General features: G+C 43.1%; 5 protein-coding genes across 18 annotated transcripts in view; 2 read left to right on the top strand and 3 right to left on the bottom strand.

Annotated features, from left to right (window-relative positions):
* The window catches only part of LOC139537766 (serine/threonine-protein kinase 32A-like), a 70969-nt gene extending 52040 nt beyond the window's left edge, over positions 1-18929 (top strand). For both annotated transcript variants that reach the window (XM_071339517.1, XM_071339518.1), the window contains exons 8-13: positions 251-354; positions 1162-1278; positions 1831-1956; positions 3101-3229; positions 15728-15792; positions 17388-18929. In XM_071339517.1, the coding sequence (XP_071195618.1) occupies positions 251-354; positions 1162-1278; positions 1831-1956; positions 3101-3229; positions 15728-15792; positions 17388-17505 (659 nt within the window). In that variant the 3' untranslated portion in view covers positions 17506-18929. The remainder of the gene's footprint in view (positions 1-250; positions 355-1161; positions 1279-1830; positions 1957-3100; positions 3230-15727; positions 15793-17387) is intronic.
* Positions 18930-27560: 8631 nt separating this feature from the next.
* Positions 27561-81695, bottom strand: dpysl3 (dihydropyrimidinase like 3). Of its 6 annotated transcripts, none has more exons than XM_071339508.1 (14): positions 81327-81695; positions 61020-61108; positions 59877-60061; positions 52741-52905; positions 48373-48434; positions 47082-47162; positions 44536-44604; positions 40973-41093; positions 39674-39830; positions 37794-37935; positions 36098-36268; positions 32018-32197; positions 30407-30581; positions 27561-29294 (listed from the first exon to the last, which is right to left on the bottom strand). In XM_071339508.1, exons 1-14 carry the CDS (start codon positions 81678-81680, stop codon positions 29200-29202), a joined length of 2046 nt encoding a protein of 681 aa, XP_071195609.1. In that variant the 5' UTR covers positions 81681-81695; the 3' UTR covers positions 27561-29199. The 6 variants fall into 6 exon arrangements, with proteins under 6 accessions (XP_071195609.1, XP_071195608.1, XP_071195604.1 ...); XM_071339507.1 differs by having other exon boundaries at positions 30425-30581; XM_071339503.1 differs by lacking the exon at positions 81327-81695 and adding an exon at positions 71787-71968.
* Positions 81696-102991: 21296 nt separating this feature from the next.
* On the bottom strand, positions 102992-145021 carry jakmip2 (janus kinase and microtubule interacting protein 2). 4 transcript variants are annotated; one of them, XM_071339502.1, is made up of 22 exons: positions 144662-145019; positions 125996-126240; positions 124613-125110; positions 122463-122672; positions 121540-121638; positions 120866-121012; positions 119496-119642; positions 118332-118388; positions 118096-118218; positions 117449-117577; positions 116481-116564; positions 114214-114276; positions 113861-113959; positions 112574-112675; positions 112243-112296; positions 112050-112115; positions 111851-111919; positions 111102-111179; positions 110694-110897; positions 108301-108366; positions 107240-107316; positions 106657-106786 (listed from the first exon to the last, which is right to left on the bottom strand). In XM_071339502.1, exons 2-21 carry the CDS (start codon positions 126122-126124, stop codon positions 107266-107268), a joined length of 2475 nt encoding a protein of 824 aa, XP_071195603.1. In that variant the 5' UTR covers positions 126125-126240; positions 144662-145019; the 3' UTR covers positions 106657-106786; positions 107240-107265. The 4 variants fall into 4 exon arrangements, with proteins under 4 accessions (XP_071195600.1, XP_071195599.1, XP_071195603.1 ...); XM_071339500.1 differs by having other exon boundaries at positions 122427-122672; positions 144662-145017; XM_071339499.1 differs by lacking the exon at positions 107240-107316 and having other exon boundaries at positions 102992-106786; positions 144662-145021.
* A 5884-nt stretch (positions 145022-150905) lies between these two features.
* LOC139537759 (prolyl 4-hydroxylase subunit alpha-2-like) lies at positions 150906-183573 on the bottom strand. Of its 4 annotated transcripts, none has more exons than XM_071339495.1 (15): positions 183481-183573; positions 176453-176552; positions 175097-175193; positions 174653-174831; positions 172898-173035; positions 171893-172132; positions 168785-168984; positions 163312-163488; positions 163061-163131; positions 162867-162966; positions 162282-162335; positions 160871-160924; positions 152975-153043; positions 152651-152747; positions 150906-151656 (listed from the first exon to the last, which is right to left on the bottom strand). In XM_071339495.1, exons 2-15 carry the CDS (start codon positions 176532-176534, stop codon positions 151586-151588), a joined length of 1629 nt encoding a protein of 542 aa, XP_071195596.1. In that variant the 5' UTR covers positions 176535-176552; positions 183481-183573; the 3' UTR covers positions 150906-151585. The 4 variants fall into 4 exon arrangements, with proteins under 4 accessions (XP_071195596.1, XP_071195595.1, XP_071195598.1 ...); XM_071339494.1 differs by lacking the exon at positions 160871-160924 and adding an exon at positions 160758-160823; XM_071339497.1 differs by having other exon boundaries at positions 174680-174831.
* Positions 183574-184392: 819 nt separating this feature from the next.
* Positions 184393-251065, top strand: LOC139537758 (PDZ and LIM domain protein 4-like). 2 transcript variants are annotated; one of them, XM_071339493.1, is made up of 7 exons: positions 184393-184759; positions 225889-226040; positions 238586-238673; positions 243213-243469; positions 243777-243952; positions 248700-248853; positions 249565-251065. In XM_071339493.1, exons 1-7 carry the CDS (start codon positions 184724-184726, stop codon positions 249767-249769), a joined length of 1068 nt encoding a protein of 355 aa, XP_071195594.1. In that variant the 5' UTR covers positions 184393-184723; the 3' UTR covers positions 249770-251065. The 2 variants fall into 2 exon arrangements, with proteins under 2 accessions (XP_071195594.1, XP_071195593.1); XM_071339492.1 differs by lacking the exon at positions 184393-184759 and adding an exon at positions 213675-214004.
* The last annotated feature ends 18562 nt before the right edge of the window (positions 251066-269627 follow it).

Below are 269627 nucleotides of genomic sequence, written 5' to 3'. Positions count from 1 at the left end.
CTGAAGGACCTGAGTCCTATTTACAGGGTGGGCTTCGAAGGGCTCAGTTCTATGGCAGTTTTGTGTAAGCTGTTTGTAGCCGTTTTGATGGGTTCCATTTTATTTGTTTGTTTGTTTTATCAGTACTACCACTATTTCAGTCTCCAGCCTTGTTGTGTAATAATAACAGCTGTTTGTTTGGTTGGTCTCTCTCTCTCTCTCTCTCTTTCACTTTCCCTCTCTCTCCGTCTCTCCCCTCCTCCTTCCCCAGCCCCGGAGCTGTTTCAGTCACACGAGGGGACACACCCTGGCTACTCCTTCTCTGTGGACTGGTGGTCTCTGGGTGTCACTGCCTACGAGCTGCTGCGAGGACAGGTACAGAAACACAGTTCAGCACATCCCGGCCTGTGAATAATGCATCCTGAAACCTACAATACATGATTTTCCTACTCCTAGAATAGCCCTTTAAGTAAGAGAAGAAGGGTCTGTAACAGCACCTTTCTCTCTGAGCGCGCCCTTGAGATGACCCATTAATATAACCATGGAAATAAAATACCCGTCTAGCCCAGCTTCACTGTTCAGATGAGGGTATGATAACCCTAGCCTGGTCCTAGGTCCATTTGTGTTGTTTTGCCAACAGATCAGGGACCAGGCTATGGTTACCCTGGTGCATTTATTTAGTTAAGAGAGGAAAAGACAGGTAGGGGCGGGACTCCCACTTAGCCCCTGCTGGGTACTTGACAGGATCAGGCTGTATAGCAGCCCTCTGAGCCCTGTCTCCCCAGCTCTCCTCAGGCCCTGCTGGACTTTGAGCCCCGTCTCCCCAGCTCTCCTCAGGCCCTGCTGGACTTTGAGCCCCGTCTCCCCAGCTCTCCTCAGGCCCTGCTGGACTTGACTATCAGTGGCAGCGAGCCCTGGTGTCCCTAAAGCACCACACATCAATCACCGTCACAGCCCCACCCATCATCTATCCCAAACACAGGAAAATGGTCTCTCCCCTGAGAGAGAGAGAACAGAGCATAAGGCTGATCTGCTCTGGTCTACTACTAGACCTGGAAACCCACATTTAGACTTTTCTCTTTAGGCAGTTTGATGGACTTCTGCATGTATATCTGTATGTATGAGGACCCGGTGACCTCGACAACCTCTGTGGGATAATAATGCTATGTCCTGGTCCTCCAGAGGCCGTACATCATGCGCTCCAGCATGCCGGCCAATGAGATCCTCCAGATGTTCCACAAGGTCAACCCCAGCTACCCCATGGCCTGGTCTCTGGAGATCAAGTCTCTGCTCAGAAAGGTACAGAAAAATCTACAGACTTACTATAGGCGGCTGGTGACCTTACATTTAACCCCTACATTCCCTGAATGAATAATACATTGTTATTATACTGTATCTTATTGAAAATTGGCGACCTCTGGACCAAGACCTTGTTTACTTGAACTATAGTTATATTTGACCCCTATATTCCTTGAATGACTAATATTGTTATTACATGCTATGCTGATTGATTTGTGGGGCATAGATGCCATCTCCTTTGGTTATAATAGTAAACCTACAAGGCTACTGTAAGTGATCAGATTCTATTTTGGTCATTCTCCACTGCAGTCATACTGTTGCATAGCTCAGTGCTCACATAGCCTACCACAACACGCCTCATCTACATTCCTGTGGTGCATGTGGTGTGTGTCAGATGTGCTTGCTTTAAAGCTCAGAAATGTTCCTCTCCCCAACTCCTGTCCTCTCCTCTTTCTCCTGTTTCTTCTTCCTGTCTTCTCCTCTTTCTCCTGCTCCTCGTCCTCCTGCTTCTCCTCTCCTCCTCCTCCTGCACCTCCTCTTACTCCTCTCTAGTTGCTGTGTATTGACGTGCACCAGCGAGTGTCCTGCCTGGCTGAGCTACAGGAATTGGACCTGCTGTCTGACGTCAACTGGGACGCGGTGCTCAACAAACAGCTTCCCCCCGGCTTCATCCCCAACGTGAGTCAGACCACAACAACGCTCCCACAGCCCAGACAGACAAGCACGTCCAGACGGCCCCCTGCTGGTCTGAGAAGGCTGTTACTGGTCATTAGAGCTCAAGTCTCCTACAGCACCTCCTCAGGTGTTAGGGAGCAAGTGTTTGACAGGCAGGTAAAATTATGCATGCAAGGTAGTGGCATCATCAGACGCCACGCAGGAGGTCAAGCTGTTCCGTTGGCATGGTGACATTTGGTGCCAGGGAGCGGAGCATCTTCTGCTTCAAAGCTGACAGCTCGTAGAGGAACATTGATTCAAGAAGACTACTTTCAAGTCAGTCTCTATCAGGTTCAGACTGATAATAACACTAGCGTCAGTCATCGATTAAAGATGCATTATAAAGGTGTTGTTTCATTTCAGCCAATAGTTTTGAAAGTAGAGCTCAAGAGCCAAAACCGGTCCCCAAAAATTGTCCACAATTGTGTATAACGTCATCCATTTCGTATGATATGTTACGTCCTGTATGATCTCGGTTAACCCTGAAGTAAAATTTTGCGTAATTTGGTCAGCTGCGTAATTAACTTCTGAGCCTATACATGTTAGAAATTGAGAGTTCCAGCATTTTGCGAAGTCTCCACCCTTGCAAAAGGAAAGTCTTAGCCAAAGCCCCCCCTTGTGGGCACACGTGCGAAGCACTCGAAGCAAAGCAGTGTAAGTACCGCCTTCGCCCAATCCTGATACATCCATATAAGCAGTCAGGCAAACCCAAAGACCAGAACTACTGCAGCTCCTTATCTCACACATCCCATTCAGTCCTGGGAGATTCTTTGGCCTACACACAGTATCTTCAATTTGTACATTATGTTACAATATGTTTTTAAGTGCATAAAATCCTGTTCAATCTCTTTAACAATACATCTGTGAGGACACGTTAGTAGCTGGAAATGAAAGGATCTGATTCCCTGTAATGGTGTCTGATTATAGAGTGAATTCCCTGTAATGGTGTCTGATTATAAAGTGAATTCCCTGTAATGGTGTCTGATTATAAAGTGAATTCCCTGTGGTCACTACATCGGGCCAGTCAGGAGAGATGGGGAGGGTCGATGGACTGAATGGACAGCCTCTCTCTCCAGAATAAAAGCTTCATCCTCTGTTCCTCTTCCAGAGGCGGAGGCTCAACTGCGACCCCACCTTTGAGCTGGAGGAGATGATTCTGGAGTCTAAACCGCTGCACAAGAAGAAGAAGAGACTAGCCAGGAAGACCAGAGAGCAGGGTTCTGACGGGTCCCCCCAGGTAAAGCCTCCCCTAACAACAAACACATGCCTCTCAATGGTTCCATCCATTCCACAGGTCACCATCTGTGTGTCCATTTGGCTCGGCGGCAGGTGATAAGTACCCTTTTAGTTTGACCAGAGTGGCGTAATGAAAGAAGCACATTTGTCATCCGAGTAAATGACCAACGTGGACGTTCCGTGCATAAGGGAGAAGAATAATGCAATCACTCTCTTTCTCTTTTCTTTTTTCTCTTGTTCACATAAATCAGACATGTCCTCTGGGTGTTTACACAAAGGTTAATTTGATCCCCCAGTAAAAGAGGCCTGATGGTGGTGGGTGAAACACACACACACACACACACACACACACACACACACACACACACACACACACACACACACACACACACACACATGGTTAATAAAAAGAGCTGGAAAGGTTGGCATCAGTGATTTCATTAAAGGTGGGCATTCATCAAGCGTCCTCCTCCGTTTACGGGCAGCAGTGCTGCTCTTTACTCGACAGGCCTGGCCGCTGCCAATGATGCCACTGGTTCACTAAAACACTACTGTGTGGATGCTCTATCAGACGTGACAGACAGTCCAACAACCAGTCAGCATGCTCTTCTACTCCTGTCCTGTCCCTTCTTCTCCTCTTCTCTTTCCTCTCTCCTCCATTCTCTCTCCTCCCTCTTCTTGTCTCTCTCTCTCCCTCCTTTTATTTCTTATTATTTTCCATATTTTTTTTAACTGCATTGTTGGTTAGGGGCTCTTAAATAAGCATTTCACTGTAAGGTCTACACCTGTTGTATTCGGCGCATGTGACTAATAAAATTTGATTTGATTTATCTTTCCTCTCTCCTTTCTCTCTCCTCTCTTTTCTCTCTCCTCTCTCCTCCCTCCTCTTATCTCTCACCCCTCCTCTTATCTCTCTCCTCCCTCCTTTCTCTCTCCTCCCTCCTTTCTCTCTCCTCCCACATCCTTTCTCCCTCCACTCTCTTCCCTCCTTTCTCTCTCATCCCTCCTCCTTTCTCTCTCTCCCTCCTACTTTCTCTTTCTCCCACCTCCTTTCTCCCTCCTTTCTCTCTCCTCCCTCCTCTCTCTCCCTCCTCCTTTCTCTCTCTCCCTCCTCCTTTCTCTCTCCTCCCTCCTCCTTTCTCTCTCCTCCCTCCTTTCTCTCTCCTCCCACCTCCTTTCTCCCTCCTCTCTCTTCCCTCCTTTCTCTCTCTTCCCTCCTTTCTCTCTCCCTCTCCTCCCTCCTCCTTTCTCTCTCCTCCCTCCTCCCTCTCCTCCTTTCTCTCTCTCCTCCTTTCTCTCTCTCCTCCCTCCTCCTTTCTCTCTCTCCTCCCTCCTCCCTCTCCTCCCTTCTCCTTTTATCTCTCTCCTCCCTTCTCCTTTTATCTCTACTCTCTCTTATTTATTCAGTACTGCAGACTGTCTCTGTTGCCATCCCAGTGTGAGTGAGTGAGTTACAACAGCCTTTACTGGGCTTTTAAATGTTGTTTACCCAAGAAGAGGTGCACATGAATTCACATGAGGGGAGGGACTGTTTTGGCTAAACAGGAGCTATCGACTTAACGCATCACATGTCTAGAGTCGATGTGGGGGACCATTATAAAGTAAATCAGATGCTGTTTCTTCCCTTTGGTTTCGCTCCCTTCTATCAGCTACATTAAAGAGGGTTGATGTAACGCTTTTCCAATAGAGGTAAGATATTTGGGTGGTATGGGCACAAATCTTGTGCGCCATTAGCAATAATAAGCCAGAGCTGGCCCCAAATTGAGTCATGTTTTATGAAAGCTGACAACTGTTATGGTGAACCTGCCCAAGTGGAGCTCAGCCTGGTTAACCTTGCAGTGCTTCAGAAAGACACGATGCAGACTGTTCTTCACTGGGTTCATGGCTTAAAGCGTGTGCTGGACAAATCTGGAAAAATAGAAGCATGACCCTTACGGAAAAACCACATGAATTTCACGTGATCACGTGTTTCACATTTGATCTTGTGGTCACGTGATTTTATATCACATTAATGTGATAATATAATTGTAAACAATCATGATTCCCTGCAGGTTTTGTCTTGTTCCCGGTTTGTTAAAGGGACGTCCCCAAGAAAGTTTTTAAGACGTTATTTAAACGTTGTGCCAAGGTCCCCTGGAGGTTTTTGTCTAGTTGCGGTGAAAATACAGTAAATCTAAAACAAGTTATTGTATTTTTACAGCTAAATAAAGGTGGTAATGTTAAGGAACAGTATGCTGCTGTTCAGTATTGATTTCTTGGGACTCAACCTCACTTGGGCCATGTAAGACGGCGCCGGAGAAGAAGGCAGACGTTTTACGTGCCCCCAGCCGATTGTGTTTTTTTGGTTGTTTATTTGCGTTGTTTGTAACTTATTTTTACTTATTTTGTACATAATTTTGCCACTGCCGTCTCTTAGCACCGAAAATAACTTCTAGACATCAGGACTGCGATTACTCACCACGGACTAGCAGAATCCTTTTTTTCCTTTCACGACTCTGACGAGCCCGATCGGAACAGGCCGCGATCCCCGTGATCTGTGTGAAGAGGAGGCGGAGAAAGAGGGAACGAAGGGCGGGCTGCCTTCTGAGAATTCGTAGGCGATTTAATAAACCCCCACTTCCCTCCATTCTGCTAGCAAATGTGTAATCTTTGGAGAATAAAATCGACGAGTTACGCGGAAGATTAAACTACCAACGGGACATTAAAAACTGTAACGTCTTATGCTTCACGGAGTCGTGGCTGAACGACGACAATATCAACATACAGCTGGCTGGTTATACGATGTACCGGCAAGATCAAACAGCGGCGTCTGGTAAGACAAGGGGCAGCTGTCTATGTATTATTGTAAACAATAGCTGGTGCATGATATCTAAGTCTCGAGCTATTGTCGCCTGAGGTAGAGTATCTCATGATAAGCTGTAGCCCACACTACCTACCGAGAGAGTTTTCATCTGTATACTTCGTAGCTGTTTACATACCACCGCAGTCAGAGGCTGGCACTAAGACAGCATTGAATGAGCTGTGTTCCGTCACAAGCAAACAAAAAACGCTCACCCAGAGGTGGCGCTCCTAGTAGCCAGGAACTTCAATGTAGGGAAACTTTTAACTCCTTAGGGCTAGGGTCCTTTTTCAGAAATTCCGCCTGACTGACGTGCCCAAAGTATTCTGCCTGTTACTCAGGCCCAGAAGTCAGGATATGCATATAATTGGTATCATTGGATAGAAAACACTTTGAAGTTTGTAGAAATATAAAAAATAATGTATGAGACTATAACACAATTGATATGGTAGCCAAAAATAAAAATAAAAACCAACCGGAAATAAAACATCAAAACCAAGAACACGACACTAACATAAGGCAGAACTCCGATACACAAGAACAATACCAACTGGTGAGTGAACATGAGAGAGTGACATATAAAGGGGAGGAAATGATGAAGCTAATGGAGTCCAGGTGTGAATCATAATAATTAACAGGTGCGCATCATGATGAGTGCCAGGTGTGCGTAGTGATGAATTCCAGGACTGGTGGTTAGTACTCTGGTGACTTCATACGCTGGAGAGGAGGAGCAGGAGCAGACATGACAGTAAAAACAAACCAGAGTGTCCTCCATTCACTATTCGCGTGCATACCGATTATGTATTTTTTCCCCTGTTCCTGCCCATTTAGTAATGGGCCATTCTTAATCAAAACTAATTGTACATATTAGTAAAGATAAGATTCAATTGAGAGCTTTTTTTGTGACTTTCTCAAATCATCAATAGCCTATAGTTGCATCATGCAACCCATATATGTTTTGATTTCTAAAGTTCATATAATTTACAACTAAAGTTGCCAAATAACTCTAAATCTAACGTATATGACCTGTTTCAAATGATCACTTGTACCCTCCACACCCTCACTTCGTATGTGCACTCAGGGCCAGCCTGAGGATTAAAGGCGCTGCATGGTCAATCTGATGTCTACATTGGCTGTGTAGCCTCTGCAGAAGTCAGGGCGTTCATACTTCTTGCATTTCACGGAGCAGTGCGCAACTGTTGAGCAGAGCTGTTGTGAAGGAAGTTGTCAAGGAAGCAAGTTTGTGTTCATACAGGACCTCCCGCCCCCACCTACGGTCAACCAATCATGTCAGTGCGGAGCTATACAGAGCCCTCCGCATTGTTACCACATTTTTAGAGGCACAGAGCTCAGTTTGGCCATTGCGTCACACCATTCATGCGGCGCCTCCGACCACATTTTCGGATCAAGCATAAATTGGCTCTTAGGCAGATGGACGAGGGCAGGATTTTCTGAGCTAAACTGATCAAGACGTGAGAAGAAGTGCCCACTTTGTCAAAGGCAGGGACGCAAAATATGAACATTGTCCATTCTCAGCGCACCTCTCCAGTGTTCTGTTGGAGAGACGGGTCACTGCAGCGCTCCACCAACATTGCCTAAAAAATATAATCTAACATAAACATGTGCCGACATGTTAACAAACATCATATTCTAAAAACAGTACATGTCAAATTAAAATGGACAATATGCAATGGACAGTCAGGCTACTCTGTCCAGGAGTTTCATCCCCGTGGTCTAAATTGTCATGATCAGTGTTTTCAAGTTTGTATCCGTACATTTCTTACGAGCTAACGTTAATCATAGAAAAAAGTGCAATACTTCTGTAGTTCCCATTGTGTAAACACATTGCAAATAGTCACAGGATAACTCCTGATAAAGTTGGATAGCTGATATTCAGAGCTTAAATAGCCAAATGTATTAGTCACAGGGATCAGGACTAATAAAGCCAATGCAACGGTCCATTTTACAAACAGTGGCCCTATCACATGGACGGGCATTCATGAAATGACATTGCGGGCAGATATGGTAGGCTACACCGCAGTAAGCGCTGACCGACATCCATGTCTTTTGGATGTCTTTTTTTGGTCCTGTCCAGACTGGCAGTCTTTTTTTGTGTGTTTTACCCATTGTAGGCATACCACATAGAAGGGCATTCCTAAAATTACATTTCAGTTGACACAGTAGGCTAAACCTCAGTAAGCACTGAATAAAGTATAACTAGGAATAGAGTATATTGTCTGCTAATTGTGATGGTGTGTATTAAATTGATTTATTATACTTTTTAATGTAGATGTTCCAAAGGCATGCATCAACGGCTTGTAGGTTTGTGACGGCCTGGAGATGCTAATACCGGGTCAATTACTGTGAGACCGGCAGTATTTTGCATGACAATAACCGTCTGACAACATTTCATGGCCGCCACAGTACTACCCAGAATCAAGTAAATAATTGTCCAATTATCACCACCAATGTAACATCACCGTAAAACTAGCAGTGCACAAGGACACTTGACATAGACAAGAAGATTCATTCACACCAACGGGATGTCTCCATAGTTTTGAAGTGTAATAACTTTCTACCAATACTGTTCACCATCTTGGAAATGAAACCTCCAGCAGTAGGCCTCCCAGTTCTATTTTGTCAACCATACTAAAAATATGGTGAGCGGCAGGTAACGGAAAGGTTCCAATTCCAGAGCCGACTAGGTGAAAAGCACTTAACCCTAATTGATCCTGTGAACGTCGCTCTGGATAAGAGCATCTGCTAAATGACTAAAATGTCAAATGTAAAAATACTCCCTCCATACATGATTTTTAACTGGAAGTGCACTTCACTGAATGTATTTTTAAACAAAACCAGTGAAGCATTCATTTTTCCCATACCTTTCTAAAATGGGAAAACAGCATTGTGTGTGTGTGTGTGTGTTAGTTTATCAGGGGCCACATGTTGAGTGGAAGGAGGACATACACTTCTCCTGTCTAAACTTCAAAGAGAGGGGAGGAAGGGGGAGAGGAGCACAGAGAGAGAGAGAGAGAGAGAGAGAGAGAGAGAGAGAGAGAGAGAGAGAGAGAGAGAGAGAGAGAGAGAGAGAGAGGGGATGTGCATTGTGTGTACACATTTCTTAAGCAGTGCAGATCAATATTGTATGAAAGGCAGGCGGGGCACTGCACTAATGTCTGGCCCAGTCTGCTGCTGGCTCATTAACTCTCTCTCTCTCTCTCTCTCTCTCTCTCTCTCTCTCTCTCTCTCTCTCTCTCTCTCTCTCTCTCTCTCTCTTTCTCTCTCTCTCTCTCTCTCTCTCTCTCTGTGCTCCTCTCCCCCTTCCTCCCCTCTCTATTTCTTCCTCCCCACATTTTGTTCTCCTTTTTCTGTCTTGTTCTCATCCTCTTAACTGCTGTCTCCCTCCCTCTCTCTTTCCCTTCTGAATCCTGGCTGCTGTTGAACCCATAATGAACAGTAGAATTAGCCGAATTAAATCACAGATGATGTAGTGAGGAATTGGACTCGTGTTTTCTTGGGAACAGCATAAATAGGCCCATCTTTCCATCCTCCATCCTCCCAACCTCGCTACACTCTATGATCATGTAACTTTAACTGCTGTCACTTCCCTTCTCTTCACCCTCAATTAACCTGATCAGAATAGTTGTCAGTTCTGATCAGCACTTTGATATTGGTGCGTTGAAGTATTCAGTGGTACTGTAGTTCTTGTCTGGTTCTATAACTAAGAGAGAATCCCGGATGGTCAGAACCCACAGTACAGAAGTCGAATAGTTATTATACACAATGATGTTACCGATTGCTGTCTTCAGCCTATAGCTGTACAATTGAAATAGACAATGACTTTAATTGTGTCTCTACCAGCCTGGCAAACAGCCAACAGAAAAGTCCCTCTAGGTTTCATTTTGTAAAGTGTTAAATTAAATTTTTTATCTAACAGCAGGGCATAATTAACTTCTGAACTCCCATTTAACAGCAGAAAGGGAGAGAATTACCCACAGGTTAAGTGATATTGTTATTCACAGACTGTCCTTCGCAAGCTATACCTTTGGCTCTGACAGTCTCTCTCTGGGCCCACTGTCGTTTCCAGCACTGTGCTGCTCTGCCTGGCTACCTTGTTGGCTCCCCAAGGGATCCTTGTTCTCCAGGTGGAGAGCTCACCCCATCACACCCCTGTCTGGCTGACTGGATGTCTGTCTGTCTGCCTGTCTGCATGTCTGTCTGGAAGTCTATCTGCCTGCCTGCCTGCCTGCCTGTATGTCTGTCTGCCTGTCTGTCTGCATGTCTGTATGTCTGTCTGCATGTCTGTCTGCCTGTATGTCTGACTGGATGTCTGTCTGTCTGCCTGTCTGTCTGCATGTCTGTATGTCTGTCTGTCTGCATGTCTGTCTGCCTGTATGTCTGCCTGTCTGTATGTCTGACTGGATGTCTGTCTGTCTGCCTGTCTGTCTGCCTGTATGTCTGTTTGTCTGCATGTCTGGCTGCCTGTATGTCTGCCTGTATGTCTGTGTCTGCCTGTATGGCTGACTGGATGTCTGTCTGTCTGTCTGTATGTCTGACTGGATGTCTGTCTGCCTGTCTGTCTGTCTGCATGTCTGTCTGCCTGCCTGTATGTCTGACTAGATGTCTGTCTATCTGCCTTTATGTCTGACTGGATGTCTGTCTGTCTGCCTGTCTATCTGTATGTCTGTCTGCCTGTCTGTTCCCATGCTGGGGTGTGGGAGGTGGTGCTTAGCATCTGGCATGGCACCTGTACAGGAGAGTAAGCAGTAAAGGAACACACAATGCACTGAGATCAAATCCCATTTTATTTGTCACGTTTCCTAAACAACATGTGTGGACTAACAGTGAAATGCTTACGGCCCCTTCCCAACAACGCAGAGAGAAACAAAATAGAGAAATAATAGAAAAGTAATAATAAATACACAATGAGTAACGATAACTTGGCTATATACACGGAGTACCAGTACCGAGTCGATGTGCAGAAGTACGGTAACTGAGGTAGATATGCACATATAACTAGGAAGAAAGTGACTAGACAACAGGATAGATAATAAACAGTAGGAGCAGCGTATGTAATTAGTTTTTAAAAAGTTAGTGTAAAAAGGGTTAATGCACATAGTCCAGGTAGCTATTTCGTTAAGTCTTTGACAATTTCTAGGGCATTGTATAGAGGTCTTGGATGGCAGAGAACTCGGCCCCAGTGATGTACTGGGCTGTACACACTACTCTCTGTAGCTCCTTGCTGTTGGATGCCGAGCAGTTGTCATACCAGGCAGTGATGCAGCCAGTCAAGATGCTCTCAATGGTGCAGCTGTAGAACATTTTTTTTTTGAGATTTTGAGGATCTGAGGGCCCATGACAAATCTTTTCAACCTCCTGAAGGTGAAGGGGCATTGTCGTGCCCTCTTCACGACTGTGTTGGTCTGTGTGGACCATGATAGATCCTTAGTGATGTGGACACTGAGGAACTTGAAGCTCTTGACCTGCTCCACTACAGCCCTGTCAATGTTTTTTCATTTTTTATTGAACCTTTATTTAACTGACTTATTGTTAATGGGAGCGTGCTCGGCCTTCTGTTTCCTGTATTCCACGATCAGCTCCTTTGTCTTGCCGACGTTGAGGGAGAGGTTGTTGTCCTGGCACCACACTGCCAGGTCTTTGACCTCCTCCCTGTAGGCTGTCTCATTGTCGTCGGTAAACTTAATGATGAGGATGGAGTCATGCGTGGCCGCATAGTTCTGGATGAACAGGGAGTACAAGAGGGGACAAAGCACGCACCCCTGAGGGACCCCCATGTTGAGGGTCAGCGTGGCGGTGTGTTGTTGCCTTGATGACTGAGATCCAGTGACAACAGAAGTCATGATGTAAGCTCTTCACACAGAGAGGTCAGTCATACAGTAGAGTGGCATGTCTGTAGAAACTCTGCTTGTTATCAGGCTCTGTCAAACAGACCTGCTTTTAGGAGCTTTCATTCTGTCAACACCTCAGAGATACAGTAGATAGTAGTACCTGATCAAATAGATCTCCCAATCTACCTGCAGTGCCTTGCAAAAGTATTCATCCCCCTTGGCGGTTTTCCTATTTTGTTGCATTACAACCTGTAATGTAAAGGGATTTTTATTTGGATTTCATGTAATGGACATACACAAAATAGTCCAAATTGGTGAAGTGAAATGAAAAAAATAACTTGTTTCAAAAAATTCAAAAAAGTTTAAAATGGAAAAGTGGTGCGTGCATATGTATTCACCCCGTTGCTTCGAAGCCCCTAAATAAGATCTAGTGCAACCAATTAAATCAAATCAAATCAAATGTATTTATATAGCCCTTCGTACATCAGCTGATATCTCAAAGTGCTGTACAGAAACCCAGCCTAAAACCCCAAACAGCAAACAATGCAGGTGTAGAGGCACGGTGGCTAGGAAAAACTCCCTAGAAAGAGCAAAACCTAGGAAGAAACCTAGAGAGGAACCAGGCTATGAGGGGTGGCCAGTCCTCTTCTGGCTGTGCCGGGTGGAGATTATAACAGAACATGGCCAAGATGTTCAAATGTTCATAAATGACCAGCATGGTCAAATAATAATAATCACAGTAGTTATCGAGGGTGCATCAAGTCAGCACCTCAGGCGTAAATGTCAGTTGGCTTTTTTAGCACGTCCGGTGAACAGGTCAGGGTTCCATAGCCGCAGGCAGAACAGTTGAAACTGGAGCAGCAGCAAGGCCAGGTGGACTGGGGACAGCAAGGAGTCATCATGCCAATTACCCTCAGGAGTCACATAATTAGTTAAATAAAGTCCACCTGTGTGCAATCTAAGTGTCACATGATCTGTCACATGATCTAAGTATATATACACCTGTTCTGAAAGGCCCCAGAGTCTGCAACACCACTAAGCAAGGGGCACCAACAAGCAAGCGGCACAATGAAGACCAAGGAGCTCTCCAAACAGGTCAGGGACAAATTTGTGGAGAAGTACAGATCAGGATTGGGTTATAAAAAAATATCCGAAACTTTGAACATCCCACAGAGCACCATTAAATCCATTATTAAAAAAATGGAAAGAATATGGTACTACAACAAACCTGCCAAGAGAGGGCCGCCCACCAAAACTCACGGACCAGGGAAGGAGGGCATTAATGTGAGAGGCAACAAAGAGACCAAAACTCCACCGCGGAGATTGGAGTATCTGTCCATAGGACCACTTTAAGCCATACACTCCACAGAGCTGGGCTTTACGGAAGAGTGGGCAGAAAAAAAGCCATTGCTTAAATAAAAAAATAAGCAAACATGTTTGGTGTTCGCCAAAAGGCATGTGGGAGACTCCCCAAATATATGGAAGAAGGTACTCTGGTAAGATGAGACTAAAATTGAGCTTTCTGGCCATCAAGGAAAATGCTATATCTGGCGCAAACCCAACACCTTTCATCACCCCAAGAATACCATCCCCCCAGTGAAGCATGGTGATGGGAGCATCATGCTGTGGGGATGTTTTTCATTGGCAGGGACTGGGAAACTTGTCAGAATTGAAGGCATGGTGCATGGTGCTAAATGCAGGGAAATTCTTGAGGGAAACCTGTTTCAGTCTTCCAGAGATTTGAGACTGGGACGGAGGTTCACCTTCCAGCAGGACAATGACCCTAAGCATACTGCTAAAGCAACAATCGGGTGGTTTTAGGGGAAACCTTTAAATGTCTTGGAATGGCCTAGTCAAAGCCCAGACCTCAATCCAATTGAGAATCTGTGGTATGACTTAAAGATTGCTGTACACCAGCGGAACCCATCCAACTTGTAGGAGCTGGAGAAGTTTTGCCTTGAAGAATGGACAAAAATCCCCATGGCTAGATGTGCCAAGTTTATAGAGACATACCCCAAGAGACTTGCAGCTGTAATTGCTGCAAAAGGTGGCTCTTCAAGGTATTGCCTTTGGGGGAGTGAATAATTATGCACGCTCAAGTTTTCAGTTTTTTGTCTTACTACTTGTTTGTTTTACAAGAAACAATATTTTGCATCTTCAAAGTGGTAGGCATGTTGTGTAAATCAAATGATACAAACCCCCCCAAAAAATCTATTTTAATTCCAGGTTGTAAGGCAACAAAATAGGAAAAATGCCAAGGGGGTGAATACTTTCACAAGCCACTGTGCCTATCTCTGTCTGTCTGTCTGTATGTCTCTCTCTCTCTCTTACTATCTCTCTCTATCCATCTCCCTCTGTCTCTCTTCCCTCTCGTTGTCTGTCCATCTCACTCTGTGTCTCTCTCTATACCTGGTTCTAAAATGCATCCTTTGTCCTGATCTTGTCCACATTCTTATTGTGCCGACATTTCCAGACAGGTGTAGATGATTAAAAGACACATTGTGTTCTGATTGAGATCAGATCTTCCTGACCACCTTCGTAGGTAGTCAGGCACACATTGTGTCTGGATATCTTACAAGTGTAGACGGATCTGGACACTGAAACCATTTAAATCGTCATTGTCCTGCCTTCTAAAATCGTTGACACGTGGCACCATTGACTTATGGGATCAATATCTGTCTTAAAATAAATCCGTATTATTTTGATAGAATAGCTGTCAAATAAATTGCTTACAGGGAGTGACCGGGAAATGTGGTCACAATGCTGACACAGTGGGCGGATAAGAGACACATTTTGATACCATGTGTAAAGATATTTCTGACAATGTGGGCACAATGTATAAACAAGGCTTCTGTGTGAATGTCACCCCATCTCTCTCCCTTCTCAATCTCTCTCTTGTCTCTCTGTCTCCTCAATCTCTCTCTTGTCTCTCTGTCTCCTCAATCTCTCTCTTGTCTCTCTCTTGTCTCCTCAGTCTCTCTCTTGTCTCCTCAGTCTCTCTCTTGTCTCCTCAGTCTCTCTCTTGTCTCCTCAATCTCTCTCTTGTCTCTCTCGTCTCCTCAGTCTCTCTCTTGTCTCCTCAGTCTCTCTCTTGTCTCCTCAGTCTCTCTCTTGTCTCCTCAGTCTCTCTCTCTCTCTCTCTCTCTCTCTCTCTCTCTCTCTCTCTCTCTCTCTCTCTCTCTCTCTTGTCTCTCTCTTCTCTCTCTCTCTTGTCTCTCTCTTCTCTCTCTCTCTTGTCTCTCTCTCTCTCTCTCTCTCTCTCTCTCTCTCTCTCTCTCTCTCTCTCTCTCTCTCTCTCTCTCTCTCTCTCTCTCTCTCTCTCTCTCTCTCTCTCTCTCCGTGCTCTACTTCTCTTGTTGGCTGTCTGCCAGGGTCTGGCGCCCCACTGTGAAAGCACCTGTACTAGCTCTCCAGGCTGATTGCCAGGCCTGTACAGGGGGTCAAGAAACTTACGGTGGGAGTCGTCTAAGGCCCAATCTGGCCCAAGCAGTCTGCCTAACATCAACCCAGGGTCCAGAGAGGGCGAGAAACTGTCATAACACCGGCAAGGCTGCCAGGATAGGTCGTCACGGAGATGTTGTTGTTCTCACGTGATTAACATCACTAAATGTGTGACACTGTTTCAGTGTAGGGCAAGTGGGCCTCTGAGAGAGATACTGGCTGTCCTTTAAAATGAGCAAAACTTCATTAATCTTTCTAGTGCTTGTTCTCCCCCTTCTTGTACCAAGTATCAACAACCATTATCTGGGTCATGGGATAATCTTTACTGTCTTAAAAAAGATTCAGTGAGTTTGTGTGTGTAATTTCCCAGAACGGTCAGCTCCAACAGCGCCTGGACAATGTGGAGAGGGACTTCCTCATCTTCAACAGAGAAAGGTTGGATACTCAGTTTCTAATGAGAAAACTCATTGTATGTCCTAACAGAGATATACACTGTGTAGTCTACTGAGAACACTCACTATGTACACTACCATTGAAAAGTTTGGGGTCACTTAGAAATGTCCTAGTTTTTGAAATAAAAGCACATATTTTGTCCATTAAAATAACATCAAATTGATCAGAAATACAGTGTAGACATTGTTAATGTTGTAAATTACTATTGTAGCTGGAAACAGCAGATGTTTTATGGAATATCTACATAGGCGTACAGAGGCCCATTATCAGCAGCTATCACTCCTGTTTTCCAATGGCACGTTGTGTTAGCTAATCCAAGTTTATCATTTTAAAAGGCTAATTGATCATTAGAAAACCCTTTTGCAATTATGTTAGCACAGCTGAAAACTGTTGTGCTAATTAAAGAAGCAATTAAACTGTCCGCCTTTAGACTAGTTGAGTATCTGCAGCATCAGCATTTGTGGGTTCGATTACAGGCTCAAAATGGCCAGAAACAAATAACTTTCTTTTGAAACTCGTCAGTCTATTCATGTTCTGAGAAATGAAGGCTATTCCATGTGAGAAATTGCCAAGAAACTGAAGATCTCGTAAAACGCTGTGTACTACTCCCTTCACAGAACAGCGCAAACTGTCCCTAACCAGAATAGAAAGAGGAGTGGGAGGCCCCGGTGCACAACTGAGCAAGAGGACAAGTACATTAGAGTGTTTAGTTTGAGAAACAGACGCCTCACAAGTCCTCAACTGGCAGCTTCATTAAATAGTACCCACAAAACATCAGTCTCAACATCAACAGTGAAGAGGCAACTCCGGGATGCTGGCCTTCTAGGCAGAGTTCCTCTGTCCAGTGTCTGTATTCTTTTGCCCATCTTAATATTACATTTTTATTGGCCAGTTTGATATATGGCTTTTTCTTTGCAACTCTGCCTAGATGGCCAGCATCGCAGAGTCGCCTCTTCACTGTTGATGTCAACAGGAGTGATAGCTGCTGATAATGGGCCTCTGTATGCCTATGTAGATATTCCGTAAAAAATCAGCCATTTCCAGCTACAATAGTCATTTACAACATTAACAATGTCTACACTGTATTTCTGATCAATTTGATGTTATTTTAATGGACAAAAATTTTGATTTTCTTTCAAAAACGAGGACATTTCTAAGTGACCCCAAACTTTTGAACGGTAATGTATGTCCTACAGAGATATATCGTCTGGTGGTCTACATTAACACCAAAATGTGGCACCTGCTGTTGCCCCCGATTTCTTTTAAAAAATCGTTCAGATTTGATGTCCTCTACTTATGAGTTTCAATGTGGGTTGCCAAAGAACTGTTACATCCTTCTAATAAAATCGGCAGAGCAGTTAGGCATAAATTAAATGGCTGAAGGCAAAAGTATTGGGCCACAGTCAACATGACATATTTACAGCAACGGTTGCGATAATGAATCCTGTATGTGTCCACTACTGCTGAGTAACTCCTTGAATGTATGTAACATGATAGAATTTGATGAAAACCCTTTTTAATTTACATATCAATACCAGATAGCAAAACATCTAGCTTTTGTGGGTTTCACCTGATAGGTCAAAGAAGGCTGTGGTGGGAACAGAAGCAACAGGCCTCACCACGACAGAGAAGAACAAGGCTATTGAAGATGGACAGAACAACAACGTGGACCCGGCAGCCTACATATCAGGATAGTGGACTTCTGCTTTAGCCCGAAGTCGCTACGCGTACCTGGCCGCAGCTTGTAGATCAACACTACCCAATCCCCCACTCTCCCTCTGCCGCCGGCCGGTGTAGGCACTCAGATTGACCTTTAACCCTGACACATTCCCCAACAGCCGGCCACTATGCCCAGACTGCTGGAGGTCACATAGATTACTACTTTACAGAGTGAGTGGCACCTGACCTAGAGCAGACAGACAGACCTTGGCTCTTTCTTCTTTTCCTCGCTCAGGGATGTGGCCTCTCAGTGGGCACCCCTTCTTACACTCTGCCCTACCTTGACTTGGTCTGACTTGGCAGCAGAGACAGACAGGATACAGCCACCATGCCTGCTAAGCTGAGGCTAGGCTCAGGCCAGGAAGAAAATTAAGCCTGATGTTGACAAATAGGATAATATGTCTGTAGTACATGAAAACAGAGAAAGGGGGTGTGAGTTGCCTCACAAAAAATGAATTAAAATTAGAGATGAGATATGCGGCCTTTGTTTTCAAGACACCAACCACAGATTCCTCTTGGAAGACAAAGGGAACCATTGACTTCAGCAGAGACAGAGTTTACTTAATGAGTCTCTGTGATGACGTTAGGCATCACTTGTGACACTCAAGCAAACCAAGATGATGGGTACTTGACATGGACATTTGGGATATAAATATTTATAGATAAATAGATATTTATTGTCTGTTCCGCACAGAAGATAGCTTTGCATACGCTTTTCCATTAATTGTAGAGGTCAAAGTGTAGTGTATGAATTCTCATTCTCTTCTGTTTAATATAGGGGTGCCGTATAGCTACTATATGGTACCTGATTGGTTTCCCCATGCAGACAATGATAATCATATATGTAGTCTAATTGAAGTCACCATCCTGTTGTTCAATATGTGCTTGGAAAATAGCTTTGCCAGTCTTTTGACCCTTTCTGCAATACAATTACATATTATCCAAGGCTTTACCTGTCTTATTAACCAGGCTTTACCTGGTTATCAGATCTACTATTGGCACCTTTATAACAACCATTATTGGTACAGATATTCTAATTATTGTAGGTTTTGATAAATGTATGTCATTCAAGGGCCCAATGAAAGCAGAGTTGTAAAATGAGTACTCTATTTTGTTTTTCATTTGTTGTCACTGTGTGGACTATTACCTGTAAATGTGGTCAAGCAGCGATTATAAAAGGTGTGCCTTAATGTCATATTTTTCTTTGGGACCCCAACCTTATTATTTTCTTAAATACACACAATGAGCAGTTAGGTAACATCTGGGAATTCAAAAGGAAAAGTTCACCAGTGTTTTTTTTGCTATTGAAAAGTAGCACAGTAATAAAGTACTTTAGGGGTTACCTAACTAACTGCTCGTTTGTTTGTTTGTTTCTGTTTTAATAAATAGCCAGATAAGAACTGTGGCCTTGTGTGGATTTAGCAACAGTTGGAGGCATTGTTTAAAAAGATTGAAAAACATAATTGTAAAAGAGAAAAAAGGGTTGTATTTGTCTCCTCCTGTGCAGACTGCCTTGGGTCATACCCCTCTATATGGAGTATAGTTGTCATGGTGGGTATGAACCTCTATATGGAGTATAGTTGTCATGGTGGGTATGAACCTCTATATGGAGTATAGTTGTCATGGTGGGTATGAACCTCTATATGGAGTATAGTTGTCATGGTGGATATGAACCTCTATATGGAGTATAGTTGTCATGGTGGGTATGAACCTCTATATGGAGTATAGTTGTCATGGTGGGTATGAACCTCTATATGGAGTATAGTTGTCATGGTGGGTATGAACCTCTATATGGAGTATAGTTGTCATGGTGGGTATGAACTTCTATATGGAGTATAGTTGTCATGGTGGATATGAATCATGTAGTTGTAGAGCTGTCTGGCTTTTCCTAGAGGGGAAGTCAAGAGCATACCAATCACACTACTGACTGAGTGGGAATCATCATCTCCTGGAGCACATAGAGAGAGGATGAGAGACAGAGAGAGAAAAGGAGGGGGGGTTGAGATAGAGATATGGGGGAGAGAGAGTGGAGAAAAGAGAAAGGAGAAAGGAGAGAGAGGAGGTGTTGAGAGAAAGAGGGAGGGAGAAGGAGAGTTGTGTACATAACCTGCGAAAACAAGGTGAAATAGTTTGCCAGAGAAATAGCTCAGAGGGTTAAACACTAGACCTGTCATTGAGGGTTAAACACTAGACCTGTCATTGAGGATTAAACACTAGACCTGTCATTGAGGGTTAAACACTAGACCTGTCATTGAGGGTTAAACACTAGACCTGTCATTGAGGGTTAAACGCTAGACCTGTCATTGAGGGTTAAACACTAGACCTGTCATTGAAGGTTAAACGCTAGACCTGTCATTGAGGGTTAAACACTAGACCTGTCATTGAGGGTTAAACACTAGACCTGTCATTGAGGGTTAAACACTAGACCTGTCATTGAGGGTTAAACGCTAGACCTGTAGTTGAGGGTTAAACTCTAGACCTGTAGTTGAGGGTTAAACAATAGACCTGTAGTTGAGGGTTAAACGCTAGACCTGTCATTGAGGGTTAAACGCTAGACCTGTCGTTGAGGGTTAAACGCTAGACCTGTCATTGAGGGTTAAATGCTAGACCTGTAGTTGAGGGTTAAACGCTAGACCTGTCATTGAGGGTTAAACACTAGACCTATCATTGAGGGTTAAACACTAGACTTGTCATTGAGGGTTAAACGCTAGACCTGTAGTTGAGGGTTAAACGCTAGACCTGTCATTGAGGGTTAAACGCTAGACCTGTAGTTGAGGGTTAAACGCTAGACCTGTAGTTGAGGGTTAAATGCTAGAATTAATGATGGCAGATAGATAAACAAATGCATTTATGATTGGTTCCATCTCTATGCTTGGTGTGTGATCAATTTTCTATGATGTACTATAATGAAACACTGCCACCTGGTGTTTGTGAGTAGTGTACTTAAACACATTTTACCTTGGCATCAAGGGCAGTTTATTTAGTCCCTGCCAACAGTAGACTGAGAAAACAGGATTTAGTTGTACTCAGATGTCAAAGATGTGAAATGACATATGGTGTTTACAAAAATTCTTTCACCTTTAATTTATTTCTGTCTATGCTAATCCAGTAATCTATTTCAAATAAAGATGAGGATAAAAACATGTGGTCACGACTCATTGTGTGTACATTGACTGGTAGTATTTGTGCCATGCCGAGGGTTGGATGAGTCCGTGTTAATGATGTGTCACTGATATGTTGGAACTGAGGTAAGCACTACTGAGAATGTACTGTTTTTTAAAGTATTGGTTTTGCCCTTTATGCCTGAATTGGCACAGGGGAACCACAGAACACCCACAATAAAATGATCTAGAGAGAGAGAGAGAGCGCGCTGTGTGCTCTCTGTCTCTCTAGAACACTCACATGTTGTGTGTAAATCCCTCAGTAGTCTTAACAGCTAGCTATCTGGATGAGTGACAGGGCTCTAACACATTAGGGACCTTATCACTGTGAGCCAAAAGGGCAAACCGATGAAAACAGTGATAAATCAGACCCATACACAGCACTGGGTGGGACAGAGACACACTGGAGAATGGCACCAAAGAGAATAGGCTAAGTATAGCATCCCCCAGACTACCCATACAATCAAGTGTAGTCCCGTGGAAACAGGAAGCACAGTTTAGGCTTGATTTGTTTGTCTGATGTGTTTTTATGAGAGGGCTTGGGTGCACTTCCTCCTCCAGATTTGGCTCCAGTATTTGTTGTTACAAATATAAGATCTTAATTTGATCACCATGTTGCAAGAGAACGTTCCGCAATGCAGGAAATGTAAAACGTGTAGTGTATTGATGTTTAAAAAGGCATCTGAAGTTTGTATTTTCCACTTTGACATTTCAGACTTGATTTTCCCTTACAAAGAATCAACCCCTACAAAAATGTCCATTCATTATAATCCACATAATAATTCAAATTTCCCGTTCAAATTTCCCGTTGCTGCATTATTTTCCTGTTGTAGCAAACTGACTCATATTAAGATCCTACATCTGTACAAAGAATGGTGAGCTCAACAAGTAATTTGGGGGGAACCATTTTAGCCACTGTTTCCTTAGTGAATAACACTGTATGCTTCAAAGCTGTGCATGCGCTGTCATGGGGTACTTTCAGGCCTTTATGTAGCCTGTGCTGAGTTTATCACACTGCTATGCACCTCTCATTATTTCTGAGCTCCTACACACCTTATAAAAACAGAGGTTATGTTCAGAGCTGCTGAGGTCATTGTGCACTACAGCCAAAGTCATGCTGCCTGTATCTGATTATTAACTCTCCTATACTGAAGGACAAACAGGTATTGTAATCTAGACGGGTTTTGGTTCTACCTCGGCCCTGATACTAAAAGCTGTAGTATCAGTTGTTGATCTTGCCAGATATGAAGTCAAAGCTATAGTCCTCGAGTCCCGAACCCAGATATCATTGTGACATCTCTCTCTCTCTCCTTCCCACCTTCAATCGTGTTCCTCAGCAGATTTTATTTATTTTTATTTATTTAACCTTTATTTAACCAGGTAGGCAAATTGAGAACACGTTCTCATTTACAATTGCGACCTGGCCAAGATAAAGCAAAGCAGTTCGACACATACAACAACACATAGTTACACATGGAGTAAAACAAACATATAGTCAATAATACAGTGAAAAAATAATAATAAGTCTATATACAATGTGAGCAAGTGAGGTGAGATAAGGGAGGTGAAGGCAAACAAATATATGTATAAATAAATAAAAATATAAAAGGCCATGGAGGCGAAGTGAGTACAACACAGCAAGTAAAATAAAAACTAAAAAAAAACAATGGAATGGTTGGTTTGCAGTGGAAGAAAGTGCAAAGTAGAGACAGAAATAATGGGGTGCAAAGGAGCAAAATAAATTAATAAATAAATACAGTAGGTAAAGAGGTAGTTGTTTGGGCTAAATTGTAGATGGGTTATGTACAGGTGCAGTAATCTATGAGCTGCTCTGACAGCTGGTGCTTAAAGCTAGTGAGGGAGATAGGTGTTTCCAGTTTCAGAGATTTTTGTAGTTCGTTCCAGTCATTGGCAGCAGAGAACTGGAAGGAGAGGCGTCCAAAGGAAGAATTGGTTTTGGGGGTGACTAGAGAGATATACCTGCTGGAGCGCGTGCTACAGGTAGGTGTTGCTATGGTGACCAGCGAGCTGAGATAAGGGGGGACTTTACCTAGCAGGGTCTTGTAGATGACCTGGAACCAGTGGGTTTGGCGACGAGTATGAAGCGAGGGCCAGCCAACGAGAGTGTACAGGTCGCAGTGGTGGGTAGTATATGGGGCTTTGGTGACAAAACGGATGGCACTGTGATAGACTGCATCCAATTTATTGAGTAGGGTTTTGGAGGCTATTTTGTAAATGACATCACCGAAGTCGAGGATTGGTAGGATGGTCAGTTTTACAAGGGTATGTTTGGCAGCATGAGTAAAGGATGCTTTGTTGCGGAATAGGAAGCCAATTCTAGATTTGACTTTGGATTGGAGATGTTTGATGTGAGTCTGGAAGGAGAGTTTACAGTCTAACCGGACACCTAGGTATTTGTAGGTGTCCACATATTCTAAGTCAGAGCCGTCCAAAGTAGTGATGTTGGACAGGCGGGCAGGAGCAGGCAGTGATCGGTTGAAGAGCATGCATTTGGTTTTACTTGTATTTAAGAGCAGTTGGAGGCCACGGAAGGAGAGTTGTATGGCATTGAAGCTCGCCTGGAGGGTTGTTAACACAGTGTCAAAAGAAGGGCCAGAAGTATACAGAATAGTGTCGTCTGCGTAGAGGTGGATCAGAGAATCACCAGCAGCAAGAGCGACATCATTGATGTAAACAGAGAAGAGAGTCGGTCCAAGAATTGAACCCTGTGGCACCCCCATAGAGACTGCCAGAGGCCCGGACAACAGACCCTCCGATTTGACACACTGAACTCGATCAGAGAAGTAGTTGGTGAACCAGGCGAGGCAATCATTAGAGAAACCAAGGCTGTCGAGTCTGCCAATGAGGATGTGGTGATTGACAGAGTCAAAGGCCTTGGCCAGGTCAATGAATACGGCTGCACAGTATTGTTTCCTATCGATGGCGGTTACGATATCGTTTATGACCTTGAGCGTGGCTGAGGTGCACCCATGACCAGCTCTGAAACCAGATTGCATTGCGGAGAAGGTGTGGTGGGATTCGAAATGGTCGGTAATCTGTTTGTTGACTTGGCTTTCGAAGACCTTAGAAAGGCAGGGTAGGATAGATATAGGTCTGTAGCAGTTAGGGTCAAGGGTGTCCCCCCCTTTGAAGAGGGGGATAACCGCAGCTGCTTTCCAATCTTTGGGGATCTCAGACGACACGAAAGAGAGGTTGAAGAGGCTAGTAATAGGGGTGGCAACAATTTCAGCAGATAGTTTTAGAAAGAAAGGGTCCAGATTATCTAGCCCGGCTGATTTGTAAGGGTCCAGATTTTGCAGCTCATTTAGAACATCAGCTGACTGTATTTGGGAGAAAGAGAAATGGGGAAGGCTTGGGCGAGTAGCAGAGGGGAGGGCAGTGCTGTTGTCCGGGGTAGATGAAGGAGGAGATATTACTTGTTAATATAATACAGCAAGTTACACGCTTCATGTGGTTTTCCCATTCACTGCAACTCCGACTGTGGCCAACTTCTCCCCAGATCCCCTTCAAGACAAACACCCATCACTCTTCCATGGTGGGCTCTGAGCTCTGAACTGATCCAGCACTTTCCAACATTCACAGGGTAATCTGGGTGTTTCCTTGAATGAGATACACTGAGTATACAAACCATTAGGAACGTCTTACTATTATTGATTTGCACCCCTTTTTGCCCTCAGAACAGCCTCAATTGGTTGGGCCATGTACTCTACAAGGTGTCAAAAGCGCTCCACACAGATGCTGGCCCATGTTGACTTCAATGCTTCAATGCCAAGTTGGCTGGATTTGCTTTGGATGGTGGACCGTTCCTGATACACAGAAGAAACTGTTGAGTTTCCCAGCAGCATTGCAGTTCTTGACACACTCAAACCGGTGCGCCTGGCACCTAATACCATAGGCACTTTTTTTAAATGGAAGCTTTATTTAACTAGGCAAGTCAGTTAAGAACAAATTCTTATTTACAATTCTTATTTACAATGACAGCCTACCCTGGCCAAACCCAGACGACACTGGGCCAATTGTGCACCGACCTATGCTGCCCTACCAAGCAAAAAGGCAGTAACTGCTCATTTAGTCAAAAATGAGTTAATGTCATTTTTGCTACATTAAATACATGCTTAATCATGTGGACAAGTATCCTGCCTCTATTGTACTGTGTTCTGGAGAAAATGGGGGTCATGTTAGCAGTAACTGCATACTGCATACTACTGTGAAACCAAGATAAATAAAACCCATTTTTCTCAGTTACTGCCTTTTTGATTGGTAGGGCAGTATGCGACTCCCAATTACAGCTGGATGTGATACAGCCTGGAATCGAACCAGGGACTGTCTTTTGCACTGAGATGCAGTGCCTTAGACCGCTGTGCTACTCGGGAGCCCACTTAAATCTTTTGTCTTGCCCATTCACCCTCAGAATGGCACACATACAGTTGAAGTTGGAAGTTTACATTACAGTTTTTCACAATTCCTGACATTTAATCCTACTAAAAATGTCCTGTCTTAGGTCAGTTAGGATCACCACTTTATTTTAAGAATGTGAAATGTCAGAATAATAGTAGAGATAATGATTTATTTCAGCTTTTATTTCTTTCATCACATTCCAAGTGGGTCAGAAGTTTACACACTCAATTAGTATTTGGTAGCATTGCCTTTAAATTGTTTAACTTGGGTCAAACGTTGCGGGCAGTCTTCCACAAGCTTCCCACGATAAGTTGGGTGAATTTTGGCCCATTCCTCCTGACAGAGCTTGTGTAATTGAGTCAGGTTTGTAGGCCTCCTTGCTCGCACACGGTTTTTCAGTTCTGCCCACACATTTTCTATGGGATTGAGGTCAGGGCTTTGTGATGGCCACTCCAATACCTTGACTTTGTCTTTAAGCCATTTTGCCACAACTTTGGAAGTATGCTTGGGGTCATTGTCCATTTGGAAGACCTATTTGTGAACAAGCTTTAACTTCCTGACTGATGTCTTGAGATGTTGCTTCAATATATCCACATCATTTTCCTGCTTCATGATGCCATCTATTTTGTGAAGTGCACCAGTCCCTCCTGCAGCAAAGCACCCCCACAACATGATGCTGCCACCCCCGTGCTTCACGGTTGGGATGGTGTTCTTCGGCTTGCAAACATCCCCCTTTTTCTTCCAAACATAACAATAGTCATTATGGCCAAACAGTTCTATTTTTGTTTCATCAGACCAGAGGACATTTCTCCAAAAAGTACAATCTTTGTCCCCATATGCAGTTGCAAACCGTAGTCTGGCTTTTTTATGGCAGTTTTGGAGCAGTGGCTTCTTCCTTGCTGAGCGGCCTTTCAGGTTGTCGATATTGGACTAGTTTTACTGTGGATATAGATACTTTAGTACCTGTTTCCTCCAGCATCTTCACAAGGTCCTTTGCTGTTGTTCTGGGAATGATTTGCACTTTTCGCACCAAAGTACGTTCATCTCTAGAAGACAGAACACGTCTCCTTCCTGAGCGGTATGACGGCTGCGTGGTCCCATGGTGTTTATACTTGCGTACTATTGTTTGTACAGATGAACGTGATACCTTCAGGCGTTTGGAAATTGCTCCCAAGGATGAACCAGACTTGTGGAGGTCTACAATTATTTTCTGAGGTCTTGGCTGATTTCTTTTGATTTTCCCATGATATCAAGCAAAGAGGCATTGAGTTTGAAGGTAAGCCTTGAAATACATCCACAGGTACACCTCCAATTGACTCAAATTATGTCAATTAGCCTATCAGAAGCTTCTAGAGCCATGACATAATTTTCTGGAATTTCCCAAGCTGTTTAAAGGCACAGTCAACGTAGTGTATGTAAACTTCTGACCTACTGGAATTGTGATACAGTGAATTATAAGTGAAATAATCTGTCTGTAAACAATTGTTGGAAAAATTACTTGTGTCATGCACAAAGTAGATGTCCTAACCGACTTGCCAAAACTATAGTTTGTTACCAAGAAATTTGTTGAGTGGTTGAAAAACAAGTTTTAATGTCTCCAACCTAAGTGTATGTAAACTTCCGACTTCAACTGTATACAATTCATGTCTCAAGGCTTACAAATCCTTATTTAACCTCCTCTTCATCTACACTGATTGAAGTGGATTTAACAAGTGACATCAATAAGGGATCATAGTTTTCACCTGGATTCACCTGGTCAGTATATGTCATGGAAAGAGCAGGTGTTCCTAATGTTTTATACGCTCAGTGTATGCTCGTCATAGAGCCTGGTTAAAGTCAAGCTGGAGGATCACCTACGATAAGAATAACAGTCATCTTAATGGGATTTCTCCTCAAAGGATCTCTTACCCCCCCATACTGTACAAGCTCATCTGTTGTAAATGGGCATATAAAATAACTGGTCACTGACAGCTACATTATCTTGGGAGGGTTTATGTAAGTTCTTATTGTGAACTGGCTCTGTTTGGACTCCATCTCCCACTCCAGACTGAGATGGTGTTTTAATAGCGGAAATCTTCTCAGCCTGTCATAATTACACCCATCAAAAGTGATGTCATGAGACTTTAACTGGCTATAAAACATAACAATTATAACAGAGCGGTGACAAGAATACTGCCAGGCTTAACAATGGGTCTGAAAATGGGAAATTCCCATAGCGATATCAAGCTAAAATGATGCAGATAGAGGATGTAATATAACAGCAATTCTACTCTATCTAATACATGGTACAGACAACTAACTGTCAGATCTACACATCACATTTCTATGAGAGATGTTCTTAACAAGGTGCTCTGGCAAGAATGTGATTCCTCCTGGACCGGTCATGTTCAGAGTACATTAAAAGGTATATCTACTATACTGTATATTGAGAAATCAAACAGAGACAACCAGTCAGTTGCAACTCATGTTTATTCAGGAACAGTTCATACCACCACATCACACCTCAATGTTGTTTTGACCTGCCTTCTCTGGGTTTTGATACAACAGTAAAAAAAGACATAAAAACTATAAAAAAGATCAAGTCAAACTAACATAAATATAATCACCACTTGGATTGCTTGGAATTCCACATCATCACTCAATAAAAAACAATGACCTCACGACCTCTTCCTCAGCTGATTGGGAGAGCAAAAATAAAGCTCTCCTCATCCTCCTCCTCCTCCTCCTAGCCTCATTCTAAAAACATACTACAATCCCCTGCCTTGTCTGGGACAGGTAAACAGACCAGAAGCATAGAAAAGGACTCTGAAAGAGAGTGACCCAGGGCTACGCCGGTCTGTCCTCTCCTTGGTGTTAGTTAGATACCAAACCAAGGGCTGTCAGTCAGCTGAAGTGTACAGCATTGTGGGGACTCTCTCGGAGTGTTGCCATTTAAACCAGCACAACATTATCTTTCAATGTTATGTTGTTGAATGCAGGGCATGATGGTCTGTTGCTTCAAAACGAGAGCCCACATTGTCAGGAAAATAGAAATAAAGCCAGAGGTAAATTACTGTGATTTCAAAGGTTTGTTACTTTTATCATAAACATTTTTTTGTATGTATTATTGTTCACAAAGCTCATAATTACAATTTCACGACCCAGGCCATGGAAGTTAAGCTTGGTTTTACTTCTTGTGCAAGGGTTACATGTTTTCTTAACCACCCAGATGACTTGCTAAAAGGTATGAATAGGAACAGGCATTAAGCTTGAAGCAAATGCAAAGGACGGTTTCTCACAATGTCATCTACAGCCAGGATGGAGTGGAGCGGATCGCAGGGGGGAAATTAAACATGACAACCATTTCTACTATAATATGCTATTGCATGTTTGCAAAATAATATTGTAATACCAGATAAGTTTTTATCTTCAAGAAAAATAAGAAACAAGACCATCTCTAATGACTATCACTCCTGGTTCAACAACCCAGGGAGGCAACGAACAACATCATTCACAAAGCTACGTTACATCAATCATACGTACTCACAATGCCACCTATCAGTTATGGACGTTACTGCATGTTATCATTACATTGCTAGGGAACTAAATCAGCAGACTAGCACTGAAAAAGGGTGAAAGCCAAACATGATGGAAGAAAAAGGCCGTATTACTTTTCCTAGGTAACAAGCATCAGAACACTGTGGAAATTGGTATCATGAGGTTTATTTAACTATATTATAAATTCAGAGTATTGCCTAAAATGTCAATACACAGTTGACACAATGACTAACGTAGACGATGAGGGACAGTAATAGAAATTGATCCCCTATACTCTGGTTATGAACATGCTCCTGTTATTCCAGACCATACAAACCCAATCTTTTTGTAAACAAATGTACTTTAAATGAATATTTTGTTTTAGTGACTGACCTGCAATTCCCTAGGAGGAGTAGTACTGAGCTTTTAGAAGCTTAAGCAGGTAGCATTGTGGCTGGTAAGGCATGAGGATTCAGTGTTTTACTCAACTTAACTTGTTTTAACTAATCATGTCTCCGTCGTCTCCCAATGGCTGTTGTCATCTTCTGACTGGTGTCTCTTCTGGTTAAACCTCTTAGCTGAGGGATGTGATGTTGGAGCGACCACCAGGGGGAATTACAATGCGGCGTCCCGCTGGCCGGATGGGGACATCCTCTGTGGTGGGGGGACCTAACAGACAAACAGGATTAGAGCGCTGTCTCTTTAAGCATCAGGATGAGGATATCCTCTGTGGTGGAGGGACCTAACAGACAAACAGGATTAGAGCGCTGTCTCTTTAAGCATCAGGATGAGGATATCCTCTGTGGTGGGGGGACCTAACAGAAACAGGATTAGAGTGCTGTCTCTTTAAGCATCAGGATGAGGATATCCTCTGTGGTGGGGGGACCTAACAGAAACAGGATTAGAGTACTGTCTCTTTAGGCTTCCCATTAACAAAGCCAGCTCCAGCCAGAGAGAGAGAGAGACAGAGAGAGAGACAGAGAGAGAGAGACAGAGAGAGAGAGACAGAGAGAGAGAGACAGAGAGAGAGAGACAGAGAGAGAGACAGAGAGAGAGAGACAGAGAGAGAGAGACAGCGAGAGAGAGACAGCGAGAGAGAGACAGCGAGAGAGAGAGAGAGAGAGAGAGAGAGAGAGAGAGAGACAGAGAGAGAGAGACAGCGAGAGAGACAGACAGCGAGAGAGACAGAGAGAGAGAGACAGAGAGACAGAGAGACAGAGACAGAGACAGAGACAGAGAGAGAGAGAGAGAGAGACAGAGAGAGAGAGAGAGAGAGAGAGAGAGAGAGAGAGAGAGAGAGAGAGAGAGAGAGAGAGAGAGAGAGAGAGTTAAGAAATAACTAAATGACTTGTGAAACACAAAGAGCACTGTCTGGAAGTACCAGGACGGCTGAGGGACAACAGTATTGTGCTGTGAGCATTAGTTACCACAAACAAATTATGAAATTAAGGCTTAAAATGTGATTATGGTAAAATGTCAAATTTCACCTGAAGGTTATTGTAACTCCCGCAGACAAATGGCAAAGTCGACCTTGGAAACATACTGTATCATGTGTGAAGTGCATTGTAATATGTCATTTCTGACTGTTGAGTGTGTGTGTGTGTGTGTGTGTGTGTGTGTGTGTGTGTGTGTGTGTGTGTGTGTGTGTGTGTGTGTGTGTGTGTGTGTGTGTGTGTGTGTGTGTGTGTGTGTGTGTGTGTGTGTGTCAGGTTCCTGGCACTTCCTATGACAACCAGGGATGGGAAAGCGGATGGGTAAATGAAAAGGTAGCTGAAGCTCACCACGCTGTGCAGGGTTACCTGCTAAGCTAAAGCCGGAGTGGTGCAGGTTCCTCACAGGCTGCTTGGTGGGGGAGGTACGGGCAGACGCTGAGGGGGTACCACCACGAGACATGGGCGAGAAGTCAGACACAGGACCGTCATACATGCCCCTGGGCACTGCCCGCAGGACTGCCAACTGAGAGAGAGGGAGACAGGGGTGATAAAGGGAGAGAGAAGGAGAAATATGGAGAAAGAGAGAAAAGAGAAAGATGATAATTTCTGTTGGTAACTTTATAACAGTTCTCCATGACAATGCTTGTTTAGAATTAGATTCATGGGGTTGTTTGTAGAATGCTTTGTGCCAATGCATATTTCACCCAGTGTTTTCCTAAGGAAAGCACTTCCAGATTTACTGACAGACTCAGTTCTTATTGGACATGCTGTCCTAGGGTCATGTGACTAAGGAATCCCTGGAAGCTGAGCTAGGAGCATCAGAAAAGACTTACTGCCACCAAGATCAACATTGCATTAATACATAGGTCTCACCAAAGAAACATCTCTATAGTCTGGGCAAAAAGAGAATGATGGCAGAATGGGAGGGTAGCCGTTTCAAGTTGAACACAACTCATTTAATATAACCCACTTGTGTTGAAATATCCACTTAAAATAGCACACTGTTGTTGCTGTTGAGTATCCACCAAACACCAGCAATATGAGCAACCCCATGAACACATCATATCCCTTCAAAACCATTGTTATAACCATACACATGGCTACAACAGGCACTCCCTGGCAGTCAGTTGTTACAGTATGTAACCTACAGCCAACAGCCGACGCCCCTGACATGAATCCTCAAGTCTGACATAACACTTGTCTCCCACACATCCCACATTACAGGTATGTAATGTACATTGAGATTGATGGTACATCTGATGATGCGTGGCATGGGCTGGGCCACAGCAGTGTGCATTAGTGTAAAGCTAAGCTGTCTTTAATGGAAAGCTGCGGTGACATCTTCCATGTTTGTGGGAGCTGAATGGCTCATCTCAGCTCTGCATCAGATTAGAGCTGATTAATCCCTGACCACTGAGAAAACACTTCTAGATGTCCCCAACTCACTGACCTTCTATTATTTTGTATTATTTGTTTTGTCATTTAGCAGATGCTCTTATCCAGAGCGACTTACAGAAGCAATTAAGGTTAAGTGCCTTGCTCAAGGGCACATTGAAAGATTTTTCACCTAGTCGGCTCAAGGAATCGAACGAGCAACCTTACGGGCCCAACGCTCGTAACTGCTAGGCTTACCTTCCGCCTCACAGACCTCACAGTCCTTGGCTCAGTGTCACATACTAACGCTGTCCGTGACAAAACCATCCATATAAAACTTATTCTAAGACAGAACTGAAGCGTTAGGAATACAGTATGTTCATTGGAAATACTTTCATATTGTTAAATAATTGTATAAAAGGGAGACAGTTACTCAGAGTCCAGAGACAGTTACTCAGAGTCCAGAGACAGTTACTCAGAGTCCAGAGACAGTTACTCAGAGTCCAGAGACAGTTACTCAGAGTCCAGAGACAGTTACTCAGACGTTGACTAGACAGTAAGGAGAGAGAGGCGAGCATCTTTTACCTGCTTCCTGGCCTTGATGCGCTTGTAAGCAAAGTCCGGGAAGGGGGTGCAGGGGATGAAGCGGCCGACCCCGGAGGTGGCGTGCAGGTTCCCATCCTCCAGCACCAGCTTCCCCTGGCAGATCACCACCGAGGGGGCACCACGGAGCTCCATGCCCTCAAACACATTGTACTCAGCAGCCTGGAATACACACAAGCATAGACATGACTGCAGGCACACGTGCACACACACAAAGTCAAACACATACAAACACACACAGAGTCAAACCAACACATCGCCAAACACACACAGAGTCAAACACACACAAAGTCAAACACATTCAAACACACACAGAGTCAAACCAACACATCGTCAAACACACACAGAGTCAAAAACACACACAAAGTCAAACACATTCAAACACACACAGAGTCAAACACACACAGAGTCAAACACACACAGAGTCAAACACACACAGTCAAACACACACAGTCAAACACACGCAGAGTCAAACACGTTATACATTAAAGCTGAAATATATAACTTTTGTGTGACCCCACCATATTCACATAAAACTGAGTTATAGATCTGTCATTCTCATTGAAAGAAAGCAAGTCTAAGAAGCAGTACAAACTAGATATACAAAAGTATGTGGACACCCCTTCAAATTAGTGGATTCGGCTATTTCAACCACACCCGTTGCTGACAGGTGTATAAAATCGAACACAAAGCCAGGCAATCTCCATAGACAAACATTGGAAGAAGAATGGCCTTACTGACGAGCTCAGTGACTTTCAATGTGGCACCATCATAGGATGTCACCTTTCCAACAAGTCAGTTCATAAAATGTCTGCTCTGCTAGAGCTGCCACGGTCAACTGTAAGTGCTTTTATTGTCAAGTGGAAACGTCTAGGAGCAACAATGGCTCAGCCGCAAAGTGACAGGCCACACAAGCTCACAGAATGGGACCGCCTTGTGCTGAAGTGAGTAGTGCGTAGAAATCGCCTGTCCTCGGTTGTAACACTCACTACCAAGGTACAAACTGCCTCTGGAAGCAATGTCAGCACAAGAACTGCTCGTCAAGGAAAGCTTCATGAAATTGGTTTCCATGGCCGAGCAGCCATGGAAAGCCTAAGATCACCATGCGCAATGCCAAGTGTCGGCTGGACTCTGGAGCAGTGTAAACCCGTTCTCTGGAGTGATGAATCACGCTTCACCATCTGGCAGTCCAACGGACAAATCTGGGTTTGGCAGATGCCAGGAGAATGCTAATGCTACCTGCCCCAATGCATAGTGCCAACTGTAAAGTTTGGTGGTGGAGGAATAATGGTCTGGGGCTGTTTTTCATGGTTCGGGCTAGGCCCCTTAGTTCCAGTGAAGGGAAATCTTAACTCTACAGCATACAATGACATTCTAGACGATTCTGTGCTTCCAACTTTGTGGCATCAGTTTGGGCAAGGTCCTTTCCTGTTTCAGCATGACAATGCACAAAGTGAGGTCCATACAGAAATGGTTTGTCGAGATCGGTGTGGAAGAACTTGACTGTCCTGCACATAGCCCTGACCTCAACCTCATCGAACACCTTTGGGATGAATTGGAACGCTGACTGCGAGCCAGTCCTATTCGCCCAACATCAGTGCCCAACCTCACTAATACTCTTGTGGCTGAATGGAAGCAAGTCCCCACAGCAATGTTCCAACATCTAGTGGAAAGCCTTCCCAGAAGAGTGGGACCAACTCCATATTAATGCCCATGAGTTTGGAATAAGATGTTCAGCAGGTCATCAGGTCATCTGGTGTATCGGTTCAATGTGTGTTTGGGTTTTGTACACTAGCTTCCAACAGCTGAAAATACAATATTTGTAGTTATGGAAAAGATTTTTCACAGCGGTTTAAAATGGTACAATGATTCTCTACACTAAACTTTCTTTTTTTGTCACATAAACTGAAATTAGGTGAACTATTATAATTGTTGCAACCAGGAAATGGCGGATTTCTGCATAGTGCATCTTTAAGTGGATATTGTATGTCTTGGTCAGTGATGCTAGGCCAACAAAAGAGAGGAGAATGACAAATTACAAAAACAAAAACTCTAGATTTATCAAGCCTACTTTTCCCCGTTGCACCCCAGTACAGTCTGTTATGCTGCCGTAACTTACTGTAGAGATTCACAAGCACAATCCAGTTATACAACCGATGAGCAGCTGCAGGAACTTTCAAGTGCTCATAACTCTCAAGCGGAGGAAATGACAGTACAGCGATGCAGAAGCAACCAGCTCCCACGTAAACACAACTATTTCCAGTATTTCTGCAGTCTGACAGTCACTCGTCTGACACAAATGGCGCCGGAGAGTTTACATGAGTTTACATCGGTGTGTCTTTGTGGACTCAGAAGGTCAAGAAAAAAGAAACAGTCTCTGAAACACATGACCTCACGCACCAAAGACTGTCTGTGATTTACATTATGAGCTGACACACTTATTCAGATGAAGAGCCGGCTAATTCCACTAAAGTAAATCAGATTTGGACATATTGCTCTTAAAACTGGTCTGATGAGAGGCCATTCTATGTGTTGTAGTGAGACGTAGAGCTTATTGAGGGAGAGCTAAGTAGAGTCATGGGACACACAGGCCCAGTTTGGCTGTGGGGACAGAGGAAAAGAGGAGGCGGGTTGGCGGGCGGCTTGGTAGGCAGGCAGGCCGTCTCTGTAGAGATGAGACCATGGTTCTGCCTTAATTAACAACATGTGTGGGAGAAGAGAGATAAATAACCCTCCTTCTCCACCTCCTCCACATCATCCAGTCGGCCTGTTTCTCATATGCCTCCTTTTGGCATTTAAAGACAAACAGCTGCCATCGCACAGCTGGGGCTAATGACTCCACGCATCACTCTCTCTACGCACTCTCTCCCTCTCTACCACTTTCTCTCCCTCTTTTTCTAGCACTGTCTCTCCTTCTCTCCCTAACACTTCCTCTTTCTCTAGCACTCTCTCCCTCTCTACCAATTTATCTTCTCTTTCTCTAGCCCTCTCTCTCTCTCTCCCACTTTCTTTCTACTCTCTTTCACTCTCGCTGGTCATCTCTGATCCATTCCCCCTCTCTCTATTCTCCTGCCACTAAACTCTCTTATTCCGTCTATCATTCTGTCTCTCTCTACATATTTTTTTGCAATCTGTTGCCCGCTCTCTTCTATTGTCTGTGTGTTCCTATGCACACGGCCCTGCTGTTTTTCCAGATTCAGGCCAGGACAGGACCAGAGGAGGCTGGTGGGAAGAGCTATAAGAAGACGGGCTCATTGTAAAGACTGGAATGGAGTTAATGGAATGGTACAGCAAACATATGGAAACTCCATTCCACTGATTCCATTCCAGCCATTACCATGAGCCGGTCCTCCTATAGCTTCTCCCACCAGCCTCCTCTGGACTGGACATAATGGCTCCACATCTGCCAAGTATGATGTCACGGCCGGGTTCTATCTGCAACAACATATACAAAGCTAACCAGATCAAACATTTCAGATAATGGGATACTTGTATTTACTACAGAGGAAGGGATACACAGGTTGTAAAGCACTTAACTACTGTGCCCAATAGATCACTGTAGCCATCATTAACATGGACAGGAGCCCCTGTTCTTATGTTCTGTGTTCTTATGTGCTTGTTTTGTTGTCTGGAGGGGCTACAAGCAGGAAACGAGAAGGTGACATCATTATGTAAAAACCTTGGGTCTCGTTGGATCTTTTCCACGTATGGAAAAGCCATTGAAAACTTGTCCAATCTTTTTCCAGCTCTTTCTTTCTCTCCCTCTCTTTGTCGTTCTATATCTCTCTCTGTGTTTCTGTCTTTCCACACCTCTTCATCGTACTATTCTGCTTTTCTCTGAGGTCTCTGTGTCTCTCTCTCTCTCACTCCCTCGTTCTCTGTGCCTGCAGCAGGAAGTGCAGAATGCTTGATTTCCTGAGCGGACACTTCCTCTGTTTAACCCTGCACTGTAGTGTACGCTCTGGGCTCCTGTGCGCAGGGAGTCTACAGGGACTTAATTTCCCTTCTGAGAAACTGAAAGGTCACTGAAACTTTATTCACCCCTAGCCTTTGACCTCTTACCGAATTGTGCGTCTTGGCGGTGATGGTGCGGACAGCATCTGAGTCCCAAATGACCAGGTCAGCATCGGAGCCCACAGCTATCCGTCCCTTACGGGGGTACAGGTTTAGGATCTTGGCGGCGTTGGTGCTCGTCACAGCAACAAACATGTTCTCGTCCATCTTGCCAGTGGTCTGAGTGAGCAGGAAAAAAAGGTGACTTGTCAAAATGTTATAATGGTGAAGTGCTAGCTAAACAAAGACGCTTTTACAGCTGACTGGTGGGTGAGGGTACTCTTGTAGTCAAGCGCAAGAACACACACACACACACACACACACACACACACACACACACACACACACACACACACACACACACACACACACACACACACACACACACACACACACACACACACACACACACACACACACACACACACACAGTCAATGCTAGAGTTGAGACTATGTGTTTTTTGTCTTAAGGCAGACCAGTGTGAATAATTCTGAGGCAAAGCTGCACCATTCATAACACAGCTGTCAAGAAAATACAAAACCATGTCTGAGTTCAAGAGCAAGAACAAGAATTAGGAGAAAAAAAAGAGATACACACTGTTTTATTCTGTAAGCAGGGTGAACGGCTGGGGGGATAGATCCAGAGATAGACAGAGATCTATACTGTTTAATTCTGTAAGCAGGGTGAACGGCTGGGGGGATAGATCCAGAGATATCACTAAACCACACTACCAGGATGTATTAGGGAAGAGGAGAGAGGAGGAGCTGCAGTGAACTGTGGAGAATGTGCAGCATAAACTGGAGGAAGTGGAGTACTCAGAGTAGCTAAGAGGGTTAGTAAAAGAGAGGGTTAGTGAGGGCTAGCGAAGCTGAGAAAATAAGGACATGAAAGAAAGAAACAGGATAGTCCCAGTCGGTATTAAATAGAATGCTGTGGCCCCGCCCACCTTGACTCACAGCAGAAACTTGACCTTTTCTTAAATAATGTTCTTGTTGTCTGCTTGTTTTACTCAATTACAAAACTATATAAAAGAAAAGTACGACATGTCTAAAGATTACTTTTTAACATTGTCTGCTCCTGAGTGTTCTCACTACTTAGACAAATATAATATTGTAGGGCTTCCCTCATGCCTCTTTTCATGACGTGCTAGCAGCCATGTGACTGAGTGCTAGTTAGCTACCGACCAGAACATTAAGCTAGCCAAGACCAACAACACAAACAAACAGACTATATAGCTACAAGTCGTGAGTGGAGTAACAAACGGACTATAGTAGTGAGTGGAGTAACAAACGGACTATACTAAACAAGTTAAATGTCTTACCTGTGATGAAATGTTTCCACACATATAACTACGTGTAACCATCTTGGACACTAGGTCCCCACAATTTAAGTAGAACAAAAAATAGTCAACAAAGTTGTCTCTTTTACACTGGGAGTCAATGGGAAAGAATGTTATTTTTTCCCCCAATTTGTGGGTGTGGTCGAGGGGAATTCATTATTATGACATGAATACCGACTAGGTAGGAGTATGCATCCTAAATAGCACCCTATTCCCTATATTGTACACTACTTTTGACCAGAGCCATATGGGCCCATGTCAAAATTAGTGGACTATAAAGGGAATAGAGTGCCATTTTGGACACAACCAAAGAAAGAGAGAAAGACATATGCCATGCAGACAGGTGTCCACCCATCCATCCTCACCACAGCCTTCTCCCAGATGAGGGACATCCTCTCCTCCACTCCGTTCACACCCTCAGGGATCTGAGTGAAGTCATCCTTCCCTATGGCCTTCTGGGCCACGCTGAAGGTGCAGTGGGCACTACCAGTCACATTCAGGTCACCACTGGGAGGGAGGGAGGGAGATAGAGAGAAAAGAGAGAGAGAGAAAAAGTGAAAGAGAGAGAAAGAGAAAATTAAAGAGAGAGAAAGTGATAGAGAGAGAGCGAGAGAAAGAGCGAGAGAGAAGAGAGCGAGAAAGAGCGAGAAAAGAGAGAGACAGAGAGTAACAACTTAGCCATGGCTTTGCAGCTGAAACATGCTAGAACAGTAGTAAGAAATGTGTTGAGATGCAGTATGTTGTACATCGCACACAACAGTGGCTTTCAGCAGCAGATTCAATTATGAAACTCTTCCAGAGTACCTCTTCCACAGGTACTGCTTCAGACCTGAAATAATTGCTTTACATCATAGCTGTGATCTACGATCCCTTAAGGCACACGTGTCAAACTCATTCCACGGAGGGCCGAGTGCCTGCGGGTTTTCGCTCCTCCCTTGAACATGACTGATGAATTATGATTAGTAAGGAACTCCCCTCACCTGGTTGTCTAGGCTTCATTTAAGGGGAAAAAACTACAACCTACAGACGCTCAGCCCTCCCTGCTGTCACGCCCTGACCTTAGAGATCCTTCTTATGTCTCTATTTTGGTTTGGTCAGGGCGTGAGTTGGGGTGGGCATTCTATGTTTTGTGTTCTATGTTTTCTATTTCTGTGTGTTTGGCCGGGTGTGGTTCTCAATCAGAGGCAGCTGTCTACCGTTGTCTCTGATTGAGAACCATACTTAGGTAGCCTTTTCCCACCTGTGTTTTGTGGGTAGTTGTTTTCTGTTTTGTGTCTGCACCAGACAGAACTGTTTCGCTTTCGTTCTCTTGTTTGTTGTTTTTGTTCGATTTGGTTTTGTTGGATTAAATCATGAAGACTTTAAACGCTGCACCTTGGTCCACTCTTCCTTCAGCCCACGAGAAGCGTTACACCTGCCCGGTCAAACCGGGAAATGTTTATTCCATACAGAAAAGCTGAAAAAGCTCACATACAACTGGAATAGCTCAGACAACACAGCAGAGCTGCGACTAAAGTAGATCGATTACTCTGAGTCAAGTGCCAAGGTCTCCTCCTACCAGTTATAGCTGTCTTCCCTTTCTTACAGAGCACTCTACCTTTCCTAACAGACAAACACACCAACTCGTGCAACCATATGTGTATATTGATGTGTACAGTGTATATTGATGTGTCTATTGATGTGTACAGTGTATATCAATGTGTATATTTATGTGTATTTTGATGTCTATTGATGTGTATATTGATGTGTATAGTGTATATTGATGTGTACAGTGTATATCGATGTGTATATTGATGTGTATACCGATGTGTATATTGGTGTGTATAGTGTATATTGATGTGTACAGTGTATATCGATGTGTATATTGATGTGTATACCGATGTGTATATTGATGTGTATACTGTATATTGATGTGTATATTTATGTGTATTTTGATGTCTATTGATGTGTATAGTGTATATTGATGTGTATATTGACGTGAATATTGATGTGTATTTTGAAGTCTATTGATGTGTATAGTGTATATTGATGTGTATAGTGTATATTGATGTGTACAGTGTGTATTGATCTATAAAAGAGACCTTGGTCTCAGCATGACTCCCTGTCAAAATAAAGGTTGAATAAATAATAAATCCATCATGAGGTTAGAAGCGCCTCCAGAACCCTATCAGTCTAACGTGTTTGATGCAGCGAGGACATGCTAGGTCAGTGGAGTGTCATACAGTCAACAGGGGGAGCTCTTTACCTGGCCAGTAATGTGTTCAGGTAGTCTGGGGTGGTGGGGTCCGGGCTGAGGGGGGGTGATGTCACAAAGGAGGCAGCCTTGGCCCAGTTCTTGCTCCAATAGTGTGTCCCGTCAGTCCCAAGGCTGGCCGTGATTGGCTCGCCGAACACAACGTTACCTGGGGAAAAGATATTAACACCCAGGATGAGACTACATTAAATCAACTCACCTCATGCTTCTAAAAATGTACTCACTCGTTAACTTGATAGGTTTATCCCAGGTCAAAGCCAGTAGCAAATGTACAATGTCTAGTATCCTTGCACATTTTCTATTTGGTACTGGCACTGACCCTGTAAACATGTATAGCTTACATTCTCCATTTTTTTCTTCCTTTATTTTTCCTGGGTTTAATTTTTTTTAAATTTTGATATTGAATATTGCACTGTTGGGAAGGGCTTGCAAGTTAAGCATTTCACTGTAGTTGTGAATATGACAAATAAAGCTTGAAACATAAGACCTAAAGGGAGAATCTAACAGAACTAAAAGGTCAGCTGATCCAGCTAAAGCAGATTGTAGGAAAGATTGGATGGTCTCAACCTTGCCTCATGTTTAACTTTCCTGTTGCTATTTGCAAGTCTCTTTCCCTCTCTGGGCTTTGACATGACGAATCGGATGTCAGCGCTGAGGAATGGGACCAGCCAGTGATGAAAACAAGGCCTCTTGGGAGCACCGAGTGACCCTTACATGCTTCCTACATGAGGACATGCATCTTTCCCTTCCTCTCTTTTTCTTCTCAGTTCAGAAAGTGTATATCTTTCTCTCCATCACGTACAAGAGGCCTACTCTCTCTCCCTGCTCCGCCGTGGGCTCCTGATGAATGGCAGAGACAGGTTTTCTGACAGTTTGCTACGGCGAGCCCCGGGTGATAAGTTAGGGATTCATCTCAAAACGGGCCTTCTTCTATCCGGTGTGTCTACCAGACCAGACCTATAGTGTAAATCTAGGGTGTGAACCAAGACACTAGGATCAGCACATAAGGGCATAGGTGCATTCCAATCCTCTTACAGAACAGAAGAGTTTAAGAGGCAGCAGCGAAGTTGCACTAAGAGGTGAGGACAACTACCTCCAAGGGACATGCGGGTAAGGCCCGTTTTGAGATGAATCTCTAACTTATCACCTGGGGACAGCTCTCGTGTTCTGATATGAAAGGTAGATTATCTTCTTTCTATGCATTCATTGTGACTAACAAATATCTAAGTTAGCTGCCTTCTTGATACGGTAATTAAAGCACAATCACAGCCACACTGGAAACCCGTGTACCTTTTTTCCTGGCCTGTGAGATGATGTCGGCAGCACTCTTGCTCATGACCCTGGTCACATACAGGGGACAGTTGGTCTGGCTGGCAATGGTGATGGCGCGGAACACAGCCTCTGCCTCCAGCTAGATGGGGGGGAATGGACAGATAGACAGCGACACACACACACACACACACGCAGACAGACAGACAGGCAGACGAAGACAGACAGAACAATCAATTAGTCTCTGAACAGATTAAACTAACCCTGGACTGGCAATGTCTACTACTGCCAGGTAGCCTAGTGGTTAGAGCGTTGGGCCAGTGAATGAAAGGTTGCTGGATTAAATCCCAGAGCTGACAAGGTAAAAATCTGTCGTTCTTCCCCTGAGCAAGGCAGTTAACCCACTGTTCCCCGGGTGCCGGAGACGTGGACGTTGATTATGGCAGCACCCCGCACCTCTCTGATTCAGAGGGGTTGGGTTAAATGCAGAAGACACATTTCAGTTGAATGCATTCAGTTGTACAATTGACAAGGTATCTCCACTTCAATCCATTTTGAATGGCTGTCAATCAGCACAAGGAAATGAAGTTGATCCTCCTCTGCAAATTCCAATGTGTAAAAGCTGCCACTCTCGACTTGGCCATTTCCGTATCAGTGTAGCGTTGCAGGGTTCGGCAGGTTCCTCACTGACATACAAATGTCACATTGTTTACTTTGTTTCCAAGGTCTTTAGCTGGCCACCACACATGGTTTTGTGCCAGGGCCTTCATGCAGCACATTCCAGGATGCTCCTTATGCAGGTCGTTGAGTAACCTCGCTTTTCTGTGGGTATGATTACTCTGCAACCCCAGAGTAGACAGCCTTTGTCAGTTGATAGCTGCAGTCTTCTGGTAAAGTATCCCTATAGCTCCTATCTTTCTACATAGCTTGGCCAGCCATGCAGTGTGAAATCCAACACTTTGAACAACACGGTGTCTCTCTTTGTCCCCATGGCAATGTCTGTGGCTTGAAGTGGTATGTCGTCCCACGCTGCAAAGTAGAAGACATTACCAGCCGTTTCCGGTGCCTCCGTTCCGTCCAGTGGTAGCCAGGATAATGTGTCAGCATTTAAGTGATCGGCTGAGCAGTGGTATTCGATGTCATAACGGTAGGCTGATAGAATGGTGGCATTCTTGAGGTTGACAGAGTAGGCTGTCTTCGGTCCGAAGATGGACAGGAGTGGTTTGGTATCTGGAAATAAAAAGTAAATCTGCGGCCATAAAGATACTTGTGAAATTCCTTAACTCCAAAGATCAGAGCCAACCCTTATTTCTCTATCTGCTCCTAGTTTTTCTCACTAGAACTGAGGGTTCAGGAGGCAAATGCTATGGGTCTTTTAGTCCCCGTTCTCAAAAACATGTAAAATCACTGCTCCAACCCCTTACAACGAGGCATCACAAGCGTAAGGGTCTCTTGGTGTCATAGTGCACCAAACACTGACTGTCCAGTAACATCCACTTACTTTTGTGGAAGACATCTTTGCTCTGTTTTTTCCATTGCCACTGTTTGTAGCAGCTCGTGGAAGGGCTTCAGTACGGTAGACTTGTTTGCCAGGAAACAGCCATAGTAGTTCAACAGGGCTAGAAAATATCTGAGTTATGTGATCATTTTAAGACATGCAGCCTCCACAATGGGCTTCTTTTCTGTGGCCTAGGTACTCCACGATGTAACTTGGTGATTATGTTCTCCCCCTCCAGTCTTTTCAGCTCTTTTTCCACCTTTTCTCGTAAAGGTGTAAGGAACAGGGCCTGGCTTGTGAAACTTCGGGTTGGCCTCTGGTTTCATCTTGATGTCCGTTTTGAACTCATAGATCAGGCCTAAACCCTCTTTGAAAACCTGATTGTGTTTCTCCAACACTTTGTTGAGGAACAGTGGCTTTTTTGTCATTCACTTGGAAAAATGCTCTCCCAGTCTAACCGGATGTGTTTTAACCGGTTTCTCCCTGGTACTGCTCATTTGTTGCCTTTGGCGACCATTAGTGGTAGCTTTGCGCATTGCATCGTGTACTGCACTGGTACTGTGAGTCTGCTGAGCAGTGGTATTGCATTTGTGTTTTCTCCAGTGGGATGTGTGCTAAAGCCTACATGCTCTCTGAGATGATGGTGACTGTAGTTCCTGTGTCTACTTGCATTTCAACTGGTGTGTTGTTCAGTTTCACTTCAAGAACAATTCCTTGAGTAGTGTCAGTCGCTCTGAACACTGAAAACAGTTCCATGTCATCATCTGCATTTTCTCCTGTCTCATTGCTTTCTGTGATTATCTTTGCTTCGTTGCTATTTTTAGCTTTCCTGCACACTTGTGCTACTAGTCCTAGTTCTGAGCACTCGTATCTACAGTCCTGAGAGTTGTATTTCTCTACACAACAGTAGCATTTTTGCTCGGTGCCCATTTCTCCCTCCCACTTTTGCAAAAGGGGAACATAAACAGCAATGCTTTCCCTCTCATTCTGATCACGTTGGTGTAAACATAATCTTTCCGCTATGATCAAAGGCTGCGGCCTATAGTGAGTGCTCAGTGCCTCGGTAACCTCATCATCAGTCTAACCTCAGTCTTTATCGATCGGTTTGTTAGGGGCTACCAAGCTTTTCAACAATCCATAGGCCCTGCTACCAATGACTGACTTTCCTCTGCAATATCATTAGTCATCCAGAGTGCCAGTCACTCATCAAAATCCTCCTTTATATCGACAGACATGTGTCCAATGAGTGCCATGATGATGTTAGGCTAGCTGGTTAGGCAAGACGTTGGTAGTTGGTGAAACTGAGAAAAAGTATTTATACCTCACTGGGTTCACATCAACACTTCTCGTCGCCACTGTAATATCCTGTGGTGTACTCTTGGTAAGGTTATGGCTATAACTTATGGCTATGACTTATGGCTGTGACTTATGGCTATGACTTATGGCTGTGACTTATGGCTGTGACTTATGGCTATGACTTATGGCTGTGACTTATGGATGTGACTTATGGATGTGACTTATGGCTGTGACTTATGACTATGACTTATGGCTGTGACTTATGGCTATGACTTATGGCTGTGACTTATGGCTGTGACTTATGGCTATGACTTATGGCTATGACTTATGGCTGTGACTTATGGCTATGACTTATGGCTATGACTTATGGCTATGACTTATGGCTGTGACTTATGGCTATGACTTATGTCTATGCTTATGGCTATGACTTATGTCTATGACTTATGGCTATGACTTATGGCTATGCATATCTAGTAAATAACTACTAGACAGAGAGCGGTGCACTTGAACTTGATTTAGTCCATGACTGCCATACAATACAACCCATGTGCACCCGGGTGTCCCGAGCACCCCACCCGGGGCTGTCCCGAGCACCCCACCCGGGGGCGTCCTGGGCACCCCAACCGCAAAATTCAGCTGAGACACACACACACAGAGAGATACACACGCACAAACACACAGAGAGAGAGAGAGAGAGACAGAGAGAAACAGACACACATGCACACACAGAGAGAGAGAGAGAGAGAGAGAGACACACACACACACAACTTTATTATGTAGAGAGCCTCACCTCCTCTGGCCTGCTCAGCACGTGTCCCTCTGGTCCAGTGATGCCCATCTCCAGCATGCGTGCCTGCTCCTGTGACAGACAAACAGAGGGACCATGTTCACACTAATTCACCCCCAACTCTGACACACACACACACACACACACACACACACACACACACACACACACACACACACACATATATATATATATATATATATATATATATATACAGTGGGGAGAACAAGTATTTGATACACTGCCGATTTTGCAGGTTTTCCTACTTACAAAGCATGTAGAGGTCTGTCATTTTTATCATAGGTACACTTCAACTGTGAGAGACGGAATCTAAAACAAAAATCCAGAAAATCACATTGTATGATTTTTAAATAATTAATTTGCATTTTATTGCATGACATAAGTATTTGATCACCTACCAACCAGTAAGAATTCCGGCTCTCACAGACCTGTTAGTTTTTCTTTAAGAAGCCCTCCTGTTCTCCACTCATTACCTGTATTAACTGCACCTGTTTGAACTCGTTACCTGTATAAAAGACACCTGTCCACACACTCAATCAAACAGATTCCAACCTCTCCACAATGGCCAAGACCAGAGAGCTGTGTAAGGACATCAGGGATAAAATTGTAGACCTGCACAAGGCTGGGATGGGCTACAGGACAATAGGCAAGCAGCTTGGTGAGAAGGAAACAACTGTTGGCGCAATTATTAGAAAATGGAAGAAGTTCAAGATGACGGTCAATCACCCTCGGTCTGGGGCTCCATGCAAGATTTCACCTCGTGGGGCATCAATGATCATGAGGAAGGTGAGGGATCAGCCCAGAACTACACGGCAGGACCTGGTCAATGACCTGAAGAGAGCTGGGACCACAGTCTCAAAGAAAACCATTAGTAACACACTACGCCGTCATGGATTAAAATCCTGCAGCGCACGCAAGGTCCCCCTGCTTAAGCCAGTGCATGTCCAGGCCCGTCTGAAGTTTGCCAATGACCATCTGGATGATCCAGAGGAGGAATGGGAGAAGGTCATGTGGTCTGATGAGACAAAAATAGCGCTTTTTGGTCTAAACTCCACTCGCCGTGTTTGGAGGAAGAAGAAGGATGAGTACAACCCCAAGAACACCATCCCAACCGTGAAGCATGGAGGTGGAAACATCATTCTTTGGGGATGCTTTTCTGCAAAGGGGACAGGACGACTGCACCGTATTGAGGGGAGGATGGATGGGGCCATGTATCGCGAGATCTTGGCCAACAACCTCCTTCCCTCAGTAAGAGCATTGAAGATGGGTCGTGGCTGGGTCTTCCAGCATGACAACGACACGAAGCACACAGCCATGGCAACTAAGGAGTGGCTCCGTAAGAAGCATCTCAAGGTCCTGGAGTGGCCTAGCCAGTCTCCAGACCTGAACCCAATAGAAAATCTTTGGAGGGAGCTGAAAGTCCGTATTGCCCAGCGACAGCCCCGAAACCTGAAGGATCTGGAGAAGATCTGTAGGGGGGAGTGGGCCAAAATCCCTGCTGCAGTGTGTGCAAACCTAGTCAAGAACTACAGGAAACGTATGATCTCTGTAATTGCAAACAAAGGTTTCTGTACCAAATATTAAGTTCTGCTTTTCTGATGTATCAAATACTTATGTCATGCAATAAAATGCAAATTAATTACTTAAAAATCATACAATGTGATTTTCTGGATTTTTGTTTTAGATTCCGTCTCTCATAGTTGAAGTGTACCTATGATAAAAATTACAGACCTCTACATGCTTTGTAAGTAGGAAAACCTGCAAAATCGGCAGTGTATCAAATACTTGTTCTCCCCACTGTATATATATATATATATATATATATATATGTGTGTGTGTATATACATATATGTGTGTGTATATACATATATATGTGTATATATGTGTATATATATATACACACACGCACACATAAACACACACCAGCACCCCAAAAAGAAAGATGGCAGAAAGTATTGAACCCTGCATCAATATCACACTGCATTGAGAGATGCCCGGGCTGGAAGAGAGTGATGAGTGGTTAACTGTTGTCGGGCTGATATAGAGGTTTAGTTAGTGCTATTCACCCTCATATTCACCCTCATATCAACCCTCACATTCACCCTCACATTCACCCTCATATTCACCCTGGACAGCTTTGGGGTATCGTTGGGACATGATACTATGTTGTGGGTTAAAAGCTGGCGCACAGACAGCAAGGAAGCCTCTTTACTGTCCTGCCAGACAGATCCCAGACACCCTAAGTCTCTGAGGGAGTCCAGACCAGCTATTAAGGCCCACCCAGCTCCCTCCCAGGACCCTACAGTCATAACACAGACTAACATAAACTGCATCCACACATTACTGTCAGTGTGACTCCTGCAATAGCCACTCTAACCACTCACCCTTCCCTTCTGACAGAGTCTACATGGGAGTCAGTTTAGTCTGGGGGAACAGTACAATGTATGACAATGTATGTGATAAAGGTCAAAGGTTAAACTAGGGAGGAGAGAGGAGGGGGTGGGTGGTTGTTGTGAGAAGTGGGTTACCTCGGCGATGATCTCTCCATTCTCAGCATGGACCTGCACAATGCCACCCATCTCTCCCAGGAAGGTAAAGATCTCATACAGCTGTAGAAACATGATTAGAACTTAGAACAAACATGATTAGAACTTAGAACAAACATGATTAGAACTTAGAACAAACATGATTAGAGCTTAGAACAAAGATGATTAGAACATAGTAGAAACACGAATAGAACATAGTAATAACATTAATAGAACATAGTACAAACATGAATAGAACATAGTAATAACATGAATAGAACATAGTAAAACATGAATAGAACATAGTACAAACATGAATAGAACATAGTAATAACATGAATAGAACATAGTAAACATGAATAGAACATAGTAAAACATGATTATAACTTAGTAAAACATGAATAGAACATAGTAAAACATGAATAGAACATAGTAATAACATGAATAGAACATAGTAAAACATGAATAGAACATAGTAGAAACATGAATAGAACATAGTAATAACATGAATAGAACATAGTAAAACATGAATAGAACATAGTAATAACATGAATAGAACATAGTAAAACATGAATAGAACATAGTAAAACATGAATAGAACATAGTAATAACATGAATAGAACATAGTAAAACATGAATAGAACATAGTAGAAACATGAATAGAACATAGTAATAACATGAATAGAACATAGTAAAACATGAATAGAACATAGTAGAAACATGAATATAACATAGTAATAACATGAATAGAACATAGTAAAACATGAATAGAACATAGTAGAAACATGAATAGAACATAGTAATAACATGAATAGAACATAGTAATAACATGAATAGAACATAGTAATAACATGAATAGAACATAGTAGAAACATGAATAGAACATAGTAATAACATGAATAGAACATAGTAGAAACATGAATAGAACATAGTAATAACATGAATAGAACATAGTAAAACATGAATAGAACATAGTAAAACATGAATAGAACATAGTACAAACATGAATGGAACACAGTAAGATGAATGGTCACAGTCCACACACATCAAACTACAAATAGGAAACCACACTGCTATTATAAAACATGGCTAAACTAGTCTTGCATGGGCTGCTCCAGTTTAAACGAGTCTAGCATTACCACAGTGCCTCTATATAGGCCACATGATTTGCAGACATGGTCATTTTTTCCATAGATTACAGTTTGGCGGGACTGTGTTTCACATGCTGGCCAAGCAGAGCCGAGTAGGGCTCACCAACATTGTGTGTTGCTGTAGGCTAGCTAGCACACTGTACCTCACTGTTGCTCATCTGGTAGAAGTCCTTATAGGCCATGTAGACCTGGAAGGAGTTCACACCTGAGAGAGAGAGAGAGAGAGAGAGAGAGAGAGAGAGAGAGAGAGAGAGAGAGAGAGAGAGAGAGAGAGAGAGAGAGAGAGAGAGAGAGAGAGAGAGAGAGAGAAGTAGCATATGAGTGAAACCCCAAACAGAGAAGATTCCTGTGATGATTCCAGTTTATTAATTGAGCCAAACAGAAGATCCCTCATCAGGCTTCATTGAACGTGACTGGAACTTAGGGCCTGACTATCATTACCCAGGAGGCCTGTATTCTGCTCTCTGGACATTCTGTGGCTATGCTGTGGTGGCCAAACGGACCTGTCCACTCTGTCCTGTGTCTGAGCTATCTAACTGGGCGTGAAACCATGGAGGGTCCCCCCAGGGCACCACACCCTCCTGCAGATGGACAGTGGTGGTCAGTGGTGTTTGGGCCAGGGCCAGGTATGGACCACAGGTCCTGTGAGCGTACTGGATGCCTGTGGCTGTGGTTGGGGGACAGACAGATTATGGGCCAGAGATAAGGAGGCAGAAGAAGGCACCACCGCTGAATGAGTTTCCTAGTTACTGCCAGCAGTAACCCTGCTCATCATCTTTGATTGGCCAGAGGAGTAGGTATAATGGCACTGTCTGTCTGACTGACTGTATGTCTGCATATGTATCTGTCTGCCTACCTGCCTGTCTGTCTGTGTCTGTCTGCCTGTCTACAGTCGTGGCCAAAAGTTTTGAGAAGGACACAAATATTAATTTTCACAAAGGCTGCTGCCTCAGTTTGTATGATGGCAATTTGCATATATTCCAGAAAGTTATGAAGAGTGATCAGATGAATTGCAATTAATGCAAAGTCCCTCTTTGCCATGCAAATGAACTGAATCCCAAAAAACATTTCCACTGCATTTCAGCCCTGCCACAAAAGGACCAGCTGACATCATGTCAGTGATTCTCTCGTTAACACAGGTGTGAGTGTTGACGAGGACAAGGCTGGAGATCCCTCTGTCATGCTGATTGAGTTCGAATAACAGACTGGAAGCTTCAAAAGGAGGGTGGTGCTTGGAATCATTGATCATCTTCATCTGTCAACCATGGTTACCTGCAATGAACATCATCATTGTTTTTGCACAAATAGGGCTTCACAAGCAAGGATATTGCTGCCAGTAAGATTGCACCTAAATCATCCATTTATCGGATCATCAAGAACTTCAAGGAGAGCGGTTCAATTGTTGTGAAGAAGGCTTCAGGGCGCCCAAGAAAGTCCAGCAAGCGCCAGGACCGTCTCCTAAAGTTGATTCAGCTGCGGGATCGGGGCACCACCAGAGCTTGCTCAGGAATGGCAGCAGGCAGGTGTGAGTGCATCTGCACGCACAGTGAGGCAAAGACTTTTGGAGAATGGCCTGGTGTCAAGAAGGGCAGCAAAGAAGTGACTTCTCTCCAGGAAAAACATCAGGGACAGACTGATATTCTGCAAAAGGTACAGGGATTGGACTGCTGAGGACTGGGGTAAAGTCATTTTCTCTGATGAATCCCCTTTCCGATTGTTTGGGGCATCCGGAAAAAAGCTTGTCCGGAGAAGACAAGGTGAGCGCTACCATCAGTCCTGTGTCATGCCAACAGTAAAGCATCCTGAGACCATTCATGTGTGGGGTTGCTTCTCAGCCAAGGGAGTGGGCTCACTCACAATTTTGCCTAAGAACACAGCCATGAATAAAGAATGGTACCAACACATCCTCCGAGAGCAACTTCTCCCAACCATCCAGGAACAGTTTGGTGACAAACAATGCCTTTTCCAGCATGATGGAGCACCTTGCCATAAGGAAAAAGTGATAACTAAGTGGCTCGGGGAACAAAACATCGATATTTTGGGTCCATGGCCAGGAAACTCCCCAGACCTTAATCCCATTGAGAACTTGTGGTCAATCCTCAAGAGGCGGGTGGACAAACAAAACCCCATAAATTCTGACAAACTCCAAGCATTGATTATGCAAGAATGGGCTGCCATCAGTCAGGATGTGGCCCAGAAGTTAGTTGACAACATGCCAGGGCGGATTGCAGAAGTCTTGAAAAAGAAGGGTCAACATTGCAAATATTGACTCTTTGCATCAACTTCATGTAATTGTCAATAAAAGCCTTTGACACTTATGAAATACTTGTAGTTATACTTCAGTGTTTCATAGTAACATCTGACAAAAGTATCTAAAGACACTGAGGCAGCAGACTTTGTGGAAATTAATATTTGGGTCATTCTCAAAACTTTTGGCCACAACTGTACAGGTGTTTGTCTGTCTGTCTACATGCCTGCGTTTCTCTCTGTGTATGTGTCTGTCTGCCTACCTATCTGCCTGCCTGTCTGTCTGTCTGTCTGTCTGTCTGCCTGTCTGTGTCTCTGTCTGTCTGTCTGCATTCCTGTGTGTTTGTCTGTCTGCATGCGTGTCTATCTATCTATCTGTCTGTCTGTCTGTCTGTCTGTCTGTCTGTCTGTCTGTCTGTCTGTCTGTCTGTCTGTCTGTCTGTCTGTCTGTCTGTCTGTCTGTCTGTCTGTCTGTCTGAGTGTCTGTCTGCCTGCCTGTCTGTCTGCTGGATCCAGTACTATGGACTTTGTCTTGATCCAAGGTGGATTCCCAATGGATCCTCATCTCTAAACTTAAAAGCATGGTCCTCTCAATCCAGTTGATATATAGACTGACATATAAAAAGAAACGTCCTCTCACTGTCAACTGCGTTTATTTCAGCAAACTTAACATGTGCAAATATCTGTATGAACATAACAAGATTCAACAACTAAGGCATAAACTGAACAAGTTCCACAGACATGTGACTAACAGAAATGGAATAATGTGTCCCTGAACAAAGGGGGGGGGGGGGGGGGGTCAAAATCTAAAGTAACAGTCAGTATATGGTGTGGCCACCAGCTGCATTAAGTACTGCAGTGCATCTCCACCTCATGGACTGCACCAGATTTGCCAGTTCTTGCTGTGTGATGTTACCCCACTCTTCCACCAAGGCACCTGCAAGTTCCCAGACATTTCTGGGGGGAGTGGCCCTAGCCCTCACCCTCCAATCCAACATGTCCCAGACGTGCTCAATGGGATTGAGATCCGGGCTCTTCGATGGCCATGGCAGAACACTGACATTCCTGTCTTGCAGGAAATCACTCACAGAACGAGCAGTATGGCTGGTGGCATTGTCATGCTGGAGGGTCATGTCAGGATGAGCCTGCGGGAAGGGTACCACATGCCTTCCCTGTAAAGCACAGCTTTGATATTGCCTGCAATGACAACAAGCTCAGTCCGATGAGGCTGTGACACACCGCCCCAGATCATGACGGACCCTCCACTTCCAAATCGATCCCGCTCCAGAGTACAGGCCTCGGTGTAACGCTCATTCCTTCGACGATAAATGCAAATCTGACCATCGGCCCTGGTGAGACAAAACCGCGACTCGTCAGTGAAGAGCACTTTTTGCCAGTCCTGTCTGGTCCAGCGACAGTGGGTTTGTGCCCATAGGCGACGTTGTTGCTGGTGATGTCTGTTGAGGACCTGCCTTACAACAGGCCTACAAGCCCTCAGTCCAGCCTCTCTCAGCCTATTGTGGACAGTCTGAGCACTGATGGAGGGATTGTGCATTCCTGGTGTAACTCGGGCAGTTGTTGTTGGCATCCTGTACCTGTCCCGCAGGTGTGATGTTTGGATGTACCGATCCTGTGCAGGTGTTGTTACATGTGGTCTGCCACTGCGAGGACGATCAGCTGTCTGTCCTAGCTCCCTGTAGTGTTGTCTTAGGCGTCTCACAGTACGGACATTGCAATTTAATGCCCTGGCCACATCTGCAGTCCTCATGGCTCCTTGCAGCATGCCTAAGGCACGTTCACGCAGATGAGCAGGGACCCTGGGCATCTTTCTTTTGGTGTTTTTCAGAGTCAGTAGAAAGGCCTCTTTAGTGTCCTAAGTTTTCATAACTGTGACCTTAATTGCCTACCGTCTGTAAGCTGTTAGTGTCTCAACGACCGTTCCACATGTGCATGTTCATTAATTGTTTATGGTTCATTGAACAAGCATGGGAAACAGTGTTTAAACCCTTTAAAATGAAGATCTGTGAAGTTATTTAGATTTTTACGAATTATCTTTGAAAGACAGGGTCCTGAAAAAGAAACGTTTCTTTTTTTGCTGAGTTTATTTGTGGTGAACAGAACCCTGCCTAACTCTTTGGTAGTCGATGCATTTCCTCCCATAATATGTGATTTTTGCATGTGGAAAAGTGCTATAGAAAGTCCATTTGAATTTCCATTTACTGTCTGTCAGACCTTCCCCTTGCTGCTGTGACGTTGGCCGTTACCTTTTTCCTTGAGCAGTGTGTCCACGTCCTGCTTGACACTGTCGCTCCAGTGGGTGATGTCCACATGGAGGGAGTAGTCACAGCAGGTCTTCTCATCGGCCCAGCTCCTCCATTGCTCAAAGGCCTCGATCAGACTGCTGCCTGGCTCCGGGATCACATGATCCACTACAGGGAGGGAGGCAGGGGGGGTAGGGGAGGGAGGGGAGGGAGGGAGGGAAGGGGGTGGACATAGAGAGAAAGGGATTAGGAAGAGAGAGAGGGCGACAGAGAGAGGGAGGATGTTACTGTTTGTGTTATATAACCCACAATGCCTGTGTCTCTGTGTCCTTTGCCAGTGGCTTTCAATACAATGTCACCTATCATTGGAAATGTCTGTATGTCTGAGTGTATGTTTGGGTTACATGGAACTCCCAGTTCAAGTCACTGTTCGGCTAATCGAAAACAAACTCAAACTGATAAGAGATAAAGAGAACCCCCACCTCCTCCGATGTCTATAGTGGTCCTAGTCTCTGATGTAATATGTCCGCCTGCTGCCCTGACCAGCTGACCACTTCCCGATCCAATTAAAGGCCGCCCAATCTCCTCAAATCCCTCTGCGTGTGTTAATGCGATCTCGAGTCAACAGCAGCCAAGAAAAGCTATGTTGTTTACTATGGTTGACTCTCTGACCGAGGCTGTGTGGCATGTAACTCGGTGTCAAAGACGTGAAGGGCAGGATGAATAAGCTAATGCGGTACACAAGTGTGCTGGAGGCAGTTCTTCCTTCACAGGGCCACAGACACCACACAGTTTAGTACCAGTTGATCATAGTGAAACGTTACTATCTACCAGTTGTTTCATCTGTGTGTTGGGCCCAGTCTTTGGGCTCATCTGTGTGTTGGGCCCAGTCTTTGGGCTCATCTGTGTGTTGGGCCCAGTCCGGGGTGCATCACACACTAGAGGTCTTCACGGATCGACCTGTACCTGAATACCCGAGACCTGGTCCAGGACACGAGCGGGTCCGGATCCAGAACTCTAAATAATGTCACGGGACTGGGTCGGATCTGATACGATTGTCATGGGTCTCGGGTATGTGCAATTTTAACTGACTTGTCCGGAAGCGCCTGTACAGATCCGAATGGGACTGTGGCAGTAGAGAGCGAGAAAGAGAGACATTTTATAATTTCATAATATGCTGCTGCTCTTGCTTTTCATGAGAGCGTGGCTTGTTGTTGACCAATCATAAGTCATCAAAGCAGCACTAGGCTACAGTCATAGAGCCTCGCTCCATGTGTGGCAAAAATTAGGAGATATCTAATCAACGGAAGATGGAATTAAAATGATGGAATTAAAAGTTAAAGGAGAAGAATAGGCTACAACGACCAAGAGCCAACAGATATGCTGCTACTTAATATTCTGAATTGAGTTGTTCTTGTTTGTAACTGTAGGATGAGAAAGTGCACGCACTGCAGCCTCAGTTATCAAATCAAATCACATTTAATTTGTCACATACACCTGTTTGCAGACGTTATTGCGGGTGTATTGAAATGCTTGTGTTTCTAGCTCCAACAAGTCTTAGGCTGAATCGTGCTGGTTTACTGTATGTCTGTGGTGATTATCTGATCTTAGTTAGCCCAACTATCTAAAGTTAGCTAGCTAGCTTAACTAGCTTCTCCTGGTTTGATGCAGTCAAGACAGGTATTACGTAATCATTTTTAATGATAAATAATCTAGCTATGGCAGCTATTAGTCTACCATAGCGCAAGTCGGCTTGGTTGGTTGGTTGCTGTCTCTCGTCTCTCCCTGCCTCCTCCCTGCTCCCCATGTCACTCCCTCCTCCCTGCTCCCCATGTCACTCCCTCCTCCATGCTCCCCATGTCACTCCCTCCTCCCTGCTCCCCATGTCACTCCCTCCTCCCTGCTCCCCATGTCACTCCCTCCTCCCTGCTCCCCATGTCACTCCCTCCTCCCTGCTCCCCATGTCACTCCCTCCTCCCTGCTCCCCATGTCACTCCCTCCTCCCTGCTCCCCATGTCACTCCCTCCTCCCTGCTCCCCATGTCACTCCCTCCTCCCTGCTCCCCATGTCACTCCCTCCTCCCTGCTCCCCATGTCACTCCCTCCTCCCTGCTCCCTGCTCCTCCCCCCACTATGATCACTTGGCTACATAGCTGATGCATGCTTGACTGTCCATTAATTCACGGTACTCCATTCTGTTTATTTGTGTCTTATCTGTCGGCTCTGTGCTTTAACTCAGGATCTGTGTGTAGTTAATCCGACCCTCTCTGCCTAGTCATCGCCATTTTTTACCTGTTGTTGCTGTGTCAGACTAGCACCCTGTTATTGCTGCTGTTATCTTACCTGTTGTTTTAGCTAGCTCTCCCAATCAAGACCTGCAATCACTTTATGCCTTATTGTATGTCTCTCTCAAATATCAATATGCCTTGCATACTGTTGTTCAGGCTAGTTTTCATTGTCATTGTTTTGGTTTGCAATGGACCCTGTAGTTCCACTCTCCGTACCTCTGATACCCCCTTTGTCCCACCCCCCACACATGCGGTGACCTCACCCATTGAGACCAGCATGTCCAGAGATACAACCTCTCTTATCATCACCCAGTGCCTGGGCTTGCCTCCGCTGTACCCGCGCCCCTCCATACCCCTGTCTGCACATTATGCCCAGACTCTATTCTACCACGCCCATAAATCTGCTCCTTTTATTCTTTGTCCCCAACGCTCTAGGCGACCAGTTTTGATAGCCTTTAGCCGCACCCTCATCCTACTACTCCTCTGTTCCTCGGGTGATGTGGAGGTAAACCCAGGCCCTGCATGTCCCCAGTCACCCTCATTTGTTGACTTCTGCGATCGAAAAAGCCTTGGCCTCATGCATGTCAACATCAGAAGCCTCCTCCCTAAGTTTGCCTTACTCACCGCTTTAGCACACTCTGCCAATCCTGATGTCCTTGCCGTGTCCGAATCCTGGCTTAGGAAAGCCACCAAAAATTCTGAGATTTCCATACCCAACTATAACACTTTCCGTCAAGATAGAACTGCCAAAGGGGGAGGAGTTGCAATCTACTGCAGAGATAGCCTGCAAAGTTCTGTCATACTTTCCAGGTCTATGCCCAAACAGTTCGAACTTCTAATTTTAAAAATTAATCTCTCCAGAAATAAGTCTCTCACTGTTGCCGCCTGCTACCGACCCCCCTCAGCTCCCAGCTGTGCCCTGGACACCATCTGTGAATTGATCGCTCCCCATCTAGCTTCAGAGTTTGTTCTGTTAGGTGACCTAAACTGGGATATGCTTAACACCCCGGCAGTCCTACAATCCAAGCTTGATGCCCTCAATCTCACACAAATCATCAAGGAACCCACCAGGTACAACCCTAAATCCGTAAACATGGGCACCCTAATAGACATTATCCTGACCAACTTGCCCTCCAAATACACCTCTGCTGTCTTCAATCAAGATCTCAGCGATCACTGCCTCATTGCCTGTATCCGCCACGGGTCTGCGGTCAAACGACCACCCCTCATCACTGTCAAACGCTCCCTAAAACACTTCTGCGAGCAGGCCTTTCTAATCGACCTGGCCCGGGTACCCTGGAAGGATATTGACCTCATCCCGTCAGTTGAGGATGCCTGGTCATTCTTTAAATGTTACTTCCTCACCATATTAGACAAGCATGCTCCGTTCAAAAAATGCAGAACCAAGAACAGATATAGCCCTTGGTTCACTCCAGACCTGACTGCCCTCGACCAGCACAAAAACATCCTGTGGCGAACTGCAATAGCATCGAAGAGCCCCCGCGATATGCAACTGTTCAGGGAAGTCAGGAACCAATACACGCAGTCAGTCAGGAAAGCAAAGGCCAGCTTTTTCAAGCAGAAATTCGCATCCTGTAGCTCTAACTCCAAAAAGTTCTGGGATACTGTAAAGTCCATGGAGAACAAGAGCACCTCCTCCCAGCTGCCCACTGCACTGAGGCTAGGTAACACGGTCACCACCGATAAATCCGTGATAATCGAAGACTTCAACAAGCATTTCTCAATGGCTGGCCATGCCTTCTTCCTGGCGACTCCAACCTTGGCCAACAGCCCCGCCCCCCCCGCTGCTACTCGCCCAAGCCTCCCCAGCTTCTCCTTTACCCAAATCCAGATAGCAGATGTTCTGAAAGAGCTGGAAAACCTGGACCCATACAAATCAGCTGGGCTTGACAATCTGGACCCCCTATTTCTGAAACTGTCCGCCGCCATTGTCGCACCCCCTATTACCAGCCTGTTCAACCTCTCCTTCGTATCATCTGAGATCCCCAAGGATTGGAAAGCTGCCGCGGTCATCCCCCTCTTCAAAGGGGGAGACACCCTGGACCCAAACTGTTACAGACCTATATCCATCCTGCCCTGCCTATCTAAGGTCTTCGAAAGCCAAGTCAACAAACAGATCACTGACCATCTCGAATCCCACCGTACCTTCTCCGCTGTGCAATCCGGTTTCCGAGCCGGTCACGGATGCACCTCAGCCACGCTCAAGGTACTAAACGACATCATAACCGCCATCGATAAAAGACATTACTGTGCAGCCGTCTTCATCGACCTGGCCAAGGCTTTCGACTCTGTCAATCACCATATTCTTATCGGCAGACTCAGTAGCCTCGGTTTTTCTAATGACTGCCTTGCCTGGTTCACCAACTACTTTGCAGACAGAGTTCAGTGTGTCAAATCGGAGGGCATGTTGTCCGGTCCTCTGGCAGTCTCTATGGGGGTACCACAGGGTTCAATTCTCGGGCCGACTCTTTTCTCTGTATACATCAATGATGTTGCTCTTGCTGCGGGCGATTCCCTGATCCACCTCTACGCAGACGACACCATTCTATATACTTCCGGCCCTTCCTTGGACACTGTGCTATCTAACCTCCAAACGAGCTTCAATGCCATACAACACTCCTTCCGTGGCCTCCAACTGCTCTTAAACGCTAGTAAAACCAAATGCATGCTTTTCAACCGTTCGCTGCCTGCACCCGCACGCCCGACTAGCATCACCACCCTGGACGGTTCCGACCTAGAATATGTGGACATCTATAAGTACCTAGGTGTCTGGCTAGACTGCAAACTCTCCTTCCAGACTCATATCAAACATCTCCAATCCAAAATCAAATCAAGAATCGGCTTTCTATTCCGCAACAAAGCCTCCTTCACTCACGCCGCCAAACTTACCCTAGTAAAACTGACTATCCTGCCGATCCTCGACTTCGGCGATGTCATCTACAAAATAGCTTCCAACACTCTACTCAGCAAACTGGATGCAGTTTATCACAGTGCCATTCGTTTTGTTACTAAAGCACCTTATACGACCCACCACTGCGACCTGTATGCCCTAGTCGGCTGGCCCTCGCTACATGTTCGTCGTCAGACCCACTGGCTCCAGGTCATCTACAAGGCTATGCTAGGTAAAGTGCCGCCTTATCTCAGTTCACTGGTCACGATGGCTACACCCACCCGCAGCACGCGCTCCAGCAGGTGTATCTCACTGATCATCCCTAAAGCTAAAACCTCATTTGGACGCCTTTCCTTCCAGTTCTCTGCTGCCTGCGACTGGAACGAATTGCAAAAATCTCTGAAGTTGGAGACTTTTATCTCCCTCAACAACTTCTGCTATCCGCGCAATCTGCTATCCGAGCAGCTAACCGATCGCTGCAGCTGTACATAGTCCATCTGTAAACTACCCACCCAATTTACCTACCTCACCCCCCATACTGCTTTTATTTATTTACTTTTCTGCTCTTTTGCACACCAGTACCAATATCTCTTCTTGCACATGATTATCTGATGATTTATCACTCCAGTGTTAATCTGCTAAATTGTAATTATTCGATTTATTGCCTACCTCATGCCTTTTGCACACATTGTATATAGATTCTCTTTTTTTCTACCATGTTATTGACTTGTTTATTGTTTACTCCATGTGTAACTCTGTGTTGTCTGTTCACACTGCTATGCTTTATCTTGGCCAGGTCGCAGTTGCAAATGAGAACTTGTTCTCAACTAGCCTACCTGGTTAAATAAAGGTGAAATAAAAAAATAAAAAATAAAAAAATAAATGTCACTCCCTCCTCCCTGCTCCCCATGTCACTCCCTCCTCCCTGCTACCCATGTCACTCGACTCGCTCACAGTACGGCTTTATCAGCTCCGGTTAATAAAGTATCTTAAAAAATTACTTTTCTGCTGCTTCTGTCACTCGGATCGAATCGGACTGGGTCTGGATCTGAACAGGTCTATACGGAACGGGTCTAGTTGTCTTCGGATCGATTCGGAACAGTTCTCTATATTAATCAATTAATTAATGATATTGGGTCCAGGTGGAAAAGCCCCAGGTCCATTTCAAAACAGGAACTTTTTGGACCCGTGAAGACCTATATCACACACTGCTCGCCTATTTCCACGGGACTTGTGTTTCCCTGTGTAGGCTCCCCTTGCCGCTCCTCGTTCTCCAACCCTCCCAGCGGCCCTTTGTGTGGTCCCCTTGACTGCTGCTCACATTGGCCCATTTAGGAACACTCTGCATTGTAGCCAGAGCCCCTCTCCTCATCTCTCTCTCTCTCTCTCTCTCTCTCTCTCTCTCTCTCTCTCTCTCTCTCTCTCTCTCTCTCTCTCTCTCTCTCTCTCTCTCTCTCTCTCTCTCTCTCTCTCTCTCTCTCTCTCTCTCTCTCTCTCTCTCTCTCTCTCTCTCTCTCTCTCTCTCTCTCTCTCTCTCTCTCTCTCTCTCTCTCTCTCTCTAGTGCTCTGACTTTCTTTTTCTCTTTCTTTCATCCTCAATGGATAAAGCCGCCACATGGCTGCCTGCCCACAATCTACTCTGTATTTTGTCTACAATCTCACACCGCCACAGCCAAGTAGTGTGGATTATAATCTTGTTTTAGCTCATTTTCAACTGAGATCAGATAATACAGTAAACCAGTACGATTCAGCCTAAGACTTACTCTACTAAAATGTTAAATTGCCCTAATGATTATGGATGCAATTGATATGGCAGTCTTTCCATGTCATGTGGGTAGTTAACTGTCTGTTATTGTGATACCTTCAGACCCCCCCACCCACCGCCCCCTAGTGAGAGACATGGGCTCCAGGCCTCTCCAGGGCTCCGCTCTCTTCTCTCACCGATCATGGTGGTTCCCCCAGCCAGGGCAGCCTTGGTGCCCTGGGAGAAGTCGTCCACGGTGGTGGTCCCCCGGTAGGGCATCTGGAAGTGGGTGTGGTTGTCAATGCCACCAGGGATCACCATCTTGCCGTTGGCCTCGATGGTCTTGATCCCACCTGGGACGATCAGGTTGTCTCCAATCTGCCTGGAGGTTTAGGCGGGAGAAGAGCCATGTCAGGGGGTATCATTGACTTGACACAATACTGTAAATTCATGCTATGAATAGCTAAATAGCTGATGAATAAACCAAAATGAATATATTATCATATCATTAGAAATGTAGTTTTGCTCATGGCTGACTGGTGTAAAGTAAAGTTAATCAAACTGAAAGTTAGCGGTGAGCCAGCATCATTTGGAAACTATCAATCCTTCCACATTAGATTAAAGTCATCAGAGCATGTCAAATAGCAGCTTGGAGGGTTGCAGACAGACCGACAGACAGACAGACAGGCAAGAGGGCAGCGTCTGTATTCCTGTGCCAGCAGCAGCGTGGTCGATGCTAGGCTAGCCTGGCCTGTGTAATTGGTATGCAGCGCTAACCTTCCTGCGGGTGCTTTTCCTATCAGAGCTCCTCTATGGGAGCACACAGGACAAAGAGCCTAATAGGCTGATCGAGTGGGAACAGGAACTGGGGAAAAAAGAGTGACCTTCCAAGAGCAGGCAGGAATGCACCCACTTTGCCTCTTGTCTGTTCCTGCACACTATACACTACTGTGGACTGGAGTAGACTCTGACTGGATCTGACTGGATCTGTTTGGATCTGAATGGATCTGACTTGATCTATCTGGATCTGACTAGATCTGACTGGATCTGTTTGGATCTGTGTGGATCTGACTGGATCTGTGTGGATCTGACTGGATCTGTCTGGAACTGACTGGATCTGACTGGATCTGACTGGATCTGTCTGGATCTGTCTGGATCTGACTGGATCTGACTGGATCTGTCTGGATCTGTCTGGCACTTGAAATGACTGTGATATGTGGTTGTCTTGCCTACCTTAGTTGAATGCACTGACTAAGTTGATCTGGATAAGAGTGTCTGCTAAATGATCAAAACGTCAACGTCAATACATGGGAGGACGTGGTGGTCAAACATTCTCTTACTTAATGACGCCATCCTCCATGTAAATGTCGGCATAAAAGGACTGGTCATCATTAACGATCCTCCCGCCTTTGACCAGAAGCCTGTCGCTCTGGAGAGAGAATTCGAAAGAACGAGAGGGAAAAAGAGAGGGGATGGGAGGGAGAGAATGTTACAAAGTCCAAAGCAATCTCATCAGTATTCCGGCTATTCTGGCGGACACTCTGTTTTGTGCTTCTTTTTTTCCAAGATGTGTTCTTGTGTTCTTGTTCTTGCGCAATCTCGATTTCAACAGCTGGGGTGAAACAAGAGCCATTTGTTTGGAATGTCTGACTGTCCCATCTACGCAAGAGAGGGCTAATGGGAATAGCCACTCACACAGATTACACAGTAACTACTGTACACAGTAACCTACATTTTACACACAGCTGGGTAAATGGATGGTCCTAGCAGTCACATAGATGAGCTTGGACTAGATTGACTAGATAACGTAGCCTGTAAACAGGGCGTTGTCGTCTAGCGACTCAGCTGCTGCGCCAGAGACAGCCACTTGGCCACTGGCAAGACGTTTCCATGGTAATGCTTTGCTAGGAGCACTCAGAGAGGCTGGAGCGGCAGGCTGGCATGCCTGTTAAGGACACGCCTCACAGAGTACAGGGCATAACACTGAGCAACAGGGAATGGAGAGAGAGGGGAGGGGGGTTGCTGGAACTTTGACGTTAGTGTCCCAGTACATTGCCTGGGCAGGGCCTCTTCTCTTATCCTGGACCGGTCAGACCACTAGATTCTACAACAAAACCAGGACATGGATTGAGCTCAACCAAAGGCAAATGGCTCTTTTACCTTTTACTGTATGAATAATATATGTATGGTAGGTACCCATTATCCCACTGTGTAAAATGCCTAGGTTCAGTTCACTGCCCTGTAAGGTAAACAGAATGGGAGCGTTCCGTAGTTTCCCATCAGCACATGGTGTGGTGTGATTAGTGATTTACTGTCTTGGCTGTGGAGCCCAGCTGGCGCTTTGTCAGTACGAACCCCACCCCTCTCTACTGGTTTAAATGAAGTATATACGTAGCCTTAGCGATGCATCCCTGGCATCTGCTCACACAACAAACACTGGCTAGTCTTCCAGGCAGTGTGGGATGGGGGTGGGAGTGATTGCTGGAGGGAGGGAGGGTGGGAGGGAGGGTGGGAGGGAGGGAGGGAGGGTGGGATGGATGGATGGAGGGAGGGAGGGAGGGAGGGAGGGAGGGAGGGAGGGAGGGAGGGAGGGAGGGAGGGAGGGAGGGAGGGAGGGAGGGAGGGAGGGAGGGAGGGAGGGGTGGGTGGGTGGGTGGGTGGGTGGGTGGGTGGGATGGATGGATGGAGGGAGGGTGGGAGGGAGAGAGGGTGGGTGGGTGGGATGGATGGAGGGAGGGAGGGAGGGAGGGAGGGAGGGAGGGAGGGTGGGTGGGTGGGAGGGAGGGAGGGTGGGTGGGTGGGATGGATGGAGGGAGGGAGGGAGGGAGGGAGGGAGGGAGGGAGGGAGGGAGGGAGGGAGGGAGGGAGGGAGGGAGGGAGGGAGCCCGGCTGGCGCTTTGTCAGTACGAACCCCACCCCTCTCTACTGGTTTAAATGAAGTATATACGTAGCCTTAGCGATGCATCCCTTGCATCTGCTCACACAACAAACACTGGCTAGTCTTCCAGGCAGTGTGGGATGGGGGTGGGAGTGATGGCTGGAGGGAGGGAGGGTGGGATGGATGGAGGGAGGGAGGGAGGGAGGGAGGGAGGGAGGGAGGGAGGGAGGGAGGGAGGGAGGGAGGGAGGGAGGGAGGGAGGGAGGGAGGGAGGGAGGGAGGGAGGGAGGGTGTGTGTGTGGGGTGGGATGGATGGATGGATGGATGGATGGATGGATGGATGGATGGATGGATGGATGGAGGGAGGGAGGGAGGGAGGGAGGGAGGGAGGGAGGGAGGGAGGGTGGGTGTGTGGGATGGATGGATGGATGGATGGATGGATGGAGGGGAGGGAGGGAGGGGGGTGTGTGGGATGGATGGATGGATGGAGGGAGGGAGGGAGGGAGGGAGGGAGGGAGGGAGGGAGGGAGGGAGGGAGGGAGGGAGGGAGGGAGGGAGGGGTGGGTGGGTGTGTGTGTGGGATGGATGGAGGGAGGGAGGGTGGGAGGGAGGGAGGGTGGGATGGATGGATGGATGGATGGATGGATGGAGGGAGGGAGGGAGGGAGGGTGGGTGGGATGGAGGGAGGGATGGAGGGAGGGAGGGAGGGAGGGAGGGAGGGAGGGAGGGAGGGAGGGAGGGAGGGAGGGGGTCTGATGCTGATTAAGCAGAGAGACAGATAGAGACCCAACAGTCTTCTCTTCTGAGCCATGCAGGCGACCCCACCCTGCCTGGAGCAGCCAGCACACTGTGTAAAGCACCGAGGCAGGCAGAGAGAGAGAGAGACAGAGAGAAGACGGCGCGAGAGAGAGAGAGAGAGAGAGAGAGAGAGAGAGAGAGAGAGAGAGAGAGAGAGAGAGAGAGAGAGGGAGAGGGAGAGAGAAAGAGAGTGTGACCTGTTGCCACTAGAAAAGGTCAACCAGTGAAAAACAAACACCATTGTAAATACAACCCATACTTATGCTTATTTATTTACACTTTTGTACTTTAACCATTTGTACATCGTTACAACACTGTATATATACATAATATGACATTTGTAATGTCTTTATTCTTTTGGAACTTCTGTGAGTGTAATGTTTACTATACATTTTTATTGTTTATTTCACTTTTGTATATTATCTACTTCACTTGCTTTGGCAATGTTAACATATGTTTGCCATGCCAATAAAGCCCATTGAATTGAACTGAGAGAGAGAGAGAAAGAAAGAGAGAGGGAGAGAGAGCACATACTGTACATGTTGACTTACAGAATGGCCTCTATCATCTACACACTACACAGTCCCCTAATCCATACCCTTCCACTACCTTCAGGGGATATCTGGTTTTGTATCTGAATATGTTTCAAATTGATAGTATGACCGCAGATGGTATTGCATAAGAATACTCTCAATTTTAGTGTGGCTACCTAAGGGAAGAGCGTACTTAACACCAGCCCTAAGAGCATGGGGAAGTCTATTATCTTCCTAAAATGATCCCTATATGGTCGAGGCCCAGGTCCCTGGGCTATACTCTGCTGCAGTAAAGACCTGCTTACTGCAGTGTGTGCGCCTGAACACCCGCCCCAATCTATCAGTGTTTTCCCTCAAGCCTCAGTCCTGTCTAGGTTTGCAAAGCTACCAGTAATTTACCAGTTACCAGAATCTTCAGTAATTTTAGTAATTAACAGAAAATATTTGGCAATCTATCCTAACTTTGGTCATTTATAATTGAATAACTATTTTTTTTTTAAATGGATTCATACAGTGCATTTGTAAAGTATTCAGACCCCTTCCCTTTTTCCACATTTTGTTACGTTACAGGCTTATTCTAAAATAGTTTTCCATCATAAATCTACACACAATACCCCATAATGACACAGCAAAAACTGGTTTTTAGAAATGTTTTCAAATGTATAATTTTTTAAAAACAGAAATGGCTTATTTACAAAAGTATTCAGGCCCTTCACCATGAGATTTGAAATTGAGCTCAGGTGCATCCTGTTTCCATTGATCATCCGTGAGATGTTTCTACAACTTGATTGGTCTACCTGTGGTAAATTCAATTGATTGGACATGATTTGGAAAGGCACACACCTGTCTATATAAGGTCCCACAGTTGACAGTGCTCTCCTTGTTGGGGCGGCATTCGGCGGTCGACGTCACCGGCCTTCTAGCCACCGCCGATCCACTTTTCATTTTCCATTTGTTCTGTCTTTGTCTTACACACCTGGCTTCACTCAACCAATTACTTGTTTATTATTTAACACTCTGTTCCCCATGTTTTGTTTGTGAGTGATTGTTCATTGTACTTCGGTCCGTTTTTTGTGGTCTCGCTATGTTGCCTTTATTATTATTATTGTATTTTTGAGTAAAGTACGTTGATTACTCATATCTGCTGTCCTGCGTCTGGCTCTCTACACCAGCTACACACAGGACCATTACACCCGGACTATTTGCATTGTGTGCCCCCCCACCCCAACCCCTCCATTTACGCTGCTGCTACTCTGTTTATCAGATATGCATAGTCACTTTAACTATACATTCATGTACATACTACCTCAATTGGGCCGACCAACCAGTGCTCCCGCACAGTGGCTAACCGGGCTATCTGCATTGTGTCCCACCCACCACCCGCCAACCCCTCTTTTACGCTACTGCTACTCTCTGTTCATCATATATGCATAGCCACTTTAACCATATCTACATGTACATACTACCTCAATCAGCCTGACTAACCGGTGTCTGTATGTAGCCTCGCTACTTTATATAGCCTGTCTTTTTACTGTTGTTTTATTTCTTTACCGACCTATTGTTCACCTAATACCTTTTTTGCACTATTGGTTAGAGCCTGTAAGTAAGCATTTCACTGTAAGGTTTACTGTTGTATTCAGCGCACGTGACAAATAAACTTTGATTTGATTTGATTTTAGTAGATAGAACACATGGTTCAAGACAAAATAGCCTAATTAATAAAAAAACATTCTAATCAACAATTACATTATTTTAAATTACTGTAACTCTGCAACTCGTCCAACTATTGACTTTGTTCACAACTGCCACCAGTTTGACGCCAAAACATTGACAACAAATACCTGTTGACATAGTAAAATAAATGAATGTAAATAACATAAATAATAATGCAGAAACCCTCATATTAAACATCAATGGTATTCACTAAGTTGATGATTGAATTTAGGATCATGTTTAACAGATTTGCCATTCTATTTAGAATGTTTAAATCATCTTAATTAATTATTTCCTATATTTTACATGTGATAATGCCACACGTGATAGGGCCAGAGATAATTACAGAGACGTGTGATAATCTAAAGTTCCCAAAAAGGGCCACTAGATGTCTTGTGATAGATTACATCAAATCCTTGAATTCTGATAGTTTACTGGTAAACTTAGAAAGTTTCCAGTAATATACCCTCCCTTTGCAACCCTAGGCCTGTCATCACCAATCACACGCAGGATCAGTATTGTTGGCTGTCATCATATCTGATTAACTTCCTCGTACTCTACTGCTTTACTAACACTAGCAGACACTGCACACACTCCAAAATAGTATACAGATATATTACTTTATTACTTCTCAATAATACCTCATCATTCAAGATCCTGCTGTAATCATACCCAAGTGTTTTTTTGTATTGGACCCTTTAGCAAAACCTCTGTTTCACAAACAGATGTAAGATCTTAATATGAGCCAGTTTGCTACAGCAGGAAAATAATCATACTGCATTACTAGCAATTCTAATGTGGATTATAATTCATCTGAAATTTCCAAAAATGGCAAATACAAATTTAAGAAGCCTTTTTAAACCTCAAATACAGTACAAGTTTAAAATGTCCTGCATTGCAGGAAAGTTCTCCTGCAACAGGGTGATCAAATTAAGTTCCTACATCTGTACACTTAGCTCAGCCCTGGCCACTCACAGCAGTAGGCGCCAAGCAATATGCATCATGTCAGATTTAACCAGCTAGGCTTCTGCCCACAATCTAAATTCGTCCGTGAATTAAAACAGCAGAATAAATTCCTCGATAAATGAAAATGAAAGAAAGCAAATAGTTGTGGAGGTCATTTTTATAAGAGTTGTGATTTTGTGACTATTCAGAGGAGTTTGACTGAATGCACTGTTATTATCATAGAGCAGTGGTCTCCGCTTAGTAAACAATGGTATATCCAAAGTAATCCAGTGATTTCACTGGGCTCGGTATGGAAAGCCGACTCTCAGATGCATACATCTGGAGAAACCTTGCTAAAAAGAATGAGGGAAGAGAAAGACAGAGTCCTCTATGTTTTTGTTACAACGTAAATATGACAGAACTTAAAAGAGTAAAATGATACGGCAATCTGCAGTTTGAATTCTGTTGCAACACACGCATGCATGGACACACAAATCAAAAATGTGACTTTGGCTTAGCATTCCCCAAATGTTCTGTGGTTAAATGCTTTGACAGAATCCAGTAGTTGCAGTAGTGTTGATATGAGACCAGCCACAATCCTTGAGGTGTGACTGCACACCATTGGTCCATGCTGGTGGATTTGCAGATGGGTCATGACATGGATTGTAAAATATTGTTCACGGTTAAACTCACTCATAAACAAGTCAAACCGTCCCATCGGTGCAACCACAAGACATGCAAAGCTTGAGGATAGGGATGGAACCAGCTGAAATGAATAACCTCTAAATATATATTCTTACTGTATCATTAAAGTACTACTAAAATCCCATTCCATGAAAATGGTCATGGAAACCCCACAGAGAGAAAACTATAGCCATACCATTTGTAAGGACATTTCTGGCATAACAACGTCTTCCTCACTGACTCTTTGTCCAATAACATTTTATTCCAATTCAAATGCTAACGCACAGTAGTAGTATACTGCGCGTCTTTTCAAATGTCTCCTTTTACCTTCCACACTAACTGAGATGAGTGTGTGTTGTGCGCTTGGTTTAGTGCTGCTGTCCACTTTGGTCGACATCAAACCCTCGCCCTGATCACTTATGCTGACCTTGACTAAGTAATGTGCCATAAAGCCTACCCCCGCCTGTCAATCAACCGGGCTGCAGTCAGTTACAGTAAAACAGAACAAAAAGAGCTTAATGGGTAGTGTATATGGCCGTGTCCCAAATCACACCCAATAGCCTATACAGTATACACTCTTAGGAAGAAAACAAAAAGTGCTATCTAGCACCTAAAATAGTTATTCGGTTGTCCCCATAGGAGAACCCTTTTTGGTTCCAGGTGGATCCCTTTTGAGTTCCATGTAGAACCCTTTCCACAGAGGGTTCTTCATGGAACCCAAAAGGGTTCTCCTATGGGGACAGGTGGAGGAAGCCGTTTGGAGAAAATTAAAAGTATCACTACTTTTAACCAGGGCCCATGTTACTAAATAGGGAATAGCGTGTGATTTGGGACACTGGCTCTATGTAGAGCCCTTCCACAGCACTGGCGTGGCACACAGACTGATACTGGCTGGTGGGGAGATTTGTTGTTGTCATGTTACAGATCACAGGATTTGGTTTATAGTTTTATGCTTATACAAAATGAAACAATTTAAGGGTTAAGAGTTTGAGACATGTTTGTGATAAAATCTCCTCACAAGGTCAGAAAGGCCTACAGTAACAGTGATTTGCTGCAATTTGACATTGGAAATAACAAAATAAGTCCTTGTGTTACAAGATTTGACTGTCGATGGAACTTTAAAAATGAATACAACTGGAGATCTTCCTACCGGAAACTCTCTCTTTCACTATTATAAAAGCCAGAAAAGACTAAAGATAGTCTAAAGGAAGTACTGCATGCTGTATTGTGAAGGTTTGTGAAGGTTTTTTCCCACACAGAGCAAATTGATAAGAGCACACATTATAGTAACATAAGCATTTGCAACAGGCAGTTCTTAATGACATCTGTAGAGAGTTTGACTGGGAACAGGGCCTCTGTGTGTTGTTGCTAACAGAGAAAACATAGCAGATAAAACACACCGAGCCAAGACGATATTCCAGAGGAGTCTATTAACTGTGAGACCCTTATGTGTGAGGCGGGCGGGCGGGCAGGCTGAGACCAATGGAAGGGGAAAGTCATCCTGCCGCATGGGAGCCAGGGGCCTCTACTGTTGCCTAGTGACAAAAATATTTACTATTCACTCAAAAGCACATTACATTTTTTTTCTGTGGAAAAGTCAAAACAATAGGCTGTATCAATCTAAATAAGTTGCCTAGCCGCCACATCATAGAGGCCAGTCTCAAGCAGCGTGATCTTGTGATAGGCCAAAGCGGCACCGTTTCCAAGGCAGCCCAACACTCAAATCTGGTTCTGATTGGGCCTGACCGCAATCTCCATCCAGGGTGGTAAAATGGCCTCATGTCAGAGGCTAGAGGCAGGGAGACAAGGGTAACCGAGGTGGTATTTTCTACTTCTCAATAGTATGCTGGTGGCCATGGAGAGTGGATGGCAATAGCTGGGTGGTCACAGCATGATGTTTTACAGTTAGGAAGGTCTGAAACGTAGTAAATAAAGTGGAGAATTGGGAGCATAAACAGTGTGCGGGCCTTCCTATTCTTTACAGGTATTCTTTACGAGCCCAGCACCTAAGTTTTTAAGGAAGTGTATATGACCACACACTTTGCTTGCAGTTAGGCCCACTTTGAAGACAGTGCAGGGATGGTGAAGCCCTGTTTTGTGGTGCCATTGGGGGGAAAAGGTTTCTTTCCTGGGTAAAGCCTGTCAGTCATGCCCACATATGCAGGTTCCAGCTGGAGGGGATGAATGATGACATGCACGGCACTAAAGTAGGATACTGTGAGAACATGGAAAAAGCATAACCACACCTAGAAATCTGACATGGCCTTAATGGGCTCCTGCTCCCAGACAGACATAGGGAAACAGCTGGGATATAGGGGTAGAAATAAATTAGGAAAATCATTCCCAATAAATACATTTCTCAGATTGTCAGGCTATAAGCTACACACAAACAGATGCTGGGTTAAAAAACAAACAATTTGGGTTATTTGGTAACCCAATATTGAACAGAACACACGCTGGGTTGTTTTGACCCAGTCAGTTGGGTTGTGTGAATAACCCAACAAATTGGGTTGTTGGGATTACTCAAACATGGGTTAATTTAACCATCAGTTGGGAATTTTTACTCCCATTCTGCGATGACCTAGCAGTAGGGTATTTTCAAGAGGCGTGGCTTATTAGGGGCATGGCTTTCAGCTAGATCTTATTGGCCACCCGTGAGAGTAAATGTCATTCTTGTTCATCACATTAAGTTTACATACTGCAAATTCTAATTTTGCTGAATTCTTCTATAATATTAAGATCATTTATTACATATTAAAATAAGGTATACCACCTTATTGTATCCCAACATTGGGCTTTTAGGGAACTTGTACACTTCTGTGAGCCTCACTAAAGCTACTAAAGTGTCAATGTTTGACCTTAACACGTGATAACTATACAACACAATAGATTAACAGGAATGACATTTACTCTCATGGGTGGCTAAAAAGATCTATCTTAAATTCACCCCTCCAGTCTTCTGATCTGTCACACTGGATCATACAGTATCTCAATAACCCAGCATCAATAACCCAGCAGTTTTTAAAGAAAAACAACCCAACTAAGTGACCCAATGAAAAAAAAAAAGGAAAAAAATGCCTGCAACCCAGTTGGATCAACCAAACAAACCAGCATTTGTGTACATGCAATTACACTGTAATAAACTGTCTATTAACTTGTTTAAAGGATATTAGATTCTCCATTATGTCAAGTTGCACAGTAGGGTAGAGCAGGCCTACAAGAAGGCTAATATGTAGAATTGATGATGAAGCATAAAATAGTGCTCATCAGGGCCATTACCCTGAGAGGTCCCTAGACTGAGCAGCAGGTGTATTCCCTGTACAGGCCAAACATGTTCAAAGCCTCCACAATTTTTTTTTATGTGTACTAAAATATTTACACACACAACTTTCCCTAAAACATTCTAGTGCGTCGCTGATATTCTATGAGAATACCCTTGCGGGCCAGCCTGCCTCCACCCCCAATCCGTCAGTGATATCAGACGAGACAAAGGGCGTCTCTCCTGGAATATAACACCACGGTGAGCCGCAACAATGAACACGCAGCCATTTCAAACAGACCCTAGAGCTGTGCTGCAGCAGCAACCATCCCCGCCAACACGTTGCTTGCCTCGATTTTAACTCCAAACCCGTGAGGCAAAGCACCGCACCGGCGAATTCTATTACATTGCGTTCTAGTAATGCTGAATTCGAAATGCTCTATTTTACGGACGGGCTATAACATCTGATCATACACATAGGCGTGGGAGATTTTTTTCTCTCTCCCTGCATCACCAGTCCAGACGCTCAGATAGCCTATATCTGGCCAAATACATATTTATTTGACAGAATGGGAGTGTACAACAGGGGTTTATTATGGTACATAATTCAACAACAGGATGTTGAATATGGAAAACAAATAGGCCACATATCTCCTCGATTCACACAGCTATAACTGATTTATTGCTTTGTATTCGTTTTTTTCTTATAATAGGAGGCTGACTTTCCATCATGTGTGGCCCTGTAGGCTACAAAAACGAATCCAAAACGCGATAATGTTGTTTATTATTTATAAAAAGGATGTGCATTTCATCTACATCATTTCAACCATCTATCCCCAAGCATTCAAGATGCTACATTCAAGATGCCAACATATTAAGTTATAACTACATTATAACAGCCCAGTGTGAAGACTATTTCATTGATTTATTATATATATATCTTTCAAATGAGCCACATGCACTGCGCACGGGTATCATGCCATCCTCAACAAAGAAGATGCAAGTTACCTTTAAGAAAACGCCTCGTTCTGTCTCTCCGACTGTCACTATGGTAGCCAATCATGCCACCTTCATTCGGCACGACTGTATTTGTTTCTATGTTCAATTGACTATCATAATGGAAAGGAAAATATCCCACACTGATGAAAAAGGCCTGTATGCATGAATTAATTGCTATTGGCACATTCTTGAATAGCGGTAACATAAAATAGGAATTAGCCAAGACAAAAGCAATGCACTGATTTTAGACAATCAGGCATGCAAGTTTCAAAAGGCAGATATTAATATTTCTACTTACTGTGATCTTTGGAATATTCTTTTTGCCTTGATAAGAATGCCCAGACATAATTGCGACTGGTCGAAAACTGATTCCACCTATGAACAAAGCTTTGAAATATTCCCCTCTGGGTGTTTCTGCGGCTACTGGCTGGATGGGAAAATTAGGGAATGGTCGCCTCCCTCTGTGCAATGTAAAGTGCTTCGAAGTGAGCTAGAGCGTATACTCTGATCCACCGACGGACTCCTCCCTCAATAGTCTCATTGGTAGGCTACAGCTGCAACGCTCAAATCCTCCCACAGGAGGACGCTCAACAGCAGGTGTAGGCGACTACAACAGTGTACAGAATTGCACTGTACAGAATTGCACTGAAATAGAAACAGTGTCATGACTGCAACATTTGTTATTGGATATTGGATTTATAGCCGGCTTAACAGAAATGGTAGCAGAAGGTGAATATTGCACATTTATTGCACACATATCCAGATGATGCTGTGTAACATTTTGCTAATTCTTATTTACAATTACGGCCAAACCCTAACCAGGACGACGCTGGGCCAATTGTGCGCTGCCACAATCATGGCCAGTTGTGATTCGAACCAGGGTCTGTAGTGATATCTCTAGCACTGAGATGCAGTGCCTTAGACCGCTGCGCCATTCGGGAGCCCCATATTAGTTGGCTTCTTTGCAGCAGTCTTGTGTAGACTCACTGATGTGTTCAACATGCTACGCATGCAACGCTATTAGATCCCAACAGGCATAGGCCCTACACATCATAAGAACAAGTGCGGCCGTGGATAGCCAATGGGCAGAGGAGTAGAAGGTAGGCTACCACGTGGTAGACTAGGCCTATATACTGTGGAGCGGACAAGAGGGGCGTGGCCCTGACAGAAACAATGCAGCTGCAGCAGAAACTGAGCAGCTAGAGGAGGATGTTAGTGTAGGGATGGAACAGGTCCTGTCCCCTTCACCTGTGTAGGCTAGTCCTAGTTCTAAGATCCGCTAGTGACAAACCCAAAGTTTTTTTCTAGTAGGTTAATATTTTTACTGTAATGCAATACTGAGTGTACAAAGCATTAAGAGCACGTTCCTAATATTGAGTTGAATCCCTAACCCCCCTCCCCACCCTCAGAAGAGCCTCAATTAATCGGAGTAAAGGTGTCGAAAGCGTTCCACAGGGATGCTGGCCCATGTTGACACCAATGCTTCCCGCAGTTGTGTCAAGTTGGCTGGGTGGTGGACCATTCTTAATACACACGAGAAACTGTTGAGCGTGAAAAACCCAGCAGTGTTGCAGTTCTTGACACAAACCAGTACGCCTGTACCCTATTACCAAACCCCGTTCAAAGGCTCTTAAATATTTTGTCTTGCCCACTCAGTGTATGTCCAGGGACCTTATTTTCCAGCTAGAATCCAGTTGAAAGGCTCAAATAGGCCTACCATTCCTGTTGTTTTACTGGAACTGGTCTAGCCTTCAGACACAATACAAATCATTATTTATACATAATAGAATACTTCCTGAGTGTATCCACAATCCACCATTCAAGGATAATGTATTGTAGCCTCAATGCATGACTTGGCTATTGTGTTTCTTCAGTATCATGTGATAACTAGGAAGCATGATTAGCATTTCCCTTTTTATAATGGGTAAAAAATATTCATATACAGTATTTCCGGGAGAGCTGAAATCTGTATCCATGATGATGGTCATTATTAGACTGGTCTGCCTGGTATTATTATGAACAAAGTGGGTGGAGCCTGTCCCTGTCCCCGCCCTGCCATGAGTCTCTATTGTCTGGGTCTCAGCAGAGCAGGCCTCCCTCCCCTCCCATACCACTCCTCTAACCCCCCCCCCCCCCCCCCCCCCACAGCCCCTGCCCTAATGCACCCATAATGACGTTCCCTAATTATTAAACAACATTGTGTGTGTGTGTGTGATTATGTGTGTGTGTGTGATTATGGTGTATGTAAGTACCAATTGTTTATCATGGGTTTAAAAGGGTTTATGAGAGATGCTGTACATCTGTTTAGTAAATGGCTGTACAATATAAACAAGAAAACATTAGTGGAGGAAGTAATTAAGTGAGGAATGATAAGGGGATTCCTAACAGCACACTGCTCACATGTACAGGAAGCTGGGTATCATGTACAGGAAGCTGGGTATCATGTACAGGAAGCTGGGTATCATGTACAGGAATATAGGTATCATGTACAGGAAGCTGGGTATCATGTACACGAAGCTGGGTATCATTTAGAGGAACCTGGGTATCATGTACACGAAGCTGGGTATCATTTAGAGGAAGCTGGGTATCATGTACAAGAACTGATTATTATGTTCCTGTACATGAACCAGCAAGATGGCACCGACAGACATGGAAGCTCTGCTTCTAGCTCCTAAGCAACATTGCAGTATTTTTTTGTGTGTGTGTTATTTCTTACACTATTAGCCCAGAACGTATTTTGTGTCATTACATACAGCCGGAAATAACTTATTTAAACAAAATATAAATATATATATATAGCATTTCACTACACCCGCAATAACATCTGCTAAATATGTGTATGTGACCAATACAATTTGATTTGATGTACAGGCCAGACACAGAGGGATCTGACAGACAGTTTACAAAGGGGATTAACCCCCCTACCCCCCGGGCCAAGCCCCTACCCCATTACCACCAAACAGGAATTCCATGGATGCAGTGTGGAGAGAAAGTCCTTCACAGCTGGGGCGTACCCAGATGAGCAGAGGACAAAGAGAGAGAGACCCTCCCCTGTTCTGGCCACCTCCCTGAATCTAAGGCACCTGCTTGTTTCTATGGAGAAGTACATACCGTATCACTGAGGCACAACCTTAGCGGTGTTGGTGTTGCTGCACAAATCAGTGTTTTTAATGGAGTAGAGAGAGGGGATACATTCCCAGTGTGCTGATGTAAAGCTGAGGCGTGTCACAGGAGACTGCTGAAAAACATCAACTTGAATGAAGATGAGAGCACGTGGTTTTAAATTCTGAAATAGGCTATCTTCATAAGTATTGTATTGTGAGGCTTCATAACCTGGCCTCGTGGTAGGGATTGATTCAACTAGTGACCTGCAGTGTTGGTCATTATACCCTGATGAATACAGCTTGTCTGTCCAAACGTTGGTTATTACATAATTGCATCTGAGCTCCTAGAGTGTCAGGCTCTCCTTTTCTTTTTCAACGGCATGATTATAACCTTATCATCAAACACTAACTACACACAGTGCTGATAGAAGTGCACATTTGTGTGAAACAGAACTTGCATTAGCTAGATGTTTCAGCCAGAGTTATGTTTGGCATTAGCTTGCATAAGAGGACACAACAGAGGGATGCTCCCAGGCTTAATTGGGCTGACATTAGGTGTCAGTCTGATATGTCACCACCACAAGATTGGGGCAACACAGACAGAACACAACAACAGACTCCTTCCATGTTTTGCTGAGTCAGATCAGGGCTGCAGCACTGCAGTTCCACAGCTGTCCACATGGGGACCCTGGCTGCCACAAGAGCTATAGTAAAAAAATAAAAAAACTTTATTTAACTAGGCAAGTCAGTTAAGAACAAATTCTTATTTTCAATGACGGCCAAGGAACAGTGGGTTAACTGCCTTGTTCAGGGGCAGAACGACAGAGTTTTACCTTGTCAGCTGGGTATTCCATCTTGCAACCTTTCGGTTACTAGTCCAACGCTCTAACCACTAGGCTACCTGCCGCCCCAGCTACATCAGCCCATGATGTCACACCACAGGTTCCTCACTGTGATTCCTGGATGGAAATGTCCCCTTTATTTATTACGCATCAAGAGACAATCTGCCCTCACAGCACAAACTGACAGAGAGCGAGGACTCTTCACTGCGGTGAATCTTTGCAGCGTGGAGTGTAGTGACCTCTTTTATGCTTGGTCTGTCTCTTTACTTGTGTACCTTCCAGACTGTGCTTAGTTTGGTTGTGTATCTGGGAATGACCGGGACAGCTATGACTAAACAGTAATCACCCTCACTCAACCGAATGGACTTTCTCATCTCTGAGACGGAGGGATTACAGTATAGCAGGGCAGGAGACAGTGTCTCTGTCCCAAACAGTAATCATCCTCACTCAACCGAATGGACTTTCTCATCTCTGAGACGGAGGGATTACAGTATAGCAGGGCAGGAGACAGTGTCTCTGTCCCAAACAGTAATCATCCTCACTCAACCTAATGGACTTTGTCATCTCTGAGACGGAGGGATTACAGTATAGCAGGGCAAGAGACAGTGTCTCTGTCCCAAACAGTAATCATCCTCACTCAACCTAATGGACTTTGTCATCTCTGAGATGGAGGGATTACAGTATAGCAGGGCAGGACACAGTGTCTCTGTTCCAAACAGTAATCATCCTCACTCAACCTAATGGACTTTGTCATCTCTGAGACGGAGGGATTACAGTATAGCAGGGCAGGAGACAGTGTCTCTGTCCCAAACAGTAATCATCCTCACTCAACCTAATGGACTTTCTCATCTCTGAGACGGAGGGATTACAGTATAGCAGGGCAGGAGACAGTGTCTCTGTTCCAAACAGTAATCATCCTCACTCAACCTAATGGACTTTCTCATCTCTGAGACAGAGGGATTACAGTATAGCAGGGCAGGACACAGTGTCTCTGTCCCAAATGGTACCTTATTCCCTTTGTAGGGCACTACTTTTTGAGCCCTAAAGGCTCTGGTCAAAATTAGTGCACTACAAAGGGGATGGCCCCTGGTCAAAAGTAGTGTACTACAGTGGGAATAGGGGGCCATTTGGAATACACATAGTGAATCATCGCTTTGTTGCCCACAAGATTAGCTGAGGTCAGTTCCAAATTGAGACATTCAGAAGCTATATATGACAGAACCCACAAACCTCAATTCAACCACGGTTTAAAGGACAAGTCAAATCAAATCAAATTGTATTTGTCACATGCACCGAATACAACAGGTTTAGACTTTACAGTGAAATGCATACTTACAAACCCTTAACCAACAATGCTTTAAGAAGTTTTAAGAAAAAAAAGTGTTAAGTAAAAAATAGATAATAAAAGTAACAAATAATTAAACAACAACAGTAAAATAACAATAGCGAGGCTATATACAGGGGGCACCGGTACAGATTTAATGTGCGGGAGCACCGGTTAGTTGAGGTAATATGTACATGTAGGTAGAGTTAAAGTGACTATGCATAGATAATAAACAGAGAGTAGCAGTCGCGTAAAAGAGGGGTCTGGGTAGCCCTTTGATGAGCTGTTCAGGAGTCTTATGGCTTGGGGGTAGAAGCTGTTAAGAAGCCTTTTGGTCCTAGACTTGGCGCTCCAGTACCGTTTCCCCTCCGGTAGCAGAGAGAACAGTCCATGGCCAGGGTGGCTGGAGTCTTTGACAATTTGTAGGGTCATAAACTGTATTATTCAGAGACAGGATGGATTCAATGTCACGCCCTGGCCTTAGTATTCTTTGTTTTCTTTATTATTTTAGTTAGGTCAGGGTGTGACATGGGGAATGTTTATGTTTTGTTAGTTTTGGGTGTTTATATGGTAAAGGGGTTATGGGGTGTAGTATATGGGTTTGTGTTGAGTGTAGATGTCTAGCGTTGTCTATGTATGTTTAGTTGTCTAGGAGAGTCTATGGTTACCTGAATGAGTTCCCAATTAGAGACAGCTGATTTCGGTTGTCTCTGATTGGGAGCCTTGTTTAGGGTAGCCATAGGCTCTCATTGGTTGTGGGTAATTGTCTATGTAAGAACGTTAGTAGCCTGTATGTTTGTGCACAACGTTTGTAGCTTCACGGTCGTTTTTGTTATTTTGTTAAAGTGTTTTTGTGTCGTGTTCATCTTCGTGTTAAAATAAAAGAAGATGGCATATTTTCCAACTGCTGCATTTTGGTCCGTTAATCCGCCACACGATCGTGACAGAATTACCCACCATAGGACCAAGCAGCATGACCAGCGGCAACAGGAGCAATACAAGGATTTATGGACATGGGAGGAAATTTTAGACCGGGAGGTACCAGGAGAATATAACCGCCCCAAAGCTGAGCTGGAGGCAGCGAAAGCAGAGAGGCGGCGATATGAGGAGCTAGCTCGGAGGCAGGAAAAAGAACCTACAAAGGATCTGGGTTACACTACGTGGGAGGAGATCGACAGGTGGGCGATCAACCCAGGGAGAGTGCCGGAGCCCGCCTGGGATTCTCTGGCGCAGTGCGAGGAGGGATACCGGCGAATGGAGGCAGCACGACGAAGCGGTAGGAAGCCTGTGGGAAAACCCAAAAAAATTCTTTGGGGGGGGCTTAAAGGGAGAGTGGCGAGGTCAGGTAGGAAACCTGCGCCTACTCCCTGTAATTACCGTGGAGAGCGAGAGTACGGGCAGACACCGTGTTACGCAGTAGAGCGCACGGTGTCTCCTGTACGTGTGCATAGCCCGGTGCGGGTTATTCCACCTCCCCGCACTGGCAGGGCTAGATTGAGTATTGAGCCGGATGTCATGAAGCCGGCCCTACATATCTGGCCACCAGTGCGTCTCCTCGGGCCGGTTTACATGGCACCAGCCTTACGCATGGTGTCCCCGGTTCGCCTACATAGCCCGGTGCGGGTTATTCCACCTCCCCCCACTGGTCGGGCAACGGGGAGCATTCAACCAGGTAAGGTTGGTCAGGCTCAATGCTCAAGGGAGCCAATACGCCTGCACGGTCCGGTATTTCCGGCGCCACCTCCCCGCCCCAGTTCAGTGCCACCAGTGCCTACACCACGTAACAGGCTTCCAGTGTGTCTCCAGAGCCCTGTTCCTCCTCCACGCACTCGTCCTATGGTGCGTGTCTCCAGCCCGGTATCACCAATTCCGGCACCACGCACTAAGCCTCTTGTGCGTCTCCAGAGTCCTGTGCATCCTGTTGCTGCTCCCTGCATTAGCCCTGAGATGCGTGTCCCCAGTCCGGTACCACCAGTTCCGGCCCCACGCACTAGGCCTAATGTGCGTCCCCAGGGTCCAGTATGCCCTGTTCCTGCTCCCCGCACTAGCCCTGAGATGCGTGTCCCCAGCCCGGTGCCACCAGTCCCGGCACCACGCACCAGGCCTACAGTGCGCCTCAGCCGGCAGGAGTCTGCCGTCTGCACAGCGATGACTGAACTGCTCGTCTCCCCAGCGCCATCTGAGCCATCCGTCTCCCCAGCGCCATCTGAGCCATCCGTCTGCAATGAGCCTGCAAAGCCGCCCGTCTGCCATGAGCCTGCAAAGCCGCCCGTCTGCCATGAGCCCACTGAGCCGTCCGCCAGACAGGAGCCGCTAGAGCCGCCAGCCAGACAGGAGCCGCTAGAGCCGTCCGTCAGACAGGATCTGCCAGAGCCGCCAACCAGACAGGATCTGCCAGAGCCGCCAACCAGACAGGATCTGCCAGAGCCGCCAACCAGACAGGAGCAGCCAGATCCGTCAGCTAGCCATGAGCAGCCAGATCCGTCAGCTAGCCATGAGCAGCCAGATCCGTCAGCCAGCCATGAGCAGCCAGATCCGTCAGCTAGCCATGAGCAGCCAGATCCGTCAGCTAGCCATGAGCAGCCAGATCCGTCAGCTAGCCATGAGCAGCCAGATCCGTCAGCTAGCCATGAGCAGCCAGATCCGTCAGCTAGCCATGAGCAGCCAGATCCGTCAGCTAGCCATGAGCAGCCAGATCCGTCAGCTAGCCATGAGCAGCCAGATCCGTCAGCTAGCCATGAGCAGCCAGATCCGTCAGCCAGCCATGGGCCATCCCTCAGTCCGGAGCTGCAGTCCTTCAGTCCGGAGCTGCAGTCCCTCAGTCCGGAGCTGCCATTCTTCAGTCCGGAGCTGCCCCTTATCCTGGTGCTGCCCCTTACCCTGGTGCTGCCCCTTACCCTGGTGCTGCCCCTTACCCTGGTACTGCCCCTGACCCTGGTACTGTCCCTGACCCTAGTACTGCCCCTGACCCTGGTACTGCCTCTTACCCTGGTACTGCCCCTTAGTCCGGAACTGCCCCTGAATGCAATGGGGTTAAGGTGGAGGGGGGTCGTTTGGAGGAAGCCTAGGAGGTGTTTAGGTACTGTGGTGACGTGGGGACCGCGACCAGAGCCGGAGCCGCCACCGTGGATGGAAGCCCACCCAGACCCTCCCCTAGACTGTGTATGGTGCGCCCGGAGTTCGCGCCTCAAGGGGGGGGTTATGTCACGCCCTGGCCTTAGTATTCTTTGTTTTCTTTATTATTTTAGTTAGGTCAGGGTGTGACATGGGGAATGTTTATGTTTTGTTAGTTTTGGGTGTTTATATGGTAAAGGGGTTATGGGGTGTAGTATATGGGTTTGTGTTGAGTGTAGATGTCTAGCGTTGTCTATGTATGTTTAGTTGTCTAGGAGAGTCTATGGTTACCTGAATGAGTTCCCAATTAGAGACAGCTGATTTCGGTTGTCTCTGATTGGGAGCCTTGTTTAGGGTAGCCATAGGCTCTCATTGGTTGTGGGTAATTGTCTATGTAAGAACGTTAGTAGCCTGTATGTTTGTGCACAACGTTTGTAGCTTCACGGTCGTTTTTGTTATTTTGTTAAAGTGTTTTTGTGTCGTGTTCATCTTCGTGTTAAAATAAAAGAAGATGGCATATTTTCCAACTGCTGCATTTTGGTCCGTTAATCCGCCACACGATCGTGACATTCAATCATAACTCACATCACCAGATGGAATGTCTTTCAGGTGATCCTGAGCCACAGTCCAATCTAATCAAACGCAATCAAATGTATACTGCAGCCTGCATCAAAATGCAGCATTCATAGCCTTTCTTTGTCATTCAGATACCTCTGCATCCCAAACCAGTTTCATTGGTCGAAAAGTTTTTTTTATTCCTGAATGTTTTTGTATATATTTGTTGTTTTATAAAGTACAGGTGGATACTGTATAAGTTCCACTTTTTTAATAACTTTCCACAAGCCTTTTGAGAGGCAACACACAAACACACACACACAATTGTAACAGTACAACATTACCATCATGCAACTTATGGATGAGAAATGGAAGATTGTTTACATGATGTGATGTACAGTTTAAGCTTTCTTCATTTAACTGGATGACAACAAATCATTGAAGAAAGATTATTAGATAGACAATTGATAGTCAAGCCCTAACAAGAGGGAGGAACATTTGATTGAATATTTTGAAATTAATTGGATTGCCTATTGTGCTGTATTGAGGTGTTTAGGGTGTCAGGCTGCAGCTCCACCTGATCAACTCGGACTCTTGCTTACATAATTCATGGATGCACTTACCATGTAGTTGGCATAAACCCAAGTCTCTCAGGAAGGCAAGTTTCTCAAGGACCCCTTTAATATGTACAGAATAACATTTGTCAATTTGTAGTTGCCATGACACTTTCATCTGTATGCCCCTCTGAATATAGGTTGTGAGAGTCCTTTCTGAGTGCCAACTGTACATGTTTTGTGGTAATATTCTATTCAGATCACCATTATTAAAACTGTCAGGTACTGTGAGGTGCAGTTGATTACTGCAGACATCTGTAGCATGCACGCAAGAGGAGAATTTACCTTCTCATCGCCTAGATTTTGTAGGACTTCCTTGCCTCTGGTAGTTTTTATCTCTATGCCAGAATATTTCTTGTCGTACCAGGTGACACTTTCTTTCGATGGAGAGCTCTGATTTATAGGGCTCCTCGCCTCCTGTGCGGTCTCCCGTTTAGCAGTCCTAGGGGTTCGGTTCCCCCTCTGACCGACACTCAGAGCATCAAAATCAATTGTTTTGCTCTCGTATGCTCCCTCGACGTTGCAGAACATACCTCCGTATTTTTGCCGGGGTACCTGATCGGCCGTTCCGGGAATGACGAGATACACCGGTAAATCATCGTTCTCCTCCTTGTTCCAATTCCGTTTACGCTCTGCCATAGTGATAGTAATGAGAGGAAAGAGGGCGAAAGTAGTCCTGCAACTGTTCTAGTGTGTAGCTGCGCCGTGTAAGGCAGAGGAAGTAAGCTAGAGTTTCCAGACCAGAGGTGGCAGTGCTGCCCTGGGTCCGATAACAACAAAGTGATACCTACGCAGCATAAGCCCTTTTTACGCAATCTAGCTGTTCAGTCACACATTTCAGAGTTTCATCATTACACAGCATAAAATGTCATTGTTAAACATGGCTTAACACAAATGCACCGACCATCTTGAATGTTTCAATGATTAAAAAACTGCACCTGAAATTATGGTGTTAGAGGCTAACTGTCATATCATCTGAATAGGCCTAAAACGTATTATTGTTTTGTAAGGGAGTAGCCTAAGATAAACAAATGTATACATGTAAACTTATTCAGGGTTGTTGCTATCTATGCACGTGTTTCGGCCACGCCCATCTTCGGCGCTGTCCTTTCAGTGACACACATGTTATGAAAGTACCTGTGGTTGTCCTAGTCAACAGGGGCGAAAACTTTTTTTTAAATTACATTCTTTTTTCGGGGGGGGGGGGGAGTTGCCTGTTTTGCACGTTATTTTGGTATTAATACATGTCACATAACAGTTTGCAAACAATGTAAAATATATACAGTATATATCATTGAGTTAATAAAGCTGCATACAAACATGGTCTCTTTTTTGTTTTCTTGAGTAAGGCAGCGCCAAAATGCAGGGTGTTTCAGCCTAGCTCAGCACTTTCTGTGGTGGTGGGGCAAGCCAACAGAAAATACAGAGCTGGCTCAGTGTTGGCTCAGTGTTCTGTCATTCATGGAAACACTAGTCACCGCCCAGTCTAAGAGTAGAGCTGGAAAATTTAAGCCCCTTGGGTGCTGCCATAGAGTTACATTAGAAGTGCCCATCCAAGAAGGCTCGTCATTGGCCACAGATAAAATGAAGTCAAATCACGTTAAATCTACAGTAGCTTTGATTGGACTGATCATGTCAACATCATACTTTCAAAATCTTAGCTAGCAGTCATCATCATGAATCAAGTCGACAATCTACTGGCAAATCCTTTTTAATCGTTGTCATATGAAGAGAAATTATAGATAAATCGTATCGGTGCTCATCGGCCATTGGACATAAACATTACACAACAAGTTGGAAATCGCAAATTCAACAATGAGTGGTTTGGAAGGACTCAGTGGCTAACTGCAAGCATTGCAAAACAATCATTAGCCTGCTATTCAATGGAGTGGCTGGGTGGTCCCAAGTCTTAGATTAAGGGTCTCTTTTCCTAGTTTAAAATGAAAACATTCAACATTGTCCATTCTGTCAATGAAGCAAGATTTTTGCGTGCTCAAAACAACTGTTAACTTGGAACTGCAAAATCTGACTTTAGTGAGTTCAAGACAACTGGGAACTTGGGAAAATGAGCTACGACTGGGATAATACGTTTTGAACTTTCATTCAACTCGGAATTGTAAATCGGGAACTCTGGCCTCTTTCTAGAGCTACGACCTGAAGATCACTGACGTCCTCATGATTCAACCTTTTATCAGAGTTCTTTTTTCAGAGTTCCCAGTGGTCTTGAAAGCACCATAAATCCAGAGAATGCTAGACTTTGATGACAAAATTTGCCCACGAAGGCCCGCCTCACCACCTTCCTGTTCAAGTGAGCACAGCAGAACAAGATGAGTCCAAAAATGTCTTGTATGCTGCTGCATAAATTATGTAATATGCCAAGGAGATATGTATACTATAGCTAAGAAAGTAATACTAAGTGTATGTTGTGTAGTAAGCTGTTAATAGCCCATGTGCCTCACATTAATAATTTGGTCTATTTTCACCTAGCCTACTGTTCTAACCTGGTGGTGCACATGTAGCCTATAACCTGTTTTTGAGAAATGTAATCATCGAGTATTGTAAGAGCTTTCATTATCTGCTTATATGCCCCCTTTATTTATTCTATGGTTCTGACTTGGTTCTGTACATGGAGAACACTGTAAAACGGCCCATGTTCTGAATTCTGTGGCTGTATATTTCAAAAGTGCTGAACAAATAGTTATATTGACTATGTCTGTCTTAGCTCGCTCATTAATGATCTTAATTGTGAATGATCTACCCTGTGCTTTGACCTCTTTCTCCCCTCTCTCTCCAGATGAAATCTCGCGTCTTGTGACGGCCGGCCGCCCAACAACCTGCCCGCTTGACCCTATCCCCTCCTCTCTTCTCCAGACCATTTCCGGAGACCTTCTCCCTTACCTCACCTCGCTCATCAACTCATCCTTGACCGCTGGCTACGTCCCTTCCGTCTTCAAGAGAGCGAGAGTTGCACCCCTTCTGAAAAAACCTACACTCGATCCCTCCGATGTCAACAACTACAGACCAGTATCCCTTCTTTCTTTTCTCTCCAAAACTCTTGAACGTGCCGTCCTTGGCCAGCTCTCCTGCTATCTCTCTCAGAATGACCTTCTTGATCCAAATCAGTCAGGTTTCAAGACTAGTCATTCAACTGAGACTGCTCTTCTCTGTGTCACGGAGGCGCTCCGCACTGCTAAAGCTAACTCTCTCTCCTCTGCTCTCATCCTTCTAGACCTATCGGCTGCCTTTGATACTGTGAACCATCAGATCCTCCTCTCCACCCTCTCCGAGCTGGGCATCTCCGGCGCGGCCCACGCTTGGATTGCGTCCTACCTGACAGGTCGCTCCTACCAGGTGGCGTGGCGAGAATCTGTCTCCGCACCACGTGCTCTCACCACTGGTGTCCCCCAGGGCTCTGTTCTAGGCCCTCTCCTATTCTCGCTATACACCAAGTCACTTGGCTCTGTCATATCCTCACATGGTCTCTCCTATCATTGCTATGCAGACGACACACAATTAATCTTCTCCTTTCCCCCCTCTGATAACCAGGTGGTGAATCGCATCTCTGCATGTCTGGCAGACATATCAGTGTGGATGACGGATCACCACCTCAAGCTGAACCTCGGCAAGACGGAGCTGCTCTTCCTCCCGGGGAAGGACTGCCCGTTCCATGATCTCGCCATCACGGTTGACAACTCCATTGTGTCCTCCTCCCAGAGTGCTAAGAACCTTGGCGTGATCCTGGACAACACCCTGTCGTTCTCAACTAACATCAAGGCGGTGACCCGTTCCTGTAGGTTCATGCTCTACAACATTCGCAGAGTACGACCCTGCCTCACGCAGGAAGCGGCGCAGGTCCTAATCCAGGCACTTGTCATCTCCCGTCTGGATTACTGCAACTCGCTGTTGGCTGGGCTCCCTGCCTGTGCCATTAAACCCCTACAACTCATCCAGAACGCCGCAGCCCGTCTGGTGTTCAACTTTCCCAAGTTCTCTCACGTCACCCCGCTCCTCCGCTCTCTCCACTGGCTTCCAGTTGAAGCTCGCATCCGCTACAAGACCATGGTGCTTGCCTACGGAGCTGTGAGGGGAACGGCACCTCCGTACCTTCAGGCTCTGATCAGGCCCTACACCCAAACAAGGGCACTGCGTTCATCCACCTCTGGCCTGCTCGCCTCCCTACCTCTGAGGAAGTACAGTTCCCGCTCAGCCCAGTCAAAACTGTTCGCTGCTCTGGCACCCCAATGGTGGAACAAACTCCCTCACGACGCCAGGTCAGCGGAGTCAATCACCACCTTCCGGAGACACCTGAAACCCCACCTCTTTAAGGAATACCTAGGATAGGATAAAGTAATCCTTCTAACCCCCCCCCCCTTAAAAGAGTTAGATGCACTATTGTAAAGTGGTTGTTCCACTGGATATCATAAGGTGAATGCACCAATTTGTAAGTCGCTCTGGATAAGAGCGTCTGCTAAATGACTTAAATGTAAATGTAAATGTAATTGAAATTACGGATTGCCTCTTATCCACTTGTCGTTCCCTTATGCCATAGTTAGTACATCTCAATTTTCAGTAGAAACCACATTTGTTTAAGCAAGTCAGCCATATCAGCTATGTTTTTTTAAAAGCAGTAAATGAGGCTGAATGAACTGTTTCGCTGCCAGACAAGGCTCCGCTGATAGGCAGGTGTAGCAGTGGTAAGGTGTTGGGACTGCTGTTGGGACTCTGCTGTTGGGACAGCTTTATGTAGGCCCTAACAGTTTGTGGTCACCGTTTGTCACCGTTATAGTGCAATTAATGTATTGTTTAGTGTTGTGTTGTGTTGTGTAGTGGCTTTGCTGGCATGCATCCCACAATTTTTTTTATTTTTGCCCAACCAAGATTTACATGCTAAAATCGCCACTGCTCGTCTATCATATCTACTGGACAGTGGTAATGGCAGTTCAAACTTCAAACACACAATTTCCCTCGCATCACCCAGAAAAGCTATATCTTTAAGCACGTGTCTGAGCCTGCAGACGACAGCATCACTGTTCTCTGACACTGGCTTGATTAGTAGAAATTAGACAGACGGGTCCAGTCAGCAGGAAGAAAGATTCTAGCATGTCTAAAAGTGCTAGAGACAAGCACAGTCAGCAACTGAAGGATGAAACCTCATTCGACTGGCTAAGGAGATGGAAAAACACAACCATGCAAATGTTTTAAAGGCCCAATGCAGCCGTTTTTATATGAATATTACATTTATTCTTGGGTAACAATTAAATACCTTACTGTAATAGATTTCCATTATAATGGGAAAACATAGCTTTTTAGTAACCTCTACGGGATTGCTGACCCCCCACGTGACAGTTGAGCTATGGTGCGCTAATGTGATTAGCATGAGGTTGTAAGTAAGAAGAACATTTCCCAGGACATAGACATATCTGATATGGGCAGAAAGCTTAAATTCTTGTTAATCTAACCGCACTGTCCAATTTACAGTAGCTATTACAGTGAAAGAATACCATGCGCCTAAACTGGAATAATACATTTTGGCCTTTCTCTTGCACTTCAAAAATGATGAAAAAAAGAAAAGAAAAAAGAAAAAAAAATGATTTTTTTTTTAAATCTTTTTTTAAATTATCTTTTACCAGATCTAATGTGTTATATTCTCCTACATTAATTTCACATTTCCACAAACTTCAAAGTGTTTCCTTTCAAATGGTATCAAGAATATGCATATCCTTGCTTCAGGTCGTGAGCTACAGGCAGTAAGTTTTGGTTAAGTCATTTTAGGCAAAAATTGAAAAAAAGGGTCCGATACTTAAGAGGGTAAAAAATTACTTCTCAAGCAAGAATTTCAATAGGGTCTGCCTCTAGCAGATACCTTCTCACACCACAGACGCTGTGAGACATATTAGATGAGACAGGATGTCAGGATGTGGAAAGGTGTCAGAGAGGATGGTGCATTACTGCCACAAACAGCACGTGTGGTAAAATGACATTTAGAATTCGAAGCTACTAGCTAGCGGCACAGACGAAAGAGGTTAGTTATCAGTATCTTTTCTAGCAAGCTAGCTAGCGCTACTAGCTGGCTGGTAGACAGACACATGCACAAATAGTGTTCTACCTGTGCAGTGTACATGCCCCTTTGCCCTTCCAGTCGGTGGAGGTATAATTTCCTCAAAAATGTATATTTTTTTAATGTACAATTTGGACATTGCTCTGTACCCACTACTCGCAAATCATCATTAAATTCTCATCTATACTTCAGAACCAAAAAAGTTGCGTGTCCTGATCATTGGCGCGCAAATGGAGGGCACACATATCCAGATTTGTGACCCGAAATAACTATTTTCCTCCAATTTTGCCTGGCAAAAAAAAAATTGTAGGCCTACATTTATATTATCCATATAAAATACAGTTTAGCAATCTAGGTAACACTTTCTTTTAAGAGAGTCCTATTACAGTGTAATTACACTGTAACAAGTATCGTATTGAACTGTAATGACTCATAGCTACAATGTAATAACAACATGTACCTGGTAGTATTTGCGATCTGTAATTACAGAAGTGTAACAACAAATACTTGTTACCATGCTTGTTACAAATGGGCAGTTTTCCACTAAATTCACCAACTTAGTGTTTCGCTTCTTCTCAGCTGCATCTGATACATTAACAACTGTGACAAAGGTTTTGATCCCTTGTGGATGTGCTGGGTGTATGAGAGATTATAGTCTATGCTCAATAGGTTCTTATTACTTAACCATGAATGTGCACTAAAATGAAGTGTATCTTGAGGGGTACTTACTTGTAACTAATGTGTGCTCATACAGTACATTACCCATCCTGACAACCTGGCCCTCATTTTAAACCATGTGGAAGTGAAATCCAAGTGGGAAAATAAACACACTAGTACACCACAGAGTACATGTAATATCTGCATAAGTACAATGTACTGTAGGTGTTACACAGGATTTGGCTAGTTAGAGTGAGGTTTATCTTGAGGGGCACTTACTTGTAATTATAGTGTACCGATAGCCAGTGGTGAAAAAAGTACCCAATTGTCATATTTGAGTAAAAGTAAAGATACCTTAATAGAAAATGACTAAAGTAAAAGTGTAAGTCACCCAGTAAAATACTCCTTGAGTAAAAGTCTGAAAGTACTTGGTTTTATTAAATATAAAAAGTATAAATCATTTCACATTCCATATATTAAGCAAACTAGACAGCACAAATCAAAAATATGAAAAATATTATAGATAACCTGGGGCACACTCAGACATCAATTACAAACAAAGCATTTGTGCTTAGTGTGTCCGCCAGACAAGAGGCAGTTGGGATGACCAGGGATGTTCTCCTGATAAGTGTGTGAATTGGACCATTTTCCTGTCCTGCTAAGCATTCGAAATGTAATGAGTACTTAGGGAAACAATACATGTACTATGCTTTGAAATAGTGGCTTATTCCTCATCTGGGATGACACTTGTATTAGACCTGTTTTTGTAAACTCAACCAAGTTAACCCAGATGGTATGCTTTATTTTGGGGGCAAGTGCTAGCAACAACATTGGTAGGAGATATATTTTGAACAGTGCACATTCATGGTTAAGTAATTCGAGCCTATTCAGCATAGGCTATAATCTCTCAGACACCCAGCACATCCACAACCCAACCTTGTCACAGTTAATGAATGAGATGCAGCGGAGAAGTAACAAAAAAATAAGTTGGTGAATTTTGTGGAAACCTGCCCATTTGTAACAAGCATAGTAACAAGCATTCGTTGTTACACTTCTGTAATTACAGACTGCAATTGCTACCAGTTACATGTTATTACACTGTAACTATGAGTTATTATAGTTAATTACAATACTTGTTACAGTGTAATTACACATGTAAGTATTACCGCAATCAATCAAACTACTGACTTATCTTTGCCAGAACAACAGGCTACCTGGTCATTTGATTAATCCTTTTCATATTTCAGATAGGCCTAGTTTGGATGGCTACTGGCTATACAGTATGTCTAAAGATAAGCAGCTGTAACATCGCACCACCTTCAATATTATGGGATGAAGATGTAACATATTCTGGCAAATTTATTACAATATTTATGAGGAAGAACAGGGCTACTCGGCTGGCAACTAGCACTCTACAGGCAGGCTGCCCTCCAGAGTGATGACGTGGTGCAGACAGATCATGCTTTCCAGGCAGGCTGCCCTCCAGAGTGATGACATGGTGCAGACAGATCATGCTTTCCAGGCAGGCTGCCCTCCAGAGTGATGACATGGTGCAGACAGAACATGCTTTCCAACCGATCCGGCAACCTCTGCAACAGGTACGCCGTATGATTCTGCTTTGGGCTCCAGAGAAGTGAGATTATATATCCCTAGTTGATATTGGCTACTAACATGACTTCAGCTCCAAATGCAGGTGTAAAACGCAGTTTATTTATGTAGCCTATCTTGCGTTTTCCAAATATATCATAGTTTATGGCTGTAATGATTTGCGCAGCGATTGTGTGTGCACACGTCCAGCTGCGTGCACGGGGGTCGCAAGTTTTGTACCACTCCTTTTTGGGGGTTACGGATCAAACATTTTGAAAACCACTGGGGTACATGATAGTGGTAACAAATGGCATTGCTTTGGTGTCACGTATACTCCCTCTCCAGCCTCTAGGTCATCAGGCTGCTGATTATCCCGCACATCTGTCACCATCGTCTCGTGCACCTGCGCCTCATTACACTCACCTGAACTCCATCACCTCCTTGATTATCTTCCCTATATCTGTCACTCCCCTTGGGTTTTTCCTCAGGTGTTATTGACTCTGTTTCCTGTCGGTGCGTTGTTTGTGTTTCGTGTTTATTGTTTGGTGTATTCATTAAAACACTCACTCCCTGAACCTGCTTCCCGACTCTCACCGCACTCGTTACAGAATAACACCTCTCCTAAGGGAAGCATCAAGGAGTGGTTTTTTGTGTGTCTCAGTGTAAATGACGTCGGGTCTGGGAGCCACTACAGGGCCTCATGCCGTAGCCGGATCGCCAGGCTCCCCTGCCTCAGCTGGCTCATCTGACTTTCATGCCGGATTGCCAGGCTCCCCTGCTTCCACCTGCTCGTCAGGTTCTCATGCCTCAGCCGGATCGCCAGGCTCCCCTGCCTCAGCCGGATCGCCAGGCTCCCCTGCCTCAGCCGGTCTGTCAGGTTCCCGAGCCCCAGCCGACTCAACAGGTTCTCGCGCACCTGCCGGCTCGCAGGTTCCTGAGCCTCAGTCGGTGTGACAGGTTCTCGCGCTTCAGCAGGGGTGACCGGTCCGCTCCTGATCCCCGGGTTCGTCCCCTTTGTCGGCGTCTTGCGGCGGGAGCCGCGCGTCGGGGAGGGCCTCTCGGTCATCAGGCTGCTGATTATCCCGCACACCTGTCACCATCGTCAAGCACACCAGCGCCTCATGACACTCACCTGGACTCCATCACCTCCTTGATTATCTTCCCTATATCTGTCACTCACCTTGTGTAACGTCTCGTCGGAAGGCATGGACCAAAGCGCAGCGGTGTTCATGATATTTTATTTCTCAAAAAACACTCGAACAAAATAACAAAGTGAAAAACCGAAACAGTTCTATCAGGTGCAGACACTAAACAAAAAATAACTATCCACAAAACACAACGGAAAAGGAAAATGTATACAGTGGGGAGAACAAGTATTTGATACACTGCCGATTTTGCAAGTTTTCCTACTTACAAAGCATGTAGAGGTCTGTAATTTTTATCATAGGTACACTTCAACTGTGAGAGACGGAATCTAAAACAAAAATCCAGAAAATCACATTGTATGATTTTTAAGTAAATAATTTGCATTTTATTGCATGACATAAGTATTTGATACATCAGAAAAGCAGAACTTAATATTTGGTACAGAAACCTTTGTGTGCAATTACAGAGATCATACGTTTCCTGTAGTTCTTGACCAGGTTTGCACACACTGCAGCAGGGATTTTGGCCCACTCCTCCATACAGACCTTCTCCAGATCCTTCAGGTTTCGGGGCTGTCGCTGGGCAATACGGACTTTCAGCTCCCTCCAAAGATTTTCTATTGGGTTCAGGTCTGGAGACTGGCTAGGCCACTCCAGGACCTTGAGATGCTTCTTACGGAGCCACTCCTTAGTTGCCCTGGCTGTGTGTTTCGGGTCGTTGTCATGCTGGAAGAACCAGCCACGACCCATCTTCAATGCTCTTACTGAGGGAAGGAGGTTGTTGGCCAAGATCTCGCGATACATGGCCCCATCCATCCTCCCCTCAATACGGTGCAGTCGTCCTGTCCCCTTTGCAGAAAAGCATCCCCAAAGAATGATGTTTCCACCTCCATGCTTCACGGTTGGGATGGTGTTCTTGGGGTTGTACTCATCCTTCTTCTTCCTCCAAACACGGCGAGTGGAGTTTAGACCAAAAAGCTCTATTTTTGTCTCATCAGACCACATGACCTTCTCCCATTCCTCCTCTGGATCATCCAGATGGTCATTGGCAAACTTCAGACGGGCCTGGACATGCGCTGGCTTGAGCAGGGGGATCTTGCGTGCGCTGCAGGATTTTAATCCATGACGGCATGGTGTGTTACTAATGGTTTTCTTTGAGACTGTGGTCCCAGCTCTCTTCAGGTTATTGACCAGGTCCTGCCGTGTAGTTCTGGGCTGATCCCTCACCTTCCTCATGATCATTGATGCCCCACGAGGTGAGATCTTGCATGGAGCCCCAGACCGAGGGTGATTGACCGTCATCTTGAACTTCTTCCATTTTCTAATAATTGCGCCAACAGTTGTTGCCTTCTCACCAAGCTGCTTGCCTATTGTCCTGTAGCCCATCCCAGCCTTGTGCAGGTCTACAATTGTATCCCTGATGTCCTTACACAGCTCTCTGGTCTTGGCCATTGTGGAGAGGTTGGAGTCTGTTTGATTGAGTGTGTGGACAGGTGTCTTTTATACAGGTAACGAGTTCAAACAGGTGCAGTTAATACAGGTAATGAGTGAAGAACAGGAGGGCTTCTTAAAGAAAAACTAACAGGTCTGTGAGAGCCAGAATTCTTACTGGTTGGTAGGTGATCAAATACTTATGTCATGCAATAAATTGCAAATTAATTACTTAAAAATCATACAATGTGATTTTCTGGATTTTTGTTTTAGATTCCGTCTCTTACAGTTGAAGTGTACCTATGATAAAAATTACAGACCTCTACATGCTTTGTAAGTAGGAAAACCTGCAAAATCGGCAGTGTATCAAATACTTGTTCTCCCCACTGTATATGATCCCCAATCAGAGACAAAGATAGACAGCTGCCTCTGATTGGGAACCACACAAACATAGAAATAAAGAAACTAGAATGCCCACCCTAGTCAGACCCTGGCCTAACCAAAATAGAGAATAAAAGCCTCTCTATGGCCAAGGCGTGATACCTTGGTTCTTTCCTCAGGTGTTAATGACTCTGTTTTCTGTCGGTGCGTTGTTTGTGTTTCGTGTTTTGTTTATTCATTAAAACACTCACTCCCTGTACTTGCTTCCCAACTCTCATGGCACTCTTACATTTGGGTTGGAGATAGTAACGGTAGGCTACAGTATTTCTTACAATCTTCTGTTTTGACTGGAATTGTGTTGGTCATTGTTACTAATACACCCAAAGTTTACATACACCTTAGCCAAATACATTTAAACTCAGTTTTTCACAATTCCTGACATTTAATCAGAGTGACAAATCCCTGTCTTAGGTCAGTTAGGATCACCACTTTATTTTAAGAATGTCAAATGTCAGAATAATAGTAGAGAGAATGATTTATTTCAGCTTTTATTTCTTTCATCACATTCCCAGTGGGCCAGAAGTTTACATACACTCAATTAGTATTTGGTAGCATTGCCTTTAAATTGTTTAACTTGGGTCAAATGTTTCGGGTAGCCTTCCACAAGCTTCCCATAATAAGTTGGATAAATTTTGGCCAATTCCTCCTGACAGAGCTGGTGTAATTGAGTCAGGTTTGTAGGCCTCCTTGCTCGCACACGCTTTTCAGTTTTGCCCACACATTTTCTATAGGATTGAGGTCAGGGCTTTGTGTTGGCCACTCCAATACCTTGACTTTGTCCTTAAGCCATTTTGCCACAACTTTGGAAGTATGCTTGTGGTCATTGTCCATTTGGAAGACCCATTTGCGACCAAGCTTTAACTTCCTGACTGATGTCTTGAGATGTTGCTTCAATATATCCACATAATTGTTCCTCATGATGCCATCTATTTTGCGAAGTGCACCAGTCCCTCCTGCAGCAAAGCACCCCCACAACCTGATGCTGCCACCCCCTTGCTTCACGGTTGAGATGGTGTTCTTCGGCTTGCAAGCCTCCCCCTTTTCCTCCAAGCATAACGATGGTCATTATGGCCAAACAGTTCTATTTTTGTTTCATCCGACCAGAGGACATTTCTCCAAAAAGTATGATCTTTGTCCCCATGTGCAGTTGCAAACCATAGTCTGGCTTTTTTATTGTGGTTTTGGAGCAGTGGCTTCTTCCTTGCTGACTGGCCTTTCAGGTTATGTCGATATAGAACTGGTTTTACTGTGGATATACATACTTTTGTACCTGTTTCCTCCAGCATCTTCACAAGGTCCTTTGCTGTTGTTCTGGGATATATTTGCACTTTTCGCACCAAAGTGCCTTCATCTCTAGGAGACAGAACTCGTCTCCTTCCTGAGCGGTATGACGGCTGCGTGGTCCCATGGTGTTAATACTTGCGTACTATTGTTTGTACAGATGAACGTGGTACCTTCAGGCGTTTAGAAATTGCTCCCAATGATGAACCAGACTTGTGGAAGTCTACCATTTTTTTCCTGAGGTCTTGGCTGATTTCTTTTGATTTCCCATGATGTTAAGCAAAGAGGCACTGAGTTTGAAGGTAGGCAGTGAAATACATCCACAGGTACACCTCCAATTGACTCAAATGATGTCAATTAGCCTATCAGAAGCTTCTAAAGCCATGACATAATTTTCTGGAATTTTCCAAGCTGTTTAAAGGCACAGTCAACTTAGTGTATGTAAACTTCTGACCCACTGGAATTGTGATACCGTGAAATAATCTGTCTGTAAACAATTTTTGGAAAAATGACTTGTGTCATGCACAAAGTAGATGTCCTAACCGACTTGCAAAACTATAGTTTGTTAACAAGAAATTTGTAGAGTGGTTGAAAAACGAGTTTTAATGACTCCAACCTAAGTGTATGTCAACTTCCGACTTCAACTGTATGTGCGTTGCACACTGACGCCCTGGAACACATCGCAAGTTCAGAACATACCAACTGAGACACAAAAATACCATCTGCGATGCTTGCGCTTTGTGATTCGCAGACCAGGCGGCTTCAGCGAGCATAATCTGCAGCTGGATACTTCTCAAGAATTTTGCTAGAACTGTCTGGGAGTGGTCTGAATGGGAGGGGAAAACTGAAAACTAGCTGTTATTGGCAGAGAGGTTTAGAACTCTCTTTGTTATTGGTCTATTAACCAATTTACCGCATGGTGATGTGACCATGGAAAGGCGAAACTTCCGTCCATGCAAACCTGCTGATTAGAAGGTCCTGTGTAGATAGTATTTACATCCAGCAACTATCAGGAAATAACACTGATAAAAATACACATTTTTTTTTTTACAGTGCTAGTTTCATCAGCTGTTGTACAATATGATATAAAAAACAGGCACATTTTTTTTTGATTGCACTGTGCCTTTAACAAACAAACAGCTCCTTCTCATAAAGTCTGTTTGGGTGCCGTCAATTGGAATTGACCTACTTAGAAATAAACTTGGTTTAATGTCCAGCCTCATCAGGCTTATTATCTGACACTAAGCATTCAAACGAATAAGGCTTGGCTGCTCTTCAAGGGACGGACCACTCTCTCATGTCCTAATAGTTACAGCGTAAACACACTTGGATTTTAGGATCAAAAGATGATCCACTGAATGAAGCCCAGTTGAGTGGTTCCCATGGCATATCAAGTTATCTGACTACCGAGCAGCAAGCAATGTAACCACCGACATCCAATCACATTCATGACATGAGAATGCTAAACAACACAAGACAACAGATGAAATGCTTCACAGCCTTGGATCATTTCCATCCTTTCAACTGAATGCCACATGTTTCTTCTTATTCAACTTGCAAATGTTCCCCAGCTCAGTTGCAAATTTGCCCACAATTGTTGGAAGTCTATTTTCAAACATTCTTCAAGGAAAATGACAAAATCCGCTGGCTGTCACAGTAAGTCTAGCTAAAAGATGACATTTAGCACATCGACGTGTAAGAATAATAGTGTATTTCTCTCACATGCATGTGATTAAGGAATGAAGCATATAGAGATGCCAAATATACAATTATCCTCCTATTCTGATTGCACTCTTCTCTCTCATACTGCCTGAGAGGCTGCTTTCTGGGCCTGACTGCTACAAGTATAAGCTATTAGGTCATTTTGTTTCTGGGAGTTATAGGATGATGTTAGTTATAGTATAGTTAGTGTGATCTCATGGCTGCAGTGCAAACAGATCAAAATAAATGGTACTGGACATTACAGGCACATCAGAATGAATTATACAAAATGGTTCTGATTATGTGCAGTACACATAACCCTGAAGCATATAGGATGCTGAAGGCCCATTGCAATGGATATTTTTTAATTTTTAAAACATTTAACCTGGAAAATTAGTTAAGAACAAATTCTTATTTATCATGATGTCCTACCCCGGCTAAACCCTGACGACGCTGGACCAATAGTGCGCTGCCCTATCGAACTCCCAATCACGGCCGGATGTGATGCAGCCTGGATTCAAACCAGGGACTGTAGTGATGCCTCTCGCACTGAGATGCAGTGCCTTAGACAACTGCGCCACTCGGGAGATATGTGTAAGACTAATAACAACCACCCCTCTGATTTATTCAGATTTTCCCAGGTGAATGATGCGATTCCTCTTTGTCGCTGGGAGTTATAGTATCTGACCTTTTATATTGTACTTTTAAGCCAACAAAACCTTGTGACACGCAGAATTCCGTTTGGATTCAAGGACACGGTGATTATGCATACAGGATGCTATTCTATACTTCATTTTGTTTTTAAGCATGAACACTGACCCACATGTGAGCACAGGGAGGATTATCAGACATCATACTATAAAAAAAAACGATGGAGGGCTTTGAAATGAATGCCCCTAAAAAGACAACAGATCTCATGTCTCAGTCAAGCATGGTACAACGATCCCTGATAATGCCTAGACACAATACACAGCCTATCCTCTTCATGCCTCTTGGCACATAAGGTCTCAGAAACCGTCACACTTAGAAAACATATAAGTAACAAATTATCATTCCTGCAGGATAAAATGGTTGATTATTTTTCTCAAACAAATCCATTAAAATAGGGCCCCCACTTTACAGGAGTTTATCAAAGTGTCTATCCATCAGCTTCTTCCATCTTATCTAAGCCACAGCTCCTCCCTCACCTGGTGGATTGGTTGGGGTGGGGACGACTGATGGATGTGCTGACACACCATTATAACCAGGGTGGAGAACAACAAATACAGGCCATTGATTTATAGTGATGCTGCAGTTAGATCAGGCCAGCTGCCCAGCTGCATCCATTTGTAATGGGAGAGCCTGCCGAGCTGCTGGGACAGAAATCCAGTTAGTAATGGTAATGACATACTGTAAGAGACTCCCAGACGCTGTCACTGTTCTGGTGGAAAACCAGGAGTACAGTCTGGTCTGGAGATGGCCTTTCTATGAAACACATCCTTGTTGATTCCTAGCATGAGCTGTAGCTCAGAGGCCATATGTGTCAGAGTACGAGTGCTGATTGAAAAAGTTATATTTTCCCAAGTAAGCAGCTGACAAAAATGTGTTTACACACAGCAGTATGTCACCTAAGATGTTGTTTTGACTAGACAACAACTGTGCAGAATTAAGCCATGCTATTTTCTCTACTGTCTCTTCATTTTGTCTCTCAAATAAAGTACATTTGTAGACAGGCATTTTAGAAAAACAGATTGTTTAACTGTACTAGCTCTGTCTCCTTGGGAATGACCTTTCTGTCATTTAGAGTACATGGTGAAAGGTGGATGGATTGAGAGATGAAGGCCTACTCATGGCAGATACCCACTGGCAGAGGTGTCCCAGAGTTCTCAATGGGTCCATTCTATTCTGACAGAGCTTGGGACAGAGAGGATAAGTGAAAAGACAGACTCTTAGCCTGGATTGACTTTGTTCTGAAACATCTCCTTTTTCTATTAGTCAGAGAACAGGGACCTTTAGCTCTGCCTGGGTGAAATGCCAAAAAGCACTTACTGTATGATTCCCAAAATGTAGAGGAGCTTTCAGCGACCAGGTCAACTGGGTTCCATAACACAAACATACAGTATTATGTCAATGGATTACCTACTGGACAAAGAAAATGGTCAGAATAGAAAAAGAACATCATTCAAACCAGTGTATGATAGGTAATGTACACCAAAAAAGAACATAATTCATGTCCCTAACTTGCTGGTACAGATGTAGCATCTTAATTTGAGCCAGTTTGTTACAGCAGGACAATAATCCTGCAGCAACAGGAAATGTGAATTATTATGTGTATTATAATTAATGGACATGTTTATGAGGGTAGATACATTTTTCATTGGCAAAATTGTCTGAATTTTGAAAGTGGAAATTACAAACTTTCGAAGCCTTTTTAAAACTCAAATACACTACAAGTTTGCATTTCCTGCTGGGCAGTAAAATTCTCAGCAACAAAAGAGTGATCAAATTAAGATCTTACATCTGTAGGTAATGGCTACAGTATGAGAACTGTTTTGGATATCGTTTCCAATTGATGGCCAAGTAGAACATATGCAGCGCACATCACACATAGTAGTATCCCTTAACAACCATGACCAGACCCTATTTCCCTTCCCCACCTCACACAGTAATATCCCTTAACAACCATGACCAGACCCTATTTCCCTTCCCTACCTCACACAGTAATATCCCTTAACAACCATGACCAGACCCTATTTCCCTTCCCCACCTCACACAGTAATATCCCTTAACAACCATGACCAGACCCTATTTCCCTTCCCCACCTCACAGTAATATCCCTTAACAACCATGACCAGACCCTATTTCCCTTCCCCACCTCACACAGTAATATCCCTTAACAACCATGACCAGACCCTATTTCCCTTCCCCACCTCACACAGTAATATCCCTTAACAACCATGACCAGACCCTATTTCCCTTCCCCACCTCACACAGTAATATCCCTTAACAACCATGACCAGACCCTATTTCCCTTCCCCACCTCACACAGTAATATCCCTTAACAACCATGACCAGACCCTATTTCCCTTCCCCACCTCACACAGTAATATCCCTTAACAACCATGACCAGACCCTATTTCCCTTCCCCACCTCACACAGTAATATCCCTTAACAACCATGACCAGACCCTATTTCCCTTCCCCACCTCACACAGTAATATCCCTTAACAACCATGACCAGACCCTATTTCCCTTCCCCACCTCACACAGTAATATCCCTTAACAACCATGACCAGACCCTATTTCCCTTCCCCACCTCACACAGTAATATCCCTTAACAACCATGACCAGACCCTATTTCCCTTCCCCACCTCACACAGTAATATCCCTTAACAACCATGACCAGACCCTATTTCCCTTCCCCACCTCACACAGTAATATCCCTTAACAACCATGACCAGACCCTATTTCCCTTCCCCACCTCACACAGTAATATCCCTTAACAACCATGACCAGACCCTATTTCCCTTCCCCACCTCACAGTAATATCCCTTAACAACCATGACCAGACCCTATTTCCCTTCCCCACCTCACACAGTAATATCCCTTAACAACCATGACCAGACCCTATTTCCCTTCCCCACCTCACACAGTAATATCCCTTAACAACCATGACCAGACCCTATTTCCCTTCCCCACCTCACACAGTAATATCCCTTAACAACCATGACCAGACCCTATTTCCCTTCCCCACCTCACACAGTAATATCCCTTAACAACCATGACCAGACCCTATTTCCCTTCCCCACCTCACACAGTAATATCCCTTAACAACCATGACCAGACCCTATTTCCCTTCCCCACCTCACACAGTAATATCCCTTAACAACCATGACCAGACCCTATTTCCCTTCCCCACCTCACAGTAATATCCCTTAACAACCATGACCAGACCCTATTTCCCTTCCCCACCTCACACAGTAATATCCCTTAACAACCATGACCAGACCCTATTTCCCTTCCCCACCTCACACAGTAATATCCCTTAACAACCATGACCAGACCCTATTTCCCTTCCCCACCTCACACAGTAATATCCCTTAACAACCATGACCAGACCCTATTTCCCTTCCCCACCTCACACAGTAATATCCCTTAACAACCATGACCAGACCCTATTTCCCTTCCCCACCTCACACAGTAATATCCCTTAACAACCATGACCAGACCCTATTTCCCTTCCCCACCTCACACAGTAATATCCCTTAACAACCATGACCAGACCCTATTTCCCTTCCCCACCTCACAGTAATATCCCTTAACAACCATGACCAGACCCTATTTCCCTTCCCCACCTCACAGTAATATCCTTTAACAACCATGACCAGACCCTATTTCCCTTCCCCACCTCACACAGTAATATCCCTTAACAACCATGACCAGACCCTATTTCCCTTCCCCACCTCACACAGTAATATCCCTTAACAACCATGACCAGACCCTACTTCCCTTCCCCACCTCACACAGTAATATCCCTTAACAACCATGACCAGACCCTATTTCCCTTCCCCACCTCACAGTAATATCCCTTAACAACCATGACCAGACCCTATTTCCCTTCCCCACCTCACAGTAATATCCTTTAACAACCATGACCAGACCCTATTTCCCTTCCCCACCTCACACAGTAATATCCCTTAACAACCACGACCAGACCCTATTTCCCTTCCCCACCTCACACAGTAATATCCCTTAACAACCATGACCAGACCCTATTTCCCTTCCCCACCTCACACAGTAATATCCCTTAACAACCATGACCAGACCCTATTTCCCTTCCCCACCTCACAGTAATATCCCTTAACAACCATGACCAGACCCTATTTCCCTTCCCCACCTCACAGTAATATCCTTTAACAACCATGACCAGACCCTATTTCCCTTCCCCACCTCACACAGTAATATCCCTTAACAACCATGACCAGACCCTATTTCCCATCCCCACCTCACACAGTAATATCCCTTAACAACCATGACCAGACCCAATTTCCCTTCCCCACCTCACACAGTAATATCCCTTAACAACCATGACCAGACCCTATTTCCCTTCCCCACCTCACAGTAATATCCCTTAACAACCATGACCAGACCCTATTTCCCTTCCCCACCTCACAGTAATATCCCTTAACAACCATGACCAGACCCTATTTCCCTTCCCCACCTCACAGTAATATCCTTTAACAACCATGACCAGACCCTATTTCCCTTCCCCACCTCACACAGTAATATCCCTTAACAACCATGACCAGACCCTATTTCCCTTCCCCACCTCACAGTAATATCCCTTAACAACCATGACCAGACCCTATTTCCCTTGCCCACCTCACAGTAATATCCTTTAACAACCATGACCAGACCCTATTTCCCTTCCCCACCTCACACAGTAATATCCCTTAACAACCATGACCAGACCCTATTTCCCTTCCCCACCTCACAGTAATATCCCTTAACAACCATGACCAGACCCTATTTCCCTTCCCCACCTCACAGTAATATCCTTTAACAACCATGACCAGACCCTATTTCCCTTCCCCCCTAGCTCAGTCAGCAGAGCACAGTGTGATTCCATTAGTTCCATTAGTGGAGCTGGAGCAACTGAGACACGCTGTAACAACAGGTTCTGGCGCAACTGAGACACGCTGTAACAACAGGTTCTGGAGCAACTGAGACATGCTGTAACAACAGGTTCTGGAGCAACTGAGACACGCTGTAACAACAGGTTCTGGAGCAACTGAGACACGCTGTAACAACAGGTTCTGGAGCAACTGAAACACGCTGTAACAACAGGTTCTGGAGCAACTAAGACACGCTGTACACGCTGTAACAACAGGTTCTGGCGCAACTGAGACACGCTGTAACAGGTTCTGGAGCAACTAAGACATGCTGTAACAACAGGTTCTGGAGCAACTGAGACACGCTGTAACAACAGGTTCTGGAGCAACTGAGACACGCTGTAACAACAGGTTCTGGAGCAACTGAAACACGCTGTAACAATAGGTTCTGGAGCAACTGAGACACTCTGTAACAACAGGTTCTGGAGCAACTGAGACACGCTGTAACAACAGGTTCTGGAGCAACTGAGACACGCTGTAACAATAGGTTCTGGAGCAACTGAGACACTCTGTAACAACAGGTTCTGGAGCAACTGAGACACGCTGTAACAACAGGTTCTGGAGCAACTGAAACACGCTGTAACAATAGGTTCTGGAGCAACTAAGACACGCTGTAACAACAGGTTCTGGAGCAACTGAGACACGCTGTAACAACAGGTTCTGGAGCAACTGAGACACGCTGTAACAACAGGTTCTGGAGCAACTAAGACACGCTGTAACAACAGGTTCTGGAGCAACTAAGACACGCTGTAACAACAGGTTCTGGAGCAACTAAGACACTCTGTAACAACAGGTTCTGGAGCAACTGAGACACGCTGTAACAACAGGTTCTGGAGCAACTGAAACACGCTGTAACAACAGGTTCTGGAGCAACTAAGACACGCTGTAACAACAGGTTCTGGAGCAACTGAGACACGCTGTAACAACAGGTTCTGGAGCAACTGAGACACGCTGTAACAACAGGTTCTGGCGCAACTGAGACACGCTGTAACGGGTTCTGGAGCAACTAAGACACGCTGTAACAACAGGTTCTGGAGCAACTGAGACACGCTGTAACAACAGGTTCTGGAGCAACTGAGACACGCTGTAACAACAGGTTCTGGAGCAACTGAAACACGCTGTAACAATAGGTTCTGGAGCAACTGAGACACTCTGTAACAACAGGTTCTGGAGCAACTGAGACACGCTGTAACAACAGGTTCTGGAGCAACTGAGACACGCTGTAACAACAGGTTCTGGCGCAACTGAAACACGCTGTAACAACAGGTTCTGGAGCAACTGAAACACGCTGTAACAATAGGTTCTGGAGCAACTGAGACGCGCTGTAACAACAGGTTCTGGAGCAACTGAAACACGCTGTAACAACAGGTTCTGGAGCAACTGAAACACGCTGTAACAACAGGTTCTGGAGCAACTAAGACACGCTGTAACAACAGGTTCTGGAGCAACTGAGACACGCTGTAACAACAGGTTCTGGAGCAACTGAGACACGCTGTAACAACAGGTTCTGGCGCAACTGAGACACGCTGTAACAGGTTCTGGAGCAACTAAGACACGCTGTAACAACAGGTTCTGGAGCAACTGAGACACGCTGTAACAACAGGTTCTGGAGCAACTGAGACACGCTGTAACAACAGGTTCTGGAGCAACTGAAACACGCTGTAACAACAGGTTCTGGAGCAACTGAGACACTCTGTAACAACAGGTTCTGGAGCAACTGAGACACTCTGGAGCAACTGAAACACGCTGTAACAATAGGTTCTGGAGCAACTGAGACGCGCTGTAACAACAGGTTCTGGAGCAACTGAAACACGCTGTAACAACAGGTTCTGGAGCAACTGAGACACGCTGTAACAACAGGTTCTGGAGCAACTGAGACACGCTGTAACAGGTTCTGGAGCAACTGAAACACGCTGTAACAACAGGTTCTGGAAAAGTCAGTCACAACCACAAATGAGATTTGGAAATAAGATGTCACAAAAATACAGACACTTAAAACTGCAAGCCATGAACTTTTATTTTCATCATTATCCCTTTTTGTTTGTTTAATATACTTGAAAGAAGAGGAGGGGGTTAAATTCTCATTGGAAGACAGGAGGGTAAAGATTTACAAATCAATGTCCTCGGTGAACAGAAATGTACAACATTACATAATCATACTAACTGATCAAAAACATAATCATTAAAAATAACTTACAAATTGATGGGGAAAGCGCATTTAAGGCAATCACTAGTTGGCTGAGTTTGCTCCAAAATAGTGTCAATCATTCTCCTACAGTGTAATGTAAGAGAAATGGGACATGTACAGGTATGTAATGGGATGCTTTGGGTTCCTAGGCCTCTAAATAGGGCCGGGTGCGGGGGCTAGCGTGGGTGGGTGGGTGAGAGGTTGGACAGGGACATGTAGTTAATATTGCAGGACCAGGACATAGTCAGGGTGAAAGGAGAGAAGCAGAACCAGCAGGTAGACATTTGGTCAACTTTCTCCTATTTCAGTTGGGAGATGGGGGTGGTGGGTTAGGAAGGTTAGAACCAACCCCTGTGGTGTCCATGGTGCTGAAAGGGGTGTTAGTAAAATACAGTAGAGCAAAACGGCATGTCATTGCTGAAAGAGGTACAGTATTCCTTTTCGTTTTACAGTATTCCTGATCGCTTTGCGGAGAAGACAATGACCACAATCAGCCAGAGCTGTTTAGGATGCAGGTAGGTAGCTGGGACGTAGTGTTTACTGTTCATTTAAAGGGAGTGGTAATCGTCATTCAGTATAAACCATGAAACTCCTGCTGGTAGGCTACAATTGACCATCTTGAAAGAGTACAAAACAGAGGGAATGTGAAAGGAAAAAGGGTGGAGGAGAATATCGATATTCCAATTATTTTAAGTTCAGTACAATTGAGGAAATAAAGTTCATTTGCAGCTGTCACCACAATAAACAGAGTGTTTCATACGTTGGAGTATTTAGAAACGGCTGAGTAGTTCTACTGTTCAAGCTGCAGAGGAGAAAGAGGTCATATTCACAGAAAGAAGAAAAGAGACTACAGGAAATCATCAAGACACATGTACATATCAACAAATCTATATATTACACAGCCATATAGAGGGTCTTTTTTCTCTGTGGAAATCTTGGTACATGGGGATCGACTGGGACTTTTGGTTTATTAAAAAAGGAAAGGAAGTAGAACCAGAGACCTAATTCCATTCTGTCCGCTGGTTAAAAAAATTACAGTTAAAGTCTACAAACAGAAACCTTGGTCTTCTGTTGAAAAGAAGATCTGGTGGGTCAGTGTGTGAGCACATAGTGGATCCTCTCTCCCGTACTTCTCTCTCTCTGCCATCACCTGAGCTGTTTCAGCTGGTCTGAGACCAGAGGTCTCACAGGACATGGGACATGGGGATCCTGGGTGTCCCATGTCCTGTGTCTCCTGGTCACAGAACAGTCAGTCAGTCATCATCAGATCAGTCAGTCACAATCAGAACAGTCCGTCACAATCAGAACAGTCCGTCACAATCAGAACAGTCAGTCAGTCACCATCAGAGTAGTCCGTCACCATCAGAACAGTCAGTCCGTCACCATCAGAGTAGTCCGTCACCATCAGAACAGTCAGTCCGTCACCATCAGAACAGTCAGTCAGTCACCATCAGAACAGTCAGTCTGTCACCATCAGATCAGACAGTCACCATCAGAACAGTCAGTCCGTCACCATCAGAACAGTCAGTCCGTCACCATCAGAACAGTCAGTCAGTCACCATCAGAACAGTCAGTCACCATCAGAACAGTCAGTCACCATCAGAACAGTCAGTCTGTCACCATCAGATCAGACAGTCACCATCAGAACAGTCAGTCAGTCACCATCAGAACAGTCAGTCAGTCACCATCAGAACAGTCAGTCACCATCAGAACAGTCAGTCATCATCAGAACAGTCAGTCACCATCAGAACAGTCAGTCCGTCACCATCATCAGAACAGTCAGTCCGTCACCATCATCAGAACAGTCAGTCTGTCACCATCAGAACAGTCAGTCCGTCACCATCAGAATAGTCAGTCACCATCAGATCAGACAGTCACCATCAGAACAGTCAGTCACCATCAGAACAGTCAGTCAGTCACCATCAGAATAGTCAGTCACCATCAGAACAGTCAGTCACCATTAGAACAGTCAGTCTGTCACCATCAGAACAGTCAGTCTGTCACCATCAGAACAGTCAGTCACCATCAGAACAGTCAGTCTGTCACCATCAGAACAGTCTGTCACCATCAGAACAGTCAGTCTGTCACCATCAGAACAGTCAGTCCGTCACCATCAGAATAGTCAGTCACCATCAGAACAGTCAGTCTGTCACCATCAGAACAGTCAGTCCGTCACCATCAGAACAGTCAGTCTGTCACCATCAGAACAGTCAGTCTGTCACCATCATCAGAACAGTCAGTCCGTCACCATCAGAATAGTCAGTCACCATCAGAACAGTCAGTCTGTCACCATCAGAACAGTCAGTCTGTCACCATCATCAGAACAGTCAGTCCGTCACCATCAGAATAGTCAGTCACCATCAGAACAGTCAGTCTGTCACCATCAGAACAGTCAGTCACGATCAGATCAGAGAGTCACCATCAGAACAGTCAGTCAGTCACCATCAGAAGGGTCAGTCAGTCACCATCAGAACAGTCAGTCACCATCAGAACAGTCAGTCAGTCACCATCAGAAGGGTCAGTCAGTCACCATCAGAACAGTCAGTCAGTCACCATCAGAAGGGTCAGTCAGTCACCATCAGAACAGTCAGTCACCATCAGAACAGTCAGTCACCATCAGATCAGACAGTCACCATCAGAACAGTCAGTCCGTCACCATCAGAACAGTCAGTCAGTCACCATCAGATCAGCCAGTTACCATCAGAACAGTCAGTCACCATCAGAACAGTCAGTCAGTCAGTCACCATCAGATCAGTCAGTCACCATCAGATCAGTCAGTCACCATCAGAACAGTCAGTCACCATCAGATCAGTCAGTCACCTTTAGAACAGTCAGTCACCATCAGATCAGTCAGTCACCATCAGATCAGTCATTCAGTCACCATCAGATCAGTCAGTCACCACACTCACAGGCCCTGATCATGTCTCGTCACTCCTGTGAAGGGGTGCATTCACACATAAGAGCGTCCGATCAGGTTTATAAGAGAGAGAGGGAGAGAGTTGGAAGGACTGTGGTCTGGTGAGGCCTGTTGATGTAGCCTACAGCAGTCTTTCCTGTCCTCTTCTGTGTGTAGTCTGGGGGTAGTCTGGGGCTAGTCGGGGGGTACTCTGGGGGGGTACTCTGGGGGTAGTCTGGGGGTAGCCGGTATGTAGTCAGGGTGTAGTCTTGGAGTAGATGGATGGTGTAGCGTTCCCCTGCATGGCAGAGATAAGATCTCCTAGACTTTGGTTTCCTTTATGTCTTAAAAAGTGGGTTGATGTGTGTGCATGCGTGTGTGTTTCCAGTATGTTTGTATCAGCGTGTACAGTGTATATGACTGTTTACACGTGTGTGTGTGTGCGTGTTTTCCGACTGAGGGTTCTGTTCCAGTTATCCCACTGAGTTGAGAGAAGTTCCATGGTCCAAGGTTCAGTCCAGTGCAGCATACATTATGTATATCCCCAGAGTGAGGTCCCAAATCAAACAGGTGTGAATTCCCAGCCATGTCCGACACACAACAGTTCCATATCCACTCACTGTTACAATATGAGTCACAAAGTCGACTCTCTTCTCCCCAAAATAAAACCCACTGCAGTCACAAACACAATCTCCAGGTTTCCACGCTGTCTGCAAACAGAGAAGAAAGAGACAACGATAGAAGAGTGTGAGATCAATCCAACAATGGTTGTGTGTACATTACAGCATTATCCATACGGAGGACTAAGAAGCGGCCGAGCAGCCGGCAGACCAAACAAAGCTTACATGCCAAGAACACAACGTCCCAGTCTGACAAAGGTTAGCACTAAATAATGCTCTTCTTCATAACTGTGAAGGAAAAATGGGTTGGCTTCAATGGAAAGGAAAAGTATTAGTTACATATAGCATGATTCCCTAAACAATGGAACTTCATGAATCACAACTGTGGAAAGACACGTTGGCTACACTACAAAGACGATTTCACTCATGACTATCACAGGTCCTGATGGTCGCTAGGGAGATGAAGAACAACAGGGGAAACAGATGAGTGCAGAGAGGAAGATGAGAAAATTCTCTTGAGTTTAGTGACCAGGCCAGACTCACCTCTGCTGCAGGAGATGTCACAGACATCAAGGCCAAAGGATAAAGGCAAGAGAAAAGAATAAGAACAGAAACAAAAACTATAGAGTGAGAGAGAGAGAGAAAGAGAGAGAGTGAGTGAGACAGCGAGAGAGAAAGAGAGAGAGCGAGAGAGAAAAAGAGAGGAGAGAGTCGGAAAAACAGAAGACATGTTAGTTACAAGCAGAAACAGAGGATGCTTAAGAAACACTGTCCTACTAGGTGGGGAACTATCAATTAATCAATGAATTGAACTTCATTTAAATACAGAGAAATCTAGTCCTGATATGGCTAGCCTCTATGGTGTCAGAGCATAGCCATTACAGAACTACAGTAAAGAGCCATTCTGAGTCATGTACAACTTGGTTCATATACAACTTTAAATGTATTTTATATTTAACTAGGCAAGTCAGTTAAGAACAAATTCTTATTCACAATGACAGCCTACCCGAGCCAAACCCTAACAACACTGGGCCAATTGTGCGCTGCCCTATGGGACTCCCAATGACAGCCGGTTGTGATACCTGGAATCGAACCAGGGTCTGTAGTGACACCTTTAGCACTGAGAGACCACTGCACTACTCGGGAGCCACTCAGGACTTTAACTCTAACAGGGCCGAGGTCCTGACTATATGCGCTGACCTGACCAAACTGTACATCCCCCTCTGCAACAATGGAAGCAGAACTACTGGCCACGCCTCATTATGTTTGGTTCATTAACTAGTCAGTGATGTGTGGTTCAGCGGGACAGAGGTCTGCCTGATGCTTGACTGTAAGGATACTATAAGGAGAAGACAGACTGAATGTCAGTCAAGTGGAAAGCCTTAGGGATAAGAACACATTATCTTTCATCTTTTATCAGGTCACAGAAGCATCACAGGGGCTGAGTTCCTATTTCCTATATAGTGCACTACTTTTAACTAGGGTCCATAGGACTAGATAGGAAATAGTATGGCATTTGGGACACATTCATAGTCAGTTTATAGCCAACAGGGAGGAGAGAGCAAAACCTGTGTGACGGTAAATAACTCTGACGGCCATCTTACCTTCTCCTCCAGATCCTTAATTTGTCTCCTCTGAATGTCTGTCTTATCCTCCAGGTCTCGGATTCTCTGAAAATATTGTTGTTCCCTTAGTGAGTATATTCAATCTATTCAACAGTTACATTGCATGCTATAGCTGAACTAACTTTATGCCAAGCCAACACAAATATGCTCCATAAATCTATATTTTACATACACTTTTGAATCACTGCTAGCAATATAAATAAACTTTACAACAAACGTTAAGAAAACATATATGTATTGTACAGTCAGGTAATTTCACGTTCTGACCATAGTTCTTGTGGTTTGTGCTTGTTTTAATGTTGGTCAGGACGTGAGCTGGGTGGGCATTCTATGTTGTGTGTCTAGTTCGTCTGTTTCTGTGTTCGGCCTAATATGGTTCTCAATCAGAGGCAGCTGTCAATCGTTGTCCCTGATTGGGAATCATATATAGGTGGCTTGTTTTGTGTTGGGGATTTGTGGGTGGTTGTTTCCTGTCTCTGTGTTTTCTCTGCACCAGATAGGGCTGTTTCGGTTTGCCACGTTTGTTATTTTGTAGTATTTGTAAGTGTTCACAGTATTCGTCTTGTTAATTAAACATGTTGAACACGAGCTACGCTGCGTCTTGGTCCGATCCCTGTTACCCTCTCTCTTCTCGTGAAGAGAGGGAAGGCTGCCGTTACAGGTAAACATCAGTATTACAGTTTTGGTGTATGGTGTATCAGGGTTTCATTGGAGCATCTGCCTGTGGCATGGTTTATTGAAACATGAAATGCTTTCTGTAAAACCATGGGTGAGACAGGTATGCTGACAGCTCTGCCCTTGGAGAAGCCTGGTAAGGGGTTCAGCAGCTGCGTCTGTGAGAGGCTGGCACATGATGCTGCTACCCTCTGGAGTGGATCAGCCAGTGTAAACTGTAAATCAATGGAACATCGCCCTCTACAGTAGCATTTAGGAACTGCAGCAGCTGCATCATCTTTGTTCCACGTCACAGTAAATTACAATTAGGGTTGAACAACCTCTTGTTCATTCCAGAAAACATATGCTATATTCTGTTAAATGTTGTAACTGCTTAAAGTAACAATATAAAGTTAATGTCAGGTGTGAGTGTTGCATACTAAGTATTGAACTGATGTTAGGAAAGAGGATCTGTGAAAGCTTTCCTTCTGTTCTTTCTAGACATACTGTATTTTATTGACCTTTCTTTCATCAAAGTGGGTACAAGTGTGAATCCCTCATGTTAAGTGAATGCCATATGTTGACTCCTATGCAGGTGCATCAGGGTTCTACTGGTGTGACTCCCTGCCTTGTCCTTGGTTTAACCACCGTAGAATTAGAAATTAGAATACCTTGGTGTAACCACCGTAGAATTAGAAATTAGAATACCTTGGTGTAACCACCGTAGAATTAGAAATTAGAATACCTTGGTGTAAGCACCATAGAATTAGAAATTAGAATACCTTGGTGTAAGCACCATAGAATTAGAAATTAGAATATCTTGGTGTAACCACCATAGAATTAGAAATTAGAATACCTTGGTGTAAGCACCATAGAATTAGAAATTAGAATACCTTGGTGTAACCACCATAGAATTTGAAATTAGAATACCTTGGTGTAAGCACCATAGAATTAGAAATTAGAATACCTTGGTGTAACCATCATTGAATTAGAAATTAGAATACCTTGGTGTAACCACCATAGAATTATAATTAGAATACCTTTGTGTAATCATCATAGAATTAGAAATTAGAATACCTTGGTGTTACCACCATAGAATTAGAAATTAGAATACCTTGGTGTAACCACCATAGAATTAGAAATTAGAATACCTTGGTGTAACCACCTTAATTAGAATACCTTGGTGTAACCATCATTGAATTAGAAATTAGAATACCTTGGTTTAACCACCATAGAATTAGAAATTAGAATACCTTGGTGTAACCATCATAGAATTAGAATACCTTGGTGTAACCATCATAGAATTAGACATTAGAATACCTTGGTGTAACCATCATTGAATTAGAAATTAGAATACCTTGGTGTAACCACCATAGAATTAGAAATTAGAATACCCTGGTCTAACCAACAGGTATCGACCCTGTCTGTGTGACTAAGACGTGTCCACTAACACAAAGCTTCAGGTCTGAAGTCTCAGACAAGGCGACTCATAGAGAAAACATATTTTCAGCTGCAAGTCCAACAGACTGTCCTCATCTGTTGAGTCATGTCTCATGTTGAGTCATCAAAGGGAGTGTACTCATAATACATTTGAATGGATAATGGGTTTGATTCCCACTGGCGCCACCCATGAAAATATACATGTATGAATACACTGTAAGTGGCTTTGGACAAAAGCGTCAGCTGAATGGCATATATTGTGTGACTGTATATTGTACCTGATGGGCCTGGTGGAGCAGCTCCATCCTCTCAGCCAGAACCTGACAGTCAAACTCTCTGCTCTTCCTCAGCATCTGTCTGCGTAGCTTCTCCACGGACGTACGTAGCTCGTCCTTCTGCATGTCACTCAGAGGCTCGCCGTACCCGATCACCTTGTCCTGCTGCAGCGCGTTGTAGAGAGTAGCCTCCAGCTCCTGGATTTGCTGTGGATGGAGGTTGAGGGGGTAGTTAGCCAAAGTGATGATAATATAATGTATGTAGATAACCATCATCTACAAGTCGGTACTGGCTAGGGGAGAGGTGTATGCATTGCACACAACAATCTATGTTACACTTACAGTATGTTCAAAGTTCACAATCGTGTATTTAAAGGCAGGAGGTTGAATGAGGGGGAATGCAGCAGTTACCGTGTAGGCCTGATCCAGGGCTGACTTCCTGTAGTCCAGCTCCTCCTCCAGATAGCCTTTCTGCTTGCAGAACATCTCCTGTGGGGGACAGTGCTCTCTGGTCAGTGTTTTGATCTCAATACTGTGACTGAAGAAGTCAGTACCATCCTCAACAGTCCCTAACATCACATCAACAGGTAGTGATACAGGATAGTGTTGTCTATACACCTTATAGGTGTTTGAGCATCTCTTCCACACAAACATGATATATTACACAACATGTGCCAGGCTTGTAATACTGTAGGAAATATTCAGAGACACACTCGTCTGCTTCTGCGAGATAACAACATACAACAAACGTCCTGCTTATGTCACAGTTACAAACCTGGAATAGTGGAAACATCTCAGCGATATTGACAAGACTGGGAGGAAACCAGGAACACAGGAGAGTAAATATCTTGTGCACATACCACTCTTCATTTACGTCATTGAGCAGAGGCTCTTATCCAGAGCGACATATAGAAGCAATTAGTGTCAAGTGCCTTGGCCAAGGGGACATCGGCAGATTTTTCACCTAGTTGGCTCGGGGATTCAAACCAGCGACCTTTCAGTTAGTTACTGGCCCAACTATCTTAACCACTAGGCTACCTGCTGCCCATAAACCATATAAGCAGCAATATGACATTTTAATTTCATGAAACGCAGTAAAAACTACTCAAGCCGAGCTAGCGTGACAGTGAGTGAGGGATGTGAATGGAGAAGGAACTCACCATCTCTAGCTCCAGGTCAATCATCTTCTGATGCAGCGCTGCCTCTGTTCCCTCAATCTGTTGTATCCACTAGGGGGAGACAAAGACAGCACAATGCACAACAATGACTTCGATAAGTAACAATGCTATATGAATGGCTATGACATTGCTTACAAGTAACTTTGAACTAAGCAACAATATTTGTTATGTATTGGCATACCTTTTCAGCAAGAGATAGGACAGTGCTAGCTTGAATAATGGCCACTTGCTCCTCATTTCGCAAGTTCTGAATAAATAAATAAAAAATAAGGTAAAACAATCTTGATTTTTAATAATTTGGCAAAGGAGTGATTGGAAAACATTGGCAAAACATCAGTAACAACATATTATAGAGCCCTTTCCAACAGACTTACCCCATTATCACCCAGAATGTCTAGGAGCTTGATCAGGTCAGGTACACAGACATCCTGGGAAAGGATGGAAATAAACAATCAGCATCCTATTTCGCCTGACATTGTTTAGCAGGAAGACAAAATATCACGTGTTATTTAAAAAAAGAACTGACTTTGCTGATAAAATACTTTGCTGAGGAAAAATGTACTTGATACGATTGTGATGTGTTGTTGTCTCACATAGCTATCTTAAGATGAATCACTAACTAAGTAGCTAGGATAAGAGCGTCTGCTAAATGACTAAAATGTCAAATGTTACAACGCTATCAGATATTATTGAGATGGGTTATACCTTCACTCCTTCCTTCATACAGTAGATCTGTAGGGCGCTGACTCCCTCGGAGAACGGATGCATGCGGAGATGATTAAACGGAGGGGACTTTCGCTCGCGCTCCTACAGGAGGAAAATTACATTTATTTAATCAGTTAAAAGCATTGGTTAAAAGGATGGAACCGACGAGGTGAAAAATCTGTCGATGTGCCCTTTCGACAAGGCACTTAACCCTACTTTGCTCCAGGGGTCCTATACTACTATGACTGACCCTGTAAAACAACACATTTCCCTGCACCTATCCGTTGTATGTGACAATAAAACATATACGGTACCAGTTAAAAGTTTGGACACACCTACTCATTCAAGGGTTTTTCTTTATTTTGAAAAGAAGCAAACAAATGCTCAGCATATGTGGGAACTCCTTCAAGACTATTGGAAAAGCATTCCTCATGAAGCTGTTTGACAGAATGCCAAGAGTGTGCAAAGCTGTCATCAAGGCAAAGGGTGGCTATTTTGAAGAATCTCAAAAATAACATGATTTGATTTGGTTAATACTTTTTTGGTTACTACATAATTCCATATGTGTTATTTCATAGTTTTGATGTCTTCACTATTATTTTACAATGTAGAAAATAGCAAAAATAAAGAAACATCCTGGAATGAGTAGGTGTATCTACACTTTTGACTGGTACTGTATATATATTTTTATGATTGGACAAAGAAGACTGTGGAGGGATTTTTTCAGTTGTTCTATTCTTTATCCAGTAGATGGAAGCACCATCCTTTTGGGGGGCTTATTGCAGTATCTGCACTGCAGCACAGAATGCACAAAGCCCTGTGTTCTGAGCCTGTCTCAGCCTGGCCATGAAAAAAAAACTGCAATTGATTAGCATGTTGGCAGAAGCAGCAAGCAGTGCTGGGCTGGGCTGTAGGTCTTGGGGCAGGAATTATCATGCTCCGCACGGCCAGGGCCTAGATGTGCTCAGAACAGAGAAAATAGCCTGCACAGTGTTTTTGTGTGTGTATGTGTGTGTGTGTGTGTGTGTGTGTTGGGGCTGAGAAACACTGAGCTGAGAAACTGTAACACTGAATACAGAGGTTGTCCAAACATGCCTGAAGTAAAGTGTATGTGTCCCTCTCTGTTCTTATCAATTTAGTAAAACATCTATTGATGGGAATATTACAAACCCATTATATACATTTATCTAGTCCACCACTGATCTTAGACAATTTTATTTAAGTAAACAGCTGTGATTCCATTCAAATGTACAGTATGCTTCATTAACCTGACATAACCAGGCCCACCTCTAGTTCCAGTATTCTGAATTCCAGGAGCTCATTCTGGTCCTTGGAGTCTTGCAGCTCCTGTTGCTGTCGACCACATTTTGCATCTAACTTCTCCACCTGCAGAAGACCAGATGGATAGCATGAAGGTCAGAGCCTGCCAGTTGCATGGACTTCCATACCTCTGCAATATCAAGTGGTGCACAGTGAATGTTCAGATCCAAAATGGCTACCATGCATCACCCTTCTCGGAAGTGCACATTAGTGGAGGGCGAGGTGAGTTGACTTTACTGCAGAAAGTAAAGTGCTTCCATGTGATGATGAATGGTGTAAATGCAATACTATTATAATATCAATAATATCATAGGACAGACCTTTTCCAGCAGCTCCTGATTCCTCCTGAAGAACAGCTGTTTCTCCTCTACCCACTTGGAGTCCTGCCAGAGGAGAACCCAGTTTCAATGAGGGAAACATTGTCGTCTGTTACTTATAACCATGGAATTCGAATGAGTGTACCAATGAGTTTACCAGTCTATTTCTCTGGTTACAACGTACTCATGAGGCTTGTCTTATGAAATATCTAACATCTATATATAATAACAATATATTATAACATTATATAATGTATATATGCTCCCGTAGATCGATATCATACACCGAGTGTACAAAACATTAGGAACATCTTCCTAATATTGAGTTGCACCCTCACCCTTTCGCCCTCAGAACAGCCTCAATTCGTCAGGGCATGGACTATACAAGGTGTCAAAAGCGTTCCACAGGAATGCTGGCCCATGTTGAGTCTAACGCCTCCCACAGTTGTGTCAAGTTGGCTGAATGCCCTTTGGGTGGTGGACCATCCTTGGTACACACAGGAAACTGTGCAGCGTAGCAGTTCTTGACACAAACCGGTGTGCCTGGGACCTACTACCATACCCCGTTCAAAGGCACTTAAATATTTGGTCTTGACCATTCACTCTCTGAATGGCACACATACACAATCCATGTCTCAATTGTCTGAACGCTTAAAAATCCTTCTTTAACCTGTCTCCTCCCCGTCTCCTCCCTTTCATCTTTAGAGTTAACAAGTGACATCAATAAGGGATTATAGCTTTCACCTGGATTCACCTGGTCAGTCTATGTCATGGAAAGAGCAGGTGTTCCTAACGTTTTGTACACTCAGTGTAGCTATCCCATTATGGATAGCATTTAAGTTTGTTAACTGATCTGACCAACAGTGTATGAAATACTAGCGTCAATCACAACCCTATTCAAAATTGTTATTCTCTGTTGTGGGGCAACCGAATCAATACCATTCATTGGCATTTCCTCTTGGTCACCAAGACGAATCACTATTAAACAGTCCAACACTCTTTTTTTTCACAGCCCTGTTACATTTGGTACTCGTAGTAGGTAACTAATTGCAAATAATAACTAAGGTCACGTACAGTTCAAGCCATCCATGCGACTGGGACAGTGTGTATAGCCTTTCTCTATGTCGTAGGACCCATCCCAAGTGGCAGCCGTTTCCCTTTATAGTGTTCTACGCTGACCAAACAGAGCCCTGGACCCTGGTCAGGAGTAGTAAACCATATAGGAAACAAGGGTTCCATTTGGGAAGCAGCCCATGTCTTAGTGTTGGTCTGTATTGGGGGTAATGTCATTGGTCTGTATTGGAGGTAATGTCATTGGTCTGTATTGGAGGTAATGTCATTGATCTGTATTGGAGGTAATGTCATTGATCTGTATTGGGAGTAATGTCATCGGTCTGTATTGGAGGTAATGTCATTGGTCTGTATTGGGGGCAATGTCATTGGTCTGTATTGGGTGTAATGTCATTGATCTGTATTGGGTGTAATGTCATTGATCTGTATTGGGGGCAATGTCATTGGTCTGTATTGGGTGTAATGTCATTGGTCTGTATTGGGGGTAATGTCATTGGTCTGTATTGGGGGTAATGTCATTGGTCTGTATTGGGGGTAATGTCATTGGTCTGTATTGGGGGTAATGGCATTGGTCTGTATTGGGGGTAATGGCATTGGTCTGTATTGGGTGTAATGTCATTGGTTTGTATTGGGGGTAATGTCATTGGTCTGTATTGGGGGTAATGTCATATCACTGTATTGGGGGTAATGTCATATGGTCTGTATTGGAGGTAATGTCATTGGTCTGTATTGGGGGTAATGTCATTGGTCTGTATTGGGTGTAATGTCATTGGTCTGTATTGGGTGTAATGTCATTGGTCTGTATTGGGGGTAATGTCATTGGTCTGTATTGGGGGTAATGCCATTGGTCTGCATTGGGGGTAATGCCATTGGTCTGCATTGGGGGTAATGCCATTGGTCTGCATTGGGGGTAATGCCATTGGTCTGCATTGGGGGTAATGTCATTGGTCTGTATTGGGGGTAATGGCATTGGTCTGTATTGGGGGTAATGGCATTGGTTTGTATTGGGGGTAATGGCATTGGTCTGTATTGGGGGTAATGGCATTGGTCTGTATTGGGGGTAATGGCATTGGTCTGTATTGGGGGTAATGGCAGTGGTCTGTATTGGGGGTAATGGCAGTGGTCTGTATTGGGGGTAATGGCATTGGTCTGTATTGGGGGTAATGGCATTGGTCTGTATTGGGGGTAATGTAATTTACCTGTCCTTTGTGGGCGAGCTCCTTCTCCAGGTCTTCTATCTTGGCCTTGTACCTGAGACTGTCTGCATGTAGCTGCTCCTGAGCCTGGGACACACAACAGTATCCACATTAACATCATCCACTGGATACAGCTGAATGTGACTGGTTGGTGTTGTTTTAGAACGCATGAGCAGTGCTGCAGTTGTACTGGGGTATATGTTCTTAATATTTTGTACACTTAGTCTAGAATGCATATGCAGTCTTATCAGCATTTTACTGAATACAGAAACCAATCTGGCATGACCCCATCCCTATTTACCCAGATGATACAAAATACAATCTTATGTGGGTGATATTTTACTGAACATTGAAGCGTATATCAGCATGAGGTGAAACAGTGCCACTGTTCGCCTCAGCTCATTTTGTATTGTCTTTGTTTTGTTGATGAAACGGAGGAGAGGAGCATCCAGCATTGAGGTAAAATAATCATCTGCAGTAGATAGTCTTCTGTTCTGTCGCTCGTGCAAAGTATGTCTGAGGGGAAAACAGTGTTCGCTGTTTGAAGTAACTACTTGTTGTTACTACCGGACGAGGCAGTTTCACCAAGAACACATTCCAGCTTTAATGGCAGTGATATTTAACTGAATATTAATGGCAATGATATTTACGTTACATTTTATTTTTTATTTTTTACTTTTATTTAACTAGGCAAGAAAAAAAAGTTTAAAAAAAAGTTAAGAACAAATTCTTATTTAAAATGACAGCCTACACAGGTAACATTAACGGCAGTAATATTTAAGTTAACATTAACGGCAGTGATATTTAAGTTAACATTAACGGCAGTAATATTTAAGTTAACATTAACGGCAGTGATATTTAAGTTAACATTAATGGCAGTGATATTTAAGTTAACATTAATGGCAGTGATATTTAAGTTAACATTAATGGCAGTGATATTTAAGTTAACATTAATGGCAGTGGCACTGTACCTTAGCTTCTATCTCAGCATCCAGAAGGCCCCCTTGATGTTCCTGCAGCAGGGCGTATGCCCTCTGTAAGGCCTGGTACTCTCTGGTCAGCTGCCTGAAGCGCAGCTCCGACTCCTCATTGACCAGCCCCTGTGACCATGAACAGACCCCAGGGTTAGAGAGAAGACATTGGGAGAAAAGCCAGGAAGTGTCACGCCTGCTCCCGCTCCCCCTCTCTGGCGCTCTCTGGCGCCAGACGGACCATCATTACGCACATTGTCACCATCGTTACGCGCATCAGCGCTTCATGGGACTCACCTGGACTCTATTACCTTATTGATTGCCTCCCCTATATCTGTCACTTCCTCAGTTTCTTCCCCGTGTCTGCATTAATGTTATGTTTCTCATGTCCAGATGCTGCCCTGTCCTGTTTCATGTCTGTTTATTAATTAAATGTTCACTCCCTGTACTTGCTTCTCGTCTCCAAGTGTCTGTCCTTACAGGAAGAGGAATTATGGATAGAGAGATTAGAAACACATTGGTTCAGGGAAAGTAGATGCTGATGTGCTGCTGGTGCTTGTGCAAAGGTTATTGATCACTTATCGTAAATAAAGTTCCTTCCCCACCCAGGGGCTGTGTCGATTTCCTGTGAAATGAACAGGTCTCACCTCATCCAGGTCTTCATCAGGAGTGGCTGGAGTGCGGTCCATGCGAAACGAAGCCACGGAGGACGTCTCTGAGTCCATGGATTCCTCATCGTATCCAAAGAAGGTGTCCACTACAATGTGTCTCTGTGTAGAGAGAGATCACAGGATTGTGGGGAAATAGATATTTCCCAAGGCAGATGAATGTATTATTGTACTGATCTTTTTTATTGTGTTGTCATGTGAAGAAAAAACTCTACCTTTATTGGTCTGTTGCTTCGTTTATGCCTCTTCTTCCGCAATAGTTTTTCCCTATCCTGAAACATATCGGGCATGTCAGAACAGTTAGAGCTATCCGGGAATTCTTGGGACCTCCCTACCATAAACCCTAACCTTAACCCCCTACCCTAAACCTAACCCTAACTATTACCCTTACCTAACCTTAACCTTAACCCTAACCCTAACCTTAACCCTTACCTTTTTAAATGTAAACTTCAATGGGGTGACGTCAGAGTTGGGACGTCCCAAGGACACCGTTTAGACTTTTCCATTTAAGAACTACCAACAAACAAACATACAACTTCAGCAACCATGGATACATTTCCTGAGATCAGCCAATTGTATCTGTCAAAGAGCAAAAGAGTCAGATACTGTGTCCACCAGTTCTCCAGATACTGTGTGTCCACCAGTTCTCCAGATACTGTGTGTCCACCAGTTCTCCAGATACTGTGTGTCCACCAGTTCTCCAGATACTGTGTGTCCACCAGTTCTCCAGATACTGTGTGTCCACCAGTTCTCCAGATACTGTGTGTCCACCAGTTCTCCAGATACTCTGTGTCCACCAGTTCTCCAGATACTCTGTGTCCACCAGTTCTCCAGATACTGTGTGTCCACCAGTTCTCCAGATACTGTGTGTCCACCAGTTCTCCAGATACTGTGTGTCCACCAGTTCTCCAGATACTGTGTGTCCACCAGTTCTCCAGATACTGTGTGTCCACCAGTTCTCCAGATACTGTGTGTCCACCAGTTCTCCAGATACTGTGTGTCCACCAGTTCTCCAGATACTGTGTGTCCACCAGTTCTCCAGATACTGTGTGTCCACCAGTTCTCCAGATACTGTGTGTCCACCAGTTCTCTTGTGTTTTGTTTAGTCAGTAATAAAATTGTCTCTTGTGACATATTGTTAACACAAAGTAAATGCTAGATGGTCAGTGTACACAAGATTTGGTTCTGGGCTCCACAGAGATTAGTAAGTAAAACACCTTGGATCATTTTAGAAGTGGATGCCTATTTGTAAAATGTACTATTTGACTAAATGTATTTGTATGTTCTTTACATTGTAAATAAAACCTTGAATATCCCAAAATAAACTTTGTAGAAAAAATATACATTGGGGAATTCAAATTTGTAAAAGGAGAACTCACTCTTGTCAGCTCGTCGATCATGCTTTGTTGCTCCAGCACCTGCAGCTTGAGGAACTCAATCTCCTGGTCATCATGCGCCTGGTCCAGATCATTCAGAGACTTACAGTTGGCTTTCTTCAGTGGCAGGTGGGAGCTGATCTTCTCCTTCTACAGAAACAGAAAAGACCTTTGTGAGTGGAACAAGTTGTAGTTGAGTTAAACAACCCTCTATATTGCTCAGTATGGGCTCGTCATTAATAAAGTAGATTTGCGGTGGTTGTTAGGGCACTGAGGCCAAAGCTGCAAGATCATGGACTTCTAAATCCACAAGACTAATGCAGACTTTACTTCGATAAGGACTGTAATCATAGCCAATGTGTTGCAGACAGTCTTCATAAACACTGAGCTATTGAGGCATGCTTTTATTATTATTATTATTATTATTGTCATTTACAAAATAGCCCCCAACACTCTACTCAGCAAACTGGATGTAGTCTATCACAGTGCCATCTGTTTTACCACCAAAGCCCCATATTCTACCCACCACTGCGACCTGTATGCTCTCGTTGGCTGGCCCTCACTACATATCCGTCGCCAAACCCACTGGCTCCAGGTCATCTATAAGTCCTTGCTAGGTAAAGCCCCGCCTTATCTTAGCTCACTGGTCACAATAGCAACATCCACCCGTAGCATGCGCTCCAGCAGGTATATTGCACTGGTCATCCCCAAAGCTAACACTTCCTTTGGCCACCTTTCCTTCCAGTTCTCTGCTGCCAATGACTGGAACGAATTGCAAAAATCTCTGAAGCTGGAGTCTTATATCTCCCTCTCTAACTTTAAGCATCAGCTGTCAGAGCAGCTTACCGATCACTGTACCTGTACACAGCCAATCTGTAAATAGCACACCCGACTACCTCATCCCCATATTATTACTTACCTTCTTGCTCTTTTGCACCCCAGTATCTCTACTTGCACATCATCATCTGCACATCTATCACTCCAGTATTAAAGCTAAATTGTAATTATTTTTGCCTCTAGGGCCTATTTATTGCCTACCTCCCTACTCTTCTACATTTGCACAAACTGTACATAGATTTTTCTATTTAGCTTTTCTTTTGTGTTATTGACTGTACGTTTGTTTATGTGTAACTCTGTGTTGTTGTTTTTGTCGCACTGCTTTGCTTTATCTTGGCCAGGTTGCAGTTGTAAATTAGAACTCAACTGGCCTACCTGGTTAAATAAAGGTAACATTTTAAATTGTACTAAACTATTGGAGCCCTAATTGTGTTGAGATCTGTGTGATGATTCCACTCACTATAGAAATATAATTACTAGAATGGGGATTCCCAATTTAAGACAATGGTCTGTAGTTCTATTTCTATCCCACTCACCATCTCCAGGTTCTCCTTGGCCAGGCCTTTGAGTTTCTCTTCCATGCGCTGCAGGGTCTGGCTGAGGTCATCATTCCTCTTATTCAGCACCTTGTTCTTTTCCAGCATGGGCTTGCACTGCTTCTCAGACTCCCGCACACGCTTCAGCTGAGAGGGTGAGAGAGAGAGAAAAGAGAGAGAAAAGAGAGAAAGAGAGAGAGAAAATAGAGAGAGAGGAGACAGAAAGACAGACAGACAGAGAGAGAAAAGAGAGAGCGAGAGGAAGAGAGAGGAGAGGGAGAGAGAGGAGACAGACAGAGTGAGATAGCGACAGGGAGCGATAGATGGCAATGAAGATAGAATAGAAGTGGAACAAAGGGAGATGGAGGGATGAAGAGTTTCGCTCAGTCCAGTGTGTCAACATGGCAGGGGTCTAGACTAGGTACTGTATTTGTAAATTATTTACAGGTGTTTTGCCGGGTGCATTCATTGTATGTTTAATGAATCCAGATTAAGGAGGATTGTTATCCTTCAGTGACAGAGGATCAAGGATGCATCCCAAATGGAACCCTATTGCCTACACCCTCTGGGCCCTGGTCAGAACTAAATAGGGAGCCATTTGGAATGCAGCCAAGATGTGATTCATTGCCAGGCTCTCTGCCAGGTAGGGAGAATTCAGAGTGACCAGATCATACCAGTTCATTCCTCTCATCCACCAGCAGTGAGTTGCGGTCCTCCAGCTTGCGGATGGTGGAGTTGAGGTCAGCCATGCGCCTCTGGTTCCTGCGCATGTCCTGGGTTGTTCAAACAGAACGCATGGCGTGTTACGACACACTACATTCACTATACCACAAAAATGCATTAGGGTGAATTATATGGATTATTGTGAATTATACACAAATGCATTATTGTGAATAGTTGTATAATATAAATTATTTCAATGACATACATGTTGGGGACAGATTTGTTAGGAAAATACAAATTTATAGGACATTTATTTCTGGAGTTTACTTATAAGGTAATTATTTATACGTATCAGTGACACATCTCTTTAGAAAAAAAAGACAAAGACAAATAGTTTTCTGTCATGTGGTGATTTTCAAGCAGACCATGACTAATCCAGAATGTGAGACTGCATTAAAACCTCACAGACTTCTTGACTGACCAGCAGGCTTCTTGACTGACCAGCAGGCTTCTTGACTGACCAGCAGGCTTCTTGACTGACCAGCAGGCTTCTTGACTGACCAGCTATCTTCAGATACAACGGCCTTCAGATCCCGTCATGTTTCCGCATGTGGATGATGGTATTACAATTCCAGACTTATTTCATATTTTTTCTGACCACTTCTTTATGTCATTTGTCTCAGGCTTTTTCCGCATAAACTACACAGGCTGCTTCTATACATAACCTATACAGTAGGCAATAGGTAATTGGAGTGTGGCAATTAGCTATACTGTACATAAATTAGCGTAGGCCTATTTTACCTCTCATTATGGGTTAATTGTCCGATTAATTTCAAAGCCATTTATTTTGGAATGGCTTCATTATTACATTTCTATAATCTACAGGCTGCATTTGTACCATTTCCAGGTTCCCCTCTGCCTTTCTATGTCGTACCGGGCTGCCACAGTGTTCTGCACCGTCCCCAGCCCGTCCGGGGATCTCTCTCTTGGGGCTGCCCAGGTTACACTCTGCCTCCTTGACCAGGAACAGCTGGTCGTCCAGGGCATCCTTCTGCATCTGCAGCTTCTGCAGCAAGCCAATGGCATTCTCAAACTCCTTCTCCAGAGAGAAGATGGTGCGCTCTTTAGACTTGATCTCATCCACCTGAAGGAAGGAATAGGAAACAGGAAACTCGGTGACACAGAAAGACGGACAGGACAGACGGAACGACAGACATGTGCACAGTTCTAAGAGTATAATTTGAAGGTATGATGTATCATACTGTATGTGTCACACCCTGATCTGTTTAACCTGTCTTTTTGCTTGTCTCCACCCCTCTCCAGGTGTCGCTCATCTTCCCCATTATCCCCAGTGTATTTATACCTGTGTTCTCTGTTTGTATGTTGCCAGTTCGTTTTGTTCGTCAAGCCTACCAGCGTTTTCCCCTTGCTCCTGTCTTTTTCTAGTTCCTGTTTTTGACCATTCTGCCTGCCCTGACCCTGAGCCTGCCTGCCCTTCTGTACTTTGTCACACCATCCTGGATTATTGACCTCTGCCTGCCCTTGACCTGTCGTTTTGCCTGCCCCCTGTTCTAGTAATAAACTTTTGTTACTTTGACACTGTCTGCATCTGGGTCTTCCCTGAAACGTGATAGTATATATCAAATTGTATCATGTGAAAGTCTGCCTGGAAAGAACGTGACAGAGTCTGACCTTTGCCAAGGTAAAAGGGCTACTCCTTGCTAATTGATTGCTTTGGAACAAAGTCATAACCTTGGCAAAATTTGATTCGATGCCAACTAGCTTTGATAAGGATCATGATAATTAGCTACAAATGTAGGATCTTAATTTGATCACCTTGTTGCAGGAGAACCTTCATGCAATGCAGAAAATTTAAAACTTGTAGTGTATCTGAGGTTAAAAAAGGCTTCTGAAGTTTGTAATTTCCACTTAGAAATTTCAGACTTGATTTTTCCTTATGAAGAATCAGCCCCTCTCCCCACAGGTGTGATTACTACCTCTGAGGGTTTAGAGCTTGAGGTAGTCACCTCATACAAGTACTTGGGAGTATGGCTAGACGGTACACTGTCCTTCTCTCAGCACATATCAAAGCTGCAGGCTAAAGTTAAATCTAGACTTGGTTTCGTCTATCGTAATCGCTCCTCTTTCACCCCAAACTAACCCTGATTCAGATGACCATCCTACCCATGCTAGATTACGGAGACATCATTTATAGAAAAGGTAGGTAAGGGTGCTCTCGAGCAGCTAGATGTTCCATATAGGACACATCACTGCACTCTATAGTCCTCTGTAAACTGGTCATCCCTGTATACCCGTCGCAAAACCCACTGGTTCATGCTTATTTATAAAACTCTCTTATGCCTCACTCCCCCCTATCTGAGATATCTACTGCAGCCCTCATCCTCCACATAAAACACCCATTCTGCCAGTCACATTCTGTTAAAGTTCCCCAAAGCGCACACATCCCTGGGTAGCTCGTCTTTTCAGTTCACTGCATCTAGCGACTGGAACGAGCTGCAACAAACACTCAAACTGGACAGTTTTATCTCAATCCCTTCATTCAGACTCAATCATGGACACTCTTACTGACAGTTGTGGCTGCTTTGTGTGATGTATTGTTGTCGCTACCTTCTTGCCCTTTGTGCTGTTGTCTGTACCCAATAATGTTTGTACCATGTTTTGTGCTGCTGCCATGTTGTGTTGCTACCATCTTGTGGTCATGTTATGTTGCTACCATGCTGTGTTTTCATATGTTGCTGCCTTGCTATGTTGTTGTCTTAGGTCTCTCTTTAAGTAGTGTTGTGTTGTCACTCTTGTCGTGATGTGTGTTTTGTCCTATATTTATATATATTTTATATTTTTATTTTTAATCTCACCCCCGTCCCCACAGGAGGCCTTTTGCCTTTTGGTAGGCCATCATTGTAAATAAGAATTTGTTCTTAACTGACTTGTCTAGTTCAATAAAGGTTAAATAAAATAAAAATAATGGAGCAATGATAAAGAACAGCTAAGGCTACATCTAGTGTTCAGTCAGACATGCATTCCGGAGATCAGACCATCTGCAAACCCTCAGCCAGTATTCACCAGTCTGCGGATGTCCCTCTCGCTGTCCCACTTGATCTTGGAAATCTGCTCTTGGTGAATCTGGTGCTCGGAGCGCAGGTCCCCAGCCTTCATCTTATCTGCTTGGATCATGGTGCTGAGCGCCTCGTCTGTCTGCTTCTTGGTCTGCTTGAGCTCGGAGATCTCCTGCAGCAGCTTGACCCTCTCCACGTCGAAGAAGCGTCGCGCCTCCTCTTTGGCCTCCAGGGTCAATGCTGTGCGCACCTTCTCTCCGCTGCCGTCCCGCATGGCACTCAGCGCCGCCTTGAGCCGCTGGTTCTCCTGGTCCTTGATCTTGGCGGTGCGGGCCTGCTCCTGCTCGTGCTGGCGGACCAGGTTCTCTCTGAGCGCCTGGAGCTCCTTCTGCTTCTCCTCGTGCCATTTGGCTCGCTGCTCTGTCAGCGTGGCCGTGTGCCGGTGCTGCTCCTGCTCCCGGATGCGCTTGCACTCCTGCACCTTCTCACGCTCCAACTTACTCACCTAGCCCCCGGGGAGAGAGGAATAGGAGACAAAGAGAACTGGGTTACACTACAAAGGCATGTCATAGAGAGGACTACATACAGCCCGGAGGCAATTCTCTTGATCTAGCACCGGTTAAGTTGATAAAGTGATTAACCCTAAAATCACCAACAGGGGTAAATTTTGACCCAAGGGGTAAAGAAATGTCATAATTTCAAATAGATCCTTCTTAAATTGTTGGACTTTGTCAATCAACTCATTACCAACAAAAAGCATGTGCCATCTGCAGTTGAAGACACTGTTATACACTGAGTGTACAAAACATTAGGAACACATTCCTAATATTGATTGCAGGCCCACCCTTTCACCCTCAGAACAGCCTCAATTAGTCAGGGCATGGATTCTACAAGGTGTCAAAAGCATTCCACGGGGATGCTGGACCATGTTGCCTCTAATGCTTCCCACAGTTGCGTCAAGTTAGCTGGATGTCCTTTGGATGGTGGACCATTTTTGATATACACGGGAAACTGTTGAGTGTGAAAAACCCAGCAGCATTGCAGTTCTTGACACAAACTGATGCGCCTGGCACCTACTACCATACCCCATTCAAAGGCACTTAAATATTTTGTCTTGGCCATTTACCCTCTGAAAGGCACACATACACAATCCATGTCTCAACTGTCTCAAGGCTTAAAAATCCTTCTTTAACCTGTCTCTTCCCCTTCATCTACACTGATTGAAGTGGATATAACAACTGACATCAATAAAGGATCCTAGCTTTCACCTGGATTCACCTGGTCAGTTTATCTCATGGGAAGAGCAGGCATTCATAATGTTTTGTACACTCAGTGTAGGTGTATAAGAAGGGAAGATGTACATGTAATGTAGTGTTCCAACGTGTCCTACCTTGCATTTCTCTTGATGAAGTTCTATTTGAATGTCAGTCAGTTTGGACCTGAGATCTTCGTTAGCTGCCTGTAAAGCAGAGATGAGCGCTTCGGGCTTCTCGCCCTTGGTGCGTCCCTTCTTTGCCATTGAGTCAAATATTACAGCTGCTCCAATGCTTTCATTGAGACTTCATAGAAACGAACAGAGGCCCTCCTGTGGTTTCCAGTTCTTCCTCTTCCTCATGATCTTAGTAGACAGAAGAGCTGTGTGTGGAGAGGAATAAGAAACATTTTAGACAACTGTCATTGAAAGAAGATAATAATCAGGAAGATAATCTCAATTTAAGTGTTTACATACAGTGGCAAGAAAAAGTATATGAACCCTTTGGAATTATCTGGATTTCTGCATAAATTAGATCTGAGCTTCATCTAAGTCACAACAACAGACAAACACAGTCTGCTTAAACTAATAACACACAAATGATTGTATTTTTCTTGTCTATATTGAATACATAATTTAAACATTCACAGTGTAGGTTGGAAAAAGTATGTGAACCCCAAGGCTAATGACTTCTCCAAAAGCTAATTGGAGTCAGGAGTCAGCTAACCTGGAGTCCAATCATTGAGACGAGATTGGAGATGTTGGTTAAAGCTGCCCTGCCCTATAAAAAACATTCACAAAATGTGAGTTTGCTATTCACAAGAAGCATTGCCTGATGTGAACTATGCCTTGAACAAAAGACATCTCAGAAGACCCAAGTTTAAGAATTGTTGACTTACATAAAGCTGGAAAGGGTTATAAAAGTATCTCTAAAAGCCTTGATGTTCATCAGTCCACGGTAAGATAAAGTGTCTATAAATGGAGAAAGTTCAGCACTGTTGCTACTCTCCCTAGGAGTGGCCGTCCTGCAAAGACGACTGCAAGAATACAGCGCAGAATGCTCAATGAGGTTAAGAAGAATCGTAGAGTGTCAGCTAAAGACTTACAGAAATCTCTGGAAGATGCTAACATCTCTGTTGACGACTCTACAATACGTAAAACACTAAACAAGAATGGTGTTCATGGGAGGACACAACGGAAGAAGCCACTGGTATCCCAAAAAAAAACATTGCTGCACGTCTGAAGTTCGCAAAAGAGCATCTGGATGTTCCACAGCGCTACTGGCAAAATATTCTGTGGACAGATTAAACTAAAGTTGAGTTGTTTGCAAGGAACACACAACTCTATGTGTGGTGAAAAAAAGGCACAGCACACCAACATCAAAACCTCATCCCAACTGTAAAGTATGGTGAAGGGAGCTGCTTTGCTGCCTCAGGGCCTGGACAGCTTGCAATTAACGACATAAAAATGAGTTTCCAAGTTTATCAAGACATTTTGCAGGAGAATGTAAGGCTATCTGTGCGCCAATTGAAGCTCAACAGAAGTTGGGTGATGCAACAGGACAACGACCCAAAACACAGAAGTAAATCAACAACAGAATGGATTCAACAGAAGAAAATACGCCTTCTGGAGTCCTGACCTCAACCCGATTGAGATGCTGTGGCATGACCTCAAGAGAGCGGTTCACACCAGACATCCCAAGAATATTGCTGAACTGAAACAGTTTTGTAAAGAGGAATGGTCCAATATTCCTCCTGGCCGTTGTGCAGGTCTGATCCTCAACCTGGGTTGCACATTTTGGGGAATATTCAGAAGAGGAAACCTTTCGTGGGAATTAACGGGAATATATGGGGATTAACCGAAATATATGCAAATAAATATTAATACCATTTAAATGTAGATGTTTTTTGCATTGTATGTACAGTTGAAGTCGGAAGTCATTAAAACTCATTTTTCAACCACTTCACAAATTTCTTGTTAACAAACTATAGTTTTGGCAAGTCGGTTAGGACATCTACATTGTGCATGACACAAGTAATTTTTCCAACAATTGTTTACAGACAGATTATTTCACTTATAATTCACTGTATCACAATTCCAGTGGGTCAGAAGTTTACATACACTAAGTTGACTGTGCCTTTAAACAGCTTGGAAAATTACAGAAATTGATGTCAGGGCTTTAGAAGCTTCTGATAGGCTAATTGATATCATTTGAGTCAATTGGAGGTGTACCTGTGGATGTATTTCAAGGCCTACCTTCAAACTCAGTGCCTCTTTGCTTGACATCATGGGAAAATAAAAATAAATCATCCTTGGGAGCAATTTCCAAACGCCTGAAGGTACCACGTTCATCTGTACAAACAATAGTACGCAAGTATAAACACCATAGGACCACGCAGCCGTCATACCTCTCAGGAAGGAGACGCGTTCTGTCTCCTAGAGATGAACGTACATTGGTGCAAAAAGTGCAAATCAATCCCAGAACAACAGCAAAGGACCATGTGAAGATGCTGGAGGAAACAGGTACAGTAAAACGAGTAAAACGATCCACAGTAAAACGAGTCCACCATCGACATAACCTGAAAGGCCGCTCAGCAAGGAAGAAGCCACTGCTCCAAAACCACAATAAAAAGCCAGACTATGGTTTGCAACTGCACATGGGGACAAAGATCGTACTTTTTGGAGAAATGTCCTCTGGTCTGATGAAACAAAAATAGAACTGTTTGGCCATAATGACTATCGTTATGTTTGGATGTTAAAAGGGGGATGCTTGCAAGCCGAGGAAACAACATCCCAACCGTGAAGCACGGGGTGCCAGCATCATGTTGTGGGGGTGCTTTGCTGCAGCAAGGACTGGTGCACTTCACAAAATAGATGGCATCATGACGGAGGAAAATTATGTGGATATATTGAAGCAACATCTCAAGACATCAGTCAGGAAGTTAAAGCTTGGGAGCAAATGGGTCTTCCAAATGGACAATGACCCCAAGCATACTTCCAAAGTTATGGCAAAATGGCTTAAGGACAACAAAGTCAAGGTATTGGAGTGGCCATTGTGGGCAGAACTGAAAAGGCGTGTGCGAGCAAGGAGGCCGACAAATCTGACTCAGTTACACCAGCTCTGTCAGTAGGACTGGGCCAAAATTCTTCCAACTTATTGTGGGAAGCTTGTGGAAGGCTACCCGAAACGTTTGACCCAAGTTAAACAATTTAAAGGCAATTCTACCAAATACTAATTGAGTGTATGTAAACTTCTGACCCACTGGGAATGTGATGAAAGAAATAAAAGCTGAAATAAATCATTCTCTCCACTATTATTCTGGCATTTCACATTCTTAAAATAAAGTGGTGATCCTAACTTACCTAAGACAGGGAATTTTTACTAGGATTAAATGTCAGGAATTGTGAAAAACTGAGTTTAAATGAATTTGGCTCAGGTTTATGTAAACTTCCGACTTCAACTGTATTTACCATATCATACGGAGACAGAAACATAAACCTTTTACCTTATCATAAGTAGACATAATTGCAAATGATTAAATCCTTCCAATAGAAATTTTTAAAAACTATTTAGTTATGAATTGAACTTTAATTAAATGAGTTGATTCTTCACATGGGATGGTTTCACTGAACACCAAAAGAAAAGGAATATTGAATGATCCCCCATGATCCATCGCAGCTAGCTAGCAATGTATATTTTACATTTAGTTTTTTAGTTTTCGATAGTGTTTTGAATGCTTAACTAGCTGGCTAGCTGGACGAATACCATTTAAACTTCCTAAATTAGAATTGGGAAGTGAAAAGTTATCTGAATCTAGTTATCCTTATGTCTGCATTGACTTGACAGGCACTAAGGTTGAGTGGATGCCCAGGGCAGGGACAACATCTATTTGTTGATTGTTTGTTAGCTGATAAATTCCAGTAGCCTACAGATGTGTCACTCAACATGCAACAACAAGCTATAGGAGAGATGAGTAAATAAATGGGGGAAATAGAGTTTTGAGTGTTGGGGAAGCTATGAAAACATATTTTACTAAGCTACCAATTACTTATCATTGGAAGAAATTAAGCTACACTAAAGCTACCTTTAAGAAAAATATTGTTCAAGCCTCCCGAGTGGCGCAGCAGTCTAAGGAACTGCATCGCAACCGGCTGTGATCGGGAGTCCCATAGGGCGGTGCACAATTGGCCCAGCGTTGTCCGGGTTATTGGAGGGTTTGGCCGGGGGGGGGGGGGTTTACTTGGCTCATCGTGCTCTAGCACGGTTTGGCGTTTCAGAGGTTTGGCATTTCAGAGGACATATGACTCTACCTTCGCCTACCGAGCCTGTTGAGGAGTTGCAGCGATGAGACGAGATCGAAATTGGGGAGAAAAATGGGTAAAAATATATATATATAAACTCAGCAAAAAAATAAACGTCCTCTCACTGTCAACTATGTTAATTTTCAGCAAACTTAACATGTGTAAATATTTGTGTGAACATAACAAGATTCAACAACTGAGACATAAACTGAACAAGTTCCACAGACATGTGTCCAACAGAAATTGAATAATGTGTCCCTGAACAAAGGGGGGGTCAAAATCTAAAGTAACAGTCAGTATCTGGTGTGGCCACGCACAGAACGAGCAGTATGGCTGGTGGCATTGTCATGCTGGAGGGTCATGTCAGGATGAGCCTGCAGGAAGGGTACCACATGAGGGAGGAGGATGTCTTCCCTGTAACGCACAGCTTTGAGATTGCCTGCAATGACAACAAGCTCAGTCCGATGATGCTGTGACACACCGCCCCAGATCATGATGGACTCCACTTCCAAATCGATCCCGCTCCAGAGTACAGGCCTCGTTGTAACGCTCATTCCTTCAACGATAAATGCAAATCCGACCATCAGCCCTGGTGGGACAAAACCGCGACTTGTCAGTGAAGAGCACTTTTTGCCAGTCCTGTCTGGTCCAGCGATGGTGGGTTTGTGCCCATAGGCGATGTTGTTGCCGGTGATGTCTGGTGAGGACCTGCCTTACAACAGGCCTACAAGCCCTCAGTCCAGCCTCTCTCAGCCTATTGCGGACAGTCTGAGCACTGATGGAGGGATTGTGCGTTCCTGGTGTAACTCGGGCAGTTGTTGTTGCCATCCTGTACCTGTCCCACAGGTGTGATGTTCGGACGTACCGATCCTGTTCAGGTGTTGTTACACGAGGTCTGCCACTGCGAGGACAATCAGCTGTCCGTCCTGTCTCCCTGTAGCGCTGTCTTAGGCATCTCACAGTACACACATAGCAATTTATTGCCCTGGCCACATCTGCAGTCTTCATGCCTCCTTGCAGCATGCCTAAGGCACGTTCACGCAGATGAGCAGAGATCCTGGGCATCTTTCTTTTGGTGTTTTTCAGAGTCAGTAGAAAGGCCTCTTTAGTGTCCTAAGTTTTCATAACTGTGACCTTAATTGCCTACCGTCTGTAAGCTGTTCATTAATTGTTTATGGTGCATGTTCATTAATTGTTTATGGTTCATTGAACAAGCATGGGAAACAGTGTTTAAACCCTTACAATGAATATCTGTGAAGTTATTTGGATTTTTACAAATTATCTTTGAAAGACAGCGTCCTGAAAAAGGGACATTTCTTTTTTTGCTGAGTTTATATATATATTGTTCACTTAACTCAAGTTACTTTGAAAAAGTAGATCATTACATCCTAACTACTTTGTGAAAAATGATCATATGTAAATCGACAAATTGCAAGAACAGATCACACAAAACATCACTGCTCTAGAGGAGATCTGCATGGAGGAATGGGCCAAAATACCAGCAACAGTGTGTGAAAACCTTGTGAAGACTTACAGAAAACGTTTGACCTCTGTCATTGCCAACAAAGGGTATATAACAAAGTATTGAGAAACTTTTGTTATTGACCAAATACTTATTTTCCACCATAATTTGTAAATAAATTCATTAAAACTCCTACAATGTGATTTTCTGGATTTTTTTTCTCTCATTTTGTCTGTCATAGTTGAAGTGTACCTATGATGAAAATTACAGGCCTCTCTCATCTTTTTAAGTGGGAGAACTTGCACAATTGGTGGCTGACTAAATACTTTTTTGCCCCACTGTATATGTTGCTCATTGCTCATCATTGCTCCAGCGTCTCATACCCCACTCAGTTGCCAGCTAAATTGCTTGGGCAATATTGCCTAAAAAAATGTGCAGTGTATCATCAAATCAAATCAAATCAAATGTATTTATTTATATAGCCCTTCTTACATCAGCTGATATCTCAAAGTGCTGTACAGAAACCCAGCCTAAAACCCCAAACAGCAAGCAATGCAGGTGTAGAAGCACGGTGGCTAGGAAAACCTAGAGAGGAACCAGGCTATGAGGGGTGGCCAGTCATCTTCTGGCTGTGCCAGGTGGAGATTATAACAGAACATGGTCAAGATGTTCACATGTTCATAAATGACCAGCATGGTCAAATAATAATAATCACAGTAGTTGTCGAGGGTGCAACAGGTTAGCACCTCATTAGCTTTAGAGGGTAATGTTATGAACAATCACTGCTGAAACAAACAGTTTTTCTAACTGTACTAATGTCCTACTCATCCCAATTTGAAGTACTGTGCACATATTACTGTATACATGTTGTTAGGTAAGAGAAAGGGTTTTGTTGGCGGGTGTTAGAGTAGAGCGTGGGGAGGCATAGCCACAGCACCCCCTGAAAAATTTGACATTATATAATTTAAAAAATTATAATCTTGTTTTTTTCTTCACAAAAGTAGTGCAGTGGGCCTTTACTAATCCTGTACTAGTGGACCGATATAGCTGTCTGTAGCGCGGACAAAAAAAATAATCGCAGCATCCCCACCCCCAAACATCTTCCTATGGGTATAGGGGGAAGGGCAGAATACAGTGGGGCACAGCATTGTGCTGCTGTGTGTTTGCATAAGGAGATATGCCAGTGGTCTGATATGATTGGCTGAGGCTAAAGACCATGGCAGAGGGAGATGTTGGAGTTTGGAGGCAGTCCTGGGCATCCATTGAAAGAATGGCCAGGCGTAACCTAGCAACATGTTTGTGAACTACAGCTATCTCCTACGCACATCAAGCCAAGGAGAGAAGACAGAAGAACCTCCCCCACATCAGGAGAAATATTAAAGACAGCCTCTGACTCACTAGCAGCAGTCTCTCTTTGTTAAGGAAGTGGAGAATCCCTCTCATATTTTTTGGGACGCTTTATTGACAGATTAGAAATAGTGAGAGAGAGGTGAAGAGACACAGTGATTGAATCCCACTCTCCAACGGGGAGTCACAAATGTTACCACTAGACCACGGCCCCGAACTTAGCAGCAGTCTCTTACGAAGACTGTAGAACCCATGCTCTGTAATTTCAGCCACTGTTCACACACACTGCTATAGCTTCCTTGAATAAAAGATCCTCATTATCAGAGGCAGGGTGACATATAACGATGATTAAAACATCACACTAAGATTTCAGATGAAGATAGTAGAGTCATGCTTCATCCACCTGCGCTTATCAGTCACTAGGCTTTTTAAGTGCTTTCACTTAAAGTGTTGCTTCAGTGTTGCTTGTGGTCGCTGTCCATGGACCATGGCTGCTTTTTAGAAATAGGCTACAGTTCATATCTTTTTTGGCAGAGTGTGAATATGCAGACGAAATCGCAACAGAATACGGCTCATCCACCATTCAAAAGAAAAGCAACATAAACGACCCTCTGGAGTCTTTATGACCTTTCTCATAGCAAGTTAGTCTGGTATGGCTCTTTCTGGTCTGGACCATTTGATCCTACAAGACAAATGAAGACATGGCTGGGATAACTGTTGGTCCATGCCACATCAGAACGGCAAAAGGTCTAATGCAACCTAATTGCATGAGGGGAGTCATCCTAGCTGTTGTGTCTGAAAACATTAAGAAATCTTAATTCTGAATACAATGTGGTATACATCAGGGGTGCAGCTTTGGTTTTAGCAGTGGGGGGGACAGACAGATAAACACTCCAAATAGCCTACAAGACTGCTCAGACAAAAATGTGGGGGGGGCATGTCCGGAAATTCCCTCTGGAGTGAATAAGTAAATTCAGAGCATTTGGCTCTTGGATCGTTTAGAGCGCACACTGGACGCTCTGGCCAAGGAGTAGGGTTGATCCGAGAATTCTGACATCACAACGGCAGTCAAGCACCCAAAATAACTGGCTAAAGTTGGCTAGCTTGCTATCTACTTCCAGATACAAATGAGAGAGCATCTCACGCTGACCATTTTACTCACCCTAGCAGGGGTGGTTAGGCTGTTTTCATGTTGTCTAGAGCGTTGGTGATTGTAACTGTGCTGCTGGCAAGGATTTAATTACGTTTTTTTATTTTTTGCTAGTTTTTTGCTGTTGAATATGACACCGGTCATATTCAATGGGCGCGTTCGTAAATTCATCAGTTATTCTGTGCTCTGGCACACTCAGACAAAAATACTCTGAAATCAGAGTAGATAGCCAGAGTGAATTTAAGAATGCACCCATAGATTCATGGGCACTCTGTTTCTTCATAGCACTTCTGGATGAGGGCAGGAAAGCAATGGACATGAGTGATGAACAGGTTACTCACAGAGCATAGAGACACTGAACAGACCTCTCCTACCTAACAAACTCATGATAGTGGAAAATCACAGAGAACTGGTCTCATTCTATACTGAAATGCAAAACTAATGCAATGACGCTCAACGAAATGGTATTGAAATGAATGCTGACAGACACTACAATGTCCAATTGTACTGTGGCTGGAAAATGACTGTCTGTGAAGGGCTGTCTGGCTTCAATGCCCTCAGTGACACTCTTATACAAACTCCAGATTTACCATTTATTTTAAATAATTTATTTTGTATTTAACCTTTATTTAACTATATTTAACACATCAACATTTATAACATTTGCATAATACACATTTGGTGTAATTAAATAACATGGTTTTGGTCACATCGACTACTGAATTGAAAACGATTTATAGGTAACAATCAATATCACAACAATGTGTGAAAATGTGTTAGCCTAAGCTATTCCACAATCAAACACTAAAAACTAAGGAAAGAGGATATAAATCCTAGAGACATTTGTGCTAGTCAAAGGCCTGCTCAACTCTTGGGACTGGCCGTCTTTGAATCTGACAGATTCCTTCAGTGTAGCTGGTCCTGTGGTGTTATGTGTTGTGATGATGGGGATGGTGGTCATGGTGTGTGTGCTTGTGTTCGTTCGCTTGTACGCCTAAGAATGTGTGTGTGTGACATGGTGAAGTGGTAATGAGAACAGTGGTGGTGGTGGTGGTGGTGGTGGTGGGAGTAGCATGAGGTTTGATCAGGGGTGTCCTAAATGCTCTAAATCCCGTAATACTCCTCTGGAGCTTGCACAGGTACCCCTTCGTGTCGTCACGCCAATTGAGATGTAAGGGCCAGGCTCTTCAGGCAGTGCCCGGAGGGCCTGCTGCTGTCTGTTATGCACCAGAAGATATGGAACATGGCTCAGGCAGACACTCCCCCCTTCACCCCATCCCAATACCCTCGTCCTCCTCCTCACCCTTCCTCAAAAAGTAAAATGAACCCATGCAGGGGGTGGGGGGAGTGCTTTCATGGCAGTCTTTGATAAGGAAAGCTCATTAGGATTGGACGGGAGGGTAGAGGGGTTAAATCCACTCAAAGGACCCTCAGATCACAGTAGCACAGGGCAACCAGGCCTTACTAAAAGATGTTGAGTGTCTGCCGTATCCTCGTTTGGAACCTCTCTAGAGGAATCAACACTTTGTGTTTACTAGAAATAGACACCGACACATCAAGCACCAATTCAATTTGATAAGCGCTGGTTTGAAGAATAGAATGGAATCTAATTTTATAAGAGCAGTTAACTCAAGTGCAGTTTTTGTAATTTTTGTGCAAAAATAGTTTTTCATCGTGATTAGTCTGAAATCGTTCAAAATTCACTGAAAACATCCTAAATAAATAATCTATACGGCCAAAAACAACAATGCGATGTCAAAAAATTGACATTGAGGTTAAAGATAGTTTGCTTTACCTGATTTTGCTATCCATTACTGATTTTGCTATCCATTAAATATTTTGCTATTCATTACTGATTTTGCTATCCATTACTGATTTTCCTATCCATTTTGCTATCCATTACTGATTTTGCTATCCATTAATGATTTTGCTATTCATTACTTATTTTGCTATTCATTACTAATTTTGCTATCCATTACTGATTTTACTAGTCATTTTGCTATCCATTACTGATTTTGCTATCCATTAAATATTTTGCTATTCATTACTGATTTTGCTATCCATTACTGATTTTGCTATCCATTACTGATTTTGCTATCCATTACTGATTTTGCTAACCATTATGTCAATATTCTTGTTGCTTTTTGTATCGTTTTTTGTAAATTACAGCTCAATTTGAGCAAATTCAGAATTAATCGTGATTAATCACAGCAAATCCTGCAATTAACTCTGAAATCGTTCAAAATTCACTGAAAACATCCAAAATAAATAATCTATACGGCCAAAAACAACAATGCGATGTCAAAAAATTGACATTGAGGTTAAAGATAGTTTGCTTTACCTGATTTTGCTATCCATTCCTGATTTTGCTATCCATTAAATATTTTGCTATTCATTACTGATTTTGCTATCCATTACTGATTTTCCTATCCATTTTGCTATCCATTACTGATTTTGCTATCCATTAATGATTTTGCTATTCATTACTTATTTTGCTATTCATTACTAATTTTGCTATCCATTACTGATTTTACTAGTCATTTTGCTATCCATTACTGATTTTGCTATCCATTAAATATTTTGCTATTCATTACTGATTTTGCTATCCATTACTGATTTTCCTATCCATTTTGCTATCCATTACTGATTTTGCTATCCATTTAATGATTTTGCTATTCATTACTTATTTTGCTATTCATTACTAATTTTGCTATCCATTACTGATTTTACTAGTCATTTTGCTATCCATTACTGATTTTACTATCCATTTTGCTATCCTTTACTGATTTTGCTATCCATTACTGATTTTGATATCCATTACTGATTTTGCTATCCATTACTGATTTTATTAGTCATTTTGCTATCCATTACTGATTTTACTATCCATTTTGCTATCCTTTACTGATTTTGCTATCCATTACTGATTTTGATATTCATTACTGATTTTGCTATCCATTACTGATTTTGCTATCCATTACTGATTTTACTAGTCATTTTGCTATCCATTACTGATTTTACTATCCATTTTGCTATCCTTTACTGATTTTGCTATCCATTACTGATTTTGATATTCATTACTGATTTTGCTATCCATTACTGATTTTGCTATCCATTACTGATTTTGCTATCCATTACTGATTTTGCTAACCATTATGTCAATATTCTTGTTGCTTTTTGTATCGTTTTTTGTAAATTACAGCTCAATTTGAGCAAATTCAGAATTAATCGTGATTAATCACAGCAAATCCTGCAATTAACTCTGAAATCGTTCAAAATTCACTGAAAACATCCAAAATAAATAATCTATACGGCCAAAAACAACAATGCGATGTCAAAAATTGACATTGAGGTTAAAGATAGTTTGCTTTACCTGATTTAGCTATCCATTACTGATTTTGCTATCCATTTTGCTATCCATTACTGATTTTGCTATCCATTAATGATTTTGCTATTCATTACTTATTTTGCTATTCATTACTAATTTTGCTATCCATTACTGATTTTACTAGTCATTTTGCTATCCATTACTGATTTTACTATCCATTTTGCTATCCTTTACTGATCTTGCTATCCATTACTGATTTTGATATTCATTACTGATTTTGCTATCCATTACTGATTTTGCTACCCATTACTGATTTTACTATCCATTTTGCTATCCATTACTGATTTTGCTATCCATTACTGATTTTGATATTCATTACTGATTTTGCTATCCATTACTGATTTTGCTATCCATTACTGATTTTGCTATCCATTACTGATTTTGCTATAATTTACTGATTTTGCTATCCATTACTGATTTTGCTAACCATTATGTCAATATTCTTGTTGCTTTTTGTATCATTTTTTGTAAATTACAGCTCAATTTGAGCAAATTCAGAATTAATCGTGATTAATCACAGCAAATCCTGCAATTAACTCGATAATTTGTTTTTATTGTTTGACAGACCAAAATTGTATACAGTACAGGGCAAAAGTTTACTTTGTTTAGGTCTACCTATTATGTCATTGTGGCAATGGTAGTGTTATTAGAGTGTTTTGTGTAACATCATTTGTTATTAGGCCTCCCGGGTGGCGCAGTGGTCTAGGGTTTGGCCGGTAGGGATATCCTTGTCTCATCGTGCACTAGCGACTCCTGTGGCGGGCCGGGCACAGTGCATGCTAACCAGGTCGCCAGGTGCATGGTGTTTCCTCCGACACATTGGTGCGGCTGGCTTCCGGGTTGGATGCGTGCTGTGTTAAGAAGCAGTGCGGCTTGGTTGGGTTGTGTTTCGGAGGACGCATGGCTTTCGACCTTCGTCTCTCCCGAGCCCGTACGGGAGTTGTAGTGATGAGACAAGATAGTAACTACTAACAATTGGATACCACGAAATTGGGAAGAAAAAAAATAAAAATAATAATCATTTGTTATTAGAGTGTTTTGTTTAGCTGTGCTGTTTTGTTTGGATGACATCCAGGCTCTTTGGTAACACTACCGGGCTATGTAACAACAGGCAGCATTGTGTAATCTACAGAAGGTCAGAGATTACAGAAACCTTCAACAAACATAACAGCAACACCTCATATGAAACTGCCCATCCTGTGTAAAAAAAAACAACCCTTACGTCAAAACACAGTTTTTAACTTTTAGTACACACACTGAGCAGGTACAGTATATCTTTCAGCCTGTCCACTGCTCCAAATGTACCCCCTTCCTCCTGTCTCTCTCTACTTGCCTCCCAGTCCTCCTACCTCCCTTCCTGCCTCCCAGTACTCTTACTTCCCTCCCGCCCTCTCAGTTCTTATCCCTCTCTCCCTGTCTCCCAGCCCTCCTACCTCTTTCCCTCTTTCCTCCCTCCCTCCCTGCCTTACAAACCCAGTTGTGTGGAGGATAGCCTTAATAATTCATCTGGAAGGAGGAGTTATGGCATCAGAGTTGTCCTGTTCTCGCCAACACAACAATGAGCTGTACAGTACCACTGTTAAATACGCCACAGTGGAAGCCCTCTTCACTATGGATGAACTGAGGATGAGACATGATAATAAGGCCTAAGCCTCAACTTGCCCTAGGTATCAAATACAATTGTACAAGATTTCCTTTATGGTATTGGAAAATGACTGGCATGCTGAAGAGTAGATTATATATACTGCAATTGTCCTGTACTGCAAAGCTATTATTATTTCTTAGAATACACCTTTTGTCTCACCAACCTGAAGATATAATATAATAACATTATTTGTCCCGTTAAAGTATTTGAATGATTACAGGAACCAGTACTGGTCAAGTACATTTTCAGGTGAATCACTGTAGATGTTGAACATAATATAATGTTCCTAGAAGCCTATTTATATTTATTCATTTAAACTGAGTTCATCTTTCATACTTAATTAAAGAACATTCATACATACATCATTACTTATTGTTGATATCATTTCAAGGGATTGATAGCAGTTCATATGACTTTGGTCCTGGAATTTAGCTGGCAAGAAGCTGTCTATGGAAATTGCTAGTTAATAACTTCAACCAACTATTTAGTCAGCCTTTTTTTGTTGCCAAGGTTGTATTCAACGTTTTCCCTGCACCAGAGTCAGAATAAAGGCCACTGGCTTCAAATTGTACTGAGAGATTGGACGTTCAACATTATTTTTAGTGGACCTCATAGAAATCAATCTATATAGTTGTTAAACCATAAATATTCCCCATGGACTGGTCCATGCTGTGACCAAGACCTGGCACATGTTGGGATGATGGTAGGTACTACTACAACCCATGCACTAGCAGACTACAACTGGACACAGCTGTCTCTCCTGTTACACTACACTATACATGAGCACTAATGCGGTATTAACCCAGAAACTGCCCATGTTAGAGGGATGCTGCGGTAGACTGCAATCGGCCAGAACCAGGGGCGGGGTAAAATTAAGCTGTAGGCTACATATAAATATGATTATTGACCCGTTCCACTTTTGGTGCTGGGACATAATCCAATGGCTTTTTTTTCATATACATGGGGTTTGTCCCAATTATTTATCCTTCCTCCCAAAGTGTGCACTTGTTCACATTTCCTCTCTGACTTAAAAGGAATGACTGGTAAAATAAATACAGTGGAAACTCCCACCTGCCCATGCCTCCACCAAACCAAAGTTTTTAGATTTGTGGAAAGAAGTGAATGAGTGCACACTTCAGGAGAAATTAGATATTATTGGGACACACACAGTATAACTCTTATACATTGAGTATACAAAACATTAGGAACACCTTCCTAATATTGAGTTGCACCCTCTTTTGCACTCTGAACAGCCTCAATTCGCCGGAGAATGGACTCTCCTAGGTGTTTAAAGCATTCCACAGGGATGCTGGCCAATGTTGACTCCAATGCTTCCCACAGTAGGTAATGCTTCCCCAAGGCTAATGGACACTGAGAAAGTGGAGAAGGCAGTGAGGTTCCCGCGACCAGAGTGGCCCGTTTCCCAGCCGCTCTGATGCATGGATTCCTATGCTGTTGAAGTAGAGGGGGCACACAAAGCACACTGGCATCATGGCCCACTTTATAGTCTCCACGGAGACATCAAACCTGTGTTGCTACCGGATTCTCCAGACGCTGCTTAGCCGCTGCCCGCCAGTCATAAAGAAAGATGTTCTGTGTTAGCATGCCCTTTTACTGATTTCCATCTCTAGTGGAAATTGTTGCCAGTGTGTTACATTGTGTTGGGTACTAATGTCATGTTTGTTTATGGTAGATTTCTAAGCACCAATGCTGTTTGATGCCACTTCATTTGTGGCAATAATTAGTAAATGCTACTCCTAGCCTCAGGACTTCCGTTTAGCAAATTGCTACAAATGTCTTTCTGTCTATTCGCAAGGCTTTGGCACATGTCCAATTTCATCTTCCGCTCAAAACAAATACAACTACTTAATTGCCATTCTGGCATAAACAACGACAAGTAATAAAAAATATACATGCTACATAGTCCACATTGTCCACACATCATATTATTATAACCAAGTTACTCACATACAATTCATATCATACAACATATTCAATTCCAGCTTGTTTTGCAAGGTTCGCTGTATTTACCAATGCATAACTTTTTCAGATTGCATGTTGCTGGAATGTAATTCACTCCTAATGCCAGGCCTAGACAGCTCGGATTTTGGTTTGTTCCAAATTGCCCCTGTCGTGCTATGCCCATGTAATTTCCAGACAGGGAGGGAATACAACATTTTGCATCACATTTCTTAAGAGAATCAGGGTTATGCAATCTTTGTAGATGGTGCAGTGGGCCACTCTCTGCGTCCCAAATGGCACTAGCATCCTATTCCCCATGAGCCCTGGTCAAAAGTAGTGCACTTTATAGGGAATAGGGTGCCATTTGGGATGGGACCTCTGATTCCAGTGCTGGCTATGCCAGAGGATCTGATTCCAGTGCTGGCTATGCCAGAGGACCTGATTCCAGTGCTGGCTATGCCAGAGGACCTGATTCCAGTGCTGGCTATGCCAGAGGACCTGATTCCAGTGCTGGCTATGCCAGAGGATCTGATTCCAGTGCTGGCTATGCCAGAGGATCTGATTCCAGTGCTGGCTATGCCAGAGGACCTGATTCCAGTGCTGGCTATGCCAGAGGACCTGATTCCAGTGCTGGCTATGCCAGAGGACCTGATTCCAGTGCTGGCTATGCCAGAGGATCTGATTCCAGTGCTGGCTATGCCAGAGGACCTGATTCCAGTGCTGGCTATGCCAGAGGACCTGATTCCAGTGCTGGCTATGCCAGAGGATCTGATTCCAGTGCTGGCTATGCCAGAGGATCTGATTCCAGTGCTGGCTATGCCAGAGGACCTGATTCCAGTGCTGGCTATGCCAGAGGACCTGATTCCAGTGCTGGCTATGCCAGAGGACCTGAGGTTTAATCACTCTGCATGGCAGTGAACGTTATCCTTCCTGACTGTACATAGATCTTTCTATTTTTCTTTTCTTTTGTGCTATTGACTAGGTTTGTTTATGTGTAACTCCGTGTTGTTGTTTTTGTCGCACTGCTATGCTTTATCTTGGCCAGGTCGCAGTTGTAAATGAGAACTTGTTCTCAACTGGCCTACCTGGTTAAATAAAGGTTAAATAAAAAAATTAATAAAATAAATAGCAAAAACCAAGCCATTAGGTTGAAGGAATTGTGTCGAAGCACAATCCCCATCATGCTGTGGGGATGTTTTTCAACAGCAGGGACTGGGAGACTAGTCAAGATCAAGGGAAAGTTGAACAGTGCAAAGTACAGAGCTATCCTTGATGAAAACCTGCTCCAGAGCGCTCAGGACCTCAGACTGGGGCAAAGTTTCACCTCCAACCGGAGAATGACCTTAAGCACATAGCCAAGACAATGCAGGAGTGGCTTCAGGAAAAGTCTCTGAATGTCCTTGAGTGGCCCAGCCAGAGCCCGGACTTGAACCCAATCGAACATCTCTGGAGAGACCTGAAAATAGCTGTGTCGCAACGCTCCCCATTCAACCTGACTGAGCTTGAGAGGATCTGCAGAGAAGAATGGGAGAAACTCCCCAAATACAGGTGTGCCAAGCTTGTAGTGTCATACCCAAGAAGACTCGAGGCTGTAATCGCCGTCAAAGGTGCTTCAACAAAGTACTGAGTAGGGGTCTGAATACTTACAGTACCAGTCAAAAGTTTGGACAGACCTACCCATTTCAGGGTTTTTCTTTATTTTTACTATTTTCTACATTGTAGAATAATAGTGAAGACATCAAAACTATGAAATAACACATATGGAATCACGTAGTAACCAAAAAAAGTGTTAAACAAATCAGAATATATTTTAGATTTTAGATTCTTCAAAGTAGCCACCCTTTGCCTTGATGACAGCTTTGCACACTCTTGGCATCTCTCAACCAGCTTCATGAGGTAGTCACCTGGAATGCATTTCAATGAACAGGTGTGCCTTGTTAAAAGTTAATTTGACAAATTACCAAACGGAGAGGACAAGTATTTGACAGTCAGAAAACCAAAGCTTTTAGTTGTTTTAACTTCCCAAAGTTTGTAACCTGGATGCCTTAATATTTTAAACTCTGTCAACTGTATGATTGTAACACATGATATTATTCCAATGAGTTTCACCCCCAAAATAAATTGAAGTAATTTTCAGTTGCTTTAGTTTGTTTGACGTCTTGGTTGTGAATTTCTAAGTTGAGTAACCATATAGATCTTAGCTGATTCAACTTGATTTCATAAGTTAAGACAATTTGATATGTTGTAGTTATCTAAAGTGATTTCTTTGTCAACACAACTGATATGTTGCTTCAGTTGATCTGACTTTATTGTTGTGAATTTCTAAGTTGAGAAAACACATCGTTTTTTGCTAAATCAACTTGATTTAATACGTTTTGACATTTTGAGTGAGTTGAAGTCAATTCAACTTAAAACATTTTGTTAACTCATCAAATTTAGTTGACATGGGCAAGTAGAATGATTAATTTTGACTGAATCTCAATAAATGTTTTAAAGTGCAGGCAATGGCATCTAGCATTTAATACCAGCACCCCTCTGGTTGAAAGCTCACTTCCCAACAGATGTTTTGCATCGGACCCGGGATTCGAAATGGCAACCCTCCAGTTGCTGGCTCGCCTCTCTAACCGCTAGTCTACCTGCCAATAACCCAATTGATGGTTTGTAATAATACATCTAGGCCTCCATGCATGCCCTCTGGTAGGCCTACCTTGTCATATTGGTGTGTTGTGTGTAAATAGTTGACATAGTTATTATAAACGTCTTCATTCAGATTAGAGAAATAAGCAAGAAAAATATTTGGTTTAAGTTTTGCAGTTAGTTTTTGTTTTTTTATGGTAACTAATTGTTATTATGGCTATTACACACTATGTTGAATATGGGCCTATGTGCTGGCCTATGAATATCAAACACAACAATAAGCATACCAGATGGCCCGGGACAGGTAAATGATGGCGACAACAGCACTAAGTGTTAGCAATATGCTATTGCTAGTGAAAAATAGCAATTCACAGCTGGTTTTTCAACAACCGATGAGGATTTATTCAACATATGTCCATTGGCAGATATCAGTTACAGTAACTAACAGAAAGACAGGTGTTGCAGACGCATCGTCTAAATTCATCGTTTAAAATGGCCCTGACCATAACATGCCAGCCAGCAGCAATTTCCTCGTAATATTTGAAGGGCTGCATCTGTATGCGTCCTAATGCACAGGCCAAGATTGTTACTTCCCGACCATACAGTTCTTTCCGACCGTCACAAACCTCAGTGCTTCCGACAGATACGTTTAAATACTTAACAATTATCCAATACATTCATTGTGAAATGCATACGATGACATATGCCTAATAATACATTGACGCAATGCAATATCCTGACAGACGCTTGAATATAACGACAGTAATAACACAAATATGACGCTTGCTCTTCCTGAGAATTCCTATCAACCTGCTGTAAAAACATATCTCTCTCCTATCGCTCTCTCTTATTTATAGCTGGTCCAACATTTAAAATAACAACTTAACATTTCAATAGAAACTAAGCGTTCTTACCGTGTAATTAATCTCCACAATGTATTAAGGCCTAAGGTTTTTATACCCGTCCCCATGGCCCTTGGTTTTTTCTCCGCTACTGATCAGCATCAGCAGCCTTACAATGAATCGAGAGCGATGATGCTACGAGACCCCGCCCTCCTTCCAGTGCAGCGAGAACGAGCTCCCCGACTTCAGCACCCGGGAACTGCAGAGTCTGTAACTCCACCATCTATAAACCCCCGTTCTGTGGGTTCTGTACGAGACTTGCCATACCCGAAGAGAAGGCTTGTACAGAAGATATACACGGACCTAGTCTCAGTTTCTTTCTTCTTTACCTCCTCTCTATCCCCCGTTCACGGGAACGGTGTCAACCGCTCATAGACAAAAGGATGACAAGCAGCCAGAAGCTCTTTCGTCGCAGTGGAGTCAGCCATCACTGTCGCTTTCAGATAGGGCGTTAGGCAAATAAACAATATAAATGGCAAGGCTAGGCCATTTATTGAGGATGAAGACACAGCCTTCCGTTCACTACATAGATAGCCTAGTAGGCCTGCTTGGCCACACAAAATAAATATCCCACCTACCTGTAAAATATAATATGCTAAAAGTGGCTAAAAGTTACTTTAAAAAATGTAACAACATAAATCAATCAGTGTCATAGTTACATGTAGATGCCCACTGGGTACACACTGTTTGAATCAAAGTTGTTTCCACGTCATTGTTGAACCAAGGTGGAACAGACATTGAATTGAAGTCTGTGCCCAGTGGGTGGTATGCTGCTATTCTGCTAAAAACATAATTCTGGGAACATGTGAGAGTTTTCCCCTACAATGATGAACTAAATATGACATTGATTTAGTAATGATTCACAAGAAGTCGTGATGGGTTATGTGGCCTAGTCAAGACACAGATGTAGCCTACAGTACTGCATGCTCCTCAACATCCCACTGGGCACAGACATCAATTCAACGTCTATTCCACGTTGGTTCAGTTATTTAATTCAACAGGCACTCGCACATCTGAGCTATCTTTTTTGCAGGTGCATGGTAACAGTTGAATAAAATGAGAAAAATAGGAACTTGATAGTATCACTGCTTTTCAAGTTCTGACGAAGGCTGTGATGCCGATACGTAAAGCTTATAAAAGAGCAGTGATACTATTAAGAGCAGTGTGCTGGTTCCTTCTTTTTTGTCATTTTATTCAGTTATTTATTTGAAATGATGTGTAAACAGTGTTGAAAAATGTAAATATGTCAAAAAAATGTAAACATAGTAAAGCACTGTCAATACCACCAATCAGCATCTGTAATAATGAGGATATGGGTTGATTCGTCAGTGACTGTAACACTAGAGGGAGAGTTCAACAGACCCCCAATGACAACGGACTGCCACCCCATGGCAGCTTTCTGAACAGCTAATAGTCCACTCCAATTAGGCTGCAGGAAATCTGAAATTTCACATATTACCAGTGCTTGATTTGGGATGAAAGAGGCACAGGAGTCTTTTTTCAAGTCAGTCCATTAGACTATGTTCCAAATGACATTATGCTATAGAGACTTCTTATTATTCACTGTTAATGGTTCATACACATTTTGACTGATGGAATTTCATGACTTTTCCATGACTTCCCCTGACTTTTAAACAAATTTCCATGACCAATAATTGGTGGTGTCTCTATGTAGCCTACATGAAAATGCCCGGATAAATGTGGTATTGATGCGAGAAGGCTGCTGGTCTACTATCTCCTGCCATTGTGCCCTCGATCAAGGCACTTAACCCCCTACAAAGTAAAATAACTGCACTGTTAGGCTACTGCATAAAACACGTGGTCAATCCTCCATCTGGAGAGCTACTGGGAGTGCAGGCTTTTGATCCAATCCTGAAACACCCAAGTCATCTGCCTATCAAGGTCCTGCTGAGCAGCTGATGTTTAGGCTATAATGTTGTGTGTATGAGCGGGAACCCAATTACAAATATTGGGTTCTATGTGCATGTATATAGCCTACTATAATATATATTCCCTGTGTTATAGACAGGATGCCCCTCCCCCCACCTTTAAGTTTTTATTTCCTTTGCCATTTTTCTTTTGTTGAGAGGGGGGTTACAGGTACAATTTTCATGACAATACACACTTAGTTTATACTCTTCCCTTTTTGTGTCCTGCATAAAATAATTGTCTACATTTGCTTTAATTAATTCTCAATTATAACATTTTTCAATTGACATTGTGTATGTTGCTTCAAGGGCCTTTGCCTCCTATGATAAGTGAATAAACAAACACAAGATTAGATGTACAAATGCATATATTATATCAAGAAGAGCCCCAAAAAAAGAGCAAATGGAACACATAAATGTGATGATGTAAAACAATGTTACTAATAAAACAACTGAACCCACCATGCAAGTGATCCATAAACTGATTCCCACCCTGGTGCAAAAGTTTGTCCTCATTTGTGGGTTTCTTGGGGTTTGGAGTGGATTTCCGGGACTGCAGCTACATACAGTGCCTTCAGAAAGTATTCACAGCCCTTGACTTTTTCCACATTTACTTGTGTTAAAGCCTGAATTTTTCACTGGCCTACACACAATTCCCCATAATGTCAAAGTGGAATTATGTTTTTCCAAATTTTTACCAATTAATAAAAAATGAAATGTCTTCAGTCAATAAGTATTCAACCCCTTTGTTATGGCAAGCCTGTCACGTCCTGACCATAGAGAGCCCTTATTTTCTATGGTAGAGTAGGTCAGGGTGTGACTGGGGGGTTTTCTAGTTATTATTTTCTATGTGGGGTTCTAGTTTCGTTTTTCTATGTTGGTGTTTGGTATGATTCCTAATTAGAGGCAGCTGGCTATCGTTGTCTCTAATTGGGGATCATATTTAAGTAGCATTTTTTTCCACCTGTGTTTTATGGGATATTGCTCTGTAGTCACGGTTCGTTGTTAGTTTATTGTTTTTGTCTTTGCTAAGTTTCACTTTATTATTAAAATATGTGGAAACCATATCGCACTGCAGCTTGGTCCGATAATTATTCCAGCGAACATGACAGAATATCCCATCAAACCAGGACCAAGCAGCGTGCCCAAAGAGGGAAGGATTTCTGGACATGTGATGGGGAGATGCGAAACCCTTCCTTGGCGACAGACGGAAGGAGATTATGGAGGACAGTGATGACGACATGGTTCGCGGCTACAGAAAGCCCAAGGACAACCCCAAGTTTTTTGGGGGGGAGGGGCACATGGAGCTGGCGGCTGAGCAGAGGGACGAGCCAGAGACTGTCAGGGAGGCAATGGCGAAGTTGGGAGAGAGTGAAATGAGAGAGATGTTGTGCAAGTGTGTGTTCTGCTCAACATCCGACCAGAGGATCCGGTTAGCAGTCTGGTGCAACCTGTGCCGGTTCCACGCTTCTGGCCTCAAGTGCACCTCTCCAGTCCGGTACGTCCTGTGTCTGCTCCTCGCACTCTCCCTCAAGTGCGCCGTCCTAGGCAGGTATGTCCTGTGCCTATTCCTCGCACTCTCCCTGAAGTGCGCCTTCCCAGTCCAGTGCGTCCTGTGCCTGCTCCTCGCACTCTCCCTGAGGTGGGTGTCACCATTCCGGTGCCACCTGTGCCGGCCCCACGCATCAGGCCTCCAGTGCGCCTCCCCGGTCCGGAGCTTCAGGCGACGGTCCCCGGTCCGGAACCTCCTGAGACGGTTCGGAACCTCCTGAGACGGTCCACGGTCCGGAACATCCAGCTCCATGGCCGGAGCCTTCCCCTGCGCCGATGTCCAGGCACGGCGTCCGGTCCAGCTCCATGGCCGGAGCCTTCTCCTGCGCCGGTGCTCAGTCCAGATACGGCGTCCAGTCCTGCTCCATGGCAGGAGCCTTCCTCTGCACTGATGTCCAGTCCAGATCTGGTGTCCAGTCCCGCTCCATGGCAGGAGCCTTCCTTGATACCGAGGTCCAGTCCAGGCACAGTGTTCAGCCCGGGTCCATGGCTGGATCCACAGGATGAGTGTGTTCTTCAGCCCGCACCAGAGCCGCCACCAAAGAGGGTGGATCCGCGAGCTGAGCGGGTTCTTCGTCCCGCACCAGAGCCGACACTAGACACCCCCACTAACCCTCCCTTTTGGTTTCAGGTTTTGCGGCCGGAGTCCGCACCTTGGGGGGGGGGTGGGTACTGTCACGTCCTGACCATAGAGAGCCCTTATTTTCTATGGTATAGTAGGTCAGGGCGTGACTAGGGGGTGATTTAGTATATGTATGTCTGTTGTATTCTAGTTTATTATTTCTATGTGGGTATTCTAGTTTATTATTTCTATGTGGGTATTCTAGTTTTCATATTTCTAGGTTGGTGTGCTTGATATGGTTCCCAATTAGAGGCAGCTGGTTATCGTTGTCTCTAATTGGTGATCATATTTAAGTAGCATTTTTCCCACCTGTGTTTTATGGGATATTGTTTTGAGTTAGTGCACGTAGCACCTCTGTAGTCACGGTTCGTTGTTAATTGTTTTGTTTTGCTAAGTTTCACTTTATAATAAATTATGTGGAACTCAACATCCTCTGCGCCTTGGTCCGATAATTATTACGACGATCGTGACAAAGCCTGAATACGTTCAGGAATAAAAATGTGCTTAACAAGTCATATTAAGTTGCCTTGACTCACTCTGTGTGCACTAATAGTGTTAAATAAAATATTTTTTTTAATGACTGCCTCATCTCTGTACGCCACACATACAATTATCTGTAAGGTCGAGCAGTGAATTTCAAACACAGATTCAACCACAAACACCAGGGAGGTTTTCCAATGCCTTGCAAAGAAGGGCACCAATTGGTAGGTGAGTAAAAAAAATGAAAAACCAGACATTGAATATCCATTTGCGCATGGTGAAGATATTAATAACACTTTGGATAGTGTATCAATTCACCCAGTCACTACAAAGATACAGGTGTCCTTAACTCAGTTGCCGGAGAGGAAGGAAACAACTCAGGGATTTCACCATGACGCCAATGGTGACTTTAAAACAATTACAGAGTTGTGGACACACTCTTTATAGACGTACAGCTCTTCCGAGATAGCTCCATAACACCATGGCTGTACTAAATTCTATGGGGACGTCAGGTGACAAAAAATGATGGTGACTGTAAAAATATCTGAACACTAATTTGAAATGCTCACACGCGCACACAATTACACTGGTGCTCTTCCATGCCGTCCCTAGGAGGGGTGCGTCACTTGAGTGCGTTGAGTCACTGACGTGATCTTCCTGTACGGGTTGGCGCCCCCCCGTGGGTTGTGCCGTGGCGGAGATCTTTGTGGGCTATACTCGGCCTTGTCTCAGGATGGTAAGTTGGTGGTTGAAGATATCCCTCTAGTGGTGTGGGGGCTGTGCTTTGGCAGAGTGGGTGGGGTTATATCCTTCCTGTTTGGCCCTGTCCGGGGGTATCATCGGATGGGGCCACAGTGTCTCCTGACCCCTCCTGTCTCAGCCTCCAGTATTTATGCTGCAGTAGTTTGTGTCGGAGGGCTAGGGTCAGTCTGTTATATCTGGACTATTTCTCCTGTCTTATCCGGTGTCCTGTGTGAATTTAAGTATGCTCTCTCTCTCTACTTGGCTAGTTTTTCCTAGCCACTGTGCTTCTACACCTGAATTGCTTGCTGTTTGGGGTTTTAGGCTGTGTTTTTGTACAGCACTTTGTGACATCAGCTGATGTAAGAATGGCTTTAAAAATACATTTGATTGATTGATTGATTGATTGGTATCAGCAACATACACTACATGATCAAACGTATGTGGACACCTTAGCTAATGTCAAAGTCAATATAGCTAATAGAATTAACACCTTAATAAACCTGCTACAATCATGCAGTACAGTGTAAGGTCAGCAAGCAGCTCAGCAGTTACACTGGCGGGCCCCGGTGGCAATAAATTAATAAAACCAAAAGCTTACCACTGTAGCGTTAATTTCCCTTCACTGGAACCAAGGGGCCTAGCTTGAACCATGAAAAACAGCCCCAGGCTATTATTCCTCCTCCACCAAACTTTACAGTTGGCACTATGCATTAGGGCAGGTAGCGTTCTCCTGGCATTGGCCAAACCCAGATTTGTCCGTCGGACTGCCAGATGGTTAAGTGTGATTGATGACAAAACAAAGTAGCCTTCAGACCTGTGGAAGTTTTGTCTTTCAGGGTCCAGCTCCAACTGACAGCTTGAATACCATGTGCCTTTGTTTTATTTTTGAAGGGGTAAGGGGGTGATTCTATCAACCAATCAGACCTGTATGTAAATATATTCAAATTTATATCACCACGCCAACACAGTCGGACTGAACATTTCAGTGGCCCAAGGAGGATCACTGAGATTTAGTAGACAAAAGTGATGATTGAAAAATAAAATGAAAACGACTGAATTGGGGCATTAATAAAAGACACTGTTTCTTGTGGTTCACATTTTCCATATTTAAAAAATGTCACAATCATACGGTGTAATAATTTAAGCAGTCTGTAAATACAAATGTAGTGGACAGAAAACAGTAAGTTCTCATAGGGTTGTGCTGTCAGTATGTGATTATGCATGTCATTTAAAAAAAAAAATAATAATCATAATGCTAAACAAACAACAAGTAAACAAAACAAGAAATTAGAGCCTTTAACGCCATATACCCACAGTATATTCACATATCCACCTCCTTTTATCTGCATAGGTACTGAAGAGCCAAGACTCAACACATTGTTAAAAGCCAGAATGGATACCACAGTGTGTGTGTGTGTGTGTGTGTGTGTGTGTGTGTGTGTGTGTGTGTGTGTGTGTGTGTGTGTGTGTGTGTGTGTGTGTGTGTGTGTGTGTGTGTGTGTGTGTGTGTGTGTGTGTGTGTGTGTGTGTGTGAGAGAGATCAATAAAATGTTCAGGCACTGTAGGTAGAGTGTACACCTCCAGTCTGAGGTCAGTGGTGAGAGGTTTGGTTCAGTCCACTTCTGTCAGGCCACATGGCCTCCTAAACTCTTGACCTCGCTCATGGATCCATTTGTTGGACACTGGCAACACAGAGAAATATAAAATGTCAGTGCCAATCTCAATTCTCTCCAATGTGCGAGACTAAGGGCTCGGTTAAAACCTACTACTAACAGAACGACTCAAAGCTTAAAGTTTTATTGTCACGTGCACGATTACAGTGAAATTCCTTTCTTGCAAACTCTTTTCCCAACAATGCAGTAATCAATGTATAGTACTATAAAGTAAAGTAAAACTAAAACACACAATAAATAGATATAAGAACAGAGCTAGCTAACCAAGCAAACCAGATGACAGGTTTCAATACAACCTCACCAGATAAAATGAATGCTAGCTCATGTTAATGCTAACAAGTAGGCTTGTTTCAACTTTGATTTGCAAGCTAATGTTAGCTAACGTTAGCTAGCTATCATTCGAGGGCTGACTGTTCTCATAAAAGTGTATTGTGTAGTGCAAAAATAAATGAAGAATTCATCTATAGTGGTAATTCGTGTCATGTCTGACTACTGCAGTACTGCTTGTCATTGTGATAGCTAACAGTCAGCAACAAGCCCAGACAACCTAGCTAAACGTGGTGTCAGCAACCAGCGGTGATCAGCTGGCAGTTGCTTAGTAAAACTGGGCTGTGAAACTGGGCTCCGACCCAGCTCGAATTTGAGTATTCCATTCGAGCCAGCTCGAATTTAGCCCTAATTTGACCTTAATTCAAAGTGCCAGTGGAAATGGGGTTAAGGGCTCTGTTGAAACCTACTACTACCAGGAAGACTCCACTCACAGGTAAAGGCTTCCTATTATCAAAGTAAGTGTATGTGCCATCAGAAGTTTGTGAACAAAAACACTGCCGTAACATTGCTATGAAGGTTTGATTGCAGCCTACATGAGGGATACAATAGAGAAACACAAGGAAGACTGACTAGGAAGTAGTCAAAGAAACACATCAAATGACTGACACCAATAAACAGACTGAGATTAGAGAGGCTGCTTGTGTGTTAAGATTAAACTCTCCATCGGACTCACCCCATTTACTTCCTACTAACACAGGACAGGCAGCGTGTCTGGTCCTGTAGTCTCCCTCTCCACTCCTAAAGAGGTTGTACCAGAAGACTGCAGTTCCCTGTGGACACACATTGAGAAGACATACCCTGTTCAGTACATGTAAGTCACCACTGCATCAACGTAATGGCTCACTATAAGATAGTGTGGGCCCTCTCAACCAAGGCTAACATTGTATGATGGCTAAGGCTAGGAGATTTCTCTGACCGTGTGACCTGACCAATAGTTTTTCCTGGCCCCTAGTGCTGAGGGCTGTGCTTGAGAGCAGTTAAATTGTTTATATCTCACCTTTTTGGGATAGATAGCTGCTCCAAAGTCTGGGAACACAGTGGCTCCTCCAGCTTCAACATCACTCATCTGTCAGGGAAAAGACTGCCTTGTGAGCTGGCTTCACTAATACACTGAAGTACTCCAGCTAATACCATTTACTGTAGCCTACTTCTCTAAGGGATGTGTTCTGTATTTACATTCAACAATTTTATGTAACAGATGTAATCATACAAATTATAGTTTCCATGTTGTAAAAAAAATGTATCTGTAGCAATTCTAAAGATTACTGAAGATCTGAAGAAGGGTTTTGAAAGTCTTGAAGTCTTGAAACTATGACAACATTGTTTAATAACACTAAACATAACACCAAATCCATAATAACCAGTCATTCAACTAGACAGAAGTGCAGTATAAAAAGTAGTCATCCAAAAGCGCTGTAGTTCTGCAAAGCATGGCATTCTACATCTATTTACACACTCACATCATATTTACAGTATTAGCATGGACCAATAAATGAGATAGCATGTTATGGTGTACTGTAGGGCAGGGGTGGGCAATTCCAGTCCTTGAGGGCCTGATTGGGTACAACACTGAAATTAACTGACAGACTCCAACGGTCAATTTACAGTGTTTGACAAACTTTTTTCCCACCACCATCTACTGTAGCAATGTTAGTGGCCGTGTCCGAATACCCATACTTGCATCCTAAATAGTAGGCCGTTAGGGTATGCGAAAAAATGAAGTTTAATAGTATGCAGTATTTTGAAAATCGAGTATACAGTATACTATAAACGCCCGGATATCGTACTCATTTCGGCTTTGACAACAGCTGATCGATTATATAAATCAACGAATAGTGGGAAACAACGCAATCGCAGATGATGCATTCTCAGAGCTTTTAAACCAAATACTAAACCATCTTTTGATTTCTGAATCTGTCAGCACCAGGGATTCGGGATGTGGTTGCGTTATAGATGTCATGTTAATCCGGCCTTTTGATAAGGAACATACAGTATGGATTGTTTTAGTTTTGTAGGCTAGGGTACCTATTTAATGATTTAATTTATGGATCAAGCCTTAGCAGTCATTTTGATCTCGTTCCCAATTATCTGTCACGCCCTGACCTTAGAGTTCCTTATTATTTTCTATGTTTGGTTAGGTCAGGGTGTGACTCGGGTGGGAAAGTCTATGTTTTCTATTTCTTTGTTGTTGGCCGTGTGTGGTTCCCAATCAGAGGCAGCTGTCTATCGTTGTCTCTGATTGGGGATCATATATAAGTTGTTATTTTCCTTACGGGTTTTGTGGGATCTTGTTTTCTGTTTCGTGTTTTCTGCCTGACAGAACTGTGCGCTTTCGTTTTCACGTTTGTTATTTTGTTTTAGTGTTTTTGAAATAAAAGAATCATGAACACTTTCCACACTGCGCTTTGGTCCACTCTTCCTACCACCAACGAGAGCCGTAACATTATCAGTGCTTTAGTTCATTATGTTGTTGTCCAGTGGTTGTGAATTTGCGATGCACCGGACTGTCTAAGTTTTTCTGTGCAGTAGCCAATTTGATTTGAACATTTGAAAAGTTTTGGTGTGTGTACTAGGCAATTTGATAAAATGTATATATGTTACAGCACTTTGGTTTCACTAATACATATGTTGAAATGGAACCAAGTTTCTGTCTTCAGTCCTTTTTAAATAGAATAGATGGGCAGTATATGGACTACTGTGGTAAATTGCCCCTACCCTGACTACAGCCCTCACCCTATCACCAACCACCATCCCCTGTCCAATCCCCCTCCAGCAGAGGCAGGACTCCAGCTCATTCACCATCTTTAAATACCCACACTTGTCACTAATCAGTGTGGCAGACCTAACCCTTTCAGTTTGCAAGTGTTTTGTTACAAGACACCTTTTCTCTTGTAACCCTTTCCTTTGTGTATTTTGGATGTTTATGACCAAGTCATTTTGTTATTATTTCTTAATTTATACTATAATTTGATTTAGTACATTTACTGTATGATATATTCGTTTCCTTTAAGCATTTACTCATGTTTAAACCTATTGTGTACGTTTCTTCACCGTAATATTCATTTAATATGTTATTGAGATTCATGAGTATATTTGTTTATCTTGTTTATGTGAAATCACTACCATGTATGTTTTTGTTACCTAGTTAACTATCCTTGTTAACCATCCCATTCTTACATACTCAACCTTATCCATCTTCATGATCTTCAACAATTCAACTGAAATAATAAACTGGGCAACAGCCCTTTGAACATCAAACGACGCCGCAACAACCACACTGTAAATGAGCTACAGGCATTTTTTTTCACACATCCCCATAAATGCATATGCTAACAGAACACGCACCTAAACACCCTAGTCTTCTAATGCATGCATCCAGTGTATTTCCCCTATCTGGCACAGTGCCCAGCATCATGCAACATACTGTTGAACACTTCCTGCGGAACGAGGGAGAGCTCGGTTTCTTGTTTTGTAAAGTTTGTTGTTTTGAAAGAGTATTGGAAAGTTTCTTAGTAGCTAGCTAACTTTTTAGTTTGGATCCTGTGACACATTTGGCATCAGTTGCTGGGACTGCTACTCTCTGTTCAGTGATCCTGCTGACCAGGCCGAGTCTGAGGCACAATTTGGCGTCGGCTAAATGGCTATCAAGCTAGAGGGTTTCTTGAGGGCTTGAATGAAGCCTGCGACGCGGTTAGCCATTGTGGCTGGGTCCGCGGATTGTCCCGGGTTTGTGGCTGTCTAGATCCCTGCTGTTTGTTGTGTTCAATCTTTTCTGTGACCTGCCCTGTCTGGAACTGCGAGGAGTAACAACATAATCTACGTTGCTAGCTACCATGACAAAGACCAAAGCAGGCAGGAGTACCGTCGAGGACAGTGGTGTCTCTCTATCACAGGTGAATGATCTTTTAAACAAACAAAAAGAGACCTACAAGCAGTTGTTACAACAACAAGAAAATAGCTTCAAGTGTTTTGTCCAAATAGCCGTGGATTCTACTAATAAAAGAATGGACGACCTGACCAGAGAGGTACAGGACCTGAAGAACAGTTTGTAGTTTTTTAAGGGTCAGCTCGATAAGGTGAAACAGGAGAACAGCAAGATGACAGCAATCTTTAAGTAATTGAGAGAGGACATCCGTTCTGTGTGTGAATCCATGATAATAATTACGGATACATCTCGAGGGACAATCAAGGCGAAACAACATGGTTGTGGACGTAATTTCAGAATCTCCACGAGACCTGGACAGAGTCTGAGGACAAAGTGAGGGAAATGATCTCTGAGAAATTGAAGACGGACCACCGACTGGAAGGCGCCCACAGGACTGGAAAACACACCACCAGCCCAGGTGATAGGCCCAGGCCGATAGTGGTCAAGTTCAAAGTTCAAGGACAAGGTAGCTGTTCTGGAAAGAGCCATGAACTTGAGAGGAATGTATATCTTCCTCAACGAGGACTATCCTAAAGCTGTGCGCCAGAAGAGGAAAGAACTTATCCCAGCCATGAAAGCTGCCAGAGCGCGTGGGGATATTGCTTACATCCGCTATGACAGGCTCATCTTCCACCCTCCCTCCCAGAAGCGTTTTTTCTCTTGCTTTGTTTGTTCTTTTCCATGTTATGTCTATCTCTGATAAGCTACCCAGGAAAGGGCTGAAAATAGGCCATATTAATATATGTAGCTTTAGAAATAAGGTTAATGAAATCAATAACTTGCTAACGTCAGATAACATTCATATACTAGCCATTTCTGAGACTTAGATAATTCATTTGATGATACAGCAGTAGCAATACAAGGATATAACATCTATAGAAGAGACAGAAATAGTTATGGGGGAGGTGTTGCTGTATATATGCAGAGCCATATCCCTGTAATGCTAAGAGAATATCTTATGTCAAGTGTTATGGTTGCAGGTTCACTTGGCACATCTAAAGCCTTTTCTTTTGGGGTGTTTCTATAGGCCACCAAGTGCTAACAGTCTATCTAAATAATATGTGTGAAATGTTTGATAGTGTACGTGATGTAAACAGAGAGGTCTACTTTCTTGGGGACCTGAAAATTGACTGGTTTTCATCAAGCTGTCCATCAAGCTGTCCTGGGGTGGCAGGTAGCCTAGTGATTAGAGCGTTGGGCTAGTAACCAAAAGGGTGGTGGATCGAATCCCTTGAGCTGACAAGGTAAAAATCTGTCGTTCTGCCCCTGAACAAGGCAGTTAACCCACTGTTCCTAGGCTGTCATTGTAAATAACAATTGTTCTTAACTGACTTGCCTGGTAAAAAAAAAAAAAAGAGGAAGCTTATCACTCTAACCAATGCCTGTAATCTGGTTCAGGTTATTAATCAACCTACCAGGGTGTTTACAAACACTACAGGAACAAGCTCATCCACATGTATCGATCACATTTTTACTAATACTGTAGAACTTTGTTCTGAAGTTGTATCTGTACCCATTGGATGCAGTGATCACAATATAGTGGCTATATCCAGGAAAGCCAAAGTTCCAAACGCTGGGCCTAAAATAGTGTATAAGAGATCATACAGAATATTTAGCTGTTACTCTTATGTGAATGATGTTAAAAATATTTGTTGGTCTGATGTGATTAATAAGGAGCACAAACACTGCACTTGATGAATTTATGAAATTGCTTCTTCCAATTATTGATAAACATGCACCTGTTAAGAAAATGACTCTTAGAACTGTTAAGGCTCCATGGATAGATGAGGAATTGAAAAACTGTATGGTTGAAAGAGATGGGGCAAAAAGAGTGGCTAATACGTCTGGCTACACATCTGACTAGCTGACTTAATGCAAATTGAGAAATTATGTGACTAATCATCAACATGTATTGATCACATTTTTACTAACGCTGCAGATATTTGCTTTAAAGCGGTATCCAAATCCATAGGATGTAGTGATAACAATATAATAGCCATATCTAGGAAAACCAAAGTTCCAAAGGCTGGGCCTAATATAGTGTATAAGAGGTCATACAATAAGTTTTGTAGTGATTCATATGTTGATGATGTAAAGAATATTTGTTGGTCCGTGGTGTGTAATGAGGAGCAACCAGACGCTGCACTTAATGCATTTATGAAACTACTTATTCCAGTTACTTATAGCACGCACCCATTAAGAAAATTATTGTAAAAACTATTAAATCCCCTTGGATTGATGAGGAATTGAAAAATTGTATGGTTGGGAAGGATAAGGCAAAAGGAGAAACTATATTATTAAGCCAAGATCAATGATATTAAGAATGTTGGAAAACTTTAAATGAAATGATGGACAGAAAGACAAATTCAACTACATCTTTTATCGAATCAGATGGCTTATTTATCACAAAACCATTTGATGTTGCCAATTATTTTAATGATTACTTAATTGGCAAAGTGGGCAAACTTAGGCAGGAAATGCCAACAATGAACAGTGAGCCATCGTATTCATGCATAAAACACTAATAATATAAATAATAATAAACTACTAAAACTATATAGCCACTTCTATCTGTCATATCTTTAATATGGGCCTAGAAGAAAGTATTTGACCTCAGGCCTGGAGGGAAGCCAAAGTAATTCCGCTACCTAAGAGTGGTAAAGCGGCCTTTACTGGTTCTAACAGCAGACCTTTAAGCTTGCTGCCAGCTCTTAGCAAACTGTTGGGAAGAATTGTGTTTGACCAAATACAGACTTTCAGAATGCTTATAGAGAAGGGCACTCAACATGTACTGTACTTACATAAATTACTGATGATTGTTTGAAAGAAATTGATAATAAGATTACTGTTAGATTTCAGTGCAGCCTTTGATATTATTGACCATAACCTGTTGTTGAAAAAAAAGTATGTGTTATGGCTTTTCAACCGCTGCCATATCGCTGCCATATCGTGGATTCAGAGCTATCTATCTAATAGAAGCGTTTTCTTTAATGGAAGCTTCTCTAATGCCAAACACGTAAAGTGTGGTGTACCACAGGGCAGATCTCTATGCCCTGTACTCTTTTCTATTTTTACTAATAATCTGCCTCTGGCATTAAACAAAACGTGTGTCCATGTATGCTGATGATTCAATCAGCAACCACAGCTAATGAAGTCACTGAAACCCTTAACAAAGAGTTGCAGTCTGTTTTGGAATGGGTGGCCAGTAATAAACTGGTCCTGAACATCTCTAAAACTAAGAGCATTGCATTTGGTACAAATCATTCCCTAAGTTCTAGACCTCAGCTGAATCTGGTAATGAATGTTGTGGCTGTTGATCAAGTTGAGGATACTAAATTACTTGGCGTTACCTTAGATTGTAAACTGTCATGGTCAAAACATATAGATTCAATGGTTGTAAATATGGGGAGAGGTCTGTCCGTAATAAAGAGATGCTCTGCTTTTTTAACACCACATTCCAAAAAGCAAGTCCTGCAGGCTCTAGTTTTGTCTTATCTTCATTATTGTCCAGTCGTGTGGTCGAGTCCTGCAAGGAAAGACCTAGTTAAATTGCAGCTGGCCCAGAACAGAGCTGCACGTCTTGCTCTTCATTGTAATCAGAGGGCTGATATAAATACTATACATGTCAGTCTCTCTTGGCTAAGAGATGAGGAGAGATTGACTGCATCACTTTATCTTTTTATTAGAAACATTGTTGAAAATCCCAAATGATTTACATAGTCAACTTACACACAGCTCTGACACACACACTTACCCACAAGATATGCCACCAGGGGTCTTTTCACAGTCCCCAAATCCAGGACAAATTCAAGAAAGTGTACAATATTATATAGAGCCCTTATTGTATGGAACTCTGTTCCATCTCATATTGCTCAAATGAACAGAAAACCTGGTTTCAAAAAACAGATAAATTAACACCTCGTGGCACAACGCCTCTCCCCTATTTGACCTTGATAGTTTGTGTATGTATTGGTATTGATATGTAGGCTACGTGTGCCTTTAAAAATTAAAAAAAGTTTAATTGATGTAGTTCTGTCCTTGAGCTGTTCTTGTCTATTAATGTTCTTTATTATGTCATGTTTCATGTTTTGTGTGGAAACCCAGGAAGCCCTAACTCAAACCAGCAGTTATAGCAAGATCAAGTATGTTTACCACCACAACTCCGATCAGTTTTTTACACTACGGTATAGTTGGCTGTGATAGTCTGGCTATAATGTGATAGTCTGGCTATAAACAGCCTGAGTAGGCCTATAACTCAATTTCTATTTTTTTCAGAGTTTAGAGAAAATAACTATTATCAGGCTGGTTAATGCGATGCATGTCTGTTGAATTTGGAGAAAAAACCCACCCGCACTCAGTTCCGCCCCACCTACTCAGCCTGTCAGGAGTCGCTACTGCATTGCGGCCGTGGCATGCTGTATACCTTTCACTAACCGGTACATGATAAATAGTATGCGACGATGAGTACATAGTATGCAGTTTAAGTATGTAGCACACTAATATGTGTATTCGGACATGGCCAGTGATTTTATGAGTATGCGGTAACATTGATTGACATTCCATGTTTCTCAACCATTTGGCAATCAATTGAAGTCCAATATTGAAACGGAGGTCATGGATCTGCGAAAAACAATTATGCAAAACAGAGAGCCACAAAGAAGAATCTAAGGGCTCTATTCAATCTGTTAAGGTAACTGCCGATTGAGCCGACATATGCAGCATTCAACGTGAATGCTGTCTCTGCTAAAGCGGGAACATTGCCTTTAAATTTCAGTCACGCTGTAATGTTGAATAGAGCCCTAAATCAGTAGCTGCTACTGTAAATTGACAGCAGCAACTGGATTCCCATACTTACGTAATTTAAAAAAGTAGCCACACGATTTCCAGTGCCTAATGTTTTGAAAGCATCAGGTTCCTCTTTCTATGAAGTAAAACACAAGTTGAATACACACAGAGACATGTACTTACGTAGTTCAGGAAGGTAGCAAGTCTATTTCCATCGACCATGATGTCCTGAGGACGCTGCAACAAATATTTATAACTTTTAACCCGGACTAAAATGGCTGTAGGATCCCGCCATTAAAGAAATCCTTTGTAACCAAATTGATTGTTAATATCTGTTTGACTTAATGTGGTTATTGAAAATCATTGGGATAAATTGACAAATTTCACAAAAATATGAGCAACAATTTAATATTTAGTATATTAAATATAATCTACTATTGAATCCTTTGATTATAGATTAGATTAACTGGATATATTTTCATGTAGTCCAATTGATACAGTACGTTGTGCACTTCAACTGGGTGCCGCTAAGAAACAGTAGAGCCACTGTCTACCACTGGGTTGAGGACCTGAGCATCTTGCGTGCCTTCTGAAATCTTCCTGACGGAAGAAACATACTCACTGAATATAAAACATGAGGTCCCCAAGGCTCAAAATGCAATCTTCATCATGCTGTGATCTGCATGCCAACAACTTCAAACCAGCTTCTGACGGTGTGTTGAATGTATTTTTTTTGCACGATTCACTATTTCTTCTCAAATAAGTTAAACTTGAGAACTTTTGGTGTGTACACATGTATTTGTTTACACGTGTATAAAATCTAAACTTAAATTGAGATTTTTCACTTCAAAGTAAAAAATGGCCTGGACTAAATTTGACAAAATTCAAATGAATTTGGTTAGAGGTAAGGATTCTTGTTCATGATGTTGTTTATCTCCCCTGTGGTAGGTTGCAGGTGCCTACAGGGTAAAAACAGCCATTCAACCAGTTTTGAATAGAGAAAACAGAACATTCTGCTCCGTTGCACTCCATTGTAAAATGCAAGGCTGCCAATATATCTGTACATACTGTTCCTAACTATTCTTCCTCTACTAGGAATATGTCCTCTGAGTTGTTCTCCTTCTAGGAATATGCTCTTGGGGTTATGGACGTGGTTGAACTGTGATTCAACCAGTCATCTAGGTCTCCTTTGGCAATCTGCCATAAAAGAATTCAGGGCCCCTCTTGGATACACACCACTCTATCTGTGCCACAAATGACACTGTATTCCCTTTACTCTATAGTGCACTACTTAAGGAATAGGTTGCCATTTAGGACGCAACCTCTAGCAGTAGGTGAGAGCCAGAATCCCCCTAATTTTACAGGTCCACATTGACCTTAGACACTGTCTTGCATGTTGACAGCTAAATGTGCAGCGCTAATTTATTTTTAGCTCAACATATATTGTCATTGTAATGGAGAAAAAACAACATAAGCAAGTGGCGTGTGGCTACACGTGTGAAAACGTACTTCTCTATAGATCACAGCAGGATAAACGATTACATGACTGTTGCATCCCTTCCCACTTTAGTCCCCGTCTAGAGGTTACCCTTACCCTGGAGAAATCAAAATGTGGCTCGTATTGTCCTCCGACCCCATAGTTAGCAATCTGTTTAGTGAGACAAAGAGTAGAAGCTATGTTATTGGACAACCTCTGGGCCTCGTTTTTCAGAAGTTAACTGATCGGATTTCTTGAATCGGATAGGATTAAAGTAATAGAAATAGAATTAACAGAACGGGCGTCCCCATTCAAGTCAATGATACGCCTGTTCTATTCATTCTATTTCTATGCATTTAATCAAATCCGATCAGATAACTTTTGAAAAAATGGGAGCCTGAAGTTTACAACGACTCACACAAAACCAGATGACTGTTAAATGATCAGCTAAGTTTCACAAAGTGAAGAGGGGTATTCTAACATGATGCCCAATGTCGATGAGTGTAACAGGTAGACTACAGTATACGCTTGTCTAACAGGACTATATGTATAGTTATCTATGTCTACCAGGTAGGCTCATCGCCACAGGAAGTAGGGATGCTGAGGGGATTGCAGCACCATCTGATAAATTGAAATTAACGCCCCTGTCCCCCCCTCCCACGGCCATGGGTAGACTGTATGTATTATGTATGTGATCGGTACCTGGAGTAATTCGGCAGTCTGCGTTGTCAGACCTGTGATGTCCTCTATCCTTTGGTTGACGCGTTCAATAACAGGGTCCTCTTCCCCCTCCAGCCACGCACTGAAGGACAAGACATCCACTGACTCAACCCAACAACATGACTCATTCACCCAGAGATGAGGCATGACTAAACATGATCTACATAATGACTCACCTTTTGGATACCCTGTAGTTTGCTGTGGTCAGAACGCCTGTTATGGGGTCTCTAACAGTAGCTCTCGCAAGCTATACAAAGACATACAGTATAAATTAATATTGACACCATCGTGTGTTTCTGAGACATTCTCTCTCTTATGATAAGATGTTTCAATACTACCACTGAGACATACGGTATAGTATTCCATTTACTAATAGAGACAATCTAAGGTTATAGTGGAACTGGCCCAGTTTGGCTGCTCCTCTCACCCTGGGCTTGGCCAGCTCCTTGATCTTCTCTATCTCCTGGTCTGACAGAGCGTTGAGGTAGCGGACGATGTGTGGGCTGTCCCACTCATCCTCCTCCTTCATGGGCTGGAGCAGCAGACGAGGGTTCCTGTTCCCGTCATGGTAGCGGCAGTACAGCCGGCTGCGCCTCTCAGTGGTCTGGATGAGGTGGAGGGTGGAATGGGTTGGGAGTGTGAGTTAAAGTGGAATTCACATCTCCTCTTCAAAACCCCGTTAAAGTTACCTCACATCTCTCCTCCAGTGCTTAATTTGTACATTGGGAGGTGCCGGAACGAAAAGGGAGATGAGAGGGGTGTGACCTGGGGGGTTCTGAGGTACCGGAACACCAGAAGAAACAACAACTTTATAATAGAACATTGCATGCATATCATCGCTCTTGCGTGTTGGCATAGAGCAGTAGAGTAGAGGCGCTTTCAGAAGCTGCACACACGGGAGGGGGGGGGGGGGGGGTGTAAGCCTAGAGTCTGAGAAAAATTGGGCCATTTCTTAATGCATTTCATTCAATTCTACAAATGTTAGATATCTTTTTTAATACAAATTATCGAACGTACAGGCTACTTTCACACTAGCCTAGGTGTGTGGAGACACACATAATGTTCAATATAAGGAGGAAATTATAGTCCTAAAAAAGCTTTCCAGTTTCACTGACTCACCGAATGATGCGTAGCTCACTCACCAGCGATGGCCGATGCGCTCGTGCCAAAAGCTTATATCGCTCTTGTTTAACTTTCGAAAACAATGCTCTTCACTCAATAGGCCTATTTGGAAGTTGATAAGTATCTACAGTCAGATTAGCCATCTCTTTTCAGTAGGAACCATTTGCTTTCCAACTTGTGTTTTTGTATTCTACATACTGCGAAAGGCTTGTTTTGGCTGTATGCTGTTTACTGGCAGATGTGCATTCCTGACTGTAGACTGTTACACACAATCTACAGATAGGCAATAAAAAATTTTTTTTACAAGCTATTGTTGATCCTCTGTGGCTAAATTATAGGCCTGCTCCTGGTGCAGTATTCTGAATTATTTAATGTATTTCTGAACAGACCAGTAATTCTATAACTTTGGCAAATGTATTTCAATTTATCAGGGGTGCTGAAGCACCTCCAGCCGGTGGTGTAAAGTACTTAAGTAAAAATACTTTAAAGTACGACTTTAGTAGTTTTTGGGGGTATCTGTACTTTACTTTATTATTTCCCTTCTTTACAACTTTTACATCACTACATTCCTAAAGAGAACAATGTACTTTTTACTCCATACATTTTCCCTGACACCCAAAAGTATTTTTTACATTTTGAATGCTTAGCAGGACAGGAAAATGGTCCAATTCACACACTTATCAAGCGAACATCCCTGGTCTTTCCTATTGCTTCTGATCTGGTGGACTCACTAAACACACATGCTATATTTGTAAATTATGTCTAAGTGTTGGAGTGTGGCCCTGGCTATCCCTAAATAAAAAAGAAAATTATGCCGTCTGGTTTGCTTAATATAAGGAATTTGAAATGATTTATACTTTTACTTTTGATACTTAAGTATATTTTAGCAATTACATTTACTTTTGATACTTAAGTATATTTAAAACCAAATACTTTTAGACTTTTACTAAAGTAGTATTTTACTGGGTGACTCACTTTTACTTGAGTCATTTTCTATGAAGGTATCTTAACTTTTACTCAAGTATGACAATTGGGTACTTTTTACACCACTGACTCCAGCACTCTTCCTGCAACTACAGTGGCTTGCGAAAGTATTCATCCCCCCTTGGCATTTTTCCTATTTTGTTGCCTTACAACCTGGAATTAAAATGGATTTTTGGGGGGTTTGTATCATTTGATTTACATAACATGCCTACCACTTTGAAAATGCAAAATATGTTTTATTGTGAAACAAACAAGATATAAGACAAAAAAAACTGAAAACTTGAGTGTGCATAACTATTCACCCCCCCAAAGTCAATACTTTGTAGAGCCACCTTTTGCAGCAATTACAGCTGCAAGTCTCTTGGGGTATGTCTCTAAAGCTTGGCACATCTGGCCACTGGGATTTTTGCCCATTCTTCAAGGAAGAACTGCTCCAGCTCCTTCAAGTTAGATGGGTTGTACAGCAATCTTTAAGTCATATCACAGATTCTCAATTCATTCCAAGACATTTAAATGTTTCCCCTTGAACCACGCGAGTGTTGCTTTAGCAGTATGCTTAGGGTCATTGTCCTGCTGGAAGGTGAACCTCCGTCCCAGTCTCAAATCTCTGGAAGACTGAAACAGGTTTCCCCTCAAGATTTTCCCTGTATTTAGCGCCATCATTCCTTCAATTCTGACCAGTTTCCCAGTCCCTGCCGATGAAAAACATCCCGACAGCATGATGCTGCCACCACCATGCTTCACTGTGGGGATTGTATTCTCGGGGTGATGAGAGGTGTTGGGTTTGCGCCAGACATAGCGCTTCCTTGATGGCCAAAAAGCTCAATTTTAGGCTCATCTGACCAGAGTACCTTCTTCCATATGTTTGGTAAGTCTGCCACATGCCTTTTGGAGAACACCAAACGTGTTTGCTTATTTTTTCTTTAAGCAATGGGTTTATTCTGGCCACTCTTCTGTAAAGCCCAGCTCTGTGGAGTGTGTGGCTTAAAGTGGTCCTATGGACAGATACTCCAATCTCCGCTATGGAGCTTTGCAGCTCCTTCAGGGTTATTTTTGGTCTCTTTGTTTCCTCTCTGATTAATGCCCTCTTAGCTTGGTCTGTGAGTTTTGGTGGGCAGCCCTCTCTTGGCAGGTTTGTTGTGGTGCCATATTCTTTAAATTTTTAATAATGGATTTAATGGTGCTCCGTGGGATGTTTAAAGTTTCAGATTTTTTTTATAACCCAACTCTGATCGGTATTTCTCCACAACTTTGTCCCTGACCTGTTTGGAGAGCTCCTTGGTCTTCATGGTGCCCCTTGCTTAGTGGTGTTGCAGACTCTGGGGCCTTTCAGAACAGGTATACTGAGATCATGTGACAGATCATGTGACACTTAGATTGTACACAGGTGGACTTTATTTAACTAATTATGTGACTTCTGACAGTAATTGGTTGCACCAGATCTTATTTAGGGGCTTGATAGGAAAGGGGGTGAATACATATGCACGCACCACTTTTCCATTTAGAATTTTTTTAGAATTTTTTGAAACAAGTTATTTTTTTCATTCCATTTCACCAATTTGGATTATTTTGTGTATGTCCATTACATGAAATCCAAATAAAAATCCATTTAAATTACAGGTTGTAATGCAACAAAATAGGAAAAACACCAAGAGGGATGAATACTTTTGCAAGGCACTGTATGTTTCTACTTGTATTTGCATTTATTATGGTTCCCATTAGCTGTTGCCAAAGCAGCAGCTACTCTTCCTGGGGTCCAGCAAAATGAAGGCAGTTTATACAATTTTAAAAACATTACAATACATTTACAGATTTCACAACACACTGTGTGCCCTCAGGCCCCTACTGGACCACATATCTATAGTACTAAATCCATGTGTATGTATAGTGCGTATGTTATTGTGTGTGTGTGTGTGTGTGTGTGTGTGTGTGTGTGTGTGTGTGTGTGTGTGTGTGTGTGTGTGTGTGTGTGTGTGTGTGTGTGTGTGTGTGTGTGTGTGTGTGTGTGTGTATGCATGTGTCTGTGCCAATGTGTTGCTTCACAGTCCCCGCTGTTCCAAAAGGTGTTTTTTTCATCTGTTTTTTAAATCTAATTTTACTGCTGGCATGAATTACTTGATGTGGAATAGAGTTCCATGTAGTCATGGCTCTATGTAGTACTGTGTGCCTCCCATAGTCTGTTCTGGACTTGGGGACTGTGAAGAGACCTCTGGTGGCATGTCTTGTGGGGTATGCATGGGTGTCAGAGCTGTGTGCTCGGTGCATTCCACTTGTCAATACCTCTCATAAATACAATTAGTGATGAAGTCAATCTCTCCTCCACTTTCAGCCAGGAGAGATTGACATGCATATAATTAATATTAGTTCTCTGTGTACATCCAAGTTCCAGCCGTGCTGCCCTGTTCTGAGCCAATTGCAATTTTTCGAAGTCCTTTTTTGTGGCACCTGACCACACGACTGAACAGTAGCCAAGGTGTGACAAAACTAGGGCCAGTAGGACCTGCCTTGTTGATAGTGTTGTTAAGAAGGCAGAGCATCGCTTTATTATAGACAGACTTCTCCCCATCTCAGCTACTACTGCATCAATATGTTTTGACCATGACAGTTTACAATCTAGTGTTACTCCAAGCAGTCATCTCAACTTCCTCAATTTCCACATTATTTATTACAAGATTTAGTTGAGGTTTAGGGTTTAGTGAGTGTTTTGTTCCAAATACAATGCTTTAAGTTTTAAAATACTTAGGGCTAACTCATTCCTTGCCACCCACTCTGAAACGAACTGCAGCTCTTTGTTGAGTGTTGCAGTCATTTCAGTCGCTGTAGTAGCTGACGTGTATAGTGTTGAGTCATCCGCATACATAGACACTCTGGCTTTAAAGTTAGTGGCATGTCATTAGTAAAAATTGAAAAAAGCAAGGGGCCTAAACAGCTACCCTGGAGAATTCCTGATTCTAACTGGATTATATTTGAGAGGCTTCCATTAAAGAACACCCTCTATGTTTTGTTAGACAAGTAACTCTTTATCCACATTAGAGCATGGGGTGTAAAGCTATAACACATACGTTTTTCCATCAGCAGACTATGATCGATAATGTCAAAAGCTGCACTGAAGTCTAACAAGACAGCCCCCACAATCATTTTATCATCAATGTCTCTCAGCTAATCATCAGTCATTTGTGTAAGTGCTGTGCTTGTTGAGTGTCCTTCCCTATAAGCATGCTGGAATTCTGTTTCTTTACTGTGAAATAGCATTGTATCTGGTCAATCACAGGTTTACTAAGGGTTGATGAAGATGCAAAGGTGGAGAGATGAATGTTGCAGGCTCATGTCTATCAGAGCAGAGAGATAACATAGAAAGGGAATCTCATTCCAGTTCTGTGAGAGATACAGGCGCACGCTTCTCTTACCACAGCAACGGTCACGCGTTGGTCTATAGGCTACAATGTTGCTCAAACCATAAACCCGGGCCGGCCCAACACGAATCAATTCTTAGAATATCAGGTACGTTTTCACATTATGTTTTTTAGGGGACAGGAGAATTAAAGAGGAGGCAACTTGAATTAACCCTGATTGCTTTTTTTGGAAATTTGTACAATGCACATAGTGAAAATTATTTTTCATACCACGAGAGGTACCAGGTCCTGGAAAATGGCACCACTCGGACAGTTTATTCATCATGGCCCTCTCTCTAGATTGACATTATCAAGGCATAGCCGTACAGATTGTAAATCTAACTTTTGGCCATTACCCCTAACCAACTGTCATAGGAGAGTCTTAGACAATCGGTCTCTTACCATTTTGACTCCCTCTCCCCTGCACAGGGCCTCGTAGATCTCCCTTTCAGGCAGGTAGTCATTGGGTCTCTTGTAGGTCCCCAGCTGGATGGGCTCCTCTGTGGCTGGCTCCTGGCCCTCCTGGTTCAGCTCGTTCAGCTGCTTGGACAGCAGCTTCTCAAAGTAACGCAGGTTTCCTCCTGCCCTCTGGTGACTAGAGTCTGTAAGTACACCACGGGTCATGCAGTTACGCAGACTAACAGGACATGGGGAATATGAGGGAAATATATTAGAATCAGCATTAATTAATTGTGTGATTGCACAATTCGACAATGTGTAACTCTCATCATTGGTTTGAGTGAAAAACAACTGTCTCTCTTCTACATGCTACTAAAACATGTATTTTTTTTCAAGGATAAGAAACACTGACATTGAATGTCTGAAATAAGATGCCCTCTTGTGGTCTTTAGAGTCAGTCAACTGCAGTTATTTCATAATTGCCGTTACGTGTTATGAGACGAGAGGCAAGACTAGGGATTATATGGCAACATTGCATTCAGTTACAGTGCATTCAGAAAGTATTCAGACCCCTTGACCTTTTCCACATTTTGTTACATTACAGCCTTATTCTAAAATTGATTGAATAGTTTTTTGCTCATCAATCTGTAGATACCCCACAATACCCCATAATGACAAAGCAAAAAAACTGAAATATCACATTTACTTAAGTATTCAGACCCTTTACTAAGTAAAGACCCTTTGCTCAGTACTTGTCTTGGCTATGTGCTTAGGGTCGTTGTCTTGTTGGAAGATTAACCTTCAGCCCAGTCTGAGGTCCTGAGCGCTCTGGAATGGGTTTTCATCAAGGATCTCTCTGTCGATGTTCCGTTCATCTTTCCTTACTAGTCTCCTAGTCCCTGTCGCTGAAAAACATCCCCACAGCATGATGCTGCCACCACCATGTTTCACCATAGGGATGGTGCCAGGTTTTATCCAGATGTGGCACTTGGCATTCAGGCCAAAGAGTTCAATCTTGGTTTCATCCGACCAGAGAATCTTGTTTCTCATGGTCTGAGAGTCCATTAGGTGCCTTTTGGCAAACTCCAAGCGGGCTGTCATGTGCCTTTTACTGAGGAGTGGCTTCCGTCTGGCCACTCTACCATAAAGGCCTGATTGGTGGAGTGCTGCAGAGAGGGTTGTCCCTCTCGAAGGTTTTCCAATCTCCACAGAGGAACTCTGGAGCTCTGTCAGAGTGATCATCGGGTTCTTGGTCACCTCCCTGACCAAGGCCCTTCTCCCCCGATTGCTCATTTTGGCCGGGCGGCTAGCTCTAGGAAGAATCTTAGTGGTTCCAAACTTCTTGCATTTGAAGAATGATGGAGGCCACTGTGTTCTTGTGGACCTTCAATACTGCAGAAATGTTTTGGTACCCTTCCCCAGATCTGTGCCTCGACACAATCGATTCTCGGAGCTCTACGGACAATTCCTTCGACCTCATGGCTTGGTTTTTGCTCTGACATGCACTTTTAACTGTGGGACCTTATATAGACAGTTGTGTGCCTTTCCAAATCATGTCCAATCAATTGAATTTACCATAGGTGGACTCCAATCAAGTTGTAGAAACATCTCAAGGATGATCAATGGAAACAGGACGCACCTGAGCTCAATTTGGAGTCTCATAGAAAAGCGTCTGAATGCTTATGCAAATAAGGTATTTCTGTTTTTTATGAAAACATAAAAATAAAAAACTGTTTTTGATTTGTCATTATGGGGTATTTGTCACGACTTCTACCGAAGTCGGTCCCTCTCCTTGTTCGGGCTGCGTTCGGCGGTCGATGTCACCGGTCTTCTAGCCATCCTCGATCCACCTTTCATTTTCCATTTGTTTTGTCTTGTCTTCCCACACACCTGGTTTCAATTCCATCATTACATGTTGTGTATTTAACCCTCTGTTCCCCCCATGTCCTTGTCCGGAATTGTTTATTGTAGTGCTTGTGCACGTTATGCTGGTGTGTAATGGGTTTTGTTTACCCATTGATTTATGGTTCTGTTTATGGTGGTTTTGTTTATTAAACTGCGCCGTTGGAAATCAGTTTTTGCTCTCCTGCGCCTGACTGACTTCTCTGCCGCCAGTACGCAGTATTGTGTGTAGATTGATGAGGGAAAAATGAATTTAATCAATTTTAGAATAAGGCTGTAACGTAACAAAATGTGGAAAAAGTGAAGGGGTCTGAACACTTTTCCGAATGCACTGTATTTTAGTTAGGTCAGTTACAGTTACCTTGACAAAAAACTATCTACTGACAACTCCCTACTATGGTATTTCCATTAATTTACTTCAAACGCTTTAAAGGGTTAAAAGTAGCACTTTTTCAGCCACTTATCCTGCACTTTTCCTGCCACAAACACAAAAAACATACCAAAACTAGGGATAACTACACGGCAATATGTTATTCTAGCTAACTACAGTAGCTAATGTTACTCTTTTAAATCTGATTCTTTCCTTGGTAAATATGACAGTGCTGGTAGATTTTCCTAGTTGTTCGCCTTCGGGTTTGGTCCATTTAACTTCACATTCAAACAAAGTAACCAGATCGCCATAATTGCAGCCTTCAACACACAACATCACTGATGCAGTTCAAAATAGTAAACCATGACCACTCTCTTGGTTACACCCTGGAACTATGGAAGATGTATATGAGAGTTGGTGAGATGGTGATTATGTGAGAATGCATGAGAATATTAGATTATGTGAGGAATCTGTGTGAGAGAGTGAGAGTATACGTAATTGATATAGTGAGAAATTGTGACAGAGAGTGAGAGTAAAAGAGATTGAGATAGTGAGAATATGTGCGAGAGAGTGAGAGTATAAGTAATTGATATAGTGCGAAATTGTGACAGAGTGAGAGTAAAAGAGATTGAGATAGTGAGAATATGTGAGAGAGAGTGAGAGTATAAGAGATGGAGATAGTGACATTGTGTGAGAGAGAGTGAGAGTATAAGAGGTTGAAATTGAGAGAGTGAGAGAGAAAGACATCTCTCGTGTTCTCAAACACCCCTAAAAATAAGCTCCTGGATATGAAACAAGTTCTGAAGATGTTTCAGTGGAATGTCGCGTGTGTGTCCTACCGATGGCCACTAGGCGGCGTGTCAGCTCGATGGCGCGGGACAGGTCTCCCATCTGGTAGACGGAGTAGCTGAGATAGTCCAGGACATCGGCCTTGGACACCACGTGCTCCTCCTCTGCATCCATCTGCCTGAGGGCCTGCTGCATCCACAGCACTGCGTGGTAGTAGTCTGCCTCGTTGTAAGCTGTCTTCCCCATGTCGTAACAGTCATCCACCGTCAGGATGGCGTTGTGGTGCATCCCTGCAGTTATAGTATAGTATAGTTAGGGTTGCAAAATTCCAGTAACTTTCCCAAAATTACCAGGTTTTCCAGAATTCCCAGTTGGAAGATTCCTGGAATCAGGAGGGAATTAGCAGGAAATCCGTGAATCCTCCAAAACAGGATTTCTGCAAAGTATTGGAATTTGGGGAAATGTTGCCACCCTTAGTATAGTGTAGTACAGTATAGTATTAATGCACCATTCTGTTCTTAGCACTTCATAACAACTTCCATGAATAAGACTGTCTATAACAGTTTATGAACTGTTTATGAGGTTTACTCCATAAAATTGCTCCATAAATCCATAATGGTGCTGTGATACTGTAGATTATGTTTCTATTGCAGCAATACGAGGGTCATATCAAAACACTTTGCTTTGCAACCTTTTTCTGACAGAGTTGTCAGACTTGGTGGGGTAGAATACTAAGATAGGATGCACATTTGTCATAAAAAAATATATACACAGTGAATGTGTGGCCAAAGCATCTGCTCTTGGTGTCAAGGCTGTTCTGTTTTAGCTTGCATTTCTGGAGAGGTTACACATCTGTCTGGAAGAAATAGAAACCACTCTGCAGTAGCACTTAGCTTGTTCGAAGCGTTCTGGAAGGGCCAGGTTGAGATACGCTCAGCTCACACACACTGTGATAACACATATGGAGGCTTCTAGAATCTTCCTTGGCAGCGTTGGAGCGATTTTATCTGTGTCTGCAGGGAGTCAGAGAGAGAATAACAACACTCCTTCTTTACCTGGCAGTTTGCCCCTGGCGAAACTCTCAGAGTCCAGTTTGTACGTGTCCTGGAGACGCATCAGTGCCTTGGCAGCACCTTTCTCATCCTCCTGGTCAGGGAAGTACTGCCTGTGTACTGTCATGTTGGAGATAAACTCTGAAGAGGGACCACAGTGATACATACACAGAGTGAAACGGTTAAAAATGATTCAAATCTTGTGAGTCATCGAAAGCTTTGTCCCAAGTACCACTCTACTCATTTTATAGTGGACTACTTTTGATCAGGGCATATTTGAGCAAATTGACCAGGGCACATAAATAATAAATTGACCGACGTTGGTTCAATGATTTGAATTCCATTTTCTTCCTTTTTTTCCTGTGAGCTCGATGCTCAGTTTCTGTAGAAATAAATCAGATCAAGCCTGAACTGTGCGATGTAGTAGGGAGTTGTAGTTTCAAACAGGCCAATATTCTACATAGTTTAGAGCTGAAAACACGATAATTAACTACAATGACCATAATCCATTGCACGCCCGCTTACTTGTCCGTTCTGTGTGGAGCAGATACGGAGACAGAGAGAAGAGAGAATGTGCGAGAGGGATAGAAAGCAGTTGCTTCGCGAGGTATCTCTACCTGAAAATATATGATCTAAGTGATTGATAGTTGGTATTCAGCAATCATAAAAGTATGCCTTATTTACTTAAAAAAACTACTGAAATTGTAATTTTGTCAGACAGCATAGGCAGCAGCTCTATAGAGATGAGATGATGACTTGGAATAAAGTCATCAAATAAAACAAATATTTTATTAAAGTAAAGTCATATGAATAAATGATGGTTAATAAGTGATAAGCAGTAATGGGCAGTCACTATCATCACGGGACTTTTATAATTGTTTTATTCTATGTTGTTAGAACATTCCCCCCACATAACGCATAGTGCCTTTACTGTCTAAAAAAAATACTGAAATCAAAAACAGTAATAATTTTAAGTAAATTCGAAATGAAACCGAACCGACCTCAAACAGCACTAATCGCTCAGCAATAATAGGGTGCCATTTGGAACGCATTCAAATAGTCAAAGGCACCAAGCACAGAACATCTGCAGTGGAGCTGCCTGGTGTGCAATGATATAATGTGTGATCTAGTGTGTGAGGTTCAGATAACTAGAGAATGTCAACTGTGATTCTAGTCACGTATAGCAATGGTTCTCAAACCTCTCCTCAGGGACCCCCAGACATTTCAATATTTTGTTGATTCACCTGATTCACCTAATCAAGGGTTTGCTGATTAGTCGACAAGTTGAATCAGGTGTGCTAGCTCTGGAATATATCAAATACATGGAACGGCTGGGGGTCACTGAGGAGAGGTTTGAGAACCACTGACGTATAGGCTAAGGGAGACTAGCTGATATAGTAACGGTATCTACAGGTATTTTTGTTGCCTCTAGCGATGGTTAGATAACAAACACACAGAGTGTGTTACGATCCAGCCCTAATAGCAACAAATACACTGGACCTTCCATTTAGCCTCCTTCCAGACATCTGACAACACCAAGTTGGTGGGTCCACATTTACACACAGTTGCATGGCTGTGCATACAGTGTAAACAATGTAAACAGATACAGTTACAGCTGCACAGCCAGTGTTCTCTCTCAGCTCCACTCTACTCTGCAAATGTGGGGTTGGAGCATGATGGATCACAATTGGCCCCACACCCCTTTCTCCACAAGCCTCCACACACCCAAACAGAGAGAAGCTATATAGAAGCTGTAACCTCTCCCTCCCTCCATCCCTATGGTACCGTCTGAAGGGTCCTGCAGCACCAGGCTCTCCAGTTCGGACCACTCCGTGTTGAGTCTCTTCATCAGCTTGTAGGCGTTAACGGGGTGGGCCAGGTAGCCCTCCGGGTCTAAGGTGGAGGCACGCGTCAGCACGTCCAGCTTGTTGGCCCAGCTACAGCACATGGAGGGAAAGAGTCAGGTTCAGTCTAGTAGAACAGTATCTCCAGTCGTGCTACAATCCGATCATTGATCATCTCTCAAACTGACCTATTCCATCTGTGAGTTAGGCATATTCTGGCAAATGAACATCATTGGGAAAAAAAGGCTAAAAGGATTCTATGGTTACAGATTCTATGGTTACAGATTCTATGGTTACAGATTCTATGGTTACAGAGTCTATGGTTACAGAGTCTATGGTTACAGATTGTAGTGTTCACCTTTTCACAGCATCTAGTTTGGACTCCTCTGCTTTGATGTATTCTTTCAAGGACTGAACCAACTCCTTCTCTGTGTATATCAGGTCTGTCATTTGACCTAATAGAAGGTTTAAGGGAAAAAAGCAATTCTGTGAAGTTGAAAACTGAAGATGACCCATTCAATATCCTGAATCTTTTGTGTTAGAACTGTGTTATACACCTATGTTATAAACGTGTTAGGCAACCAGGTCGAGTCATTTCCCATGATCATCATTTCTTGAGAGAAAGTGGATGCAGAATGTGCTTCGATTTAATGGTCCGTGAAATATTTAAGCTATTTTCTGAACAGTTTCCTACACGGACTTTAGTAAGTGAAAACGCTAAAAAATGCTCAACACGTAGCCTCCTCTGCTGAGACTGTATAGTATTATGTGTCCAACCACACCGCATTCTAAATACCCATGTGTCTTTGAGGTAAGTGGGCGTGGATGCCGCTGTATGCAGAAAACAATTCCATAGCAACGCTGGACAGTTTGGTGTGAGCTCAATGCGGTTGCCAGGAGGAGAGTGAAACAGCTTCACGGCACATTTGTATCTTAGTCTAATGGCTGCCAAACTAAGCAAAGTAAATTACTACTTCCACTAACATTATACAGGCTGCTGGTGCTACTTGGAGTGAAATTAAGTTCAAAATGTTATTTCAGAAATTTGACTGAATAAGAACAACTTCTACTTGCTTAGTTACTAATATTTGTTGTATTGAGAAAATCTGTTAATAAGGCTGCTTTAAACGATGTAAACTCTCCTAAGCTTAGTCTGACGCAGGCGCTTCCTTCCGTTGTCAGCTTTTATGTGGGTCAGATGTGAGAAGAGTTCAGGGACTTAGAAAATGTGTTTGAGATTTAAAAAAAAAATTGACTTATGCCATGTTCTTATGCTATCTGAGTGACTCAAACATTATAACAAAATCAATGTGGGTCCCATGCCATGACAAAATACTCCTAAATGCATCATCTTTGGCATTTTAGATTCTCCCTGACTGTCTAGCTTTAATTTGGTGATTGTTAGTTCTCAAAGATTTAAATACTATTTAAATACTATATAGGTCCATTATCTTTTCTGCATACTTTATATCTGCTTTAAGTTGTTTAAGTTTACACTGAAAAAGTTGTATTATTATTTGATTTTATTGTTTGGACTTAGGTGGTCAGAAAAAAACATTTAGGTAGCCCACTCAATACTTTTCTACACAAAAAAACCCTGATGTCATGTCATACATATAAGGGTAATGCTATAGGCCTACTTATAGATTTGTAATGGTAAAGGCATACACTACAGAGGCGTAACGGTATAGGTATACAGTACATATAGGCTTACCTATAGAGGTGAAGACTTCAGCCTGTACGCTCCAGCAGCAGCAGACCAGGGCCAGGGAGAGGAGGGACGGGTATTTTCTCATTGTACTGGTAGACAAGACCTGCAATGACATCACACAATCACCTCAGTCAGTCATTCAATTCAATTCAACGTTATGTATCCCCTCAGGGGCAATTAAGAAAGGCAAGTCAGTTAGTCAATCAGGCATATCCTTCATTATCCACACAACAAATTACATTAGGCTTTCAGAGATGCAATATGAGATTTTTCTTTAACTGGCAATGTTTCCATTATTTGAAAGTTGTCTGTGCAATAATGCAGTGTTTATAGTTTCCAACAGGCCTTTTCCTATTATGTGAGCCATTACTGGCCAGTTGTTACTTGGTAGGCCCTGTGCTGTCTGGCTTCTTGTCATCTGAGACTAAAATGGCTGCAAAACCAAGGGCCTTCATTGGGGCTGGACCGCCACGTGCCTGATGAGAAAGGATGACTAATAGAGTGAATCTCAAAAGAATTTCCCTTGACTCATCATATCCGCTCTCCTCGCCTCCTAAAACACATCAGAGGGAAGCTAGTAGAGCTTTGGAGTAGAAGACTGCTAAAAGGTCTGGTTACCAACTACAGTATGTCTGGAACTTGGGTTCATGGGGTCATGGGGTTAGGGGACAGGCAGAGTGTACTAGACGGCTGCTTCATTTGCTTCCCTAATGGTTAAGAAGCCCAAAAACCTGTCTGGCTCACAAATACAGAGGAATTACTTGGTTGAAAGAAGTACTCATTCGACCAAAGACAAAACAACATTTTCCACTTTCTCACTCACACTATATAAAACCCCAAATACTGTTGACATAGACACACACAAGACATACTTCAGAGAGAGAGATAGAGTTTACAGTGAGGTTATACAGGGTGTGAAGCAGCATTGTGCAGAGTGTCTCTAAACTCTCTCCAGCTGCTTCACCATATCATTTCTCAGTTATGACTGTTTACTGACAGTTTGTCTAATAAATCACAGCTCACTCCACACTGTCTGGACCCCTTTCTTCTCCTTAATCCAGCTCTAATTTGGGATTACCACCAACAACAACGTCTAGTAAAATACAGTGTGATATCTAATTGTCAAACAGAGCTCATGAATCTGAAGCATGTTGAAGGTGTTCCATGGAGAGGGAAAAAAACTAGCTTAATCAATAACTGTTTGTGTCTAGTTTTGATTGAACCGTGAAAGCTATGACAACGGATTTAAAATTCTTAAATATTTGTGACTAGTCCTACATTATGCTTCCAATTGTTTATTACTATGCTATACTTTTAAAAGTGAAACACTGAAAAAGGAGGGCAGAATTGATAGATTTATACGTATGCCATCATTTTGCAAATCATAGTTTTCATCAAAATTATACCAATCCATTGAGTCTTTCCAGATGATGAGTCCAATAATCATTTGGGTGATGTTATGAGCAGAGGGAGAGGAGGAGGAGCAGAGATGGCTTCTAGCTAAAGCACTACCTACAGTGCCTTCGGAAAGTAATTTGACCCTGACACTGCCTGCCGTCCTGTACGGTTGCCTCTGTTGCTGTAATAAACATTGTTACTTTGACACGGTCTGCATCTGGGTCTTACCTTATCCTGATATATATAAGGTCCCACAGTTGACAGTGCATGTCAGAGCAAAAACCATGCCAGGAGGTCGACAGGATTGTGTTGAAGCACAGATCTGGGGAAGGGTACCAAAACATTTCTGCAGCATTGAAGGTCCACAAGAACACAGTGGCCTCCATCATTCTTAAATGGAAGATGTTTGGAACCTCCTAAACTCTTCCCAGAGCTAGCCACCCGGCCAAATTGAGCAACCGGGGGAGAAGGGCCTTGGTCAGAGAGGTGACCACGACCCTGATGGTCACTCTGACAGAGCTCTAGAGTTCCTCTGTGGAGATGGGAGAACTTTCCAGAAGGACAACCATCTCTGCAGCACTCGACCAATCAGGCCTTTATGGTAGAGTGGCCAGTCGGAAGCCACTCCTCAGTAAAAAGGCACATTACAGCCCACTTGGAGTTTGCCAAAAGGCACCTAAAGACTCTCAGACCTTGAGAAACAAGATTCTCTGTTCTGACGAAACCAAGATTAAAAAAAATATATATATATATTTAACCTTTATTTAACTAGGCAAGTCAGTTAAGAACAAATTCTTAAGATTGAGGTCTTAGCCTGAATAACAAGGACATCTGGAGGAAACCTGGCACCATCCCTACAGTGAAACATGGTGGTGGCAGCATTATGCTGTGGGGATGTTTTTCAGCAGCAGGGACTGGAAGACTAGTCAGGATCGAGGCAAAGATGAACAGAGCAAATTACACAGAGAACCTTAATGGAAACTTGCTCCAGAGCGCTCAGACTGGGGTGAAGGTTCACCTTCCAACAGGACAACGACCCTAAGCACACAGCCAAGACAATGCGGAAGTGGCTTCGGGAAAAGTCTCTGAATGTCCTTGAGTGGCCCGAAAGAGCCCGGACTTGAACCCAATCGAACATCTCTGGAGAGACCTGAAAATGGCTGTGCACGTTGGCTCCCCATCCAACCTGACAGAGCTTGAGAGGATCTGCAGAGAAGAATGTAAGAAACTCCCCAAATACCGGTGTGCCAAGCTTGTAGCATCATACCCAAGAAGACTCGATGCTGTAATCACTACCAAAGGTGCATCAACAAAGTACTGAGCAAAGGGTCTGAATACTTATGTAACTGTGATATTTCTGTTTATAATTTTTTTACTAGCAAACATTTCTAAAAACCTGTTTGTGCTTTGTCATTATGGGGTATTGTGTGTAGATTGATGAGGGGGAAAAACAATTGAATACATTTTAGAATAAGACTGTAACATAACAAAATGTGGAAAGTCAAGGGATCTGAATACTTTCCAAAGGCACTGTATATCTGTGATATAGGTTGTATCACATTCGGCTGTGATTGGGAGTCCCATAGAGCGGAGCACAATTGGCCCAGCGTTGTCCAGGTTTGGCCGGGGTATACTGTCATTGTAAATAAGAATTTGTTCTTAACTGTTCTTGCCTAGTTAAATAAAGGTTAAATAAAATAAATAATGACTAAATATCTGCATGGGTAAGTTTTTCCCCCCCCCGAAAAAACGGAATTGGTATCGGACCCCCAAAAAAATATATCGGTAGGGCTCTAATTTATATACCAATCTAGCTACTGACTGTACATTATATTTATTTTTGCTTAACATTGACCAGAGGCTGGGATGAACTCACAGTGAAACTGTTGTTGTGTAAAAATAGATATTCTCTAGTTAATCTGGATAAATGACCTGATCAAGCATAAACACACACACCCTCCCCAGGCTGAGAACATGCTGAGACAACCCACCCAAGCATCAGACTTCACCTTTCCAGATATCTGTCATTTCCTAACGTTAACTCATTACTCACACAACACTGCTAAAACATACATCCCACAACACCTTTCACCTCAGGAGTAATATTCCCTCAAATTTTTTGGGGCGCTGAGCAAATTTCAGGTCTGCTGAGCGCAAACTTCAACGTTGTGAAAATTCTATGCGTTTACTGTGAAAACTGAGGCTGTACCCCCTTTACATTACTGTTTCAGACAGTGGTCAAGTAGGTTACTGTGGATGATGATAATGTAGACCTACCAGAGTGGCCTACCATCAAAAACAATGGAGAAAATGCATCCCTTAACATGGAAATAGCTGTTCAATCATTCAGCCTAAAGCAGCAGCCAACGTGTGGTGTTCAATGCAGTTCTACATCCCATGAGACTGAAAATAACATGCAGGGCTGTTTATACACTTCCCATACCATTATTACAGAGAATCAGACAAATCATGCTACCCTGCCTATTGGCTACTTAGCTTATTCAAACCTGTCTCAAAAGTCAACACTGCCCCTTTAAGATAAAAAAAAGCTCTTTACCCTACTCGCCTTTCAAAGTTGTCTAGAAATGTACACGTTTTGTGCTCTTGTAAGAAGCAATCACTCCCCCATTGCTGACTGCAAATTATCTATAACTGGGCTAATTACTCAAAAACTAGCAAAGGATATGAACAAATGTGCACACATGGCTACATGCAGCTCTCGCTTTGATCTCTAAACAAATCAAATCAAATTTTATTTGTCACATGCGCCGAATACAACAGTGAAATGCTTACTTACAAGCCCTTAATCAACGATGCAGTTTTAAGAAAATAGCTAAAAAATAAAAATGTATTAAAAAGTAAGAGATAAGAAAAACAAATAATTAAAGAGCAGCAGTGAATAACAATAGCGGGGCTATATACAGGGGGTACCGGTACAGAGTCAATGTGCGGGGGCACCGGTGTCGAGATAAATGAGATAATAAAGTACATGCAGGTAGGGTTGTTAAAGTGGCTATGCATAGATAATAACAGAGAGCAGTAGCAGTGTGTGTGTGTGGGGGGGGGGGGGGGTGCAAATAGTCTGGGTAGCCATTTGATTAGCCTCAAGCACATCTACTCACGACCGCTCATACTGTTAACACAGTCCAGTTCAAAGTGAATTCCACAGATCCATATGGCAATGGTCTATTTGCATATAGGCGTGCTGCAGCTCTGATTGGTTATGGTGCACCGGTCTGTGTAGAGTACGGGCCTGAGTCGTGCCTGTCAATGAAATAGAAACCTACTCCGATGCGTTTGCATACTAAGTCTTGCATAGTTGTTTCGGGCACGTTGCATTGAAAGTGGCTAAAATTGCATTGATTTGATCACAATTCCCACAGTAAAGCAAACGTTGATAGTGTTACCTGTCACGCCCTGACCTTAGAGAGCCTTTTATTCTCAAATTTGGTTAGGTCGGGGTGTGACAAGGGTGGGTACTCTAGTTTTGTTATTTCTATGTTGGCCTGGTATGGTTCCCAATCAGAGGCAGCTGTCTATCGTTTTCTCTGATTGGGGATCATATTTAGGCAGCCTTTTCCCACTGGGTTTTTGTGGGATCTTGTTTGTGTATCGTTGCCTTGAGCACTGCATAGCTTCACATTCATTTTGTTATTTATTGTTTTTTGCCGGTTAACGTAATAATGATGAACCCAAACCACGCTGCATTTTAATATGATTCTTACAACAACGCTCGTGACAGTTACCTATGGGGGAAAAGTTGAATATTGTGCTTCTCTGCGCGGGCTGATAATTCTTCTGGATGGCAGTCTCCAGGGAGCTGCACGCCCCCGCACAGCTTAGAGGGAACAGGAGGCCAACCCGCTCACTCCCTTCCATCTCGGCAGCACACTGGTCAAACATGTTTGCTAGGTGTTACTTGAGTTGAAAGGAGGAGATGTGTCCAAGAACAGAACTCTGAACCATTCCAGAGCAGTATTGGCTACCGAGTGACCTCTCCAATACGTATGATGAGCTGAGATCCAGTAAGTTTGATAAGGGTCCAGAGTTGACACAAGGTCAGGGCTAAGTGATTAAGATCCTCAATACAGTCCAGGTCTTACTGTAACTGTTTGTTGTTTGTCAGCCTGAGCAATCTTTGACCTGAGCTCCACAATGAACTGCAAAGCATCCAATCAAGGACGCAGCAACACTGTCCAGCATTCAGCCTCATGTTGTCACTGCTAGCTCACCTCTATTTTGGCATTTCTCTGGATATCTGTTTATACAGTTTGACTCAAGCAGTGCAGGCACTCATTACACAAACTTGATCTAGCACCAAGCTCCCTCCTGGCTGTGTACACATATGGGCTCAAATAATTCCGGTGTTATATTGCAGTAACATTTACAGTTTGACATTTACATTTAGTTACACCACACACAGATGTACGCACAAGCACACACACTCACACACTCACATGCTCCCACAAGTAATGCTGTTCTTTAAACAGAATATTGAGATGTAAACCTACATTGTAGTAGAGTCTCTGTACACAGATAATGACATTGCAAATGAGAAATGTCCCTCGCAAGTTTCTTCCCCCAATTAAATCGAATTTGTTTCTGGGGAATGATGACTTTGTTCCTTCGTCTTATTTGAGCAGTTCTCTCCGACAGTAGGGCTATAGAGGAGTAAATGACGTCAATGACGACTTTACTGAGTCTGATGGATTTTAGAGCAGAAAGGGTTCAATTCAGTCTGAAAATGTGTAGACATTTTCTTATTTCTCAAACGGATTGTTTTGGGATGCTTGCTTCTTAGTTTTCTCAGTTCTGTAACCTGCAAGGCTGCTTGCCATATCTGCAGCCAGAATGCACAAAGATGTACTAAAAGTAAGAGGTTCCACCTAGGGCAATATCAAATATGCATTGAAGTACTGTTATAACTAGGCGACTTAGCCTATTGCGGATCTTTCTATTGTTTCCCTGTTAAACAGATACATTGGATACGTGTATATTTGATTCACGGATCAAAGTAAAGTATCCAATAACCCTCCCCAGCATAAGGACAAAAATAACCCAGACCGGCTGTCTCAACGTCTGGAAATCACATCTTCTTGTACTTCACGCCGTTACAATGCCAGTGACGTCAGCCAAGACACCGACTTTTCTAGAAATCCCCGTCACTGGAACACTTCTGGGTCTCGTGAATGTAAATTGTTCTGAAATCTCTCTATATTTTTTTTATGTTGAGAGAAAGATGTATATGTAATGTTATAAATACCTATAGCTTACCTACCCCTCAAAAACCTGAAGTTATAATGGCATTCTGCAATATTGGCTAAAACTTTTCAAACTTTCTCTGTAAATCATGTTACATGTTTGCTGCATTATGCTACAGTTGCCAACAAGGGACGTAAAGCAAACGAATGTGCAAAAGCGAGCAATTCACGATTTCATTAAATAATTCGGCAGAAATCCCAAGTTTAGCATCAAGAATGTTCCATAAAACGGGCCAGTTGTTATTGACAACCATACACAGCATGTTAAAGTAATAACATGATGCGCGCCTCTGTGTGGATATTACATATTAGATCAAGTAAGATATCATGACAGTATGCATTTGGAACATTAAAATGTATATGAAATCTTACCGTTTCTTTCCCTTGCAAGACAATCCTACACCTTTAACAGCATCAGAACATATATTCAAGACCGCCCGGGATAGGTGATTAGCACGAGTATTCTGCCAGCAGCACAAATGATGACGTCAGTTTTATGTGGTAATGACACCTTCAAAATAAAACGCCCTCGTTTCAAAACAGTGCAACTCATTCATTTTATATAGAATTTGTATAAAACTTTATGAGGGCTTTTTTAATCAATGGCAACAGGGGTGGTGGAGAACGAAGTGCTGCTGGGTATGTATGACACAGTCCCCCTCCAAAAATAACTCTATTTGGTTAGTAGAGACCCTACTGAGTATTTCCCACCCTACTTTAGCTGAGACAGGTAGAATAGTTTTCTCTTTACAAGCCAATAAGCATCCCAATTATTATAAGGAGTCACCAGTAATCTGTATTAACGCCTTTACGCAGCACAGGAGAACCATTTAAGTTTTGCAGACTCTATTGAGTAATTAAAATACCATATATTTGTATTTTATTAAAAGTGTATTTAAAAATATATATAAACTACACAATAGCTTTCAACATACCAGTATTTGTGTAAACGTTCAAGTAAATGCTGGTATAAATACAATATATATTTTTTAAATATGTCAATTTATCCTTTTAATCTTTTAAATGTGTTTTCAATGCTGTGAAAAACAGTTGTACTACACTAGAGTGCAAAACAATTGTGATATTACAAAGTTTAACATGTCTTTGCAGGGGGACTCTTGTTTTTTTTTATTGTCCACGATCGTGCTGCGAGCATAATATCCTGCTGCTAGGAGAACGGTGACTAGCAGAGATGTTTTCCCCTGCCACGTACAGAACCTCCTCTCATCCGTAGAGAAGGTCAAAGACCTCCTACAAAATGCGCACTTCATTCTGGGACCCTTCAACCACACCGGTGGTATTAGCATTAATCAGACTCGTATAGTTGACTACTGATGACAAACCGTAATAGAAGGGCTGTGGATACCATGACGCACTTAATGCAAGGAAGGTCCTTATTACCAAAATTATACATTATAAGAAGGTAGCATACCTACAACCTAGCGCACAAAATGACGCCATCTGTGGAATAGTTCAAATTCCTTCTTGTAGGCTACTTTCCAGCACATGTCTGAAGCCAGCTTAACTGGAATGTTATGTAAATAATGAGTTGGTTCGAGCCGTTCGACACGTCTTGGAAGAGAAAATACATTTTGGGATATAGACTAGGCTACAGATGCAACCAACATTCATACTGCTGTCTGGACTGAAGGTAATTACGGTAATATAATACATGCCCATCTGCACGTTTACACAGTCCAGTTTTTTTTCCTAAAGCACTAAAGTTCTACATCTTTCTGGAAACTCAAGACATTTCACCAGAACTCCTGCTTCACCCGGCCTAGTTTGCATTTTAGTCCTGTAAAGTGCCAATCTTCTAAGTAATTTGGTTATTCATGATTAATTGCTGACCACTCAGTAATGAAGTGAACAATTAGGCTACAAAGAACTGATTCTGATTTTGAGGTCAGTTTTGTGCATGCAGCTACAGCCTGTATGCCTACAAGCAACAAGCCTATTGATACATTTTGAATGAAAACCATAAAGGAAAATGCAACACTGTTGCATATAATCTGTCTAACTATAAATTGCGTACAAACTAGTAGACTCTTTCCATACTCATTATATTGACATTAGGCCTTATACATCAGTAAATAAGTCTATATGTTAATATTAATTACAAGAGCCTGTAATCATCTACTAATCATGAGCAATAGCCCTTACGCATGTATGTTTATTTAATTAATCATTAAATGAACTACATTATAATGTTTATAGAAAGATTATTTGAAAGGAGACTCAAATTAAGTGTTGCCAAGCTTAGGGTTCTTGCGCAGGTTAGGTTATTTCCTAAAAACACTTACTTGGGATGAATAAATGGCTCTGGATAAGAGTGTCTGCTAAATTACTCAAATGTGAATGTAATGAATATGTCATTTAAATCTGAATTTAAAGATATGTTGTCTCCTGAACTACTTATAACCCTTGAAAAAGGGTTGTTGTCAAATACTATCCTTATTTATGGATACATCAAACTCCACTTTTTGGTGAGTATATTGTATTTTCATTATTTTCTACTTTATGAACCACAGTATTGTTTCTGAACGTAAATCAACTCTTCAACAGTTCACCATTGAATTGAGGGGTCATGCTCCGTTTTTGAGAGAAATCGAAGATCATCCCGTATATTGACAAGATAGCCGAGTGACCGCTCTAAGAATGGAAATACATGTCCAGGGTCAAAATGATTGAATGCAGGCGAGATCAGGTGGGACCATTCTAGCCAATGAGAGGGCAGATACAGGTGTGAACAACAGTCACAACTAAGTAATTTTTCTCAAATCAAATTGTATTTGTCACAAATTTGCACCAAATACAAGAGGTGTACATGTTACCATGAAATGCTTACTTACGAGCCCTTTCAAACAATGCAGAGTTAAAAAGTGTGTGTGTCAGTGGAGGCTGCTGAGGGGAGAACAGCTCATAATAATGGCTGGAATGGAATAGCGTCAAACACATGGAAAACAAGTTACCTTCGATCCACAGAGGCAAAAAGGACAATGTCGGAGTTTAATTAAATAAGGCAAAAGCTGTGAAATGGAGAGTTGAAAATAAAGAGAAGGGAGGGACAGAAAAGGAATGTTTGTGGTAAAAGAGGATGATAGCAGTGCCGACTATGTTATGTGTGATGATAGTGAGGTACTATACAAATTTGACAGTCACATGACGGGGACTTAAAATAGGCCTATGGCACTTCAAGGGAACGGTTGCCGACTGTTCAGATGGGTTAAATTGAAACTGAAATCTGGACACTGACTGTAGGACCATAATCTCTGACATATCCTAATATGAACTCCTGCAGAATTAAGCATTTTTTGCAGTAACATGATACACCAAATGAAGGCTAAATTTTGACTTGGGAACAGTAACGTTAGTGGAGAAATATTATTTCTTTCTTTCAGCATCTTGAGAGAATTAGATATCATCTGTAGAGGTGCTGTCTTTATCAGCATCATAAAAGCTGATAGTATTTCAACCAGATGTGCATCCAAGCCAAACTGAAATCTTATCAGAAACATGTTGGGTTGTTTTCACTGATTTCTATTTCCTTACAACAGGTCAGAATGATGTCATTTTGAAATTTTGCACAGAAAATATTACCTGTTTTTTTGGGGTTATTGCATTTTCTCCCTGGTCCTTAAACATCTTTGCTCCTTGAAAGAAGCAGAGATCCCTAACTAGATTGAAGCATTCATTCTATCGATTTATGACATTATTCTGGTGAGTAAGGGTTTGTTTTGTCTTCTAGGGCAACATCTAATGACAGAAGATTAGCTGCATGTTTCTAATTATAGACAAGTTGACTAACAAATAGCTTACCAAAATGTTGGAAATTAAAAGCAGAAGAAATTATTATATACATACACACATACATACATACATACATACATACATACATACACACATACATATATATACTGTATATATATAGTTGAAGTCGGAAGTTTACATACACCTTAGCCAAATACATTTAAACTCAGTTTTTCACAATTCCTAACATTTAATCAGAGTAAAAATTCCCTGTCTTAGGTCAGTTAGGATCACCACTTTATTTTAAGAATGGGAAATGTTAGAATAATAGTAGAGAGAATTATTTATTTGAGCTTTTATTTCTTTCATCACATTCCCAGTGGGTCAGAAGTTTACATACACTCAATTAGTATTTGGTAGCATTGCCTTTAAATTGTTTATCTTGGGTCAAACGTTTCGGGTAGCCTTCCACAAGCTTCCCACAATAAGTTGGGTAAATTTTGGCCCATTCCTCCTGACAGAGCTGGTGTAACTGAATCAGGTTAGTTGGCCTCCTTGCTCACACACGCTTTTTCAGTCCTGGCCACAAATTTTCTATATGATTGAGGTCAGGGCTTTGTGACTCCAACACCTTGACTTTGTTATCCTTAAGCCATTTAAGCAAAATGGCTTAAGGATAACAAAGTAAAGGTATTGGCATTGTCCATTTGGAAGACCCATTTGCGACCAAGCTTTAACTTCCTGACTGATGTCTTGAGATGTTGCTTCAATATATCCACATAATTTTCCTGCCTCATGATGCCATCTATTTTGTGAAGTGCACCAGTCCCTCCTGCAGCAAAGCACCCCCACAACATGATGATGCCACCACCGTGCTTCACGGTTTGGATGGTGTTCTTCGGCTTGCAAGCATCCCCCTTTTTCCGCCAAACATAACGATGGTCATTATGACTAAACAGTTCTATTTTTATTTCATCAGACCAGAGGAAATTTCTCAAAAAAGTACTATCTTTGTCCCCATGGGCAGTTGCAAACCGTAGTCTGGCTTTTTATATGGTGGTTTTGGAGCAGTGTCTTCTTCCTTGCTGAGCGGCCTTTCAGGTTATATCGATATAGGACTCGTCCCATGGTGTTTATACTTGCGTACTATTGTTTGTACAGGTGAACGTGGTACCTTCAGGCGTTTGGAAATTGCTCCCAAGGATGAACCAGACTTGTTGAGGTCTACAATTTCTTTTCTGAGGTTTTGGCTGATATCTTTTGATAACCCCATGATGTCAAGCAAAGAGGCACTGAGTTTGAAGGTAGGCCTTGAAATACATCCACAGGTACACCTCCAATTGACTCAAATGATGTCAATTAGCCTATCAGAAGCTTCTAAAGCCATGACATAATTTTCTGGAATTTTCCAAGCTGTTTAAAGGCACAGTCAATTTAGTGTATGTAAACTTCTGACCCACTGGAATTGTAATACAGTGCATTATAAGTGAAATAATCTGTCTGTAAACAATTGTTGGAAAGATTACTTGTGTCATGCACAAAGTAGATGTCCTAACCGACTTGCCAAAACTATAGTTTGTTAACAAGAAATTTGTGAAGTGGTTGAAAAATGAGTTTTAATGTCTCCAATCTAAGTGTATGTAAACTTGCGATGTGTTCCAGCGCGTCAGTGTGCAATGCACATACAATTGAAGTCGGAAGTTTACATACACTTAGGTTGGAGTCATTAAAATTTGTTTTTCAACCACTTCACAAATGTACACATATACACACACACACTAGTGGTGCGTGGGCCAACAGTTTGTTTACCTGCACCCGCCCACAATTTCAAACAACCACCTGACTATATGTGATGAAGTGAAAATCTGAGGCCAGCACCCAACCCTAACCCGCTATAGAAAATGCACTGTAGGCTACAGTCAGAGACAGTGTAATGATTTTTCCACAGGGGGTGCAGGAATTTATATATATATATTAACAAACTATGGTTTTGGCAAGTCGGTTAGGACATCTACTTTGTGCATTCCTGCACCCCCTGTTGAAAAATCATTACACTGTCTCTGACTATTGGCCCACGCACCACTTGTGTGTGTGTGTGTATGTTTAGCCCAGTGAGTGTGCACAGAGTCAGTGCAACAAAGCGTCAAGGAAATAGTCCGCGTAGCCATTTGATTAACTGTTCAACAGTCTTATGGCTTGGGGTAGAAGCTGTTCAGGTGCCTTTTGGTCCCAGACTTGGTGCTCCAGTACTGCTTGCCATGCAGTAGTAGAGTGAACAGTCTATGGCTTGGGTGGCTGGGGTCTTTGACAATTTTCTGGGCCTTCCTCTGACAGGTATAGAGGTCCTGGATGACAGGGAGCTCAGCCCAAGTGATGTACTGGGCCATCCACACCACCCTCTGTAGGGCCTTGCGATCAAGGGCAGAGCAGTTGCCATACAAAGCGATGATGCAGCCAGTCAAGATGCTCTCAGTGGTGCAGCCGTAGAACATTTATTTTTTTATCTTTATTTTACTGGGCAAGTAAGTTAAGAACAAATTCTTATTTACAATGACAGTCTACACCAGCCAAAACCAGACGATGCTGGGCCAATTGTGCGCAGCCCTATGGGACTCCCAATCACAGCTGGTTGTGATAGAGCCTGGAATTGAACCAGGGTGTCTGTAGTGACACCAGCACTGAGATGCAGTTCCGTAGACTGCTGCGCCACTCTAGAGCCTAGGTTCCATGCTGCATCTTTTCAACCTCCTAGAGGGGAAGAGGAGCTGTCCAATATAGTCTCTTATTTTGCTCTGTTTGCTTCCGTTTGGTTCTTAAACGGTAAACAGTTTCCATAATGAATACACCCCTGGTTAGATACAAGGCTGCATTATTCAGTTACATCCATTGGGTGTCAGCAATGGTCTTTGTGTGAGAAAAGAATACTGTTCTGAAATGGTCATGTCTCAAATAAAGGACCATGTTCTTTCCTTATTGTACCTTGGCCCTACAGGGCCTCTATACAGGTATCATAATAGGCAACTAATCATTGATTATCAGGTTTATCTTATTATTACATATCGTATCATTGTAATACCATTGAAGATACTAAGGTCAGCAGATGTCACCCTCTACAGAACTTTCTGAACTCTGAACTCCATCAAATGGCAGAGTAAAGCTTTCCATCATAGAATTGGTTTATCACTTGTAGTTGTTTATCATGTGCGACGTAGGCTATAATATGTATGTTTTGTAGTCTGGGTCAGTTTGATTGTATGAATATTCCGATATTTTGCTATTGTTTATTTACGTAAGGCCTCACCTCTCTTTCACCTTTCTCATTGTGACGCTACACGAGGAATCACATCTTGTTGACTCAAACAGGTGTGTCATTTATTCTTAGCTACTAAACACAAAGGTATTCAGTCACCTCAGTTGGTTTTAAAGAATAACATGCCATTGGGTGTATTTTACACCTTAGTAGAGGCTCTGAAAGCTCTGACTGAGACAGATTTAGTAATTACGTGTAAAGCGGCGAATGCATGGTATGAGACCAAAGACAATAGTCCGTTATGGTCCTCTGTAGCTCCGTTGGTAGAGCATGGTGTTTGCAACACTAGACTAGTGGGTTCATTTCCTGGGACCACCCATATGTAAAATGCATGCATGCATGACTAAGTTGCTTTGGATGAAAGCATATATTAAATGGTGCAGTGGTCCTATGGCACTGCATCTCAGTGAAAGAGGTGTCACTACAGTCCCTGGTTTAATTCTAGGCTTTATCACATAGGGTGGTGCACGTTTGGCCAGTTATTGTAAATAAAAATTTAACTTAACTGACTTGCCTAGCTAAATAAAGTTTACATTTAAAAATATATGTTACTATAGGAAGATGTATAATATTTATAGATTGTAGAATGTATATAGTATGTTCCATCATCTGACACTCTGATGACTATGTACTAAATATGTTGGTGGCTTTGTCTACTCGGGCATCAGGTAGCTGAGTATTGTGCATATAGTGGCAGAATTGCTCGAAAAACCGGCATTCCTTCCACCCATTTACTTAAGTTAACTCTAATCAACTTTTATCAGTCATCTGAAGGTACTGTACTTGAAGGTATACCTCTACTACTCCAGAACCATTTCTCCAGAGCTGATCGTTCTGCCTGGCTTCCAGAACACAGAACATGACAGAGAAACAAAAGGCAGGGAACAGGAGATTTAGGCTGGGGGAATTAGTGTGTCCAGCCGCCCAGCCAAGGAATGACTCAAGGGCGATCTCTCAACGAGAGGGATCAGGTTACAAGCTGTGTCTGTCATTACAGCTCTTTCTCCAACAATAGAGCAAATAGTCTTTTTGTTGAGGTTAAGCTGGTAGATCATTTCAATCAGTTGGTGACATCACTCTGGCAGAGAAATTAAGTATGATTGTGTTTATTTAGTGAGCAGGCTTTTCTGATCCTGATGCTATATCTGGAGTACTTACGCACTATTTGTGTGTGTGTGTGTGTGTGTGTGTGTGTGTGTGTGTGTGTGTGTGTGTGTGTGTGTGTGTGTGTGTGTGTGTGTGTGTGTGTGTGTGTGTGTGTGTGTGTGTGTGTGTGTGTGTGTGTGTGTGTGTGTGTCGCTTGAGTACGCACCCATGCAAATCTATTAGTGTGTGTGTCAGTAATGGCCCTGTCACTCAAGCATCCCTTACTGTTTAACATATCACTTTGTCTTTTGTGTATTTTGTATTCTTCTGTAATATTTTATGGACACGCTGCTATTTCCCTGTTTTGCCTTCTTGCAAGGTCGCCCTCGCAAAATAGTTTTTTTAACCTCAATGGGTTTAACCTGGTTAAATAAATGTTGAATTAAATTAAAATTAAAATTAAAAGTTATGGCTTCACGACCCTGTCACTCAAGCATCCCTTACTGTTTAACATATCACTAAGTTATGGCTTCACTAATATTGACTCAGTTCTTTCCTGAAAGGATAAGTAGCCAAGCCAGATGGACAAGCAGGTTGCCACCCATTACAGTGGTAAAATACAGGTGAAAACAAGGGAGAGGCTTTTCCTTATGTAACCGATGTGAAATGGCTAGCTAGTTAGCGGTGGTGCGCGCTAATAGCGTTTCAATCGGGTGACGTCACTCGCTCTGAGACCTGAAGTAGTTGTTCCCCTTTGCAAGGGCCGTGGCTTTTGTGGCGCGATGGGTAACGATGCTTCGAGGGTGGCTGTTGTTGATGTGTTCAGAGGGTCTCTGGTTCGAGCCCAATTAGGAGCGAGGGACGGAAGCTAAACTGTTACACTTACACCAAAATAACCACTGAGTACTGACCCAGGTCAGAGAGGGACCTCTCAGTAGGGAGTAGCTCTCAGCACCAAGCCCCTGATTCAAAGGCCTCTAATGAAAGTGTTCTGTAGGTCCTATCTGGTTTATAGTGGCACAGAACATAGGCAAGGAACCCAAGAATAAGAAGAATATGAGGATGAAATATAACTTAACCTAAAGAGACTCCATCTCTGGGGGGATAAACGACCACTATACGTCAGTACAAATGTAGCATCTTCGATTGATTATGTTGCTGAGAATTTTCCTGCCCAGCAGGAAATGCAAAGTTGTAGTGTATTTGAGTTTTAAAAAGGCTTCTAAAGTTTGTCATTTCCATTGGAAAATTCAGACTTGATTTGCCCCAACAAAAAATGTATCAACCTCTACAAAAATGTCCATTAATTATAATCCACATAATAATTTACATTTCCTGTTACTGCAGGATTATTTTCCTGCTGTAGCAAACTGACTCAAATTATGATCCTACATATCTACCACACAAGGACTGGAAATCACCCTTCTGGCATTCCCAGAAATTCCCACAGCAATAAAAACAGTGAATGAGAAAGACAGATTGACAGACACTGCTGCAGAACTGCTTTTCAATCCGGCTAGCGTATGGCAAATGCCACAACTCAGCTGGAGGAGCTCTCCTCTTTGAGATCTGAAATCAGGTCAAGCAATTGCCTATACAATGTTAAGCCCAGAGCCCACAAAATACAGTTTTAAGCGTCTCTAGTTTTGGGACATGCTCTTTTATCATCAAATTACATCTATGGTACACTATATGACCAAAGGTATGTGGACACCTGCTTGTCGAACATCTCAGTCCAAAATCATGGGCATTAATATGGAGTTGGTCCCCCTTTTGCTTCTGTAACAGCCTCCACTCTAATGGGAAGGCTTTCCACTAGATGTTGGAACATTGCTACTGGGACAAGAGCATTAGTGAGATCGTTCCAATTCATCCCAAAGGTGTTCGATGGGGTTGAGGTCAGGGCACTGTGCAGGCCAGTCAAGTTCTTCCACACTGATCTCAACAAACCATTTCTGTATGGACCTCACTTTTTGTACAGGAGCATTGTCATGCTGAAACAGGAAAGGGCCTTCCCCAAACTGTTGTCATAAAGTTGGAAGCACACAGAATCGTCTAGAATGTCATAATATGCTGTAGCGTTAAGATTTTCCATCACTGGAACTAAGGGGCCGAGCACGAACCGTGAAAACCAGCCTCAGACCATTATTCCTCCTCCACCAAACTTTACAGTTGGCACTATGCATTCGGGCAGGTAGAGTTCCGCCAAACCCAGATTCGTCCATCGGACTGCAAGATGGTGAAGCATGATTCATCACTCCAGAGAACTCGTTTCCGCTGCTCCAGAGTTCATTGGCGTCAAACTTTACACCACTCCAGCCGACGCTTGGCATTGTGCATGGTGATCTTGGGCTTGTTTGCGGCTGCTCGGCCATGGAAACCAATTTCATGAAGCTCCTGACGAACAGTTATTGTGCTGATGCTTCTTCCAGAGGCAGTTTGGAACTCGGTGGTGAATGTTGCAACCGAGCACAAGCGATTTTTATGCACTACACGCTTCAGAATTCGGCGGTCCAGTTCTGTGAGTTTGTGTTGTCTAACACTTTCCAGCTGAGCTGTTATTGCTCCTAGACGTTTCCACTTCACAATAACAACACTTACACTTGACAGCTCTAGCAAGGCAGAAATTTGACTAACTTGTTGAAAAGATGGCATCCTATTACAGTGCCACGTTGAAAGTTACTGAGCTCTTCAGTAAGGCCATTCTACTGCCAATGTTTTTCTATGTAGATTGCATGGCTCTGTGCTCGATTTTATACACCTGTCAGCAATGGGTGTGGCTGAAATAGCTGAATCCACTAATTTGAAGGGGTCCACATACTTTTGTATATATAGTGTATATGGCTATTCTCATTTGGAAAGGGTGCTTGACTAGCAACACTCAGGGTGTAATTTACATATATAGAGGAGAGGAGGCATGGGCAGTGTTTCAAAGAGCAGCTTAAAGAGGGAATCCAGACCCCCAGGTCTTCTGTGCATTTCACTCTAAATCCTATTTGACCACATAAGACCAGAAACCATGAATCTCTAACCACGGCCTGTTATAAAAAGCCAACGTAGTTCCTTCCTGAGTGAAAGATTCCACCACTCAGCACAAAATCCTTGAGGCCTGCAACTCAAAACAAATATGCAATTGTAATACGTTAATTGACAGGCCAATTGTGCGATACCCAAGCCTGCACACCACACATCAAAGGAAAATAAACATTTCAGAGTTATTGTTTATGACTTTTGTTTCATTGGCTATCTAATATGAAACACACCAAGACTTGTTATGTCATGTTATGTTGGTAAAGTGTGTAAAGTACCTGAAGAAATAAGCAGAATATAATGGAAAACATGTGTGCATCCATAATTACATTTCCTTTGCATGGCAGTAGTGGAGTATTGCACAGATATTGAAATATTGCATTTCACCAAAGGGTTAGATGAGGACGGGACAGTGGACTGATTGTTGAAGCTCATCTGTTTGAAACTCTGAAGTTGGCCATAAAAGGTTGTTAAGGACGTCTCTCACCGAGGATCAACTCACTGATGTTCCTTGACAGAGGTATGCAGCTTAACGAGAAGGAAACAGCAGATAGTCTGGAAGTAATTATGCAAAGAAGGTAAGGCATTATCCTGCAAACTCCCCCTAAAGCCACAAAATACTTTCCATTCCTTAAGTCTGGGGACGTAAATAAGGGTCAGAGCTAGATTCCCTTCCATCACTCAAAGGTATGTGGACACATGCTCGTTGATCATCTCATTCCAAAATCATGGGCATTAATATGGAGTTGGTACCCCTTTGCTGCTATAACAGCCTCCACTCTTCTGGGAAGGCTTTCCACTAGATGCTGGAACATTACTGCGTGGACTTGCTTCCATTCAGCCACAAGAGCATTAGTGAGGTCGGGCACTGATGTTGAGCGATTAGGCTTGGCTCGCAGTCGGCGTTCCAATTCATCCCAAAAGTGTTCGATGGGGATGAGGTCAGTGCTCTGTGCAGACCAGTCAAGTTCTTCCACACCTTCCTCGACAAACCATTTCTGTGTGGACCTCGCTTTGTCCACAGGGATATTGTCATGCTGAAACAGGAAAGGGCCTTCCCCAAACTGTTTCCACAAAGTTGGAAGCACAGAATCGTCTAGAATGTCTTTGGATGCTGTAGCATTAGGATTTCTCATCACTGGAACTAAGGGTCCTAGCCCGAACGCCCCAGACCATTATTCCTCCTCCACCAAACTTCACAGGTGGCACTATACATTGGGGCAGGTAGCGTTCTCCTGGCATCTGCCAAACCAAGATTCATCCATCGGACTGCCAGATGGTGAAGCATGTTTCATCACTCCAGAGAACGTGTTTCCATTGCACCAGAATACAATGCCGGCGAGGTTTACACCACTCCAACAGATGCTTGGCATTGCGCATGGTGATCTTAGGCTCGTGAGCAGATGCTTGGCCATAAAAACCTATTTCATGAAGAGTCCTATGAACAGTTCCTGTGCTGACATTGCTTCCAAAGGCAGTTTGGAACTCGGTAGTGAGTGTTGCAAGCGAGGACAGACAATTTTCATACGCTACGCGCTTCAGCACTTGTGGTCCCGTTCTGTTAGCTTGTTTTGCCTACCACTTCACAGCTGAGCCGTTGTTCCTCCTAGACGTTTCCATTTCACAATAACAGCACTTACAGTAGCTGTAAGCTGTAATTTCAGCCCTGCTAGCAGGGCTGAAATTTGATGAACTGACTTGTTGGAATCAAATCAAATCAAACTTTATTTGCCACACAAGCCAAATACAACAAGTGTAGACTTAACCGTGAAATGCTTACTTACAAGCCCTTAACCAACAGTGCAGTTCAAGAAGAAGAAAATATTTACCAAGTAGGCTGAAATAAAAAGTAATAATAAAAAGTAACACAATAAGAATATATATATACAGGGGCACCGGTACCGAGTCAGTGTGCAGTGGTTCAGGCTAGTTGAGGTAATCTGTACATGTAGGTGGGGGCGAAGTTGTCACGACTTCCGCCGAAGTCGGCACCTCTCCTTGTTCGGGTGGCGTTCGGCGATCGACGTCACCGGCTTTCTAGCCATTGCCGCTCCATTTTTCATATGTCCATTTGTTTTGTCTTGTTCCATACACACCTGGTTTTCATTCCCCAATCAATCTACATGTATTTAGTCCTCTGTTCCCCATCATGTCTTTGTGTAATTGTTCATTGTTAATGGTGTATGTTCACACGCAATACTTTTATAGTTTATGTTCCGTGTTTTTGGGCACTTATGTCATTTTTTGTGCCTATTGTTGAACGGAATAAAAGTGTGCCTGTTTACTCTACTCTGCTCTCCTGCACCTGACTTTGCCTCCCTTACACAGCATTAACAGAAGTGACTATGCATAGGTAACAAACAAACAGCGAGTAGCAGCAGTGTACAGTGAGGGGGGGGGGGGGGGGTAACTGTAAATTGTCCAGTGGCAATTTTGATGAATGGTTCAGCAGTCTAATGGCTTGGGGGTTGAAGCTGTTGAGGAGCCTTTTGTTCCGAGACTTGGCGCTCCGGTACCGCTTGCCGTGCGGTAGCAGAGAAAACAGTCTATAGCTTGGGTGACTGGAGTCTGACAATTTTATGGGCTTTCCTCTGACACCGCCTATTATATAGGTCCTGGATGGCAGGAAGCTTGGCCCCAGTGATGTACTGGGCTGTTCGCACTACCCTCTGTAGCGCCTTACGGTCAGATGCCGAGCAGTTGCCATACCAGGTGGTGATGCAACCAGTCAGGATGCTCTTGATGGTGCAGCTGTAGAAGCTTTTGAGGATCTGGGGGCCCATGCCAAATCTTTTCAGTCTCCTGAGGGGGAAAAGGTTTTTGTCGTGCCCTCTTCACGACTGTCTTTGTATGTTTAGACCATGATAGTTCATTGGTGATGTGGACACCAAGGAACTTGAAACTCTCAACCCGCTCCACTACAGCCCGTCGATGTTAATGGGGGCCTGTTCGGCCCGCTTTTTCCTGTAGTCCACAATCAACTCCTTTGTCTTACTCACATTGAGGGAGAGGTTGTTGTCCTGGCACCACACCGCCAGTTTTCTGACCTCCCTATAGGCCGTCTCATCGTTGACACCCTGTTGTGTCGTCAGCAAACTTAATGATGGTGTTGGAGTCGTGTTTGGCCACGCAGTCGTGGGTGAACAGGGAATACAAGAGGGGACTAAGTACACACCGCTGAGGGGCCACAGTGTTAAGGATCAATGTGGCAGACGTGTTGTTACCTACTCTTACCACCTGGGGGCGGCCCGTCAGGAAGTCCAGGATCCCATTGCAGAGGGAGGTGTTTAGTCCCAGAGTCCTTATCTTAGTGATGAGCTTCATGAGCACTATGGTGTTGAAGGCTGAGCTGTAGTCGATGAACAGCATTCTCACATAGGCGTTCCTTTTGTGAATTGGAGTGGGTCTAGGGTGTCCGGGAGTATGCTGTTGATGTGAGCCATGACCAGCCTTTCAAAACACTTCATGGCTACCGATGTGAGTGCCACGGAGCGGTAATCATTTAGGCAGGTTACCTTTGCTTCCTTGGGCACAGGGACTATGGTGGTCTGCTTAAAACATGTAGGTATTACAGACTCAATCAGGGAGAGGTTGAAAATGTCAGTGAAGACACTTGACAGTTGGTCCGCGCATGCTTTGAGTACACGTCCTGGTAATCCGTCTGGCCCTGCGGCTTTGTGAATGTTGACCTGTTTAAAGGTTTTGTTCACATCGGCTACCGAGAGCGTTATCACACAGTCATCCAGAATAGCTGGTGCTCTCATGCATGCTTCGGTGTTGCTTGCCTCGAAGCGAGCATAAAAGGCATTTAGCTCGTCTGGTAGGCTTGCGTCACTGGGCAGCTCGCGTCTGGGTTTCCCTTTGTAGTCCATAATAGTTTTCAAGCCCTGCCACATCCGACAAGCGTCAGAGCCGGTGTAGTAGGATTAAATCTTAATCCTGTATTGATGCTTTGCTTGTTTGATGGTTCGTCTGAGGGCATAGTGGGATTTCTTATAAGCGACCGGATTAATCTCCCGCTCCTCGAAAGCGTTAGCTCGAGCCTTTAGCTCGATGCGGATGTTGCCTGTAATCCATGGCTTCTGGTTGGGATATGTACGTACGGTCACTGTGGGGATGACGTCATCGATGCACTTATTGATGAAGCCGATGACTGAGGTGGTGTATTCCTCAATGCTATTGGATGATTCCCGGAACATATTCCAGTCTGTGCTAGCAAAATAGTCCTGTAGTGTAGCATCCACGTCATCTGACCACTTCCGTATTGAGCGAGTCACTGCTACTTCCTGCTTTAGTTTTTGCTGGTAAGCAGGAATCAGGAGGATAGAATTGTGGTCAGATTTGCCAAATGGAGGGCGGGGGAGAGCTTTGAATGCACCTCTGTGTGTGGAGTAAAGGTGATCTAGGATTATTTTTCCCCTGGTTGCACATGTGACATGCTGGTAAAAATTTGGTAAAACTGAATGCCACCGGAAAGGTGGCATCCTATGACGGTAACACATTGAAAGTCACTGAGCTCTTCGCTACGGGCCATTCTACTACCAGTGTTTGTCTATGGAGATTGCATGGCTGTGTGCTCGATTCTATACACCTGTCAGCAACGGGTGTGGCTGAAATAGTCTAATCCACTAATTTGAAGGGGTATCCAAATAATTTTGGCCGTGTAGTGTATCTTTAGTCTGTCCCAAATGGACTTTCGACCAGACCCTATAAGGTCCTTCCTGGGAGAGCTAGAACAAAGGCTTGGGCATAGGTAGGAGGAATACCTCTTCCTGGGGAGAGCTAGTGTTGACCGTTGCTCCTCGGCTGGAGCCTGACCTCTGTTATTTGAGGATAGAGATGGGCACTAGGATAAACAGACAGATGGCAATTTTTTCAGCCTCTTCTTTCAAACTTTTTTTCAAACTGTCTGACTGTAGGCCAGGGATTTCACAGATGGTTTTCAAAATATATCTGGGAGAAAACAAACTGCTTCCCTGTGGATCACAGCTAAATTCCCCTCTATCAGTCAAAGATACCTTTAGGTGGCCTAAATGCCACCCTATTCTGTATATAGTGTGCTACTTTTAACCAGACCCCTATGGGTCCTGTTCAAAAGTAGTGCACTACATAAGGAATAGAGTGCCATTTGGGACAAAGTCTCTGAGTAGTTCTTCCACCCATACCCCAAAACAGGGCAGAAAGGAACCAACAAACATTAGACAAGCTGAGCGCCAGCAAGCAAACAAACCCTTAGGGTCTGGAGAGCATCAGTGAAAGGCTAGTTGCTCATAGTGTACAACGTGTGGGGGATAGATGTCTGAATGATGGGGATCGATTGCCAAAACCACAATAAACACCAATCAGTGTCTCTGCTTTGTTTCTCTGTCATCCACTTTTCTCTATTTAGATATGTACCTTCTTGTGGTAGCCTGCAGAACACAACCCACTGTGCACAAACTGGTTGAATCAATGTAATTTGTCAAAGTATTGTGACGTGGAATCTACGTGGAAAATACAGTGGCTTTGAAAAAAGTCAAAACGTTAGTTTTCAGGGTGAAATTTCAACCACAGGATTATGTCATCATTGTAACGAATTTTCAACATAGACAAATCTTGTATAAAATATGTTGAATTTGTACCTTTGAAACAACATCAGATCTCTAACATTATAGCCACTACCAGAAGAAAAAAACTATAGGCTGGGCAGCACCTCCTACTGGAGAGTTCTATCTACAGCTATGAATTTGGTTTCCCATGCAGGGTTCTAACAATGCCCAGACCTACTTAGCTTTGATATCTGTCACTGACTACTACACTAATGTGCTATCGTGAGATTGATTCTTGAGCAATCTCTTAATAATATTTACTGTTGATAGTGAAGTCATTGCAAAGGGCAGGTTTAGCAGAACAAATGAAATGTGACCATACCATATCACATCAATGAGATTATTTAGGACTACATAGCATTTAAAAAAACAAGTTTAACTAGGCAAGTCAGTTAAGAACAAATTCTTATTTACAACGACAGCCTAGGAACAGTGGGTTAACTGCCTTGTTCAGGGGCAAAACGACAGACTTTTCCCTTGTCAGCTCTGGGATTTTACCTAGCAACCTTTTGGTTACTGGCCCAACACTCTAACCACTAGGCTACTGGTAGCCAAACTTTGGTTTGCAAAGTCATCAACAGCTATTGTTTCAATTATACCCAGTGTTGACCTAAAAATAGACAATACATACAGGCCTGGAGTTTGAAGCTTTGGTTGATTTCAAATGTAATCTTCAATTTACAGTAATCATTAATATGTTGTATTCACATCTCAATCGAAACCAAAATCTAAGTTAAAGAATAGGACTAAATCAAATCAAACTTTATTTAAAGTGCATTTAAAGTTTGTTTAAATTAGATTTAGTCCTATTTTGAACTTGGATTTTTGGCTGAGGAGACGTGAATCCAACATATAAATTATTAATTTGTAAACCAACTGGAATTAAAGCCAGACTAAGTCAGTGGCACAAAATATACATATCTCTCAAATGTTGATATTTAACTGTGTTGTCAACTAGACTCAATTCAATAATACTTTTTTAATACAGTAAGTAGCCTAAAGTTAAGGCTATTTTACAAACTAATGTAACAGTATTTATTCAACCTTAAAATGAGTAACACATCCATGGCCACATTTTGAGGTTAGCCTAGTGTAACTATAAATGTCTTATGTACTCATAGAACGCCTGCATTTTCAAGATAGCATGCAAAGGTCACAGGTTTGTGGAGATCTTCACAATTGCTATAATAATCTGCGCAGAATGTTGAACAGCATTGATCACTTGAACTATTAACTTTTAATGTAATCTCAACTGCAATCCAGGTCATTTGATTGTGCTATTATATTAAGCACAGTGATAACGCATTACAAAATATTTGACATTTTATTCCTATTTTAACTTTGTTGTTCTTTTAAATGGTTGAACGCATAGTGATAACACATTGGGAATTCAACAAACTTCTGGCTGTCTTTTTGAGTGGGTGAATAAAGGTTGAAATCTCATTGATCAACATTTCAACCAAATATTACCCAAATTTCCACGTTAAAATGACACGGTGTGCCTAGTAGGAATTAGGTAACTACTGTAACAACATGTCAGTACAGTTCATTCCTCTGACACACAGTTGGTTGGTAAGGCAGGTAGAGGCCATACGGCCTCCCAAACAATGGATGGGGAAATAAAAGCCCGACACCAGTCATTTCCTGTAGGTGTGTACCATTTGGCAGACCCTGTATGCATTTCTCACAAGTGCTGTTTGGCATTCTTGAGGACGCCTAGACCAAAGGCTTGGGTATGGGTAGGAGGAATGCCTCTTCCTGGGGAGAGCTAGTGTTGACCGTTGCTCCTCGGCTGGAGCCTGCCCTCTGAGGATAGAGAGGGACACTAGGATAAACAGACAGATGGCTCTTTTTTCAAACTCTTCTTCTTTCAAACCCTTGCAAATGCTTTGAGTCTGACAGTAGGCTAGGGATTTCACAGTGGGTTTTAAAAATATATCTGGGAGAAAAACAAACCTTGTTAACTGTGGTTCCTTGTGGATCACAGCTGCATTCCCCTCCATCAGTCAAAGATACCTTTAGGTGTCTTAAATGGCACCCTATTCTGTATATAGTGTGCTACTTTTAACCAGACCCCTATGGGTCCTGTTCAAAAGTAGTGCACTACATAGGGAATAGAGTGCCATTTGGGATGTAATTGTTGAATAGTTCTACCACCCATAACCAAATACAGGGCAGAAAGGAACCAACAAACAGTATACAAGCTGAGCGCCAGCAAACAAACAAACCCTTAGGGTCTGGAGAGCATCAGTGAAAGGCTATAGTTGCTCATAGTGGACAAAAAATAAATCAAAAGGAATAAGGTTTTGAAGTGTCTGTCCTATATCTGGGAGATAAGAAAGCTCTGGAAATATTTTAGTTTTTTGGATACATATTTAACCCCTTTTTTTTGTTGGTACAAAACTACCTCCATGCTTTCATTCGTTTTTAAACCAGTACCAGTTACCTTCAGACGAGTCCTGTGACACTTTTGATGGTCGTAGAGGAAAACATAGAATGGTCATATTAGTTTGTAGGCCAAAACATAGGTGGATGCGGTGGATGGAGACAGCCCATGTGAAACAGTATAACTTTAGACCGTCCCCTCGCCCCGACAGGAGCACGAACCAAGGACCCTCTGCACACATCATCAACGGTCGCCCACGAAGCATCGTTACCCATCGCTCCACAAAGGCCGCGGCCCTTGCAGAGCAAAGGGAACCACTACTTCAAGGTCTCAAAGCGAGTGACGTACCCGATTGAAACACTATTAGCGCGCACCACCGCTAACTAGCTAGCCATTTCACATCCGTTACACATGCAAAAACCCAAATATCTGTAATTTAAACTGATGGATTTTGATAGGGATTTCTTTATTATGTTACTTTGATTGCCGCACGGGTGCGTTTTTAGACTCTTAATGATTTAAAAGGGGGCAGCTGTTGAAGTCTGGCAGTATTTAATTCAGTGGTGTAGATCAGGCTTTTGCTGACTTCCCCTCAGAGGTATGATCTCACACAATGGGCAAAACTACAGCTACTGTACCATAAAGCCATATGTTCATGCACTGCTATACAGGCCTCCAGGTGGAAAGTCACTACTTTCTCTCCACGCCTTTCGTCTTTGTGTGTCAAAAAAGATACACGTCAAATAACACTATTATGTTTGTAAGGGGTGCGTAACCGGTGGCAGGGTAGTCCGACGCAGGAGAGCAGAACTTGGTAATAGCCGGAACAGTTTAATAGCAAAACCAACCGCATGAAAATAACAAGATATTTGGGTACAAAAACCTGTCGCGCAACAATCAACACGTGCACAAGCACTTACAATAAACAATCCCACACAAAGACATGGGGGAACAGAGGGTTAAATACACAACAAATGATTGAGGGAATTGAAACCAGGTGTGAGGAAAAACAAGACAAAACACATGGGAAATGAAAAGTGGATCGATGATGGCTAGAAGACCCGAACAAGGAGAGGACCCGACTTTGGCGGAAGTCGTGACAATGTCAAATAAGCTTGTTGACCATTCAGGACCTGAATATGACTGCACATCACATAATAATTTAACGTGTTAATAATTTTTTTACATAGTTTTTACACATTGATTACACTATCACTCGTATTTCATGTCACAACGATTCATCGATACGTTGCTATGATGCTGGTAAAGTTGTCTCACGCAACCTACAGTGCTGGTCATTAAAAAAAGCTAGCTAGCTCATGGATGCAAACAATGTTCTTCCCCAAAAACATAGCAAAACGACATAATCTGTCCCAGTAGCTATAGTTAGCTAGCTAACTATATAGCTAGGTGTCATCATTTAAAATAAACCTCATTTATAAAACAGTTCTTTTTTGATTAATGGTGGTCAGACCCATCTATGTGAAGCTAGCGACAATAACGATTAGCCACAATAGTGGACTTTGCGGTTAGCCTTCGAAATAAAAGTATGTCATTGACAGCGATGCAAATTAATACAAATAGTAGAATTATGCCATAATTGAATAGATCATGCTAAACGAGGTTGGAATGTTGTTCTATGAAATCAATAAAAGACAATCATTTGTTCATTTGACAAAAATCTGTTGAAATCACACTGGGATGTATACTTTAGAATTGCATTGTGGGCGTACTTATTTCACTGTACAGCCTTACATATGGATTGTGGATCAAGAGCATTAGCGTTGTAGCTCTTATTGCGGGACTCTGAAACAACTGTGAATTGAGCCACATTTATTGTCAACCTATGTGTATTGAACAGTATTCCAGAGGAAAAACGTTGGGAAAGAATATCTTGGGTATTGAGTAGTGTCACGCCCTGACCTTAGAGAGCCTTTTTATTTCTCTATTTGGTTAGGTCAGGGTGTGATTTGGGTGGGCATTCTAGTTTTCTATTTCTTTGTTGGCCGGGTATGGTTCCCAATCAGAGGCAGCTGTCTATCGTTATCTCTGATTGGGAATCATATTTAGGCAGCCTGTTTTCCACCCAAGTTTGTGGATGTTGTTTTTGCACAGTAGCTGTATAGCCCTGCAGAACTTTACGTTCGTTGTTTTCCCTTTGTTGTATTTGGTGTTCATTCTAATAAAGTACGATGAACACTTTCCATGCTGCGCTTTGGTCTCATTCCGACGACGGACGTAACAAGTAGACTGATACCCCATTTCGTAGATCCCCAATCCTTAGGTAAAGCTGTACAGTGCAAAATGAATGTCAATACACACAATAGGCTGACTGGGGAGGTGATTTCACACAGTCAAAGTCCCCCGATAAGAGCTACAACGCTAATATTTGCATAAACTCTTCACAGCTGTGTTCTGTGGGTGTCACCGAGTAGACTGATACCCCATTTCATTGCTTCACATTCCAACCTTGTTGAACATTATCTAGTCTAAATATGGCATGATTCCACCAATTGTAACCTTCTGCATCACTTTCAAATAGGTACTTTTATTTTGAAGGCAAACCCCAAATTCCACTATTTTGCCTAATCCTTATTAGTGATGGGCATTCCGGCTCTTTTCAGTGAACCGGCTCGTTCGGCTCAGCTCACCAAAAAGAGACGGCTCTTTCGGCTCCCAAACGACTCTTTAAATAAAAAACATGTTTTGTATTTTTCCAAGTCAAACAGTTTGCGATAGTTTGACTATGATTGGTGTTAAAACAATTCTAATTAAATTATTAAATGAAATCATACTCTACCTTAACCACAATATATTTAAAAATGCATTGGTTTGTTATGAAAACATTTGCATTTAAACATTTGCATTTAAAGTAACTTTTCAATGTATATAAACAAAGTGCATATTTATATAAATGTAACAATTCAAAACGAATACAATCTGAACAACATAATAATATAATATTAAACTGGTCTCTCTTTTGCCTCTCTTCTTTATTGCCATGTTATAACCAGCAGCACACAGCAATGCTGACCATATTTTGCTTTTATGAGACATTTGCATTTGCGTTTTGGAGAAGACCCTCTCAGAGGGAACATATGTGGCCACTATGCAGAGTCTCCCTGTCATGACTTTAGTAAGCCGTGGGTAGAGGGGTTCCTCCAAATAGGATCGGACCTCCATTATGGCATCTGCTGAAGGATTCCTTCGTGCTGCATCCCCAGTTGCTCTCTCATCAAACAGCATCCAAACAGCAGACGTTTGTGGCACTACTGCTGGTGCTTCTGCTCCATCTGATCCCTCTTCTTCCTGTTGCCCTGGTGCCTGAGCCAGCTGACTGCTGGGGCTGTCCCTCTCTGCTGCTGAGGTTATTCTCTGAAGAGCCTCATCAATCGCTCTGGCATCACTGAAGGCTAACTTCTTAAACCTTGGGTCAAGTGCAGCGGTTTCTGATAGCTCGTGATTATTTTCCATTCTGTGGAACTTTCTGTCCATTGATGAACATAGGGTGTCCATCAACTCTGTCACATGTCCTGTGGTTAAATGTTCTTCTCTCTGGCAGACCCTTACACAGGAGTATCATTTTTGAGGCTGTCACATTGCTGAAAAGAGAGAACAGTAACTTATTAGTTCAGGTTCATGTTTTGTCTACTGATACTACATTCTCATCTACTGCTCACATACATATATAATACTGGATTAAATAATTATGTAGTAATAACTGCTTACTGTACCTTTCTCCACTGATCTCCACAGTGACCTGCTCAAAGGGTTCCTGGACTCTGCACACCACCTCCACCACCTCCCATTCCTCTTGGGTCAGAGCATCAACAGGTGCATTGACAATGGCCAGGGTAGAGATGATGGCATCCTTTGACTCAAGAAACCGCTTAAACATATAAAATGTTGAATTCCACCTTGTAGTACAGTCTTGTTTAGGCCTCAGCTCAGGCATCCCCATCTGGCATTGTGTAGACTTTAGTTTTTCAGCACCTACTGTGCTCCTGTGGAAGTATTTTCATCGCTTTGGTTATGTTAGCTGCATTGTCGCTAACACAACAGACCACTTTTCCATCTACTTGCCATTCTCTGGCCACTTTCAACAGTTCCTCTGCCAAGTTCTCTGAGGTGTGTCTCTCGCTGAACTCAAAGCAGTCCAGAAGACAGCTAGACATCGAAAAATCTTCAATGAAGTGACATGTAACCGACATGTAAGAAGTGGTTACCCTTGATGTCCAGCAGTCAGTGGTAAGGCAAACTGCAGTAGCTTTTTGGACTCTTTCCCGCACTGAAGCCTGTGTGCTCTTGTACAGTTGTGGAATAAGTAATTTTGAAAGGGTTTTCCTGCTTGGAATTGTGTATGTTGGATTTAGACTATTGCTATAATTTGGCTGGAAATCGGTGGCAATCATTTTAGCCAATGCAATATCAATTTGACCTTGTTTTGCTACAGACATAGACTTTGGCATAAACTGGTCCATAGAAGACTGCGTTGCCACGGGTCGCGAAGTAGGCCTACTTGACTGAGTGAATACATCTCCACGTGTGGAGGTGCTGGCTCCACCACTCTCACTAGCAGGCCCGCTAGTTTCTCCAAGCTCCGCTACAGCTAGCTTCACAGTTGGGTGCACAGTTCGCATATGCCGGTGTAGGTTGTGCCTAGAACCGGCTTTAAATCTCCTCGGCTGCTAAGTGTGTGACTGGGAGTGAGTTGGCTCAGCCCTCCCTCACGCATCTTTGGTTCATTGGTTGACACTGTGTGTCTGATTGCCTTATTACCAATGCATTATTGTAAACGCATCATTCGTGGCCGGTGTGTGCTTGTTTGCAGACTTTATTTGTACAGCTATGATAGTGCTAATGATAGTAGTGGTAGCGCTTGGCTTGCACGTGCAAATAACGTGTCAGATGGTGTTATTTGACGTGTGTCTTTTTTTGACACGCAAAGATCCAAACTTCGTTCCATACTAGCTATCTCTGTTATATCTGGGCCTGGGAGGTAACATGACTCCTGTGTGCGGACACTGTCCTGCTCTCCTCACATACAGTAGGGGAAGAGCTGTCACTCTGAATGAAAGACTGTGATCCTGCCTCGCCTTCCTGTTAAGTTTACCGTGTAATTGCCTGTCTCAAATTCAGGACCTGACTTGTCTAACACACCCTGCTGTTCTGTCCTGCTGTGTGTGGGTGGGCACTTCACTTCAGACTGGGTAAGATGTAGTGTGAGGCTGGCTAAGATGTAGCGCGAGGCTGGCTGACTCGCCTATGACAACTGTTAGCCCATTTCCTCTCTAACTCTGGTTTATCAGCTACCACTGTGTGGATTGTTGGGGGGACTTAAAGGGGAGTGGAAGATGCTGAAGAGCAACAGATGCCCCCCCCCCACACTTCACTGCTCATGGCTATCTTCTTAGTCATAACTCTGTGTAACCATAGGGTCTACAACCTCACCTTTAACTTTAGCACTTTGTTTTTCTGTTATCGGCTGCTTTCATTACATTTATTTACAACCTCTCTGTAATACTTCAACCTAATTTAAAACCCAAACACAGATGGTATCGGATACATTCACATCAAGTGTTTCCCGTTGGTTTTTAGCCTGTGTCATTTTTAATATGTAGTGTTCCAGTACACCCGTTCCTGTACCGCGGCTTGTGTCTGGCAGTTTGAAAGGACTTGTTTGAGATTAATTGTCTGCTTACTTACTGTCCTTCCTTAGAGCTTTCAGATAATTAATATCCACTGCACTGTCACACTGGAGAGTACAAAAACATCAATCTGAACTGAAGAGTATTCATGTCATTTGTTTGCTGCTTTACGTCTCACCAGATATATTTTAGGCTTATTCCTTTTTAACCACAGATTGTTAATGCTTCTTATGAGATTTAGAAAGTTTAGTGTATTTAATCCCGCTGTCTGCTAATTTCTGTCATTTACAGCAATATACTGTACTTAATCCCGCTGTCTGCTAATTTCTGTCATTTACAGCAATATACTGTACTTAATCCCGCTGTCTGCTAATTTCTGTCATTTACAGCAATATATTGTACTTAACCCCGCTGTCTGGAATTTACAGCAAAATATACTTACTCTTCATTTTCAGTTTGGTTCAGTGAATCAGGTATTTGATGTTTCTGTAATGTCAAATTCACTGAATTGAACACGCCTCATCTAACAAGATTTGTGTACAGGTAATGGAAGCTAAATTAGCATACATACTGTATATGTTTGCTTATGAAAACTACTGTTTGACCTACCTGTAAAACACACAACAGAGCAAATGTAATGGCATCAAACACCTGCAAACCATGTGTTTGATGGATTTGATACCGTTCCACCTATTCCGCTCCAGTCATTAACAAGAGCCCGCTCTCCCATTTTAAGGTGCCACCAACCTCCTGTGCTGTAAAATGTACCTGATCATTGCTCCTTTGCTCTGTTATCATACAGTAATAATAGGATACCAAATCTGATCAAGTTGATATCATGCCCCCTCCTTTTCCTCTCCGCTCTATCTGAGATGTCAGTGGACATTATAAAAGGCCCAATCCAACGGGTGACCTACTGTGGCGTTTGTTAAGTAATTTGCTTTTTGTCCACCAGCTGCTACACAATCTGTTTGGACCACGCATCCAAGATGGCCGCTGTTGATGAGAGAGAGAGAGAGAGAGAGACAGAGAGAGAGAGAGAGAGAGAGAGAGCTGGCATCAGTGGCACTCAGCTGTATGGTTTGTGGGAAGAACAAAGCAGTGAGAAGGCTGAGCTCAGCATCCAGCATTGCGGTGGTGTGTGTTAACCAGACCCTGTTAGGCAAGTCTAGTATAGCAGAGTGTCTATCCGGTCCTCCCTCCCATCACTTACAGGGGTTTAGGTCATGGTTTATTGGAAGCATCCGCAAGCATTTTGGCGCTCGTTGGGAGTTAATGAGAGGGTTGGTGTCATTAAAGTGTGTGTGACCCCTGGAGAGATGCAGCTGATGCCAAGACAGAGGTCATCAGAGCACAGGGTTCTAATGAACTTTTTATTAGGCCATTCTAGAAGCATACATGCACGGATACAGTAATACCCTTTTCATACACAGACAAAGATCCCACTAATGTATCATGCCTGCTTCTTTTTAACAGTTTTTTTTATATATCTGAAAGGGATAGGAGGTTAAAAAAAAAACATGGATAATAAAAAGCAACTGGAAGTCATGATTCCTGATGTTTATATTGTTTTTTGATTTGTATTTATATATTTTTTTTTACATGTTTCTCCCCAATTTCGTGGTATCGGTCTTGTCTCATCGCTGCAACTCCCGTATGGACTCGGGAGAGGCAAAGGTCGAGAGCCGTGCGTCCTCCGAAACACAACCCAACCAAGCCACACTGCTTCTTGACACAATGCCCACTTAGCCCGGAAGACAGCCAGAAGAAAACACTGTGCTACCATGTCAGCGTGCACTGCACCCAGGACTCACTAGTGCACAATGGGACAAGGACCTCCCTGCCAGCCAAACCGTCCCCTAACCCAGACAACACTGAGCCAATTGTGAGCCACCCCATCACAGCCAGCTGCAACAGAGCCTGGACTCAAACCCAGCACTGCAATTTATTTTATTTTATTTAACTAGGCAAGACAGTTAAGAACAAATTCTTATTTTCAATGACAGCCTAGGAACAGTGGGTTAACTGCCTTGTTCAGGAGCAGAACAACAGATTTTTACCTTGTCAGCTCAGGGATTTGATTTCGCAACCTTTCGGTTACTAGTCCAACACTCTAACCACTAGGCTACCTGCCACCCTAAACCACTGCACCACTCAGGAGGCCTGATTCCAGCATTTTCACAGACCCTGTAACCAAAATACAGGTATCGGGTCTGTATAAATGATTATCTGCTTTTTTTGCAGGCAAATTCATTAAGACTTCCATTGTTTAACACCTCCCTAATTTGAAATGCAAACTGCCCCAATGGTTTAGCAACACCAATTCCGATTTGTCAGTTACCCACTGATATGCATAAAAGGGACCTGCCAGGTGTTATTTAAGGGGCTGTTTGAAAGAGGATCATATAAACACAGCCTTCTATGTTTTACAGGCAATATACCACATCTTCTGTCTGAAATGGGTATAAGTTGTTTGTGTGCTTGTATGTGCGTGGGTGTACATGTTTGTGTGTGTGAGTGAGAGCTAGGGAGAGAGACAGAAAGAGTGTCTGTTTGTGTTTGTGCCTGTGTTTTGTATTCACTGTTGCCTGATCCTCCTGTGAAGGGTACTTACAAACACATTGACACATGACCTTGCTCTTATTCTCATTTGATTAAATGACAAATGAATGAGCCATGTTCAAATCCATTCACATCTGTTTATTGTTCCAGCAACCTTAACCAAGCACTACATTAAACATTCAACTGGAACACCTGGTGTCTGTATGGGTGACTGAAAAACAGAGATGTTTGATTACATATATAGTGATGGATAGCAAGGTAAATCGACTCTACCCTCCGTGAGCAGGGAAGAGCTACAAATAGTTCCTATTCATTATGACCATCACCACAACTCACTGTACTGGTGAGTCCTGGCTGATGAGCATGTTGTATAGACTATAAACTTAGGCTAACTAGAGATACTTTGGCGCTGTGGTTATCTAACGATTACATCTGTTTCTAATCAAGACCTTACTGTGAAATGTGTACTTACAAGCCCTTAACCAACAATGCAGTTCAAGAAATAGAGTTAAGAAAATATTTACCAAATAAACCTAAGTAAAAAATTACATAAAAAGCAACACAATAAAATAACAATAACGAGGGGGGTACCGGTACCGAGTCAATGTGCGGGGGTACAGGTTAGTCGAGGTAATTTGTACATGTAAGTAGAGGTAAAGTGACTGCATAGATAATAAAAAGCGAGTAGCAGTATTGTAAAAACAAAGGGGGGGGTGAATAGTCTGGGTGGCCCTTTGATCGATTAATTGTTCAGCAGTCTTATGGCTTGGGGGTAGAAGCTGTTAAGGAGCTTTTTGGACCTAGACTTGGCGCTCCGGTACCGCTTGCCGTGCGGTAGCAGAGAGAACAGTCTATGACTTGGGTGACTGGAGTCTTTGACAATTGTTTGGGCCTTCCTCTGACAACGCCTAGTATATAGGTCGTGGATGGCAGGAAGCTTGGCCCCAGTGATGTACTGGGCCGGATGCACTACCCTCTGTAGCGTCTTACGGTCGGATGCCGAGCAGTTGCCATACCAGGTGGTGATGCAACCAGTCAGGATGCTCTCGATGGTGCAGCTATATAACATTTTGAGGATCTGGGGACCCATGCCAAATGTTTTCTGTCTCCTGAGGGGGAAAGGTGTTGTTCCACTCAGCATTTTTCAAACCACATGAATTAAACTTAATTTCTCTCTTTAGACAGTGGAGTTGCAGTGCCACCATTGTTTCCACTGTGTCACACTGTCTCTTACTGTATGACGAGGCATCTGCAACACTGGCGACATAAATCTCTGAAACAAGCTGTGAGCCACAAATATACTTTTTTTTATTTTACTGAAAATGTTACCAATTGTACATCTGCAGGCCATACACAAGGCCTTAAACTGGTGGTGTTGATCAGAGACATTTCCACTGTGTTTTAAAGGGAGAATAGGCATCAAAAAACATATATTGTTTTCAAACAGAAGGGTTGATGATCAACAGTTTATGCAACACTTGCACTGACACAGATGAAGTCATTCTCCAGACACTGGCATTGTGACAGAGCTGTACAGCTCATGGTTGAAAGGCAGCTGATTAACCTCAGTGTCTCCTATAGGTGTACTATGGCTCCTTAGTATGTAGGGCACATAGAACATCACTGGTTTGATATGCTCTCATTGACACACACACACACTGTTGTTCAATACCATTATATATGTTATCATTAGAAATCAGTTACATCTGTCAGGCTACTCTGACACAGGTAGGTATGTACCCCTGACTCACTCTGACACAATAGTGTTCACCAGCATACCCTCAGACACTTCTTCAATTCCCATGTCTATTTTGTACAGACACAGGGCTAGCCTAGCCATGCTGGAATGTCTATGAGGTCATAGACTCCCAGACAGAAATCATACTCAGTGAGTCACTGTATAATTGACTGGGTAAATCGGTGAAGAGACAATTAATTTACATTTCCTGTTTTTGAATGCATCCAGATTGTAATGTTTTCAATCAATATCAACATGATAACTTTTCAGTTGTATCTATTGTTCAGTTGCTTTCTCTGGCATAGGTTAAAGTTCACAATGGATTTGGTCTTCATAGTCTAAGTCAGGGTTTCCCAAACTCGGTCTCCCCCCTGCACCGAGCGGGGGCCCCAGGACCGAATTTGGGAGGCCCTGGTCTAAGTCAGGGATGGGCAACTCCAGTCCTTGGGGCTGGAGTCAGGGTTCGGCTTCAGGCATAAGCCGTCGCTTAGGGCTCTCGGACGCTTTTTGTAGGAACTCAGTAGGGCTCTCAAATTGCTATTGAGAGTAAGAGCAGTAAACTACACCAGGTGCAATTTCGAAATTTCATTGTGCATCAGCAGTTTTTCTCTTGCTATGTCAGTCACTCAATTAGCCGGCAATTAGCCATGTACATTTTTAGATTGGTAGTTAGTCTAGCCAGCTATCGAAAATAGGCACGCAGGGCATGTGCCCAGGGGCATGGTCCCCCCATTGATTTTGTTAGTCATTCTCACTCAGTTATCATATTAACATGGCATAAGTCATGGAAAAATATGTAGAATTGTAGGAATTTTGCTTTAAAACTGCTATTCTTCTCTCTCTGCCCCATTGTAAAATGTGCAGAATTGCAGGAAATTAACTTTAAAACGTAAATGTTTTCTTCGCTGTCAAGAGTGGGGCCAATAAAATGTTTTCCCTCGAGGTGGGGAGCCCTAACCTAATCTCACTTAGGGCCTCCCTGGTCAGAGGAGTCACACTTTTTCCACATCCATAGCAAACACGACTGACTAAACTAATTGCATTCTAAACTGAAAATCCTGATTAGTTGATTGTTGGAGTCAAGTGTGTTAGTTTGAGCAAAAGTGTGACACCAAGCAGGCTCAAACTGCATTTACACAGGCAGCCCTATTCTGATTTATTTTTCTTCAGTAATTGGTCTTTTAACCAATCAGATCATATCTGAAAAAGAGCTGATGTGATTGGTCAAAAGTCCAATTAGTGGAACAAGATCAGAATTGGCTGCCTGTGTATATGCAGGTGTTTAAAAAAACGCTGTCCTACTATACACATGCGCCTACTAACTGGACCCTGGGAACTGAAGTCTAATGTCCCATCTATTCCAATTTTGTACTTTTTTCTTTAGTTAAAAAACTACAATATGTACTTCTAATCTAGATGGTCTGGCAATCTAAACCAATAAAGAGTGAACCGTTTCCATGGAACCCCGTTTCGTTGCACCCTCCCATTCATATTAAACTCTGTGCGAGGCGGGCAGTCAGGCGGCTTCACACAACAACTCCCCATCACACGTCAGAGGCGGTTTTATTATTTAAAGTTGAATCAAGTGGAGAAGAAAGTTTTTGCGACAGAGACAGTGTTGCCTAGCAGCTCATAGGTGGTGAACCTAGTTGTTTTGCACAGTTTATCGCACAGTTCCTACGGATATAATTTTTCTAAATCAACTATGCCCCAGACCGTGACACTGAAGGGACCCTCACCTTGGGGTTTTCGACTGGTCGGTGGAAGGGACTTTAGTACACCGTTAACTATTTCGAGGGTATGTAGCCTAAATGTGTTCCCATTGATTTAATTTCATGTCAAAATACGATTGCTGCGTTGGGTCTAATGATTTTCATGTAATTTGTCGCCACCCCTTATTGTGAATTGAGGTTGTATTTCGACAACGAATGCCAAAATGATACACAAACGAGGCTGACACATTTCACCGATCGACTGTCCCGCCTCAATCCTTCTAAAACCACAGATTTTCATTTGACCATATTCACATCCAAGTGTTTACGTGATTGTGCTGTCAGCATATTCTCAGAGGCTCGCAGTGTCCCGCTTCCTATAGTTCAAGTCAGACGGTGAAAACTATCCTCCCGCTCGTGCGTGGAAGTTTATTCAAGTGTGGCACTCACCACATTGTGCGGTTGTAGGGCTGCTGTTTATTACCCCAAACACCCACACATTCTGTATCTATTAGGTGTTCACTTTCCATGTAGTATACAATTTAACTGTTAAGGTCTTCTCGCATGGTAAAGTAGCCAACTGTTGAATGAAGTGTAGCGTGTTACCATGCGGTCATTGTGAAATGCGACGGTTGTTAATCTGCTCTGCCAACATAGAGAATGGGCGCGTTCGAGTGGATCACTTTTATTGTCATCGCCGTTCTAAGTGTTGCATTATAGTTGTGTGCGACTACGTCTACTGCATGAACTTCACAAAAATTATGTGATCAAAGGTCATGCAATTTTGATCAAGTCGCTGCAGTTGCTTCTCACCAACTGCATCATGCAGCCATCACCTGCATTGTGGGAGGCACTGTTTGTCAACCAGTCATTATGTTTTTTTGTATGACCCACGCGAACCGTGGCCAAATACGTGCTGAAACAGGAACCAACTTTGTTCTAAAACTACAGGGGATACAAATGAAAAGCGATAGACTTCTCTAACCAATTAATTGTACACACGTTATGTTTCCAGTTTGAGTGTTTGATATGGGCGTATAGGAAAGTTTATTTCGACATTGATACAAAAACTTTTAGAAACAAAAGCCGCTATGTCAACCTGAACTCAGGAGTAGACGTAACATAACAAATGTAAACTGAAAACAGTCCAATTAGATTTGGTATGTATTAATTGTGGATGTTCATCCACTACGTATATGTTACAAATTATAATTTGTATGATATGTTACCTAGATGGCTAATGTTCGGGGAAGGGTTATCTAACATGCAAAGTAGCGAAAAAGTAGTAAGTATTTGTTAAAATGCTAAAAAGTCAGTGATTGAATCTAAACACGCAATTTTTGGGTTGCTAGACATTTCAAATTTTTGCCTTAAGTAACCTGTCTTATGCCTAACATATACTAATTTGAGTGTTCAAGATACATTTACTATGTTACGTCTGAGAGCAGGCTGGCTATGTTGATTCCGTGTTGATCTGAGCCTTGCTATTAGAAAACCCCTACAGTGTCCAACTTTCGGCTGCCACAGATAGTTCCCCCGATTTCACTTGCATACTTTGGTCTACAGTCGGCATCGTTAGGCTTACTGCTTGAATACACCCAACGATAGAAGACTATAAGGCCCAAAAGCTTATTTTAGAATGGGCAGTGCCCAATGACTGTATATGAATGGACAAAGCATCGATCACGTGACACCATTCATTCCTATGTGAAGACTATTGTGAATTGAAGCCATATGAAGTGGGTTAAGATCGCATCTCATGGACCCATAAAATGCCAATTTTGAGCTACACCTGGATGTGACGTTGCAGGCTAGCTCAGTGCTGCCCCCTCATTAACTCAAGGTGAAGGCCGACCGGGGTACTGCAGACTGCCATTAGCAGTTTGGGGCGGCAGGTAGCCTAGTGGTTAGAGCATTGGACCAGTAACCGAAAGATTGCTAGATCGAATCCCTGAGTTGACAAGGTAAAAATCTGTCATTCTGCCTCTGAACAAGGCAGTTAACCCACTGTTCCTAGGCCGTCATTGTAAATAAGAATTTGTTCTTTACTGACTTGCCTAGTTAACTTCTTATGGCTGCAGGGGCAGTATTGAGTAGCTTGGATGAAAGGTGCCCAGAATAAACGGCCTGCTCCTCAGTCCCAGTTACTAATATATGCATATTATTATTAGTATTGGATAGAAAACACTCTGAAGTTTCTAAAAACTGTTTGAATTATGTCTGTGTATAACAGAACTCATATGGCAGGCAAAAACCTGAGAAAAAATCCAAACAGGAAGTGAGAATTCTGAGGCTGCATTCCTCATGATATCGCCTTGCATTCCATAACTTCTACAGACACGAAGGAATGCTCCGGTTGGAACGTTATTGGATATATATGATAACAACATCCTGAAGATTGATTCTCTACTTAGTTTGACCAGTTTATTCGACTTGTAATATAACTTTTTGAAGTTTTCGTCCGACGTTTGCCTGCATCTGCGCGAGCGTTTGGACACGTGTACTACACATGCTAGCAAAAGTAGCTACTTGAAAATAATGGACATTATCGAACAAAACATCGATTTATTGTTGAACTAGGATTCCTGGGAGTGCATTCTGATGAAGATCATCAAAGGTAAGGGAATATTTATGATGTAATTTCGTATTTCTGTTGACTACAACATGGCGAAGAAATGTTGTTAAATCTGAGCGCCGTCTCAGATTATTGCACGGTGTGCTTTTTACGTGAAGTTTTTTTGAAATCTGACACAGCGGTTGCATTAAGAACAAGTGTATCTTTAATTCTATGTGGAACATGTATCTTTCATCAAAGTTTATGATGAGTATTTCTGTTATTTGACATGGCTCTCTGCAATTTCTCTGGATATTTTGGAGGCATTTCTGAACATGGCGCCAATGTAAACCGAGATTTGTGGATATAAATATGCACATTATCGAACAAAACATAAATGTATTGTGTAACATGATGTCATATGAGTGTCATCTGATGAAGATCATCAAAGGTTAGTGATTAATTTGATCTATTTCTGCTTTTTGTGACTACTATCTTAAGCTGGAAAAATGGCTGTGCTTATTGTGGTTTGGTGTGACCTAACAATCGTTTGTAGTGCTTTCGCTGAAAAGCATATTTGAAATCGGACACTTTGGTGGGATTAACAAGATTACCTTTAAAATGGTATAAGACACATGTATGTCTGAGTAATTTTAATTATGAGATTTCTGTTTTTGGAATTTGGCTTCCTGCACTTTCACTGGCTGTTGTCATATCATCCCGGTAACGGGATTGCAGCCATAAGAAGTTAACCTCTCTTGGACACGTGAGACGGTAGCGTCCCACCTCTTCAACAGCCAGTGAAACGCTGGGCACCAAATTCAAATACAGAAATACTCATTATAAAAATTCAGGAAACAAAACATATTTTACATAGGTTTAAAGACGAACTTCTTGTGAATCCAACCACGGTGTCAGATTTTAAAAATGCTTTACGGCGAAAGCATACCTTACGATTATTTGAGAACGTAGCCCACTAGACAAATCATTACAAACAGTAGCCAGCCAAGGTGAACAGTTACACATGTCAGAAATGGAGATAAAATTAAACCCTTACCTTTGATCTTCATATGGTTGCACTCAGTAGACATTAATTTACTCAATAAATGTTCCTTTTGTTCGATAAAGTCTCTTTATTTCCAAAAACCTCTGTTTTTGTTAGCATTTTCTTCAGTAATCCACAGGCTCAAACGCAGTCAAAACGAAGACAAAAAAATCTAAATTGTATCCGTAAAGTTCATAGAAACATGTCAAACGATGTTTAAATTCAATCCTCAGGTTGTTTTTAGCCTAAATAATCGATAATATTTCAACCGGACAATAACGTCGTCAATTTAAAAGGTAAACAAGAAAGGCACTCTCTCGGACACTTTAGGGTCCACTCATTCCGACTAATCTTACTACTTCATTTTTCAGAATATAAGCCTGAAACAATTTCTAAAGACTTGACATCTAGTGGAAGGCATAGAAACTGCAATTTGAGTCCTAAGTCAATGGATACTGTAATGGCATTGAATAGAAAACTACAAAACCAACAACAACAAAAAACTTCCTGGTTGGATTTTTCTCAGGTTTTCGCCTGCCAAATCAGTTCTGTTATACTCACAGACACTATTTTAACAGTTTTGGAAACTGTAGAGTGTTTTCTATCCAAATCTACCAATTATATGCATATATCTTCTGGGCCAGAGAAGCAGGCAGTTTAATTTGGGCATGCATTTCATCCAAAATTCCGAATGCTGCCCCCTACCCTAGTGAAGTTAATAAATATATATATAAATTAATTAGCAACTAAATTATTCTCAACTTCTGCTTTTTTAAATTTTAAATATTTATTTACACGAAGATTGAGCATTTGACCTGTTTTCTGAAAACAATGCCTGCAGTACCGTGGTCGGCCTTGAACTTCCGTGGCAGTCGTTCTCCCCTGTTGAGGACTTTAACCATTTTGAAGTAGTCAACTTGGTGGGAATTCCTATGGGTTGAAGAATTCTTATTATTATTACTATCTAGGTTGTCAGGAGGGATCAGCAAATGAATTGTATTTGTGAGTAAACATTTCTCAACTGCAGGTGGCAGTAAAACGCCAAGCTTGGCTTTATACCTGTTCAAACAACGCACTCCAGGTGGCAGTATGCACCCTTTGTAACTCATAGAAGTAGAAGAAAATTGACTACTTCAAAATTGAGATGGCTTCAATGACGCCGCCTGTGCGCTCAGACGCCATAATGAGATTGATACAATGACGAGGCCTCTATCATTCTGTCTGCCAAGAAGACCCAAACAAACTTGCTACAATGTTGCCATACGATGCGGGGCAGAGTGTCTATTGGCCCACATGATATACTATTAACCACACAGTAGCTTACTATGGCTGTCACATATTATCCATATAATAGGCTATAATCATGTATAATATCAATATAATATATAAAAGCTCAAACAATCTTGCTTTACCGCAAAATATGGGTAAAGGGTCGATTTCTAAGGTTCTGAATGAGTCGGGGGCCCAGCAGTGGATTCGGCAGTAGCCAATGGTTGGTCTCAGTCAAGGGTAAACTGTGGTGGGCTCCTGGAGTTGGCCGGGTGTTGACATTTGTTTTTCTTCAGAGATTGTGGCACTGCTGAGGGATTCCAGCTGTTGTCTCAGCTGTAAGATTCCAGACCCTTTAACTACCACTCCAACCAAGGATGTCATTTTTTGATTTTGATTCATGAGAGAAGACTGACTCCAGGTCAGCTGAAGGTACCCTCTTTCATGTTCCAGGCCATTGACATAATCACTTGGCCTAGTTGTTTTTTTAAAGGCCTGAAGAGCTTTGCGTTTACAGTACCTTTTACTTTGTTCAGTGTAAGGACTGATCATCTGATATCATGACTGTGGTTTTCATTGTACCAAGACGACATTAGACTTTCTCAAATCTTCATTAGGCCGGTTAGATCAATACCATACCCAAACTGCATTGTTGGCACTATAACAAGGCTATGATTCAAGCTTTGTCAGATTTTGGCCGATGTCACTGGTTGTGTGCGTCCCAAATGGTAGAAACTAGTGCACTATATGGGAAATGGGGTGCCGTATGTGATGTTAATCACAGGTTAGAGTGAGATCCAATGGGGCTTAAAAGAGCATCAGACCCAGTCCATAACACCAAGTCAAAGTGTCGTATGTAGTCAACTCCAACTTTAAAAAAAACTTATAATGGTGGGAATGGAATCCAGCTGGGCTCATCCAGGGCGACGGTTCTGAAGCCTGGTCCCGGAGACCCAAAGGGGTGCATATTTTAGTTTTTGCCCTAGCACTACGCATTGGATTCACACCAACTCATCAGGCTTTGATTTGAATCCGGTGTTTTAGTGCTAGGGAAAAACATTTGCACCCCTTTGGGTCCCCAGGTCCAGGCTTGAGAATCACTGAACCAGGGGGCTAGTTATATGCTACGATAGATCTATTGTTGTTCAATTCTGCTGATATAGTATTCCCGGCTTGCTATTAATCACATTCACTGCATTCCTGCTATACTGCCCCATGAGTGTACGTACTACACCATATGTAGTACTGATGTAGCAAGGTTACAATGAGGAATCCACATGGGGACATTTGGACAACCCAACCCCCACATGGTTCAAGCTCAGCGTAACCATTTAGGAAAAAGCAGAGTAGACATGCCTAACCGGCGAGATACTTCAGTGTTTTTCCATCCAAATGCTCAGCGGCACTCTATTTTACACAGAGGGAAGATTCCCCTGCGCATATCTGAGTTCATGATCTAGAACACCTGCATTCTGAGACAGTGAAAGTTCTGGGTCCGAGTACACAGTCCTGATAGCAGCAGCTGGTTTGTAGCTAAAGGTGCTAATTTTCTGAGGTTGGGGAATTGGGCTGGAGTTGATGAATGTGATGTCCATAGGACTCGTGCATCTAAATTGCCAGTCAGGGTACCCAGCCAGGTCACTGATGTAATTCCCAAAGCACTTTGAAGGGATGTGTGGGATAAAACCTTGTTAAATCAATGTCAATTCAACTCTCATGCACGATATGACGCAAGTGGCCAGCTAATGGTGCCAATTGACAAGCATTTTTCCTCTGAGACAGTAGTTCACTGCTCCATGTAATGTAAATTTAATACAAAAATGTGTGTTTATTAAGGATTATTCACAAGTTTCCTTTTCTGAGAATGGATGATTCCCAGCTAATACAGAACTTTCCCGTAACGTTCCCTAAAGGTTATATTTTGGTTATTTTACATAACTTCCCCACAACTTTCTTGGAAACATTAGTTCGCTAGGTAGGCTATACAGTTGTTGTGGACCTACACACTGATGCCAAGGTCAGATCCAGTTCATAAGGTCTATACATATCAAGCCTTTACAAACCTTGTGTATTTTCTCTACTGACTGTGACTGAGGTCGCTGACTTTTACTCTTTATCAGAGATGTATTGTCTCAGTGGATCAAGCTAGAGTCTTCTGTACTTGACTCGTAATGTCGAAGTTTCCTTCTTTCAAGTGTAAAGCGAGGTTTACTTCACCGACATTTGAACTCTGTTATATTTTCCTTTCCTCTGAATTTATAAGTTATTTTTAAGAGAAGGATGTATCTACCAGGCAGTAAATATTTTTTTTCCTTCTCCTGGTTCTTCCTAAATTTGATTTACAGGCCTTTCTGGTTCACTTGCTGTTTTATGATTGTTTACCCTAACACCATAGTGCTGAACACATTAGCTGTGTTTGAATACCCATACTAACATACTGTATACTACATACTTAATGAGTATATACTATGACATTTTAGTATACTGTAAACTAACAGTATCCTTTCAGTTGAGTGTACTAGCTCTTTGCCTGTCTACTGGAAGTTGAATTTGTTGCTATGCAACCTCTTGCTAGCTAGGTAGCATAACAAATTAGTTTGGGTGTGTTAAATTCAGTCTGGAGTGCCAGAGTGTGCTCAAATTCAGAGTGTTGTCAGATTGTCCGTTTGTAAATTAAGCTTTTTGCTTTTGGAGCGCACCTTGGGCGCTCGGGCCGAGGAGTAGGGTTGATTTTGAGCGTTCTGACCTTTTAACATCAGCCAAGCATCCACGCTAATGTTGGCTGGCTTGCTAGCTTCTTCCAGATACAAATGAGACCACTCTGACCATTTTACTCACCCTAGCAGAGCTGGTTATCCAGAACGTTGGTGACTGTGCTGCAGGCAACAATTTAATTATGCTTTTTTGCCTACGTTTACTGACACCGGCCATATTCAATGGGTGTTGCACGCTCATGATTTCATTATTCTGCGCTCTGAGAGTGCTCTGAAATCGGATTAGATAGCTGGAGTGAATTTACAAAAGCACCCGAATGTCCATTGAGAACGCACAACGACTTTACCATTTAGCTACGCTAAGAATGACGGGAATAATCAAGTCAATAAATGTTGGGTAGTTAGTAGAGGTCGACCGATTTTAATCAGCATGGCTGATTTTCAAGTTGTCATAACAATCGGTAATAGTCATTTCTGGATGCCGATTATGGCCGATTACATTGCGTTCCACGAGGAAACTGCGTGGCAAGCTGACCACCTGTTACGTGAGTGCAGCAAGGAGCCAAGGTAAGTTGCTATCTAGCATTAAACTTATCTTATAAAAAAAAAAGGCTGCCTACCACGTTTTAAGTTAACGGCAAAGAACTTAAACGGTAGCTTTTTTACATGGTGCATATTGCACTTTTACTTTCTTCTTCAACACTGTTTTTTTGCATTATTAAACCAAATTGAGCATGTTTCATTATTTATTTGAGAGTAAATAGATTTTATTTATATATTATATTAAAAATAAAATAAAATAAGTGTTCATTGTTCATTCAGTATTGTTGTAATTATTTCAAATATCGGACGATTTAATCAGTATCGGCTTTTTTTGGTCCTCCAATCTGTATCGGCGTGGAAAAATCATAATCGGTCGACCTCTACTAGTTAGCCTATAGTTAATATACTGGCAAGTTTGATGTATAAGTAACGTTAGGCAACTAATGTTAGGTAGCTAGCTAACAACATACCGGTACATACTGCTGTAATGATATGCAGTTCGTAGCTAACAAGGACAGCGTAGCTAACAAATTGTCAGCCAACATAATGTGTAAGGTAACTTATTTGAGAAGACATTACTTTATTACATTGCTCAACATTTTCTTAACATTTGTCATAATTAAAGCAATGAATTTGTATCTGCTCTCATTGTACTTCAGCTGCATATTTTCTGCCATTTTCTTCAAATCTGAAAACGATGTAAAGCACGCCTATTTCCTGAAGAATTGCCTTATGGGCTCTAAAGTACGGAAATAGTGGCCTCTGCGTGTATACTTCATATTTTGGCGACTTTAGTACGACATCCGGAAACTTTTGGCATACTAACTATATCCATACTATGACCAGTAAGTGTACTATTTACTCCATTCACGTCACAAATAGTATGGTTAGTATGAGTATTCGAACCCCGCTATTGTCTCTGTGCCCCTAAGCGTTCTGTCTCTGTGCTGCATACCTAAGAAGAGCCATGTGGCTTACAGCCAAATTAGATTTACTTACTTTTTGTCTGACAATATTTTCCTGCAGCCATTTCCAGCACTTGAGGCATTCAACATGGTTTCAATTACCGTCATACAAATGACAAATTCATTTATACAATTCTAGCACATACTCAGTAAAGAGTCACAAATAAAATAATGGATATTGGTCAATGGACTGCACTGCAAGGAGTGGACTCATTTGCAATGAACAGACATTTAGCTACACCGATTGGAATCAGAGCGTTACTCAATGACTGACGCCATGGTCATGTACGCAGCATGGTAAGCTACAACACCCCCCCCTTGGCTGTATTGAAGTTCAGGAGCTCTCTCCCTGGCTTTGCCATCTCATTAGAGAGCTAATGTATTTACTCATAAGCTGTTCCATTGTTTATGGCATTGGCTCATTTCAACTCCTTTGTAAGAGTGCGACAATCAAACGGCATTAGGATTTTTGTAAAGTAGCAAGTAATGCTTTTCCGTAAGCGTCTCCATCAACAAGCAAGCAAACATAGTTGTTTGTCTGGTTGCCAGCATCATTCCTGTGTTTCACCATGTGAGCCTTTCTGTTGCCTTGCCTACCGGTCAGTCAGGCCCACAGGGCAAAACTGTTGAGATAAAAGCTGCTGTACTGTGGCACACAATGATGACACTAAACAATACTTTGACCCTGCCTTATTTCACACCTCACCAAGCACTATTGATCCTGCTGTTTCCAAGCAAACACTTACTGTACGTTGGGGGACTAGCTCAGTCTTTGGCAGGCCCCATGGCCCTTGTGACATTAAAATGTAATATGCTAACCGTTATCTGACTGAATGTGTTACTGATTAACTGTGTCTCATTGTGTGAAGGGACCACATTCTAGAGTGACTCAATGTTTTTAGATTGCTCAAGGAATGCACTGAATATGCATGCAATCGATTTTCATAAAATATGCCTAAAGGGATCTGGAGTCTGAACCTTTCACCAAACACCCTCCATACATTTAAACAGGGACTGCTTGTTTTACTAATAGCATCGGTATAGTGTGTATTGTTGGGAGTTTGTGTAAATGCATCCGAGCGTGTGTTCTGAATAAAGGCTTGGTGTGAGAGCATGAGTGAGTCTCCTATGGATGGCCATTCATGCCCTGACCCTGGTCTTTGTCCCTCTACAATAACAACACAACCTCCTGCACCGTGACACAGCCACATCGTTCACAATACACCTCTGTTTTCTCAGGCGCAGTCAGACCCCATGGCAGTGACCCCTAAGTTAACTGGGACTGCCTGTGACCGAGAGGGGAGTCAGAGGCTGTAAATTAGGCATTCCACACTGAAACTCTTGTCTCGGCTATTAGTTTTTCATGGGCCATGAATTTATATGCTTTTCCTCTCAAAGCACTGCTCAGTGTGCTGGCCTGCTCTCCTGCTGCGGAACTCCTCCTGCTCACTTTTTCTCCATAGATATTGTGAAGTGCTATAGATCAGAGTTTCCCAAGAACATTAACATTGTTCTTAAATTATTAAACTGTCGGCTGCCATTTTATTTATAATGGGCTGTGTCAAAATATTATTTTAACACAATTGTGTTCCAACCATTGGTCCCAATGATAATCTATTCTATTGTAACTTGCAGACAGCATTCAGAGTAATGTGCCATATTGAGATCAAGTTGCGATTGCTCTTTTATGGAGTGAGAGCTGTGCAAGCGCTTAAAGAAATTGATTACAGAATAGTGACACTTCTGACATTTAACAAACATCTTCACTCTGCTTGAAGTATGGATTGGTTAGGGTTCGGTCCAACAAAGTTTTCATGTCACAGGAGGTAAAATATTCTGTTCATCCATGTGTGTCATAGAGAAAGGATGTTGATGGCCACCCCTCTTGTATACTGAGTATATCATGTACAATTGTAATTGAACATATATTTTTTTGTACTTCTATTTGTGGTGTGGTTTTCAAATCAGCCCTTTTTTGTTCTTCCAACCTCACCTACACACTGTCTTTAATCTGTTTTCTTTCACTACTTTTCTTTTGGTGCAAACAAAAAAACAGCCCCTTCCTATGGCTGGTCTAGTTATATGGGGGGATGGACTGTTGTGATGCTTGGTTTCATTTGACCTCTGTCTGCCAAATCAAGATGTCCGGTAATGGAGGCATGGGCGATGGAGGGGGGGTAATTATGGAAAATTGCTGTTATGTAAACAAGTGTCTGAAGGGGAAACGTACTCGGAGGAAGTAGGTGAAACCTCCTTCTCCCTCCTCTGGGGCCCAGACAAATGTCCACAGGGGCTTAATATATCTTGAGTGAGGACCATAGAGAGGAACCTGCACTGGATTTCAGTGTTAGACAGGTCTCGTTAGAGGGCCGTTGTTCGGATGGACAGCACTCATTGGCTGGGTGCATCTTTAAAAAAAAATAAACGATATCCTATATAGTGCACCACTTTTGACCAGAGCCTTATGAGTCCTAGTAGTACATCATACAGGGAATTGGGTATTGTTGATATCCTGTAGATTTGGGTGATATGATTTTATTTAGGTAGTGAGGCACATTTTGTCTTCTGTTGAATTTCATTGTTTTAGAACCTGCTTGTCATATAATAATGGTGGCTATCAATGCCTTGACACTCATTTCACAATTTGACAACGTTAAATTGATTGCAGAGTTCAAATTACCAAGCCTTAATAACCATTTTAGTGGCTGCCTACTCATTTTGCTGTGTCACTCGCTGCTTTTCGCGTTAGGATATGTAAACCTATAGTCCTAGGGTAGGTAGCATTACAGCCTGAATAGACTGTCAGTATTATTGCATTTTGGCTGGGTGTGGCACTTCCACCCTAATATATTTTTTTGTGTATCTTTGTTTGGTGGTTAGGTAACACCGGACAGTAAGGCGGCACAGGGGGACCTGTGTCCTGGGGACACCATCCTGGCCATCAATGGCGACAGCACAGAGACCATGACACACATGGAGGCCCAGAACAGGATCAAGGCCTGCATGGGGGAGCTCACACTGGCCGTCAGCAGGTAAGTCTACATGGTACTGTTTGAGTCCCACATGGCACCCTACCACCTACATAGCTCTGGTCAAAAGTGGTGCACTATATAGGGTGCTATTTGGGGGTGCACCCTTCAGATGCTATACTGACCTCAAAATGATTGTCTCCTAAAGTTGTGTTTAGAGAGGAAACCAGACACCATTGACAAGAGGTCTGATTGGAATGAATGACACAATGCATTAGATTGAATTGTCCGACACAGCCATGTAGTGTTCTTTTCAGTCACATGGAAGCCAGCCAGTGATCAATTCTCTACCCCCACAGAGCACTCTTGCATCACATTCATTAGGCATACACATTGTGGCACAGCATGGCCTCTGAAATGGACCGTTGGATTGATATGGTTTATTCAGCCCATCATGATGGGTGAAATGGCTCTTTCCACTGCTTACACCGATGCATAATTCTTAGTTCAGCAACATTTGCGACGAGTTATTTGGTGTTGGGGAGAACAGGAGCTACATGTTGTAATGCAATATAGTTCTCTAATTCTCTAATCCAAAGAGAATGGTCAGGCTAAACAGTCATTTGGAACAGAGAACTCAGAAATGGGGACAAAGCAGTGGAAAAAAATGTTTTTTTCCAGCTTTCCAATGGAGGGTTTGAAATTCCCAGATGAGAAGAGTAGCTGGCTACTGCGGTTTGGGATAACAACAGATCCAGGTTGAAAATGTCCTGAGTAGTAAAGTGAAGAGTAGGCACAGAATTGTACTACACTTCAGCCTATAGCAGACTTTGCACATGCAATGGAAATGGAAAGGAGAATCAGCCTAAATTCCACATCCATGGGTAACCTGATCCATCAGATGAGCAGGAGTCATGGAGTTGTTTGAGCTCAATGTTTTATCCTGTCAGAAGAAACTTTCCACTTTCCGTTTGTGTGTATCTAGAATGTGCTTTCCCCGAAACGCTCCGGCCTCTGAGAAGCGGTCCATTTATCAGACTGAGCGTTAAGTGCTATATCCACATAGGAGTTGCAAATTTATTTAAGGATACTCAAGGTTGAGTTCAGTGCGATCTCCAGTGGGAACTGAACAGCCCATTGCTGTAGAAAGCCACAAGGTGAGCTTTCCTATGTCGAGTTCACAAATGTACTTTAATGCTTTTAAATGGATCTTGGCTCTGACATATTTCATCAAAAGCAATATCAATCAAAAATATTAACTTTTTTTTGTTAGCCTCTACTCCATCAAATGCATTCTTTTTTTCAGTCAGGAGCATGAGCAAATGATTAGGGAAACCATAACTGGAGGTTAGAGATGAAATGCCATCCAACCACTCCTGCAGAACCAAATAAGTGAATGCTGTTTCACATTCATCCATCTTTTCTATTCTCCATGGCTTAATGAGAACATCCGAAAGGCAGGTCACAGCAGCACGACGCCCCGGTATCTACTGGCATGTGACCTTTTTCACTACACCATTGAGTAATTTCTGTTGGCCTGAGCTGCTGACTCTGGATGGTGTGTTGCACCGATAACTATGCACCCTTTTCTCCAGCCCCAGCTGAAATGAGCTGCTAGCATTCAGTGCGAGGTATGGAGCTGGTGGAATGGGGAGGCGGGGAAAATCCACGTGGGCAAAGAATGTTACTTTACGGTGCAGATTTGTGCTGTGTGTATGACTGGAAATTCAATTACATTGACTGCATTTATAGTGTAGTTTAGCATTGGATTCCTCTCTTATACCCAGAGGATATAGGGCACTTCAAGTCCCTCACTTTATGCAATGTGTGTTAAATATTTTACCTGCATTTAAAACCTCAGAAGGTACATTCCCTTCACACTTACAGTAAGCACAAGGGAGGGGAGATTTGAGGGCTTAATATGGATAATGCTCACTTTATTGATTTCTTGACAACAGGAATGTTGTTGCATGACAAAATCAAATGTATTTGTCATATGCGCTGACTACAACCGCTGTAGACTTTACCGTGAAATGCTTTTTACTGTATGGGCCCTTTCCCAACAATGCAGAGGTAAAAAGAAAAATTTGATAAATAAAAAATAAATATTTGATAAATAAAAAATAAATATTTGATAAATAAAAAGGAAATATTAACACTGTAAAATAGCAACAATGACACTATATACACAAGGAGTACCGGTACTGAGTCAATGTGTAGGGGTACGAGGTAGTTGAGGTAATATGTACAATGCTTTCAGAAATGATTTATACCGCTTATTCTGTACAGGCTTCCTTTTCATTCTGTCAATTAGGTTAGTAATGTGGGGTACAGAGATGAGGTATTTATTCAAAAAGCATTTTAAATACTATTTCTGCACAGTCCATTTAACTTAGGACTTAAACATATTTTTACTCCTGAACTTATTTATGCTTGCCATAATGAAGGGGTTGAATACTTATTGACTCCAGACATTTCAGCTTTTAATTAGTAAAAATATAGAATCACAATTTCACTTTGACATTATGTGTGTACTTTTTGAAGGCACTGTACATGTAGGTAGGGGTAAACTTGACTAGGCAATCAAGATGGACAATGAACAGAGTAGCAGCAGTGTATGTGACGATTGCTTGCGTGGTTATAGTCCAGGGAGTGTGCATAGTCAGTCAAAATAAAGGGCTCAATGCAAATCATTTGGGTAGCCATTTGATTCATTGCTCAGCAGTCTTATAGCTTGGGGTTAGAAGTTAAGGAGCCTATTTGGTCCCATACTTGGTGCTCTGGTACTGCTTTCCATGTGGCAGCAGAGAGAACGTCTATGACTTGGGTTATGTTTCCTGGGGAGACGGAAGTATTGAACTTGTAGATGTATTTTTGTTTGGAATGACCAGAAGAGGCCAAGGCCAAGTTGACTTACCCAGAAAATAATATTTTTGAGAACAACAGACCAAGCCCTCATTAAAAGACTCTGCTATAAAGGACTCACTGTGAGGCTGGAGAGGCCTGTAATTTTCTGTTGCTGCCGTTGGATAAATATATGAGCATACATGTCTGCTTGTGAACCAAAATGACATTGGTTGCAGTGAAGCTTGAGGCACTTAAGTACAAGAAAGTCTTAGTTATGCCTCTGAATTCATTACTTTCATGACAAATTTTTTTCATAACCTGTTTTTAAAGAGCCTTCATAGAAGAAGCCCTTAGTAGCTAACCAGAGCCTCGTGAAAGCAAGTCAAAGAAATCTATGCAGTTCATAACTGGGCTTGGAAGAGCAGCTGTTTTTGGAAAAGACACTGCCTCTGAACTGAAAAATGGTTGTATTAATACATTTGTCACACAGCAGTTGGAAGGAAAGAGAAAGGCGGAGGAAGACACGCCAGGGCCCGGTTTCCCAACAGCATCTTAAGGCTAAGTTCATTGTTGGAACCTTCATAGGCGCATCGTTAAATCTATGAGCTGTTTCCCAAAACCACCGTTAACGTTTCAATTGAAAACGCTCGTAATCTAACACCTGCCTCACCACTCGTAGGACAGGATTTGTTGTATTTGTTTTGTTGCCCTCCTGTGTTTAAAGTGACACATCTCAATTAAACATAGAATTGGTGTAGCCGTCTGTCTGACTCCAGAACAAAGTTGACCACGAAGTTGCTAATGTCTTTGCAATTGATACAAACAAGCAACATAGAAAAAGATACAAATAAAAACCGAGATGACTGCATTAAAATATAAAGGGTAACCGTTAGGTGTATTTCAATCATATTGAAATGTATTTATTGTTCAATAAATGGAGTTATTTTGCTAATTGTAGGCTGTCTAATTCGTCTCAACATATTTCATGATGTGTAGCCTAACGTGTGCAATGATGTGCCAAATCTGTGATTTTGTGCATTCTTTATGGGGTAAGCATTAGAATAAGCCACCTCAATATTTGCAGCTGTAGGTGGTAATATCTCTCTAGGAGCTGATCCATCACTATTGTGAAGGACAGATTTGAATGGAGAAAGCTATTGAAAGAGAGCGCATATTGTTGTGTTACTACCATGCTGTGTGTGTCATGTATTGTTGTCTTGGGTCTCGCTTAATGTAGTGTTGTCTCTCTCTTATGTGTTTTGTCCTATGTTTATATTGTCTTTATTATATATATTTATTTAAATCCCAGGCCCCCGTCCCCGCAAGAGGCACTTTGGTAGGCTGTCATTGTAAATAAGAATTTGTTCTTAACTGACTTGCCTAGTTAAATAAAATATCAGTATCGACACATTCTCCGACGCACTTAGCGACCGTTCTTTCTGCGTAGTGTTTTGGGAAACGCATGTTACGTCTTTGGCCGTTTTGTAGGAAAGATGCGTTAAAACCTTCGGGGGGGGCCTAATTTCTATCGTGAACCCGGGCCCAGCTTCAGTAGAGCTTGACACAGTCACCACTTCAACCCATCCAACCCCCTTGCTTCATTTCCAGACCCTGATATGCTCCCTCAGCACTGCGCTGTGAGGTAAAATGGCTCTGCTAGTTTGGCATTTCTGGCAGCCTGATCTAAAGGTGTGTCTCGCAGGGAGACTGGCCGTTACTAAACAGGCCCCGCTCCAAGTTCACTGTGGCGTCAGCTTCGGGCGGACAGAAACCTGGCAGGTCAGGGCCGTATTGAAACATGTCATGTCTCCCTTAGCTGGACTGTATATCTTGGGCCTCAATGAAGACACGGACCAGCTGTGGTGCATCTCACCTCTCAACTAATGAAGTCATGAGACCAGTGGGGGGGGGGGGGGACCGAGGGGGGTACAGAGACTGAGGGTGAGAGCAAAACAAAGAGGGAGAGGATGTTTTGCCACCGTTGTCCTGGTCTGACTGCCTGGACAGTGAGTCAAAGCTGTGGAATTATGAATGGTACAGGGATTTGACGCGCAGTACTCCTGCTAGGGAGGGAGGGAACAGCCAAAGAGGGGAAAAGTCATCCCAGGGCACTGATGTTGCGGTTGAAAATGCCACGTCAAGTGAGCCGGTGGTCAGGAGGGGAGACAACAGCCCTGCTGCTGCCATTTGATTTGTCTTCTTCAAAACCATGAATCTAGTAAGTATCCCCCAAGTCTGGTGAGGAGACTCCATAAGTGTGGTTTTAACCAGTCTCCAAGATCAGAGGCTACATTTGATCTTGTCATGTTACTAATAAGGAAGTAGCAGCATGATGGTTTTGATTTATGATGGTGTAATATCAAAAGACTGGTTTTCAGTGGGATCAGGAGGAGTCCAGATGCATTTGATAACAGGAAGACGTTGATGTAATGCTGTTGATCGTCATCTTGTTCTGAGGGTAGCTTCTCCCCTCTAGTCAATGCGGCATGGAATTTCCTCACAGCCGAATTAAACCATCCACATTCTGGGATTGTAACATACTCTGTTTCACCGAAAAATGGCTAGCTTGGGACATGCTGTCGGAGTCCGTACAGCCAGCGGGATTTTCAGTGCGTCGCGCCAACAGGAATAAACTTCTCTCCGGTAAGAAGGGCGGGGGTGTATGTTTCATGATTAACAACTCATGGTGTAATTTGAACAACATACAGGAACTCAAGTCCTTTTGTTCACCTGACCTAGAATTCCTTACAATCAAATGTCGACTATCTCCCAAGAGAACTGTCCTCCGTTATTTTCACAGCCGTGTATATCCCCCCACAAGCGGATACCAAGACGAGCTTCACTGGACTTTATGCAAACTGGAAACCATATATCCTGAGGCTGCATTTATTGTAGCTGGGGATTTTAACAAAGCTAATTTGAGAACAAGGCTACCTAAATTGTCAGCATATCGATTGCAGTACACGAGAGTAACACGCTCGACCACTGCTACTCTAAATTCCGCGATGCATACAAGGCCCTCCGCGCCCTCCTTTTGGCAAATCTGACCATGACTCCATCTTGTTGCACCCCTCCTATAGGCAGAAACTAAAATGGGAAGCGCCCGTGCTTAGGTCTATCCAATGCTGGTCTGACCTATTGGATTCCACGCTTCAAGATTGCTTGGATCACGTGGACTGGGATATGTTCCAGGTAGCCTCGGACAACAACATTGACTTATACGCTGACTCGGTGAGCAAGTTTATAGGAGATGTTGTACCCACTGTGACTATTAAAACCTTCCCTAACCAGAAACCGTGGATTGATGGCAGCATTCGCGCAAAACTGAAAGCACGTACCACCGCATTTAACCATGTAAAGGTGACTGGGAATATTGCCGAATACAAACAGTGTAGTTATTCCCTTCGCAAGGCAATCAAACAAGCAAAATATCAGTGTAGAGACAAAGTGGAGTCGCAATTCAACGGCTCAGACACAAGACTTATGTGGCAGGGTCTACAGACAATCATGGATTACAAAAAGAAAACCAGCCCTGTCATGGACATCGTCTTACTTTCAGACAAATTAAACAACTTCTTTGCGTGCTCTGAGGACACTAGTGCCACTGACGTGAACCGCTACCAAAGACTGTGGGCTCTCCTCCTCCGTGGCCTATGTGAGTAAACGTGTTAACCCTCGCAAGGCTGCCGGCCCAGACAACATCCCTAGCCGCGTCCTCAGAGCATGCGCAGACAAGCCGGCTGGTGTGTTTACGGACATATTCAATCAATCCCTATCCCAGTCTACTGTCCCTGCATGCTTCAAGATGGTCACCATTGTTCCTGTTCCCAGGAAAGCCAAGGTAACTGAACTAAATGACTATTGCCCCGTAGCACTCACTTCTGTCATCGTGAAGTGTTTTTGAGAGACTGGTCAAGGATCATATCACCTCCACCTTACCGGCAAACCCACTTAAATTTGCTTACTGCCCCAATAGGTCCACAGACGATGCAATCGCCATCACACTGCCCTATCCCATCTGGACAAGAGGAATACCTATGTAGGACGCTGTTCATTGACTACAGCTCAGCATTCAACACCCTATTACCCTCAACTCATAATTTAAGCTTGAGTCCCTGGGTCTTGACCCCACCCTGTGCAACTGGGTCCTGGACTTCTTGGTGGGCCGCCCCCAGGTGGTGAAGGTAGAAAACATCTCCACTCCGCTGATCCTCAACACAGGGCCCCACAAGGGTGCGTTCTCAGCCCTCCTGTACTCCCTGTTCACCCACGACTGCGTGGCCATGCACGCCTCCAACTCGATCATCAAGTTTGCAGATGACACAACAGTGGTAGGCTTGATAACCAACAACGACGAGACAGCATGCAGGGAGAAGGTGAGGGCTCCCAGAGTGTTGTCATGAAAAATAACCTCAATGTCAGCAAAACAAAAGTGATCGTGGACTTTAGGAAACAGCAAAGGGAGCACCCCCCTATCCACATCGACTGGGCAGCAGTCATACCAGGCGGTGTACATATCACTGACAAACTGATAGTCCACGCACACAGACAGTGTGGTGAAGAAGGCGCAACATCGCCTCTTCAACCTCAGGAGGCTGAAAAATGTGGCTTGCCACCAAACCCTCACTAACGTTTTTACAGGCGCACAATCGAGAGCATCATGTCGAGCTGTATCACCGCCTGGTATGGCAACTGCACCTCCCAGAATCGCAGGGCTCTCCAGAGGGTGGTGTGGTCTGCACAATGCATCACCGGGGGCAAACTACCTGCCCTCCAGGACACCTACAGCACCTGGAGTCACAGGAAGGAAAAAAACAATCTCTTTATTCATTTTTTTATTTCACCTTTATTTAACCAGGTAGGCTAGTTGAGAACAAGTTATCATTTGCAACTGAGACCTGGCCAAGGTAAAGCATAGCAATTTGACACCTACAACAACACAGAGTTACACATGGAAAACAAAAAGTCTATATACAGTGAGTGCAAATGAGGTAAGATAAGGGAGTTAACTTCTCTGCGCTACGGATCCCTTTTACGGGATCATTTTCCTAAACAACCGCTGAATTGAAATATTTATAATCATGCAATCACAAGTGAAATATACCAAAACACAGCTTAGCTTGTTGTTAATCCACCTATCGTGTCAGATTTTGAAAATATGCTTTGCAGTGAAAGCATATCTAAGCTTTTGTGAGTGTATCAATCAATGCTAGAACAGTTAGCCCCAAATTAGCATGGTCACAAAAGTCAGAAAGCAATAAAAATGAATCGCTTACCTTTGATAATCTTCAGATGTTTGCACTCACGAGACTCCCAGTTACACAACAAATGTTATTTTTGTTCGATAAATATTACTTTTATAACAAAAAAACGCCATTTGGATTGCGCCTTATGTTCAGAAAACCAAAGCCTCTTTCGATAAATTCCAAAGTATCCGTAATGTTTGTAGAAACATGTCAAATGTTTTTTTATAATCAATCCTCAGGTTGTTTTTAACAAACATAATCGATAATATTTCAACCGGACCGTAACCTATTCAAAAAGAAAATGGAGAGCTACCCTCTAGCGCACAGGAACTAATCAGAGGACACCTGACTAGTTTTGAAAAATCATTTTTAAAATGAGCGAGATAAAAGCCTGAAACTATGTCTAAAGCCTGGTCACAGCCTGAGGAAGCCATTGGAAAATGAATCTGGTTGATACCCCTTTAAATGGAAGAAAGACGGGCCAGGAAACACAGATATAAAAAATAATAATAATAATCACTTCCGGGTTAGATTTCTCAGGTTTTCGCCTGCAGAATCAGTTTTGTTATACTCAGACAATATTTGGACAGTTTTGGAAACTTTGGACTGTTTTCTATCCTAATCTGTAAATTATATGCATATTCTACGATCTGGACCTGAGAAATAGTCCATTTACCTTGAACGTTATTTTTTTTTTAAACAAAACAAAAATCTGAACCGTAGCGTCAAGAGGTTAACAGTGTCCAAAGAAGGGCCAGATGTATACAGAAGGGTGTCGTCTGCGTAGAGGTGGATCAGAGAATCACCAGCAGCAAGAGCGACATCATTGATGTATACAGAGAAGAGAGTCGGCCCGAGAATTTAACCCTGTGGCACCCCCATAGAGACTGCTAGAGGTCCGGACAACAGGCCCTCCGATTTGACACACTGAGCTCTATCAGAGAAGTAGTTGGTAAACCAGGCGAGGCAATCATTTAACAAACCAAGGCTGTCGAGTCTGCCAATAAGGATGTGGTGATTGACAGAGTCGAATGCCTTGGCCAGGTCGATGAATATGGCTGCACAGTATTGTCTCTTATCGATGGCGGTTATGATATCGTTTAGGACCTTGCGTGGCTGTGGTGCACCCATGACCAGCCTTGAAACCATATTGCATAGCAGAGAAGGTACGGTGGGATTCAAAATGGTCAAATACATTCAGTTAGGATCACCACTTTATTTTAAGAATGTGAAATAATAAGAATGTGATATAATAGTAATTGTAGAGTATTTTCTCCAGAGGGTCAGAAGTTTACATACAAATTGAGTGTATTTGGTAGCATTGCCTTTAAATTGTTTAACTTGGGTCAAATGTTTCGGGTGTCCACAATAAGTTGAGGGAATGTTGGCCCATTCCTCATGACCGAGCTGGTGTAACAGAGTCAGGTTTGTAGGCCTCTTTGCTCGCACATGCTTTTTCAGTTCTGCCCACAAATTGTCTATAGGATTGAGGTCAGGGCTTTGTGATGGCCACTCCAATACCTTGACTGGGTTGTCCTTAAGCCATTTTGCCACAACTTTGGGAGTATGCTTGGGGTCATTGTCCATTTGGAAGACCCATTTGTGACCAAGCTTTAACTTCCTGACTGATGTTATGAGTTGTTGCTTCAATATATCCACATAATTGTTCTACCCCATCATGCCATCTATTTTGTGAAGTGTACCAGTCCCTCCTGCAGCAAAGCACCCCCACAACATGATGCTGCCACCCCCGTCCTTCACGGTTGGGATGGTGTTCTTCGGCTTGCAAGCGTTCCCCTTTTTCCTCCAAACATAACAATGGTCATTATGGCCAAACAGTTCTATTTTTATTTCATCAGACCAGAGGACATTTCTCCAAAAAGTACGATCATGTGCAGTTGCAAACCGTAGTCTTTTTTTATGGCGATTTTGGAGCAGTGGCTTCTTCCTTGCTGAGTGGCCTTTCAGGTTATGTTGATATAGGACTTGTTTTACTGTGGATATAGATACTTTTTTACCTGTTTCCTCCATCTTCACAAGGTCCTTTGCTGTTGTTCTGGGATTGATTTGCACTTTTTGCACCAAAGTACATTAATCTCTAGGAGACAGAACGCATCTCCTTCCTGAGCGGTATGACTGCTGCGTGGTCCCATGGTGTTTATACTTGCATACTATTTTTTGTACAGAGGAGCGTGGTACCTTCAGGTGTTTGGAAATTGCGCCCAAGGATGAACCAGACTTGTGGAGGTCTACAATTTTTTTTCTGAAGTCTTGGCTGATTTCTTTTGATTTTCCCATGATGTTAAGCAAAGAGGCACTGAGTTTGAAGGTAAGCCTTGAAATACATCCTCAGGTATACCTCCAATTGAGTCAAATTATGTCAATTAGCCTATCAGAAGCTTCTAAAGCCATGACATTTTCTGGAATTTTCCAAGCTGTTTAAAGGCGCAGTCAATTTAGCGTATGTAAACTTCTGACCCACTGGAATATTGATAGAGTGAAATAATCTGTCTGTAAACAATTGTTGGAAAAATTACTTGTGTCATGCACAAAGTAGATGTCTTAACCGACTTCCCAAAACTATAGTTGGTTAACAAGAAATGTGTGGAGTGGTTGAAAAACGAGTTTTCATGACTCCAACCTAAGTGTATGTAAACTTCCGACTTCAACTGTACACTCATTTATGAGCAAGGGAGATGGAAGGCTCAGACCCCATATAGTTAGTTCAGCTATGGAATCAGGCTCTGAAGATCTTCCCTATACAGTACATGTCTCTAATTGTCTCCCTGTTGGTTTATTGGCCCTGGAAGCCAGTGAAGAGAGCGTAGAAGGCTGTCTGTTGGACCTCTGCACAGCTCTGATCCCTTGCAGACAGTTTCTCCACTAATCCCTCAAACGCTGACTCAATATTGGAGTACACGCTAAACTAGATCACGGGTAACAATATGCTCCATTGTGCCTATCCTATTGGTGTGTATCACAATGTCTGCCTCTCCATCGGCCTCTGCCTCTCACAGTTTCCACTCGTACGTCTTTGGTCCTCACGGCTCTCTTACCATGTTCTATGGTTCTTTTGTATTTAAGCAAATGTCAATTAATTTCCCGCCAATTGACTTGCTCAATAGAGCGTTCATATGTATCCAAGGAAACATCCTGGGATGTAAAGTCTTGATGTAAGTAGTGGGAAGGTGGGATCATCCCACGCAGTCTGCAGCTCATCCATCAAACACTCGCCCATAAAGCAGCCTTGATACGAACACCTCTGTGCTCATTTTTGAGGCATTGCCTCATGTGGCCGCAGCCATGCCAGCTGAATCCAGAGTGACCTCATCCTCCAGTTGTGAAGTTTACACCAGTGGAGAACTCAGAGGCATCATTGTTTTCTCCTGCCCCAGAGGCCTGGCTGCGTCTATGTATGTAGGTGTGTATGAATAGCTGTCTGACTTACTGAGTGGAGGGAAAATCGTCTTTGTTCCTCTACATACGCACACTTCCCTCTGCTCCCTCGCTGGGGCTGGTGTGATGACATGGCATTGGCCTTTTGGAAGCTGCCCACATAACAGCAAATAGTCAAACAACGGCACCCCTGACATGTTTGGAAAACTGTTCAGGAATTCTAAAAAGCATTACTCACTACTCCCTCAAGTCTTTTACTACCCCCTCAACAGTGTGCCGTTAAATGCTGTATAATGCCATGCCAATTTGGATTACACCTTTTTATTACCATATGGTTTTATGGGAAGTTTTAAATCTTGCTGATGCAATTGTCTGGGACCTGTAGCACAGGGCATGTAGATTAGCCTATTGCATTTTAAACACAGGACAAAAGTACAATACAGTATACGAACAGATTCTGTATTTAGTACATAAATGGGCCTAGCCATGATAGGAAAAAATCACTTTGTACAATAAACCCCATTGTCCTTCATTCAATGTCACCGGACACAGAGAGCAGACTATCCTTATTTGACCCCTTGCCATCCTATTGTTTCTGTCCACCTGGATGACTTTCTTAACATGTTGAGCTAATCTAATAAGAAGATGTACTGAGTTCATGCCATAGTTTTGCTGATCTGCTGTAGAGATGACTATCATTAGTGTACTGGAATGTGGTCATCTTTAGCTGCCAGTGTTATGCCTGCCAAACAAAAACCCATGCCACTTGCTACTGTGTGAAGTTATTTTTTGGAGCTCAGTGAACAATCTCATCCCATGGCGTAAGCCACTTATATTCAGCGGTGGTTAGTGGTATTTAATATGAAAGTTCAAGTCATCTTTTTTTGCTAACTTAACTGTGTTATGGTGTACGTGTCTTGAGTTTCATCCCTTTTATTCCACGCTAACAATCATATCCAGAAATGTCATTTTAAGAGCATCTTCTTAGTGACTGCTGTGAGCAAATAACCTGTGAACACAAATTGATTGGACCAGATATGACCTCTTTAAAAGCCTCTGGGCGTTTTTATAGATAAACAATGACTAACGTAGCTCTCTTTCCTGGGTATTGTTTTTCAGGTCTGAAGACAAAGTCTGGTCTCCAACTGTTATTGAAGATGGCAAGACCAGTCCATTCATGGCTACGTTGGAGTCTGAGTCCCCACAGGTATGAGCTGCACTTGTTTACATGGATAAGATTATACAGATTATCTACTGATAAACTACTGTTTTTCACATGATTTAGAGTTCCTCTGTCATTTGGAAAGTATTGAAATGGGGCCTCAATTTGTTTCAAAACAATTATCTGCCAAATGCGTACTCAAGCAAGCCACGCCCTTGCCGTTGAACTTTGCAGAGTTTTCTGACTCTGACCAGAGAGTGTGAAGCAGAACGAGCAGACAATGTGCGTATTGTGGCTGGGACATCTGAGAAATGACCATTCCTCTTTTATTGTGGGCGTTGGTTGTCATGTTGGTCGTTTTCCCATGTCGCTTCAGTGGGGCAGTCCCTGTCAACTGGGCTGAATGGTCACACAAAGGCCTGAAATGAAATGCATCGGTCATCAATTGAAGGGTGAAACTATATACAGCAGACTATATGTATTGACTTCCACATCATTAGGCAGGCTGGTGGGAAAAAAATTATGAAAGAGAGCTTCAATACATAGCAAGTAAATTTGTTCATTGATATCACTGGAGGTGAATGGGACAGCAACGTTTTTGTCTATGTAACTGAGCCGGAGTTTACATTAGTCTTTTTTTCTTGAGGATTTGTCTTCAGAAATACTGAAATTTATTGATTTAATATGTGTGACATCCATTACTAAGTCAAAGCCACTGATCCTAACTCTAAATATTTCAAATGGTCTTGGGGTACATGGTTGATATACTATTTTTGCAAGCATGGTAGCAATAAGATATGAATCTGCCTAGTGATAAACACGGTGAAGGACCACCCCATTCCAGCCTCGAGGCAATCCAAGGAGACTGGCAGTTTTCCTGAGAAGGGGTCCTGGGGTTTAGGACCTCTTTTTGGATTTCACCATCTCAACACGAGCAAAAGTCTTGTCCTGATTAATGTGAGGAAATACCAGACCTGAACGAGGGGGAGCGATCAACTCAAACTCTGTATATAAACAGACATGCATGCTAGCAGTACCTCTGTGTTTGTAATCAGAGAAGGCTGCTCTCTCTATCTCCTGGAAAGGGAGGTTTGGAAACCTTGTATCCACTCTCTACTGAAGGACTCTGGTCTCCTTTTAATGGAGTTAAAGTTGAACTAGAAACAGCAAAGTGAGTACCATTTTGGCTCATTTGCTTCAGGGGTAGGGAAATGGTTGGTTGGTTGGTCCCTTGAGTTAGGCTAAATGAATGACCCTGGTTATTTCCTGCTCCAGGCTAGTGTAATATACCTTGAAAGAGGTTACCGGCATCGAACAATGCTGATTGTTTTCCAGACATATTAGACACCACACGTGAACTCCCTACCAGCAGCTGATGTCATTGGAAATTCCAAACTAGCATCTGGGAATTCTAGCTAGCAGGAAGTGACACGGTGGTGTTTCCTTGAACAAGGAGAACATGGGAGATTCTCAAAATTGAATGACTGCATTTTTGGATCTGAGCCTGAACAGCTTTGAAACGAAAGCTATTTGTGGGGAAACAGGAGGAAAATTGAGTATTTCCATGAACTCGTCTTACTCATCAACAGACAAGAGTTTTGTAAGATTACCAGAAAGTATGACTCATTTTGACAGTATTGCTAGAATAAATGGAGACTTAGGCCTGTGGTCTACAGGTGGCCACCACATGCCTCTGTATTGCTCTGCATTATTCCCTCAGACTCATTGGAATCACAATTGTGGCTTTTGCAGTGGGCTTGGAAAGTATTGACCTTTTAGAATGCAGAAACGATGGAACTCGCATCACGATGGGTCCATTCTCAAGCCGCATTGGCAAGAGGGACAGAATTCTCCCTCCTAGCATTTGGGATCTGACAATACTGTCTAATTGTGATGTACTTATAGGATCTTTCTATAGGGCTTTATTGCGCTGTTCCACACATACTCTCTCTTTCAAACATGTTCAATTATGACAGTTTTCCTCTGCCAAAATATCCAATCAACACAGTGCCATTGAGAGTTCACATTCATCCAGGCCTTCAGATCGTAAACTTGTGACCCCACATATTTAGTTGTTTGTTTCCAGTAATGGGTGAAGTAATAACTAATCAGCTGGTAATCCCCAGAAATGTCAATCTGTATTTGGGTTGACCAAGAGGCCCCTCTCCCCCTGTCAGCGCGCTGGGGAGCGGATGGGGTCATGGAGAGCAGAGAACGGAGCGCTAGCTAGCCCGTTGCTTGTCTAACAGGCTGCCTGCCTCCTCTCCCTGACCAAACTCTGCAGTGTGTCGACTTGGGTAACAGCAGTAAATATCTCGTCCCCCTTCTTTCTGAGCCCTTATTACTATAATACATGTAGCGTTAAATTAGGCAGTTTTTTTTTCTCTCCCAGGAGTCCTGTGGTTCTGTCTAAACGGTCCCCAAACGGTCCCCCCCCCCCCCGCCTAGTCACACAGGCTCAGTAGCCAGTCACCCAGAACCAAGGGCCATGCTTAGTCACTTTTGTAAAACAGGTCAGTGAAATCTGATGACTGTCAGAATTTCTGAGCAGACAGAACTGCTTCTCATAAATACTTGCTGCTTTCTCTCTCCAGTGTTTCTGGGCTGGAGTCAAGGATTGAAGAAAGGGGGATTTCAGTTTTTCCCATGTAGGAACTGAACTTTATGTGAGAGACTGAAAGAGTGCCTGGTAGTACTATAGCAACATTAGTTTTGATTGCGTTGGTTTAAATAACAAGATAAGGTTACTAGGTGATTTTATCTGGTGATTTTAGATATGATTTAACAAAGCACACACTCTGTGGAAGGAGTGTCACCAGTTGGCGCGATCTCATTAACTATTTTATGTGCCGTTTTAAAATCCCCATTACAGACCGGCATAGGTACGATAAATCAGTTTAATGGGACAGTCTGCGTACTGTGATTTATTTAATGAAAGTAATGGTAACTTCCATACCTAAGAGCAACTTAAAAGCACTTACAGGTCCTAAATGTTACCAACCTGGCACTTTTAAAAGCTATGCACCAGATGTGCTGCCTTTTTATAAATCTGCCATCCACTCATATCTTTTTGCTGCAGACACAAGGCCATAGAACTGCATATTATGCAGAAAAAAGTGAAGTCTTCCAACTAGAGTGGTCTCGGCATTCAGAAGACATAAACGCGTGTGCCAGCGATTTGAAGCAGACTTTACTCTCTCGGTCTCCCTAGCCTCCATCAGTTAATGTGAAAATTGCCACTAAACGGGCAACATCCAAACATGTTTGTTCATTTACCATGCTTGAATACAGTAAATCACTGAAGTTATCTGCACTCACTCTCATGAGGGTTTGGTGTAGCCAAAGTGTTTGCCAAGCATTTCAGCAGCCCTGTCGCTTTTCCCTCTTGGTGAGCTCGCTCAGGGCCCTGTGGCTTCTATTGTAACTGTCTGAGGGAGGCGCTGGAATCCATCCACACTTCATGTTTACACAGATTAAAGAAGTTGTAAAAGGCCAAGTTTACTGTCATGTCACTGCAGGAACACTTCGTAATACAATGCACTCTTATTTTTCCTCCCCCTCTCGTGTACTTTGTTGCCAACACTAGCAAATGAAAGGCTTCCTGGTACAATTACTGACGGTTATCATTGGAATGGGAGGGGTTGGAGGGAGGGGTTGGCGGACGGGGGTGGTGGCGGAGTGGTTGGAGGACGGGGGAGGGGTTGGACTGCTGGCTCAGATACAGCTATACTCACCCTCTGCTCTGATGGTCCTCTCCTTGTCACCCCCTCTAGGAGCTGCTCTGGTAGTCCTCTCCTTGTCACCCCCTCTAGGAGCTACTTGTCTGGGCTGGGGGGAGGGCTGGCTATATGGCCCAAGCCCAGGGTTTGAAACACAGCTTGTGGTTGGGTATGGTGTCCAGGGCTCAGCAGAGAGGCGATTTAGAAATGGCCCATGCGTGGGTGGTCCGGGCCAGCCAGGGAACAAGGACCAGGCCACATCTGCTGAGATGACAGACGGGGATCCTGCTGCCTGCCTGGAGAGTTTGAACCTCTGTTTCCTGGGGCCAACCAGTGAATTCACCCACCACTCAACACACGCACATGCGTTAATCAACGGTCTGGCTGGCTGTGTGGGATGACAACTATGTCTTGCACAACCATTTAAACAAATCACTGCATTTGACATATTTACAGAGGATTTGTGATTGTGTGCCCCCTACAACAGCCATTAAGTCACTGTCTTTTGTTTGACAGACAGTCATGCCACTAAAATCAACCGTTTGAAAAGTGATAACATCAACAAAAGATTGCAATCTGTAGCTCGGAGAGATGAACACACATGTAGCACCCACTACACTGTAGATTATCAGTGCAGTTTGTAGAAGTCTGTCTGCAGAAGTAAACGTTGAAGTATTTGGTTACGTCATTGTGTAGTTTGTGCAGGTCCTCTGTGCCAACAGTCACCTTCATTCCTTGGAGATGATGTAATTCATGTTCCCGTAAATAATGTTAGGTAACGAACAAGCAGACTATGACGGATATAGAAGTGCATTGGAAACAATCATACTTTTCTTAATGGCTCCTCTGCTCTTTCCTTCTCCAGAATTTCCGACCAATCAGCACTGGACCAATCACAGGTGGATACATCAGTGGCTACAGCAGCGGTCACAACGGCAGTGGATACAGAAAACCCTCCTACATCTCCGAGCCGCCGCACAACAACGGCACCTCCAAGCAGCTCAACAACATGCAGTACAACAACCCAGCCGGCCTGTACGCACACAACAATGGCAGCAATGGAGACAGAGACAGGGTCTTGCCAAAACAAATGGGCAGCCTGAGCCTGAGCTCCCCACACAGGTGAGGCATGGTGGCCATGGAGGAGTGGAAAACCTCTGCGGTAGTTTCAAGATATCCTGGTATATTCACCATGTCAATGTGAGGACCACGTATGAAGTGTTGTATAACTTGTTAATGTTACAGTATCTTCTGGGATTTTTACTTTGTAAAACTGCATTTTCTTTTTACCCTAAAAATAAGTCATGTCACAGCATTTATGAATTAAATCTAAAGACAATGCAACATTTGGTGGAGACATTTCAGTCATAGAAATTGTTGATCACACTGAATTCAGACTAAAAACTACTTAATTTGTTATCTCTTTCAGCCCTGAGCCTCCGACGCATTCTCCTCTGGGACGTAATGGGAACGGTCCTTGTTTTGAAGTCACCACAGAGTCAGACGTGTACAAGATGCTGCAGGACCCAGAGGAGCCAGTCTCTGCACCCAAACAGTCCGGCTCCTTCAAATACCTACAGGGCATACTGGAGGCAGAGGATGGAGGTACCCTCATTTGTGGCTCTATATGACTGTCAATTTATTTAGCGGATTGTATATGTCATTCACCCTACAGTTTATTTATTTATAAATGTGTGTGTATATGGGTCTCTCTCCCTCGAATGCCTTCTTTATTTGTACTATTTTCTACATTGTAGAATAATAGTGACGGAATCATGTAGTAACCAAAGTGTCAAACAAATCAAAATAAATGTGAGATTTTTCAAAGTAGTCACCCTTTGCCTTGATGACAGCTTTGCACCCTCTTGACATTCTCTCAACCAGCTTTACCTGGAATGCTTTTCCAACAGTCTTGAAGGAGTTCCCACAAATGCTGAGCATTTGTTGGCTGCTTTTCCTTCACTCTGCGGTCCAACTCATCCCAAACCATCTCAATTGGGTTGAGGTTGGCTGATTGTGGAGGCCAGGTCATCTGATGCAGCACTCCATAACTCTCCTTCTTGGTCAAATAGCCTTTACACAGCCTGGTGGTGTGTTGAAAAACAAATGATAGTGGGACTAAGCGCACACCCGATGGGATGGCATATCGCTGCAGAATGCTGTGGTAGCCATGCTGGTTAAGTGTGCCTTGAATTCTAAATAAATCAGTGTCACCAGCAAAGCACCCACACACCATCACACCTCCTCCTCCATGCTTCACTATGGGAACCACACGTGCGGAGATCATCCGTTCACCTACTCTGCGTCTCAAAGACAGAGCGTTTGGAACCAAATATCTGATCAGACCAAAGGACAGATTTCCACTGGTCTACTGATCAAATATCTGATCAGACCAAAGGACAGATTTCCACCGGTCTACTGTTGCTCGTGTTTCTTGGCCCAAGCAAATGTCTAATTATTTTTGGTGTCTTTTAGTAGTGGTTTCTTTGCAGCAATTTGACCATGAAGGCCTGATTCACACAGTCTCCTCTGAACTGTTGATGTGTCTGTTACTTGAACTCTGAAGCATTTATTTGCGCTACAATCTGAGGTGCAGTTAACTCTAATGAACTTATCCTCTGAAGCAGAGGTGTCTCTGGGTCTTCCTTTCCTGTGGCGGTCCTCATGAGAGACAGTTTCATCATAGCGCTTGGTGTTTTTTTGAGACTGCACTTGAAGAAACTTTCAAAGTTCCTGACATTTTCTGCATTGGCTGATATTCATGTCTTAAAGTGGGCTGTCATTTCTCATTGCTTATTTGAGTTGTTCTTGCCATAATATGGACTTGGTATTTTGCCAAATAGGACTATCTTCTGTATACCACCCCAACCTTGTCACAACTGATTGTCTCGAATGCATTAAGAAGGAAAGAAATTCCACTATTTAACTTTTAACAAGGCACACCTGTTAATTGAAATGCATTCCAGGTGACCACCTCATGAAGCTGGTTGATGGAATACCAATTGTGCAAAGCTATCATCAAGGCAAAGGGTGGCTACTCAAATATACAATTATGATTTTGTTTAACACTTTTGTGGTTACTACATGATTCCATATGTGTTATTTCATAGTTTTGATGTCTTCACTATTCTACAATGTAGAAAATAGTAAAAATAAAGAAAAACCTTTGAGTAGGTGTATCCAGACTTTTGACTGGTACTGTATGTGTGCATATTCTGTATACTCATGATTGTTTATGTACATTTAGATATGTTTGTATATTTGAGCTAAATAGTTTCTGTTGGAAGTGTAGCGTGATTTATTTCCAGACACAGGACTGTGTGAAGTTTATTGCAAAACAACCTGAGAAATATGACTTCCTGGTGTGTCTTTTGAACTGTTCACATTCCAAGAAGTAGGCCTAGGCTCTCTGAAGTCCTTAGGAGTGATGTGATGTTTTAGGATCAGACTCTTCTATCATGGCCAGGCCCTAGCTCCTCAAGGAGAACCCAAACAGACCAGATAATCCCTAGGAACCTGGCATGCGGTCTATCGGAGCTCCCTGGGAAGGTTTTGGATGAACTGCAGGCCTTGTTATTCTTTGAATTTGTCGCTAATCACTTGCAGGTGTTACAGGAGATTAGGGAAGAGAGAAGTCAATGGTTTCAACAGAATTCGATTAAATGGCACCAGGACAATTCACCTGCAGCAGGGTTTAAAAAAAACACCAAAAAAAACAAAAACATTTTTCACAACCACAAAGGCGTCATTGACACTGGGTTAAGCTTCTGGTAAGATGCTGACACACCTTAAAGCTCTGTTTGTTGCTCTCAGTCTGGAAATCCTTGCTTTGTTCTGAAGGATTTTATACTCTTTTCCAGCTCAGCGCTGATGTTAAGAGAGAGAGGAGCGTTTGACTGCGTGTGATATTGTCATCCTCATCCTTTTTAAAATAAAACGTTCCGGTTTTGAAAATGTCGGCATCCCTGGGATTTCAAGGGAGAGCAAACGAGTTGGTCTGTTATGCTTGAGCCCAACAGGCTCTGATCTTACATCTGTGGTGTCAGACAGGGTGGTGGGTGGAGACGATGGCATGGGAGATTCTATTTATTATTAGAGTGAACTCCCTGGCTATACCAATCACTGAAAAATCCACCACTTTATAGTGACATATAATAGGCAGACAGACATAGAAGGGAAGCGATCATATATTTACTTTACTTTTGAGGATGCAGATGTGACACAATGTACCGCCTGTAGCTGAAAAATAAGCAAGTCAACTCTGAAGTCTCTGCCAACCCCCTGTGTAGGAGTGTAACCCTTTTGAGGTTGTTAAAAATAAGAAATATAGACTGGGTTACATAATGTTTTAAATAGTTTGTTTATCTAGGAATGGTACTCCCATTAGCCACCATCTGGTTTATGAAAAGCTGCTCTAATAACTAGGTGGGAACTCCAGGCACCAGATCTACAAGTTGGGGGATCACAGGCTATGAACTTTATTCATAAAGACTTCTTAGTAGATGTCATTCCTACAGATATAGTATCTTAATTTGACCTATATTGTCACAGCAAAATAATCCTGCTGCAACAGGATTTAAACGTTTAGTCCATAATGTTGCTTGATCAGTGGCTAGCCTACTTTTGGCCAGCTAATAACCTATGTAAAGTGCCATACTGTTAATATAACACTGTTAGTGTGGGTTTTCAGTGAATTTATGTAAATCACAACGCTCATCTGAATTTCCTGTATGTGTATGTATGTTACATCATCTCCTATGGAGTTTATGAATGGGAGTGTCACGGAGGCAGCTCTCCATGTCTGCTTGATAAGACTGTTGTCTGAGATATGAAGTGTATCTGTCAAATGACGCTAGCGCTGCTTAGTGGTTCTGTACAAGTCCTCTGATTAAACCTCCCTCTCACTTGTGAGCATCCCATGAGAACTTCTGACTAGAATTTGAGTGCAATGATGACTAGATGCGTAATAGACCAATTATTACGGCAAAAATAGATCCTGTTATTACTCAAACCTCAAATAGTCACAGAGCATTAGTGGAGTGACGAAACTTCTTTGTCAAGTACCAGGTACTTCACCAGTATGGTGGGTAGGCCATGCCAGGGCCATGCTGTGTTAATGGGGCATGTTGGCACCTCATCACTCCGTGGTTCAGGGAGAGTGTGATTGTAGCACTCTGGTGTGATGGTCTGCTCCTTAATGTGGAGGTATAGAGAGATGGGTGGAGAGAGGTAGAGAGAGATGGGTGGAGAGAGGTAGAGAGAGATGGGTGGAGAGAGGTAGAGAGAGATGGGTGGAGAGAGGTAGAGAGAGATGGGTGGAGAGAGGTATAGAGAGATGGGTGGAGAGAGAGGTATAGAGAGATGGGTGGAGAGAGAGGTATAGAGAGATGGGTGGAGAGAGAGGTATAGAGAGATGGGTGGAGAGAGGTATAGAGAGATGGGTGGAGAGAGAGGTATAGAGAGATGGGTGGAGAGAGGTATAGAGAGATGGGTGGAGAGAGAGGTATAGAGAGATGGGTGGAGAGAGAGGTATAGAGAGATGGGTGGAGAGAGGTATAGAGAGATGGGTGGAGAGAGGTGGAGAGAGGTATAGAGAGATGGGTGGAGAGAGGTAGAGAGAGATGGGTGGAGAGAGGTATAGAGAGATGGGTGGAGAGAGGTATAGAGAGCAAAGAGATGGGGGAAGAAAGAAGTAGAGGCTAGCAGTGTGAGTGCCGCTCTGGCCCTCTGCCTGCACCCCTGCCATGCCCCCTGAGGGTAACACACAAACGGAGGGAAGTGGTAGCTGAGGAGTGATGTCTCTGTGGTCGATGGGAGCTGACCTTGGTGTCTCCCTGAGCCAAGTGTGAACACCCTTAATTCTTCGCCATCTTTTCACTCAGAGCTGATCACTGCTTTCTGAGCTCATACTGGTGTAGGGTGAAGTTGCCCCTAGACTGATCCTGGGTAAATTTGTCATTTTCCCCAACTAATAGTCAAGGTTAGGATCAGGGAGGGGAAGCTGATCCTAGATCTGGTCCTAGGTGAAACTTCACCATGTAGCCTTATACATGACCTGGAACATTACCTTCACCCTATAGCCTCATGCATTACCTTCACCCTGTAACCTCATACATTAACTAGAACATTACCTTAATTACCTTCACCCCGTAACCTCATACATTACCTGGAATATTAGCTTCGTTACCTTCACCCCGTAGCCTCGTACAGTACCTGGAATATTAGCTTCGTTACCTTCACCCCGTAGCCTCGTACAGTACCTGGAATATTAGCTTCGTTACCTTCACCCCGTAGCCTCGTACAGTACCTGGAACTCTGCTGGTCTTAACCGAGGTCTTTTCTTTGTCCACAGGTGTGTCCCCCACTGACAGGTCTGGAGTGAGAAGCCTAAGGTCCCCAGTTCAATCCCCAGTCCCTAAATTGGGCAGCCCCATTCCTGGCCCCATGGGCCCCATGCCTGGCCTACAGAAACTCCCCCAGTGCACGCGCTGTGGCAACGGCATAGTGTGAGTCATTATAAAACCGAAAAGATGACAACTATACTGTAGACTAGGTGTGCGTCCACAAATTGCACCTTTTTCCCTCTAGGCCTACGGTGTGCTACGTTTGACCAGAGACTGCATAGGGGATAGGGTGCCATTTGTGACACAGTTTAGTCATGCTCCAACAGGTCCAAGCTTATAAGATGTTCATATCACTTTTTTAAATAATTCAACCTCTGCACCACACCCTCTCCTCAGGAACCCAGATATGCTAGTAATCCCCACACTGCTCAAGCACCATGGATAAACAGTGATGTCATTTGAACAAGACTGTTGTGGAGGCTTAGCACAATGGATCTGTTGTATAGAGCGTTTACACTGGGTTTTAGGCAGGGCACTAAAGAATGAACCTACTTTTATAGCAGTAGTGGGTAGGATAAAGGGCTGGATACAGGGGACATTCAGATTCAACCAGAGTTATGGCTGTTTTTGAAGCTGATTTAGTCCTTATTGGTTATGCAAATACTCACGTCCATGAATGGCATACTTGTAACTTGAATAAACAGGGATGTACTTAAGAAAATGTATGATATTCAAATAGCTCTTAATTTATAAAATTATTGAGAAGCAATTATCTTTAACATTTTACTAACATATGCACTTTGACAACTGCTGATGTAAAAAGGGCTTTATGAAATGCATTTGATTGCTTGACTAATAACATGGTCTGTATAGGGGCACCATCGTGAAGGCCAGAGACAAACTGTACCACATAGAGTGCTTCATGTGTGACGACTGCAGCCTGAACCTCAAGCAGAGGGGCTACTTCTTCATTGAGGAGAACCTGTACTGTGAGACCCACGCCATGGCCCGTGTCCAGCCTCCTGAGGGATATGACGTGGTTGCAGTCTACCCCAACTCCAAGGTTGAACTGGTCTGAGCTGGTCAGACTTTAAACACAACCCCCCCTCAGTCTTATCCACAGCTCCCAGCAGGTAGCAAGTTTTTCCAATCCAGTGCACTACATGTCCAAGCTGTCGCCGGAAAAGATCATGTCAGTTTAGAGTGGGAGAGTGGTGTCCAGAGGTGTCTAGTCTCTCTAGCTCTTTCACACATAATGTACAGCATGCTATTCATTTTTCTGACAGACCTTACATTTTTACTCCTGCTGAGTACAACAAAACGGAGGGCTTTTCTTTGTCAATAGGACTTTTAGATCTTGTTGAAACATAAGCAATATTCAACAGAATGACATCTCACATCTGGGGGTGGTTTTCTATTTGTAACCCTGCTGACTAAAATGCAGTTAATGGAATTCGGGTCAAGCACCTGACTGAGAATGGAATTTAGCTTTTACTGCTTCTCACACGGTTGCTACAGTTAAAGAACCCCAGCTTTAGTACATTCCAGTGCCACAAGAAAAAGCATTTTGTATCTCCACTGTTGCAGCTTTTAAAAAGCTGTGGGGAGTAGAGACCCAAGGACATGAAAACAATGACTCTAGGATCTAGCCTGCGAATCTAGGAACATGCAGGAATAATCAATCATTTTAGGTTCTTTGTCACATTTTGTAGAGACAGACCGTGCTTGTTGGCTGAGAGACGGAATTTGAAAGTGTATATTGTTTTCTTGTTTGATATATATATATATATATATCACAGCCAAGTCCAATGAATTAATCAGATTTCTACATGTCCAGGGAGGGCATTTATGTGCTTTTGGAAATGACAGAAATATTCATGCTTGCAACAAAGTCTCTTCCCCTGAAATTGTAGGATGAATTAGGATGACCACTTCCATTTGTGGACCTGTACAGAATCATGCAGCCTGAAGGACGGCAAACAGTAGTTGGATGAAAGTGCTATTTGTAAAATATTTGATTCTTTAAAAAAACAAGTTTTAATTGTATTTTAACTCGATCTCATAGTGCTTGTTATTCAATATCCACCATGACCCTAACGTTTAGCTACTGGAATGCCAACTAGGACAGTAGTTTGTAAATTATGTGAAATGATTTTGGTGTTTTAAGTTCTAATTGTACATATTTGTTTCATGTCTGTTTAACAAACATAACTAGTCACTCTGCCTTCACACGTCTGTGTCCTTTTTAAATGCTTACCGTGTGTAGTCACAGAATCCCTTCGTGTTTAACTTATTGTTTTGCAGACACATTTCACTCTGGTTTCTTCTATTTGTTTTTTAAGATATAATAAAGTAAGAAATAAGTCAAATCATACTCATGATTCAGCTATTATTTTTTTTACAGGCATGATGTATTGTGACGTTGAGAATAGTAGTTTAACTTGCCTGTGGACACACAGCATAAAAATAGCAAGGGGTTCAAATTTGTGGAGCGGTATAATCCTGTCCCTGACAAGGCACTTTACCCAACAGCATGTACTCTGACCTCCAGCTTGGAGTCTAGGCTTGTCCACCAAATTTCACACTATGCCCTACATAGTGCACTGCTTTGGTGCCATTTGGGATGCACAGAAGTTGACTGATCCAGAGACATCCACTTCCTAGAGACCTTGTATTTGTTTGAAATTCCGGTGCCACAAAAACGGGTTTCATGGTTTCATAACATTGTCTCTTACAATGTGTTTATGGGTTGTGAGAACAAGTACTCAATGGTTTTTAATTTGTCACAAGCACACTTTAGTGCTAGACTTTTAACACAGCTGCCTTTTTGAATAATGTTCTAAACGGTGGGATCAAAAACCTACACAACATTAAAGTAATCATTTATTGTATGGTGAATGTTTGATTTTCCTCCCACAAAATGTTTGAGGACATTTTGGGTCACTTGATAAAACATGAGAAGCTTGAGGGTTGTTTAAAAACAAATGTCAAGTTTACCATACAGATGTATGGCTGAGATTCAGTGGTTTACTATAATCTGTAACATAAGGCGGGGGAGCCCTTCATACCCCATTAAATATGTCTTCATGCCGTATTAACGCGTTCAACAACCACTGGTTGCAGAGAGCGGGAGGGAGTAAGACAGAGGGAGAGAGATGCACGAGGAGGCAGAGGAGGGAAATTGGTCGGTTTTAATTAAGTCTGTTAATAGCACAGTGATGTGGTTTAGCAACATGGCCAACAGTTAGTGACTTGATTCCAAGGCTTTGAACACTCCTCTTAAAAGGCAGTGTGTAATATTTTCCACATTGGTGGCATGTTATGCTGTTAATCACAAGTCAATCACCAAACAGCAGCAGCAAGGAACATGGCATCTAGGAAGCTTGTCTCTCATACTTTCATCATGCATGGAGAACATGATAGACTTTAGACTCAGTATAAGTGGGGAGCTTTCACAGCAGCTGAAATCTCTTACCATTAGGTTAGAATGCGTTACTCTTCATTAATATATTTGCATGTACAGTGCCCTCATGAATTATTGGCATCCTAGGTAAATATGATTTTAAAAAGTCTGAAAATGTTCAGTTTATCAGCTTGATCTTACTCAATATCATACTGTGTGAATCAAACCTTTTAAGTTAAGATTGTTCACAGAAAAATCGTAATCCATGTTTTTGAATAAAATAATTTGTCTTTTATTGGCACCCCTGCATGTGGTACTTTGCACCCTCCCTTTGCCAAGATAACAGCTCTGAGTCGTCTCCTAGAATGTTTGAAGTGGGAGAACACCCCTTTGCCAAGATAACCGCTCTGTGTCGTCTCCTAGAATGTTTGATGAGGTGGGAGAACACACCTTCCCTTTTCCAAGATAACAGCTCTGAGTCATCTCTTAGAATGTTTGAAGTGGGAGAACACAGGAAGGGATTTGAGACCATTCCTCCATACAGAATCTGTCCAGATCCTTCAGAGTCCTTGGTCCTCGCTTGTGGACTCCTCTTCAGCTCATCCCACAGGTTTTTAATGGGGTTTAGGTCAGGGGACTGGGACGTCCATTGCAAAAGCTTGATTCTATGGTCAGTGAAGCATCTTCGTGTGGATTTGAAGGTATGCTTTGGATCATTGTCCTGCTGGAAGATCTAACGACGACCCAGTTTTATCCGCCTGGCAGAGCCAGACAGATTTTGGCCTAAAATCTCCTGGTACTTGGGAGTCCATGATATGTATCCTGACAAGGTTCCCATGGCCATTGGAAGTAAAACAGCCCCACATCACAGATCCACCACCATACTTCAGTGGGGACTAGGTTATTTTCTGCATGACCATGGCTCTTTTTACGCCAAACCCACCTCTGGTGTTTGTTGCAAAAAACATACCATAGCCTGGTTCCAATCAAAGTTCCAATGACATTAGCAAATTCCAGGTGCTAAAGTTTGTTTTAGTGACAGCAGAGGCTTTCATCTGGCAACCCTTCCAAATAACTTGTCATGGAGGTGGCGTCTAATTGTAGTTTTGGAGACTTTCTGACCCCAAGATGTGACCAACTTATGCAATTCTCCAACTGTGATCATTGGAGATTTTTTTTGCCACTTGAACCCTCCTTCTGACTGCGTGGGTGCAAAATACCGTTGCGTCCTCTTCCAGGCAGGTTCATCAGAGCTCCGGTTTTACATTTCTTAATTATTACCCTAATAGTGATGGGTATTTTCGGGGATGTAGCTAGCTAACTTTTTATAGCCATTACCTGATTTGTGAAGGTCAACAACCATTTGTCTCATTTCTTTTGTGTGTTCTCTGGCCTTTCACATGTTGATGGATGACTGAGTTTAGCCTGGTGTCACCTCATATTTATACTCCAGTGAAACAGGAAGCCATGGATGACCACTTAAGAGTTCCCAAAGACTCAGATGAATTTTGTATTTTTTAATCTTAATCAGAATATACATCAATAAGATTTTATTCATAGGAATGTCTAGGTGTGCCAATAATTGACATGCGTGTTTTTGAATAAAGTAATTTATTGACGTTAGAGGTTGTTGAGTGTAACATCCTTTTTTTCTTCATATTTACCTAGGTTGCCAATAATTCAGGTCACTGTACATTAAAATGGAGTGTAGTTTAATAATACAGTAGATACCAGAGGCACAAATACCATATGTAGTACTGAAGTTACTCGACGTAACAGAGAGCGAGCGAGAGAGAGACGCAAAGAGAGTACTTGGAAACTCCATGGAAAGACTTGTGAGCTCCAGTATTTCAACTAATTTCAGTTCTACTGTAAACACTGAGCTATGCTGAAGATAAACACTTCATGTCTGTCTTATGTAATGTGGCCAATGTCCCTACTTTGGCATCAGCTAGCTATCTGTCCATCAGAATAAACACGATGTGAGGAGTCTTTTGGGAGAGCTTCAAACCCCACAAAACATGACAAATGCCGGGCTTCTGTGAGGCATATATATATAAAATCTAATTGTCACTGAATCAGGTCGTATTGGCCTTAGATCCATTCAGCTTGAGAGTTATAACTTCTAAGGTCTAAACAAATCCATATTTACTTGTAAAGCTCAGAGGAAGATAAAAGTGCTGTATCTGGAAAGCATTGGCTGTGTGGTTCCTCTCCCTCCACATGCACGTTCCCATGGTGTAATTCATCAACAGGATCAGATAGGAATGCAGCTCATTCACTGGATGTGGAGGATGCCTGTCACCCCATTGTGCTTATGGAGCCCACTGTCATTTGGGCTTGGTTCCAATTAGTTTCTAAAACCAGGCCTCACTCAATTGTTCACTCACTCATTCCATCTCTCCTTTCTTCAGTGCATTCCTGTCCTCCCCTTCCATACCGTACCAACCTGTTGTTTCTGACAGCTGTGATTTGTAGTGTCTTATTGGATGGGTGCCTGTAAAACCTGGGGTTAAGCACTCTACATACTAGGGTACTAAAAATTGGCATGTCAGTTATTCCCTATCCACATTTGGAACATTGCAGCTTGAAAGATATAGTTGAACTTGAAAGATGGAAGAAAATAAAAAATCTATATATATGTATCTCAATGTATGATCTTTGAAATGGTTCCATTTCCAAAATGTCTGGTGAAATACATAATGTAATTGTGTGTGAACATTGTTGGAATGATAGAGGTTATAGAGAAACTCTTTCTATGTTCAGTACCTCCAATGTCAACAACTACAGACCAGTATCCCTTCTTTCTTTTCTCTCCAAAACTCTTGAACGTGCCGTCCTTGGCCAGCTCTCCTGCTATCTCTCTCAGAATGACCTTCTTGATCCAAATCAGTCAGGTTTCAAGACTAGTCATTCAACTGAGACTGCTCTTCTCTGTGTCACGGAGGCGCTCCGCACTGCTAAAGCTAACTCTCTCTCCTCTGCTCTCATCCTTCTAGACCTATCGGCTGCCTTTGATACTGTGAACCATCAGATCCTCCTCTCCACCCTCTCCGAGCTGGGCATCTCCGGCGCGGCCCACGCTTGGATTGCGTCCTACCTGACAGGTCGCTCCTACCAGGTGGCGTGGCGAGAATCTGTCTCCGCACCACGTGCTCTCACCACTGGTGTCCCCCAGGGCTCTGTTCTAGGCCCTCTCCTATTCTCGCTATACACCAAGTCACTTGGCTCTGTCATATCCTCACATGGTCTCTCCTATCATTGCTATGTAGACGACACACAATTAATCTTCTCCTTTCCCCCCTCTGATAACCAGGTGGTGAATCGCATCTCTGCATGTCTGGCAGACATATCAGTGTGGATGACGGATCACCACCTCAAGCTGAACCTCGGCAAGACGGAGCTGCTCTTCCTCCCGGGGAAGGACTGCCCGTTCCATGATCTCGCCATCACGGTTGACAACTCCATTGTGTCCTCCTCCCAGAGTGCTAAGAACCTTGGCGTGATCCTGGACAACACCCTGTCGTTCTCAACTAACATCAAGGCGGTGACCCGTTCCTGTAGGTTCATGCTCTACAACATTCGCAGAGTACGACCCTGCCTCACGCAGGAAGCGGCGCAGGTCCTAATCCAGGCACTTGTCATCTCCCGTCTGGATTACTGCAACTCGCTGTTGGCTGGGCTCCCTGCCTGTGCCATTAAACCCCTACAACTCATCCAGAACGCCGCAGCCCGTCTGGTGTTCAACTTTCCCAAGTTCTCTCACGTCACCCCGCTCCTCCACTCTCTCCACTGGCTTCCAGTTGAAGCTCGCATCCGCTACAAGACCATGGTGCTTGCCTACGGAGCTGTGAGGGGAACGGCACCTCCGTACCTTCAGGCTCTGATCAGGCCCTACACCCAAACAAGGGCACTGCGTTCATCCACCTCTGGCCTGCTCGCCTCCCTACCTCTGAGGAAGTACAGTTCCCGCTCAGCCCAGTCAAAACTGTTCGCTGCTCTGGCACCCCAATGGTGGAACAAACTCCCTCACGACGCCAGGTCAGCGGAGTCAATCACCACCTTCCGGAGACACCTGAAACCCCACCTCTTTAAGGAATACCTAGGATAGGATAAAGTAATCCTTCTAACCCCCCCCCCCCTTAAAAGAGTTAGATGCACTATTGTAAAGTGGTTGTTCCACTGGATATCATAAGGTGAATGCACCAATTTGTAAGTCGCTCTGGATAAGAGCGTCTGCTAAATGACTTAAATGTAATGATGTAAATGTAGTATCAGAGGACATTTCTGAGATGCAACCAAATTCCATTCCGATATGCCTGTCACTACGACAACACTTGATTTTGGGCTTATTTGATCCTTGCCCCATTAGCAAATAAGACTTAAGTTTAGATTCCTTTATTGTGCAATGTGAGAATGCAAGAATAGCAAGGCTAGAGGAGCATCATGCCCCATCTTGTGTGTTTTGTTTGGTTTTGTTTATTCAACCCCCTGTATACAGAGATTTGTACCCTGAAAGTTGGAAGCAGTTTTGTTTGGGAGGATTCTGGGAAAGAAAGCCATAATGATCATCCAAATGTTTAGCTAGTTCTTGTTGGGAGGAGCTGTGCTCTTAGACTCATGAGATTGAGAATAAAGAGTGACCTTGACCTCCCCCCAACTCTTGGGAAAGGAAACTACATTACTATTGAATAAGAATATAAAGAAAGGCTGTCCATCAGTGGAAAAAGCACGAATGCATATAGTATTTTGGTATTGTTGAGGACACATTGAGCGTCCATTGCCCTGTAGTTAATATGACAGAGGGAATCTATCCTTAGGAGTTTGTTTACATCCAGTATGAGCAGCCAAGGTCTGATAGTGGCTGAGATCCATCTTTGAGATATGTGGTTATAGACCCATGCAATACACTAAATCTCTACCTTCTTAGAGTTGTGTACATAAAACTGGATATGAAAACCAAACAGATGGCTTTAGGTTTGAAAAACATGTCAGCCCCACCAAACATGGCTAAAAGACGAGGAAATTAGTCAAATGGGATGACACCGGACACAACCTCTCCCTTGGAGTACCTTTCACCAAAAAAATCCCATTCTAATAGTTAATTCCACTCCATTTCCAATCTGTGATTTGACTGCTTAGATAAAGTAAAACATCATCCAAGAGCCCTCAAACATACAGTATATCCAAAATATTCACATATACAGTTCCAATCAAACGTTTGGACACACCTACTCATTCAAGGGTTTTTCTTTATTTTGACTATTTTCTACATTGTAGAATAATAGTGAAGACATCAAAACTATGAAATAACACATGGAATCATGTAGTAACCAAAAAAAGTGTTAACCAAATCAAAATAGATTTGAGATTCTTCAAAGTAGCCACCCTTTGCCTTGATGATAGCTTTGCACACTCTTGGCATTCTCACAACCAGCTTCATGAGGTAGTCACCTGGAATGCATTTCAATTAACAGGTATGCCTTGTTAAAAGTTAATTTGTGGAATTTCTTTCCTTAATGCGTTTGAGCCAATCAGTTGTGTTGTGACAAGGTGGGGGTGGTATACAGAAGATAGTCCTATTTGGTAAAATACCAAGTCCATATTAAGGCAAGAACAGCTCAAATAAGCAAAGAGAAACGACAGTCCATCATTACTTTAAGATATGAAGGTCAGTCAATCTGGAACATTTCAAGAACATTGAAAGTTTCTTCAAGTGCAGTCGCAAAAACCATCAAGCGCTATGATGAAACTGTCTCTCATGAGGACAGCCACAGGAAAGGAAGACCCAGAGTTAACTTATACTCTGCAGCAGAGGTAATTACAGTTACCAGCCTCAGAAATTGCAGCCCAAATAAATGCTTCACAGAGTTCAAGTAACAGACACATCTCAACATCAACTGTTCAGAAGAGACTGTGTGAATCAGGCCTTCATAGTCGAATTGCTGCAAAGAAACCACTACTAAAGGACACCAAAAAGAAGAGATTTGCTTGGGCCAAGAAACACGAGCAATGGACATTAGACAGGTGGACATCTGTCCTTTGGTCTGATGAGATATTTGGTTCCAAACGCTGTGTCTTTGTGAGTCGTAGAGTAGGTGAACGGATGATCTCTGCATGTCTGGTTGCCACAGTGAAGCAGGAGGAGGAGGTGTGGGGGTGCTTTGCTGGTGACACTGTCTGTGACTTATTTAGAATTCAAGGCACACATAGCTGTCATTAAGGCAAAGGGTGGCTACTTTGAAGAATCTAAAATATAAAACATATTTTGGTTTAACAACTTTTTGGTTACTACATGGTTCCATGTGTTATTTGATAGTTTTGATGTCTTCACTATTATTCTACAATGTAGAAAATAGTAAAAATAAAGAAAATCCCTTGAATAAGAGTAGATGTGTCAACTTTTGACTGCTTCTCTCTCTCGCTCTCTCTCTCTCTCTCTCTCTGTATATATATATATATATTTCACTGTAATTAGAGCAATGTAATAATTTGATATCAAAGTTGTACATTATCGGTGACTGTGCAACCTGATTCCCTGTTTGAACATGCACATTAAAGTATAGCATACATACTTCTACTAACCTCTGAAAAACAAAAACACAGCTATCAGGGCAGACTTTCTTTGGTATTTTTTGGTCATTATTGTTAGAGGATGTTTTCCCTAAATTCCTGCCGAGTGTCTGAGGATAAGTGACTGATGCAGACAGGAAACAGGAAAGACCAGCTCAGCTGTCCCAAACATCAGGCCAGAGCAGGCTGTATGGCCGGAGATCCCCTCTCAGGAACAATAGGAGCTGCTCGCAGGAGCTGCTCTCTCGCTCGCTCTACTTCTCCTCCCTCTTTCTGTTTCTTTCACATTGATACTCTCTGCCCCTACTCCTCCTCTCTCTCTTTCCCTCTCCCTTTCTCTCTCAGAGCAGCTGGCAACATGTTTTAGTAGTGTCCATAGCAACCGCATGAAAAGTGCCACACCAGCGGGCAGTGAGACAAACAGGTCAGTCGTGGGAGTGCCCCTCTGCCACTGTGAGAAAAGAGACGAGGCTTCCTTTTCCTCAACAACTTGGTCTCAACTTCATAAAATGGTCCCGTGTGGCTCAGTCGGTAGAGCATAGCACTTGCAACTCCAAGGGTTGTGGGTTCGATTCCAGCTGGGGCCACCCATACGTAAAATGTATGCACGCATGACTGTAAGTTGCTTTGGATAAAAGCGTCTCCTAAATGGCATATATTAGATAGCCGTGATACAATCATCTGAGGGGTCAAGTCTGGACTAAATACAACAGGGGAGTGCCTTTTGATCTTGAAGAGAGAGGGAAGACAAAGAGAATGTCTGCCTTTGTCATTTAGACCCAGGTGAAGTTGTTCCTCCAAGCATCAAATAATTGGACAAATTCCAACTTATCAGGCATACATGAAGAGTAAATCTATTTTAGCCTCGCCAAAAATGTATATTCATGAGATTTCCAAACATATTTTCTTCTGCACACTACTGGTAAGAATGATCTTAGTCTTTTTATGTGGAATGTATACAGCTTCCATATGATTTTACATCATTATTCGTTCTTGTATGACTTGCGTTTTTCTTTCTCTTCCCCTTTTGGCAGCTACTAAAACACTGACCACAATATGAAGATCATGAAAAGAAAATAACTTCCTGGACGTACATCCAGAACACCAAAAACCCTCGATACATCTCATCCAGTGTGCTACTCTCTGAAATTACATGGGTGGTGTAATTATAGCTGAGTTAATATGACATAATGGCCAAGCCATCCGCAGATGTGCCGAGGTTTCCTAAAGACAGCATGAGTTAAACCAAGTCTGTATATTATGTCGTTAGAAAGCATTAACTCATTACCAGCCAATGGCAAAATGAGACTTGCAGTCCTAGGAGGCTGAAAGTTTGAACATTGAGCAAGAGGGAAAGTGTGTTGAAACAATGAGTTGTTACTGTGAAGATGCACAAATCATGGCACTCCAGTTGAGAGGATGCCATGATCCTCTGAGGGGTAATTATGAGGTGGCTGGATGAATAGAACCAGAACCAGAGAATAGAGGCAGGGATCCAGACATGCTGTTGGGATCCAAACACAGACAGTCTCTATTGATTGATGTCCTTGAGGTGCTTACCGCTCCACACTCCTGGCATGGAACCCAATACAGACCCTTGAGGAGCACCCAGCCCAGCTCCACCTGTTACTGCAGGTGTTCCATACACTGGAGGTTCTAATAGCTCTTGATCTTTTTTCCTTTACTTCTTTAATAATTTTGCAGATCCTGGTCAATGGCATACTACAGTTTTGTGGGGCCCCCGCAAGGTCAGAGCAAGGGCTTTTTTCCCCATGTTTTTTTTGGGGGGGGGACAGCTAGTTCTACACATTTGCAATAAGGCTGAGTGAAAATGTTGCTGTTTTAAAGCTATTTTTCTGCAATTCTACACACATTGCCATGGGGCAGAGAGAATATAATGCAGTTTTATCACTAACCTCATGCAATTCTACGCATTTTTAAATGATGCTGAGAGAATTTTGAATTTTTTAACTAATTTCCTGCAATTCTAGATATATTGCCATGGTGCTGAGAGATTGTTACAGTTTTACAGCTAATAGACATTATTTATTTTGTGGGTTGGGGCCCCCAGAGCCCGTGGTCCCCTCCTCCTTGTGGGGGCTGTAGGGGTGTGTGGTACGCCAATGATGCTGGTGCCATATGTTCATATCTGCTACGAATCAACTTCCTGCCCAGGAAGGGCATTGCTGAGAGACATGATGACATGATGATAATAACAAAGTAGGAACCCTGCCTCTGTTTTGGTAAAAAGCTGAGGGATGGGCCTGGAGAAATGTAACCACTCTCAAATTCATAGACAGTGTTGTGGATGCAAGGACTGACCATCCATGATATCAACATTATCATCGGAACCATGTTTTGGGGCTATACTGTGTTTGTTTACATTTACAATGTTTACAAACATTGAAGTAACACAAACTTTGGGTTCTGATGGAGTGTTATAGTTGAACTAAGATCACGCAGCATTTCTAAGTTACATTCTTCAAGAATCAATGGTGTATCATTCATTTATAAGTCCAAAAATGGATGTAGCAACGGCAGATTGCCCCTTTAAAGAAATGGTTCATAAATCAAACTTCATTCATCTCTGTCATGTTGTCCTGTGCAATGAAATGAAAACAACATCAGGGCCTGCCGATGTTTCCCCTTTGGATGGTCAAGCAGTGTGTTAGCTAGGCTACAATTTGCTTGTGGAGATGAATCTTCAAGTATGGAAAAAAGTAATATCTAGTCATCACATAGTGCTATCTGCACTAAAGACAGCTGCTGCTCAGCTCTATACACAAGTATTTAGCGGAATTCAGAATACATTTCTCTTCTCTTTCATGGATCACGTTATGAAAAGCCCCCCACTTCAACTGTGCTGAGTCAGACATCTCTGGCAGCAGGATCACAGGACACATCCTATTTTCAAGAGGGGGGGGGGGGGGAACGTTTTCCTTGGGTCTTGATGTGGGGGGGACATCTAAAAATAAATTTTGTGTGTTGTATATAAAAAAGCCGGTCTCTCCCATCAATCTCCCCACAGTGAGCCTGCCTCGTCTGGGCCTGTCTGGCAGACAACCCAGCAATATGGTCTGACTCTGGGGTCTGCTCCTGCAGTCATGAGAGGAGAGCTGTAGTTCTGTAAACAGTGGTAGAACTCACAGTCCCGAGCAGCTGCTGCTGCAGCCAAACCCATATACCAGACAACTGCTTTAATTAAGGGGATGCCTGGCCTAAGGCTCTAAGCAGTGAACGGAATGCTTTCACATATTGACATACTGTATCATGGTTGGAAGACATGGAAATGTTTTGTGTCCATGTTGCAATCATACAATACATAGTAAATGAACAGCAGAACAGGGATTATAGATCAAGAGTTTCTGGGGGATTCATTCATTGGCGACCCGTCGTTCAGGGCAGGTGGGGCAGAGCAAAAGTACCAGTCAAACGTTTGGACACACCTACTCAAGTTCATTTTTTGTGGGTACTATTTTCTACATTGGAGAAAAATAGTGAAGACATCAACTATGAATTAACACATATGAATCATGCCGTAACCAAAAAAGTGTTAAACAAATCAAAATCTATTTTAGATTTTAGATTCTTCAAATTAGCCACCCTTTGCCTTGATGACAGCTTTGCACACTCTTGGCATTCTCTCAACCAGCTTCATGAGGTAGTCACCTGGAATGCATTTCAATTAACAGGTGTGCCTTGTTAAAAGTTAAATAGTGGAATTTCTTTCCTTCTTAATGCGTTTGAGCCAATCAGTTATGTTGTGACAAGGTGGGGGTGGTATACAGAAGATAGTCCTATTTGGTAAAAGACCAAGTCCATATTATGGCAAGAACAGCTCACAAGTAAAGAGAAACGACAGACCATCATTACTTTAAGACATGAAGGTCAGTCAATGCAGAAAATGTCAATAACTTTGAAAGTTTCTTCAGGTGCATTCGCAAAAACCATCAAGCGCTATGATGAAATTGGCTCTCATGAGGACCGCCACAGGAAAGGAAGAACCAGAGTTACCTCTGCTGCAGAGGATAAGTTAATTACAGTTACCAGCCACATAAATTGCAGCCCAAATAAATGCTTCACAGAGTTCAAGTAACAAACACATCTCAACATCAACTGTTCAGAGGAGACTGCGTGAATCAGGCATTCATGGTCGAATTGCTGCAAAGAAACCACTACTAAAGGACACCAATAATGAGAAGAGACTTACTTGGGCCAAGAAACACAAGCAATGGACATTAGACCAGTGGAAATCTGTCGTTTGGTCTGATGAGTCCAAATTAATGATTTTTGGTTCCAACCGCCGTGTCTTTGTGAGACGCAGAGTAGGTGAATGGATGATATCTGCATGTGTGGTTCCCACCGTGAAGCACGGAGGAGGAGGTGTGACCGTGTGGGTGTGCTTTGCTGGTGACACTGTCTGTGATTTATTTAGAATTCAAGGTACACTTAACCAGCATGGCCACCACAGCATTCTGCAGCGATACGCCATCCCATCTGGTTAGCGCTTAGTGGGACTATAATTTGTTTTTCAACAGGACAATGACCCAAAACACACCTCCAGGATTCCTCATGAAGCAGGTTGAGAGAATGCCAAGAGTGTGCAAAGATGTCATCAAGGCAAAGGGTGGCTACTTTGAAGAATCCAGAATATATTTCGATTTAACACTTTTTTAGTTACTACATGATTCCATATGTGTTGTTTCTTAGTTTTGATGTCTTCACTATTTTTCTACAATGTAGAAAATAGTAAAAATAAAGAAAAACCATTGAATGAGTAGATGTGTCCAAACTTTTGACTGGTACTGTACATGTATATATTTATTTATTTTTGGGGGATTTCTCTTTTGCATGTTATTTTGGCATTAGTACGTGTCACATATCAGTTTGCAAACAATGTAGAAATAATAATAATTATCATTGAGTTAATAAAGTCTCATGGTCTGTTTTTTTGCTTTCTTGAGTAAGGCAGCTCCAACATGCAGGGGTTTCAGTCTAGCTCAGTGCTTTCTGTGGTGGTGGGGCAGCCAGCGGAAAATATGGAGCGTAGGGGTCGGTAATGTTCTCTAGTTGCGCTGTGATTGGCTCAGTGTTCTGTCACTCATGGGGACTGCTATAGAGTTACATTAGAAGTGCCCATCCAAGAAGGCTCAAGGTCATTGGCCACCGATAGTATGATGTAAAATCACGTTATACTGTATCTACGGTAGCTTTGATTGGACTGATCATGTCAACATCATACTTTCAAAATCTTAGCTAGCAGTCATCATCATGAATCAAGTCGACAATCTACTGGTAAATCTTTTTTAATCCTTGTCATATGAAGAGTAATTATAGATTAAACCTATCGGTGCTCATCATCCAGTGGACATAAACAAGTTGGAAATTCAACAATGAGTGGTTTGGAAGGAATCAGTGACTTAACTGCAAGCATTGCAAAGCAATCACGAGCCTGCTATTCAGTGGAGTGGGTGTGTGGTCCCAATTCTTGGTTTAAGGTTCTCTTTTCCAAGCTTAAAATTATAAACATTCAACATTGGCCATGCTGTCAATCCAGTATGATTTCTGTCACGCTCAAAACAACTGTTAACTCAGAACTGAGAAATCTGACTTCAGTGAGTTCAAGACAGCTCAGAACTCAGGAAAAAACTAGCTCAGACTGGGAAAATACGTTTTGAACGGTCATCCAACTCGGAATTGTAAGTCAGGCCTCTTTTTAGAGCTATGACTTGAAGATCACTGACGTCATCATGATTCAAACTTGTTTTGTTTTTTTGTTGGTTTTTTTACCCCCTTTTTCTCCCCAATTTCGTGGTATCCAATTGTTAGTAGTTACTGTCTTGTCTCATTGCTACAACTCCCGTACGGGCTCGGGAGAGACGAAGGTCAAGAGCCATGTGTCCTCCGAAACACAACCCAACCAAGCCGCACTGCTTCTTAACACAGCGCACATCCAACCCGGAAGCCAGCCGCACCAATGTGTCGGAGGAAACACCGTACACCTAGCAACCTGGTCAGCGTGCACTGCACCCGGCCCGCCACAGGAGTCGCTAGTGCACGATGAGACAAGGATATCCCTACCGGCCAAACCCTCCCTAACCCGGACGACGCTAGGCCAATTGTGCGTCGCCCCATGGACCTCCCGGTCGCGGCCGGCTGTGACAGAGCCTGGGCTCGAACCCAAAGTCTCTGGTGGCACAGCTAGCACTGCGATGCAGTGCCTTAGACCACTGCGCCACCCTGGAGGCCCAAACTAGTTTTTTTGTGAGTTCCCAGCTGCCTTGAAAGCACCATAAATCCAGAGAATGCCAGACTTTGATGATAAAGTTTGATTTAAAAAATTGCCCTTGAAGGACCACCGTGCCACCTTCCTGTTCAAGTGAGCACAGCACAACAAGGTGCATAAATTATGTAATATGCCAGGGAGATATGTACAGTGGCAAGAAAAAGTATGTGAACCCTTTGGAATTACCTGGATTTCTGCATAAATTGGTCATCAAATTTGATCTGAACTTCACAACAATGGTGTGCTTAAACTAATAACACACAAATTATTGTATTTATCTGTCTATATTGAATACATAATTTAAACATTCACAGTGTAGGTTGGAAAAAGTATGTGAACCACTAGGCTAATGACTTAGGAGTCAACATACCTGGAGTCCAATCAATAAGACGAGATTGGCGATGTTGGTTAGCGCTGCCTTGTCATATAAAAAATATTTGCTATTCACAAGAAGCATTGCCTGATGTGAACCATGCCTCGAACAAAAGAGATCTCAGAAGACCTAAGATTAAGAATTGTTGACTTGCATAAAGCTGGAAAGAGTTACAAAAGTATCTCTGAAAGCCTTGATCTTCATCAGTCCACGGTAAGACAACTTGTCTATAAATGGAGAAAGTTCAGCACTGTTGCTACTCTCCCTAGGAGTGGCCGTCCTGCAAAGACTGCAAGAGCACAGCGCAGAATGTGAAGAAGAATTCTAGTGACAGCGAAAGACTTACAGAAATCTCTGGAACATACTAACATCTCTGTTGACGAGTCTACGATACGTAAAACACTAAACAAGAATGGGGTTCATGGGAGGACACCACAGAAGAAGCCACTGCTATCCAAAATAAATATTGCTGCACGTCTAAAGTTTGCAAAAGTGCACCTGGATGTTCCACAGTGCTACTGGCAAAATATTCTGTGGACAGATGAAAAAAAGGCAAAGCACAGCACACCAACATCAAACCTCATCCCAACTGTAAAGTATGGTGGAGGGAGCATCATAGTTTGGGGCTGCTTTGCTGCCTCGGCCTGAACAGCTTGCTATCATCGACAGAAAAATTAATTCCCAAATGAATCAAGACATTTTGCAGGAGAATGTAAGGCTATCTGTCCGCCAAATGAAGCTCAACATAAGTTGGGTGATGCAACAGGACAGCGACCCAAAACATAGAAGTAGATCAACAACAGAATGGCTTCAACAGAAGAAAACACGCCTTCTGGAGTGGCCCAGTCAGAGTCCTGACCATTGAAATGCTGTGGCATGACCTCAAGAGAGCAGTTCACACCAGACATCCCAAGAATATTGCTGAACTGAAACAGTTTTGTAAAGAGGAATGGTCTAAAATTCCTCCTGACCGTTGTGCAGCTCTGATCCACAACTACAGAAAACGTTTGGTTGAGGTTATTGCTGCCAAGGAAGGGTCAACCAGTTATTTAATCCAAGGGTTCACATACTTTTTCCACCCAGCACTGTGAATGTTTACAGTGTGTTCAAAAAAGACATGAAAATGTATAATTGTTTGTGTTATTAGTTTAAGCAGATTGCGTTTGTCTATTGTTGTGACCTAGATGAAGATCAGATCAAATTTGATGACTACATTTATGCAGAAATCCAGGTATTCCAAAGGGTTCACATACTTTTTCTTGCCACTATAGCTAAGAAAGTAATACTAGGTGTATGTTGTGTAGTAGGCTGTTAGTGGCCCATGTGACTCACCCTAATAATTTGGTCTATTTTATTTTATTTTTCTCTCCTTAATTTTGCCTACTGCTCTGACTTGGTGGTGCACATGTAGCCTATAACCTGTTTTAGAGAAATGTAATCATATAATATTGAAAGAGCTTTCATTGTCTGCTTATATGCCCCCTTAATTTATCTTACGGTTCTGACTTGATGTACAGGGAGAACACAAAGAACGGCCCATGTTCTGAATTCTGTTGCTGCCCATGTTCTGAATTCTGTTGCTATACATTTCAAATGTCTCAATCGAAATTACGGATTGCCACTTATCAAATAAAAGTTTATTTGTCACGTGCGCCGAATACAACAGGTGTAGTAGACCTTACAGTGAAATGCTTATTTACAGGCTCTAACCAATAGTGCAAAAAAGGTATTAGGTGAACAATAGGTAAGTAAAGAAATAAAAACAACAGTAAAAAGACAGTGAAAAATAACAGTAGCGAGGCTACATACAGACACCGATTAGTCAGGCTGATTGAGGTAGTATGTGCATGTAGATATGGTTAAAGTGACTATGCATATATGATGAACAGTAGCAGTAGCGTAAAAGAGGGGTTGGCGGGTGGTGGGTGGCGGGACACAATGCAGATAGCCCGGTTAGCCAATGTGCCGGAGCACTGGTTGGTCGGGCCAATTGAGATAGTATGTACATGAATGTATAGATAAAGTGACTATGCATATCTGATAAACAGAGAGAGCAGCAGCGTAAAAGAGGGGTTGGGGGGTGGCACACAATGCAAATAGTCCGGGCAGCCATTTAATGACCTGTTCAGGAGTCATATGGCTTGTGGGTAAAACTGTTGAGAAGCCTTTTTGTCCTAGACTTGGCACTCCGACAACACAGGTATCTTTTGGTTATCACTACGGCAACAGCTTCCAGGAACAACACAATATTTACATCTTACAGTTATTCAGAAAATAAGCAAAAGGAATAAAACAACAATATGTACATAACAACTGCCAAGTGGTACAGTATTTGGAATTTCAAGTACAGAAGAAAGATATTTGGTATTGTGGTAAACATTGGTCAGATATAGAGCTATGGGTAAACAGAGTTAGAATCCTTTGGAAGGTTAGTAATCATTTATTGTCCAATGATTGCACGTTGGCGACCCACCTTCTGCGGGTCCTCACGAGACATCTGGCTCTGTGTCCTCTGTCCCTGCGCCTCTTCCTCTTGCAAATAACGGGGATGTCGGCCCTGTCGGGTTTTTGGAGAATGTCTTGTCCTGCTTGTTGTAGAATTTTTTTTGTCTAATCCGAGGTGAGTGATCGCTGTCCTGATATCCAGAAGCTCTCAGTCTAATCCGAGGTGAGTGATCGCTGTCCTGATATCCAGAAGCTCTCAGTCTAATCCGAGGTGAGTGATCGCTGTCCTGATATCCAGAAGCTCTCAGTCTAATCCGAGGTGAGTGATCGCTGTCCTGATATCCAGAAGCTCTCAGTCTAATCCGAGGTGAGTGATCGCTGTCCTGATATCCAGAAGCTCCTTTTTGCTGTAAGATATGGTGGTAGAAACATTATGTAAAAAATAAGTTACAAATAACACCAAAAAACCCAAATAATAGCACCATTGGTTGGGCGCCCGTAAAACTGCTGCCATTTCTTCCGGCGCCATTTTTTTTATCCGCTCGTTGTCCCCTTATGCCATAGTTTGTGCATCTCAATTGTCAGTAGAAACGACATTTGTTTAAGCAAGTCAGCCATATCAGCTTAGTTTTTTTTGAAGGCAGTAAATGAGGCTGAAGGAACTGTTTCGCTGCCAGACAAGGTTCCGCTGATAGGCAGGTGTAGCAGTGGTAGGTAAGGTGTTAGGACTCTGCAGTTGGGACAGCTTTATTTATGCCCTAACAGTTTGTGGGCACCGTTTGTCACTGTTATAGTACAATTAATGTATTGTTTAGTGTTGTGTAGTGGCTTTGCTTGCATGCATCACCTTCAAAAAAATCGCCACTGGATTTATTACACCATGACACACTTAAATACTGTATGGCAGTACAAGGCATAGGGCTGTGCTAAGCATTTCAGCTTTGTGTGTGTGTGTGTTTCTCATAAAGCATGTGTGGATAACCAACATCCACACCCTATCTACCTCCCTCCCACACCCACTTTAACCATGTTGATTGAAGTTCCCTGCCTCAAAATATAACCATCCGTGGGCCAAAAAGGAATCCACCAATGTCTAATACCCGACTTGTCTTTGGTCATCTGAACGTTGTGCTCTAATGAACGGTTTGAAGTTACTTTGGTGTTTTCACCATGAACACTGACACAGCAGCAGACCATAGAAGCCAATGCCAGAGAGAAGAAACCTGCCAATGTGGGCACTACTTGTTTTCTAGTCAACTCCATGGTTTCAGAGGAGAGAGGCAGCTCCACTGCTCTCTGCCAGTTGGCTATTAGCTCTGTATCCATGGTGACACAAGACCATTTGGATGTTGATTCAGTCAAAGGCCTTTCCTACAAAGGCTGTGTCACAAATGGCTCCCTATTCTCTACCTAGTTCACTACTTTTGAACAGTGCACTACATAAGCAATAGGGTGTCATTTGGGACTTAGTGACGTAATGCTACTGCTTCTAAGGTCTAATTATGCATTGAAGGGGTCAATTTGGGTGGCCACTATACACTGGCTCCTCTGTTTTCCCAGACACTGCTGTGTGAATAAGTTATTGACTGGGACACGTTTGGAGACGTGACTTGAAACACATTGCTGGCCGTGGTGAAATGAGTGAGCATGACAACACTTAACAAAGAACTGCAGTTATTTTCGGAATTTGTAGCAAGGAATAAGTTAGTCTTAAATAGTCCTAAATATTTCCAAAACTAAAAGCATTGTATTTGGGACAAATCATTCACTAAACCCTAAACCTCAACTACATCTCGTAATGAATAATGTGGAAATTGAGCAAGTTGAGGTGACTTAACTGCTTGGAGTAACCCTGG

The sequence above is a fragment of the Salvelinus alpinus genome, chromosome 13, assembly GCF_045679555.1.
Source record: "Salvelinus alpinus chromosome 13, SLU_Salpinus.1, whole genome shotgun sequence".
Classification (NCBI taxonomy): domain Eukaryota; kingdom Metazoa; phylum Chordata; class Actinopteri; order Salmoniformes; family Salmonidae; genus Salvelinus; species Salvelinus alpinus.
This window is presented reverse-complemented; position numbering and strand designations above follow the sequence as displayed.

Excerpts from the sequence above, each read along its gene's own strand:
- dpysl3 (XM_071339508.1), bottom strand. The coding sequence starts at position 81,680 with ATGGCAGAGCGTAAACGGAATTGGAACAAGGAGGAGAACGATGATTTA. Across the intron at positions 41,094-44,535 it reads TGCTGAGCAGGCCAGAGGAG|CTGGAGGCAGAGGCTGTGTT; the intron begins GTGAGGCTCTCT and ends CCCCCCATCTAG. Across the intron at positions 29,295-30,406 it reads AGGTAACCCTGCACAGCGTG|GTCCCCCCACCACAGAGGAT; the intron begins GTGAGCTTCAGC and ends TTTGTCTGTTAG.
- jakmip2 (XM_071339498.1), bottom strand. The coding sequence starts at position 126,124 with ATGGCAAAGAAGGGACGCACCAAGGGCGAGAAGCCCGAAGCGCTCATC. Across the intron at positions 122,673-124,612 it reads AGAGGGACATCCGCAGACTG|GTGGATGAGATCAAGTCTAA; the intron begins GTGAATACTGGC and ends TCCTTCCTTCAG. Across the intron at positions 114,277-116,480 it reads AGCTCGCCCACAAAGGACAG|GACTCCAAGTGGGTAGAGGA; the intron begins GTAAATTACATT and ends CTCCTCTGGCAG.
- LOC139537759 (XM_071339494.1), bottom strand. The coding sequence starts at position 176,534 with ATGAGAAAATACCCGTCCCTCCTCTCCCTGGCCCTGGTCTGCTGCTGC. Across the intron at positions 174,832-175,096 it reads AAACTAGATGCTGTGAAAAG|CTGGGCCAACAAGCTGGACG; the intron begins GTGAACACTACA and ends CATGTGCTGTAG. Across the intron at positions 160,824-162,281 it reads CACATTTTGATTTCTCCAGG|AAAGAGGAACCTGATGCTTT; the intron begins GTAAGGGTAACC and ends TTTACTTCATAG.
- LOC139537758 (XM_071339492.1), top strand. The coding sequence starts at position 213,912 with ATGCCCCAGACCGTGACACTGAAGGGACCCTCACCTTGGGGTTTTCGA. Across the intron at positions 214,005-225,888 it reads CACCGTTAACTATTTCGAGG|GTAACACCGGACAGTAAGGC; the intron begins GTATGTAGCCTA and ends TTTGGTGGTTAG. Across the intron at positions 226,041-238,585 it reads CTCACACTGGCCGTCAGCAG|GTCTGAAGACAAAGTCTGGT; the intron begins GTAAGTCTACAT and ends ATTGTTTTTCAG.